This window comes from Streptopelia decaocto (assembly GCF_964273445.1).
Source record: "Streptopelia decaocto genome assembly, chromosome: 9".
Classification (NCBI taxonomy): Eukaryota; Metazoa; Chordata; class Aves; order Columbiformes; family Columbidae; genus Streptopelia; species Streptopelia decaocto.
In genome coordinates, this window is record NC_138664.1 from 13,246,340 (window position 1) to 13,501,161 (window position 254,822).

Sequence of the window (254,822 nt, forward strand, 5' to 3'; positions counted from 1 at the left end):
GCGTCACCCAGCGCAGGCCCCGTGCCAGGCAGGACTCTGGCAGGCGCCAACGCCGCCTGGGCAGCTGCAGCAGGGCTGGGAGGCGGGGACGAGCCGTGGTGCTGGCACAGGGTTGGGGACACACCACTCCGTGCACACCACAGGCCTCCAAGCAAGTGCAGGCCTGTGTACCCCCACACTGCCCACGACCCAGCACCATCCACCCCATCTCCAAAGCCCCAGGCTGGCTCCAGGTGTGACAGTGCTTCCCCCCTCCTGGCTCCCAGCCCCCAGCAGGGCAGGGTGCCCCCCAGCCAAGGGGCAGGATGGAGCATTCAGCAGCCTGGACCCCTCCTGCAGCACTCCCAGCACCCTGCCAGCATAGCCCCACCATGCTACCTCAGTCCATTACCAAAAAGCTGTGACACGTGTCCCCCTGTGCTGGGTGGCGCTGAGCCAGGGGGTCTTTGCTGCTGCCATGAGGCAGCCCCGGGTGGCTGCAGCACTGGGCTCTGCCCCGCGGGGCAAGGTGGGGGGTCCCAGCTCACAAGGTGGGGGGTCCTGGTCGGTGCCGGGGCTGTGGCAGAGCAAGGGCCGGCAGCCGTTCAGCCCCCGCCCCCCGGAGTCCCCCCCTCGCATACACAGAGCGTTCGGCCACCCCTTGTGCAAAGCCCTACTGTGTTTTTGTTAGTTTATCTCCTCCGTTTGAAAAGTTGTTTAGCAATAATTCTAAGAAATGCATATTCTTTAGCTGCCGGCTGCCTCCTGTGGCTGGCCCACCCCATGCCTGTGCCATGAAAGCCGTGGCACCACCACTACACGCCATGGGCTGGGGAGGTTTAATGGCTGCTGGCACCGTGAGGGTGGGGGGTACACGAGTCAGTGTGGGACTAGGGCCCCCCCAAAACAAACCCCCAATAGAAAGGCTTTAAAAACACTTGTAAGAAAACTGCTTATAAAAACTATTCCACTGTTCCTGAGTGGTGCTGGTGAGCTGGAGGCGGCACTGGGTCCCTCTCCATCCAAGTGACACCAGGGCTGGGTATCCCCTGCGTCCCTCTAGTGCTTGCCCAGGGCCTTGTCCAGGTTGTTCTTGATGGCATCCAGGAAGTCGGTGGTGTTCACAAAGTGCTCATTCAGCTTCACACTGCAGGGGTACAGAAAGGCTGGAGGGATCCCATGGCCAGCAGGTCCCTGCCTGCCCCCCAGTGCAGGACATGGCCCCAGTGCAGGACGTGGCCCCCGCCCAGCTGCAGACACCGCCTAACCCCGTGAGCTGGGAATAGCTGCCCCGGGTCCCTGGGGACTGTCTCGCGGGCAGTCTGCCGTCGTGGCTGCCCTACACGCTCTGCCCCGCAGCCACACATACTTGGCAAGGCCATGGATGCAGCCAGCGAGGTCCTTCGTCATCGTCCCACTCTCCACCGTTTCAACACAGACCTTCTCCAGCGTCTGAGCAAACCTGGAGACAGTGGTGCCACACACAGCTCCAGCAAAGCCAGCACCTCACCAGCCTTCCTGTGCCGCAGAGCTCCACCACGGCTGGCTGCGCCCCCCGCCCCGGGGTGCCCCCACCACCCCCACTCACTTGATCAGGTCGGGATTACTGTCCAGCTTGCCCCGGTGCTCCAGGCCGCGCGTCCAGGCGAAGATGCTAGCGATGGGATTTGTGCTGGTGGGTCGTCCCTGTGCAGAGAGATTGCTCAGCGAGCCGGCACGGGCAGCATGACACGGGCAGCATGACACGGGCAACCACCACAAACAGAGCACACCCACCTTCTGGTGCTCCCGGTAGTGGCGGGTGACGGTGCCGTGGGCCGCCTCGGCCTCAATGGTCTTCCCGTCTGGACACACCAGCACTGAGGTCATCAGCCCCAGGGAGCCAAACCCTGCGGCAAGACAGGGGTCAGGGTGGCCCTGGGAAAGCGACCACACACAGCCCACCCCGTAGCATCCCACAGCACCCCACACTGCCCCACAGCCTCCCACACCGCCTCACAGCGCCCCATGCCACCGTCCCACCTTGGGCCAGGATGTCTGACTGGACATCCCCATCATAGTTCTTGCAGGCCCAGACAAAGCCGCCAGAGGACTTCAGCACCTGGGCGACCATGTCATCGATGAGCCGGTGCTCGTACCAGATCTTCAGCTTGTCGAACTCGGTCTTGTAGTGCCTGGGAGCCCAGGAGAGGTGTCAGCTGTGCCCGCCCATGCACCCCCCAGGCTGGGTCCCACTGCAACTCCCGGGAAATATTCCAGGAGGGGCAGCCAGCCCCCCCAGGCAGCTCCCCCACATTCATACTTATCAAAGATCTCCTGGAAAAGGTCTTTGAAGCGCCCATCGTAGGCCTTGAGGATGGTGTTCTTGGTGCTCATGTAGAGAGGCCACTTCTTCTGGATGGCATACTGGAAGCAGCTGTGTGCGAAGCCTGAGATGGACTGCAAGGGAATGTATGGACCTTGGGACACTGAACCCTGTGCCCGGCCGGGCCCACACAGATGGCAAGGCTGTGCCCCCCCACGGGGACCCTCCTGTGCCCCCCGCCCACCCTGTTACCTCGTCCGTGTTGTACATGCCCATGCCCACGCCACCACCGGGAAAGTTGAAGACCTCCCACTCCTTGGTCCCACTGCCGTCCTTTGGCGTGAAGACCATCTTGAACGTCCCGGACTTGCTCACCACGAAGTCAGTGGCTTTGTACTGCACAGGGCAGGACAGAACATGGGGCAGGGCAGGAGCTGCCAGCCGCCCCCCCTGCAGGCAGCTGCCCACAGGCTCACTTGGTTGCCATGGGGCTCATCTGGTTGCTGTGGGGCTCACCTGGTCGCCGTGGGCATGCCTGCCAATGGTGATGGGCTTGGTCCAGCCGGGCACCAGGCGCGGGATGTTCTTGCAGATGATGGGTTCCCGGAACACTGTGCCCCCCAGGATGTTTCGGATGGTGCCGTTGGGGCTCTTCCACATCTTCTTCAGCTTGAACTCTGCAGCATGAGGAGGTGAAGCCCTCAGGCACCCCCCCAGCAGGTGCACCCCAGCGCCCGGCCCCTGCTGCCCCCCCTCCTCTGTGCCGTGGGCCGCTGCCAGCATCTGCTGCCAGGTCAGCCAACAAGAGGGACAGCCGGTGTGGACTCGTGACCAGCACTCGGCAGAGGCCAGCCTGCCCCCAGCCCTGCGCCCTCAGGGTCCCCTCAAGCACCCAGACCCTCAGCCCAGGCTGCAGCTCAGCCCCCAACCCACCAGAACCCTGAGCTGGTGGAGGGAGCTGCTGGCTGACCCCAAGGGGCTGGGGAACATGGGGGGCTCAGCTTCCCTGGGGCTGTCGGCACCGACCCCCCGCCCCCACTCACCTTCCACCCTGGCTTCGTCTGGCGTGATGGTGGCACACTTGACAGCCACGCTGTACTTCTGGGTGGCCAGTGCTGAGTCAATGGTGACCTGGTCGTCTGTCTTGTCCCGGTGCGGCAGACCCAGGTCAAAATACTTCAGCTGGACGTCCACGTTGGGCAGGATGAGCTGAGGGGCCCAGGAGAGCGTCAGGTGGGGCACGCTGTGGGGTGGCAAGGGCCCAGCACCATGCACTGCAGCATGGCCAGCCCCAGCCCCCTGCCTGGGACTGTCCCCCCCTGCCTGGGACGGTCCCCCTTTGTGGGACCTCCTCACTTCCAGGACTCAGCGGAAGCTGTGCTGATCTCACCACCTGCTTCCTGCAGACAGACTGAGAAGGACGGACAGACGGGGGGGGGGGGGGGGGGTACAGACAAAGGGACAGCCTGTCCCCTGTACAACAGCTGCCTGTTCGCCCATCCAGCACCCACCCGTTCCCCAGACAGGACGCCATTACCTTCTCCTTGATGAAGGCCCAGATGATCCGTGTCATCTCGTCTCCGTCCATCTCCACCACCGGATTGGTCACCTTGATCCGCTTGTCGGCATCTGGGGAGTGGCGGGCGGGTGTCAGGAGCACATACGGGCACATGTCCAGCACCGCCGGCACCAGCCCCACAGCTCTGCACCCCAGCGTGGGACCAGACATCTCACAGGGACCACGGGGTCCCGTCAGCAGGTTGGGGAACCAGCCCTGCTCAGGGCTAGGTGCAGGTCAGGGTGCAAAACCTCACATGGGAGCAGGACTGGGAATGGTCACACACCCCACTCAAAGCAGGACCTGGGTGCAAACTGGGCTGCAAAGCCCCCTGTGAGTCCAGGACCAGGAACGGACACAAACCACTCCAGGGCCAGACCCAGGTACCAGCTGGAGCGCAGAACCCTGCACGGGACAAGGACCGGGAGGAAACCCCTCCCAGGATTGGATCCAGATGCAAGTCCGTGCGTGGGACCTGGACCAGGAGTAAAACCCAGCTGGGTGCCAAGCCTGGCTGCAGGTTGGGATACAAAACCCAAGGTGGAACTGGGACCAGGACCAAGAGGAAATCCATCTGGGGGTCAAGCCTGGCTACTGGCCAGGCTGCAAAATTCCACGTGGGACCAGGAACGGGTGCAAACCCCTCTTGGGGCGGGACCTGGGCTACAAAACCTCACGTGAGCCCTGGGCCAGGAACAAACCGCTCCAGGGTCAAAGCGGGTACAAGCAGGGCTGCAAAACGCAGAAACAAACTCAGGGAGCCAAGCCTGGCTGCAAGTGGGGCTGCAAAACCCCGCGTGGAACTGGGACCAAAGCCCTCTGGACCGAAACCAGCTGCAAAATCCCGCGTGGGTCCGTGCAAACCTTCCTGAGACCGGCTGTAAGCGGGGGTGCGGATCCAGTTGCAAACCCGCCACCCTCCAAAACAAAAACCGACTCGACCCGTCATGCAAACCCCGCCGTGGGCCGGGACCGGTGCAACCCCCGCTCGGGACAGGAGCAGCCGCCCTCTCCGTCCTCAAGGACACGAGGGCTCCCCCCACGCCCCCCCCCCCAAGGTCACCCCACTCACAGTGTCGCCGCTGCCCCACGGCGGCGGCGGGCAGAGGGCAGCGGGCCAGGCGGCTCAGCGCCGGGGCGGCGCGGAGGCAGCGGGCAGCCATGGCGGGGCGCGACGGGGCGGACGCGACGGGGGCGGTGGCGGCGGCCCGGGAACGCGGTTCGCTCCGCCCCGGGGCGGTCCGTGCCCGGGCCCCGCCGTGGGGCCTTGGAAGGGCCCGCGCGGGGTCTCGCGGGGCAGGGCGGCCCGTTGCAGCACCCCCCCCACCACACAGCGCATCCCATCTAAAACACCCACTGGGGGGTGCCCCCCTCCTGGGGTGTCCCACGAGGCAGGAGGGTGTCCCCCCCGGGTGGGTGATGGGGGAGATGCCACTTGCTCGGTGCAACTGGTGCCAAAGCACAAGGTGACCGGTGAGCCCGGGATCAGCTTTCACTGGGGTCCTTGGGACGCGGTGACAAGGGCGCGTGTGCAAGGCGTCAGGTCCCCCCATGCCCACTGTGTATCCAGCCCCCCCTGCTCTGCCCAGTGTGGGGTGTGAGGAGCCAGAGGGTTTGTGGTGGTCCCCGTTTCTAGCAAAGAAACATGACCCCGCTGGGCACATCTGGATGGGAGACACGCTGCACACTGAGCCCAGGGCTTGGAGCCGGCTCAGGTTTTCCCTACATAGAAGTGCCGGACCCTGCGTGGTGCCAGCACGTGACTCGGGGCAGCTGGGACCAGCGGGACGGGGCTGCGGGAACGGCAGCTGCCGCCATTGCCTTGGGGAGCTTCCCCTCACCTGACCCCAGCACGGGGAGGAGGGGACGATGCCCTGGGGGGGCACCCCAAGAACGTGCACGGGAGCCAAGAGGTGCTGGGGCAGCCAGGAGGCTGCTTGGCCTGCAAGGTTTGCTGTCCCTCTGCACGGGCCAAGCCAATAGCTTTTTTTAGCCACAGAGGACTGGCAGATTCCGCTCCTGGAGGAAAAACAGTCCTGCTGGAGGGGCTGGGGGGAGGCAGGGCCAGGCGCTGACGTCTGCCTGGCTTTAACATTAACCAGAGCAGCAGCCTGGGGGGGCGGCACCCACTGCTTGGGGCAGTGCCGGGGTCTCGGGTGCCCCCACTCCCACTGCCCTCCCCATGGCTCCATGTCCCACCAGCAGCTGCACGACCGGCACTTGGGGCTGCACTGAGGTGGGGCAGTGGGCGGTGGTGCCCCCCAGCACAGGGCCAGGGGGGCTGCCCAGCTGTGCCTGGCTGTAGCACTGCACCCCCACTGCCCTCGCCTTGGTCCCGCAGTCAGAGCCACCCAGTGACCACAGCACTTGCAGAGACGAGGTCACGCCAGCACGGCAGCCATCCCCCCACGGAGCTGCGGAGAGCAGCCATGTGGCACTGTCCCAGGGAAAGGCTGCCTGCAAACAAAGGAGTCCATCCCTGGCCAGAGCCCAACCCGCACGCCCCGGGTTGCTGCCAAACCAGCCTCCCATGAGCGCGACTGGCCCTGGGATGGTCCCTGGGAGGGTCCCCAGAAGGGTCCCCCAGTACTGGCTGCAGAGGGCCGGGGCTCCAGGGACGATGTGTTCTGGGTGGGCTCCAGTAGGTCAGGGGCATGGAGAGGCCAGCCAGAGAATGTGGCAGGACTGGGAGGGGGGTCTGTCCACACGTACACCACTGCCTGCAGGCAGCCCTGTGTCTGCCCGTGGGAGGGTGTCACCAGGGAGGCTGGAGGGAGCTGTGTGCCTGCTAGAGCAATGCACAGGGGTTCCCATGCAAGTGGTGCTGCCCCAAACATGCACACTGCTCTGAGCTGCAGGCCTGCAGGCTGGGGGGTGGGAGCTGTACCCCCCTTCAGCAGCAGCGTGCCTCCCCCAGGGCTGCCGGGCAGGGGCGTGGGCCAGGGATGAGCCAGACTGTGGGGCAGAGGCACAGCCCCTATCAGCAGCCCCACACTGCACCCCCACACAACCCGCGGGCCCAGGGGCGCATGGAGCAGGCAGCTGCCGGTGGCAGAGCCACTGCACATGCTGGCAGCACGGCCAAGAGCTGCCTGTGATGCACGAGGCGAGGTGGCCCAGCTGCTCTGGGGACATGGTGCGACGTGAGGTATAGCAGCCAGGCGCCCAGGGACAGGGGAAAGAATGGAAACTGCACAGGCTGGCTGAGAGGATGCTCTGGGAGGCGGGGGTGCAGGGCCATGGCTGGCTGGCCCTGGAACCCCTGCCCGGGACCCCTGCCCAGCCCAGCATCAGCCAGCAGGTCGGTGCCCATGACACTGGCAGCTCTGCTCTGGGGCTGGGGGGGCTCTGCCTGCTGGACCCCCAGGCTGGAACACAGCTGTGTGTGCTGCTCAGCTCAGCCCCAGCACACCCCCACGGCACAGCTCTGCTGTACCCCCATGGCACAGCCCCGCTCACACCTCTGCGCCCGAGGCACCGCTGCCTCCCAACCTGCCCACCCTGGCCGGAGCACAGGACCGCCCCTGCCAGGGCCACGGGCGGCTGCTTCCCGGCTCTTTTCTTGCCCCAGGAGAGCAGCACATCCCCCGAGGCTCGCTGCAGACTCGGCAGCTCTGTGCACCACTGGCACCTGGCCAGCAGTCTCCAGCTCCAAGCGTGTCACCGTGGGGACACGTGGAGCCGTGGGCTACCCCAAACCACATGGAGCTGTGTGTCACCACAAGATGCTGGGAGCCATGAGTTACCCCAAAACGCCTGGAGCTGGGTGTCACCACAGGGACCTCATGGTGATGCCTGGAGCCATGTGCACGTGCACTGTGTGTCCCCGCAGCTGCCACGCAGGGCAGACACTTCTGCTCCGGGGGCTGCTGTCCTGCTGCACCCCATTCCTCGTGGGCTTTCACCTGAGAAGGGTCCCGGCAGGGCACACGCTGCTGCCCCCCCAGACCACGCTCCCTGCCAGCCCCATAGCGCTGCTCTGAGGGTGGCGGGGCAGCGTGCGGCCAGCCTTGCCTGCAGACACGAGCACCGGCTCGTGGAGGGGCCAGCACCAGCCCAGGGCCAGCACAACCCCGGGCAGCCCCACGCCGGGACTCCCCCTCCCCTGCCACTGAGCCAGGGCCCCCCCAGCTCACGCACCCCAACACTGGGACTGAACCCCTGAGCCAGGAGCAACCGCCCCCGGCGGGACGGACACCCGGAGCAGTGCCGGTGGCGGTGCCGGTGGCGGAGCGGGGGCCGGGCGGCGGCGGGGCCGGCCGGGCGGGGCGGCCCTTTGTTGCGAGCGGCGGGCGGAGCAGCCGGAGCCGCCCGGAGCCGCCCCGCCGCGGGCGGGAACCCCGGAGCCGCCTCCGCTGCCGGCGGGTCCCGCCGCACCCGCCGCCGAGCCGGTGAGCAGCGGGCGGGCGCGCCGGGCCGGGGGGAGCACTGGGCACGGGGGGGTGTGCAAGGGCTGTGCAAGGGGTGTGCACGGGCGGCTGCGTGCGAGGGGCGTGTCTGTGTGTGTGTGCACGATTCCTGCGAAGGGTCTTGTGCGGGTGTGCGGGGCTGTGCGGGGTGTGCATGTGCAGGGGTGTGTGTGTGTGTGTGTGTGTGTGTGTGGGTGGGTGTGTGCGTGTGTGTGTGTGCGTGTGTGTGTGTGTGTGCGTGCGTGTGTGTGTGTGCGTGTGTGTGTGTGCGTGCGTGCGTGTGCCCAGGGGCTGTGCACGGGTCTGCGTGTGCATGTGCACGGGGCTCCCTGAGGCGTGTGTGTGGTGAGGGTGGTGGAGGGGCTGGGACTGCGTGCACTGCGGGTGTGTGGGTGTGTGTGTGCTGGTAGCCCACCCGCTGCGTGGGGCTGTTCCCCGCGGGGGTGGTTCCAGGTGTGTGTTTGCCGTTTGGGCGGGGTGTGTTTTGCCCGTCAGCCTCCCTGGTGTGTTTACATATGTTGGGTGTGCGTTACGGCTGAGGGTGCGGAAGTGCACGCACAGCGTTCTGGATGTGTTGCAGGTTGCTCGTAGGAGGTCTGTGTGCACACTCAGGTAAGGGGCACATATGTGCATGGCGTGTCCCACGGGTGGACGTGCCACAGGCACTTGCAGGCTGCACACACGCTGTATGTCCCAGCATGCGGCCACTGCTCCTGACAGTGCTGTTGGGTGCCAAACAGCCCTTGGGCTTGGGGACACAGCAAAGTTGGAGCCACATGTGCTGTAGGGTCTCCCCGGTGATCCAGTGTCTGCTCCCCTGGTGCTGTGGCTGCTTTGGGGGTCTGGCACTGGTGAGTGGGGCCAAGGATACCAGCACTGGCTGGAGCTCTGTGGGGCCAGGGATGGTGGAGAGGGGGCCACACATCCCTGAGCCAGGACCCCAGGGTGCAGAAGTGCCTGCGCTTAGAACCCAACACGTCCCAGCCCTCCAAGGGTGCTTGCTGTCCCTGCTTTGCCCTGTGCCAGTAGTGCCCCACAAGCGGTGGAGACCCAGAGCACACCCTGTGTGTCCTGCAGTGTCCCAGGCAGGCAGTGTGCGGGTGCTTGCAGGTGCTGGCACTTATGGGGCGAAGGTGGCCCATAAGTGGGCCATAGTCCCATAGTCCCCAGAGCTGAGCCCGTCATCGTGCAGGAGCGTGGGGCAGAGGGGCGATGGCAGCAATGGGACGGATGCGTTTTGTGCGGTGCTGGGTAGGCTGGGTGCAGGGCCCCCATAGGGTGCCCTGCCCAGGGTGAAGAGGATGCTGTGGGGCAGCGTGGGGCTGGTGTGTGCTGCCCTCACACAGACTCCAGCACCCTCCAGAGGCACGGGGCAGCCAGGCTCCGTGTGCCTGCGGAGGGGCAGAGAGCAGGGCTGCAGGGTGGCAGGGCTGTGCCCATGGGATGGGGAGGCTGCCCTGGGCCCTGTGGGCACCCTGCGGTGCCCTGCCTGGCTGGCCATGTCCCCAGGCCCTGCACCAGGGCCAGCACCGGGCTTTGCCCTCCTGCGCCGCGGCTGGAGGCTGCCCCGGCCCCTTCCCTCATTCTGAGTGAGGCCTCTCCCTCGGGGCCACCAGCTGCCGGGTGCAGCGAAGCAGAGCAGAGCCAGTGTGCCTGCACCGCACTCCTCCCTGCCATGCCACCCACAGCTGTGCCGGCAGAGCCAGCCCGGCCATAGCAGGACGCGTGGTGTTCTCCGAGCGGCCGTGCGGAGCAGCTGGTCTGGGAGCATCTGTGCGTGAATCAGCAGGGCCTGTGCAGCTGCAGGTGTGCGTGCAAGCACGCTGCCGCTCTGCGCCTGTGCGCAGCCAGAGGAGGCTGTGGGTGGGGGGTCTGCCTGGTGTTGTCTGGCAGCTCCATGAGAGAGCCGAGCCGGGGGCGTGTGTGAGCCCCGGGAGATGTGGGTCGGGAGGAAGAGCTGGGATGCGTAGGCGGCGTGCGAGCCGGGTGCAGGCCTGTGAGCAGGGGATGTGCCTGCGCTGCTGCCTGCGCTGGGCAGGCTGCGGAAAGCAGGTGTGAGCATACAGGCAGCAGCAGCAGCAGCAGCAGCAGGGCGCATGCAGCCCCAGCGCTGCTCCTTGCAGGCAGCAGGACCACAACAGGGTGGAGGGTGCTGGTGTGGGAATTTGGTGCAGAAACCACTGCTCTGCCTGCCTGGTGACCCCAGGCCGTGGGTTTTGGTGCTGCCTGAGCCCAGCACCCTGAGCAGTTTCCCCATTGCAGACCACTGTTGCAGGCGCAGGTGGGCCAGGACATGGCAGGGCTGCTGCCCTCATGTGTGCAGGTACCTGCAGGGTTGCGCAGGACACGCACACGCCGTCCCGGCGCCTGCGCCCGTGCACCAGCAGGACGGGTGCTGCAGGGTGCCCCTGGCGTTGCCCCGTGCTGGCAGCCTGCGTGGGCAGGCAGAGGAGATAAATGGGAGTTTGTCGTAAACAGGCCAGGCTGCCAGCAGTGCTGGGGAGCGCCGCACAGGCTGTGCTTAAAGGCGCAGGCTCTGGCCTCGCTCCGCTGCCTGGTCGCTGCCCAGCCTGGGCCAGGGCCGCCCCCCTCTCCCACCACCCTGCCCAACTGCAGAGCAGCTGGCATCCCTGCGGGGGGTTCCTGTCGCTGCATGCCATCACACTGGGGTGCTGGCACAGCACACAGGTGATGGCCAGGTTGCCAGAACTCCCCCAGGGACCCCCGGGGTGCCATGGGGCCGTGGAGCCATGACTGCAGGGGTGTGTGTCTGCTCCCACCCCATGCATGGTGACGTGCCTGGTTCTGTGATGCAGAGCCCTGTCCCGTCTGGGGCACTTCCCGGGCAAAGGTGCTGATAAGGCAGGTGGAGCAGAGCCAGCAGCACTGTCCCCGGCCCAGGAAGGGACGTCAGCCTCCGGCAAGCACAGCGGGAGCAGGAAGGGAACCGAGCTGAGGAGGAAGGCAGGGCCCCCACCGGCAGCCCCAGCTCCTGGACGGCAGGTACAGCCCAGGCACCGTCCGGCAGTGCCGAACAGGTAGACTGTGGGCAAAGTCATCCCAAGAATGCGGGCACAGCTGTCCTGGGGCATGGGCACAGCTGTCCCAGGAGCGTGGGGAGTGTTTTCCCTGGGCAGGGTCTTGCGGGGAGCCTCACTGGTGGGGAGGCAATGGCCTGGGTTCTGTGGCCAGAGCTGGCCAAGCAGGGTGACATGGAGCTTTGCCCCACATCAGGAAGGCAGCTGCAGGGCAGCCCCAGCCCCAGGAGAGCTGCCTGCTGCAAGGAGAGACCCTTTCTCTCAGTTTCCATGGCAAAATAAGCAGCTGTCATTAATAACAGGTTGCCATGGCAATCGCTGGACGAGCAGGCAGTTCTCTGGGGTTTGCATGTGCTTCTGCAGGGGGTTGAGAGCTCTCCCTGCACACTGGCTGGGGTTCAGAGCCCACCATGGGCCCAGGCAGAGCATCCTGCCAAGCGCTACCTGCTCCTTGGCGTGCCCATGCCACCCAGCCCACTCTGGGACCATCCTCATCCAGGAGCCCCAGGGACAGGGCATTGGGGATGGCAGGGACGTGTCCCATGTACCTGGGTGCTGCCCTGTGTGGACACCCGTACCAGGAAGCTTTGCTCCATGGGGTGGGCTGGCACAGGCATCCCGCTGCCTGGCTGTGCTGCGCCCCGTGGGAGCCCGTCATTCCCGGGAGGGTACAGGGGGCGCTGGCTGTGCCCGGGCAGGGTCACAGCCCCCCGCAGGGAGCACAGTCTGCTGCACACGGAGAGTGGAGATAGAGCAAAGCTTGAGCTAAGGGGCTGTGGGAGCAGCAGCGCTCCCTGCGCAGCCATGGGTTGTGGCTGCAGCCTTGAGGCCGAACTGTCCCAGGACAGACATCCCTGGGACAGACATCCCCAGGCCAGCATTTCCTGGGACAGACATCCTCGGGACTCCTGCCCAGCTGGACCCCCGCTGCAGGGACTGTGGGTGCTGTGGAGACCCGCGGCTGCTGTTAGTGTATGAGACAAAGCACCAGCCCCTCCGGGACCGTGACTGGCTGCTGCTCGCTGGGACTGCGCGGGCGGGCACAGCCGCGTACGAGGGCGGGCAACGGGGGGATTCTCACAGCACCGGCTTCCCCACGAGGCCGCAATGCCCCGGGAGCGGGTCGGGGCGGAGCGGCCCCTGCGGGGAACCATCCGCCTCCTTTTCCGAACTGCCCGCCCCGCCCGGGGCACCGGCACGGCTCGGTACAGCCCGGCTCGGTACAGCTGGCCTGGGCGGGGTGCGTTACCCCCCCGCTCCGCTCCGCCCGGTCCCGCCCCGGTGCCCGAGCGGGCGGGCGGGCAGCCCCGGGGCCGGGGCGGGCGGGGGCGGTGCCGGGGCCGAGCCGAGCCGAGCCACCGCTGAGCCCCTCTCTCCGCAGGTCTGCAGAGCCCGGGCGGCTTCGCGGGAGGCGGCGGAGGCCCGGCCGGCCCGGCCCGGGATGGCGGCGCGGCCGGCGCTGCCCGTCCTGGCGCACTCGGTGCTGGCGGCTTTGCTGCTCTCGGCGGCGCAGGAGCCGGTCCCGCGGGTCAGCCTGTCCTACGGTGAGTGTCCGTCTGCCACGGTGAGTGTCCGCCGGCCTACCGGGAGGGTCTGCCCGCGGGGCTCCGGCGGGTCCTTTCCCCGGGGCGGCGGAGCATCCCGCCCAACCCCCCCGGGCTCCTCACGCCGCGGGACAGGGTGGCCCCGCGTGGAAACGCCTTGTGACAGCCGGCGGTGCTGAGCCTGCACAACACCCTACCGATCAGCCCGGCAAGCCGGGGCTCGTGTCCCGCCGAGGAGCTGGGGTGGCCGCGCTCCCCGGGGCGGGCAGGGGGGCGCAGGGCAGCGGGGCCCCCGGGCGGTGGAAGGAGCAGCCGGGGCTGGGGCTGTGCTGCCCGGACAGGCAGAGTGCTGGGCTGCAGGGCTGCACACACGGCAGTCAGGGAGCCAGGGGGCGGCACGATTCCCTGTGTTGGGACCTGCACCGAGGGTGTGAGTGGGTCTGGGGCACCCAGGGGTGCTCATGTCCCTGCACACTGGGCAGCAGTGGCAGCCACGTCCTGTGCGAGCATGGGATGGACTGAGCTGGCCACAGGGTTTAACCTGTGGCTTCATCCTTCTTGGGACTGCCGGGGCCTGCTGGCCCCCTCCACTCTCAGCTGTGTCCCTGGGCTCTGCACAGCCCCTTGCTGTGCTCTGCCTGGCTCCAGGCTGCTCTGGGACCCATCGCAGCCCCCATCAGCAGTGCAGTTCTGGCAGGGTTTGCTGCTCGGCCAGGGGAGGCAAGTGGGGAGCCTGGCCCACAGACCCCTCTTGCCCTGCACAGACCCCCAGCAGCTCTGTGGGATGGGTGAGCAGCAGAGCGCACTCCGCAGGCAGCTTGGGCTTGGCACCAGCAGTTACTGGAGCTTGTAGCATGATGGGGGCTGCCCATGTGTGTCTGGGCTGGCTTCACTGCTGGGAGAAGGTGGCTAAATCCAGCTGCCGCTGGCCAGCGGAGCCGTCCCGTGCTGGGCAGCCTGGGAGGGTGCAGTGGTTTGGGTCGGGCTGGCTCTGGCAACGAGACACGGGCAGCTGGGAGCTCTCCCTGGCTCCATGTGATTGCAGTTCGTTGGCGTGGACGTGGCTCCATCATGTGCTCCCATGACCGCTGGCCGCGGCTGTGGTGGCACCAGCAGATCTGTGACCCGCCAAGCTGGATGGGAGCCCCGGGAGCAGGACAGCCCAGCTCAGCGTCATGCCATGCTGTGCCACGCTGTGCCGAGCCACGCTGCCCGGGCCTGCCTGCACAGACCGGTTCTGCCCGAGCTCTGCCCACTGCAGAGGCTGCTTTGACTCCAGGGGCTGCAGCCCACGGGCTGTACCCGAGGATCCCGACCTGGACCTCAGGGCTGTCCCAGGGAGCCGGGGCACAGGCCGCCTGCTGTGCCAGCAGCAGCGTGTGCCCGGCCATGGCTCCCACGGAGCTGGCAAGTGTGGCCGTGTGGGGCTTGTGGTTGTTGGGAGGGAGGAGCTGGTGAGCTGCTCCCCTGGAAGCGCTGGATGTGCCTCCAGCAGGTTTGTCTGGAAGAAGCAGGTCTTGTCCTAACAGGTCCCCTGGCAGCCAGCACAGGCTCCTGCAGCTCCCCGGGCTGGGCCAGCTCTGTGGGGTGCAGGGGCCCCCGCTGCCCCTGTGCTGGGGCTGTGCCCACTGTGGGGGCATCACCCTGGTGCTGGGGCACAGGACCCTCCACTGGACAATGCCCTGGGGTCAGCAGGAGAGCCGGGGTGGGTGCTGGGCCAGGGGCCAGTGGAGACCCCAGGGATGGGGAGATGCTTCCCCATTCTGCAGCAGCCAGGGCTCATGGAGAGACAGGGGGAGGAGCAGGGTCTGTCCCCACAGTAATGCTGGCATCACAGCACCTCAGGTCCTCACTGTAGCTTGCACCGAGCTGGGGTTGGCAGGAGCCCCGGGCTGTCCCGGCAGGGATCTGGGAGCAGGCAGGGGGTCAGGGGAGGTCGGGACGTCCCTGGGGCACGGGGGGGTCAGGGGTGAGGGAGTTGGCAGTGTGAGTCAGCCCGACGTGTCCCGCTGACACAGCTGGGCGGCTGATTCACAGCAGCTGCAGGAAAGCAGAGCAGGGAAAGCAGAGGAAGGGCTTCCTGGGCCCAGCCACCCACACGGGACAGGGACAGGCAGCGCGGGTGCCTGTGACTCAGCTGGCTCTGGCAGCCTCTGCCCCAGTGTCTGGCACAGGCAGCCACCAGAGCCGCCTGTGCACCGGGGTGGGCAGCTGGTCCCAGCACCCGTCTCCCTGCCAGGGGCCGGTGGGCTTGGGGTCCCTGCGGGGCTGGGCTGAGGCCAGGGCTGCGTGTGGCTGGGCAAGCGCAGACCTGGCTGCAGTGCCCAGTGCCAGGCAGGACGGCTGTGGTGTCCTGGGGCCAACCTGTGGCTGGACAAGGTGGCCGCTGGTGCTGGCAGCAGCGGTGCTGCCCTCGGTGCTGTAGTGGCGGTGCATGGCTCCCTGAAGTGTGGTGCCACGTGTGTCTGGCTCCGTGGGCAGAGCCACATCCAGTCCTGGCAGCTCTGTGCAGTGGCACAGCCAAGGTGGGATCCGAGGGCACTGGTGCCCGGCAGAGGGGCCAGGAGCGACCTGTGACGCGGGGCCATGGGCGTTAGTGCTGACCCGCACAGGCTGTGCGGGGCTGACACCCATCACTCTCCCTCCCCAGACTCAGCCGAGCGAGTTGTGCAGCGGTTCGAGGTGCCTGGCGTGTCCAACTACACAACCCTGCTGCTGAGCCCGGACAGCGGCACCCTCTACCTGGGGGCACGCGAGATGCTCATCGCCGTCAATACTAGCCACTTCCATCCTGGGGCACCGGCTCGCAGGGTGAGCCCACAGACAGGGGCTGAGTCCCGCATGGGACAACAGAGCCCCTGGGCTGGGCTGGGGCTGGGTTGTCCCTGCGGAAGAAAAGGGGACACCAAGCCAGCACTGGTGTCCCAGGCAGAGCGGTGCTCTGGCCCAGCCACTGTCTGCCTCGCAACCCTCTTGGGGTGGGGAGGACATTGATGCTGGGGGCAGGAGATGGGCTCTGTCGCGGTCGGTTGTGACACAGGACTCCCTGTGACTGTCCCCTCCCTGCAGCTGCCATGGGGCGCAGATGAGGAGAAGAAGAGGCAGTGCGTGTTCAAGGGCAAGGACCCCCAGGTGAGCCCCGCAGGTGCTGGGGGGCTGTGGTGGGGGCAGGCAGGGGGCTGAGCCAGGTCCTCTCGCCCTGCAGAGGGACTGTCACAACTACATCAAGATGCTGCTGCAACTGAACAGCACCCACCTCTACACCTGCGGGACCTGCGCCTTCAGCCCGGCCTGCGCCTACATCGTGAGCACGGGGAGCAGGGCTAGGGGCTGCGGTGCCACGGGGAGTACGGGCTCCTCTCTGCCATCCAGGCCCCGTGATGGGGGTCCTGGACACAGGGGCAGGTGCTGGCAGTGCTGCCAGCTCACAGTCCGGTTTTGTTGCAGAATGTGCAGCACTTCAGCCTGGAGCGAGACGCATCGGGGAAGGTGCTGCTGGAGGACGGGAAGGGACGCTGCCCCTTCGACCCTGAGTACCGCTCCACGGCCGTCATGGTCGGTAAGGCACGCTGCCCCGGGCCACGCCAGGGGAGACCAGCGCGGAGCCCAGCGGGGCGCAGGGCTGTGCCGCACGGCGTGTGCCGGGTCCCAGCGGGAGCGTCTCTTTGGCAGATGGCGAGCTCTACGCCGGGACTGTCAGCAACTTCCAGGGCAACGAGCCCACCATCTACCGCAGCCAGGAGAGCCGCATCGCCCTCAAGACAGAGAATTCCCTCAACTGGCTGCAGGGTGAGAGCTGGGGCTGGCATGGTGGGTCGGGGTGTCCGTCCCGCAGGGTGGGGGCCAGTCCTGGTGGCGGGGCAATGCTGAGGTGCCTGTCCCCCCAGACCCAGTCTTCGTGGGCTCAGCCTACCTGCAGGAGAGCCTGCCCGCTGGCAACCCCGAGGGTGACGACGACAAGGTCTACTTCTTCTTCAGTGAGACCGGCAAGGAGTTCGACTACTTTGAGAACACCATCGTCTCCCGCATCGCGCGCGTCTGCAAGGTGGGCGCAGGGCAGAGGGGGTGTGTGCTGGGGGGCTGTGGCCAGGATGTCACTCACTGCTGGGGCAGGGGGGACATGGGACCACCCTAAGCACCTTTGCCTGCTGGTTCCTGGACACCTCAGGAAGGGGCAGTTACAGCTCTGTAGTGCCCAGCCCAGGGCTGTGGCTCAAGGCCGCTGCTCCTGCTGGCCCCATTGGTGACAGTGGCCCTTCCCCATCTCCTCTACCCCTTGCCAGAGGGGACATGAGCCCCGTCCTCCTCTCGGCCTGTGTTTCCCTTCCCCTGGGCACCTCGGGCGCTGTTTTGCTTGTGCCTCCCCAACACCGGGGCTGCTCCCTGGGGCCTGGGCACGGCTGTATGGATGGACAGACAGCCCAGCTCTGCTCGCCCAGCCCCGTGGGCTCCCCGCTACCGGGCAGCCACGGCATCGCACCCTGACCCGCTTTGCCATGCAGGGGGACCAGGGTGGGGAGCGCGTGCTGCAGCGGCGCTGGACAACCTTCCTGAAGGCGCAGCTGCTCTGCTCGCACCCCGAGGATGGCTTCCCCTTCAACGTGCTGCAGGACATCTTTGTGCTCACTCCGGGGGAGCTGCGCTGGAGGGAGACACTTTTCTACGGGGTCTTCACCTCGCAGTGGTGAGCAGCTGGGGGGACCCAGGAGCGCTGCCTGTGGCACTGTGGGGCGGGCGGTCGGGAGCTGCAGTTCAGCTCCGGCCATGCTCAGGTTCCCAAGGTGGCGCAGCAGGCTTGGTGGAGCCAGGGTCCTGATCCTGCTGTGGGCTTTGCCTTTCCCCTGCCAGGAACAAGGGCGGGCTGGGCAGCTCGGCTGTCTGCGCCTTCCCCATGCACAGCGTGCAACGCGCCTTTGGTGGGCTCTACAAGGAGGTGAACCGCGAGACGCAGCAGTGGTACACGGACACCGGCCCTGTGCCAGAGCCCCGGCCAGGCACGGTATGTGCCTTCTCAGTGCCTGCCTGGTGCAGGACACGGGGCAGCCCCTTGTGCTCTCCCGGTCCTGGCAGCCACCGCAGCACGACCACTTGGCTACCTGCTGCCCCGAGCCCTGGCCAAGCCTCCTCCTCTCTCCCCAGTGCATCACCAGCCACACGCGGCACCTGAAGATCAACTCGTCCCTCCAGATGCCGGACCGGGTGCTGAACTTCATCAAGGACCACTTCCTGATGGACAGCCCTGTGCGCAGCCAGCCGCTGCTGCTGCAGAGCCGCCTGCGCTACCAGCAGATCGGCGTCCACCGCGCACAGGGCCTCCACGGCACCTATGATGTGCTGTTCCTCGGCACAGGTGAGTGCGGGCGCCGGCTGCCACGGGGCAGGCGCTGGTGCCTTGTGTGTCCCAGGCCCTGCTCAGCACAGCCCTGGTGTTTGCAGATGATGGGCGGTTGCACAAGGCCGTGCGGGTGGACCATGGAGTGCACATCATCGAGGAGATCCGCCTCTTCCCCGCTGGGCAGCCTGTGCTGCAGCTGTTGCTGGACCAGAACCAGGTGGGAGCTGGGCACGGGAACAGCAGGGCTGGACGGGGGGGATGCTGTGGGCTCAGCCTGCGTGGGGGCCAGGGAGGGCTGGGCTGCACAGGAGCCAACCCCGCTGCATGGCTCTGGGGCCACTGCTGACCCCGCTGTCTCCCCTCCCGCAGGGCCTGGTCTATGCAGCCACCTACAGGGCCGTGGCTCAGGTGCCCTTTGCCAACTGCAGCCTGTACCGCAGCTGTGGAGAGTGTGTGCTGGCGCGGGACCCCTTCTGTGCCTGGAGCCGGGGTGCCTGCCGCAGGGCCAGCCTTCGCTCCCCTGCACACCCACAGTGAGTGGTGCACCCCTTCTTTGTCCCCTACACCCTGCAGCACCCCGCAGCACCTTGCTGCCCTGACTCCTCTCTGTCCGCAGGCTCTGGGCACAGGACATCGAGGATGCTGACACGGAGCGGCTGTGCCAGCCGGCCAACACCTCCCAGCCCCGGCCCCGCGTCCTCCTGCCCCCAGGTGAGCTGTGGTGGCTGCCATGGGGCTGCAGCCACTGCCGGCCTGGGGTGTCCTGGGGGCTCCCACACATCCCAGGCTTCCACTCAGCACCCCCATCCCTCCTGCCCCCGGCTGGGATCCCCACAGCCTTGCTGACGTCCCTGTCAATTCTTTCCACAGCCTCAGGTGCCCCATGCCAGCGGGTGCAGCTGCCACCAAACGCGGTGCGGCCGCTGCCGTGCCAGCTGCTCTCCAACTTGGCGTCACGGCGCTGGCTGCACGACGGGGCCCCCGTCAATGGCTCCTACCTGGTGCTGCCCGACGGAGCCCTCATCCTGGTGGGCAGCCCTGAGCGGGCAGGCACCTACGAGTGCTGGTCGCTGGAGGAAGGCTTCCGCAAGCTGATGGCCAGCTACTGCGTGGGCGTGCAGGAGCCAGCCCGCAGGCCACCAGAGCCCGGCAGGAGGGGGGACGCCGGCCGGGACAGCCTGGAGACCGTCAGCACGTCCCGGAGCACCTCAGCAGTGGGCAGCGCCGCAGCGCAGCTGGATGGCAAGACCTACTGGACCGAGTTCCTGGTGATGTGTGTGCTCTTCGCTACCGCCGTTCTCGTGCTGGCCCTCTTCCTGCTGCACCGGCACCACGACAGCATGAAGACCTTGCTGGAGCCCAGTGACCCTGGCCGGCACCAGAAGCCACCCCGCAAGCCGGTGGAGAGCCTGCCCCTGAATGGCAGCAACTTGCCCAGTGCTGCGCCCGAGCACAAGGGCTACCAAGCGCTGCAGGACAACTACATTGTCAGCACCCCTGTGCACGAGCCCCCGGGCCCCCCACGTGCCTTCTCCGAATCGGAGAAGAGACCCCTCCATGTCCGGGACAGCTTCGTGGAGGTGTCCCCCGCCTGCCAAAGACCCCGGGTGCGCCTGGGCTCTGAGATCCAGGACTCGGTGGTGTGACAGGGACAAGAACTGAGAGCCGAGCCCTCACCCACAACTGCCTCTGCTCTGCTGAGCCTCGCCGGACCGCAGTGCCGCGTCCGGGGTCCGTGTTGTCTGTGTATGCATGCCCGGAGCCTGCGCCCGCTGCGGCACCCACCTGGCCTGCGGCACCGGCCCCGTGTGCCCCATCAGGGTTTGGCTTCCCTGGGAGCTCCTTTGGCATCGCTGGGGCTGCTCCGGCCCCACTCCCGGGGTCGGTGCTGGTGTGAGGGGTACGCGGGGACCCACGTGCCTTCCAGGGACGTGTGGGACTTTTCCCCAGCCTGGCATCCCCACCACAGGGACACAGCGCCCAGCTCAGGCTGCTGGTGCGGCCTCAGCTCTGCTGGTGCCATGAGGCCCCAGTTGCCTCTATGCAGAGGGCAAGAAGGGGCAGCCGCAGCCCCCCTTTGCCCCGACCCACTGTGACGTCCTGCTGCGGGACCCGGAGCCACACGTGCAGCTGGGCAGTGCTGGTGCAGTGACCTGCAGCATGTGCTGTGTCTGTGCTTGGTTCGTTTTTAATACGTTGAAAATGTGAATCGTGTCCCGGGGAAGAGAGGGGGGGTGGCGCTCACCCCATGTTGGGCTGGGCAGCGACTCATCTCTGTGTCCCCGTGTGCGTGTGCAGAAACGTCTGTGGTTTTTATATAAAGTCAGGTGTCTCCTTTGGACACGTGTGCTGCTGCGCGGGGCTGCGTGCTGACCGTGTCTGGGTGGCCCCATGGAGAGGAAACATGTCTGGCACTCGCAGTGCTCAGGAGAAAAACCTGCCCAGTTGTTTGTGGCGCTGTGTGTTGGTCGGATCTCCTGCAGACTGTGAAGTCCCTGCGTGTGTGGCCGAGCGCGGGGCCCTTTGGGAGGTGGCTGTGCCCTTGCCATGCTGCTACGAGGGCCAGCGGGTCCTGTGACCCCCGTAAAGGTGGAGACAGAGCAGAGTGGCCCCCACAGCGGGGGAAGCTGCAGAGTGATGGGCGATACTATCCCAGCACCGTGAGAAGTGGCGGAAGGCGGAGGTGACCGGGAGGTGCCTGGGGCTGGGAGTGAGGCAGCCCAGGACTGGGGTGCTGTGCTGCACGTAGGACCCTGCTGGCAGCCCCAGGAGAGCAGGTCCCTCTCCCCATCCTGCACACCTGCAGGCAGACCCCAGCCACTTTTCCATGACAGCTGGGACCAGGACGTGCGTGCGGCGCCGTTTGGGAGCCCTTGTCCCTGGGAAGCGCCGGCAGCGCAGGATGTGGAGCAGTGAGCTCCACGCTGGGCTGCATGTCAGGACAGGCTCCCCCAGGGACCAGTGCTGCCTTGCTCCTGGCTGGACCAGCACACCAGCCAGCCTGCCCGGCCTGTTCTGGGACATCAAAAAAGCCACCGCAGGCGTTGGCTGGTGCTGTGCCAGCAGACACGGCCCCGGGGCCACAGGGGCTGTGGCACAGATAGCATCAGCACCGCGGGGCACCGAGCTGGAAGGGCCAGCACTGCTGGGAGCAGGAGCAGGTACATGAGAAATGGCCGCACCAGCACCTGGCACAGCCGCCAGCTGCTCCACCCAGCGTGGGTGCTGCCGTGAGGCTAGACAAACCCTGGGCACCAGCGGGTGATACCGCAGCCCCGACATTGCCCTGCGGAGCGGCTCCAGCAAGGAGGCTGCCGGCATGGTGGGGAGCGTGGCCGGGGGCAGGCAGGGCCGGGGCAGGCAGGGCTGATGCAGGCAGGGCCGGGGCAGGCAGGGCTGATGCAGGCAGGGCTGTTGCCCACAGCTGGCAGTGGGCCAGGGCCAGGCCTGCTGGCTGAACAGACACAAAGGTCTCTGGCGCTGCCCGCAGTGGAAGTGGCTGCTCGCCTGCCCTGGATTTCCCTTTGTGCCTCTTGCTCCAGGGCCGAGCTCTTTGTGTGGCGCCCGCTGGGAACAGTGCTTGGTTTGAGCGGAGGGAGGTGGCTCACGGAAGGGGCTGTCACCATGCAGGACGTGGGACCTGTCCCCGGAGCTGCTGGCATGGAAGCAGAGGGGCCTGGCAGGGGGCCGTGTCCCTAGCACCCTCATGGTACTGGTCCTGCTGCGCTGCCGGAGCCCCCTCTTCGTCCCCACAGCCAGACAAAGGCAGCACAGAGTGAGGGTGAAACCAGAGCCCTTTATTTGTGTCCTTGCAGGAGCAGGGGGAGGAAGGGGCTGGGACAGAGCTGCTGCTGAGCCCAAGCCAGTGAGGGGACAGAGAGGAGAAGGAGAGCAGAGCCTGAGTGGTGCTGCGCCGCACCGGCCAGGGCAGGATGGTGTCCTGTGTCCTGGGGGGACAGTGCTCCTGCTGGGATGGCACAGCTGCAGTGCCATGGGGTTATTGCACAGAGAAAGGATCCACATTTGGGTTATTGCTCAGACAAAGGATCCATGTTTGGGTTATTGCTCAGAGAAAGGGATCCACGTTTGGGTTATTGTTCAGAGAAATGGATCCACATTTGGGTTATTGCTCAAAGAATCCATGTTGCAGCAGGGAGGTCCTCAGAAAGCTGTGGGAGCCAGGCAGGGCCTTGGCTGGGCAGCAGCTCCCTGCCTGCTCATGGAAGGCACGAATTGGTACTGCGGGCAGAGAGGGGCCAGGAGCAGCTCCATGTGTCTCCCCCCCGCCCACAGAGCTGCCCCTGGTTTGCATAGGGAGATAAAATCTGCTCCTGGCAGAGTGGCTGCAGGCACAGCAGCTTCCTGGGGCCCTGCTCTCAGGGCAGCAGGAGTGTGTCCTGCCCAAGGCACTGCGGACGGTGAGGAGCGCGGCCGCCGCCGCTCTGCTTGCGAGAAGAGGAAATGTTCTGGGAGCACGAAGAGCTGTGGCAGCCAGAGGAGTGGTTGTGCCGCAGAGCCGCAGGGCTCTCACAGGATAATCTTGAAGGAGCTGCAAGAGACACTGCAGGTTCTGCACCTCCTCGCTGGGTTGCACGCGTTTTGCGAGCACCCAGCACTACGGGGACGGTCACCCTGTGCAGATGAGGCTCTGCAGAGCAGGCAGGGGCTGCAGTTCCCTCTGCTGTTATGGGAGACCTCACACAGGTCACCTCATGTTACAGGCACCATGAGCTCTGCCCCAATGTAGTGACCAGGGCAGGTGAACCCCCTGCGAGGCCCTGGGACAGGCTATGCTGCCACAGACCACGGTACCTGGCGAAGTCCGGGGAGCGGGAGATGACGTGCTGGAACTCGGAGAGGTTGATGGTGCCGTCCTTGTCGATGTCAGACTCTTCCAGGATCTGGCAGGGAGGGATAGGTGAGCCCTGGCTGGGACTGAGCAGCAGCCCGTGCCCAGCCCAAGGCTGCTCACATTTTGGATGAGCTGCTCCATCTCCATGTTGCTCAGCCGGGACTCCTCGCCTTGCCCAGTCAGACAGTTCACCAGTTTCTCCAGGTCTTTTCTGTCCAGAGTCCCATCGTCATCAAAGTCTTTTGGAAGAGGAAAGTTACATTTCAGCAGGTCCACAGCGACCCCAGAGAGTCACGAGCACGCACTCACAGTTGGCAAGGGCCTGGGTGGCCTGAGGACACAGCAGGCTCCACACTGCACGCCTCGCTGCGTGCTGTGATGCCAAACCTGCAGTTCCCACAGAAAATTCCTAAAGCCACCGTCCCTGTGGGCGCCCTGAGGACACTGCCAGCCCTCACAAACAAGGATCTGTCCCTGCCCCAAGGTGTGGGGACCCCAGGACATGGCATCTGCCCCCAGGCTTACCAAATATGCGGAAGGCATAGTGGGATTTGATGTCCGAGGTAGCAGAGTCGCTGAAGACGCTCAGCATATCAAGGAAGTCTTCAAAGGACATACTGTCATCCCCATCCTCTGAGGTGGAGAACACATGGCAGATGCGGTGCTGGAAGGGGTTTGCCTGCCGACACAGAGCAGCTCGGGGCAGGGCTGGCAGGGCCGGGCTGTTCCGAGGCAGCAGACACTGGCTGCAGGCTGGTGCCAACCCTGCGCCCTCAAACAGCTGCCCCAGTGCCCCCAGTGAGTCACACACAGTGGGACCGTCCCTGCCCTGTGCCTCCTGCACAGTAGGGATCTCCGGGATCCTCCATGGCACAGCGAGGACGCGGAAGCTGTTTGTTGGCACAGCTGCTGTGCGGTAAGTGAATGTCACATCGAGGGCAGAGCACCGGGGCAAGTAAACAGGGCCCTGCCCAAACACGCCCAGACAAAGGGAGCAGTAGCGAGTCCTGCATGCCCAGCACCGTACCCGCAGCTCAGGCAGCGTCAGGATCTGGCTCTTGGGAATGCGTGCGGAGCAGACGTTCACCCTCTCCTCCTTTGGCAGCAGCGCACTGAACCTCTTGTAGGCACTTGAAGAGGCAAGAACAAGAGATGCTCTGTGGCATGAGAGGCAGCCCAGGGCTGCGCAGAGCGGACAGCCCGTTCCCCGCAGCTCCTGCCAGAACCAGACCGGGGGGTCCCGCACTGGCAGCGCCTGCGCCGCTGCTCCCGGACACCAGCGGCCGCGGCACGGAGAGGAACCGGCCGGGCTGGCCGCCGAGGGCCGGGACTGCAGGGGGCAGGAGCTGCCTCCCGGCCGGCCCCGCAGCCAGCACCGGCCCGGCCCGCACCCCGCGCCACCGGCCGCACCCGCAGCCCTGTGCCCGCTGAAGCTCCGGCGGCCGGTGACGGCCTAGCCGGGGATCGACACCGAGCGGCTCCTTCCCGCAGCCGGGCCGGCTCCCCCGGCAGAGGTGAACCCCGGTGGGGACCGAGAGGGAGCTGGGGGATCCCGGGGGGGCCCGGGCAGCCCCCCCGGCCGTACTCACAGCAGGATCTCCTGCTTGCTCAGGAACGTCAGCTCCTGCGGGGAGAGCGCGGGTCAGCGCCGGGCGGGCACGGGGGCGGAGCGCCCCAGCTCCGGGACCCTTGGCCTCCGGGCACCCTTGCCCCAGGGTAACGCCGTGACCCCCGGTGCCGGTCCCGGTGTCCCCGCACCTGGTACTCGCGCAGCGCCTCGCTCGGCAGCAGGCTGGCCGAGCCCCCCATGGCGGCCCGCGCCGCTTCCGCCTCGCACGTCACTCTGCCGCTGCCATGGCAACGCCCCTCCCCGCCCCCGCCGCGAACGCCCCGCCCACCTGCGCCACGCAGCCGCGCGCGCATGGCGGGCACCGGCGGCCGGCACGGCCGGCGAGGGGGGCGGGGCCTCCGGGCCGTCCCGTTCCGTCCCCGCGGCTGAGCCCCGCCCCGCCGGGCGCTGAGCGAGCGCTCCGCCCCGACAGGAGCCGGCCGGCATCCGGCATGGCGAGCGAGGAGCCGGACGAGCCGGGTCCCGAGGAGTTCGTGTACGGGGAGGAGGACTTCGTCCTGCAGGGAGCCGGCTGGGGGGCCGAGCCAGGCTCCGCGCCCTCCCGCTTCGACCGGGCGCTGCTAGAGGGCTGGGACGACCGGATGCAGCGGGGCCTGTTCCGGTACCGGCTGGGGCCGCTCCCCACCCGCGTTCTGCCCGGCCCCATGCGGCTGGTGGCCCAGCTCAACGTGCAGCGCGGCACCGAGCGCCGCCCGCCAGAGCCCGTCTGCAGCCTCCGGCAGCCCTTCGACCCCGCAGCCTTCAACTTCACCCGCCTGCGCCCCGGCGAGCTGCTGCTCCGGCTGCGCAGGGCGGGGGACGCGCCCGGCCCCGCGGCCCCCGAGCCGCTGCTGGTGGCGATCAACGCCAGCCCGCTGGAGCGCGGCCACGTCCTGCTGCTGCCGGCCCCGGCGCGGCGGCTGCCGCAGGCGCTGACGGCCCCGGCGCTGCATGGGGGGCTGGAGGCCGTGCTGCTCAGCGCCCACCCTGGCTTCTGCGTGGGCTTCAACGGGCTGGGCGGCTGCGCCTCGGTTAACCACCTGCACTTGCATGGGCTCTACCTGCCGCGCCCGCTGCCGGTGGAGGCGGCGCCGGCCCAGCCGCTCTGCCCGCGGCTCGGTCTGCTGTGGGCCGGCCCCGCGCCCGCCTTCCTCTTCTACGCCGCCGGCCCCGCCGAGCTGGGGCTGCTGGCCCAGGACGTGTGCCGGGCGGCGGAACACCTGACGGACACCGGGCTGGCCTACAACGTGCTGGCCACGCGGGGCAACCCGCCGGAGGGGGCGGCGGGGGCCGGCAGGGGGCTGCGGGTGCTGCTGTGGGCGCGCAAGCCCAGCTTCGGTGCCAAGAACGGCGCCGCCTTCAACGTGGCGTTGTGCGAGCTGGCGGGGTACCTGCCGGTGGCGGCGGAGCCGGCCTTCCGGGACCTCACCGAGACCGACGCTGTGCGCGCCATCCGCGAGCACCTCCTGCCGGACATGCAGCTGCTGCGCCTCGGCGAGGACCTGGCGCGGCTGCTGGCGGGCTGAGCGGGGCCGCGGCCGCTACCCGCACCGGGACCGGCGGAGCCGCTCCGGTTGGCACCGCCGGGATCTCTATGGCCGGTGTGAGGACGGAGCGGCTATGGCCCCGCCCCCTCGCGTGTTCGGGGCGGCTGGTCGCCATGGCAACGGAGCGGCACCGGGAGCGGCCGCGATGGAGGCGGGCGGCGGCGGGGGGGGGGCGGCCCCGGGAGCCCCCCCGGGCGGGGAGGGGGCCGCCGCGGAGCCCCCGGGCCAGCCTGTTACTCCCAGCGACCCGCCCGAGCCGCGGAAGAGGCGGAGGAAGCGCAGGCGAGTGCGGGGGCGGCCGTTGTGCCCGTGTTCCGGGGGGTCTCTCTGCCGGTAGCGGGGGGCGGCGCCGCCGGAGCCGCCACAGACACCACCCTGCTCACACCCCCGAGCCGTGCTCGCTCCCGGGACACGGCGGGTGCGGCCCCGGGCGATGCTCGGCCGCTGCCCTCAGCCCCGGGGGGCATCACAGGGGCGTTCTGGATCAGAAAATAAACGCTCTTTGCCCTGAGTTGTCCCAGTGATCCCAGTGTTGCCGCCCCCACGGGAGGACCCGTGGCCAGAGCCCGCTTGGCCGTGTCTCCCGGCTGAGCCCAGCGGCTCTGCCTTGAGCTCCGTGCAGTGTGTGCGGGGACACAGTTGTCCCTTCCCCAGCACCTGGCACGGGCCGCGGTTCCACGCTGAGCAGCTCTTCTGTCATCTCTTTCCATTGCAGTGTTCCCTCCATCAACCTGACTGCCTGCAAGTACGAGAGCGGTGAGTCTCGGGAGCTGCGGGTCCCTGTGGGCCAGCGCATTGACCAGCTGGTGCTGGTACCACCATTCACTGCGCGGCACCTGCGGTTTGTGGGTTTGTTGGTTGGAAGTGACTTGGGCCCCTGTGAACAGTGTGGAGTTCGCCACACTTTTACCTGAGGTGCCTCCAGTTTAATGAAACATAAAATGTGCCGCGGCAGCACCAGCGCCCCCCCCGCCTTATCTGCGTCTGCCACAACTGCTGAAGCAGGTGAGAAGGGTCTGGTCAGGGGCATTTCCAGTGCCAGGCTGGTGCCTGTGCTTGGGGAAATGATCTGAGAGCTCTCAGCTGCTTTAAGCTGGTGCTGGAACAGGCAGGGTTGGTACCGAGAACCTCTCCAGGGAGCTGATCCCCGCTCCTGGCTTGCTCCTCTTTGCTGCCGCAGGCTGTATCTTAAAACAGCAGACTCAGAGCATTCCATGGATGTCATTAGCCAGTTTGGTAACGATTATTCCAGCAGTGCAACCACATTTGTGTTGTTGGAGGTCACAGCCTGGCCAGCTGTGTGAGGAGCACAGTCTGTACCCCAGGGACAGGCACTGGGGGTCTCACTGGGGCCATGCTCAGGCAGTTTGCTGACGGGAGGTGGATGGGGAACGGTGGTGGCAGTGCTGGGCACCACAGGAACAAGAACCATTTCACTGGAGTTCCTGGCGTGTGCTGACCTTCCTCACCTCCCCAGCCCTGGGAGAGGCCAAATTCAGAACCGGCAGTAACAGGAACCATCCCAGCAGCCACCTTCTGCTCCAGAGCTTGTGTGTTTTGCTGCCAAACATCTTTAGATTTCAAAGATGAAACTAGCACCTTCAGAAGGCCTGTATCTGCCCTGTGTGTCCAAGCCTGCTGGAGCGTGGGGTACTCTGGGACCCCAGGGCGTGTGGGCTGAGGGGGCTGGTAGCTCCCAGTACACCAGCCGCCCAAGGCTGGAGTGAGTTTAGACAAGTACAGCTCATGTTTGTGACCCCTCCACAAGGGCCCAGCAACACCTTACATCTCTGAGAGCAGAACTGCAGCCTGGGGAGCTTTGTTCCATGCTCTGTTCCTGGTTACTTTGGGGATTTAACGGTCCCTGGTGCTTAGATTCTCTGCCTGACCCCTTGTCTCCTTGCCTTGGTACAGTGCGGCGGGCAGCACAGTCCTGCGGGCTGAAAGAAGTGGGAGATAACGAGGAGTGGACAGTGTACTGGACAGACTACTCGGTGTCTCTGGAGCGCGTCATGGAAATGAAGCGGTTCCAGGTAAAGCCCCTGTGTGAAGGTTGCCCAGGAGAGAGCTCAGGAGGGAGGGACGGGGGCTGGGAGTGGAACAACGCGTTGCAGGATGGAACAGAAGTGTTCAAAGTGGCACCTGTGACCCCCACTGTGCATCAGTTCCAGAGGGTACAGGTTCACAGACCTTTCCTCCTGTTGTGTCGCTGGTACAGTGCCATCAACAACACTCTGGCAGTTGGTAGCATGAACTGGAGAGCTGCCAACCCCTTTAACGTAGCGTGTAATAAATGGTTCTCGATGACAAATGGCTCCCTTCCTGAAGCTGCGATATTCTGGGGAGGGAGAGCTTCAGGACTGTGATGGAATGAGCACATAAATCACGCTGGTGAAGTTCAGATAAAGCAGCTGCAGTGTAATCTTGTCCCTCAGCAGACATTCAAGGTGACCACAGGCCCAGCTTCCCATTCTGCGTGCTGCTTTCCCTGCAGGCAGTTTTCCTCAGGTCTCAAGGAGGATCCCTGCTGTTCTGTGCTGATTGTTTTTCATCTGCACCTCTTTCAGAAAATCAACCATTTTCCGGGCATGCTAGAGATCTGCCGCAAGGACTTGCTGGCTCGCAACCTCAACCGCATGCTCAGGCTCTTCCCCAAGGAGTACCGCATATTTCCCCGCACTTGGTGCCTGCCAGCCGAGTGAGTGATCCACATTAGCGCAGCTGAGAGCAGGGGTATGGAATTGGGACATGGAAGCCTCCGTGTGACAGGGCTGGGATGGAGGGGCCTCTCGGAGATGTCATGTCTCAGCCTGGACCTTCTGAACCGTCCCTGGGGCTGAACGGGGTGTTGCAACACATTTCTAGTTTCACACCTCTGTAATTCCTGTTGGAGTGAGTTATCCTATGTCATGGCATCCCTGGCGCTGTGCTGCGCCTCAGGCAGGCTCCTGCCACAAAGCTGAACCCAGGGAGAGGGTGGGTAGATGTGAACCACCCCTGAATTCCTCGAGCTTTGGGGCAGCCGCCTGGCTCCTCCACTCAAACGCAGGCGAGCAATGGTGGCGATGCAGCTGAAAGGGACCAAAGAGCACTGGGAGGTTGGGGGGTTGCAGACAGACAAGAACCCTTTCACAGACAGATGTTACTCTTCCTGAAAACCTCAACATGGGGCTCCCATCACCTGTTCTGTACTGAACTGTCCTCATGGTTAGAATGATTTTCTTCATAACTGACCTAAAAGCACCTTTGCTGAAATATCAGCTCTTCCGTACTTTCCCATCTGCCCTGGCCCTGGGGAGCAGCAGTTTGCTCCATCGTACTGACAGTGTGCTGTGTCCAGAAGGCTGTTGCCATGTGTCCTCAGTCGTCCTGTTTCTGGTATAGGTGGACCTAGTTCTCTCATGTTTCTTCCCAGGCTGTGTTTCCTGACTCATGTTGCTCCTGACACTGTTTTGGGGATTTGTTCTGTTTGTCTCTCTCTTTCCCTAAAGTGGTGCCCACTAGAGAGATGGGGCTTCTCCACCCAGAGCAAAATACCTAATTGGCACATGGGCTTGAGTCATCAGAGCCCGGTGCTCCCCAGGAGCTGCTGAAGACCAGCCGTAACACAATAGCCGTGCTCAGCTGCCAGCCCCTGCATCCTGTGCGGAATGCTCTGCCCTGGCTCCTGCCCTGGGGTGATGAGCTGGCACCAAAGGGACCTCACGACTTGTCACCTCCTCCTCCTCTACAGCCAGGGCTTGTTTGTTTTCTCCCACTCTCTGCGGTGGCATCAGAGCCAAAACCTCACTGATCCTGTATCCACAGAGGTGACTGGTCCCTGTGAACCTCCCAGTAGAGGCAGAGATGTCTGCAGGTGGAAGGTGGAACTAGGAGAGGACCAGTGTGTCACTGGTGTGGACCAGGACTGGCCATGCTGTTCCTCTGCTGCAGGGGCTTGGTCTGTGCTGGCCCACTGCACCATGGTTTCAGTCCCTAACTGTTCTAAGACAGTTCAAGGCTGTCTTTTTGCAGCTTGTAACTGTCACCCCTTCCTCGCGCAGCTATGGGGATTTCCAGGCCTACAGACGCGTGAGGAAAAACAGAACGTTCATCTGCAAACCAGACAGCGGCTGCCAGGGGAGAGGGATCTTCATCACCCGGAACGCAGAGGACATCAAGCACGGGGAGCATATGATCTGCCAGCAATACATCTCGAAGGTACTGGGGGCAGTCTGGACATGCAGCCTCCCAGCTCCTCCAGCATCCCCGTCCTCCCTGCATCCTTTGCCCTGCGCCTGCCCAGCTCTGCCCGGGACACCGGAGTGGCTGCGGGGACACAGTGAAAGCTCGCCCGTGTCCTCCCTGCCGATCTGCCCAGGCACAGCACAGGCAGTGCAGACAGAGCAGCCACCCTCAGGGAACTGCAGCGTGCCTGGCAGTGTCTCTGTATCTCATGCTTGCTCCTGCCTTTTTTCTCTACAGCCTTTCCTTATTGATGGCTTTAAATTTGACATGCGCATCTATGTGCTGGTCACATCTTGTGACCCACTGAGGATTTTTGTCTACAAGGAGGGTCTGGCCCGGTTTGCCACCATGAGGTACATCGTTCCCAGCAGCAGAAACCTGGTAAAATGGGGAAGTTTCCAAAAAGCTCACATGGTATCTGTAGGTGTCAGTCCCTAACATGTCCTGGGGGTGTTCCAGATCTTGGAAAGACAGACTGGTGGGTTTCATGGGACCCAGCTTTATTCTTTCCTGTTCTCCCCTCCCTCTGTACCTCCTCTGCCTCCTCACGGGGTATTTCAGGGGTGTCTGAATTAGATCTACTCCCAGGCCCCACATCTGGGCTATTTACTGGCATTATGACAGAATCCTGGAGTTGTTCTGCTTGGAAGGAACTTTGGAAGGTCTTGAGCACAACCTTCTGCTCAAAACTGTGTCAACAATAAATTCAGATCTGGTTTCTTGGTCAGGTGTTGAAAACCTGCAAGGACAGAGACCCCGTGGTATTTCTGGGCAACACTGCTACCGCTTCTTGCCTCTATGAGCATTCCCAAGTCCATACGGTTCCTTGTCTGCCTGCACTTTGGGCAGAAAAGAGGGACCTGGGGGTTTTCTGGTGGTACTGGGACAGCTGAGGAGAAACAGGGCAGTGCAGAGTGTGGCCGTGTGTCCCCAGGCTGGTCTGTGACCCACAGATCCCAGCGGCACAGGGACTGTGGCGTTGGTTGCTCTGCTGTCATCACAGCTGCCCCATGGCACCCTGGGTTCCTGGTGTCCCAGCTTGTCCCAGAGCTGCACAGCTATATGTGTATATGTGCATACATGTATATGTGCATATATGCATATGCCCTCCCTGACTCCAAGACATGCATGTCTTGGAGGGGGCTTCTGCACTGAGTGAACGGAGGAAGAATCTACAGGGCTGTGCTGCAGGTTCTGTCCTCAGGGGTCCCTTGTTCACCGGCATGGCCTTGGCTGGAATGGCGTTTGTGGGGTGGCTCCTGTGCTCTCCCAGAGATGGGAACAGAGGGGGCAGAGTGTTGCCTCAAACTCTGTCTGGAGAGGGAATCACCAGCAGAATCGACTCCTTTCCAAGTCACCGCCCAGGGGAGAAAGGAGTGGGGAAGTGGGTGGCTAGATCAGTGCCGGCGGGGCTGGTTTATTTACACTCTGTAGCTGAGAGGAAATGATGGTCTCCTATGGTTCCTCTCACAGGGTGATATCTGCATGCATTTGACCAACTATGCTATCAACAAACGTAACGAAAACTTCATCCAGGATGACACAGTGGGCAGCAAGAGGTATTGTCTTCTCCAGGTACCACAGTGCCCGTGCATATCCTGCAGGAAAGCTGCACTGGGGATGTTGCTTTACTTGCAGCTTTCTTGGGGCCAACATGGTATCATGTCAGCTCTTACCATCTCCCGTCCTTTCCACAGGAAACTGTCCACCCTGAATGCCTGGATGGCAGATAACTGCTACAACACAACCAAACTCTGGGAAGATATTGAAGATATTATTATAAAGACTCTGATTTCAGCTCACCCTGTGCTGAAGCACAATTACCAAAGCTGCTTTCCGAACCACACCGCTGGCTGCGCCTGCTTTGAGATCCTGGGGTTTGACATTCTTCTGGACAGGAGGCTGAAGCCGTGGCTGCTGGAGGTGAGGACGGAGCCGCCTCAGGCTGCGCCAGGAGCAGCGGAGACTGGGGAGGCTGCAGAACGAGGGGCGGTGGGATGAGCAGAACTCTTTTGGCTGAAAAGGGCCACCTCGTTCACACAGTTAAACAGGCTGTGAAGACAAGCAGCCAAGCAGCCTGCTGTGGGCTGAGCGGGGTCTCAGAGCTGTTCCCTCGCTAGCAGCAGGGACTTTCCTGACCCGTGGGACTCCTTGACCGTACCTGCACCCTGACCTTACGACAGCTGCAGTGCGGACGGGCATCACCGCAGGGCAGCACCGCTGCTGCCCGCAGCTCCTGTGCCTGTTGCTGTCACAGGAGGCACATCCAGGGACAGCGTGCAGCAGGCTGGCTGCTGACTGTGTGTCCTGGGAGCTGCCCCGTGAGACGAGCTGCTTGTTTCGGCAGGTGAACCACTCCCCCAGCTTCAGCACAGACTCTCGCCTGGACCGGGAGGTGAAGGACGCTCTGCTCTGTGATACCATTAACCTGATAAACGTGCACGCCTGTAACAAAAGGAAGGTGCTTGAGGAAGACAAGCAGCGGGTAAAGGAACGGCTCCTCCAAGCCCCTCAGACTGTCCGTGTGTCCAGGTATTGCCCTTCCCTGCAGTGCTGCAGGTCCCAGTGAGAAAATCTGGGGCACAGTGCAGCAGGATAACACCGAGGCTGGTCCCAGGGCTGTGACACTGTACGGCCTCTGAGATTCCCCAGGACATCTGTGTCCTGCGAGGAAGAGCAGGGCTGGTCTCTGCGATATCTGAGATTCATGCTGCTCTGGGTCCTGTACAGAGTCATCCCCATGGCGCTGTGCCCGCTTGTCACATCCTGCACTGTGAAGGGCTGTGCCACCTCCCTGGGGTCATGGGGATGCTCACAGGATGGGTCACAGCCCTGCATCTGCAGCCAGGGGTACCCGGGGACACAGGGCCCTTCTCCAGAGCAGGGTTCCTCTCCCAAGGCTGGGGTTCACCCCTTCTCTGCCTGCATGTCCTGCCTCCCGAGCCCGCTGCCCAGGCTTCTCCTGCTACAAGGGCAAGACAGGAGCTGCCTCCAGCTCCCACTTCCATAGGAGGAAAACCCCCCAACAGCATGCAGGTGGCTGATGTTCCTGGAACAGGCACATCGTAACAACTTCTCTAGTGTCGGGGTCAGTGGGTGGAAGGGCTGTGGGGCAGGGAGTGAGCCTTGGCAGCAGGGGAAGGATCTGGAAGCCAGCACTCTGCAGGCAGAAGGTGAAGTGTGGGCTGTGTTGGTTCCCTGCAGCACACCCACGTGAAACAGGCTCCCAAACTGGGAAGGACGGGGGAAGGTGCTGCTGGGCCCATGTGCCCCAGCCAGGACAGCTCCCAGAGCCCCTGTCACTGTCCCTGTGCCTTCTCTGTGCGCAGGCGCGAGGAGCTGCAGAGCACACAGGCTGCCTGGCTGTCGCAGGCAGAGCAGTACGAGAACTTGCACCTGGGTGGGTACCGGCGCATCTACCCCGCCTGCAGAACAGACAAGTATGAGCCCTTTTTCAAGCAGAGCAGCTCCCTCTTCCAGGAAACCGTGTCATCCAAAGCACGAGAGGAGTGTGCCAGGTACACTGCACCCACAGAAACCCTCCTCACAGGGCGGCACTTGCTTCTGATCCCTCTCAGGGATGGCTCTGTGCTTAGGAGATGTAACGTGAGTGGGCAAGACCTGGAAGGGAAGGCGGCTGTGTGTGCCACGTCACCCTGGCAAAGCCACTTCCACACGTACCCTTGGGAGGCGAATGCGATACCCCAGTGACCTGGGGACTCTGGGGCACCATGTCACAGTGTCCTCACCCTTCAGGTTGGCACAGCCTAATTCAAGGGCAGTTCTTACAGAAGTGAGAGTCTCTTTTAAAAGCACTCCTGGCCCATTTCTCGGCACACTTCTATTATGATTTATTCACTACAGAACATCTGGCTAAGTAAAATATGCTCAGATTAAAGGCTTCATTTTGCTGTTATACCTCTTATTGAACCAGTGACCAAGACTGTTGTTCCATGGCAGGCAGCAACTGGAGGAAATTCGCCTGAAAAAAGAAAAGTTGGAAGCTGTTACCAAGAAGAAGAAAACTGAGAGGAAAGAAGACCTGCAAGGAGAGACAGCTGGGGAGAAATCCCAGATCCATAATAAAAACACAGCTCCCACAACACGCCTCAGCTCCAGAAGGACTAGGATGTGGGACAGAAAGGTACCTTGCTCTGGTCACTGCCTGGCTATGGGCTCTGGGACCAGTGCTGCGCCGTGGGTGTCTCCCAGGGACCAGAACTGAGAGGCTGCAGAGCTGATAAGCTCATGCTGGCAGGTACCTGCAGGCACCAGTGTTGTCCCTTCCCTGTTGTGGCTCCTACTGGCATCTTCATCCCGCTCCAGCCCAAAGTCTGTAACTCTCCTTAGTGCTCAGAGCAGCCTGGGGCATTGTCACTTTTGTGCATCACTAGTGCTTCAGCTTTGCTGTAACTCCAGTGCTTCTTTCCTAAGGCACAGCGCTTGCAATACGACTCCATGCAACCCCAGGATATTGTGGAATATGAGGAGAAGAAAAGAGTAAATGCTCTTCTGCAGCGTGAGAACCTTATCCGAGGCCTGGGCATCATAGAGCAGCTCACCCAGCTGCTCCCAGCAACAGACCGACCAGCTGACATGCAGAGATCCTGCACCGCTGTCCCCAAGAGCCAGGTAACTGAAGATTGCCCAGACACGTCCTGCGAGGCCAGCACAGGAGTCAGCCACTCGCAGGAGGAGTGTGAGGAATGAACCACAGGCATTGAGCATCTCTGGTGTGGCTCAGTTCAATGAGATCCGATGCAGCGCCTGGGGCAGTGGGTGACATGTCTTTGTCCCTTTCCAAAGGGATGTGCTGGAGCTGCGCCGGTCACCTGCATGGAGCTCCTGTCACCTTCCCCCGGGGACCCACTCCCCGCCACAGGAGAGCAGGCCACTGCGCTGTTGCTGTGGGGACACTGTTGTCCCCAGCACACAGCTCTGTGTGAACTGCTACTCCAGGGCAGTCCTGTGATTCCTAGCTGAATAAAAGTAATTCCTGGATAGGCCAGGAGCCAGGAGCCCTAACATGACAGGAGCATGGTAACAGAGCACACACAGCAAAGACGCCCTAAAGGGAAGAGTGGGGATGTCTAAAAACAAGCAAAAAGAAGTCTTTAGGTGAATTCTGTACTGCAAACAATGCCTCTCCCCGAGCATCTTGCTTTCTGCATGGCACCGTTCCCCACATGGGAAAGGTGAGGAGCTGGTGCATGTGCCTAAAACCTGCAGGCTCAGCCCTCAGCCTGGGGCTCCCTCTTCAGCCACCCTCACTCTGCAAGAGCCCGTCACGCTGCGAACCCTCGGTGCTGCGCTCCAGCCTGTCCCGAGGAGCAGCTGCAGGTTGGGCTTTGCTGAGTATTGCAATGGGGAACCAGGGTTTGGACCTGCAGTTAAGGCAGATCTGCCTGGTTCTCCAAACTGAGCCTTGGCTGCCACACTGAGTCCCAAACCAGGCTACTGGTCTAAAAGCACAAGGGGGGAGGCCCGTGGGGGTTCTGGGGCATTGATGGTCACCTGCTGTGTGAGGAAAGGGCTGTTTCTGGACCTGCCATTAATTAAAAACCTTGCAAAAGGGCCATTGCCATCCAGCAGCAACGTCTGCTTCCAGAAAGCCTCCTGCTCCTGCCGGGAAGGGTGACACATCAGGAGGGTGCTGATGGGCTCAAGGCACCACAGTTGCAGGAATTATTCAGGACCTACGAGTCTTCCAGTACCTTACAAGAAATTGGAGACTATCCATTTAACTAAAGAAGCCTAAGAAGGGATTTGATCTGTAAGAACTGATGGTAGCTGCCTTTACCAGACAAAGCAGAGCCGAACCTCAAACCTAAGCTCTGCCTAAAATCTGGAGAATTTTTTCTGTAGTGAAGGATAATCTGGGGGTGGGTCAGATCCTTCATCGCTGGAGTCTTCCCAGCCCGCTCTGGCGTTTCTTCCCACAGCCCCGGCTCTAGCCCAGCCCAACATCACAGGCAGGGGACAGGCGGCTCCAGCAGGCAGCTGCCGTCACCCCGACAATCCCAGCCGGGACGGTGACTGGTGTGCCTGGCGCCCGCAGGGTGACACTTCAGCAAGCGCCTGTAGATGACTAGATGACTAGGTGCCTTGTGCCAAGGCATCTGGAACTAAGTCATGGCTGCTTTCTTTCCTTCCATCCACAGTTTCCCTGGGGTGCCCTTGGGGGCCAGGACACCCACCGCTTAATGACGCTCATCCCCTTCTCACTCCTGGGAGGTCCAGTCCAGCCTTCAGCACAGCGGTTCATGCACAAACCCCAAGCCGAGGTGCAGCCGCCAGCCAGCTCAGGTCCTGCCGCCAGCACCCTCTCCATTCAAGGCCAGCGCATCCCATACCACGAGCAGCGCGTGGTGCGGCAGCGGGCGCAGAGCACGGGCCGGCTGCGTGGTCCAGCAGCGGGGATGGCAGCGGTTCCCCAGCCCTGCAGTGGACCCGCGGAGCTGCAGGCAAGAGGCCAGTGTCTGCCTGGCACTGGAACCAAGGCTGAAGGCTGTGAGTATGAATTACCTTTGGCTCTGAACGTCCATGTTGTGGAGGCTCCTCGGTGAGCTGGAGCTGCGGGCAGGCAGAGAGGAGCTGCGGATGTTCCTGGGCTGGCCAGGGTGTGAGGAGCGGGAGGGCTGACAGTGCTCTGGTGTCTGCCCAGCCCCCACATCTGCCTGTGCTCTTCCAGATGAAGCTAGCAGGCTGTCCTGTGCAGGCAGCTGTCACCCGGTGTCCCCAGCCAGCATGGACAAGGTCACAGGCAATGGCATCTTCAGCCCTGCCGCAGTCCCGGAGCTCCCCATCACCTCTACCGCCTGTATGCTGCACATCTGTGCCTCACACCACGCCAGTGCCTTGCACACCTGCAGTGCAAAAAGCCCAGGTAATGTGGCAGAGGGGATGCCAACGGTCAGCGTTCCTCCCCGAGGGTGTTTGCCAAAGAACCACAGCTGCTGGACCGGGCCGGTTGCTGAACCCCCTGACTGGAGCCTGGGCACCAACGTGGGTCCCACTGCCCACCCCGGGCAGCTCTGCCAGGCCGGAGGCTGGCGCCTGCACCCCCTCCTGCGCTCTGCCTGCGCCCCTTCCTGCACCCGAACCCGCAGCGGCTGCCCCGCTCCCTGTCCTCCGCGGGTGCTCCCGGCCCCTTGTTCACGACCGCCTGCCCGGGACCGGAACACCGGGGCGGCCGTGCCGGGCATCCCCGCGCCTCCCCAGCCGGGGCATCCCCGCGCCTCCCCAGCCGGGGCCGCTCCGCCGCCGGCCCCGCCCGGCTCCCGGCCGCTACTCCCGGCCATGGCGGCGCTGCTGCGGCGGGGGCTGCGGGCGGCCGCGCTCCTTAGCGGGGCCTCACGGCGGGCAGCGGCGGCGGCGTGGCCCGGGGACCCGGAGCCGCCGGACCCGGCGCTGGAGGAGGCCGAGAGGTTCGGGGCGGCTGGGCCGGGAACCGGGCCTGGAGTGGGACCGGGCGGGCGCTCACGTCTCTCCCCGCAGGGCGCGGCGGCGGCGGGCGGCAGCGCGGCTGCAGCGGCTACGGCGGGAGCTGGGCGGGGGACGCGGCGCCCCCGAGCGCACCCTGAGCTGGCGGGCGATGGAACAGATGCGGTGAGGAGCGGGGCCGGGCGGGCCTGGCCGTGCCCCGGCGGCCGTGCCGTGGTGACCGTGCTGTTCCCGCAGGTTCCTGCGGCAGGAGCTGCCCGAGGAGTGGCCGCTGGAGCGCCTGGCCCAGGGATTCGGTGTCAGCCTGGACGTGGTGCGGCGGGTGCTGCGGAGCCGGGGCTGCCCGCCGCCGCGCCGCCGCCTGCGGCAGGACGAGCGGGCGCTGAGCGCCGCAACGGCACCGGGACCGGTTCCGGCCGCCGGCCACGAGGTGCGCGCTCCCGACGGGTCGCTGCTGTACCGGCTGCCGCGGAGCCGGGGCGGGCCGGGGCCCGACGCGCAATAAACGGCTGGATGGGACCCGCCTCCCCCGCGTTGCTTCCGCCGCGCCGGCCATGGGCTCCGAGGCGGCGGCGCTGCTGGAGGCGGTGGATTTCGCGGCCAGGAAGCACAAGGGACAGCGGCGGAAGGACCCCGAGGGCACCCCCTTCATCAACCACCCCATCGGTGCGGAGCCCCCAGCACCCACATCCGCGCAATGCCGCCCGCCCTAGGACGGCCCCGGCAGCCGCGTTCTGCTCCCCGGGGACCCACGGGACGCCTGCCCCCGCCTCCCCCTTCCCCAGAGCACCGCCTGTCCCGGAACCCTCTGCCTCTGGAGAAAACCAGGCCCCCTCCCCTGTCCCTGCCGCCCGACTCGGGGCAGAACCCCGGGACACAGCTCCCCCACCCCCGCCTCCTCCACGCTCTGGGGCTGCACCCACGATGTTTCCCTGGCCGGGACGGTGCCCACGGGAGCTGCCACCCTGCCTGGCCCAGCATCCCCTGTCCCAGCCACGTGCCTGGCCTGGGGACAATGTGCACCCCGCGGGCACCGGCCCCCGGGACCCTCCTGCCTGCCTCAGCCCAAGGCTTTCACCCCACAGGACGTGTCCGCGGGGTCCCCCCTGCCTCAGGCACTGTCCGTCCAGGACAGACCCCGAGGACCCCTCCCTGCCCTCGGAGCTGACCGCTCCCCCCCGCCCTGTCCCACCGCTCTGCTCTGCCTCGCAGGCGTAGCCAGGATCCTGGCCCATGAGGCTGGTGTCACAGACATTGTCGTGCTGCAGGTAACAACCTCCTCCCCCCGCCCCGCTCTCCCCCGGGCCTGTCCCCGGGGCCCCCAACGTCCCCGCGTCGTCCCAGGCCGCCCTCCTGCACGACACGGTGGAGGACACCGACACCAGCTTCTCCGAGATCGAGGAGCTGTTCGGGGCGGAGGTGCGGCGGGTGGTGGAGGAGGTGACAGACGACAAGACGCTGCCCAAGGCAGAGCGCAAGCGGCTGCAGGTGGAGCGGGCGGCGGGCAGCAGCCCCCGCGCCAAGCTGGTCAAGCTGGCGGACAAGCTCTACAACCTGCGGGACCTGAACCGCTGCACCCCCGAAGGTACAGCCCGCACCGTGGCCCGGCACCGGCACCGCGCTGGGGGCCCTGCCCGCTCCCGGGTGACGCCGGCACGGTGGGGGCTGTCCCGGCCCCGCTCCCGGGAGGACGCTGAGGGACCCGTCGGTCCCGGCCAGAGCTGCTGCGAGCCTGGACCGGCTGGGGGGGTGGGTGTCAGTGTGTCGGGGGCCGGAGGGGAGAGGCCGCCTGTGCCGGAGCAGCGGGACCTCGGTCCCGGCGCTCGGTGGGTGCCCGGGCTCGCGGCCTCCTGCCGACACGGCCGCGGTCCTGCCCGGGGCTCCGGATCGCTCCCGGGGCGGCGGAGCCCCCGGCGCCCCCGCTGCCGGACGTGACGCACGCGCCGCGCGTGTCCCCGCAGGGTGGTCGGCGGAGCGCGTGCAGGAGTACTTCCAGTGGGCGGCGCGGGTGGTGGCCGGTCTGCGCGGGACGAGCTCCCCGCTGGAGGCGGCGCTGCGGCGGCTGTTCGAGGAGCGCGGCCTGGCCCTGTGACCGGCGCTTCCGGGGAGTACGGGCGGGGCGCGGCGGCCAATAAACGTGCGCAGAGCCGAGCGTCTCGCGTCTCCTGTTGCTATGGCGCCGGGCACTTCCGCCGCGAGCTTCCGGCGGGGCCGCGGCCGCGTCCGGGCGTTGCGGGTCCCCCCGCCCCGCCATGGCTTTTGCCGGCCGCCGCGATGCGCCCGAGCCGCCCGACTTCGGCATCCTGAAGCGGCTGGCGCGGGACCAGCTCATCTACCTGCTGGAGCAGGTCCGGACTGGGCGGCGGGGCGAGGCCGGGCCCTTCAGGGGTCCGGTACCGGGCGCGGGGGTTGGGAGCGGGGTCGGCCCCGGGCGGGTGAGGGGGTGTCGGTCAGGGAGGGGGATCGGCCCGGGGCCATCCCGTGAGTCGCCGCCCCAAGCCCCGTCCGCCCGCAGCTCCCCGGGAAGAAGGACCTGTTCATCGAGCCCGACCTCATGAGCCCCCTGGACCGCATCGCCAGCGTCTCCATCCTCAAGGTACCGCGGGGCCGCAGCGGGTGCCCAGCGCTGCGGCGCTGCCCGCGCTGCCCGCTGACGGCCTGGCCTCGCCCCGCAGCAGCACGAGGTGGACAAGCTGTACAAGGTGGACACCCGCCCGGCCCCCAGCGCCAGTGACCAGTGAGTCCCCTGGCGCGGCCCCGGGCCGGGGACAGCACCCGCGGGGACAGGTGCCTCTCCCGCTCCGGGTTTGTCCCCGCGGGGTTGGCTGGTCCCCGGGCAGCACTGCTGTGGGCCCGGGCTGGGAAGGCAGGGCCAGCACAAGGGGGCTCTCACTCCCTCTGTGCCCACAGGTTCTGCTTCCTCGTCCGGCCGCGGCTCAGGACAATGCGGCACATCGCGGGTGAGCGTGGTGCCAAGACGGGGGTGACGCTCGACTCGGCAACGCATCAGCCCCACGCTGGGGATCAGGCTGCAGCTGCCTGGGGAGCGTGGGCGTGGGGAGCATCCTGTGCTATGGGGCTGGGGTTGGTGCTCTGGGTGCCCGGGTCAATTGGGCTGGAGAAGGGCTTTTGGCACAGCCACAGTCTTGGCAGACAGGCCACACACCTGTGGTTTTGCTTTCTGCCTGAATTGGGGGTCCTATGAGATGTGGGACCCTGCACCCAATGGAGCAAGAGGGCGTGTGCTGGTTCAGGGGGAGGCGGCCTTTGCAGAGTCTGACGGGGTTTCGTCTGCAGATATTGTCAATGCGGACAAGATGTCGGGGAGGAGCAGGAAGTACAAGATCATCTTCAGCCCCCAAAAGGTGGGTCTCGCTGTGCTCTGCTGCTACTTACCCCATTGCTCTGTTTCTGCCTGACCTTTGTGCCTTCCACCCCTCCTACAGACACCAACAGTTCTTTGTATCTGACTGAGAAATGTTTAATTAAAACCAAATGTTACGATGCCTGGGGATGAGCTGGTCACCTCCATCGCCAGATGTTTCTACGCTTGGAGCACAGCTGGGCCCTGAGCGTCTCTCCTTCTCTTCCAGTTTTATGCGTGTGAGATGGTGCTGGAGGAAGAGGGAGTCTTTGGTGGTGAGTGGGATCGTGGCTGCTGCCTCATGGGGCTTCCTCACGTAGCTCGGGTGTCGCAGAATCCCAGTTGGATCCCTGTACGGGGATCCCTGTGTGGACAGGGATAGCGGGTCTGGGTGAGTGCAGCTGCAGGCAGGGCTGTGTGCACCCTGGCATCCTCCCCGTCTGTGGGGAGTACAGAGGGTCCTGCCCAGAACCCCCATGAACAGACCCTGTCGCTCTGCTCCCCACACCCCGTTTGTGGGGCTGTTGCATTTCTTGGGGATGTTTTTGCCGTGGGCTGGGTCACTGTCACCTTTCCCTGTCCCACACTCAGATGTCACCTGTGACGAATGGTCCTTCTACCTGCTGCCCCTGGACGAAGACATCATCAGCATGGAGCTGCCTGAGTTCTTCCGTGACTACTTCTTGGTCAGTAGGACGGTGTCGCTGTGACACTGCCCTGCAGGTGGCAGCCTGTCCCTGTCCCATCTGTCAGGCTCGGGACAGGAGCTCTGTCAGGGAGCTGTTGGGTGACATCCTGCATGGTCCTCTCAGGCCCTTGTTTGCTGTCCTGGGGTGGCTTTTGCCAGGAGCAGCAGTTCAGAGGGTCTGTGGTTCCTCCTCCTATGCTGGCCCCTCCTCTGTTCCCCCCCGAGTAGCTTCAGGGTGTCCCAGTACATTCCTGTGTGTGTTACCCCTGGAAGTGCCGGGCCCATCCCCAGCTCCATCCCCAGCTCCATCCCCAGCTCCATCCCCAGCTCCATCCCCAGCTCCACCCCCAGCCCATCCCCACCATAGCAGTCCTTTCCCAGACAGCCCAGACTCGCTCCCCGACCTCTCGCGGTCCCTACAGGAGGGAGATCACCGCTGGATCAACACCATCGCTCGAGCCCTGCAGCTGCTGAACTCCCTGTATGGACCCTTCGGCAGAGCCTATGGCATTGGCAGGTGTGCCAAGGTATGGCTGCGCTGCTGGGCTGGGGAGCTGCCCCACTCCCTGGGGTGTGGCTGGGGGGAGCTGAACCCTACCAGCTGTGTGGTATCTGCGTCATTGTGGGGATGGCACCGCTCTGCTGCCCCTTCCCCGGCAGCTCGCGGGACCCGGCAGTTTATGGGGGCTCTGCCATCCTCCCGCCAGTGCCACGTGTGCTGAGGTTGGGCGGGGGGAGCCGCGGCACCATCTGCTGCTGGTTGGGGTGTTGTGGAACACCCTGTGACCAGGGGGAAAGCGTTGGTGCCCAGTGTTGGCCAGTGAGCCTCAGGCCTTCTGCATCCAGTCGTCCCCGTGGGACGCCGTGGCCGTGGGACATGGTGGCCCCTGGCTGGTGGCACAGGAGGGGCCAGTGCTGCGGGAGGCTGTGGCCACTCCACTGGCACGCTCTGCCCTGCACAGATGAGCTACGAGCTGTGGCGAGACCTGGAAGAGGAGAGTGAGGGCGACAGCCAGGGCAGGACACCTGAGATCGGCAACGTCTTCCTCATGGACAGAGGTGGGTGAGGGGGCAGCGGGCTGGGTCCGCCGGCCCAGGGGGAGCAGGTTGGGCCGGCAGCGCAGCCAGAGAGGGACCTCAGGGGTACAGGGCACAGTGGGGCTCCAGGGCAGGGGGTGCAGGGAGCAGAAGGGCAGCCTGGGACCGCTCCTTTGCAGATATGGACTATGTGACGGCGCTGTGCTCCCAGGTGGTGTACGAGGGGCTGGTGGATGACACTTTCCGCATCAAGTGCGGTAGGTTGCTGGGTGTGTGCCAGCACGGTCAGAGCCAGGGCCCCTGAGCTGCTGCCGGGGCCATTCCCGCGGGGCCAGTCCTGCCGCGGGTGCTGAGGCTGCACACGGGGACATGCTGGCTCTGACCGGGCGGCATTGCCATCGCTGCTGCCTCTGTGGCAGGGCTGGCACGGGGTGTCACTGTTTCTGGGGCAAAGCAGCTCCTTGTCCCTCTGCAGGGAGCGTGGATTTTGGGCCAGACGTCACCTCCTCTGACAAGAGCATTAAGGTGTTGCTCAATGCCCAGGACAAAGTGAGTCCCCCCATGGGTCCCCTGTGCCCCAGTGGCACCAGGAGGTGGCTGACCAGGACAGTTCCCTCCCTGAGCCCGGGCGGGAGGCCGGGCACTGCTGGGCCTTGGGGCACAGGTCAGGACAGGCTGGGGTTTAGGGACAGAGACACATGGACTGCGGGGGAGCTTAGCTCCTGCAGCTGCAGCCCGCGCATGCGGGGGGTGTCGTGCCAGCCCATCTATGTTTGGGGCACTGACCCTCTCAGGGGGACACCGCCTCATCTTGCTCCTGTTCAGGCTCCTGGAGAGCGTCAGCTGCGAGTGCTGCGGTGCCGGGGCTGGCGCTGCTGTGGGGGGTGCTCAGCACCGGCTGCTGTGGGCTCTGCAGGTCTTCAGCCAGATCCGTAACGAGCACTTCTCCAGCGTGTTTGGCTTCCTGAGCCAGAAGTCGCGGAACCTGCAGGCACAGTACGACGTGAGTGTCACCTGGTGTGTGGGTCCCCACGGTGCCGTCTGTGCAGCTGTGTTACTTCCTGCGTGCTCTGTCTTCGCAGCGGCGCCGTGGCATGGACATCAAACAGATGAAGAACTTTGTGTCCCAGGAGCTGAAGGGGCTGAAGCAGGAGCATCGGCTGCTGAGCCTGCGTAGGGCCGCTGGGCGGTGTGGGGAGAGGCTGCTGGGGGCCTGGAGGGAGAGTTTGGTGGGTGGGAGGTCCTGCTTGTCCCCAGGAGGGGCAGGTGACTCCAGCAGGGTTGAGGCAGCAAAGATTCACAGAAATGTCCGTGGGGGGCTGGGGCACAAGCTGCGTGTGGAGCCCATTACTTCTCCCTAGCAGCTGTCTCTTGGCTCTGCAGATATTGGCGCCTGTGAGTCCATCATGAAGAAGAAAACCAAGCAGGACTTCCAGGAGATGATTAAGGCTGAACACTGTGAGTGCTGGTCCCTGCCCTGTGGTTGTGCCACCCCCATCTCCACCCTCGCTCCTCACACCGGGTGTCCCTGCGCGACCACGCTCTGCCCAGACGGTCTCTACCGGGGGGTCTCGAGGTGCTGAACGGGCTCAAGCTGCCCCTCAGAGGGCTGGTGTGTGGCTGGGGGCTCAGCACTGGCCTGTTCCCTGGGGCGTGGGGATGGCTTTGCCCAGGCTTCAGCTGGGGCAGCTGGTGTGAGCCTGGGGGTGCACTGAGGCTGTCCCCCCCAGCTCTGCTCGAGGGCTTCGACATCCGTGAGAGCACCAGCTTCATCGAGGAGCACATCAACCGGCAGGTGAGACCCGCACGAGGGGGATGGGCTGAGCCGGGGGAGACAGGGGTCACTGTCCGCCCCCCCACAGGTGTCCCCCATCGAGAGCCTGCGCCTGATGTGCCTCCTGTCCATCACGGAGAATGGTGAGGGCTCGGGGCGGGGGGGGAGGGGTGCACTGGGGCCCTCAGCCATGGTGCAGAGCTCACCCCGCTGCTCCCCACAGGTCTGGTCCCCAAAGACTATCGCTCCCTGAAAACCCAGTACCTGCAGGTGCGTGTCTGGGGCTCGCAGCAGAGCCAGCACAGGGGGCTGTCTCCCGCCTGCTGCTCCCCAGGGACACTGGGGACACCCCCACGCTCTGCCTGTCTCTGTCCCTGACTGGGGCGGCTCTGAGCCCTGTCCCCATGGCGGGGGCACCTGCCGCCTCCCCCTGGTCACAGCGGGGGCTCCATGCTGACCCGGCTGCCCCTTTGCAGAGCTACGGGCCCGAGCACCTGCTGACCTTCCACAACCTGAAGCGCATGGGGCTGCTGACGGAGCAGGCGGCTGGGGAGACCCTGACGGCCGTGGAGAGCCGAGTCAGCAAACTGGTGACGGACCGGGCTGCGGGTGAGCACCTGGGCAGGGCCCCCAGGAGCTGCTGCTCACAGCTGCTTGCGGCAATGACAACAATTCGTACAGATGCAGACAGAGATGCACAGGCACAGAGTACTTGTTAGCAGCGAGAGCAGAGCCAGGCAGAGCTGGCCTTTATTAACAATTCTCAATGTATAGGTTTACAGATATGGGCTTGGACTAAGAGGTTAGACAGACTGTTTTTTACAATAATTGTTATTCTAAACACACCACGCTCATGTTGTGACTGTTTTCAGTCACATTCCCACGCATATCAGCGTTCACCCCCACTCGTTCACATGCCCAGGCCCAACATTCTCACATCATACACATGGGTGTGGTTTTCCAACCCGAGATATTCTCACTGGCCTGGCCTATCACCCCTTACACTCATAAAAAACATACTTTTGTGTACCCTGTCCCAAGGCCCTTTAGCTGGAACCGCACATCCTGCCCTTCCCACAGCTCCCCTGTTTTTGTTTTTGAACATCTGGTTCACAGTGAGTGCAGCAAGGACCCTGGCTTCATTCTTCTTTACATTCTGTATCAGTCTTCAGGTGATTCGGAGAACTACAAGAAAAAATACTACACAAGCACATCCAATTCCCACAAAACCCCATATATATAGATTGAGGCCTGAAAACCATGTTTTTGGGTCTAACCACTTTATGCTATTAGAAAATGTCATCCATTATGTCTTGCAGCCTTAATTCTTGCAAATCATGCAATTGTTTTTGCAGGGCACTGGCTAAATCGTGAACCAGGCCTTGCACATTAGCCGAGAATGCTCTCTGGAGATGTTTCATTTGGGTTTGCTAATGAACTCTATCATTCCATTTCAACAGCGTTACACATAAATTCTTTTGAGTATATTCCGAATCGCAATGGAGTTTTATTCTGGTAGCTGAAGTGTTCTGTCCATCTCCTATCCACAACAAGGCTGCTTCACAAATATTTATTGCAGAGGTGTGAAGAGTTGTTGAGTTTTATTCTTCCCCTTAGATGACTGCTCTCCGGTCTCAGCAGAAACAGTCTTTACAGAAAGACGTTTGACTCCTCCTTTATCTGTGTCACGAAGGCAATCAAAAGTCAGTTTTAGGTGGACAAGAATTAAGTCCCCCTTTTTTGTTTTAACAACATTCATTTCAGTGTGGAATGCCATCGTTCAATAATAGCCTGTCCAGTGGGAGAATATGGAATACCTGTGACATGCGAAACAACCCACTGCTGTAAAAAATACTGCGTGGATCTAGCAGTGTAGCCAGGACCGTTGTCAGTTTTAATCTGTGGTGGCACACCCAGCATAGCAAAACAGCGGGTCCAGTGGCACTGAACATCCTTGCTGTTTTCACTAGTATGAGCAGATGCACAAAGCAAACCTGAAAAAGTATCTATAGAAACATGTACATATTTCAAATGACTGAAAGATGAGACGTGTAACATCTGTCTGCTAAATGGCATTAGCTGTGAGCCCACAAGGGTTAACTCCAAGGGAGCATAAATTTGTAATAAGGCCTTGACATTCCAGGCAAGAGCAAACTATGTCTTTCGCTTGTTTGAGTGTCAGATAAAACATCTTTTTTAAAGCAGCAGCATTTTGATGGAAAAAAGCGTGTGAAGCCCTGTCAGACTGGAAGTGGACGGTAGCTGCAGTGTAAGAGTCCACAACTGCATTTCCTTCTGTTATAGAACCTGGTAAAGTGGTATGGAGTGCATATGAATAACAAACAGTGGGTGTCTGCAAAGCTGTTATGCAGTTTGCAATGATACAAACATTTCAAAGAGCTGCTCTTGTGAGATTTCTTTAAGACAGGTGGAGGGGATGCGCTGTAGGACCTTGACTACATACTCAGAATCACAATTCATGTTTAGACGTTCCTCCTTAAAAAGCTCTAAGTAATGTAAAGCTGCACCAAGTTCTACTAATTGGGTTGAGGCATCAATAATTCTAATGGAATGATGCCAGTTGTTATCTTCATGCCAGACCACTAAAGTTTAATGAGATTTCCCTGAACCATCAACAAAAATGTGAGAGTTTGTGGGATCGGACCAAATACAAGTACGATCTGTGTCCTGATGTCAGACATGCAGATTCTGCAGCAGTTTACATTTAGGCATGCCAAAAGCTGTGCTGTTAAGAAAATCAGCTAGTGTAATTTCCAAGGACATAGATTGCGAATAAGAAAATAAAAATCAGATTTCACAAATGGTACATATATGACAGATGGGTCATGGCCTATTAAGACCCAAATCTGTTCTCTGCATTTTTTGATCAGAGTAACAATCAATTCTAGAAGCTGAGTGATAGTTTTATGGAAAGAATTGGGAAAAAAAAAAATCCATTCCAAGTATATCAGTCTGTTTGCATTCTCATCATACCAGTTTGTTTGCATTCTAATCATACTGTCCCACAATAGCCACAGGTTGGTTTTGTGTTGTAACTATAAATAGACAAATCTGCAAGTGTAATCAAATGCAGTCAGCCTGTAAGGTTGTCATAACCTTGTTCATCAAAGTCTCTAACCCCATTTTGACTGTCATGTTTATCAGATATTGGTTTTCCTTACCAGATTTAACGTCCTCTTTCAGTTCTATCAGTGTAGTGTTGGCTTTACCAATACTTCCCAATACCAGTGGAAATACAGCATCCAAAATTTTCTTGGAGATTTCTCACAGCAAACAGATCTGCACCTTCCAAGCACCTTCTTATGGGACATGCAGCTAAACAGAATTCTCAGAAAATGTTATTTGAGCTTACAATTTACTTCACAAATCTTGACCTAAGAGAGGTATGAGGCTTTCTGGCAAATGCTGTTCTTTAGTAAGCTGGACTGGGCAAGGCTTTGATTACGTCTCATCTGGGGTGCTGCAACTGTTATCCCAAAACGGGATTCTTTATCCAGTGTGCATACAAAAGAGCCAAATTTAGTACGCTGAGATGTGACACAGCCCATCACAGAGTTGTGCAAGTCTGGATGCTGGAATAAAGCTAGCATGCTAGAAAGAAAAGTAACAACTATTACACACAAAATCTCACCACCACATTCACACAGCAAAGAGCTCAATTACTCATGGTCTTCCGTATTATCACAAAATATACATTGCGAGTCCATGGATTCTCGTTATTTAACAGTCTGTGAACTTACCGTACCATGTAACAGGCAAAGAGCCAGGAGCTCAGCGTGTCCTCCTGCCCAGCCTGTGGCTGTTGCTGACCCGGGGCCTCTGAGCTGCTTCTCCCTTTTTTTTCCAGGAAAGATCACAGATGCGTTTAATTCTTTGGCCAAGAAGAGCAACTTTCGAGCCATAAGCAAGAAGCTGGGGTTGGTATGTCCCTGCAGGGCTGCTCCTCTGTCCCCGTCCCTGCTCTGCTCAGTCCATGCCCAGGTCTGCAGGCTCTGCACCCCCAGACACTCAGTGCACGGGGCCGGAGCTGTTGCTGCTCCGTGCAGCGCGGGGGCTTCTCCCTGGCAGGGGCTGCTGCAGCCGCCCAGACCCCATGCGGGGAGCATGCTGGTCCTGTACGTGGGTGTTGCACATCTCTGCAGATCCCACGGGTGGACGGGGAGTACGACCTGAAGATGCCGCGGGACATGGCGTACGTGTTCAGCGGTGCCTACATCCCTCTGAGCTGCAAGATCATTGAGCAGGTGAGGCCGGGGAACAGCGCGTGTCCCCAGCCCCGGCTCCTGTGGGGGTCCCAGGGTGGGGTGTTGGGGTACGGGTCGGTGCCTCCCTCCATTGAGCCCAATCTGCACCCCGTCCCGAAGGTGCTGGAGCGCCGGGGCTGGCAGGGCCTGGAGGAGGTTGTGCGGCTGCTCAACGGCAACGAGTTCTCTGTCTCAGGTAGTGCTGGTGCTGGGTGGGGGGGCCTGGGAGCGGGGAGGAACCTGTGGCTGGAGGCCCCATAGCACTGTGGCCCGTCCAGACAGTGCTGGAGAAGACAACCCCGCTGGGGATGCCCAGCGTGTGATCCTCGCCGTCTTCCTGGGGGGCTGCACATTCTCCGAAATTGCGGCTCTGCGGTTTCTGGGGAAGGAGAGAGGTAGGAACTGCGGCAAGGGCTGTGGGCCGAGGTCACGGCCCAAACCGAGCAGCAGCCATGCTGGGGGTGGCGAGACCCGTCCTGGGGAACATCGCTGCCCCGGCTGGGGCCCGGCTGGGAGCGCGGCTGTGCCCGTGGCTCTGTTCCACTGCTCTGTCCTGAGCCCTGCTCCACGCTCAGCCCCACGGCTCACGGGCACTGGTGGGGCCTCTCTGTCCCGCAGGGTTCAAGTTCATCTTCCTGACCACGGCCATCACCAACAGCGCCCGCATGCTGGAGGCCATGATCGAGGCCAAGGCCTGATGCCCGGCGGGGGGTCGGGCAGGGTGGGCTCTGCCCGGTGCCAATAAACCCCTCGCTCCTCGCACGGCTCCAGCTCTGGCTCCGTCTCGGCGCTGCGGGCCGGGGGCGGGTGCGTCCCGCGGGGCAGCGCCTTTAGGGGGGTTCTCCACCGGGGCCGAGGGCGGCTGGGAGCGGGGCGGGGGAGTCCCGCGGGTACGGGCAGCGGGCACGGGACAGCCCCGGGGGCGGGGTCACCGCGGCGCGTGCGCAGTGGCGCTCAACCACCGCCGGGGGTGAGTGGGGCTCCCGCGCGAGGTCACGTGGTTACTGTCAAATACTGAGCGCGCGCCAGTTGACTCGCGGTGCTGTGCCGTTAAAACACGGGTGCCGGTTTCGCTTGTGATTGGTTAGGAGCGCCGAAGGCTTTTCGCTGCTATTGGCTTGCGGCCGGCCTGGGGCGGGGCTGTTGGAGGAGAGCGGCGGTTGTGGGCGGGGCCCGCGGTGATGCTATTGCTCGTGGCAGCCAATGAGCGCGTCCCGGGGGCCGATTTTGAGTCGTGGGAGCGAGCGGTGGCGCAGAGCGCGGTCACGGCTGCGGGGGGTGCGGGACGGGGCCTCGAGCCGGGCGGCGGCGCTGGCGGCCGGTTCCCGCAGCGAGGTGCTGGCGGCCGGGGCCGTGTCGTGCCGGAACCGCGCGATGGCCGCGCTGCGGGACATCTGGGAGGAGATCGGCATCCCCGAGGAGCTGCGCCTGGAGCGCAGCGAGGTGCTATGCGGAGAAGGCGCGGGATGGGGACCCGGCACGGTGGAGGGGTTCAGCTGACGTTTTACCTTCCTTGTTTTGCGAGGTGTGTAGGGGCTGAGCACCCGGCGCTTGGCAGGGGTCCGCGGGGTGCTCCCGTACAGCATCTCTGCCTCCATCTTGTCCTGCCATTGGTTGTCACCGAGAAGAGCCTGGCTTCATCCCCGTGACACTCACCCTTTACATATTTACAAACATTAATGAGGTCACCCCTCAGTCTCCTCTTCTCCAAGCTCAAGAGCCCCAGCTCCCTCAGCCTTTCCTCACACGGGAGATGCTCCACTCCCTTCAGCATCTTGGTGGCTGCGCTGGACTCTCTCCAGCAGTTCCCTGTCCTGCTGGAACTGAGGGGCCACAACTGGACACAATATTCCAGGTGTGGTCTCACCAGGGCAGAGTAGAAGGGAAGGAGAACCTCTCTGACCTACTGACCACCCCCTTCTAATCCACCCCAGACCTGGCTTGGAACATGCTTTGTACACAACACAAAGCACCACAGCAGCTGTTACAGAAAAGTAGATTTAATACATTTCTTTAGTCCTTTTTGTGTTTTCAGCACTTGTATAGCTGCAGCACAGGCCGGGTCAGGCACCAGCCCCAGCCTCTGAGCTCCATCCAGCCTGGGCTGAGCCCCACCAGGCCAGGCCCTGGGCCTGCGGCCCCTGACGGGGTTCTGGCGGCAGATGGGCAGGCGCAGAGCTGGTCCGTGTCCCCAGTGGCAGCCGGGGGGCGGTTGGTCCATGTCCCCTTGGTACAGGCAGCCGGGGGGGCTGCGAGGAGCTCAGGGCTCCAGCACGCAGACGTAGGTGGCCCAGGGGCCACATGTCACCTCCTCCACGCGCAGCCCTGCAGCCACCAGGGCCTCGACGCGGCGCGGCTGGTCAGAGCTGGCTTTGTCCTCATGTCCCAGCTGCCCGTACTTCCCTGCAGACACCACGGTCGTGCCATGATGTGGCCCTGGGGCCTTGGCCTGTGCAGGGTGATGGGTCCCCAGGTTCGGGGCAGGGTGGGGGAAGGAAATGCAGGTGTACCCCCATGCAAACGGCTCCAGCCAGGAACCGTGGAAGTGTTCTGCTATAAACCCCCCAAGTGGGAAATTAAATCACTGTGCAGGTAACAAACAGCAGCCAAGGGTAAGAAAGCAGAAAACAAGAGCTGGTCCTGGTGGTGTTGTACCGTCCCAGAGCCACAGCAGCACTTACCCCAGCCCCAGGTGTAGAGCTGCCCGTCCCCTGCAACAGCAAACAGCACGTCAGCTGTGCCACAGGCAGGGACCGTCCCCACTGCCCCCCGCCCCATCGGCCCCTGCTGACCCTGCACAGCACCGAGAGCCAGAGCTGTGGGTCCCCGGGACTCACGTGTGAGCGCAGCCGTGTGCCGGGACCCGCAGCTGACCGCGCTGACCTCCGGGTCCTGTGGCAGGTCCAGCAGTGCCGGGAACGCCTGGATGGAGATGAATGCGGTGTCCTCGGCTGCCGGCTGCTCCTGGCGGGCTGTCACCTCACTGTCCCCTGGGGACAAGCTGACCCTCAGCTCCTGGCAGTGACCGGGGCCCCAGGCATGACCTCCCCAGCCCCAAAGAAAGCTGATGGCGTTGACAGCAGCCATGCGGAGACCGGGCACCATCTGCGGCCCCAGCCCCGCAGCAGCACCCTCACCTGTACCCGCAGCCTCGTCCTGTGCCCGCTCCTCTGCCAGCGCCTTGGAGGGCAGTGCCAGCTGCCCCGACTCGTTCCAGCCCCACACATAGAGGTCTCCGGCCTCTGTGGGGTGGGGGACACATCAGGGGTAGCCCTAGAATGGAGCTCAGCCCTGAACCCCCACAGGTGGCAGCAGCCGGGTGCACCAGCACCCATCACATAGGGCACAGCCCCATGCACCGGGCTCCCTGGGGATGTGGGACAAACACAGCAGCGGGTCCTGGTCCTGTCCGGGCCATGCGCTGCCAATGGCCATCCCAAATACCCCACACGGCCCCTCACCGCTAACGCTGGCCGAATGCCACCCGCCAGCCGCCACCGCCCGCATGGCCACGCCGGCCAGCGCCTCCAGCAGCCGTGGCTGCGGCTCCGACTCCAGTGTCCCGTGGCCGAGCTGCCCATGCCTGCGGGGACACACAGACAGACAGACAGACACCTCCTGCACCCCGCTGCCCTCCAAGACCCACAGCCCCCCCCTGCTGTGAGCCCACAGTCCTGAAGGAGCCCCCCCTGCCTGCACTGCTGCTGACCCAGGACCCCCCCACCAGGGCCATGTCCCAAAGCCAGGAGGTGCAAGGGGACACAGCGATGGGGGTGGGGAGAAGGGTGAACCTGCGCCCCAGTGCCAGGGGTGGGGGGCCAGCAGGGGCTCGGTGGCTGCGTGCCCAGCACACATTTGTAATTCAGCAGCAGCCACTCAACACAGACTGGACTCCTGAGAGCCCAGTTATGGACTGGGGGTGGCAGGGAGCATGTGGAACATGACACACAGTGGATTTAACTGTCAGAGTTGTTGTAAAAGCAGAAAGAGTTGGAAGGGGCTGTCAAGGTAAAATATTAGCTTGGTGCAAAAGTAATTGCAGTTCTTGCATGGTTGGAATTTGCCATTTGATTTGGAATACATTCTTAAATAAATGTGGTCATGTATGCATCATTTGAACGTGCTTTTCTCGCTTTATGGGTTTTTTTGCTACTGACTTATTACTTGCTGTTTATTTGATATTTTAGACTATGGAAATGATGTGAGACAAAAAGCAAAATCGAGTTATTTTCTTATTCAAAATGGGTTGTAAAGCAGCAGAGACAACTTGCAACATCAGCAGCGCATTTGGCACAGGAACCGCTCATGGACGCACAGCAAAGGAGACAAGAACCTTGATGATGGGAATCATGGTGACAATGACCAAACAAGAGTGACCATCGAACTGATCCTTTTACAACTACAGAAGTTGCCGAAGAACTTGATGTGGACCATTTGACAGTTGTTCAGCATTTGAAGCACATTGGGAAGGCAAAAAAGCTCAGTGAGTGCCTCGTGAGCTGACCAAAAAGCCAAAAAATTGTCGTTCTGAAATGTCATCTTCTCTTACTCTATGCAACAACAACAAACCATTTCTAGATCTGATTGTGACGTGTGACAAGAAGTGGATTTTATATGACAATCGTCGATGACCAGCTCTGTGGTTGGACCAGAAGAACGTCCAAAGCGCTTCCCAAAGCCAAACTTGCACCAGGAAAAGGTCACGGTCACTGTTTGCTGCTCTGCTGCCGCTCTGATCCACTGCAGCTTTCTGAACCCCAGTGAAACCATCACTTCTGAGACGTGCGTTCAGCGAATCGATGGGATGCACCAAAAACCACGACGCCTGCGGCATCGGGCAGCAGAAAGGGCCTGATCCTGCTCCACGACAGTGCCCAACTGCACGTCGCCTAGTGAGTGCATCAGAGAATAAAAACCTTTTAACTGGGGACGGCAAGTGAACTGGTGTTTGTGCACCACTGGTGCGGTGGCTTTACAAGACAGTCCCCAAACCTATGGCTGCACTACAGGTGATGCCGCACGCTGCGGTTGTGTCGATGGCTGTGAGGACAATCCGTCCTCATCATCCTGCCCATGCAGTCCCGGGTAATGTGGGGGGCACCTGCCCAGGCATCCTGAGAACTGCAGCAGAGACAGCCTGGAGGGACCACAGGGTCACACAGGAACGCCGGTGTCCTCAGAGGCCATGCTGATGGAGCCACAAGCCAGAGGAGCCACAGGAGCCGTGGCCCTGGCACCCCTGGAGGAGAAAGACCTGCCCAAGGGGCGAGTGAGGGGGGCACAGCGCGGCGGGGAGTGCAGGCCGGGGGCACAGCGGGACGGGGACCACTGTGGGGCCAGTGCCCGGGAGAAGCCGCAAGCTGGGCTGCCTGTGCCAGCGCTCGGGGGGACCCAGCTCCAGCAAACGGCAGCTGCGCCAGCACTGTGGGGACTCTGAGTAACAGGGGGGCAGTGACATCAGCAGTGATGTACGAGGTTGAGATTGCTTAGTGATAGTGTGAGAAATGCCAAATTTGGGTACAGGTAGCAAAATTGGGACCTGTAGGGAACAGCAACTGAGGACAGCACCAGCCCCTTCACTGCACTTGAAGATGTGAGGCAGGAGCCGAGCCAAGGGGGACAGACTAACGGCAAGTGACGTGGGAGGGTAGGGGGAGAAGAGCTTGCACCCCAGTACCTCTGTCCCAGCTGCACCCTAAACCCTTCCCCGAGCACCTGTGCCCCCCTCCACCCCCATCCCTCGCACCACGGACAGGGAAGGAGGGACAGACGTGTACCCTAACCCCAGGCAGTGCAGGAGAGCAGAGGGGAAGGAGAAAGGGCTGTAAGTCAACAGCAGTTGTATGTGATTAAGATTACTTAAAAGTTATTAATTGTAGCTCAGTAATTATATGCAACACCATGAAGAACAACAGGATCATGAAGTAATAAGTGGTGTCTTTACTAGCCGATTAGTTTACTGATCGTGTAATCACTTCATTAGATTATTTTACCTGCCTGCAAGCTATCAGGGGACTCAGACCCTGAGGTGGGCCCCCACCCCAACATCTTCTCACCTGCACCGCCTGCAGTCCCTCCTGCATCTCCACAACCTCCCACTGCCCCTTTTGCACCCCCCATCATTCTCCCTGCACCCCCCACACTTTCAGCATTCATCCCTGCATCACCTCCCCATCTCCCCACACCTACCCGCTGCAGCTCCTCTGTGCCCCTTATGCCCCCCACATTCCCTCCATACACACCTCATAATCTCCCCGCACCCCTCCTGCACCCCTTCCACACCTCTGCACCCCCCGCAGCCCCTCCCCGCTCCCCGGGCTCACCTGCCGCCGCCCCAGGTGAAGATCTCCCCGGCAGCGCCCAGCACCAGGACGTGCTCGCAGCCCAGGACCAGCCGCCGGGCCCGCAGCCCCGCGGGCAGCGCGCTGAAGAACGGCGGCCGCGGGGTGACGAAGCCGCCGGGCAGCAGCGGCAGCGGGTCCCGGGGCTCCGGGCTCCCCGGCGGCGGATCCCGGCTCCAGGCGGGCGCGACCCCGAGCTCGCCCCGCAGCGCCGCCGCCCGCGGCCACGCCCGGGCCCCCGCAGGGCCCCGCAGCACCAGGTGCGTCTCCGAGGGCAGCGCCTCGGCCCAGCCCGGCAGCGCCCGCCGCAGCCCCGCGCTCCGCAGCTCCAGCCCTGCGCCTGCCGTAGCGGACCGGGAGTGAGGGGGGAACCGGCAGCGATAGGGGGGAGCGGGGACGCCCCGCAGGAACTGGCACGCGGAGGGCGCGGGTGTCCATCCCGGGAGCCCGGGACGAGCACGACAGACCGAAGGGACCGGCGCCGCGGGGCAGGGGAACGGGGGCCGCCGTCCCGCGGAAGCGCGGGGGGGAACGGGGAACCGGGCACCGGCACCTCGGAAGCAGAAGGAACGCGGGGCACCGGCTACCCGGGGCTCTGCTCACCGGTCTCCACGACCACGTAGCTCCAGGCGGGCCACACGCGGCGGATCCCCTCGGGGCCCGACTCCAGCCGCCGCGGGCCCGGCCCCAGCTCCGGTTCCCCCGCCGCCTCCTCGGGGCTGAAGCCGAAGACGAGCCACGAGCGGCGCGGGACCGCCATGGCGGGGCGGGGCTGGGGGCGGGGCCCGGCGGACGGACGGAATGGCAGACGGACCGAAGGAAGGACGGACAGACGGAATGACGGACGGAGGCCGGGCCGTGGTCCAAGAGCAGCTTTAGTGCGGTGTCACCGGGCGGACCCGCCGCCGGACCGGGCGCAGCCGCGCAGGCCCCGGGCCGGCCCCCCAGTTAAGGCAGACGGTGCAGAGCAGCGGTGAGCCCCGTCCTCCCCCTCGCCCCCGGCACCGGCAGGTGCCGCCGAGCGCAGCCGTGGTCCCAGCCCCGGGACAGCCCCCGGGGGCGGCAGGACCGTCCCTGAGCAGCGAGTGAGCGCAGCCCCAGCAGCGTGTGCACATCCCGGCCGGGGCCTCAACCCTGCCCGGGGCCGGGTTTGATCAGCCCGTATGCCACGGCCTGCGCCAGGCTCTCCTGTGCTGCCCGGGCCACCTGCGGCTTGTCCTTGTCCTTGGCCAGCACCGACAGGATCTCCAGCATCTCGCTGGCCATGAGCTGCTCTGCCAGCTCCCGCTCGGCTGCCACCATGTTCATCACCACCACAGCCCCACGGTGCTGTAGCTCGGCGCTGGGGCTCAGCAGCAGCGCCTGCAGGATCTCCAGCCAGTGCACCGTCTGTGGGGGAGTGGGGCTGTGCTCAGCACTGCCCCCCACCACAGGGGGCCGGCCCACCGTGCCCCACCCCACCCCACAGCCCCTGCCCTAGTGCCAGCACCAGGACACGGCTCCAGGACACCAGTGGGAGGGAATATAGGACAGGGGAAGGCTCCTGGCTGCCCCCACCCCACTGCTGGGCACTCACCACCTGGGGGATCCGCTTGCAAATGGGGGGATGCAGGGCGGTCAGCATGGCCAGGGTCCCCGAGGCTGCCCGCCGCAGCTTCTCGTCCTCCTCCCCGCTGTACAGAACCATCAGCTTCAGCCGGTCACTGCCCTCGGCCAGGAACAGCTCCTGCACCTGTGGAGGAGTAGGGGGGGTGCAGGGGAGCGGGGGGCAGTGGGGTGCAAGGGACCAGGACCACAGTGCAGACCCTCAGCCTCCCTGACCCAGCCCTCACCTCCTTGCTCATTGCCATGTTGCACATGCACTCGGTGGCAGCCAGCCGGATCAGCTCATGCTCCTCAAACATGTACCCCTCGATCATGGGCACCGCCTTCTCCTTCAGGATCTTCTGCCTGCAGGGACGCACATGTGAATGCTGCCTGCCCAGGGCAGCATGTCCCCAGGCCCAACAGGGACAGGGTCCTCTGCCCCTTCCAGCTCTGCCCTGACCCCCCACGTACCGCAGCCTCTCGCTGATGCCGGCTAGGTTAGTTAACGCCATGAGCCCTTCGAAGTTCTCCAGGCCCGTGCGCTGCAGGTGCAGAAGGCTGACCAGGGGCCGGACCACCTCGTAGATCTGTGGGGACAGCAGGGCAGGGCTGGGACCCTGAGTGAGGGTTGGGACCTGCAGCCCGACACCCCCGCAGCACAGACACGTGCTTGGCTGCAGCAGCCCGTGCACACACAGGGTGGCGAGTCCGGGCTGTGGCCTCGTCCCCACTGCTGCTCCCACGCGAGGCCCTGCACAGCCCTGACCACCCACAGGGCCCCCGCACAGCAGACCCAGACCCCTGCCCACAGTGCGACCCTCACCCGCTCTCCGGGGAACGCCATCTCTGGGTTGGAGGTGATAGTGATCTTTGCCAGGGCCTGAGCTGCCTTGGTCTGCCCCACCTCGGTGCCCTCCAGGGACAGCGGGATGAGAGCCTGCGGAGACACAGCAGCCAGCTCATGGCAGCCCCAGCGTCCTCATGTCTCGTGTACGAGGGAGGCATGAGGGTCCCCAGCCAAACTGCAGCCACCCCGGAGCACCAGACCTCCCCAGAGCCCCTGGCATGGCGCTGGCCAGCAGCGCAGTGGGGACTGTTCCCTCACCTTGCCTCCTCCCTGTGCAACCACACCGCCCCGGTCCTCCGCCTCCTCCACCAGCGCCAGGAACACCCTGGGGACAAAAGCAGAGCAGCTGCAGTCGAGTACCTGCTGCAGGGGCTCCCAACAGACCCCTGCAGAGGGCCCAGGCTGTGCCGGACTCCTGGACACCTCCATTCTGCTCCCAGGAGCTGGCATTCAGCACGGGCATGCGAATTTGCCAGCAGGACACCAGCCGCCTCCTCCGCCACCCCCTGCACACTGTACCTGGAGATCAGCTCCCGGCAGGAGCTGGTGAGCGCTGGGTTCTCGCTCTTCACCATGCAGGCCAGAGCCGACACCACACCAGCCGTCAGCAGCTTCCGCACCCGGCGTCTCACAAAGTCCGGCTTGTCCTGTCCCAGATGTGGGGTCACTGTCTGGCACCCACCCTGCCACCTGCTGCCACCCCGGGAGGTCCGTGACCTCACCCGAGGGCCCCAAGGACACCCCACTCAGGACCCCGGGCTCTGCCCACCCACGTGCTTGCCCCGGGGCCGTGCCCTGCTCACCTTGGGTTGCCGCTCACCTTAGGGTGCTGCTCCGGGATGTGCTGCTTGGCGTACTTGGCCAGCTCCAGCATCTGGGGATCCGGCTCCTCGTGGTCGTAGCTGTTGGTGCAGTTCACCAGCGTGGAGGCGACAGCATAGAGCACACTCCTGTCCTCCGACTGTGGCAACAGCAGGTGCCTGTCACACCCGCAGCTCAAGCGCCCCCCAGCACCATGTGGCCCTGCACACACCCCCACACCATGACAGCCACACAGCCCCCAGCACACCTCCACTATGCCAGGGCACTCCCACCCAGGGCCCTCACCCAGTATGCACCTTGGCCAGGTGGAACATGGCCTCCATTGCCGCCTTATCCTCCACAAACTCCTCCTTGACGTCTGCATCGAAGGTGAGGTAGGCCAGGCCCTCCACCGCCCAGCGCCGTGTCCCTGCGTCAATCATCTCATTGCAGAGCCACCTGGGAGAGAGACTCGTCAGCCGAGGCTGGGGGACACCTGGCCTGGCACCCCCTGCCCCGGCAGCGCTCACTTGCGGCACTGCTTGGCCAACTTCATGGTGGAGCCCTCGGCAAACTGCTTCATGCTGAAGTCGGTGCCTCCAGCGGATCCCAGCTTGCAGAGTCCCTGCAGCCAGAGCAGAGCGTCAGGGCAGGAACAGCCACAGTCACCCCGATGTGTTTCTGAGCCCCCGGCAGGGAGGGGACACGGCTGCAGACCCGCGGGATCGCTGCAGCTCTTCCTCCCGTCTCGCTGCGCTCACCACCAGCGCCCGGATGCGGATGCTGTCCCTCTCGCTGTGCTTGTAGATCTCCTTGAGCAGGCTCACGCCGTTGGCGGTGATGAAGGATGCGCGCTTGGCCTTGTCGGCAGCATGAATCAGCGCCTCCACCGCCACCAGCTGGTGAGCCTCGCGGACGGAGGCGCAGAGGGACAGCACACTGTCCATGATCCCCTCCAGCTCCAGCACACGGTTCCCGGCCTCCACGGGGCCCTGCAGCAGGCACGACGCGGTCTGGATGGCCCGCAGCTTGCCAGCCAGCTCCTGCCCCTCGAACCAGCTCCTGCGGGGGAGACAGGATCAGGCCAATCCCATCCTTCGCCTGCAGCCACATGCAGCCCTGCCCCCTGCCCCTGGCACAGCAGGGCTGCCATCTGCTACCACCACTAAGAGCAAAAAGGCCTGGGGACGGGGGGCTGATGCTTCCTATATGAGACTCACCCTCCTCTGCCCCAGAAATGCTGGGCTCACCTCACGTAGTCCTCGCACAAGCGGTGGAAGTTCTCCCTCTCAGCATCGCATTTCAGGTCATCGTAAAGCTTGCTCAGCAGGACCGAGGCGCTCATCCGGCTGTTCTCCGTCACAGGCAGGCTGCCTGCGGTGCCGCATACCGAACTGCCCACCTCCAGGATCTTCTTCAGGCCTGGCAAGATGCAGAGATGCGGTGAGGAGCGCAGGAGGGGCCCGGGCGGCGCCGAGGCACGTGGCAGCCCAAGGCAGAGGGTGCGGTGCCCTGGCAGACGCTGCTGTCTGCTCCACTCACCCTGGTCGATCACCCAGAGGCTCAGGCTGTTGTTGGTCTCCTTTGGTGACTTCCTGGGCACCACCTTGATGAGCAGGTTGATGGCGTTGTCACGGCCGTGCGCAGAGGCCCCTTCCAGCACCAGCAGCTCCAGAAGGTGCTTGATCAGCAGTTTCAGATCCTTGGAGGAATCTTGCAGAAGAGATGGTGCCCAGCAGTCAGTGGATGCCATGGGCCTCACCCCCACCGTGGTAGGGCTGGCAGGAGATGCTGCCATGACCACGGGCTCCTGCCTTCCAGCTCAACTTTGTGTGAACCCTGGGCTGAGCCCCAGCTCTGCAGCAGGAGCAGTGACCAAGGTCAGGGGGAGAGGAACTGGCTGCAGCTCGGGGCCTTCCCAGGGCAGCCTCTCCACCCCACAGCAGCCAGGGCAGCGGGCACTCACCCAGCACCACCGCATCCTCCTTGCCACGGAATTCCTTCTGCAGTCCCTCCTTCAGGGAGTCAAACATCACGTGCAGAAGGTTGCAGGCAGACAGGGAAACCTGCTCATGCTCCACCCCGAGCACTGCTGAGAGACGAGGGGCTCCCAGCTCCGCCAGGACAGCCATGGTCTGCGGGTACAAGTACAGCCGTCTGCTGGAGACTCCAGGGAAGCCCTGCTGCTTCCCAGAACCTTATCAGTACAGTTCCCTGTCGAAACCAGGCTCTCACAAGCTCAGGCTTGGCAGGTGACAGCTCGGAGCTGCTCTCCTCAGCAGGGCTGCAGCAGCCACAGGCAGAGGCCAGCAATGCTCCCCTGCCCGACATGCTTCAGTGTCCCCAACACTGATTTGCCCTGAGCCAGCTGGGAGAGCTGGGCTACGGCAGGACCTACCCGGGAGCGGTGCCCGGAGCACAGTCCCACCAGGGTGCGCAGGGCCGCCAGCATCAGGTCGGCTTTGGCCGTGTCGAGCAGCTGTGTCAGCAGCCGCACGCCATCGCTCTGGAAGATTTTCTCTGCTCCAGGCTCCTCTCGTGCCAGGACAATCAGGTTCTGCACAGCCTGGGAAAGAAGAGTGACATCTGAGTCACCTGCCCACCGTGTGCAGAGAATGTCCCAGCAGGTGCCGGCTGGGCAGCCAGTGCAGCCGCAGGCACCCACCTCTGCCCCCAACCTTTGGAGAGCACGTTCTGCTGGCAGGACACCCTGGGCAGCCCTGTTCAGCCAGCAGCCCTGACCTCAGAACACTGTTCTGCCCTCCCTGCCTTCCAGCCAAGCTGCAACACCCTCCGCTCCCCAGAGCTCAAACCTTTTGCTTCTTGTCCTCATCCTTTTCTTCAGGATCCAGCAAGATCTGGAACATCTGCTCCACCTTTGAGTCCGTGCAGGACATGGTCTTCATCTGGAACAGAGCAGAACGAGCAGCTCAGCCCTCACCACCCCACTCAGCCCAGCACAGGGGGTCACAGCAGCCCCTGCGCCACTCCCCGCTCACCTTCTCATGCATGCTGCTGCCCAGGGCATGCAGAGCCTCCTGGAAGGCCTTGTTCTTGGGCTCCAGGCTCACACAGCGCTGCAGGTCACTGACAGCCTGGTCCAGGCGGCCCAGCTTCTGCAGCGCCTGGCTGCGGCGGAACAGCGCCTTCACGTCCCGGCCATCGGCTTCAATGGCTGCGGGTGAGCAAAGCCCTGGCTGCTCCGGTCTGCCCGGATGGGCAGCACAGAGCCCGGTCCCCCGCCAGCCACCACTGACCTTTAGATGCATCAGCCTCTGCCTTGGCGTAGTCCTCCTGCAAAGAGAGGCAACGAAGGGAAGCACCTGACATGCTGCCCGCACAGACCTCACTCAGCCCACCCGCAAGGATGGACATGGGGTGTGAGGGGGGAACAGCGTCACCCAGGACAGCGAGCCAGTGCAGGGGACATCCCGTCCTTCCCCGAGGAGCCCTGGGCCCTCTGATGCTTCTCGAGTGCTCCTGACCCACCCGAGCCCCTGCAGCTCCTGTGTGCCCCCCACCTCAGAGACAGCTCCAGGGACGCTGTGACTGGCCTGGGAACAGCCCCAGAGCACACACAGCCTGGACAGGGGACAGCACAGCCGCGGGGACAGGGGACGGCACGGCGGGCAGGGCAGGGGAAAGGGGAGCGGGGGGAACGCCCGGCAGCTCCTGCCCGAGGACCGGCGGGGCCGCCCAGCGCAGGCGCGGAGCAGTCGGAGGCGGCCGGGCTGGGCAGGTCCCGGCAGCGCACCCGGCCGGGCCGGTTCCCGGTGACACCGCGATGTCCCCGCGCTCACCAGCCGCAGGTGGCAGGCCGCCCGGTTCCGGTGCAGCACGGCCCGCTCCGGCCCGCTGTCGCACAGCCCCAGTGCCTCCGTGTAGGCAGCGAGGGCCGCGGCGTGGTCCCCCGCCTGGAACAGCGCGTTGCCCCGAGCCCGCAGCTGCTCCGCTGTCACCTGTAACGGACACCGGCTGGGACACGCAGACCGGGGGGGGCGGACACGGCCCTGACGCCCAGGGTCAGCTGCCCCGGGGACGGGCTCGGGACAAGCCCCCGGGACGGGACCGACCGCCTCCGGCCCCCCGTAGTTCAGGGTCCGGCCCCGGCAGCCGCTCCCCGTTCCGTTCTACCCATTCCGCTCTCCCCCGCTCCGCTCTCCCCGTTCCGCTCCCCCCCGCTCCGTTCCCCCCCGTTCCGCTCCCCCCCCGCTCCGTTCCCCCCCGTTCCGCTCCCCCCCGCTCCGTTCCCCCCCGCTCCGCTCTCCCCGCTCCGTTCCCCCCCGCTCCGTTCCCCCCCGCTCCGTTCCCCCCGCTCCGTTCCCCCCCGCTCCGTTCCCCCCCGCTCCGTTCCCCCCCGCTCCGTTCCGTTCCCCCCCGCTCCGCTCCGCTCCGCTCTCCCCGCCGCCCCGGCCCGCCTGGCGCGCGCTCACCGCCGCCTCCATCGCGCCCCTCTGGACACGCCCGTGACGTCACCGCAGATCGCCCGGGGAACCCCGACGCCACCGCCCGTGCCACGTGACGGGGGCGGTGCCGAAAGAGCCGGAGCGGGCGGAACCTCCAGCGCTGCCCCGCGGCCCGGCGGTGCCGGTACCGGCCACGTGCGACCTCGTGTGTGTGTCCCCGCGTGTCCCCTCCCGTGTCCTCCCCCCGCATCCCCCCCGCCCCGCTGCACCCCCGGGTAGGGGCCGCGACCCCCGCCCCCTCAGCACTCCCGGCCGGGGGGGGCGCGGGGCAGCCGGAGCCCCCCGGGGCGACGGGAGCTGCGGCGCGGGCGGGAGCGGGACAGGCGGCCCCCCGGGGTGGTGCGGGACGGGCGGCGGGCGCGGGGCAGGATGCGGCCGAGGCCGCAGCGCCGGGTCTGGCAGAAGTGCAGGAGGTCGACGGCCATGAGGAGGAGGACGAGGAGCCCGTAGAGCCCCACGAAGGGCAGGGCCAGCGGGTTCCTGCGGGGCGGGGCAGCCATGGGCTCCACTGCCACAGTGAGACCCCTCAAGGAGGGCCCGGCCGGGGACAGCTTTGGGCCCTGGGGTGACACCACACCAGCCCTGGGGCTGTGCCAGAGCCCGGAGCCCCCGCTGCCCCCTCCCCGAGCAGCACTGCCGGGCCGACCCCTGCTCACCGGAGCAGCCCCGGGCTGGCCAGGCTGGAGACGTTCACCCCGGTGAGGGCTTCCAGGGCCAGCTGGGAGCAGCAGGACTTGAGGGCGCGCGGGCCGGGCCGGCAGCAGTATCGGTGGCCAGGCGGGTCACTCAGCCGCGGGCAGTAGAAGCCGGGGTGGTCACGGCCGTCAGGGCCCACGTAGCCCTCGCAGAGCTGCAGGTTCTGCACAGGGGCTGCAGCAAGACGCTGAGCTGGGCAAGTGCTGGGGCACGGCTCTGGTGCGGCGGCTGCCAGCCCCAGAACAGGGCCCGTGTTGGGCTTCACCCCCCCGGCTGGGTGAGTCGGCAGCCAGCGCAGTGCTGGGGGGGCAGCGCGGTGCTGGGGCAGCCTGTGCGGTGCTGGGGGTGCTGCCAACTCCAGCGAGGTGGCCTGGGCAGGGATGCTGAGAGCAGAGCCTCCCCCAGCACCAGCAGTGCTGGTCCGGGCTGGGTGCACCCCAGGCCCATGGGACTGTACCCCCTGAGCACAGGAGCCCTGCAGCCCAGTCCTCGGGGTGGGCTCGGTTCAGGGGTGGGAGCACCAGATGCTGAGCACAGCCCCCCCAGCACTGTCAGTTCCTGGCCCTGGCCCTGCAGCTGCCGTGACCTCCAGTGCTCGCCATCGCTCCAGCAAGGGCAAACACAGACGAAGAGCGAGATGGCAGCAGAGGGGAGGGGAAAGCTCCCAGGCCAGCAGGTCAGCCCCAGTCTCCCTGTATTGAACCCCCTTCCCCTTGGCCACCACCCCACAGGTACACACTTGTCATGCCACAGACATACTGCAGCAGGACCAGCCCCAGCACCACCACGCCTGGGCACGTCCCCAGCATAGCCCCCCAACCTCCATCAGGCCACTGGGGAGCAGCCCATGGAGACACGGTCCCAGCAGGGATGGGAGGACAGGCACAGGGAGCAGGAAGAGCGGCAGGGGGCCGTACCTGTCCCAAGGAGGCCGGGGCACACAGCTGTGGCGAGGAGCAGCCGGAGCAGGAGCCAACCGAGCATCTTCCCAGCTGATCCTGGGCAGAGGCAGCTCTGGCTCAGCAGAGGCAGAAACCACAGCCCCTCCTGCTCCCGCCTCCATCGGGCCCATCAAGAGCCACTCGGAGCCATTAGAGCCTCCTGCACTCCTGCCTGCTCCACAGGGACGGGGCTGGGAGGAGGGAGAATCGCTAATGAGCTGCTCAGGGCCAAGTGTAGGACCGGAGGCGCTTCCCCACCCTGCAGCGGGTACTGGTGCTGGGGCTGTGGGCCCTGGTTGGGCATCTCTGCCCATCAGGGGATCCCAGTGTCGTGGGCCACAGGCTGGGCTGTGGGGTGAGCTCCCGGGGCGGTGCACAGGCTGTGCCACAGCCCCTGGCAGCCAAACCCTGTGGGCAGTGGCCCCCACACCAGCAGCCTGGGCCCCCACCAGCCGCATCATTAGCCAGGCTCCAGCAGGGCTGCCGGTGCCACGCGGTGCCAGCACAGGGCTGAGGTCCCCATGCCCCGGCACAACCCCCAGTGGGTTCGCAGCCCAGCCCTGCCCAGGCTCAGCTGTCCCTGGGGCTGCTCCGTGACAGCCCCACATGTTCTGCCCATCTCTGCCTGCGCTTGGGGCCACAGCTGAGCCCAGGGCTGCACAGGGACTGAGACTGAGCTCAGCTTTACCAGCCCTCCCTGCGGCCCTCTCCCCTCTGCAGTAATTAGCCCCAGGGGTCCCAGGGAGTGTGGCAACCCCTGCGGTCCTCACAGCAACTAAGAGGATGCTCCTGGTGACAGCTTCCCGGAGCCCTGGGGACACCACAGACCTGCTGGCCGGGCACTTTGGGCACCAGAGCATCGTTCCCGCTGCCCCACGCAACCAGTGTGAAAACCTCAAATCAGACACAGACCAGGTCCCTTGGAAAACAGCCTCGTGTTTCCTACAAGCTCCAGGGGAGCTCGGTCTCCAGTGCACAGCAGCTCCTCAGGCAGCTGCCCCAACCCCACCAGGCTCCTGGCAGCCCCTGTGCTGCCCCACGGGCCGGGGGGCGCCCAGCCTGTGCACCGCCAGGGGCAGCCATGGGAACAAGGCAGGGCAGCCTTGCCTGCCCGCTGCCTGGAGCCATGCCCAGCCCCTGCCACAGGCAGCCCGGCCACAGCAGCTTCTGAAATCTGAGAACACAGGACTAATAAATTAGAAGGCAGCAGCCTTTGCAAAGTCCGGCACCTCCTGCCCAGTTCCAGCTCCCCTGTTGCGGGTGCACTGGCCCAGCCGCTCCCAGGCTGTGCCGGTGCCGCGGGGCTCAGCGCCGCTCCCATGCTGCCTGGCCTGTCTGCTCCTCTCCCGCTCCCGGAGACACTACACCAGGCGGATGCGGAAAGTGGAGATTTCCATGGGGTCCAGGTGGATGCTGGTGCTGTTGAGGGCTGCACCCAGCGGGTACATCAGCGTCAGCGAGGTGGGCTGCAAGGACCCCAGCTCCAGCCCCTGGAACAGGCTGCCTAGGGCCAGCTGGGGACAGAGGAGGGAGAAGGACGGGTGGCCCAGGTGGGACATGGGGCCTGGCAGCACGGCGCTGCCCCCCAAGCGCTGTGCCCGCAGCCCGTTCGCAGACCTCACGGCACCCAGGGCACCCCACAGACCCAGCACAGGCCCTGCCCTCCCTCCCTGGGTGTGTGGGGCTCGTGGAAGAGTCCAGACCCGCTTTGTGAGAAACCAACATCCTCCAGCTTTGCCCGGGCAAGGGGCAGAGCGGGGCCACGCGCTGCACTGTGAGACTCTTGACCAGTCACCATTTCTGGGACGCTGGAGCTTGGAGACCCAGGGGCCCCCTGTAGCCCCCATCCTGGCCTGGCATGAGCACGGGGGGCAGCTCTGGCACTGGCCATGCCAGAGCCCAGCTTGGCTCTGACCTGGCAGTGGGGAAGGCAGCAGCAGCTCTTACCCTGCCCTGGCTGGTGGTGCAGTTGAAGCCCAGGTTCTTGGCCTCCAGGCTACAGTCAAAGCCTTTGCGGTGCAGGATCAGGGCTGCCTCGGCCGAGGGCAGCGAGTCATCCTGCTGGGAGACAGGGAGTGAGCTGTGACACTGAGGACAGCGGGTGTGAGACCCAAGTCCTCCTGCCCCAGGCCATGCCCGCCCTGCTCCTGGGCACAGCTCACCTCTGCCTGCAGCGTCCGCAGGTTCAGGATGTGGAAGTCACAGGGGAGGGTGGTGGAAAGGGGCAGGAACGAGCGCAGAGCTGGTGGGGACAGCTTCTCCTGGGCCATGGGCAGGACCAGAGCCTCAGCGTTCAGGTACATGGAGGTGAGGTGGCTCAGCAGCGAGGGGAAGCTGATGGGGCGCCCATCCTGCACCTGCCCAAGAGCAGGAAGGGTCAGCACGGGCCCAGGGAGCAGCAGGACGGGGCAGAGCCGGGACAGGGGCCACGGCACCTCCTGCTCATCGCAGCCTCCCCAGCAGCACCCACAGAACAGGCATCCACCAGCACCAGGCAGCCAGAGCTGACCCCTGGTGTGACCTCCTACCCAGTGCCCAAACAGGGCAGGCGTCTGCAGCCAGGCAGCCTGCATGGGCCTGGCTACTTATGGTCAGACTATGGCTCTGCTACAGGGCCTGGCTAGGCTAGTGGCTAGTGGCTAGTGCACGAGACAGGGAGAGGTGGTGGGGCCAGGCCGGCCATTACCTCTGGGCTGCCAGTCCTGGCGCCGGGGAAGCCCAAGGCTTTAAACATGGAGGCCAGTTTGGAAAAGAAGCCGGAGCTCTGAACAGGTGACATGTCGCATGCACAGAGAGCAGCAAGGGGACGGCACAAGAACACCACAATTACAAGGGGGATGGCCCCACACCCCGGCTGTGGGACAGACCCTGGTCCACGGTCCCACCCTCCCCAAAGACCTGCCCCAGGCAGTGCCGTCCCTGTGCCATGCCAGCATGATGGCAGGGCCAGGTGCAGCAGGGAGGAGAGCCTGCACCTCGATACACATGTGGCTTCCTGCCACGTCCCATGGCTGGGCTGAGCTGTCCAGCGAGCAGCACCATGCCCGAGCCTGGTCCTGCAGCCTTGCAGCCCACGCACCTTGTTGGCGGTGGAGCGGCGTTCCAAGAGCAGGCGGAAGCGGTTGCAAGTCCGTTTGTTGTCCTTCAGCCCCTGGCCCAGGCCCCGGTTGTCATCCTGCATGAGGCGACGGTCCAGGATCACCTCCAGCTGGCCTGTGGAGAGCCAGTCCCATTACCCCAGCGTCAGCAGGACCCAGTCACCCCACACCCTCAGCTGCCACACATGGACATGCTCCCACGGGACTGGGGACAGCTGGGGAACCCCCAGGGACAGAGGGACCAGGACACCATTTGCCTACCTGCAGCATCCCCCTGCACCCACCCCGTGGCACCCTCCTCCCCAGCATCCCTGGCCGAGGGCAGTCCCGGCCCTGCACCAGCCCTGCAGCTCCCCAGGGCACAGCCCCAGGTCCCCAGCCCCCGGCTCACCGCTGGCGAGGCTGGACACCCCCAGCGCCTGGGCTGTGTGCAGCGTCAGGCGGCTCCGCGGGTCCTGGATGTAGGCCATGGTGGGCATGGGGTAGAAATTGGCTTGCAGTGGCAGCTTCCGCTGGTACCTGCGGGGCTGGATCTGCCAAGGGACAGGGCTCAGCACCGGAGGTGGCTCCACGGTGCCGGAGCATTGTCCCCCGCTGCTGTCCCTCCCCAGGCCCACAGATACCTGGAAACCATTGAGGTCTGTGAAGAAGGTGTCGTCGCTCTCAATGTCTGTGCTGAAGCGCAGGGCCAGCTCCTTGTTGATGTGGTCTCGGATGTCCACCAGGCAGGTCACCTCCAGGGACAGACCCTCCACCCCTGCAGGCAGGCAGTGAGGGGCTGCTCCCCCCAGGCCAGCAACTGCCTCGGCACAGCCACGCATGTCTCACCTGGCACGTTGTAAAGCCGCACCGTGATCTGCACATGCTGGTAATAGCTGGCAACCTCTGAGAAGAGGGGTCCCTCCGTCACCCGCACCACCGGGGGGTCCTTGGGGACATAGGGCTGGGAGAGGAGGGCTGTGCTGAGCTGCTGCTGGCAGGCCTGTTGCAGGGCCACGGGCATGGCTGCCAGCAGGCTCCTGTACCTTAGCCTCGCCGTCAGGCAGAAACAGATAAGCTCCGCTTTTGTCCTTTGAGGTCCTGGTGCCATAGACAAGGAACTCGCTGCTCACCCGCTGCTCCTGCTCCTCCCCAGCTCGGCGGATGCTCTGCAGGGCACAGGCCAGCACAGCATGAGCACACAGTGCCGTGTCCCCTCTCTCCTCACCCTCGCCACCAGAGCCCCGCACTCGCCTGCAGCAGGCCCGAGCGCCCCGAGAAGCAGGCACGTAGGTGCTGGTTCTCCAGGCAGAAGTCATTGGCGGCAGCCGGGAAGACGTGCAGGGGTATGGCCTCCTGCTGGTGCACGGGCAGGTCCCGGCCGTGCAGGTAGAGGCGCACGGAGGATGCCAGCGTGGGGCGGCCGGAGGACTCGTGCAGCTGCAGCACACGCAGCCCCAGTGCGGGCAGCCGGGCCAGGACCGACACCTGCGGCAGCGTCGAGGCCTGAGCCAGCGCTCACCTGGGCCCTGCTGGCAAAGACCCAGCACGGCGCTGCCGCGGTCCCTGCTGAAGGGTGTTGTGGGGGGTTCCTGAGCAGTGGGGGCTTGCGTTGGGATGTGGGACACTTGTTGCCAGAGGTGACGGCTGAGGGGGTGTCCCAGCCGTGGGAGCAGCATGTGAGGGGGCTGTGCGGGCTGAAATGCAGGGGGAGTGGGCACCAGGGCACCCTGTACCTGGTACACATTGGGCACCACGCTGGTGGCGGAGCCCCAGTGCGCGCTGAGCTGGCAGGGCAGGGGCTGCCCCTCCTCGGAGAGCACGTGTGTGTGCAGGGAGTCCACCAGCACCGGCACCACGCTCAGGCGCTCCTGCTCCAGTGGGTTGAACACCACCAGGAACCTGCTGGGGGTCACACGGGGATAGCCACCCCAGCCCCCATGGGGCCCGTGCACCCCCTTGCTGCCCCCCACAGGCCCACAGCCCCGAGAGCCAGGCTGGCAGCCCCTACCTGGGCAAGGCGCCCAGTTTGACCACGGTTTTCTCCGGGAGGGAATCCTGGCTGGCGCGTGTGTCGTCCTGGAGAGAGGAGCAGTCAGAGCCAGGGGGTACCCGCCATGGGACCCAGGAACACTGGCACAGGCTGGGACCCCTTCCCCGTGCCACTGCCCAGCACTGCACAGGCAGGCAAGGCTGTTCTCCCTGGGGACACAGGGACAGCTGCCCCAGCATGGCCTGGTGTGCCAGGGCACATGGAGCCATGGGGCAAGTGCTGCTCACCATGCTAAGAAAGGGTGCTGCAGGGTCGTGGTGGTAGGTGTTCTTGTCCCCCAGCACGAGGTAATGCGCAGCATTGATGATTACACGCTTGAGGTTGGTCAGAGAGTGGAGCAGCCTGGGGCACAGGCACAGTGAGCCACCCGTGACTGTCCCATCCTGTCCCAGTGTCCCCCCCACAGCCCCTGGGAGAGGGGCACCACAGGACCCAACACACAACCACAGTCCCAGCCCTGTGCCCACCAACCCCCCAGAGCCGCGCTCTGGCCACTGCACGCACCGGGATCCATAGTCAACCGCCACGGCCTCCTTGGCGGTGCCAGCGATGGCATCGTGGTGCTGGAAGAGGCCCATGTTGCGGCGGGCATTGGTCAGCAGGGCGTAATCAGAGACTGGGTACCGGCCATCAGTGCCGGTGCGGCGGGCGTGGGCAAGCGCCAGGCTGAACAGGATCTCTGCCCCCCTGCACAACAACAGGTCACCACGGGCCCTGGCACCCCGAGGAGCAGCAGCCCGGCCTGTGCGCCCACAGTGCACAGGACACAGCCTTGGGGAGGGCAGGTGGTGGCACCCGCTGCCCTGGGGCTGGGCAAGGGGCCTGGGCCGTGGCTGGGACCCCCAGCACGCTGGTGGCCGGGCACAGACTGGGCACAGACCAGGCATGGGCCAGAGCACCAGGTGCTACCCGGCCAACTCTGCCCCCAGCACACACCCCCTGTGTGGGGCCAGCCCGCACCCCCTCACCGGAGATGGGCCTCCAGCACCCGGTCCAGGCTCTTGTAGAAGGGCCGGGAGGTGAAGTATCCCGTCCAGTAGTGATCCTCCCGGTCCGCATAGGAGAAGAAATCCCCCGTCAGCACTGGGAACCCGGGTGGTCTCATCCCCGGCACAATGCCCGCCTTCTTGTATAGAGCATCAAAGTAGTCGGAGAGCGTCCCAAACTGCGCCTGCAGGACACGTGCAGAGCCCTGAGCACATGGGGAGCTGCCACAGCTCACATTGCCCCTCTCACACTGCCCACCCCCAAACTGGGCTCCCCACAACCCCCATCTGTGGGGCCCTGCTCTCCCCAGCCCCCTGCGCTGCCTTAGACGCCCCTGCATGTACCTGGACGTGGAGGTTGGGCTGGGAGTTGAGGAAGTCGAAGATGCGCTGGTAGTTGAGGAACTGGGCGTCCCACTCCTGCGGCTTGTCGTAGCGGAAATCGTCTCCCAGAGGCACCAGCAGCACCTTGCTGCGGTACAGCTTGGACTTCTTGCGGTACTGGTCCAGCAGCAGCTGGGCTCTGTGTCAGGGCCAGGGCGTGAGCTGGTGCCCAGGCAGGGCCCTGGGGCTCGGAGCCACGGTCCCTGTCCCCGCAGCACTCACCGCTCCGCCACGTTGGCATCGGTGATGGCTCGGGGAGGCACCTTCCACGGGCAGTTGATCCGGCCACCTGGCAGGCGCTTGAAGTCAAACTGGCAGCAGATCTTGGGGTCTGGCCCACAGGTGTGGGGCACATCGTAGCTGTAGAAGGGCATCATGTGGCAGAAGATGTCGGTGCTGGCGTCCGGGTCTGTGGGACCAAGGACAGATGAGCATCAACAACATCTCCACCTTGCCTGTCCCCAAGCAGGGGTCCCACAGGCACCCTGGGGCTGTCCTACAGGACAAAACTGCCACAGGGCAGAGCCACCACCTCCCAGCCAGGCTCACTAGCCACACAGGAAAGTGGTCAGTAGCTGTTCCCCACTTCCACCCACCCTGCAAGGGCCCCTCTGCCCTTGCAGCCCCTCACCCCATGTCTGTCTCCACATGAACTCCAGGTTCTGAGTGGCAGCAAAGTGCTTCTTGATGGCATAGTGCACACGCTGGATGAGCATCCCCGTCAGGTTGGAGCGCTTCAGAAGGTAGGGCATGGTGGAGCTGTACCCAAAGGGGTCAACGGCCCAGCCAGATCGGGGTGTCACGCCTGGGGACACAGACCTGTCAGCCCCACGGGGGTGGGTGCCCACGGGCACATTGAGCAGACCCCTGCCAGCACCACCCCCACTGCCCAGCACCCCCAGCTCTCACCAATGTTCTTCTCCAGCCACTGATGCCCCTCAATCAGCTGGTCGATCATGGCAAAGTAGTGGGAATTGGCCTCATCGGGCATCACCCAGCCACCCGTCACCATCTCCAGCTGCCCATTGCCAACCAGCCTGTGAGGGGGACACACAAGACACCACCAGCTCCGGGCACAGCCCTGTGACCAGCTGCATGTCCATGGCAGAGCCTCCCCAGTCTTGGGGCCACTTGGTCCCACCGCAGCCTCCGCAACCACCAGCTGCCATGTCCCACCACCCGCACTGTCCCCACATGGACATACAGACAATGGACAGATGTCACTCCACAGCACCGGACTGGCCGAGGCCCCAGCCAGAGCCCATCCCCACGCAGGCCATGAACGTCCACTGTGCCCTGCAGCCCATGATCCCTCTGTCCTCCACCCCAGCCCTCCCAGGGAAGAGGGGTGACAACAGGGACGTCTCCCACCACACAGTGCTGCTCTCCAGGTCTCCCAGCCCCTGAGGGTGCCCTGGGCCTTGCAAAGTGCTGGCACCACTTGGGCCCTGCAGCCGAGTTTGCATGCTCAGGGTTATAGTGACGGGAGGGAATTTCCCAGCCCCAGGAGCACAGGGAGAAGAGTGGGTGAGACCTGCCTCCCCCAGCTCCTCAGACCCTGCTGTGGAGTGTGTCACACACCCCGTGTCCCTGCACACTGCTGTGTGTCTGACGTCTCGCAGCACCGAGAGGTTGCTGGCAGTGCCAGGCACCCCATGGTGAGCTGCGCAGAGCCCCCAGTGCTGCACTGCAGCCTGGGCAGCCTTCGTCTCCCCAGGGCCCCTCCCTCTGACTCCTGGTGCTCGCAGGGCAGTGGAGCCGGGGGGCAGCCCTACCTCCGCACTGCAGCCCGCTTCTGGGCACTGATGTTGTCCCACCACTTGGAGAAGAAGGAGATCTCAGACCAGATGAAGCGCCGGCGCGGGTCCTCCTGCATCTTCAGCACCATGCTGTTGAGGATGTGCTGCGTCTGGTCATAGTAGTACTTGTCAAAAGTCTTGATCCAGCCTGCCAGCACATGTTGGGGGTCAGTGTGCATGGCCCAGCCCTTCCCCGCAGATGTGCGGGGCAGCAGGGGCTGGGCTCGCCCGCCCCTTCCCTGCCTGCTACTCACCGGGGTCGTTGTGCGAGTGCGGCACCACAAACACCTGCAGCGGCTCCATGTCCCACTCGTTGGGCTCATAGGTGATATCAAAGCCCTGCTTCCACACGCCGCCATCCTGGTTGTCAAAGGGCAGCAGGGAATACACAGCCATCATCTGCCAGGTGGGAGACAGGGCTCAGGGCAGACCCCGGATGGAGAGACCCCCAACAGCACAGGGCCAGGACCCCATGGACACCCTGGTATGGAGCCCCTTGTGCCAGCAGAGATGTGCCCCGACCTGCTGCACCAAGACTGCGGCCCCTCACCTGCAGGTCTGGGCTCTGGCCCTTGCCCCCCAGGGCAAACTGGCAGTCCTGCGGGGACACGGAGAGGAAGCTCGGGCGACTCTCAGGGGGCAGCACCCAGGAGCCATTTGGTGCGTGGTGGGGCAGCGCCGGCTGCGCCTCTGTGTGGGCTGTCAGCTCCAGCACCGAGTCCTTGATGTGGCTGATGATCTCGTGGTTCTCCTCCAGCAGCTGCTCCAGCTGCTCAATGCGGTTCTGCAGCACTGAGATCTGGCTCTGGTGATGCAGACGCCACGATCAGAGCCACTGCTGCCCTTTGCCAGGCAGGTCTGGGCCCCACGGGCACTGACAGCAGCAGGAAACAAGCCCTGGCCCCAGTAACCAGGCTGTGCCGGCTGCCCCCGAGCAGTCCTGTCCCTGTCCCTGTCCCACTCGCCCGTCCCCACAGCCCCCTCGCTCACCCTGGGGAAGTTGCCCCCGCTCTGGTGGCGTGTGGGGTCGTGCTGCACCCGGTCCAGCATCAGGTAGAGGGAGAAAACAGCCACGCAGAAGATGGCAGCTCCACACACTGTCACCTGCTTCTTCAGCTTCATCCCGCAGCGCTGCAGGGACGGACCTGCGCCCGGGCAGAGCGGTGCCGGTGTCCCGGGGGGCAGAGCCGGGGCGGAGCGGGGGCCGGACGGGCGCAGGGACACGGGCCGGGCCGGTGCCGCCTGCCCGGGGCTGAGCGCAGCCCGGTGCGCCCGTGCCCTGCCCGGCCCTCGCTTGCCTCCTGCCCGCCGCCAACCTCCTCCTCGCCCCCCCGTGTCCTACTTCGCTTAATCCGGCACCGGGTATTTATAGCCCAGGTTGGAGCTGCACCGGCCCGGGGCTGGAGGGGACGGGTCGGGAGCAGCCGGGGCCGGAGGAGGCCGCGGCGGCCCCGCCGAGCCGGGAGCCCGGGGCCTCTGCGCCGCAGCCCGGCCCGGGGAGGGGAGGGGAGGGGAGGGGAGGGGAGCGGGGAGGGCCGGGCCGGGCCGGGGCCGCCCACCGCGGGTCGGCTCTGGGGGCGCGGCGCCTCCGCTCTTACCCTGGGCGGCTCCGCGGCCCTTCCCGGCTCCTCACATCGCCCGGCCCGGGCCCGCCGGCTGCCACGGCCGCGATGGGCCAGGCCCCGCCCGCCGCCCCGCCCGCCCGGCCCCAGGCCCGGCCCCGGCCCCGGCCCCGGCCCCGGCGGGAGGCGGCTCCGCCGGGCAGCGCAGCGCGGCGACCGCGGGGGCGGGACCGACCCGGCCGGAGCGCTCGGGGGCAGCCCCGCCACCCCGCACAACCCGCGGGACAGACCCGGTCAGCCCTCCATAGCCCTGGGCACACACCCGGACGTCCCCCAGTAGCCCCGGGGACAGGTCTCGCCATCCCCCGCAGCCCCGGGCTGGGTCGCGGTGCCAGTGCCGCTCCGGTGCCCCCGTCCCGGTGCAGCGCAGGCGCGTGGCCCCGCCGGCCCCCGGGTCTGCACCCCCTGCACCCCCAGACGCAGCTGCTGTGGAGCTCGGTGGTTTATTACACAGGATCACGTCCGGCAGGGCTGCGGGCGCCCCTGCCCTGGGCTGGGGGGCTCAGCCGCGTCCGGCCGCCCCAGCGCCCTGCGTTCCCCGCAGGCACTGCCCGGGGGACGGACCCGCGGCACACGGTGCGGTCCTGAGCGGGGCTGGCGGGACGTCCTGGGCCTGGCGGTCCCCTCACCGGTGCCGCTTGCGGATGGCAACGAGGTCCTGGTGGAGGGTGCTGAAGCTGGGCCGCTTGCGGGGGTCGTACTCCCAGCAGCGCTGCATCAGCTGGTACAGCTCCTCGGGGCACTGCTCCGGGCGGTCCAGCCGCACGCCTGGAAAGCAGGGATGGTGACATGGCAGCCAGCACCACCAGCCCCTCATCCCCACAACCCTGCCCTGCCCATCCCACAGGCACGGCCCCACAGCGGAGCTGCAGTGCGGGGCCCTCGAGAGCCAGACCCCGGCTGCGCGCTCACCCTGCTCCACTGCCTCTCGTGTCTGCTGGTTGCTGAGGTTGGCGTAGGGGACAGCACCCAGGCTGAAGGCTTCCCACAGCAGGATCCCGAAGCTCCAGACATCACTCTCTGAGCTGTATCGGCCTGGGGACATGGGGTGGGACGGCTGCTGGCAGCTGGGGACACCCGTGGCACCATTGCCCTGGCTGGTGTGCCCCCTCTGACTCCCTTCCCAGGACCAGGCGCTGGGGAGCAGCACGGTGAGCCCTGGACTTCTGGCTCCCAGCCGTGCCATGGGGCTGCCTGGCCACGTCCGGCTCCATCCCTTACCGTAATTGAGTGCTTCGGGCGCAGTCCACTTGACGGGGATCTGCTTCATCCCGCCCGTGGAGGCATAGATGCCATCCTCCTCCTCCCGTGACATCCCGAAGTCACTGATCTTGAGGGCATTCTTCTCCGTCACCAGGCAGTTGCGAGCGGCCAGGTCCCTGGGATGGCCCAGAGCCATGAGCTGCACATGCGGCCATCCACAGGCCCCTCACCTGGCATGGGATGGAGGCAGCAAGGGCTCTGGGGTTCACCTGCCCTGCTCGGCACATGCCCGCATTGCCAGAGCCCACCTGTGGATGCAGTGCTTGCTCTCCAGGTACTCCATGCCAGCGGCAGCATTCTCTGTCATCTTGATCAGCTCCTTCACGCGCAGATGGGGCCCCTCACTGCGCAGGAAGCTCAGGAAGTCCCCACCTGCACCCAGGATGGCGGAGCTGGCGGGCGGCTGCCCTGGTACACCGCAGCGAGCTGCGCACACCCACCGTCTGCCACGGGACGGGGCCACTCACCCTGCACCAGCTCCATAACGATGTAAATGGGCTGCTTCTGGGTGCAGACACCAATGAGCCGGACGATGTTGGGGTGGTTGTACTGCTTGAGAATCCTGTGGGGACAAGGAAGGGCACCGTGGGTGCTCAGGGCCCCATGCCACCTCTGCACTGTCCCCAGGACGCTGTGCCTGGCTGTCCCAGGGACAAGACCCTCAGCACAAGGATGCTGCAGTACCAGGGGGTTGGAGCAGCCCCAAGTCCTGAGGACAGACAGACAGACAGACTGGGATCAGTGTGATGACTGCACAAACCTGGCTTCTTGCAGAAACTTGGCCTTGAGTTCAGGTGGGAGGGTTTCCCGGCAGGATTTCACAGCCACGGGGGTGTTGTCAGCACGCAGGCGGCCGCTGAACACCTCCCCAAAGTTACCCTGCCGAGAGACGTGGCTGCACCAGCACAGCTTGCCATGGTGTGGCCAGGGGCACCCTGTCCTCCTGTGACCCCCTGGGACAGCCCTGTCTCCTGCAGACCCTGGGACAGCCCTGTCCTCCCACAGACCCCTGCAGGCAGGGACCGGAGCACCCCGACTCACCCGGCCAATGCGCTCCCCCAGCAGCACATCCTCGTGGTTGAGCACCCATTTGTCCTGCAGACACCGAAGGTCGTGAGCCATCCCCCAGCCCACTGCAGGCCCGCACCCCCTGCCCCTGCAGCTTCCCCTCAGGTAGCCCCGGAGGGGGGTCTCCAGTGTGCAGGCCCCCCAGGGCTGCCCCATGTGCAGGGGACTTGTCTGCCTCCCCACTGCCCATGTCACCTTGGGCACAGCCCTGGCCAGGATGATCCCGCTCTTGCGTGTGATGGGCTGCTGGCTCTGCAGGAGGTGCTCGACCAGTAGCGGGATGGTGGGGAAGCCATCCCCCTCCAGCCGGTACATGTTCTGTGGGGAGGGGAGGTGAGGGGTTTCCTGCCCCACACATGGGCTGGGGTGCACGGCTGTGCACACACATGGCACAGGACATGCCTGCACACCAGGCATGGCAAGCACGCACAAGCGAGCACTCACACACACAAAGCAGGGCTCACACCACACTCCGTGCTCGGCCCATACAAGAAGGGGCACACAGAACCCATATTGTACGCACACGTCCTGTGCGCTCGCACCAGTCGCCCTGTGGCGGCGGAGCCAGGGGCCGTGCCCAGGCAGGGACCCCGGCTGCAGTCACTCACGTCGACAGCCTGGATGATGAAGTGCCGGGGCTGCCCATCCCACAGCACGCTGAGCACGTACTCCTGCTTGCCCTGGCTCTCCCGCACCAGGAAGTCCCCGTTGCAGCTCAGCAGCTCCTGCACCTCCGCACGCGGGATGGCCCCGTGGTACCAGACCTGCTGGCACAGCGGCTTCTGCACCTCCGGGATCAGGGGCACTGGGGGCGGCAGCTGGGTGGAGACAGGGGTGAGCCCAGCCGTATCCCCGGGCCGTGCCGGGGCAGTAGCAGTGGCTGGAAGCTGCACCCACAGCAGGAGCAGAGACTGCAAGGGCTGGAGCACTGAGGGGAGGGGGCTATAAGGTGGGGAGGAGAGGGTAGGGGGTGCTGGGGGGCTGGGAGGCTCAGCAAGGCACCCAGTAGGAGGGCAGAGTGGCCAGAGGTGCCCAGGGACTCACCGAGTACTTGGGGCTGAAGATGCCTGAGATGTGATTCTTGAGGGTCTCCAGTGCAGAGGCCCCACTCCGCTCCTGCTCCTGGAGAGGTGTGAGAGCTGTGCCCTGCAGGGGGAGACCCCAGCCCAGCACACCCCATCCCTGCGGTTTTCCCAGCCCAGCACACCCCATCCCTGCGGTTTCCCCAGCCCAGCACACCCCATCCCTGCAGGTCCCAGTGCGGGAGGGAGCACTCACCGCAGAGCAGACGGAGTGCCGGTCCTCCTGCAGCGGCAGGGCGGGCAGGGGCTCCCCGCTGTCCAGCACCACCAGCTTCTCTGTCAGCAGCTCCCGCTGAGCCTGCAGCTTGGCCTGGGTGCACAGGCAGCCCTCGAGCTGCTGCTGTGCGTCCTGCAGCCCCTGCCACTTGCTCAGCAAGTGCACCCTGGGGACGGGACAGGACGTCAGGCCCAGCCACCCCAGCCCCTCGGCCCCTGCCCACCAAACCTCACCGCTCCCCGGGGCTGCGTCTCTGCTCCTCGTCCCGGATCTCCGCCTGCAGCTCCCGCACCCGCTGCTCCTTGCTGCCCACAGCCTCTGTGGCAGCCACCAGCTCCTCCTCAACCGACGTCAGGCTGCAAATGATGCAGGTGCCGGATGGCACTGAGCTGCGCTGCCGCCACGGCAGCCCCAGCCTATGGCCCGGCCCCGCTCACCAGTGCTGGACGCTTTCGACGGTCAGCTCGTTGAGCTGCAGCTCCCCTGGGGCCAGGCTCTCCGTCTCCTCCAGCAAGCTCTTGTCGAAGGACACGGCTGGCGGCACCTCAGAGCCGTACCTGCAGGCAGCCAGCGTGGCTCAGCCTCCTGTCTGCCCCGCGGCTGGCAGGGCCATGACTGCAGAGGGGCTGCGCTGCCTGCGGCTGTACCTGTGGCTCTGGATGAAGCCGCTGTACTCTGTGGCCGGGTCAATGGCCTGGATGGCGCTGGTGATTTCCTGGTGCACGGCCAGCACGTCCTCCTGCACCAGGCTGCTGATGCTGTAGTACTCCTGGAGGATCTCCTTCCTGCGGGAACGTGGCTGCTGGGGACTGCTGGGCTCCCGTGCCCCCAGCCAAGGGCCCCGCAACACAGCACCACCACCCCTGCCCCAACCCTGCCGCCCAGGCTGGCCCGTCCCTGTGTCCCACTGGCTTGTGCATTCAGTCCCCACATCTCGCACAGTGCTGCGGAGCATCACTGTGACAGCCCCAGCGTGAGGGGCAGGGGGTGCACGGGCAGGTGACGAGGCAGGAAGGGTGCACATCGTCAGTGGGGCTCTGGCAGGAGGAGGGAGCAGTGCCAGTTCCCAGGGACCACAGGGTGCCCAGGGACGGGCAGCAGGACACAGGACAGGCAGCAGGACAAGGGGCAGCAGCAGCAGCAGGCAGTGGGATGCGGGGCAGGCAGGGCTCTTACAGGACAAGGACCATCTCCTGCTGCAGGCTGTAAAGGGACTGGTGGAGGCTGGGCAGCGCCCGCTGGTAGTGGTGCTGGTGGTGGAGCGCGGCCGCCCGCACAGCCAGCACGTACTGGTTGTGCAGGGCATAAAGCTTCCACAGGCTGCGCACATACTTCTCCTTTGCCTTGTCTCGCTCCTTGTCTGGGGGGAGAGGCCATGGAAAACACCCCCTGCTGCCACACTGCTGGTCCCGGTGCTTCAGCACATTCCCCTGGTATCCAGCAGGGCTGGGGCTGAGGGGTAATGGGGCTGGGAGGGGGTCCCAGGGCAGGCAGGGGCCCTGGGCAGTCACACACCTCCCCACACACCCCTCCCTGTGAGCCCTGGGAGTTTTGCCCAGTCCCCTGGGGCCAGGCTGGCCTCTCCGTGCACCAGCCCCAGAGCTCCCACCCAGTCCAGGCTGTGCCGTGGGTCTCACAGGGCGGAGGGTGCTCCAGCCATCCCTGACCCGCCAGCAGAGCCTGGAGGGGACACAGTGGGATGGGGACAGGCCAGGTACCTTTGCTGGCCTCCTGGTACTTGCGCTTGGCCTGGGCGCTGTCACGCGCCAGGCTGCGGTACTGCGCTTTCAGCTTCTCCATCTCCTGCTGCGTGGTCTGGGGAGGAGACGCCGTCAGGGGAGCGGGGCCAGGACAGGCCCCTGCCGCCCCCGCCGGGACCCGCGTACCCGGGTGTACTCCTGGCTGAGCTGCTGCCACCGCTCGCTGTAGGCCTTGCGGAGCTGCTGCTTGTCTCGAATGAGCAGGCTCAGCTTGGCCAGTGGCCCCGCCACCAGCTCCTCCGCGTGCCGCCGCAGGATCTGGCTCAGCGTCTCGGTCCGGCTCGCCAGCACCCCCCAGGACTGCAGGGACACGGTGTCACAGGCGGTGCGGGGACTGCCAACCTCTGACTCCACGCTGGCTCTGTGGGGCATGCTCCCACACCAGGGCATCCCTACCTCCCAGATCTGACCACCCTGGTCGCTGGTGCGGAGCTGCCCAGGGCCCTCCTGCTTCTCCAGCTGGGAGAACATGTTGTGCAGCATCCCTGCGTACTCCCGGTCGCTCTTGGCGCGCTGCGACATCCACTTCTTCATGGTCTCCAGGAGGCGCAGCTCACTGTCCTGCAGCCGCAGCAGCGCGCTGTGCCCCTGCGGGCACCACAGCTCCAGCCCGAAGCCCATGGCCCTGCGTCCCAGCGGGAGGAGGCTGCGGAGCGGTGGGGGAGCCTCAGCCATGGCTGCCACCCTGCACTGTGCTCACCTGTGCGTCACCCCCTCCTGTCCCATGGGCCCCCTGGGACATGGAAGCTGGGCTGGGCGGCAGTGGGGTCAGAGCCCTCCCTGCCCCATGCAATTGGCCTCACAAAGTGCTTTCAAAGCAGATGGGAGGGCTGAGCGCACCCCAAGCCCCACGGCAGCTGGGGCCCCTGGAGCCGGTGCCAGGAAAAAGGAAATGTGGGTCAGAACCAGCAACGTCTCCTCTGCCATGTGTGCGGGACTGCTCCTGGGGGCAGCACAGCCACAAATCCCCCAGCCGGGGCACCCACCCCATCCTGCCCATCAGCACCTCACCCCTGTTCCCGTGACAGGGACACACTGGGACAGAGGAGCTCTTGGGGGCCAGGACACGGGTGGGGAGTCAGCAGGAGGAGGACAGGGCGCTGAGCCCTGGGGTAAGGTGCCAAGCCTGGATGTGTCCCAGTACCCAGGACCATTGGGAGCCCGATTGGTCCCAGTTGCAGTCCTGGGGTGCCCTGCCCTGCAGCAAGGGAGCAGCAGGAGCAGGAGGGTGCTGGGACACGTCTCTGTGCTGGGCAGGATGTGCCCTGACACATCCTGTGACCCTGCAGAGGGCCAGGGCTGAGTCCCCCCCGCCCCACAAAGGGGTCCCTGTCCCCTGGGGCACGGCCCCTCTGACCTGTGTGTGCCGCAAGGTCACTGCTGTCGGGCTGGTTCTGGCGTCCTCCCGGGGCCGGGGCCGGCGCAGTCTGGACCGGGTGCAGCTCCAGCTCCTGGGGAGGAACAGGAAACCCAGTGCTGACCATACAGCCATTGCGAGATTTCCTGCGCTTCCTCCCCTCCCTGCCAGTCCCCGCGCCCGTGGCCGATACCAGCACATGGCTCTGCTGTAGCTGGGCAGCTCCAGCCCTGCCGCCCCTCCAGCTGCCTCGTGCCAAGGCCTGGCCCCAGCAGGACTGGTGTCTGTGGGAGCCCAGGGCTTCTTCTCGTCCCAGCCATGGTTCCCCAGCCCCGTGGAGCCTGAGCTCAGCCGCAGCCCCACAGGGTTTCCCCCAGAAAAGCCCCTTCAGCCGTGCCTGGTCCTGCCTGTTCCCCAGCCCCTCTCTGTGCCCCAGCTGCCCTGAGAGGCTGCAGGGACTTGGGGGGACCAGAGGCATCCTCAGGTCCCTGTGGAGCCCTGCTGAGGGGGACCACTGCGAGCCTGGCCTTTGTGATCGTGAAAGGCCACAGGATGGAGCATCCACCACACGGGCACCCCCAAAGCCATGACCCAGCCCTCGGTGCCAGCCTGTGCCCACCTGGCCGGGACCCCGCTCCCTGCGCAGCCCCAGGCGCGTCCCCTCTCAATGTGCCTCACTGGTGCCGCAGTGGGACCGCTCAGGCCAGGCAGCCGCACTGCAGGGGCAGCCACCACCGCCCTGGCCAGCACTGTCACACGTGTGTGTCACAGCCCAGCTCAGCTCTACTCGGTGCCTCCAGGGCGGTTTGTGCTGAGCCCCCGTTCCTGTGCCCGTCAGGGAGGCCCCGGCCCCAGATGGACGTCACAGTCACCTGCAGGACACAGCCGAGCTGGTTCCACTTTTGGAGGAAGTTGGGAGAAAAAATGCGTCAGACAGGAGTTTTGTTGACTGACCTTCTCACGGCTGAGCGGTGCCCAAGTGGTCACACCAAGGAGCAGCACGGTGCCACAGCACGACACAGCGTGGCGCGGCACAGCACAGCCAGGGGCTGCCACAGTGCCATGGGCACAGGCCCCGAGCAGCTGCCCAGCGAGGGCAGGAGGTTTCTGTACTGACCAACACGAATCCCCACCCAGAGTCACTGCAGCCCCCCTAGGCAAGAGGAGCCCAGTTAACGCCCCATTTACTGTCTGCTCACTGGAGCCATTCAAGAGCTGCCACATGCTGCCAGGGTCCCCAGTCACCCACCAGCTGGTCCCCCCATCACTGGCCATGGTCCCCAGGGTGCCCTGCCCATCCCCAGGGGGTCCTGCCTGCCAGGGAGTTCTGCTTTTGCTGTGCCCCATTGAGCGGATGAAGCAACCAGTGCTGCTGGTGCTCCCTGCAAACAGCAATTTTCACAGCACGTTTGAGGACAAGAGCAGCTCTACAAGCACCAGCATTGCAGCTGCCCCAACCCGCAGCAGACACCAACCTGCTTCCAGCCTCCCTGCCCTGCCCTGCCCCAGCCCAGGAATAGTTTTATTTTCTGCCTGAGCCCACCAGCGACATCCACACAGCCCAGAGACCTCACAGCACTATCACATGCTCAGGAACGGCTTTGCAGACGGGGCTGAGGGGCTGCTGCTCCCCACTGCTGCATTGCTCCAGCATCCCCTGGTACCCCCCAGGCAGTGCAGGAGCCCTTCCTACCAGCAGCGGGCTGCACTGGGACACCGGGCACCTCTGCAGAGGACACATGAGTCTGGGGCTGGGGTCCAGCCCCTGTGGTGCTGGTCAGGACTGAGCTGCGAGGCTCTGGAGAGTGCAGCAGCTCCTTCCCTGGAAGCCCTGACCGCTGTGGCAGCAGGAAGGTCGCCCTGGGCCACACCACAACTCACCCAGTTTCACATCCTCCACTGCCGCCCGCAGAGCCTGGCAGGGCTGCGGCTTCTGCCCACCGCCAGGCAGGACCTGTCCCTGCAGCCCCCACCGCGGTGGTCGCCTGCCCCCCACCCGCAAGCTTGGACATGCAGCCCTGTGTCCAGGGCTGACAGGGACCTGTCCCCAGCCTGGCGAGAAAAGGAAGAGCTGTCGGAGCAGTCCCTGCAGCCACCGGCACTGCAACGCACTCCCAACCACACCAAGCTGCTGCAGACACAGGGACAACAAGGCCGAGGGCCCTGCAGAGCAGCTGCCCAGGGAGCAAGCACAGCCCCACAGACCCTCCCAGGGAGCTGGGACCCTGCAGGGGCTGAGTGGGGCTGGAGTGGGTCCCAGGTCCAGCCTCAGGGCTCCCCGAGGGGGTCCATGCTCCAGCTGTGGGGATGCTGGACGTGGGCATGCTGGACACGGGGGTGCAGCGTGGGAGCTCAGCTGTTCCCAGGCTGTGCTGCAGGGGCTCAGCCCACGTGCTCTAGGAAAGGGGTGCAAGTTCCCCTCAGGTACCCTACCCACTGCACTCACCACAGCTGGTTCCAAAATTATCTCCCATCTCTGCAGGTTCCAGATAATCAGCTGGTTCCCATTGCTCAGGTGAGGGGGCTGGTCCCTGTCTTGGTGCCAAGTCCCCACCATGTCCCCAGACAGCAGCCCCTGCTGAGCACCAGTTCCTGCCCACAGCCTGGGCCGGGCAGCATCTGGCTCTGGGGGGCTCTTTACCTCCTGGGGGGCCTCTCTGTCCTGACTGCGGGCTGGGTGGGGACCCGGCCCTGCATTATCCTGCAGCCACACCACGGTGGGCTCCTGCTTGCACAGCTGTCACACACCCCAGCAAGCTGCCCCTGCCTCAGCTGCAGGCAGGGCTGCAGGCAGGGCCCCGGTCCCGCTCCTGCGGCTGTGGAGGGATGAGAGGACCCACAGGGCCAGGGCAGCAGCAGGGGGTGACAGACCCCGACCCTGATGCTCCTGCCCCGCGGCCAGGCTGCCATCCCGGCACACAGAGCACAGGCAGCAGAGCTGGTTTGCATAGTTCTGAACATTTAATAACTCAGTCTCTCTAGCGTTATATCCACATCCATTAAATTAAAAACAGGCTCAGGAGGCAGCTCCCGGCTGATTAAATTACAAGAAAAAATTACTGTGCACCAAAAAGTTATTATAGAAAAATAGTCCTGTGGCCCCTGGCCGGCAGCTCCGTCCGCAGGGGCCGGGGCTGGCGGGAGCCCGTGCCACAGCCCCGGTGTGCAGCGGCGGACGGCGAAGGGGCTCGCGGCACCGGCCCCCAGCCCGCGGGGAAGGGGCAGCAAGGGCAGGCGGTGCCGGGAGGGGGCTCCAGCGGGGAGCAGAACGGATTGTCACCAAGTGGGGGCAAGGCACATCGGGGGGCAGGGGCATGGGGGCTGCAGGGATGCCGGGCTCTGCCCAGCACAGGCAGGGTGCAGGCAGAGCCAGGGCAGCACAGGCACCGGCACTGCCCAACCGCCCTGGCCAGCAGCATGGGGGCAGCCCCATGGAGCGGGGTCTGTGTGAAGGGTTCTCTGCCTGCGGGGGCTGAGCCCTGGGCACAGGGAAGGGGCTGCTCTGCCCCACGCACTGGAGCAGGGGCTCCTGTGTGCGCCACAGGCAGCCACAGTTGCGGTGTGATGTGTGGGCAGCGGGCAGGCAGCAGCGCTGAGGCCTGGCCATTATTGCTGTTGAAGGGCACAGGTGGGGTGGACAGGCCCTCGGGGCAGCGGGGAGCTGGGCGCAGGCAGAGGCCCAGGGGTGCCGAGGGCGGCAGGGGGACGCTGTGCTGCAGGGGGGCTCAGGGCAGTGACAACCCAGGGAGCCCCAGCTCATGGGACGCCCAGCAACAGCCACCTGCCTGGGGTAGGGGACGCAGCTGCCAGCGCAGGGCCAAGAGAGATGGTGCAAGAGTGGGACGGTGCCGAGCGGGAGACGGTGCTGGCAGAGCCGTACCCGGCAGCCCAGGCCGGGGCTGGGGGACAGTGCCGGCAGATGGGGAGCCCTGGGCTGCTGCACTGTGGGAGAGGACGGGACGGGGACAGAGTCTGGGGCCCCTCAGCCTCGCCTGCCCCAGCCCCGCAGTGCCGGGCAGGGAGGAGGGAGGGGCGGGAGGGCTCATCAAAGGGCACTTTGGTCTCTGATGAAGGCAGTCCTCTCGCTGTGCGCCTCGTTCTCCTCACCGTCCGACTCCGAGGGGCCCTCCTCCTGCCAGATGTCAGAGGGAAGCCCCTTGTAGGAGATGATCCCGCTGTCCAGGGCATAGACCTTCACGCCCCGCAGGCTGAAGCCTGAGCGTGCCTGCAGCACCAGGAAGACAGTGACGAATATGATGACAATGAGGACACAGCTGAGGCTGGCAATGAGGACGGGCAGGTTGGCTGCAGAGGGGGTCTCGGCCAGCCCCTCGCTGTCTGCCAGGGCAGGGGACGCGCGGCTGCTCTGTGTCTGGTGGGAGCAGGAGAGGTCCAAGCTGCTGAAGTGCGAGTGTGCGGGGCAGGTCAGGCACTGGTTGGGGCCAGGCCCCGCGCAGGTGGCGCAGGAGGGGTGGCAGGGCAGGCAGAGCTGGGGGGCGATGGGCTCCACGCTGTTCTCCAGGATGTAGTGCGTGCTCTGGACACCGGGTGCAAAGCCAGGAGGGCAGCGCTTCAGGCAGCTCTTCTGGTGCAGGTAGTAGCCCTCCTCGCAGACTGCGGAAACACAGGGTCAGCGCAGGCAGGGGGTGCCCGTGCCCCCACCCCCTTCCAGCCCCGCACTCACCCACACAGGTCTGGCTGGGGGTCAGGGTCTTGCAGCCGCTGCTCTCCAGCTGGTTGGAGAGGCTGGGGGACTCAGTGGCGGTCCCGTACAGCACGAGCGTGAATTTGGTCAGCGTGCCTGCCACAATACAGGGTGAGAAACAACATGGGGTGAGAAGCACCAATATGGGGTGAGGAGCAACAACACGGGGTGAGGAGCACCCGCATGGGGCGAGGAGCACCGACATCTGCAAGGCCACCCATGCTGGGGACAGGTGCAGGGAGGGGGCTTGCACTGGTCGCCACTACAGGCTGTCAGGGACAGCGGGGCTGTGCTCACTGCCTGGAAGATGCCTGATATGGGATCCTGCCCCTGCGCAGGGCTGCCCACAGAGCGGGGGGGCCAGGCTGGCTGGCATGGGGTCACCTGCTGCCCCAGAGCCCCGCTGCCCTTGAGCAGCTGTATCCCATCCCACATGCCCAGCTCCAGCCTCTCTCCTCGGTCACTGCAAAGCATCCGAGCTGCCAGCACTCCCCTCAGGCCAGGGGCACTGGGGGACACCAGGTGCCCACGCTGTTCTTGCTCCTGTGCTGGGCTGAGGGAGGCAGCGGGGAGGTGAGGCCGGTCCAGCCCTACCGTAGTTGTTGGCGTCACTGGTGTTCTCGATCTCCAGCACCCATTCCCCGGACGGGTCCTCGTCCCATGAGTGTGTAGTCATGAAGGCCCAGTCGTTGAAGCCATCGGCTGAGAAGTCGTGGGGCCTGGGCAAGAGGGGACAAAAGGTGAGTGCTGGTGCCCTGCAGACCCACATGTGCCAGCCCAGGCCTCGGGTACCCCCAGCCCAACACGTACCTGGCAGCCAGGAGGGTGGAGCGGGTGCCCATGGGGCTGACCAGGTGGATGGCCAGGTCCCCGCGCCGGTTGTAGGACAGTGTCAGCCTGGCCTGCGCATGCTCCAGCCGGCTGATGTAGTTGGCTTTCCCCAGGCAGGCGTCCACCTTCCGCCGCACCTCCAGGCGCTTCCCGATGTCCCTGCCCAGGACAGGCAACAGTGAGCCCAGTCCCAGCCTGGGGACACACAACAAGGCGCCCTGGTCCCCACTCTTCACTCTGGGGCTTCGCAGCTGCCCTGGGAACCGGGTGCTGTGCCTCAGGGTGGCTGGAGCCAGAGGCAACTCGGCAGTGGCTTTGGGGCCCCTCTCCATCCCAGACAGGGCGCGGGCAGCAGACGGGGAGTACAGGCAGTGGACAAGGTGCAGGCAGCACACGCAGCAGACGGCCCTGCCCTGGTTCCCGGGTGTGGGGAGGTTGCTCTGCCCACACGCCCTGCCCAGCGCTGCCTCCCCGCTCGCAGTCTGTGCCAGCCCTGAATGGGCCCTTTATTCCCCCACTGCGGGGCCAGCTCCACCCTGAATGGCGCAGCCAGGGACAGGACAGATGTGGTTGTCCCCATCCCACTGCTCATGTGCAGCTCTCCCCACTCCGGGCCAGCCCTGGTGCCAGTGCAGGACACGGGTCACAGGGAGGGGAAGGGCTGGTCGCGGTGGCTCGGGCAGGGCCCAGCCCTGGCTCCCTCCATGCCCAGGGACATCCCCCGAAGAGCCCTGGGGAGCGTCTGTCCGCACACGAGACTCGGCACATGCTGCAATGTGGCAGCCACGGCCAAGCAGAGTAAAAGGAGCTTCTGTCCAGCCCTGAAAAGCCCCTCTGTCTGGGGATGAGTTGCACTGGCGGCTCCCAAACCGCAGCAGCCCAGCCCAGCCCCAGCAGCAGTGGGCAGGCACAGCAGCTGATGTTGGTGCTGGCTGAAGGCACCTTTCCTGGCTCTCCCCAAGTTCTCCCTGGTGGACGGCCTGGGGTGTCAGGAGCAGCTCAGCCCCACAGATCCTCCCCACTCCCAGCCCTAGACTCAGAGGTGCTCAGTCTTCAGCGCGGGACCGTGTACAGGGCAGATGCACGGTGATGCCTCCCTGGGCTCACCAGCCCTTACTTGGGCTCCGTGAGGACATCGATGACACATTTCCTCTGAGGTCCCACTGTGGTCCAGTTCTTGGCCAGGCTGACCATGGCCCCAGCGTCCAGCAGGCCGTAGCCGTACGAGTGGCTGACTGCAGACAGAGAAGACAGAGACAGGGTCAGCACCACTCCTGGGGCCCCCAGGGGACACACGTGCCTTGGCGCACCGTGTGGCTCACGAGGCCTCCTGCCTCCTCCAGCCCCCTGGGCTGCCGGGGTGCTCTACCCCAGCACCCTGGGAACGGGAGCCCCTGTTCCCTGATACCCCGGTACCTTTGCGGCCGACGCCGTTGGTAACCCAGTCATTGGCATTGAGGTGAGCCGGCTTTGACGTATGCACCACCAGGTGCTGCATGTCCCGCCAGGTCAGGTTCTTGCTGCGGGGAGACATGGGGCTCAGGCACCGGCACCTCCCAGCCCTGGTGGGTCTCTGGTGCCCTGTGGGGCTGGCGCAGCCTTCCCCAGCACAGCCTAATGCTGTGCCCACCCTTACTTGGCTTCCAGGGCGAGGGCGATGATGCCCGCGGCCAGGGGCGCCGAGGCCGACGTCCCTGTGTGCGATTCAGTGCATTTCTGCCGGAGGTCAGTCGTTACCTGCAAGGAGGAGTGCGGGGGTAGGAGCCACTCCGGGGCCAGGGCAGGCAAGGCAGAGCCTCCATGCACTAGTTTCTCTCCCAAAGCCCCAAACTCAGGAGGCCCAGAAGCAGCCAGCGGCGGCACCATGGCCAAGTAGGGCCAGTCCTGCTCCCAGCACCGTGGCCCACTTGGTTTTGGAGGGCCGCCCCGACGCCCTGGCCCGCAGACCCCCCAGCCCCAACTCACGATCTGCTTCTCATTCTGGTTGCCGCTGCTGTAAGTGGTGGCGAGGGTGGATGAGCAGGCCTCGCTGTACCAGGGCACGTTGCCGTACTGCGTGGTGCTGCTGATGGACAGTGTGTAGATGCTGTTGGTGTAACCGTCACAGTTGCAGCTGTCGTGCTCACGGCCCCCGTTCCCGGACGCCCAGACGAAGATGGAGCCCAGCCCCCCTCGGCCCTAGCAACAGAGGCAGGGTGAGGGGCAGCGCCCGTGGCATCGCACTGCTGTGGGCTGGGTACCACAGGGCACGGTGGACAAGGGGACGGTGCTGGCCCCAGGGCTCTTCCAGCCTGAGCAGGAAAGTCTCAGCAGATGCAGCCGGGACAGTGGGGGACAGCAGGGGACAGCAGGATGTCACCAGTCAGACACTGGCCTGGGCGCCCGGCACCGCCAGCCCTCAGCACTGCCATGCCCAGGAGATGCCATGGCATCTCTGCAGGAGCTGCCCCAGCAGGTCTGGCACTGCCCGGCGGGAGCTGTGCCAAAGGTGGTCTTCCAAAAACCCCATGTCTTTTGCTGTTCAGAAATCACCCAGGCTGACTCTGCCCAGATAGGATTTGCAGCTGCCCGGCCCCGCTGCTGGAGCTCGGCACAGTAGCCCCAGCCGGCTGCTCGGCACCGAAAGCCGCAGCCACGCTCACAGCGTGTGACAGCGCTGTCATGGCACCCAGGGCGGGTCTGCCTGCATGCCCTGCACAACACGCGTCTTTCCACGTGTCCGAACCCCGCAGGCTGCACCATGGCCACACCAAGGCACCGGCTGCGCCCACAGTCCTCGGGGCTGGGGAAGGACGGGCGGAGGGTGAGTGGCTGGGCCCAAAGTGAGGCAGGGACCAGCAAAGGCCTCCAGACCGCAGGGAGCGACTGTCCCATGCAGGACTGAGCGGCTGCTTCCCGAGCAGGGAGGACAGAAAGGTGAGACGTGCCCTGCCCAGGAGGAGCCCTGACTCAGCTATAGCACAGGAACAACAGGAAAAACCAACAGAGCCTGATCCTGGAGATGGGCTGGAACAGATGGCTCATCCCGAGGGCCGGGACAGTGACTGGGCAGGTAGAGCAAGGGACACCCAGGGGAAGGGTAGGAGCTTGGCCAGCACTCCCAGCACACTGCCCTGCTCACCTGGCTGACCCCGCGGAAAAAAGCCTCCTCCGCCAGCCGCGCTGGGCCATCCACTGTCTTGCCGTCATCCTCGGGGCCCCAGCTGGCACTGTAGATGTGGATGTGGTTGGGGTTGAGGCCCAGGGAATGGGCCTCCACAGCGTCTGTCACTTCCCCGTCCAACATGCGCACACCTGGGGCCGGAGAGCAGAGGTCAGGACAGGGGACGGGGCAGGGCAGCGAGAGCCCCGGCCAGCACTGCCCCGTGCCACGGGCTGTCACAGGCTGCGTGTGACTGGCCAGCAGGCTGACACCCCAGCGCAGCCTGCTCCTCTGCCGTGGCACCACGGAGCCAGTGCAGGCTCTGCTTTCAGTGCAGGGCAGGGCACACCCACCTCCGATCCTGGCATTGTACGCCACGCCGACACCGCAGATCCCGTTGTTTGCCACGGCAGCAACTTCCCCGGCGCAGCGCGTGCCGTGTCTGCAGCGGAACAGCACCAAGCACACTCAGATGGGGCACAGGGAGCACAGGGCTGGACACTGGCAGCCAGAGAGTGCAGTGCCCAGGCTGCCTCCTGCCCTCCCAAACAGAGCAGCCAAACCTCCTGGGGCTCCCCTGCCCACCCTCCTGCTCCAGAGGCAGCCCCAAAGGATGCTGCTGGCACCAGAAAGAGGGAGAGAGGCTTTCTCCATGGGGGAGAAGTGAGCTGCCACCCTGTCCCCTCCTGCCTTCCCTAGAGCTGGTGCTGTGTCCCTGTGTCACTGGGCTCTGCCACCCCTGCCTCTGCCTCACCTGTTGTCGTTCATCTGTGTGTAGCGTGGCTGTGGGTCGGGGTCCTGGTCGTTGACATCAAAGCTCGCCCCTGGATCCTGGAACATAGATCTGGCAGTTGAAGACCATCTACTTTGGCCACCAAGCCCCACTGCCATGCCTGTGCTCTGTGCCCCTGGGCTGGGTGCTCTGGTCCTGCCTCCATTGCTCTCCTCCATGTCCCACCATGGCAGGCACCAGCACGGACGGTTCCCTGGCACACCACCCGCGGCATTGCCCTGTGGCATCGCCCCGCACTCACGTAGTTGCCCTCCAGGTCAGGGTGGTTCTTCTCGATGCCGTCATCCAGGATGGACACCACAATGCCCTTGCCCGTGTACCCCTGCGCCCAGGCCTGTCGCACGTTCAGGTCCCGCTGGTTTGTGTTGTACTGCCAAGAGAGGCCCTGGCAATAGGTGCTGCGCCCAGCTGCTGGCACTGCTGTGGGGGGGCCAGACCCCCGGCTGTGAGGGCAGGTGACAGGCAGCCCCACCCTGCTCTGCTGTGGTGGGGACGAGGAAACCCCAGGGATCACAGGTACAGAGGGCTGGCATGGCGGCCGAGGAGCACTGCTCCGAAAGGAGACCGAGCCCCAGACTGTGCTGGGGCCCTGCAAATGCAGCTCCCTCTGCAGACCGCAGCCCCAGTCCCGCAGCGCAGACAAGCACAGCACAGACCCCGCTCCTGGACCAGATCAAGGGCTGTGCCCCAGCCCAGCCCCAGCTCCCCCCTCCCCGGCAGGGAGCTGCAGCTCCACCAGCTCAGCCTCTTTCCCTCCCCCGCTGTCCCCAACACAGCACCAGGCAGCTCCCCAGGTCTTCCACCTCCCTGCCGTCAGCCTGGCTGGCAGAGCTGCCTGACAGCCGTCCATCATCCCCAGAACCTGCATCCGTTGCCCTGTAGCTGCCTGCTCCCCTCGCACCCAGCACTCACCAGGTACCACTGCTGCGGGAACTTGGGGTCCGTGGGCTCCATGAACACGTCTCGCTTGGTCCTGCGCTTTGCCACCTGCTGCTCCAGCCACTGCACCTGGGGGCAGAGAGGCCATGGGGCTCCCGCACCCGCCTCGGCCACTCATGCCGTGCCAGCAGCCCCCAGGCCCCGGCCAGCTGGCTGCCTGGAGGGGCTGCCCCCAGACACATCACAACCTCTGACCCCACCAGAGCCACTGCAGCATCAGACTGTTCCTCCTGGCCTCCCCTGCCGGCCGAGCCGGGTGGCAGTGCCATGTGTCCTGTGACAGGCTACGCTCCAGCAGAGCAGGCAGGTCAGGGCACAGAGCTCTGCCAGCGCCACGACACACCATGCACTCTGCCAGTGCACCGAGTCCTGGGCTGGAGCCGGAGATCACGGCAGGGCAGGCACACCACCACGCTGGGACCCGGCGCTGCCCTGCACACCCTGCCCGTGTGCGAGGACAGAGTGGAGCAGAGGCTGCCCCACACCCTGGGGTCACAGCCCACAGGATGGTGACACTGGTTCTGCCAAACCCTGCCCTTCCTGGCTCCGTGCTGGCCTCCCACCTGGCTCTGCCATGGGCCCTGGTGCAAGGGGCTGGTTCCAGGCAGCTCAGCACTGGCTCACGGGCCATGTGCAGTTGCTGGGGGCACAGCCAGACCCCACTGGGCCCCCCTCCACATACCTGCGGCTCCCTGGCCAAACGGCTGTGCCAGGGCTGGTGGGGCGAGAGGGAACGCTTCACCACGCCGCTGTGCCGGAAGTGGTAATAGTCACCAAAGATCTGCAACAGAGCATGGAGCAGGATTGACAGGAGAGCCCCATCTCCCCAGTTCCCCATCCCCCCACCTGCAAACCCGAGCTGGGGCTGCCACAGGCAGGCTAGGCCACCCCAGGGTGGTTGCTGGGGCCAGCGTCTGGGTGCACAGAACAGGATCTCCAGCAAGGGGCTGAGGCAGTTGTGGAAACCTTGGGGACATAGTGACATGATCTCACACAGGAGCAGCCCCAGCCAATGAGCTGAGCCCCAGTGCAGCTCCCACACACGGAGACAGCCCGGCCGGGGCAGGATGGAGCTCAGCAAAGCCTGGCTGGCCAGGAGGCCAGGCAGCTGCCCAGACAGTTATTTTTAAACCCCAAAGCCTCTCCAGCACTCTAATTTCCTTACGCCCTCCTGCAGGTCCCCAAAGCTGGCCAGGGCCCAGGAGCTCCCAGCCCAGCAGCCAAGCACCCGTCCTGCCCCGCTGGGAGCCACAGAGGCTGAGCTGCGGCCACAACGCTGCGGGGACACGGGGAGAGGACATCTCGCCCTCCGCTGCCCAAGGCTGCCGCAAAACAGTTTGACTGCAGTTAACGAGCTCCCTCAGGCTTATCAGAGCTCTGCAGATGTGCCACCAGCCCAGCCAGCCAGGAGCCAGCGTGTGGAGCAGGGAAAGGAGCACCCGCTGCGCAGCACCCTCAGCACTGCCAGCATCACTGGGACGGACACAGGCCTGTTCCCCACATACCACGTCCCCCAGTAGCTCAGAGCACCTGGGAGGTGCTGAGGCAAAAGGCTCTGCTCTGGGCTGGCAGAGGGGAAGGGAGCTGCAGGCTCGCTGTCCTCCCCAGCATCCCCACATCTCCTGGGCTGAGGACAGAGTCCAATTGTTCCCACAGGCGATGGCGGCTTGGCCTGGTCATCCATGGGTTCAGGTCTGCAGAGTCACTGTGGTGCAGCAGTAGCCAGCTGGCCCACACACTCCCACCCTCATCCCCACATCCCTGTCCTCAGTGAGGGCAGATCTGCCCCCTGCCCCGTGTGTCCCCCACAGGGAGCGGTGCCAGCTCAGTCCTCCTGCCCCAACTTCCTGCCATGGCTCATGGCCACCCCAGCCAGCCCTCTAACCCACACCCACCCAACACTGTCCTTTGGGTCCCCCTCAAGGCCATTGGCACCAGACGTGGGCCATGGAACCTCTCTGCGGGAGGCACCACTGGCCCAGGGTCTGCCTAACCCCCAGCCCCGCAGGGAGCACAGCAGGACAGCCTGGCTGGCGGACAGTGTCCAGAGCCCAGTGCGACCAGGATCCGCTCAGATAAGGGCCCTGGGGGCCCCTCACTGGGGCACTGCCAGAAGCAACCAGTCCCCACTCCAGTCTGGCTGCTGCATCCTGTCCCAGTGGCTCAGCCCCCGAAAAACGGCCCAGCAGCTCCCGGAGGGAAAGCCCAGCTCTGCGGGAGCAGGCGGCCAGCCCAGCCCCATCCCACAGCACAGACACCACGATGGGCTCCAGATGGGAGAAAATGTGCCCAGCCTAGCCTCGTCCACGCTACCCGTGGGTCTCTGCCTGCAGGTGCTGCCCCGCTGACAGCTCAGCGGGCTGGCAGAGCTGGGGAGAGGTGCCAGTCCCTGGCACAGGATGGATGGCACAGTGAGAAGGTGGGTGCTGCCAGGCAGAGCTGGCACAGAACCATCATGGCTCCCGGGAACAAACCCCAAACAGGGCCGGGCTCCTCGCCAAGGCACGGGCCTTGTGTGGCCCGACAGGCAGCCCTGGGCTAGGAGGACACGGCCCAGAGCCCGGTGTCCCTCGGCCCTGGGACCCGGCATCGCAGTGTGACGGGAAAGGCTGATGGCACCTCAGTGCAGGGCTGCTCTCAGGCAGCAGGACCAGACACCCTGCGGCTGCAGGGACAGCCACCTTCCCACCCCCCCGCAGCAGCTGCTCGGCCAAGGTCCTGACACCGCAGCACCAGTTGTGCAATTTCCTCTGGGATTTTGCCCTGCGCTTCCTTCCCGCAGAGCCAGCCCACCCCGGGAGCACCGCGCTCTCAGGGCAGCAGACCCCCAGCACAGCACAGCATGGGCTCGGCTCTGCCAGCGCCAGCCTCCCCTTGCTGGAGCAGGGCCCATCCAGCTCCCCGTGCCCGTGGGACAGCCTGGGGAGCCAGGCCCTGCCGAGGCTGCCAGGAGGAGAGTGCCACAGAGCTCCTTGCACTGGGGACGAGGCCAGGAATAGCCGGGACCTCAGAGAATACAAGTGGCCCTGGTTCCTCTGCCATCACTCCATCCTCCCCAGCCCACTGCCAAGAGGTGCCGGAGGTGCCGGCCCAGCACAGACAGCCACGTGTGCTGCATCGTCCCTGCATGGGCTGAGGGCAGAGAGCTGAGAGCAGTGGGGACCTGGGATATGCCTGCTGTGATGGCAGCTCTGGGCTGAGGACACGTGGTTGCTGTCAGACCAACTGCTCTGGGGACACCCCAGGGTGCTGCCGCCGCCCAGCGGTGCAGAGGCCATGCCACGCCAGCCAGATCGCTGCAGGAGCACTGGCAGCAACAGGGAGCCCTCCCCTGCTCTGCCACTGCAGAGCACCCCAACTTCCTCACACTGGGATGGGCCTCTCCCCCTTCAGCCCACAGAGCGTGCCATGCCGTGCCACCAGACTAGCCGGCCGGTGGGGGAGGGCCTGGCAGCATCCAGCTAAGGACCGATGACTGCCCTTGGATCAAGCAGCGGATGCTGGGAGGCTGCAGCAAACAGGCACAAATGCAGCAGCCCTGCTGCCAGAAAAAGCAGCCCCTGAGCCGGCTCCAGGGCCGAGCCCTATGCCAGCCCAGACAATGGCAGAGCCAGCAGAGGACACAATTTCTGCAGGGAGAAGGAAGCGTGGGACTTACCGGGCCCAGGTTGAGGAATCCATGCTTCCTGGCCAGCCTGTCAGCCTCCTGGGGACCCGCGGGGACGAGCACGGCCCAGGTGTTGGTGTAGATACGCTGGGCCAGCACCTCCTGGGCCAGGAGAGTGAGGGCAACCACCAGAGTCCAGAGCAGGAGCAGCGAGCAGGGCCTCAGATCCATCAGAGTATCGGGGTTCCTCTGGCTGGGGAGCAGGAGGGTCCTGGGAGCGGTGGGTCCAGCGGCCACGTTGCGTCAGCACCCCAGGGTGCGCCGGCCTCTCCGCTCAGCCCCAGAGAGCATGGGGACCAGCCTGCGGCAGCCGGGACAGGCCGTCCGGAACAGCAGCACGATCTGCAGAGAGACCCAAGAGTCAGGCCCAGGGGCGCGTCTCTTCAAACCCAGAGTGCTCAGGCTCCACCAGGCCAAGCCACAGCTCCAGCACCGGGCAGGGACCCTGGCACATGGCACCACTTCCCACCACAGCTCACAAACGGCCACGCAAGACCTTGGACCCCGAGGAGCAGCTACGCGGGGTGGCCCAGCACAGAGCTGCTGTTTACCTTCCCTATTGCCCAGTGCATACTTATGCTCTGTGCTTACAAACAGGGAGGCAGTGGGAGGGAGAAGGGCACCAAAGGAGGCAGGAGGCATGGCCAGGGAAGCTCCACAGTGGACAGGAGCCCCTTCTCCAACCGGGAGGGGACCACTGGGGCACAGGGCTGGGAGCAGCCAGGACAGGATGCCGGCCTCTCCAGTCCCAAGGGCACACCGGAGATGTCCCCAGATGCTGCACGAGGGACCCCAGCTAACTGTGAGGCTGGCAGTAGGAAGAGCAGGGAGAGCAGAGCCCCAGCACCTCCACAGCCAGCGAGCAGGCGGTGCCTGGTGGCAGTGCCGAGCACCGTGCTGCCTGTCACTGTCAGCAGCTCTGCTCTGCCCTTCCTCTGGAGCACAACATGGTGACACCGGTGTGACTCATCTTCACAACAGACAGAGAACCAGCACAGGGACCAGGAAAAGGGCCATGCCGTCACCTCCAGCATGCACCCAGGGACTGTCATGCAGGGATGCACTCTGCCGGAGGGCAGACACGAGAAGCTGGGAAGGTGGGTGGGGAGTAGAGCAGGGAGAACCCACCCAGCACAAACAAGCCCAGGACAGGACAGCACCGGTGTGAGCTCCAAGCACAGAGATGCAAAGGGTCCCTGAAATATCCAGTCATGTTTCAGAGATAGTGGGGAAGGGGAGAGCTGGCAGTGCTCAGCGGAGCCCCATCCCCTTCTGCAAGCAGCAGCCACAGCAAGCAGGGAGCCTGTGGCGCTGCCAGTGAGAACAGCTCCTGGCAGCTGCCAGAGACCCCACCGCAGGCTGCAGCATGGACAGTGCCGCGATTCAGGCAGCTGCAGCTCCCCTGGCGACCAGACCTCAGCCGGCTGCAGGCTTGGCCACCCTGTCAAGGGACCCGGAGCCACACGCACATGCCAGAGGCTGGATCAGAGCGTCCCAGATTGGGCCAGGGCCCAGTAGGAAAAGCTCCTGGAGCACCCAGGGAAGGGGAAAAGCTGCCACGTGAAGAGGGACAGCAGCATGCACAGCACAAGGGGACTCCGCCACAGCCGGCCTCTGTGCCAGCCCCTCGGCCCTGCCGCAGGTGCCAGTGCCCCTGCCTCCCCGCCTTGCTGGCCCCAGAGCCAGCAGCCACCACACTCCCCGGCAACGACCGCTCCACGTGGGGACACGGCTGCAGTGCCCCCTCCCCAGCTCCGGCACCCAACACCAGCTGCGCCAGCACAGCCGGCCCGGCTGGCTCCCTCTGGCCAGACACTACAGCTCTGCTGCGCCCCGGTCCTGCCCAAAACCTCGGCCCGTCCCTGGGGCAGGAGGGAGAACAGGGGCAGCGGAACAGCCCCGGGCTGGGCGGGCCAGCCCACACAGCGCGGTGTGAGCGGGTACAGCACCGCCGACTAACGCTCCCGGCTCCCCCGAGCAGGACACTGCCCGTGGCAGCGGGTACACGGCGGCAGCCTGGACCCCCCGGTGGCCCCACACTCGCGGCCGAGCCCCGGGGCTGCGAGGGCGGCCGGGCCGGGCTGCTCCGCGGGGCGGCGGGACCGGGCCCGGCCCCCTCCTGCCCTCGGCTCCGGCCGGCCCCGCCGCCAGCCCAGCCCGCTCCCGCCGCCCCGGTGCCGCCGCACACGGCCTTTGCTCCCGGGCCCGCCCGCCCCGAGCCCGGGGCTGCCCAACGGCCGCGGCGCCACCGGCCGCCCCCGCCCGGGGTCCGTTCCGGCTGGGCCACCCCAGCTGTCAAACCGCCGGCGCCGACGGGTCGAGCCGTCCCGGCCGCGTCCCCTGGCCCTTACCGCGCGGCCTGCCCGCTCCCGTCCCGCCGGCGGCCGGGCCCGTCTGGCGGCGGCGCCGCGTCACGCCGCGGGGCGCCCGGAGCGCCCGCCCCGGAGCCGGGCCCGGCCCAGGCAGGGGAGGCCGGGGCGGCCCGGCGGGGCCGCTTGTTTACGCCGAGCAGCTGTCAGCGCCGCCCCGCCCGCCACCGGCCCGCACCGACACACCGGCCCCGCGCGGCCCGTCCCGGCTCCGCTCGGCGGCGCAGCCCGGCCCGGCCCGGCGCGGCACGGCCGCCGCTCCGCCGGGCGCCGCCGGATGCCGTCACCGCCGCCCGCCCCGCCCGCCGCCGCCGAACCGGCGCCGCCAGCGCCCCGCGCCCGGCTTCCCCGGGCACCCCCGCACCCCGCGAGAACCGGGGCCGCTCTCCCCCGGCCTGGCCTGGGGAGACCCACCCGCGGCTGGCACTGGCCGTGGCCGGGGCTCGGCACAGCCTCTTCCCGGTACCCACCGGGGCTGCCCGTGCGGCCAGAGCGGGGCAGCTGGATCTGCCTGGGAGAGCCTGGACCCCCTTGGGCGCCAGCACCGTCGGGGGTGCAGGGGCACCCGCAGAGAGGGGCACCCCAGGACACCTCGTCTCGCATCCCCGCACACCGGGCACAGCAGGCAGCTGGTGGATCTGCGGTGGGGCTGGCGGGACACAGCCGCAGCGACTGGTCCAGCCCCAGCACTGCCAGAGCGGGGTTCCTTGGCCCAGCTGGCAGCAGCGCTGGCCTCCCGTGACATCCGTACTGTGGGGGCTGCCGCCCGGGCCAGCGCGCAGCAACCGGACAAACTGGAAAGAAGCAACACAAGGAAAATCCACCCAGTTTCAGGTTTCAGGACAGAGACTTCCACCGAGGAGAAAAGGTGAGAAGTGAATTGTGGTTCATCACAGCTTTGGTGACTTGTAACAAACAATATGCTTTTGTCTCTCACATGCACAGGATCATGTCAAGAGCAACGGCAAAGCCAGGGCAAGAGCAAAAAGCGAAAGCAGCAGAAACCAAACTGACCTGAATCCTCCGCACCTGAGCAGGGTCTGGGCAGCCCCGGGTCCTACAGCTCCTTACAGAGAAAAGGAAGTCACTCGGATATCATGATGGAGATCATGAAGCACTAGCAATCGCACAGGAAACAGTCACCTTGGTAACTGAGATGCTGAGAACAGCCCAGAAAATCTGGCACATGGCAGGTTTTTCTGTTAAACTGGGTTACTTCTGCAGGGCAGGCACCCGGCTGCGGCGTTCCCAGGCCAGGCCTACCCGGGTGTCCGGCCTCTGAACCACCACGGGGGCTGCCATACCCCAGGACCCCGTGTGGGCCCGAGGGGGTCCTGGCTCCCCGTGGACACATGGTACTTACCCCAACCGCCGTGGCCTGGTCAGGAGCTGTCCCTGGCAGCCCCTGGGCGCACAGCCCAGCCCAGGGAGCCCCGCTGAGATATATGGAGGGCACGTGTGCCAGGGGCAGGTCCCGAGCCAGACCCTGGCCTGGGGAGGGCGGTGGGCGGGCTGGCTGGCTGCTCCCGCCTGCTCTTCAGATGCCTCATGTAGGCGCTGGCAGCCGTGCCTGGGCAGGTGACAAGTTGCTGCACCTGGTGCCTGTGACATGTCATGCTGGGGAGAGGAGCTGACAAAGGGCCCTTGTCATGGTGGCTTATCTGGGTATCACAGGGCGTGCGGACAGGAAGAAGAACCTCTTACATAAAATGCTTGCGTTGGACCCGCACACTGACCCGTGCCTGCCAAAGACAACGCCTGTGATGGGGGCACCTGGCTGCAGGACAAAGCTACAGAGAACAGGATCTGCTTTCAGGGAACCCCGGGGCCGGGAGGGAGCAGAGAGCAGGACCACCAGGCTGGATCCGAGCGGCTGCTGTCCCCCCACTTCACGGGGCTGCTCAGCATCGCTCTCCTTGGCCACTTAGGGGGCAGCGAAGGGGTGAAGCAGGAACTGCAGCCACATCCACCAGGATCACAAATCCTCCTCTTGGGCATTTAACCATTTGAGCCATCGCTTGCAGGTATCTGCACACGCCAGGAGCTGGCCCGGAGCGGCTGCTCTGTGCAGTGCTGTCCCGCACACCGGCAGCACACTGAGTGCCACCCAGCAGCTCTCAGTGAGGTCTGTCCTGCCCAGCCATGGCCACTGCATCCCCACAGCCCACACCATGGCACAGACACCCGCGCTCCTCCGCACCAAGCACGCTGTGCCGCATGGCCTGGCACTACACGACAATCAATAGAAACCGACTTTCATGGAAAAATCAGGTCAATCTTTGGCTTTCGGGTTGCAGAGATTGCACAAGCTCCAACAGTGACGCAACTGCCCATCTGCCCAAGAGTTCCGGGAGGCAGAACAGTGGTGGGGCTGCACCCCTGCCCGCAGGCACCTCGGGGGCGTGGGGACACAGCACGACCGCAGCCCCGGCAGAGCAGGGAGCCAGCAGAGGAAGGGCAAAACACCGAAAACAACAAAACAACAGGCAGCAGCGACAGCCAGAGGGACCAAATCAATAATAAAATGTTTCCCTGCAGCACAGCACCCACTCTGCCCCCAACCCAGGCTGGCACAGGGCTGAGCCTGCAGCCCTTGCAGCTGTGCTGCACACACATATCCCCACTCCCACCCCCTATCCTGAAGCTCAGGCCACAGTCCCCTTCACCTGGAGTGTCCCTGGCCTCTCTCCTCTGCTCCCCTCACTGCTGGATTCTGCTGGCAGGTTCCTAGGAAGGCCCCCGTGCCCCGGGTGCTGCACAGGGTCCCACTGGCCGGAGCAGCTCCATTCCCAGCCCCGCTCCCAGACACAACATCTCACTGTGGTCACACGCGGGGGACACGACGCCCAGCGCGAGCAGCCTGACCTTGCTCTGTGGTACAGCTGCAGACACAAACAGCGACGGCTCAGGGTGATTCTGTAACTTTATCTGCTGTTGACTTTGTCATCAGCAGCTGTAGCACTGCCAAGGTATCAACCCACAGCACTGCCCGTGCATTGTGTTCCACCATCACCTGTCCCCCTACCACAGCAGCTCTGCACATGCAGAGACATCTTTGCCTGGCCCCAGCACCATAAGGTGCCTGCAGCACTCGGGGGGCTCCACACAAGTGATACACACAGAACACAAGTACACGTGTGCAGGGAACACCAGGCAGAGAGCCCACCCTGGCGCTCAGCAAGAGCTGTTTTCTCAGGGCTCTGGTGGGCTGGGAAAGGGGTGCATACAGACCATGGATCTCTCCCCAGTGGTGCACACCGACACAGACACAGGAATGGAGCCCCAAGCTGGCAGGCACAGGTTCTCACCAGCACAGTGTCAGGGCACCAAGGAGCAGCCAGGCCACGCCAGGCACTGGCCATGCCCTGTGCTGGCTCCCGGGAACGGGGGCTCAGCTGTCCACCCCGCAGAGTCGCTGCACTGGGGAGAGGGGTCTGCCATGTCCCCAGGGTCCCGGTATGGGCAGGAGCAGAGCCACAACACCCCCATGCACCCCACGCCACAACAGGCACTGCAGGGCTGAATCTCCCACAGCTCCCACTGCTCAGACATGCCGGTTTCTCTGGCTGGGCTGTGCCTCTCGTGGGACGTAGGTGGAAGGGACATGCTGCAGGCTCAGGGCTGCTCCTCGTGAGGCCTGTGACACCCGCAGTCGCGGAACTGAGCCGGGCTGTAACATTTCCCTGTTTGCCGAGGAGTTTAGCTTTGCTTCACCTGCGCAGGACATGATGTGCTTTGTGTGCAGCTCCCAGCCGCCCTTCAGCTGGCATGTCCGATTGTTCCTGAGTCGTGTCCCAGCTCACTCCTCGCCAGGGTGGCACAGGACTTGTTAGGTGGGAACACTCTGTGACAACCCTCACGATTAACATGTCACCAGATGACCCAATGCAGAGCAGGAGCAAAAAATGTCATCTGCATGTAGCAGACAGAAACACCCAAACAAGCTCTGGCTTACCCCTGGGCGAGGCTGCAGAGGACCGCGCATTGCTGCAGAATTACAAAGCTCTGATGCCTTGGCCACAAAGGCAAACCACAGACACAGGTCACCAGGGCGGCCCCACCGCACCCCGGGGTGTCCCAGCTGCAGTGGGAGGGGCTGAGGGGGTCCCTGGGAGAGCCCCCAGCTCTGCAAGGCCTCAGCGCAGGAACGAGGTGTCCAGGACAGTGGGAGGTCCAGCAGGGAGGCCCCCAGCACCAGCACCAGGCCCATCCTGCATGGCCATGGTTCCAGCAGCGCGGGGTCACGGCCCGGGCAGGCCCTGGGTCCTCTGCTGCTCAAATCCCCCTGCGCTGGCGGACTTCCCCACAGCTAAAACCTCTTCCTCTCTTTCAAGAACGTGGCACAGGATGGCAGAGGTGGCTGCGGCCGCTTGTGACAGAGTTTTGCCCAACTTCAAGTGAAATCTGATCTGCAGTTGTGCCAGCGCGGGGGCAGCTCGTGGAACCAACCGCTTCCAGCTCTGCCCTTGCTTCCCTCTGCAAAACCTCGGGGCTGACGTGTGCTGGTGCAGGCAGCCACGGCCCGATGGAAAACCCCTCTCACCTGCCGCGAACCAACCACAGCCCCAGCCCTTCCCGGCAGAGGTGCCACCTCGCCAGTGCCACCGGGAAGCTCAGGGGCTCCCCCCGCCCTGCGCGGGCAGAGGCTCCTGCTGCCCCACGAGCAGCCCGGCCCCCGGCACCGGCCGCCCCACGGCTGCGGGGACCCTTGTCCTCAGTGCCCGGGCGGCCGCGCTGGGGCTCGGCGGGGCCGGTGCCGGCACGGAGCGGGTGGCGGGGCTCAGCCCCTCCCGGCGCAGGCAGCAGCCGCCAGCAGCCCCAGCTCAGCCCCGAGAGCGGCGGGGGCAGCTCCCGCACAGGGAGCTCCGGTAACGCTCCCGGAGCCGGGAGGCAACAGGCGACACCGGGGCTCCAATGCCAGTGCCCCGGCCGATGCGGCACCGGCGGGACGCGGCCGGAGGCGCAGGCGAGTGGCACCCCACACGGGGCTGGGCCGGGCAGCGGGACCGTGCCCGGTGCTGCCCCCGCCCATGGGACCCGCCTGGCATTGCCGTGCAGTGCCGGTGCCTCGGTGTGCGGGAAATACGGCAGGGAGAGGAACCCTGGCCCGGCCGGGGGGAGCGCCCGGACACCGGGGACACGCGGCTGCCCCTGCCCGCCCGCGGAGCTCGGGCGGTGACAGGGCCCGGCCCGGCCGGCAGCGCTCGGCGCGGCCTGTCCCCGCCCCCGCAGCGGGGCCCGGGAAGTTACCCCACATCTGGCGTCACCTCCGGTCCTTCGCCGCACGCCCGTGGTAGCTTCCGCTTCCGGCGGAAGTGGAGCTGCAGTTGCTGTTCCGGGTGAGCGGCTCCGCGGAGCCGTTGTCAGCGGCCGCCGCTCCGCAGGCCCGTCCGGCCCGTCCCCGCCGCCACCATGTCGGTCCCCAGCGCCCTCATGAAGCAGCCGCCGATCCAGTCCACGGCGGGCGCCGTGCCCGTCCGCAACGAGAAGGGTGAGTGTGCGGGCGGCGGCGGGGCCGGCTCGGCGGGGAAACGCGGGGCCGCGGGTGACGGCCTGGCCGCCCGCAGGTGAGCTCTCCATGGAGAAGGTGAAGGTGAAGCGGTACGTGTCGGGGAAGCGGCCCGACTACGCGCCCATGGAGTCCTCGGAGGAGGAGGACGAGGAGTTCCAGTTCATCAAGAAGGCGAAGGAGCAGGAGGTGGAGCCCGAGGAGCAGGAGGAGGAACTCGCCAACGACCCCCGGCTGCGGCGCCTGCAGAACCGCATCGCCGAGGACGTGGAGGAGCGGTGGGTGCTGGGGCAGTGAGGAGCCGCATCCCTGCGGGTTTGCCCTGGCAAGGGCTGGGGTGGCCGGACCCCACTCTACCGCCCGGGCAGGAGGAACCACGGGAACACCGGGCAGAGCCTGGGCACACTGTCCAGGCGGCGTGGGGGAGTCTCTGACAGTGCTCACAGACGTGCTGTGCTGCACCTCAGGTGTTGGCTCTGCCCTGAGCTGCCCGTCCGACCCGCAGTCGCTGTTTTCCAGGGCACAGCCCCTTGTCCAGCTGCAGTCGGGGAATGTGAAAACAGGCTCCAAATGCTCTGCTGTGGCTCAGAATGGCAGGAAGAGCCGGTGGCACCTGCCGTGTGCTCTGGGCAGGGAGTAACTGAGTGCTATTGGCACCCTCCTGTGGAGCTGCTGCTGCTGCTTTTGGTTCCAGAAACAGGGAGGTTTGCCCCAAGGGCTCCTGCCTGCTCGGCACATGGCCGGGGAGAAGCTGCTGCTTCCCAGGCTCTGCAGCCTCCTGGGGGGGAACGTGGGGGTCTGCCCGCACACATCCTTGTTAGGAACTGTTCACAAGTCAACTTCTCGCAGCCCGTTTGTGTTCAAAGTGCTGTTGTTTCACTGGGGTGTGTTGCAGGCTGGCGAGACATCGTAAAATCGTGGAGCCTGAAGTGGTTGGAGAAAGTGACTCCGAGGTGGAGGGGGAGGCCTGGCGTCTGGAGCGGGAGGACACAAGCGAAGAGGAGGAGGAGGAGATCGATGATGAGGTGTGCTTGCAGAGCCAAGTAACGGGCCAAGGAAAGCCCCTGAATGGGACAGGCCTGAACCATGTGTCTGGTGGAGCTGGACAAGTGTCACAGCTGCTGGGACTTAACTGGTGGGTCACCGTCCTCTGTGTGGGACGGAATACCTGGAGAGGCCACCCTGCACCTGAAGGGACAGATGTATTGGCTCACAGCCAACACTCCTGACACAGCGCGGTTTGGACAGGAGGGCGGAGAGACACGGTGGTGGGGCTGCTTGTCTGACTCCTCTCATTTGGCTCCATCAGGAGATCGAGCGTCGGCGTGGGATGATGCGCCAGCGAGCGCAGGAGAGGAAGACGGAGGAGATGGAAGTGATGGAGCTGGAGGACGAGGGTCGATCTGGAGAAGAGTCAGAGTCTGAGTCTGAGTACGAGGAGTACACGGACAGCGAGGATGAAATGGAGCCGCGTCTCAAACCTGTCTTCATCCGCAAGTGCGTGACGCGGCCGTGCGGGTCGGACACGGGAGCTGAGGGCTGAGCGCTCTGAGGGCGCCTCTGCCGGGCCTCCTTTGCTGCGGGGCAGCGCAGCGGCAGGGGGTAGGCTGGCGGGTCGCAGGCTGGCGTGCACAGGGGGGCAGTGTGGGGCCATCCCAGCACCCACAGCCCCTCCCCAGCTCTGGGGTCACCACAGGTCCCAGCATGGTTTGTCAGAGTCCTCAGGCAAGTGCCAGGCAGTAGCACAGGGAGGGTGCTGGTGAGCTGTGCCCCACGGCCGGGGCTTGATCACTCACTGCAGCCCTGGTGTGGGGACACTAGGCAGGGAGGGCCCTGGGACTGGGCCGGTCACCGGGGAGGTGAGGGCTGGCAGTGGCCACGGGGCAGGAAGGCTCTACCAGCAGCCGGGCGTTGGTGGCACCCGGGGAGGGCTGAGGCTGTGTCCTGCCGCAGGAAGGACCGGATCACGGTGCAGGAGCGGGAAGCAGAGGCACTGAAGCAGAAGGAGCTGGAGCAGGAGGCCAAGCGGATGGCAGAGGAGCGGCGCAAGTACACACTGAAGGTGCGGAGTGGGGGCTGGGGGTGTGTGGGGACAGTCACCCCAGCAGCTAAGCCTAGTCCTTGCTGCAGATTGTTGAAGAGGAGGCAAAGAAGGAGTTTGAGGAGAACAAGCGCTCGCTGGCAGCACTGGATGCGCTCGATACAGATGATGAAAACGACGAGGAGGAGTATGAGGCCTGGAAAGTACGTGAGCTGAAGCGCATCAAACGGGACCGTGAAGAACGAGAAGCGTAAGTGTTATCTGCTTAAATGCGAGGCCGAGCCCCTGCGCAGCTTGGTCTGAGATTGGCCAAGTGCTCCGAGCCCCCCTGCCCTTACTCCCCAGATGGGACAGTGGCAGCTCACAGGGTGCTGGGGGACCCAAGAACTCACGGGGTTTCTCTCCCCCCAGCATGGAGAAGGAGAAGGCAGAGATCGAGCGCATGCGGAACCTCACAGAGGAGGAGCGCCGCGCCGAGCTGCGCGCCAATGGCAAGGTCATCACCAACAAGGCGGTGAAGGGCAAGTACAAGTTCCTGCAGAAGTACTACCACCGTGGCGCCTTCTTCATGGTGAGTCTGCTGTGGGCTGCATGAGATGTGGGGATGGTTCCTCCCTGCTTAAGACCCCCATGGTGTCCTGAGGCCAGGGGCACCCCCCGCTCCCCAGCGCCCTGGGACGGGGGTGTGCTGGGACAAGAGCTGGCCCTTGAGGCAGCGCAGGGCTGAAGTGAGGGGTGACCTGAACAGGGGCAGCTCTTGTGCAGACAGCAAGCAGTGACAGCGTGGTGGCACTGCCAGGCACTGGCCATGAGCCCAAGCAGGACAGGTGCAGTTCAGCTGGAGCCAGCCCACGCTGCTGCAACAGCGCATGTGAGGTTGAGGGTTCCCAGCCAAGGCAGCAGAGCTGTCCCTGTGCGCTCATGGACCTGCCAGTGCTGAGCTGGCTCCATGGGGGCCACAGCTCTGGAAAAGTGGCCCAAGGGGACATGAGCATGGCTGCCAGGGGCAGGCCTGGGGGACAATGCATGCATCTCCACCTTCGGCAGTATGTTAACGGGACTTCAGGCACCAAAGCAGCCCCAGCAGAGCAGCAACATGGGCTTGCTGGTTCCTCTGCCCCACTGCCACCCACCACTGGCACTGGCTGAGCAGGCTTCTCCTCTGGCAGGATGAGGACGAGGAGGTGTACAAGAGGGACTTCAGTGCCCCAACACTCGAAGACCACTTCAACAAGACCATCCTGCCCAAAGTCATGCAGGTGGGTGTGCTGGCGAGGGCGCCAGCCTGCGTGCTGCACCGAGGGGTGGGGGAACAGCAGGTCCCTGTGCCCTCCCCAAGTGGCTGCTCACAAGCTCTTTTGCTCCCCAGGTGAAGAACTTTGGGCGCTCGGGTCGGACCAAGTACACACACCTAGTGGACCAGGACACCACATCCTTCGACTCGGCCTGGGGCCAGGAGAGTGCCCAGAACACCAAGTTCTTCAAGCAGAAAGCAGCAGGCGTGCGCGACGTCTTCGAAAGACCCTCTGCCAAGAAGCGAAAAACGACCTAAGGCAGCAGACGGAGGGGGAGGGCACTTCCCTGCCAGGACCAGGACAGAAGGATGCCGTGCTGTGCAGGACTGTGCAGGCCCTTTCTGTCCCCACGCCACACCTGCCCTGTTGACGCCATGTCCTGCTCCCTGCGCTGCGCAGAGCTGGCACTCGCTGCCCAGGTGCCGCAGAGGACAACGGCCTGACCGTGCTGGCCAGGCTGTGGCCACCCCACTGTCCCACCACCGGCAGTGTCAGGGAGTAGCAACAGGCTGGGCGGGAGTAGCAACACCCCCGGCTCCAGCACACCGGACCCAGGAGGAACTAATAGACTTTTGTGCCTGTCTGCTCCACAGCATCTCCTGTTCACTTGTACTTGCCCTAGGGTCAGTTTGGGCCCTTTTTTGGTGCAGAACAGCGGTGACCCCATCTGCTCACCCTGGTTCTGCAGGCCTGGGATTTTCTACCTGTGGGGGGGTTGGTTTGATTAAAAGTGGTTGTTTTCTTACACATTCTGGCCCTGGCATCTGTGGAACGTGCTGTCCTGCTCTGCACCCTCCCGTGAGCCAGCACAGGCTGCCACAGCCCAGGAGGTGCCGGCCCAGGGCAGCTGTCACTGAGCTTGGCTTGTCAGTGCTCCCTTGCCCTCTAGCCAAGGGCTGCAGTTCCCGCACCAGAGCTGTGCTCCCCCAGGACAGGAAACAGGAGGTTGCTGCTGCTGCTTCTGGGAGGCAGCGCCGTCCCACAAGCCCCGTTAACAAAACTCCACACGTTTCCAGGGCCCGACAGCTCACCAGAGCAGGTAGTGGGGGTGCAGGCAGCTGCACCTCCAGGCTGGTCCCTGCCTGTCACCCTGCCTGCCCCCTGCGGCCACCTCATGCGGGTCACCCCTCAGGCCCTGGTCACAGTGGGACTGGCTGAGATCCCTGCCAGACCTTGGGTGCGCCCACCAGCACGTGAGCAGGGACAAGGCAGTGACAGGAGCTGCGGCACCCGGCAGGACCCCCAGCACCGCACAGACCAGGCTGACGGCCACTCCACCAGTGCCTTTATTGGTGCCCCTGCAGCTGCCCCCACACCTGGCGAGGGGCTGGTCCCGGTGCCCCTCAGTTGGTGAGGGTGATCAGCGCCTCCACTACATTGCCCATGTGCTCGCGCAGGCTGCGCTCAGCGGCCGCCCGTGAGATCTCCATCTCCGTCATCTGTGGGGAGTGCCAGAGAAGCGTGGGGGGGACAGCGTGGCCACCCCGCTGTGCACCCCCAGCCCTGGGCAGGCACCGGCCCCCCCCGGGCACAGCTCAGCCACCGGCCCCCCACTCACGATCAGCTCCAGGTCCTCCTTCTTGATCGTCACTTTGGCCAATTCCTTCTCCCTGCAGAAACAGACAAACCGCCGGTGACCGACAGGGCCGCCCGGCCGCACGTTGCGGTGGGAGCGGCCCCTCGCAGCTGCCCGGGCTCCGCTGGGAAGAGGCCGAGCGTCCGTCCCGGCTCCCACGGAAGGGCCGGGATGTCGGGGCCGGTGCCCGGTGTGGTTACCTCTCCTGCTTCGCCTTCTGCTCCCGGGACCTCCGGTCTCCGATCACCGACATGGCCTGCGGGACGGGCACGATCACCGCGGTGCTCGGGGCCCGGCGCGGTCCCCCCGCCCCGGTCGCCGCCGCCCCCGCACCGTCTCCAGGTTGGAGCTCTGGATCTCCTTCTCCTCCGCGTAGTCGGTGACGCGCTCCAGGTCCGCCGCGCCGCTGTCGTGCTTCCGCGGCTTCTCGGCCGCGCGTCCGCCCGCCCCATCGCTGCCGCCGCCGGAGCCGTTGGGCTCCGTCTCCAGCTCTAGCTCCACGTCCCCCTCCGCCGCCATCCCGCCGCCGGGCTCCGCTTCCGGTCACGTGCTGCCGCCGGAACCTGCAACGGGCCGCGCCGACGAGGAAGAAGCCGGGCCCGGCCCCGCCCCTCGCTCCGGCCCCGCCCCCCCGCCCCCCCCCGCCCCGCCCGTCGCTCCGGCCCCGCCCCCCCAACCCCGGGTCCCGGCTCCGCTTCCCTTCACCGCTCCGCTGCTGACCCCGCACCGGCCCGGTCCCGCCGCCGGCGGGCGCTGCGGAGCCCGTCAGGCCGATCGGTTCCCGTGGGTCTCCCGCGGGCTCAGGCCCCGGCTCCGTGGGCTCGGGGGGTTGTCGGTACCAGCGGCTCTCGGGCGCTGCCGGGGAGGGGGACGCGGCGCTCCCGGCGGTCGAGCGGGCGCTAAGCCCGGTGAGAGGGCTATGGAGCCTGATTTGGCTCCGCCACAGTCACACCGTACAAGGCCGGGTCGGGATCAACGGCGGCCGAATCGTTGTCCCGGACGCTGCGGACCCGGGGAGGTGCCGCGGGGCAGCGCCCCGGCCCGGCCTGGCCCGCGGAGCATCAACGGCACCGCGGGCGCGCGCTGCCGGCGGGCAGTGCCAGTTCCGGCTCTCCGGGTTGGCCCCGGGGCCCCCCCGGCCCCGTGGTGCGCTGGGGCCGCGTCCGGCCTGGGGACCCTGCCAGGGACTCAAACAAAACCGCCCGAGAGCGGCTCCTGTCTGGACTTGGACCCGTGTCCGTGGGTCCTGTGCCAGCTCCTCCATGTCCGGTGCCCGCGTGCTGCCCCCACCTCTGTGACACCCTCCAGGGCCCTTTGCCCCTGGCCTCATGCTGGGACGTGCGTGGGACGAGCCAGCCTGAGATGTCCCGCAGAGGACCCCGGGGGCTGCGCTGGGCTGACCCCAAACACCAGGCCGGCACCCACACAGCCACTCGCCCCCCCCGTGGCAGAGTGGGGAGAGAACAGCAATAGCAAAAAAACCTCGCGAATTGAAATAAAGACACTTTAACCTGTGAAGGAAAGAGCAAAAATAAACCAAACCCCAGTGCCACTCATCACCTCCCCCAGCAGCCGAGGGCCCCATCAGGCTCCAAGCAACAGCCAAGTGGGAGCCAAACCCTTCCTCTGTCTCTGGTCACTGCCGAGGACACGCTGTGTCATGGGCTGTCCCTTGGCCACCGGGGTCAGCTGTCCTGGCTCCAACCCCCTGCCCAGCCCGGCTTCCTCGCTGGGGCGTTGGGGAGGAGGGGAGTGCAGGGGAGCTCTGTGCAGCCACAGCCCCAGCCCCAGCACCGCATCACGGCTGTTCCAGTGGCAGACCCGCAGGAGCAGCAGTTCCAGGGGCAGACCCGCAGCGGCTGCGCTGTGGCAGCGTGATGCCAGCCCAACCAGACCCAGGTGCACGGGCAGCAGAGACCCCCACACCCCTCTGGCTTGTCCCCAGCTCCCGACTGCTCTGGGGACGTCCCGCTGCCCTGCTGGATGTGCCTCAGTCCATCCTGCCTGCACAGTCCCTGACTCCAGGGCCACCCGTGGGTGTCTCTGTGCCCATGGGTGCCTTTACATCCCCACAGCCCTTTGGGACTCCCATGTCCCCCCAGCCACCACACAGCACCATGGCACCGCTCTGGGACCAGCCATCGCCAGGCAGGTGGTGGCACCCACGGACCCCACGTGTCCCCCGGTGCAGCCCATGCCCAAGCAGCTGCCATGGCCTCATCCTGGACCAGTGGTCCAGTTGGGGTTCCCCGTGGCCAGGGGTCACCGGTGGACCTGGCACACCCCATGGTGGCTGCCAGGCAGTGGTGGCGAGCAGATGGTGGGGCGGGCCAAGCCGACAATCCCCTAATCCCATCAGGGCAGCGGGGGCCGAGCTGAGCCGGGCCATGGCGGGCACACGGGCACACGGCCGCCTCCTGCACTCGCTGCTCTGCCAGGTGGGACTAAAGGGCCTGGTGGGGCTGGGCTGGGGTAACAGGCCAGGTTGGGGGCAGCTCTGGCCCGGGGGTCCCTGCTGACCATGCTCCCCCAGCTGTGCTGCGGTTGTGGCTGCAGCTTGTGCCATGGGCTCCGCGTGTCCACGGGCACCCGGATCCTCTACACGCTCCTGCACGTCCTGGCTTCTGCCGTGTGCTGCCTCATGCTGTCCCGCACCGTGGCCCAGGTCATCAGGGAGAAGGTGATGGTGGGAGCTGGGACAGCCCGGGTTCTGGGAGTGCTGGGGTGTCAGGGGCACTGGGAGTGCTGGGGGATGCCAGGGTGCCAGGAATCCCAGGGGCAATTAGGGGTTCCAGGAGCACTGGGGGTCCTGGGGTTGCCAGGGAGTCAGGAGACCTGGGATTCTGGGGATACGGGGCGTAACAGGCCTGCTGGGAGTGCCAAGGGTGATGAAGGTGCCAAGGGGAAAGGGGTGCCAGAGGAAATGAAGCTGCAGACTTGCCCAGTGTGCTGGAGGTCCCAGTGGTGCTGGGGATGGAGAAAGTATTTGGGATGCCAGGGGTGTCGGGAGGCCAGGGTGATGGATGCTGTGAGTGCTGAGGGGTTCTGGGCACACCATCAGCCCCATCCTGGTGCTCACTGTGCCTGCAGGTGCCCTTCTGGGCCGTGCTGTGCGAACACCTGCCCGGGGGCACAGACTGCGAGCGGCTGGTGGGCTCTTCGGCTGTGTACCGCGTCTGCTTCGGCACTGCCTGCTTCCACCTGGCACAGGCTGCGCTGCTGCTCAACGTGCGCTCCAGCACTGACTGCCGCGCACAGCTGCACAACGGGTACGGGCTGGGGCAGGGCTGGGGGCTGCCGGGGGGCTGGGGGCTGCCAGGGCCACTGTTGCCCAAGCGCTCGCTGCCCCACAGGTTCTGGCTCCTGAAGCTGCTGGTGCTGGTGGGGCTCTGTGCCGCAAGCTTCTTCATCCCCGAGGATGGCTTCATCCAAGGTGCGTCCCCCCTCCCGCCCGAGTGGGCCTTCCCAGAGCCAGCTCACGGCCCCCACGTGCCCCTGAACCAGCCCCACACCACCCTCTCCCCCCAGCCTGGCACTACACGGGCATCTGTGGGGGCTTCGCCTTCATCCTCATCCAGCTGGTGCTGATCACGGCCTTCGCGCACACTTGGAACAAGAACTGGTGAGTGCCGGGGTACTGGGCGGGCGCCTGGTGCTGCCGCCTCTCACCCACGCTCCCACAGGCTGACGGGTGCTGCGCGGGACAAGCGCTGGTACGTGGCGGTGCTGCTGGCCACCGCCGCCTTCTACGCACTTGCCTCCGCCGCCTTCACCTTCCTCTACAAGTTCTACACCCACCCGGCTGCCTGCCACCTCAACAAGGTGCTGCTCACCCTCCACGGCAGCCTCTGCGGCATCATGTCCTTCATCTCCATCACGCCCTGTGTGCGGCTCAGTGAGTACCGCACGGCACGGGCTGCCACTTTGCAGGGCCAGCTGGGCACTGTGGCTGTGAGTGGCAGCTGCAGGCTCCCTGCTCAGGGCAGCACTTGGGCACCCAGGAAGGACCTGGGCCCCCAGGGCTCCCACAGGTCCCTGCTGTGCCCCAGCACAGGGCGCTGGGCCAGGGTGCGGTGGGAGGGGTCTGCCTGGGGCCGCTCGTGGTGCTCCCGGGGCTCTGGTGACGCCTTTGACCCCACGCTTGCAGGGCAGCCACGGTCGGGACTGCTGCAGTCTTCAATCATCAGCTGCTACGTGATGTACCTCACCTTCTCTGCACTGTCCAGCCGTCCCCCAGAGAGAGGTGGGTGCTCTCCTGCTGCTGGCAGCCCCCCGGACAAGGCATGCACCCGTCTCACCTCCACCTTCCTGCAGTGCTCTACAAGGGGCAGAACCTCACCGTCTGCTTCCCTGGCGTGCGGCAGGACGAGATGCAGACAGAGGACACTACCGTTGCTGTCCTGGGGGCCACCATCATGTATGCCTGCGTGCTCTTCGCATGGTGCGTGTGCCACGGGGTGGGCAGGACACCCGCAGCGCTGTCCTGTTGGGGGGGTCCCTGTCCCCAGCCTGTGGCACAGCAAGCGGTGCCAGGGATGTCCCGAAGGGTGGCAGGGCCAGCGCAGTCTGGGCACCTGCAGACACGCAGGGCAGCGCAGTGACCCCCGGCATGGCAGGTCTCTGCAGCTGTGTTGGGTCCATGGGGATCAGGGGCCTGCCATGGGGCTGGGGGTGCCTGGGTGACACTTTCTGCCTCTCTCCTGGGTGCAGCAATGAAGCCTCCTACCTCGCCGAGGTTTTTGGGCCCCTCTGGATGGTCAAAGTCTACAGCTTCGAGTTTAAAGTGAGTGAGTTCAGCTGCTGTCCCCTCCCCGAGCTGTGCCCCACGTTCTCCTGCCACAGGCACCCCAGACCCACAACCCTGAGCCCTCCTGAGCCTCGTCCCAGCCCTGGGCAAGGGCAGGATTGTCCAGCCAGGCAGGGGGGCTTCCCTAGGCACATCCCCCCATGCCGGGCAGGCTGGCAGGGTGAGCCCTGCAGCGCTGTTGTGGGGCTGGGTTCCCTGCCCCAGCCATCGGCTCTCCCAGCAGGAACCCGCCTGCTGCTTCTGCTGCCCTGACAAGATGGAGGAGGAGCTGAGAGGTGGGTGCAGGGACATGCACCCTCGGGTGCCCGTGTCCCAGCCCGGCGGTGCTGGCAAGGGAGGTGCAGGAGCTGCCATGCCCTGTGCTCTCGCAGGCACCGAGCAGACGTGTGAGCCAGTGGATGATACCCCAGAAGGACAGTGCCTCGTCCAGGACGAGCGAGACCGCGTGGTCTACAGCTACTCAGCCTTCCACTTTGTCTTCTTTCTTGCCTCGCTCTACGTCATGATGACCCTCACCAACTGGTTCAGGTGGGACCCTGCACCGCTGCCCTCTGCACTCTGGCTCCCCTTCCTCCTGCTCGTGCAGCTGCCTGGCTGAGACTGTGTTGTCACCCCCCAGTGCCATCGCCCCTGCCCCAGCTTCATCACCCCACCAGCTCCGCTTGCTCCCCACGTGGGCTTGGGCTGCAGCATTGCGCTCCTCACCGACCCCTGCTCCAGGCCACGCTGGCGTCACTGAGCTGGTGTCTGCTGGGGACACACCTGGCTCTGTACCCGCAAACCCGCATGGTGGCCACCACGGGCCCCACAGCAGCAGTCATGCGGTGCAGTGAGAGGGTCTGGGGTCTGCAGGGCCAGGGGGCTCCCTGGCTGGTGGGATGTGCTCAGGGACACATGGCTGCTGGGACACGGGATGACCTAGTGGCTCCAGCTGGCACTGGGACACCCCGTGCCAGTGTCCCTTCGGTGCCCGACGCCTGCCCTCTCCCGCCAGCTACGAGAACGCGGTGCTGGAGACCACCTTCACACATGGCAGCTGGTCGACCTTCTGGGTAAAGGTGTCCTCGTGCTGGGCCTGCGTCCTGCTCTACCTGTGGCTGCTGCTGAGCCCGTTCTGCGTGCGTGGCTCCCCCCAGCCCCGGCGCAGCGGCCCGGCCCTGCGCGTCCTGCGGCGGCGGCGCATCCCGCAGCGCGTCAGTGCCTGCATGTAGTGCCTGCAGGATGGACTCTTCCTGGCCCCACACGGGGCAGCAGCCAGGGCTGGTCCCTGCTGTGCTCTGTGCCCGGCCCCACTGTGTCCTACTGGGCTCCTGTGCCCCCTGTCCTGGGAGATGGCAGCATCTGAGAGCCTGAGGGGGACCGGGGAGGCGAGTGCTCCCAGGGACACGGGTCTTGTGCTGAGCCATGGCCACCAAAGGCCTGGCCAGAGTGAGCGCAGGTGGCAGGTGCTCAGCCCCGGCTGCTGCCGCATCCCCCTGGCTCTGGCCAGGCACCAGCTGCCAGCCCCGGTGACGGGCCCTGGCTGCCAGCAGTGGGCTCCTTGTAAATAGCTCCTTGAATACATTTTTACATAAAACTCTGACTGAGCCTGTGCTATCTGCCCCCACGCAGCCAGCAACCATGGGGCTGGAGGTGCCTTCGGGGCAGCTCTGCTGGAGAGGGGGGACGAACAGGGGGGCGGCAGAGCAGGGAATGTGGGTCTGGGGCTCCAGGAGGGGTTCGGCCTGTGGCTGGTGTACCCAGCACACTCCCAGCTGTGGCCCAGGGCAGCCAGCACCCCCAGGACATGGGGCTCCAGCACAACATGGTGCTGGGTGTACTGGCCCAAAAGGTGCCCATGAGCCATCAGGGGACCTGCCCCAGGACACTGGGGACTACATCAGGCTGTGGGGTCCTGTGGCACCATGCCAGCCCTGGCTCCAGCTGCTCCTGTCCCATTGTGTCCCACCACAGTAGGTGCCCTTCTCCCTGGAGACCATGGTCACAGCACGCCTGTTCCTCCCTCCACCCTCTGCTGCTGAGAAAAGCCCCAAGGAGGATGGACAGACAGGTGGACAGACATACAGAGCCCTGAGCACCTGCCAGCACCCAATGCCTCGGTGGGCTTAGCCGGAGGGGAGGCGGGGGTAGCTGGAGGCATGGGATGCAGGTACTGGTGTGGCACTGGGCTGAGCTGGGTACCAAGGGGCCCAGCCTGGCTGCCCAGGAGGGTGTGGTACTGGTGGCCATGGGACCGTGTGCCAGCCTGGCCCCTGCCCCACCCGCAGAGCAAACACAATGGGGCCGGCAGCACCACGGGGCTGCGGCACTGGTTGCACCCCACAGGCCCCACACAGCAGCAGCGGCAGCTGGTGCCGGACAGGACTGACCCCTGTGGCCGGGATCGACCCCCACGGCCAGGACCAGTGCCCACCAGCCTGCCCAGTGCCTAGTGTGGGGCTGCCCCTCACGCCTCTCTTCCCAGGAGATGGAGGGATCCATGCAGGGCTTGGGGACAGACGTGGGGCAGCTGCAGCGCCAGCTTTGGGACATTGCCCAGGTAGGGCCGAGAGGGGCTGGGGGTGGTCCCTGCAGCCCCGGGCACCCGAGGGTTCCAGTGCCCCAGGCAGTGTCGCAGCAGGGACCCATCCACCCTGCCCAGGACAACAATCAGCTGCATCACACCCTGTGCCAGGTCGAGCACGGTGTCTCCCGGCTGCAGGTGGAGGTGCAGTGGCTGTGGGGGGACTTCTCTGAGCGGGCCCAGCAACACAGGTGGCGGCATTTTGGGGGAGAGGGTGGCGGGGCTGTCCCCAGCTCTGCAGGACACCCTGCTCGCACATGGCTCAGCGCCAGCTGCATGTGCGGCTCTGGCAGCTAAGCGGGCAGCGCTGCCGGGGGTGGCCAGCGAGCTGTGGGCAGGGGCTGTGCTGGGGGCTGTGCCAGGTGAGGGCTATGCTGGGCCCATGCGCTCCTGCTTGCCCTGACCCGCGGGACAGCCGGGTGCCATCAGGGAAACGCTGCCCTGCTCAGCCCAGCCATGAGCACAGGCAGCTGGGGAAGCTGCCCAGAGCTGCTGGCATGTCCCTCCATGCTTGTTGTTGGCAAACGCTGTGACGGTGGGTGTCCTTGGAGCTCGCCAGCTGTCCCAGCTCCTCCACAATCGCCTCTGCTTCCCTGGGCGTGGGTGCCGGTGGGTTGGGGCTGGGGGGCCCTGTGCAGCCCCTTTGCCAGCAGGGCAGGTGCGGCGGGGCCCTGCTGTGAGGTGCCGTGTTCCCGCAGGGAGCAGCTGGCCCTGCGGGAAATGGTGGAGGAGAACCTGGCATTCACAAGCTACATCAGGATGCTGCAGTACGTCCGAACCTGGCTGGGCAGCAGCGGGGGAACAGCCATGGGGGCAGCTGGGGACGTGCTCCTGCTTGGGGGTGCCACTGCTGCATGCACAGCTCCTCTGGGGTCACCCCTGCTGTCCCCCTCAGGCTACTCCCTCCCGCCAGGACAGTGAATGGGAGACTCTGCAAGAGCAACAGCAGCCTGCGCTCAGCCCTGCTGCTCAGCTCACGTGCGGCCCCATGCGCGGTGAGCCCTGCAGCCGCTGCACTGTGGGGCTGGCACTGGGCCGGCAGCGGGGAGCACAGGGTGCTGCCCATCCCCACGGGGCACAGGGCACCTGGCCCAGCCCTCACCCTGCCAGCACCCTGGGACCCACATGAGCCACTGGAACTGGGGCTGTAGACACCCCCTTGGGTACTCCCCACCCCCAGGGTGCTAAAAACCTTATCCCCTGCAGCCATTGCCCCCCACCCGGTCACACAGCCCCCCTGCTGCTCACAGGGCACCCACAGCAGGTGAGTGATGGGGGGCAGGGGAAGTGCTGGCTGCAAAACCCCCTCCCTGAGCACAGAGCCGGGAAACAGCTCCACACAGCGCCTACTCCCGCTGCAGCCTCCTGGGCAGACACAGCCCTGGCATCCAGCAGCCTCAGGCAGTGGCAGAGCTCAGTCTCCAGCACGGACACGGCCTCCTTGCTCAACAACGTGGGCAGCTGCAGCTCCAAGGACGGGCATTCCCCCAGCCCCCCTCCAAGACCCAGGGTAAGGGATCTGCCCTTGGTCTGGTGCCCTGGGTGGTGAGGGGGACACAGGTCTGCTTGGCCCCTCACTGTGGCATCTGTCACCTTGCAGGACCCCAGCCCCACAGCAGGCAAGGGGCTGCACTGCAGCAAGAGGAAGCTTTCTGCCTTTGCACCGGAGGTAACTGGCAACTCCCCATCCGGGGATGGGGCCAAGCTGGGGGTGCTGGGACACACCCACACCCCTGCCACCCTCCTTGTGTCACCAGGGCTGCCAGAGGAGAGAGGAGCTTGCATCCCCCTGCCCCTTGTACCAGCTGGTGCTGGTGGGGGACAGGGGCACGGGCAAGTCAAGCTTCCTGCTGCGCCTCTGCACCAATGAGTTCAGAGGAGACATCTCCAGCACCCTCGGTACCCCCCAGCACCCCCGGTACCCGGGCTGGAGGCACAGGAGCAGCCCCTGACTGTCCCTCCTGGCAGGGGTTGACTTCCAGATAAAGCAGCTGCTGGTGGACGGGGAGCAAACCACACTGCAGATCTGGGACACAGCCGGGCAGGAGCGGTGAGTGCAGCGGATGGGGCTCCTGCTGCCCCACCGGGCCCATGGGCTGGCTGTCACCGCACTGCAGTGACACGCTGCCCCAGGTACCGCAGCATCACCCAGTCCTACTTCCGCAAGGCCCAGGGCATGCTGCTCCTGTATGTCATCAGCTCCCCCAGCAGCTTCCTCAGCGCCCGCCAGTGGATTGAGGACATCAAGGTAGGGAAGCGGCCGAGAGGCCCAGGGAGAGGAGTGGGAGTCTCAGGGGTCCCTCAGGGAGGGCAGGCTGTGCCCCAGGCGGGTGAGAGAGGAGCGAGCGGGGCTGCTTGCTAAACAAGGTGCAGGCCAGCCCTGGGACCAGTGGGATTGCTCCCCCAGCCTTTTCCCTTTTGCTGGTGACTGTGTTGGGTCTGGAGCCACACTCTGTCCCCGGGCATGGCACAGGCAGGACAGGAGGCAACCAGTGCATGTGGCAGAGTCTGCATCTCCCAGAGACGGCAGCAGCAGCTGCCCTGGAAGCTGCCAGCCCCATGCAGCCTGGAGCCGCCCTTCCCTCCCTCCCGCAGGCCATGGAGCAGACACTGCCGCTCATGCTGGTGGGGAACAAGCTGGACCTGCAGGCCGGGCTGCCAGAAGCCGCAAGGGTGTGCGCAGCATCTGGCCATGGTAAGCGGGTTGGGACAGGGCCTCCCGGGGTGGCAGGGAGCCCCTGACATCCGTTGCTCCCCTAGGTCCACAACTCCCCGTTCTGTGAGACCAGCGCCAAGGATGGCACCAACGTGGTGGAGGCCGTGCTGCACCTGGCACGGTGAGGAGCCCTGCCACCCACCGTGCCAGCTCCGGGCTGCGCAGTGCCCGCAGTGGCAGAACTGGTGACACCGCTGCTCCCGGTCCACAGAGAAGTGAAGAGGACGGTGGGCCAGAGCAGAGGCCGTGGCGCAGGACTGGACCTCAGCATCCCCCCGCGGGCAGCTCCGCAGTGCTGCTGGGGCTAGCGCAGCCCTCCTCACGCACAGACACCGCTCCGCTGTGCCCGCAGAGCAGCCGTGCAGCGGGAAGCTCACCCCGCAGCAGGCCCAGCCGCCACCTCCCCATGCCCAGACCCGTGTTCCTCCCCCCGCTGCAGCCCTTCCCTCTCAGCACGGCCCTCCCCTGGTGTTATCACCCTGTGCTCCTAGCGATCCCAGCCCCCCACACTTGCGAGGCTCCCACCGGCTGCCCCGGCCTCGGGTGATGCTCACAGAGACCTCATAGGCCAGGCCCCATCTTTGTTCCTCACCGTGAAGATGCGGCTGCTCCACACCTCAACCACCGAGCTTGCTCCATCCCTCCTCCTCACCGGCCACGCTCACTCCCTCCCAGGCAGACACACGGTGCCGGTGTTCCCCCCCACTTCCCGGCATCCCCGGCCCCCCCGCCCGGCGCACGGAGGGAGGAGACCGGGCCTGCAGCGCACCACAAGCTACTTTAATAGGAGACGGACCCGAGGCCGGCGCAGGGCGCTGCCGGGTCCCCGGCGGGGCGGTCCGGCCCCGGGGCTGCGCTGGGCATCCTGCCGGCGGGCGGCCCGGTCCCGGGGCGGCGGCGGCCCAGCCGCGGGCTACTTGGCGCCCTCCTTCTTCTCATTAGCCTTCTTCTGCTTCTGCTGCATGATCTCCGAGTCCCTGCGGGAGAGCGCGCCCGGGCTGGCAGCGGTACCGGCACCGGCACCGCCACCAGGCCAGGGACCGGGGCGGGGGGGCGGCAGGGTCGGCCCGGCGCTCACCTCTGCTTGCGGGCGGCGGCCGAGAGCCCATCGTCCCGCCGCTTGCCCTTGCCCGAGTCGCTCTGCTTCTTCAGGTTCTTCTGCCGCGCCAGTTCGCGCTGGTTCCCGCCTGCGACAGCGCGGCCGCCTCAGAAGGGCCCGGCCCGGGGGCCCAGCCCTAGGCCTGTCCCGCACCCCGGCCCCGCGCTCACGAGTCGCGCCGCCCCCCCCGCACCCCAGGCCAGCCCCTCCCCCCCCGCAGGGAGGGTCGCGGCGCCTCTGCCCCGGCCCGGCCCGCACTCACGGGTCATGGCGCCGCTCCCTCCCGCCCTCCGCTCCGCCGCCACGTCCCGCACTGCCCCCCCGCAGGCCCCGCCCCGCGACGGGCTTTAAGGACACGGCACGGCCAATCGCTGCATCGAGCCCGCCTCTGCCGCCCTCCTATTGGCTGATCGCCCCTGCGAGACCCCGCCTGATTGGCCGCGGGCTACTGCTGCCATTCTGCCGGCGGGGGCGAAAAAACCGGAAGCTGCGGCGCAGGCGCCAGAGCTGCTGGGCCACGCCCACATGGGGGCGTGGCAATGTGGAGCCACGCCCCTTCATGCCGCGCCGAGGGGCGTGGCCGCGGAGCCGCACAGGACAGGCCGGGGCACGGCGAGCGCCTGCCCGTCCCGTCGGTCCGACGCCTGGGCCTGCTGCAGTCCTCGGACCGGGCCACCGGCGGCCCCGCAGCCTCTCCTCCGTCCCCAGCGGGGCAGCTCCATCGGGGGTTCTAAGGCTGCTCAGGCCGTTCCTTCCGTCGCGGGCGGCGCCGGGGCTCTGCGGTGCGGGGCCGCCGTGAGCACCACCCGTGCCAAGGGGGCGCCCCCGGGCCGGGCACCTTCTCCCGACGGCTCGTCCCCGGTGGTCCCATCCGCCCGCGCGCCTACGCACCCGGGGCTCGGCGGCGGCATCGGGCCGTGGCGGGGCTCCTGGGGGCTGGTGCTGGACACCTGGCTCCGGCGCTTCACCAGCCGCGAGAGCTCAGCGTGGATCACCTGCGGGGGGCGAGGCGGCTGCGGCGGGACCCCCGACGGTCCCGCTGCCTCCCGAGCGGGGCTCCTGCGGGGTTCCCGCCCGCTCCCGCGCCCCCGCGAGCCGGACCTTGCTGGCCGGGTCCAGCTCCAGGGCTCTCCTCAGGTCCAGCGCGGCCTCTGCATCCCGGCCCTGCTGTGCCAGCAGCTGCGGGAAGAGGAGCGGACGGTAGCGGACGGCCGGGCCGGGGGCGGCGCAGGACGGTGCGGAACCCACCTGCCCCCGCCGGAGCAGCGCTCGGCCGTTGTCCGGGCAGATGCGCAGCGCCGCCTCGCAGGCCGCCAGCGCCTCGTCCGCCCGCTGCAGCTTCAGCTCGGCGGCCGCGCAGTTGTTGAGGCACTTGACACGCTGCTCCTGCAGCTCCTCTTCCTCCTGCGGCCCGGGCGGGGCTACGGGACGAACGCGGCCTCAGCGCCCCGGCCCGGCGACCCGCAGCTCCTCCCCCCTCTCTGCCCGGTCTCACCGGCGACGGGGCCGTCGAGGGCGCGCAGGGCCAGACGGTAGGAGCGCAGCGCCGCCGCGAAGTCTCCCCGCGCGAAGTGAAAGTTTCCCCGTTCCCTCCGCTGCGCGCCCAGGCGCAGGCGGGCGGCGGGCGGCAGCTGATGCGGGTCGGGGTCGTCCCGCACCTCCAGCAGCGTCACCTCGAACAGCAGCGGCGCCTCGGGCGGCACGTCTGGCTCCCTGCGGGCACAGCGCCGGCTGCCCCTGCCCGCCTGCCCCGGCCCCCGCCCGCTCCGGCCCCTGCCCGCCTGCCCTACCTGCCCGGGTGGCCGTAGCCGTAGGGAAAGGCAGCGAGGAAGAAGGCGACCTCCCCGGGCTGCATGGTGGGCACACCCAGCTCCAGCGCCTGTGGACACGGGCACGGCGGGGCTGGCCGGGCGCACAACCGGGCGGCGCTCGGGCCGCACCGCGCCCCGGCCGGCGCTGACCTGCACGACGTCGCCGTGGCCTGGCACAAAGGTGAGCCGCGGGTCCCGCTCCACCAGCCCGCCGTCCTCCAGGACTCCCAGCACCTTCACCGACACCTCTTGGCCCGGCCGCGGCCGCGGCCCGTCCTGGCCATCCCGCACCACGCGCTTCCGCAGCAGCCGGTCCTCTGCGGGCGGCGGCGGCCCTGAGAGCCGCCCCGGGACCCGCGGGGCCCGGCCCCCCGGCGCGGCTCTCCCCGGGGCCGCCTGCGAGCGCTCACCCGTCAGGTCGCTCCAGCCGTCGGCCGCGAAGAGCGGCGCGAAGCCGCCGGGTCCCGGGGCCGCCAGCGCCTCCAGCCGCTGGTAGAAGAGCTGCTCCTCCTCGCGCACCGAGGGCAGCGCGATGGCGGTGTGGGGCAGGAGGAACCGTACCCGCCTGTCCCGGCCGGGCCCCCCCGGCCGCGCTCCGGTCCCCGCCTCCCTCTCCGGGGACCCGCCGGGCGAAGTTCCCGGCATGGTCGCCCCCGACCGGCCTCGCCGCCCGCCACTACCAGCCGGCCTGAGTCCGGGTCCCCTCGGGGATAGGCGGCGGGTACCCGCGGCCCCCAGCCCTCACTGGGCGCGTCGCCGCCGGCCTCGCCGCACCGTGACAAGCCTGGGCCGCCAGCGAGCGCATCCCGCCGCGCCGTTACTTAACGCCGGGAAGCGGCTCAGGGGATTAGCCCAGGCCCGTAGCAAAAATAGCCGGCTCAGCCCGAGCCCCGCCGCCGAGCTCCCGCCGCCCCGCCCCATCGCTGTCCCCGGGACCGGACCGGCACTGTCCGCCCCCGCCCTCCACGGTCCCGCACTCCGGACCCTCCCGCGGGCGGAGCTGCGCGGGAGGCTGCGGTACCGGGGCTGCAGGCCGGGACCCGGCTCAGCGTCCCGCACGTCCAGCTCTCGGCGGCAGGTGGGCCGGGCCGGGGAACCGGGCACTGGCGGGACTCATCAGTGCCCCTGATCGCCTTCCAAGGGGTGAGTGGGGGGGAGCGGTGGGGACAGGGGAAACCAAGGCCACCACAGTGGGGGTGACTGGAGGGTAGGGCCGGGAGTGAGCAGATCTGGGGACTGGGGAGATGGGAGGGATGGGCCAGGTCCCCGCAGGCAGTGTCGCGGGTGGATCTGCCATGCCCAAAGAGGCTCCGGGAGGATGTGGCCCCCATGGCCCATCCTGCCGACAGTGCCTGAGGGTGCCAGGAGGCCTCAGGACACCCCTGCAGCTCTTCACCAATCTCCCACTCCTGCTGCACCGGGACAAGCTGCAGGGCAGCTTTGAGAACGTAAGGCTGGGCTGGTCGTGCCTCAGGTAAAGGCCCTGGGATCGCCCCGGGGGGCTCAGGGGTTCTGTGCCCATCAGTCTGACTTTGGGGAAGGGCCCTTCCAGCAAGCCCAGGGGCAAGACAGGTCTTGGCCAAGTGGGGAGGAGAGGTGCAAAGAGCTTTCACCCTCATGATTTTCTCCTTGCCAGAAGCCAGGCCCCAGCTTCTTCTTTGCAGACATCCCAGATTACTTGTGGTGACAGAGCTGGAACTCACTGCCATGGGCTCCCTGCTGCTTAGTGCAATTTGTCGCAGCCCCACAGCATCAGCTGGGCTGAGATGAGCCGCCTGCCTCACCCCCCACAGCAGCAGAAGGGCTGCAGGCCCAGCCCCAGGACCATCTTGCTCCTGGCCTGCCCTTCCCCATCAGCAGATGCAGGAAGACCTGAGCGCCAGTCACAGCCTGCACCTTCACCTGCAGCACAGGATCCTATTTCTCTCCCTCCTGAAGCAAAAGCCACAGCTACCAATCTGCTTTCTACTAAGTAATTACCTTGCAAGTAACCGCTCTTTACTGTCCCAACCACAACCAGCCGCAGACCAGCCCCGCTGGCTGTGAGAAACTCCTGCCTGTGCTGGGGTGGAGGATGCAGTTCACAGAGCTCCTCCCTGACACATGGCTACTTTTGCACCAGCTTAAAATCTAATTTATTGCTGCTACTGGTATGCTGCTGAGCCAGTCCAACACCAGACTGCTCTGTACACCTGCACTGGTCTAGATCAGTCACATCAAGTACTAAAAACCTCTAAACTCATTGAAGCAGCACCCAGACTGCAAAAGCATTCACAACAGCATCAAGAGCCAAATCTGCATAAATGTAGTACCTGAAGCACTGCACATTGGGATAGTTGCTGCATGGAAGGACTCTCATTAGCTGAGGATGAAGAATAGGCTAAAGGCTGAGCTTAAAACCTAGAACAGACTTTAAAGGCTTGCTGAAGGAAACTCGACTCATAGTTGGAAGTTGCCATCTACAAAGGGCAGGATCCTGGTGCTAGGTTTGACAGTCTCCACCAGAAAGGGACACTTGGTCTTAAGGGGGTAAATTTTATTGTTTCACCTCTCCAAATGTACAAAAAAAATTAGAAAATAACCCTACCCCCCGCCCCCTCCCAAACCACAAAACAAACCAGTCTGGGGAGCCCCACAACAGTGCAGCTAAGAGACGGCAGGAAATTAAACAGAACTAGATACAGCAGCTGGGTCCCCTCAGCCCACATGGTCACTGGCACAACCCAAACTGGCCCCAGTCTGCCCAGTGCTTCCCCCATTCACACAGAGCTCATCCTGACATGATGGCAAGTGGGTGCTTTACAAATCCTCCTTCACCTTCTTCTTGGACTTCTTGGTTTTATCTTCCTCCTGCAGCACAGGAGTGTTGGTCGCCTCCCGCTTCAAGTAGCTGATGAAGTCGCTGACTTCCCTGCCACCCTGCAGAGAGCACAAGACCATCAAGCTGCGCTGGTGCCTCCTGCGCTGCCCCTCGCCAGAGGGCTCAGGCAGGAGCCCAAACGCCTACAGGCAGAGCTCTGGGTGTGGGTCAGCAGCACAACATTCCCAGCAGGTACCAGGGACCGAGGGTCACCTGCCACTCCAGAAAACTCAGCACTGCTCCCACGCCTGGATGCTACTGCACTTCACAAAGCAGCACAAGCAGCAAAGGACTCACCTCATACTTCTTTGGACTCTGCTTCTTGCCAGCTGGAGCAAAGTAGATGGTGGGGAAGCTGGGGAAGAGACGAGACATCTGAGCTCCTGAAGCGCTCGGTTTTCTCGGAGCAGCAGGCGAGCCCCCACCACTGGGACCCGCGCTCCCCTGGTTAACACCCTCACAGCTCTAGCAGCTCCCAGGCCTGCAGTGTGGCCTCTAGACACCTGGCTTGTCCAGAGCTGGCCGAGCTCAACTATGTCCAAGCCTGCTTGTTGAGCTGTGTTCACAAGAGCAAGCCCAGCATTGTTTCTCCACCACCAAAACCAGAATCACGGTGGATTCAAAAGCAGCAAGATGGGCTCCAGGCACAGCCAGGACACCAGAACCCCAGAGAAGCAAGGGAGATTAATGTTTTCACTCTGAATTTCTACACCCTAAGAAAACGCCCAGCAATCCCATGCTGAGCACGCCCACCCATCCTCCCCAGGAAAGTCTTTCAGCTCCTCTGTTGTGGTTGCTGTCAGAGACAGAAGCCTGAACTCATCTGCTGACACAGAGGTTTAACAACAGCCAGACCTACCCTCGGACTTCATATGGAGAAGGCACATCGTTGGCGGTAGCATCCATTTTGGCAATGACAATATTGGGGTCTTTACTGAGCTGTTGGTAGAAAGAGCTTATTAGTAACCCCCCCTGTAGCAGAGAACACCAGGAACCCTCTGATCAACAGCACCTACAATAGTGAGTCAGAGGACAGCGCACACACTAAGCTAAAAGGCAAACCAATTCCTTCTGAGCGGTTTTGTTCTGCCCCAGCAGGGGCCCAGGGAACAGCCCCTCAGTGGGCTGTACACAGCACGTGAGTCTCAGCGGCACCCAAACTGCTCTGGTACAACCCCTGGAGAATGCTGCCCTGAGCACCTCTGCCCAGGAGGGGACAGCGGGGACAGGCGGTGCTGCAGGAGGAGTGCCTGGCACCAGAGAGCACATGCTGCCCAGATCTGGGGAACAGATTTATTTACTCCACTTGTGGAAGCATGCAGGGCAGTGTTATCCTCCACCAGATGGGAGGCTGGAATCATGTAGAGGGAAAAGACCCAAAGGGGAACTTTGCCAGCACTAACTCGGGGAATATTTCTGTGCCACAGCAAAGGGAGCAGCCTAAACCACCAGTGTGGTTGCTGCCATGCTCCAGATCCTGCTTCTGCACTCACAGGAGAGGCCAAAACTCATTGTCCTCAGGAAGGCACAGTTATGCCCTGTTATCAGTAAGGCTGGACAGACAGAACCTGCAGGATTGTTTAGTGCTGCAGAACTGCGGTTTGCAAGAGTCCCAGACCTACCTTCTCCCCCAGTTCTTTGTATTTGGGCTCCAGATTCTTGCAATGGCCACACCAGGGTGCATAAAACTCTATCAGGACATCTTTGTCTTCTGCATTAACAATTTCATCAAAGTTCTCAGCAACCACCACCTGATAATGTTTGATCGGACAAATTAGTTGTTTCTCAGTCGTGCCCCACACACACTGACAATGCTCAGCCCTCCTAACAGAGTCACCTGCACAGCGAGCAGCAAACAACCAAACACACAACTCTTCACCAAGCTACAACACCCTCAGCTTGCAGGTAAAAACGTGCCATAGGCACCAGCACTACCTGCAATGAGGTGTGCATCTGGTATCCTCACAGGAGGACAAAATAATTAGCTTTTAATCTCAGCAAGTTCCAGGCTGAGGAATCAGTTCAGCAAGGCTGAGGCTGAACCCACCCACACAGAAACAAGCATCGACTTCCACTCCTTTACAAGGTCCCCGACATGAGGCCAGGCCATGGAGTGCTTTCATTACAGGCAGAATTTCCTGGGACGAACGAGAGGTGGGAGTTACACCACCCCCGGAGAGGAGATGAACACGTAACCCCTCAGCAGCAGTCAGGACTGACTGAAACCTGAGACAGCAGCAGGGCTCTGCACAGCTGTACACCTGACGATCTGTGCTGGGGAAGCTCATCACCAGTGGGCTCGAGCAGCAGTTACTGCACTGAGAGAACAAAATGGAATCAAACCCGTAAGCTGCATTTCTCCCTTGGCTCAGGCAACTGCAATACAAGGGAGGGAATTCTCCTTCCATGCAGCACAGCAGAGGCTTCTTGAGATGCCACCCGGCAGTGCTCACAGCACGGCTTGGAGCCGCTGCCACCCTGGACACAGCACTCACCTTCACAGGGCCATCGTTGCTTTCAGGGACAGGCTCCGATTTCAGATACTTTTTCAAGTTTCCATCGAAGTAATCTTGCAGGAATCTCTCCAGAGCCTTTCCATCACGGCTGAAAGTGAAGTGACGTGTTACAGCCACCATCACACACGCAGGATGAGAGGAAAGCTTTCAAGGCTGATTTAAGCTCCTGCCACCCACAGAACAGATGCCACCTGCATCTCCAGGGGCACCAGTCTGGGGATGGCTCAGAAGACCCCAGAACAAGTCCAAAGAGCTTTGACAAGATGCACACCCCGTTCTGTTTTAGGCCTTCCAATACCCTTAACTTTCTTTTCTCAAGAATTTAGGTACAACTATTTCCTCTGCCCTTTAATGCATCTTAGTTCCTAACCAGACACTTAAAATATGTAACAGGAGGGGCTGCAAGCTCTCTAGAGGGCAGGAAAATACACAAGCAGGAGCCATTTTCACCCAGAAATCGTTTCTTCCACCTGGAACATCCAGCTTTCCTGCTTCCCCCAAGCTAAAGAAATATGATCTGGTCACAGACCACCAGGCCCAGGTCCATCAAGCAAAAGGCAACAGTGCTAAGTTCAAAAACTTACGAGAATTCTTCCTGCATGACGTATTTATCTCCTTTAGCAGTTCTGATGGCAACAACCGGAGCCTCACCCACGCTGTTGTCTAGACCAAACTCTGAGAGCTCATGGCCAAAGGTTTTCCGACTTGCAACAGCAAAAGAAAGTTTGTGGCCAGCATCCAAGAACTTCTTTGCAACCATCATAACTCTGAGGGGAAAAAAACAAAACAAACCACAAAACGCAAAGCATGATTCCTTGGAAAATCACTTGCCACATGACAACACCCTTCCAGTTGAGGTGCACACCGAACAAGGAATTCAGTGAGATGAGCTCGCACAGGCAGGTCCTGCAGAACTGGTGCTGAGCAGCAGAGTGGGCTTGTTTCTGTCTGTTTTGACTGAAGTCCATGCACACGACGTGCGCTTTCAACCTCTGCCCATCAGCGCTAGCACCAGGTCTCAGGCACTGGGAAACACAGAATCCCACACGACCCCAGTCAGGAAGTTTGTGTTTAAGAGATGTGAAAGCAAGGGGGAGGTTTCACAGGATACAGATACTGCATGATTCTGGGTCTGCAGGCAGCAGCTGCCCCAACAGCTCCCATCAGAAATACAGCTGGAAGCTTTCTGGGAGGGAAGAATTCACAAGAACAACGGGAGCAGCTTTGTAAACTAAGCAATGGAATGGCAGCGATAAGCGAGAGCAGCAGATTTGCCCCCACTGCTCTGTACCTGTTGCGCCAATAGTTAGAGCCCTTTGCGTTCTTCTCGTAGTCCACATCATAGTATGCCACCAGCAAGTCCTTCCCCTGGATCAGGTCTTTGTTGTCCTCGGTCATGTGTGGACAGATGCCAAAGCTGCCAAGGAGACAGATGTCAGTAGCTTCAGAGTCGCTGCCCAGAAACCATCATGTTCTGGTTTCCCACCCAAGAGTGTAAAACCCAAGGAACTCACATGTTCTCCTGGATAAATTTTTTGATCTTTCCACTGGTGATTTTGTCTTCTGTGTACTTGATGGAGCTCTCCTCAAACTTGTTCGTCAGGCGTGGAGGACGGAATAGGACTACACCCCTGAGGGGAAGCAGGTATCATGAATCAGTGTGAAGTACCCCAGGTTCCCAATGACGGCAGCCAGACGAGGTCCAGACCCCGTCGGCAGGGGCTGTCCTGTCACTGTTCAGAATGCCAACAACACTGTCGAGTTTCTGGGCAGCACTACGGCACTAGATCTACCTGTCAGACTCTTCTCCACTAATCAGACAGGCCCCCATGAGAAACAAAAAAACCCACGACAAGCCATGGGGAAGCAAAACAGCCCTGTCGAGACATGTCCCACCCACATGCAGACACTAACCCCCGAGCCCGCAGCCATCCGTACCTTCCCATCTCAATGCAAGGGACAAAAAAAAAAAGATGCCACCACCAGCTGGGGAAGGAACATGACCCTAAGCTGTGTTCAGAAAGTGAACCCAGCTAACAACTGGAATCCATTAATTTCTTCCAATTGTCTCAATAACAAGAAATCCTTGCATTAAACAACTTACTCTCCATCTTCCTCATACTTCTGCACCAACTGCTCCTCACTGGTGTGTGCAAAGCGGTAGTTGTCTCTCAGGTTGTTGGCAGCTTTCATGAATTCTGAGTAGGCATCACCAGATGCATCTCCAAAGAAGCCTGCAGCAGAAAGGCAGACAGTGACCCTGAACCACGTCAGAGCAGCCGCTGTGCAGCCCTTACTGCTCATCTCTACAGCGCACTGGGAGGTCTCTTCTGAATTAAATCCTCCAATACGTGTTCAGGCCTTCATCTGACAGCTTCTCTCCCATTTTTATCGGAACCTTTCTATACTCCCTCCCACCAGCAGACAGTGATTCCAGAGTCTACACAGCCCCATCATTCAGCCAAAGGACAGTTGTCCTCTGAGCACTGAGATGTCCCTTTGTAACCACATGACACTACTCATGGTAACAGCTGCCAGGGGTACTTAAATAAGTTTGGGAATGCTGATCAATGCTCATCCAGTGACACTCGCAAGGTAGCACCTGACATACACAAAGCAGAGCTGCTGTTGCCACTTGTCAACCATGATGATCAAAGATGATACAATGCTGACAGCCTATCAGTGTCACAAGACAGTACCCAACTTCAGCAACCCAAAGTTACCTGTTTTCAGCTAGCCAAAAGAACAACGAGCTTTAAAAAAAATACACTATGGTGCCAGGAGGTCTGACAGACAAAGAATCACGGGGAAAAAAAGAAGAGGAAAAAAGCTGGAAGGCATCCCAAGAGGTGACCCAATCCAACCTCCAGCTCAAAGTGGGACCGGCCCCAAAGTCAGATCGGGTTGCTCAAAGCCTTGTTTGAGTTTTGAAACCTTTTCAAAACCCCTCTGGGCACATGTTCTGGTGCTTTATCATTCTCATGGTGAAAAACTCTTTTGCTCAGATCCAGCTGGGATTTCTCTTACTACAGCTTGTGACACTGCATCTTATCCTTTCAGAGGACATTACCCAAGAGATCTCCCAGAGCTGAGCGTCTGCTCATTTCAGTGCTGCACCGCATCTACTCACCCACTACAGACGCATCTTTATCACTGATGAATTTCTCGAAATCAGCCACAGAATTGAGAGCCACTGAAGCAGGTCCCGCCTGTTTCTTGAGATGACTGACAATCCCGTCTTAAAAGAGAAGTTAAATGATTAAAGGAATCATACAGGAAGTTGTACAAGGCATTGTTCAAGCTCCCCAAAGCAAAACTTGTGTCTACAGAACCTCTGCATCTCTCCCATACAATAAATATGACACAAATTGAAGGAGTGTTATCACCAACTTACAAAGGAACTTTATAGCATTTTCCAGACACTGTCCATCAAGGGCACCAGGACTTAAAGATTACGTGGAAACCTTCACCTTTAAAAAAGAGCTTTAGGGGACACTAAACATCCAGGGTTCTGCCAGCACAAGGAAATCTGGAAAGGGCAAGGCAGAGGTGTGCGTAGGTGGGAACCTTCTTTGTACCCCTCACCACGTGGAACCCTGACAAAACCTGTTACTGTGGACCTGCCTTCCAGCACTGCTGGGCAAGCCAGATGAGCCCTCACCTGCTGTCCTGGGCCCATCGTAGGTTCCCGCCTCTTCTCCATCACGAAAAATCTTTAAGGTGGGATATCCACTGACTCCATACTTGTTGCAGGTGTTTGAGTTTGCCGTGCAGTCAACCTAGAGAAACATCACTGCTCTGTGAGCTTGCTGCTCGTATGCACCGAACACAGCAGCTTTGCCACTGCCCACATTGTCACATATAAACATAAAGTCTAGAGGGTCTGAAAGCTCTCGTGTCTTTAACCCAGGCTGGATTCCTATCACATCAAGTGTGAGGATCCACAGAGCATCTACGCTGGGGAAGGAGGTAGCATGGGTGTGATGACAGGCCCAGAAAAATATTTGAAGAAATACTGGGAAGACTAAGAAGTTGTGAGTTTGGCCAAACTAAGCACAAAAAATACTAGAAAGGGCAGATTCTCCTAATCAATTACAATACTTAACAGGAGTCATGTGTTCTCAGCATCACAACAGTCCTGAAGCTCCTACAGCACCTGAAGGAAACAGGCTGCCCTCAGCTGACAGGGAGCTCATGGTGTTGAAAATCCACACCACTTCTGCAGAGGGACAGGATGGCTCTGATTTGAGACAACTACACAAGTTTTCTGGCTGAAAAGAAAGCTCTTGGACACCAATCCTTTAGTTATGAGTCAAGGGACAACACGTGAAGCACGGTACTATGCTGGTTCTCAGAGCGGGTTATACAGCTCACAGGCGGCTTCTTCCTCCCGGTGCGGGCAAGCCCATCCACGCGTACACACCCGCGCTCACCGGGACACGCCCGTGCTCAGCGAGTGGCAGCTGCCCCGGCACAGTTCGGCCCCCAGACTGTTCGCTGGAGCCTCAACGCCGGCAGCGAAGCCCCCGCAGCTCTCAAGAGCCCGGGAAGACCGGGGTCCCCGCGGGCCCTGTCACCCCCTGCAGCAGCCAAGGCCCCGAGGCCGCCCCTCACCTTCACCAGCGGCACGATCCCCTTCAGCCTGGTCGCCGCCGACTCGTACTCCGGCGCCAGCCGCTTGCAGTGCCCGCACCTGGGAGGAGAGGGGTTAGTCCGGCCGGGAGCGCCCCCGCCCGCCCCGCCGCCCCCCTCCCCGGCGGCCCCTCACCAGGGCGCGAAAAACTCCACGAGCACCAGCCCCGGGCGCTCGGCCAGGCCGCTCTCGAAGTCGGCATCGCTGAGCTCCACCACGTCGGAGGCGCGTGCGGCGAGGGCGAGCAGCGGCAGCAGCAGCGCGGCCGGCCGGGCCCGGGGCGCGGACATGGCGGCGCGGCGCTCCCTCTCGGCGGCGGCGGCTGAGAACAAGCACCGGGGACGGCAGGCCGGAAGTCCCACCTCCCCAGCCGGATCTGCCGTGTGGCAGCTCTCCGTTGGGCGTCGTGTCGCGCGTCACGCCAGCCCCGGCCAATAGGCTGCCGGCAGGGGTGGGCGGGCCCGGCTGCGGCGGCCCCGCCTCGCGCTCCCTCGCCGCCGGGTCCGGGAGCTGCTGGGGCCGCGGGGGCGGGTTGAGCCGGGTCGTGCCGGGCCCTGCGCCGGGCTCCGACCGCTCCCGGGGCAGCCCGGCTCGGTCTCGTCGGCGGTCCCTGACACAGCCCCGGGCTCTCTCCGCCGCCCGGGCCCGGTGCCCCCTGGACCTGCGCTCTTGGAGTGTCGCCTCCAGGGGATTTCATTCATTTAATCGCCGTGTTGGTCACAACCCCGGCAGTCTGTAACGGACACAGGCCCGCGGGGCGGGGGCGTCCCGCCGGGGACACCGCACCGGCCGGGGGGCGGCACAGCAGCGCCCGGCGCCAGCGGCGAGGGCTGCGGGACGTGCGGCAGCTCCGCTCACACGCTCACTGGTGTGCAGCCCCCTGTGCACCTACCCCTGAGCCCCCACCCGTGTGCCCCCAGACGTGTCCGCCGTTGGCCCGTTCACGGGAAGCGGCCGCACGGGTGGATCCTGCCGCAGGTCAGGCCCCCGGGCGCAGCTGAGCCCCTGCCCAGCCCCGCTGATCCCAGAGCTGGGGCCCGGCCCGGGGGTGCCGGGGGATCGGGCAGCGCCAGCATTACCGGCACCGCGCCCACGGCAGCGCCGCCTGCCCGGTCCCTCCGTGCCGGCGCGGGTGGGGTGGGAGGAGCGGGGCTCCCCCAGCTCCCTCTGCTCCCAACCGTGAGGTCACCCCGGCCCAGCCGCTGGGCCAGGAGCCTCTGTGTGCAGAGATCCCCAACCGTGGATCCTCCGCGAAGCCCCACCGGCACAGGCCCACGGCACCCGGCTGCCATTCCTCCCTGGTGCAGAGCAGGAGATGCCGGCACAGACACACAGAGCTTCCCGGGGAAGCTGCTTCCCCTCGCTCAGGCCATTCGCTCCATTAGGGTTTGGACCTTCTGCCAGAGGGATCACCGCCGGGGCCGAGACAGGCGATGCCCCGACACAGCGTTCGGGATCTCCTCGGTGACCAGCTGCCTGTCTGAGGCTGTGTGAGAGCTCGGTCGAGCAGAAAGGCGAGTGGTCGGCAGACCGCTTCCGGGAGTGCGGAGATGAAACCCTCACCCCAGGCACGATTTCCTCCCAAAAGCAGGGCTTTGGGCAATAATCCAGCCATTCGGGGCCCTTCAGGTACGCTAAGCTCCTGCGCCCAGCCAGCAGCAGCTCTAGCATCTCTCTGCTGGGAGCGAACGGGACAGAATGGAGTCCGAACCCTCCCATAGCGTCCCTCGGGCCGGGGCCGGCAGGGGGCGCTGCCGCCCGCTCCGGGACCGCGGCCGCGCTGCCCTCGGTGGGGGCGGGAGCGGGGACCGGGGAGGGAGCGGGGACGGACTGCAGGAGACGACCCTCCCGGTGCCCCATCCCCCTGGCTCTGCCATCCCCCTCGCTGTCCCATCCCCGGGGCTGGGCTGTCCCCACCAGTACCACATCCTTGTGGCTGTGACATCTCCACTGTGCCCCACCCTTGTGGCTGTGCTGTCCTGGCCGGTGTCCCATCCCCATGACTGTGCCACCCCTGCTGCTCCCCTGGGTCTGTCTGCTGTGGGGTCTGTCCTGGCCCCTCTGTGTCCACGTCCTGGTGCTGCCCCAGCACTTGCTGCACAGAGACATGGTGGAGCAGCTGCTGCAGAGCCACAGGGACCAGGAGCAGAGTGAGCTGGGATGCGTCTGCCACCTCCCCGACACCCTGGGTGAGGGTGCTAGTCCACAGGAGGTGCTGGTGGCCCTGCTGGTGACAGCTGCCAGGCCAGGGGACTGAGGTGAGACCATGCACTTTCCCCCCAAACACTGCATGGCCCCTGTCCCTGCTTGTGCTCCTCATGGCCCTAATGCCCTCCCATGCCCTGCCCGCACATCTCATGTCCCTGCTGTACGGTGTCCCCCATGCTGTCCCCTCCCAGGGCTGGCTTCTGTCCCTCCAGTGCCACAAGTCCCCTGAGCTGTCTCTGTGTCCATGGTGCCTGATGTCTCCATGCCATCTCTTCTTCAGCTGGGGTGTTTCCCCTCTGGCACCCCGCAGTGGGTGCTGGGGCACACCCGGGGCTGCACTCCGCTCTGGCCGGCCCTGCAGCCCCCCAGCAATAAACCTGTGATGGGCACAAGTGATGAGCTCTGCTCCCTGCCTGTGGTGACATGTGGCCCCAGCACCTATCCCTGCCTGACCTTGACCATCCCAGCAGCTCCTGGCCCCCAGCCCCTGCTCCCTACCCACATGCAGTCCCTTGTGCCCCCCTAGACCAGGGCAGCCCCAGTGGCCCCCCAGGTCTCTTCCCTGGAGCAGCAGTGGCTCAGGGAAACCCTGTGGGGGGCAGCTCAGGGCAGGCACAGCAAACCCAGCGCCAGGCAGGTGCGTCTCAGCAGAGGCACAGGGCAGGGGTGAGATTGGCGGGTGCTGGGGTAAGGAGGAGACCGAGCCATAGCTACAACAGCAAATGTTTATGGGGTCTCGCCTGGTGTGTTGCAGGTAACAGGGCACAGCGACATGCTGGGCACAGAGATTAATAAAGCTACAGGGGGAGCTGGGTCCCGCAGGGCTGGCGCTGTCTTGGTCCAGCTCAGTGCCGGAACTGCGGCAGTGGGGTGGGGATGCGGATGTCCTGACCCTTCTCCAGCCGCCGCTCACAGTCAATCAGGTAGTTCACACCATCTATCACCAGCTGCACCAGCTCCACCTGCACCAGGAGCACACATGTCCTGACTCGGGGGCACCTGGCTGTCCCCACTGCATGAGGGGCTGGCACTGCCACCCCCAGTCCCCATGTGCTGCCTTAGCACATGGCCCTGGAGCTGTTCTGGTGCCACAGACCCACCAGACACACGTTCTCCAGAACCTCCCTCCCCAAAAGCAGCTCTGCCCAGCACCCACCTCTGACTTCCCCAGCCGGTCCAGGTTGGAAATGTCAAAGACGCTGCCAGTAGCCGCAGTGTCCACACCACCTGTCCCACGCTTCTGTAGCCGGAGGTTCTCCAGGATCTTAGGGAAGCGGCTGTCCTGGTGCCCAGAGAAGGTGTCAGTGCTCAGAGGGGCCACCAGCAAGGCAGTCGGGGCTCTGCGGCTGACTGTCCCTGGGCAGCCTCCTGCTGTTCACTGGACCCTATCAGGGGGCTCAAAATTCCGCAGGGAGCCCTGTCCTGAGCAGACCCAGGGTGACATCTGGATTCCCAGCCCCTTCAGATGCAGCCTGGACCATACGCATCCTGGGGAAACCCAAGGGAGGCCCAGAGCAGGTCCCATGCAGTCCCGCACCCCCGCAGGGCTGAGCGCCCAGCAGCCGGGGTTCCCCAGCTCCCACAGAACCAGCCGTGGTGATACCTTGCTGAGCAGCGGCAGCTTGATGTGGACACCCGCTCGCAGGCCAGTGCCCAGGTTGGAGGGGCAGGTCAGGATGTAGCCCAGCCGCTCATTCCACATGAACTCCCAGCCTCGCTCCTGGATCAGCCGCTCCACCTGGCTCGGAGGCACAAGAGCCGCTCAGCCCTGGTGTGCCCAGCCCCAGCAAGACAGCCTGTCCCTGCGCAGGCCCTGGTGCCCTGTGTGCCCCTCTGTCTGGCCCCTGGGGCTGCTCACCTCCTTCAGGCCCCGACAGAACCGCTCGAAGACGCGCTTCATGTTGCCTCCCTTCTCCATGGAGATGATGCGCGTGTGGTCCTCCTCGTTGATCCAGATCAGGAAGGTCTTTTCATTGTTGTGCCTAGGGACAGGTCCGTGTGCGGCTGCGCTGGTGGCCAGCAGAGCCCCTGTGCCCACCCAGCCACCCGTGCCAGCCCTGTGCCCATGGTGTCAGCGCTGCCCCATGGCCCCGCTGCTCTCCCTGTGCCCACAGCTGGGGCTGTGTTGCCAGAGCACAGCCCAGCAGTGAGGCAGAGAGCCAGGAGATGCTCCTGGAGACCGGCCAGCGCTCATCCACATGTGCCACTGCGGGTGACCAGTGCTGGCTCTGGTGCTGTGGGTGCAGGGAAATGCTGCTAGGGAGGAGCAGGATGTGCCAGTGCCAGTGTGGTGGCAGCCCTGCCCGGCCTGGGGACAGGAGCTCAGCTCCTGCACTGCGCAGGGAGCAGGAGGAGGCTGGGGCGTGGGGTGCGTGTTGGAACGCTGGGTTAGGGGTGGCTGGAGCTGGAGAGTGGGTGTGCTGGGGAGGTGTTTTCCACGAGGCAGCAAGGGCGGCGTGGGCAACTGCGTGTGCCGGCTGTCACTCTGCGGGTGTGTGGGATGCTGTGTGGGATGCTGCATGGCTGTGCTGAGATGCTGGGAGGGAGCAGTAAGTTGCAATTGTAGCAGGATTAGTTGGGGGTATGTAGGGTGTGCAGAAAGCAGGAGGAGCGCTGGGTATGGCCTGGAGACCAGAAGGCAGTTACATGGCTTTGGCAGCCTGGAGTTCAAGGTGCTGCAGGATGGTGACAGTGGGAAGGGTCGGCAGCAGGGGCTGGCTCTGAAGTCCCACTTCTTAGGAGGCTGCTGTGACTTGTGTATGGAGTGTCTGGCAGCTGCGTGCAGCGCACAAGGGTCTCCCAGGTCAGGCAGGAGCAGGAAGAGCTCAGCTCTGCGTGACCACAGAGCTGGCACTGGTGCTGCTCGCACTGGGGTCTGCACTGTGGCCGGCACAGAGACCGCAGTGGCGGTGCTGGAGCAGCTAGATGCAGCAGTGTCCCCCACCTTCCCGCCCTGCTGACTGCCCGATGCCAGGGCAGATCCTCACCAGATCCCTCGGGCGTCAGGCCAGTCCCGGGCCATTCCTGCTGCTGTCAGGAGCGGGGACACCGGCTTGTCGAAGAGGAAGTGGTCCTGGAGGGAAGCAGAGCACATGGGCTCACTGGGGCTGCATGGCCGGTGCCAGGACACCTGTCTCACTGGTGCCAGGCTACTGGACAGGGGATGCACCACGGCTGTTCCAGGCAGGGTAAGCTCGCCAGCTTTCCCCACCTGTGGGTAGGAGTCCCTGCTCCCCTGGAGGGATGCAGAGGGCTGTTGGTGCACTGCCCATCCCACAGCAGGGGCTGGTGGGGCACCAGTTGTGTGCCACAGCCCGTCTCCCTTGGGCAGGGACGTGGAGCAAGAGCCAGAGGGAGCTGATAGCTGCTTGGGCTGCGTTCAGCGAGCTCCATCCTCACCTGGCTCAGGAGGGCTGGGCAGCATCACAAGCACCCTCTGCATGGCGGGGTGGCCTTGCTGGGGAGGGGTCCTGCTCTCACGGGACAGTGGGGCTGGGACAGGAGCACCCCGCCACCTGGAGAGGGGCTGCTGGGGAAGGGGTCTGGCTCCATGGGCTGCACCGACTCACGTCAATGAGTTGCTGCTGCTCCCTCTCCGTCATCTCGCTGAGGCGGTAGTACCGGCCCGCCAGGTCCCCGGTGAGGCCATTCAGTGCCTCCACAGTCACCTTCTCCACCTCCCGCCGCTCAGCGCGGGTGCAGGCTGGCGGCAGGCTCAGCCCACGGATGCTGCGCCCGGTCCGGACACGGGACGAGAGCACATAGCGCTCATCAAAGTGGCCAAACTTTATCTGCAACAGACACAAGCCATGGGGCACTTAGAGGGTGGCACTGGTAGGGCCCTGTCCCCAAGGCCCAGGGAAAGACACCATGTGTGGCACCGCTGCCCGGCCCGCACACCTTGGTGGCATCCAGGTCTGTGGTGTGCTTCATGGTGCGGGGGTTGTACCCGTTGTGCCGGTCCTGAATCACGGGGTCAAACAGGTCAGCAAACACCTGGAAGTGAGCAGCACAGTGTGCAGCACCGCAGAGCCAGCACCGCGCAGCCCCGCCAGGAGCTCAGCGCGGTGCTGCTGCCGGCACCAAGGCACCTGGCAGCAGGGGGGTCCAGCGGGTGAGCGGGGCCATGGTGTGTCCTGCAGTGCAATGGCAATCCCTACGGCCAGCGCTGCCCAGGTGAGCAGGGCTCCAGGGCCAGGAGGAGCAGGTTGCAGGGCTCTGGAAACAGCTGCTCCCAGGGAGCCCTGTGTCGCACAGGGACGTGCTAGGGCTGGCCAAGGGTAGGCTGGCTGGGTAGAGGAGGTGGCAGTGACCTCTGAGGCTGTGGGACATGCTGCAGGGACTGGGGCAGCTCTGGCTGCTGCAGGTGCCTGGAGAGACCAGAGCAGGACAGGGCTGAGGCCACACTCACCTCATAGCTTTCTTCATCGCCAGCCACCATGCCCACAGTCTTGATGAAGGGGTGGCCGGGGTTGTCAACACCTGTCTGGATGCACTGGTCCAAGGTCCAGCCGTTCGGGGTTGCTTTCTCACAGAGCCGGGCATAGATGGCTGGTGTCAGGCTGCTGGCCATGCAGTTGTTGTGCTTCCGCAGGTCGGGATACTCAGCACTGCAGGAGGAGAGACTGATGGGTCCCTTGGGGCCCGGGGACCCCAGCACTCATGCCCTTACCACACAGAGACCCTCAGGCAGGTGTAGGCAGGGGAGCTCTGGGGATGGAGGTCAAGCTGCTTTGCTTGTCCACTCCAGCAAAGGGCAGTGGAAGCGGGATGCAGTCACCAGCATGGCACAGCGAGGGCAGGGAGCGGCCCGGGCCGAGGGCTGACATTGCCACAAGGACAGGATTCCATGAGCAAATCTGAACCAGTCGTTAGGGTGCGGCTCCTTATCAGCCACGTACCAGGGCCCGGGACTGGGAGCACTTGCTGGGCGAGCGGTGGTGGCCACGTCACCCCACACGGAGGCACATGCAGCCTGTGCTCTGCGCTGCCAGGGCAGCCAGGCTGGGGGAACTCACTCCCACTCTCCCAGGGGCTGCCCCCGGCCAGCCCAAACTGGAGTGGCTGCTGCCGCTGTCCCTTCAGCCCGTGCAGCCAGTGGGAGTGGGGACACATGACACACAGTGACTGCCCCCAGGCCCCACCGGGGGCAGGAGATCGGTTGACCCCGATCTGCAACTGGTGGGAACCGCACTGCTCTGGTACAGTTTATTGTATTAGGGGGATGCTTTCCTCTAATCAGCTTAGCGGGAGGCTGTCTGCTGACCTCATTCCCACTTTAGATGGGCTTTGTGCTTGTTCTGCACTTGCAGGGGGATTGGCAGGGCAGGACCTGACAGCACTCTCCTTGGCCAAACCCTCTGCTGGGAGCTGGTGCCTCAGCTTGCCTGAGCGGGACAGGACTGGCTCTTGTTAGCCCAGGAGACCTGGCTGGTGTCCCAAGGGGTCCCACAGCCCTGGGGACACCTGTGTCCATGTGGGAGATGAGGAGCTGGAGCTTGTGCAGTCCAGGTCGGTGGCAGCCACAGCCGGACACTGTCCCCAGCAGTGCATCCTGGCACTGTCCCAGCACCCAGGTCCCGCTCCTGGCCCAGCATCTGCGCAGGGCCGGGTCTGGCTGCCAGCACCAGCCCCGTGCTGCAATGCAGAGCTGCTGTCGCTGCCGCCACCTCCCCTGCGTCTGCAGGCCAAGGAATGTGCGTTGGCCCTTCGCCTACGGCTTGGCTACTGCTTCTGGCTTCCTGCACTTTGCAGAAAGGGAGGCAGGGCTCACATTGTCTGCTCGGCACAGGGCAGCACTGGCAGCTCCAGCCTGGACCAGTGCAAGGAGGCGTTTGCTCCTGGAGGGCACTCGTTCCAGGTCATGCAGGAGGAGGGCTGCTCCCCCAGCCCACACACATCTGCACTGTGTTGAGATGCTCCAATTCAGAGCCTGAGTCCTTGTACATGGGACGCAGACTGCCCCAGCTTCCCCCACTGCTCCTGTCCCTGCCATCAGCTGGCTAAGGACCCATCTCCCGAGGGACGGACACTCCAGTAAAAAGCATTTGCTGATGAGAATGGGACATTTGGAAAAGTTCCTCCCTGGTCTCCAGGACAGCTCATGCTGCCTGGCACACCAGGACCACAGCCTGCTCGGCTGCCCACCACTGCCAGGGAACGCCTCCAGAGAGCCAGCAAAGGCTGCTGAAGGAAGCCAGCTTACTTCAGGAAGCAGAAGATACTGTAGGTTTAATCATGCTGCCTGCTACAGTCTGTACCTTCACTGAGGTGTTCAAGAGTCCAAAACCTTGAGAAACCCCGGCCCCTGCCTGTGGGGTCTGTGCCTGCTGCAGGGCTGATGTAGCCCCTGGTCTGAACTCGCCCTCTCCAGGACAGCCCGAATCACACTCAGCAGCTCTGGGGAGTCCCTCAGCTGTCCAGAGCACCCGAGTCAGGCTGGACAGTGCCAGGACCTGAGGGCAGCACAGAATGAAGGTGCTGAGCACTCGATGCTGTGCTCGCAGTGGTGCCCGCAGAGCCAGAGCTGTGGGGACATGGCCTGTCCCTGCTGTGTCACAGGGGGGCTGGAGCAGCGGGGACTGCGTTCACCCCACACCCCCTGGGTGTCCAGGTGTCTTCTGTCACAGGCATTGAGGCGACACTGCACTTGGCCTTAGTGGGGCTGCCTGTGCCCCTTGGTTTTTGTCCTCAAAGCTGGTTTTTGAATTCTGACTCTTTTAGCACTATCCTTTGTTCCCAGTGCCATGTGGCCAAGCAACAGGGTGGGCTCCCTCTGGCTCCTGGCCACAAAGTCTGCAAGTGTCTCCAGCAGAAGGTGGACATCTGCCAGGAGCGGGACTTGGCGCTGCCATCCTGCCCATGCTGTCCTGCCTGCGCCCTCAGGGTGCAGCAACCACCTCCTGCCCTTGCGCAAGGAGCTGCTTCACCCTGAGACCTGCCAGGTGCCAGCAGCTATTATCAGTGCATCTACTGCCTGGGCAGCGTCTCCTGGAGCAGCAGCTCCCTGCATCTCCCTGCGGCTCTTCACTACTAATTCAGCAGCCTCCTGTGCCCTTCCTGGTGTCACTGGCTCTGTGGGTGCCCACGATGATGGCAGCTCCTACTGCACATGGCTCCTCAAGAGGTGTGGGGACACGTGGGGACGCGTGGGGCGAGCGGCTGGTCCCGGTGCGGTGGCGGCGGCAGGCGTGGGTGCTGGCAGTTGCTGCAGGCAGCAGAGCGAGCGGCTTGTTTACACAGGGAGGAGGGGGCTCGGGCTTTGTGCAGAGACGCTTTGGCGGGAGCCCCAGCGTGACTATCCAAATGTGGTGCTGTTCCCGGTGCAGGACCCCACGGGCAGTGGGCATGTCCCTGCCCACGGCTCCTCGGGGAGAGTCCCTGCCCCCAGCGAGGCCGTTTACGCTGCAGCACTGCGCACAGCGCTGCTCAGATCCCTCAAGGCTGCTGCTGACATCTCTCGTTATTTAACTTAAAGACTGGAGGAGCAAAATACCCAGGTGGGTTGACTTGCCCGCGCAGACCAGGATGCTGTGGCTCAGCCCCAGAGCTCTGTCCAGGCTCTTTTCAAGTGTCAGCACCCTCACAAAACTGTTCCCAGCCAAACAGATCATCCTAGGAAGCTCATTTTAGAGCTTCTCAGCCACAACCCTTACCCTGATTTAATCCCCTCCTCCAGACTCACCTTGGCCCCCTCCTTCCCATGGATAGTGCCTGCCTGTGCCTCCAGCCCTGTCCTTGTTTTCAGCATCAACGTTCTGACCTGACACTTCTCCCCAGCCACAGCAGCACAGTCAGCTTGGCCCCTGCCTGCAGCCACAACAAGGACACAGCCTTTGTTTTGTGTGCACAAGGGGACGCTTGTGTGTCCCGGTTTAGTGGGGACAGGCCAGTTCTCCCCAGGCCCCGGTGCCCGTGCAGCAGCAGGACACAGCGTGCTGGCCTTTCCCACACCGACCAGCAGCTCTTACAGCTCCCACTGCTTATCCCTCACCATCCTCACTCCGTGAAGACCTGATGTCTGTGGCCCTGCAGTCGTTCAGAAAGCTTGAAAATACAGCCCTCTTGGGAGGTGAATAAACAATAACATCCAGCCTTCATCATTCTTTGAATTCACCCCATTTGCATCCCCTAGTCTCTGTGTCCCAACACAGCAGGTCTGAGCCCCAGCACTGGCAGACAGCTTTCTGCAGGCACTCAGCCTGCAATGCAGCGCCGCACCGCTCTCTGCACGCCGTTTGGTGCAGTGATCACAGCAGCCGTGTGTTTGGAGCAGCAACGTGCTGCCCCCTTCCCCATTCCGCTCCTTTGCTGTGCGCAGTCTCTGCTGGCACCAGGGTGGAGAGGAAAACCCGTTGCTCGCTTTCCAGACCTGCCTCCAAGCTGTGCCAGGCCCAGCAGCCGGTGCCAGCACCAGGCGCAAGGGCCGGCCAGTGGCCGCCATGTTCCTGTCCCCTCCCAGCCCTGTCCCTTTCCTGGCCGGTCCCTATGAGGCACAGGCGGCTCCTGCCTCCAGCCCCCATTCTGTGCCTTGGCCCTGCAAGCTCCTCAGGGCCAGGCAGTGGAGGCACCGGGCAGGACCTGCTGCCACCTCTTGTAGCCTCGAGGCCTCCGCATCCTCCTTGCTGCGGTGAGCAGCGGGAAGAAGTAGTGGTGAGAAGCAGCGGTAATGCCTCTGCCCGCGGCAGTGAAGCACCTGGTGCTCTCGGGGCCAAGCCAGGCTTCCCGGTGCAGCCCTTGGCAAAGAGCACTTTGAAGGGGGAGTGACACGAGAACTTTTGTGTTGGAGCTTGAACCTTAGCACTGCTCTGCAGCTCTGGCACTTATCTGGCTTAAGGGATCAGGCACGGGTTGTGTAAACGGGGCCAGTGGCTCTAGCAGAGCCAGCGTTACCCCAAAAGCACTCCTAAGCCAGGCCACTGCCGTGCATGCACCCGCCTGGCCCGGCTCGGCCCCATGCCCACCTCCCAGGAGTCCTGACTGCACATCTCAGCACTCATCTTCTTCCAAGATTTGCCTGCAAGATGGGGGCTGCCTGCTCAGCACCTGCAGGCCCCTCCAGTTGTCCTGTAAAAAACTGCCCAAGATGGAAGAGTGAGGTCCTGCCAGGAAACCTTTTATTTCAAATACAGAAGTCCCTGTCTGGACAGCTAGCGTGTGGAAGGCTGGTACGGCCAGATGGGGCAGGGCCAGGAGCTGCTGCCAGCCCCCCGGGGGCTGCTGCAGAAACTCTGGCCCTTGAGGACAGAGCTCCCGGGTGTTTCGCCAGCAGAAAACGGATGCTTGTGCTCCGTCCTGTTCCCACCAAGCCTCTGACAATAGGGCCGAGCCCGGGGTACCTCCGTACCCGCGCTGGCTTTCCCTGCAGTGCTGTCCCACCGCAGTGGCCCGTGTACCTGCCAGCTCCCAGCCCCATCCTCCTCGCCAGCCCCAGAGAGTCCCCGCAAACCCCCGCTCTGCTGACAAGCACTTTTCCCCCTCCAGCTCCCGCCTACCCCGCGGCTACCGGTGCAGCGGCTCGTCCGGGTGGCCGGCGACCGCCCAGAGCCGCCGGCAGCTCCGGGGCTCCCAGACCGGAGCGTCGCTGGCGCCCAGCCCCGACCACGGCGATGCGCCCTGGGGGTCCCGCAGCCCGCGCGGCCCCGGAGCAGCCCGGTCGGGCGGGAGGACCCAGCCCAGCCCCGGCGAGCCCAGCGGCCAAGGCGGGCGGGGAGGCCGGGCAGGGCGCGGAGGCCCCGCCACGGCGGCGCCGGTGCCCTTGGGCGTGGGGACGGCGGGGCCCGGCGTCTCCGTCCCTCACGGCCAAGCCCCCGTGGCCGCGCCGCCGGTCCCCACAGCCGCCCGGGGCCGGCGCGGGCTCACCTATCGGGCGTCCTGGTCGCCTCCGCCCGCGGACGAGCGCCGTCCGCCCCGCACACTCATGAGCAGCTCCGGTACCCCCGCCCCGGCCGGAGCTGGGGGCAGCCCCGCGCCTTCCCCGGTGCCGCGAGGACCGGCCCCCGCCCGCCGCCCCCCGCACGTGCGCCCCCGCCGCCCGCGCCCGGTACCTGGGCGGGTAAAGCCGCCGTTGCCGGTCGCCCGCGCTGACCGTGTCCCGGGCGAGCAGGAAGCCGGCGGCGAGGGAACCGGCGCCCACCATGGCCAAGAGGCCGGCGGAGCGGCGGCCGGGGAAGGCGCGGGCGAAGGTGCTGGCCATCGCGGAGCGGCGGCGGGAGCGCGGCGGCGCCGGAAGGCGAACGTGATGGGAATGGGAACGGGACGGGAATGGGAACGGCGGCAGGGTGCGCGGGGGGCGGGGAGCTGGCGGGACACGAGGGGCCGCAGCGGCACCGCCACCTGCTCGGCCGCCCCGCCCCGTCCCGCCCCACGCACCGGGGCCGCCGCCGCCTTCAGCACCGCGCGCCGGACAGCGCCGAGGGGCGGTGGCGCCCGGGCCTGGCCCCCACTGGGCCCTGGACCCCCGGCCCCGCCCAGGGACCCTACCCCACGGCCGGTGCGGACGGGCACGGCACCGCACGGCGCAGCCCGCGGCCGAGGGTGCGGCCAGGCCGAAGTCCGGCACCTATAGCCGGCAGCGACGGGGTGCGGGCCTCGGGAGCGGCGGACGCGGCTCCTAGACCACCGGGAGCCGAGCATGCGATGCGGCCCGGGATAGGTCGCGGAGATGGCGGCCGGTTCTCCGCGGCCCGGCCTGGCGCGGGCGGCGGTCACGGGCCGTCCCGTCGCTGCGCGGCACTGGGCGCTCCCACCGCTGCCCCCTCATGCCGGCACAGGGCTGTCGGGCCGCGCACCCCGTGTCCGCGGCACCGGCGGGGCCGCACCGGAGGGGACAGGGAGCACACCGCGTTCCGCCGCCGCAGACCTCGCGGGACAGAAGCGGTGGCGGGCGCTGCCCGAGGCGCGCTGCCCAGCTTCTCCGGCGCACCGGGAGTGGCCTCCCGGCACCGTCGCGCTTCCTGCCCGGGTCCCGGCGGGGCGGCCCGCGCGGCGCGGTTGCTGTGGTAACGTGAGACCCGCCGGCGCTGCCTGTGCCCGGTGCTGAGCCAGCGCCCCACGTGTGCACGGCACGCCCGGCCGCGCAGCACCCCCCGCCGCCGCTAGGGGCCGCCATGCGCCCTCTCGTATCCCGGCCGCCCCGCCCTCTCTCCGTGGATTGGCTGGCTGCGGTCGTCAGCAGGTCGTGATTGGCCGGCGGCAGCGCCGCCAGCGCAGGATGCGCTCGGAGGCCGCAGGTGAGCGGAGGGAAATGGCGGCGCCCGGCGTGGCGCCCCCTGCTGCCGCCGGGGGATGCGGGGCTGAATGGGGGGCGGGCGGCCCCGGGCCGGGCGAGGGAAGCAAACCGGGGGCTGAGCACCCCGGCTCGTCGGCGACTGTCGGGGAGCGCCGGGTAGGCGGCAGCGGCGGCCCCTGGTGCGGGTCGGCCCAGCCCGCCCGCCACCCGCCCGCATCTCTCCGGCCCAGGGCGCCCGTGCTCCCGGCACGGCCGGCCCCTCGGTCCCGAGCGCGGCGGCTGCCACTCGGGGGGGCACGGCGGGCCGGGCCGGGCTGGGCGCTGCGGCGGGGTCTGCCCGTGGGGGCGGCGGGCGGGGCCTTATCCCGGCCCCGTCCCGGCGGAGCGGGCCCGGAGCCCCGGCCTCGGCGGGAGCTGGCGGAGAGCGGGCTGGCCGGGCCGTGTCGGTGCAGCCCGGCTCGCCGGGGCTCGGCTGCCTGCGCTGCTCTGCCCGGCCGGGCCCCGGGAGCTGCCCCGCGGGAAGAGCCGGGGTCCCCGTGTCCCTCTGTCGCGGGTCTGTGCCTGCGGGGCTCCCGGCCGTGCGGGAAGGGTGGAGAAGCAGCAGGGCGTTTGTTAATTAACCTTTATTACTAGTTACGCTCTTGGAGAAATTCTGATGCTCTGAAGTTTCACACTTAACGATCTTGTAAATCCCATTAAAAAATCTCATTAAAAACAATCTTCTAATACAGGAATGCATTTTACTGCTATAGTTGCTATGTAAGCAACATAACACTTGCTCAGATGTAGATGTGATAAGCCAGGAGGTTGTTACTGACTTTCTGAATGATACTGCTTGGCAGGAACTCCTGATCAGGAAACATGAAATGTTCCCACCGTTGCTGTACTTTGGGTTTAAAGATGTTGGTAGATTTGGAGTTACCAGACGTGCTGCTCAGACAGGCAGAACTGTATGTTTATGAGCTTGTCTTCAGCTTCCTGGTTGTGAACACAAACCTCTAAACAGACCGTGGAGAGCTTTCCTTGACACACCGAGTCCAGTGGCTTTTAATTATTAACTCTGCAGTAGGTGTTCTTTTTCTTTTGAAGCAATTAAGTGTTTATGATAAGAGTACAGCTTTCACCTTTTGTACGTAAGTACATAATTAACCTTAACACAAAGAGCCCTTATGACACTGGGGATGACCTCACTGATCAAGGCCTAAACTTTCAGGGTTGGGGTTTTTTAATTTGTTTTTAGTGCCCATAGCCGTTTCAGGTAGTTCAGCAAGACATTGCCAGCATTAGTGTTTTAAAATACCATGTGTATTCTTAAAGATTGCAGTCCTGCAGATCCTTGGCCTGGCTTCCACCAGGTGCACAGACTCAGGTGACTCGTCCCCTCAGCATCTGTGTACCGTGTGCCCGGTAGCCTGTGGCCTGTGCCCTGCTCTCCGTGCCCTGTGCCCCATGCCTTGTGCTCCCTGCCCGACGCTCCTGGGCGCTCAGACCTGCCTCACGCCCGGAGCTGCCTCCTCTGCCTGTGCTGCTGCCTCGTTTGGTTCCTGCAGCCCCTGTCCTTCAGCCCTCCACTGCAGGGACCACACTTTCAAATCATGTTTAAAAAACGAAACAAAAAAACAACCCCCAAGGCCTCTCTTTTAGTGGTTAGTGCTGCACTGAGTGCAAAGTTAACACAAGACCTGATCGTACCTTAAATTTTTGGTACCTCAGAAGTGGGGCACAAAGAATATGTCTCTTTACTTGGTGAACATTCTTATCTGAGCAGCACCAGCATGATGTGCTGGGAAACCGGAAAACAACTCGCTATCTCATTTGTTATCACTAATACAGGGCAGTCTGGGGAGCTGAATTAGTCGCAGGACACTTAGAGGCAAGGTCTGCATCCCAGTTCCAGGTTGTGTGTCAGCAGGTTCTGGTTGCCCTTAGGTGATCGCGGTAACCTTTGGTATGATGGTGTGGCAGCTCACAGCTGTAAGAGGGAGCAGGAATGCCTTTGGCTGTAGCAGCTGGCGTGTGTGTCCGCCTGGACCTGCGATAGGACCAGCAAGCCTGAACAGTTGTACTCGAAGCCAGAACCATCTTGACCTGTTCTCTGTGTGTGCCAGAGCTGTGTTAATGCTTTTGTCTCTCTTGGACAATACAGCCAGCGGCATTAACTCAACACTTCATTTTCTTGCTGTGGTTAGTGAAAGGTGAGACTTGTAGCACTCAGCAGGTGAGGACTGTTCTGCAGGTGTGAGCTGTGGGAGCAGTTGGCTTGGGAAGCAGTGAGGATGATGCAGAACATCATGTGCTGTTGGCGCCTCTTGTAGCTCCAGGTTTGAAGAGCAGAAGTGCCGGAGGGTGCTGTGTGGGCTGGGTGCTGTACAGGAACCTTGCTGGTACTGTTTCTGGTACATAAACTCTTTGATAGCCCAGCACTAGAGCCAATTCAGGCGTGGTGGGAAAACCTTGTTTTTATTAGCCTCTGACAGCAGAACAGAGCTCCGCTTGCCTGTTGCCCTTTAGGAGCAACGATCTGTCTGAATTTTAGATGCCTTAGCTATGCCTGTAGCTAAAAGTTCTGTTTAATCAAGAGTCTGTAGTCTTTCTTGGTATAAATCTAGTCAAATATAGGATCTACTTTAAAGACAAAGTTATACCCCCTTCCTTTCTCCACACCAGAAACAATACGAGATCACGAGGCTTCCCCTGCTAACACCAAGGAGATGCCTGATGCAAAAGTGGCTGTCAGCTTCAGTGGGCTCTGGGTTTTCACCTGGTTGGAGTATGGCATGTTGTGGCCTCTAGAAACAGCTACAGAGCCAGGCAGAGGCTTTTTTTCTGGAGTAGGAGCAGGAACACAGAGAACTCGGTGCTTTCTTAGTTCTTAGGGCAAAGGTTTTCCTGCTGCTTGTTCTGTTTTTTTCCAGGAGGGAGGGGAGAGACAGGGATTGGAGAAAACAGCCCTCCTCCTCTTCTTGCATGGTTTACTTCATTAAATCATCTGCTATTGAGCTGCATGCGTACTTGCTGAAGTCTTGTCCTGTGCTACTGTGCTGAGGCAGCAGAGCACAGGAATGAAAATGGTTCCTGAGCATGTCAGGAATCCTGCTCCCGTCTTTGGGTGGAAATAGGGCTGTGTGGAGCACACAGTCAATGCCTGTGTAGCCTGGTCTGCCGGTGGGGTCGAGCACTGGCGGTGAGTTCAGCGTTAGCTCTGGGTGACGGACACGTGGGTGTGCGGGGTGTGCACTGGGCTGGGGCACCGTCGCTGCGGTCAGTGCGGAGTCGGGCTTGCTGTGTCAGCTTGCTGGTTTCTGTCGGGTTGCTGCCGGCTCCTCCGGTAGATCCAGCGTGATAACCGAAGGGTTTGCTGTGGAACCAGCGCCTGGGAGTGCAGCTGAGGGACCTTGTCCAGTGCGCGCGTCTGCTGTAGCTGCTCTGAGCACTGACCTGTTACATCTCCTGTCCTCTCCAGCCATGCTCACAGCCCCTCTGCCTGGAGTCCAAGGGGATCTTGCAGGCAGCTGGATTGCTCTGTGTGTTTGTTTCTTTTGCCCATTCCCACCCTGCTCAAATGGATTCAGGCAGCCTCCCTGCATTGTTCCTGCTAGGGGTTCTCGCCATGAAACTGTGCTGACAGCAGATCAATGGCATTTGGGTGTGTGTCCTCTGCTCTGTGGAGAAGAGGTACCAGACGACCATTTGTTGCAGCACAGGCTTCCGCAGCGTGCTGGTCCCGAGGGAAAGCATGCTCCAGCAAGGGGAAACCCAGTCTGGGCAATGCTGGAAATCATGTGAGAGCAGGAGGAACAGCACCAGAGAGTGTCTCATCCATTTTTAAGAAGTGCTTAATAACACGAGGTGTTCACAACATCCTCTTCTCAAGGTTGCACACACTTACATGGGAGGAATGCTTTTCACCACTTTATAGTTGGGGAAACACGGTAAAGGGCAACCGCGTGACATGAATGTCTGTGCAGCTTTGGTCAGAGGTGAACAGCTGTGTCCTTGGGGTGTGCAGGTCACCGTGCTGCCAATTCAAACTCCGTCACTGTGCAGCAGACAGTGCTGCTATTGCAGGTGGCGGTGCAGGACATGCTCCTTTCCTGGTGTTATAAAGCACAGCTTGTATCCTGATAATGGGCTTCTATGCTCACGGAGTGAATCAGAGCCAGTTTGCAAACCCAGAAGCCCTGACTTGCAACACAAACTGCTGCTGATGCTTCCTCTGTGTCCCCTTTCTGTGCCAGAGTTGTCACTTCCTTTTTCTTCCTCCCTGCAAATTCATGTACCTCTCAAACTGCTCTCTCTGTTACTTTAGGTCTTCTTGAGCTGAAAGGATGAAAATTGGCAGTTGGAAAGTCACCATCACTGCCTTAAGTCTCAGCCTACCTTCTGGTGTCCCAGTCGATGCCTTTGGGTGCCCAAGCCTGCAAGAGCGTCCACAGTTCCCTCCCGTGATTTAGACAGCGTCTTGGAGCATGCATCGCTGTAAGGTTTATACGTTGCCAGCGCTGGCAGTGACACTGTCCCTTTCCCAGTCAGTGCGGAGGGGTTAATGGCCCAATGGAGCTGCCATCTAAAATGGTCCTGAATGCAGATGCCCTCCCAGCCCCAGAGTCTGTCCCTGCTCCCTCCTTTGGTACTGGGCAGCTGGTCCCTGGGCTTGCTCGTAGCTGATCAGTCCCTGCCCTCCCCACCGTCACCGCTTCCCGCAGCGCAGCTGGCCCTGGCTCACTCCGCGCCTGACCTTCTCTGTCCCTTTTGCACGCTGTGATTCCAGAGCGGGATGGTCGGCCACCAGAGCTGCAATGTCGTCCCTGACGACCTCCAGTGAGGGAGAGAACTCCACTCCCAGGTTTGTTGTCGGTTCCAGGGATGATGAGACAGACTTTCTGGGATCAAACATGAAGACAGACGAAACCGATTTCTTTGAAGATGACGAAGAGGAGGAGTCGGTAAGGAGGTTCTGGTGTGCTGGGTTGGAGCATCTATGCAGAATTCCTGGGTCTCAGCCAGGGTGTGCGTGGTCGCTGCCATGGGCTGTGGGACACCAGGGGATGTGGCAGCAGGCTGTGTGGCAAAGCGGCAGTGCCATTTCTGACAGGATGTATTGCACTGCCATGCTGCCGTACTTGCTGCCTCATGCTGCAGTAAATCCTGGCTTTTTCACTCACAGGTTTTTCAGGTACAATAGTGGATTTCTTTGACCTAGCAACTTAACCCTGACACTCCTGTAAACCATTTTTTTTTGAGGAAGACTCTAGGAATTGTGAAAAGGGCAAAGGTGTGTCTGCAGAAAGGAAGCACTTACTGTTTTCTGTAACCTCCAGGAACAGGACGCAGAAAGGAGAATGATCTCCACCTCCTGACTGCTTTTGGCCCCTGTTCAGTGTTATATGAAATGTTACATCTGCTGTTCTGCACATGGGACTCTGCTGCAGGGATATTGCTGGCTGTGCCGGTTGCCGGGACTGTATGCACCTGGTGCCAGCGCGGTGGTTGTTTCCGTTGCCTCTGTACCCTGGCTCTCCATCACACGGGGGTTGTTGACCTCGGAGCCCACACAAGCTCCCGTCAAACCCACCCAGTGTGGTGACCTTGCTGCTCAGCGAGGAGCGATTTATCAGGTGTGGGGAAGGGTTTGGAAACCCTTTCACTTCTCAGATGTTGTTTGTGCTGAGGAATCTTGGCTTTGCAAGCCAGTGCAGTAAGTTCTAAAGTCTCAGCTTACAGTTGAAGGCACAACTGTTTGTCCTGGTAACCCACAGTCCTGCATGTGGTGCTTCAGATGGTCTCACTATGTTTAGTCTTGCTTGGGACAGAATTAGTCTATTGGGAAGATGTCCAGTCTGGGGTTTCTAGATGGTGACTGAAAGTGCGCCACAGGCCTTAGCATGTTCTTCTGCTGTGGTTACCAATGCTTTTTGAATGCAAACCTTCTGTCTTGACTTACTCAACTCCATTCCACTGGATCTTGTGGTACCTCTGTCAGATATGTGGAAGAGCACTTGGTACTGTTTCTCTTCTACTCATAGCTACTTGTGGTTGTAATCTCCCTTTCATTTTCTCTCAGATAAGACAAACAGACTGAGCTCCTGGACATTTTTGCTATAAAACATTTGTGGCTCTTCTCTGAGCTTGCCTAAGTTCACCAACTGTCTGGGTGAGTTACGGGCCAGAGAACATGATGTGGGATCTCAGTCCCTGCTGCTTGTTCAGGTGCTAGATATTTATTTCTGACCTTTGCATTAGTGCCCAGTAGTAGGAGGAGGTACATGCTACCTAGCAAAGAAGCAGTTGTTTTGGGCTGCTCCTTAGTGGTGACCTTCAGTGGACTCTGTTGGGAGCTGGAACCATGTGTGGGTTTGAGTTAGCAAGAGCCGTGAGTGCGTAAGGTTGGAAGAAAATCCTGTGTTTGTTCTGCGTTGCTGCATTTCTACACTGTTATACTTTAAATTCAGTAAAGTAGTTGACTCTGTACTAAACTGATCTCTCTCTTCTCTCAGCCACCTGAACGGCAGATTGTGGTTGGAATCTGTGCCATGACCAAAAAGTCCAAGTCAAAGCCCATGACACAGATTCTGGAGCGTCTGTGCAAGTTTGAGTACATCACAGTGGTGATTATGGGGGAAGATGTTATTCTGAATGAACCAGTGGAGAACTGGCCTGCCTGTGACTGCCTCATATCGTTCCACTCCAAAGGTAAAACATCTGTGCGGGCCTTAGCCCACCTGAGATCTGGACAAGGAGCTGCCACTCATTCTTCCCCCGCTTCCCCCTGTATTTCAGGATTTCCCCTGGATAAAGCAGTTGCTTATGCCAAGCTGTGCAAGCCCTTTCTGATTAATGACCTTGATATGCAGTATTATATCCAGGACAGGTAGGTGTCTGTGACCCACTGAAGCACCTTCCCCCTTCCTTTGTCAGATTCCTCAGCATGCTGTGCAAACTTCTTCCTGGCCACAAGCAAATGAGCGAGATGGCGAGGAAGGGGACCTGAGCAGTGGCTTTTAGGGGTTGTTTCTCCAAAATATGGAGGGGAATAGGTTTGGGGGTAAATCCGTTGAGACTTGGCATGTTTTGTTTTCTGGTGCAAATGGCTGTCTTGAGGCTCTTCTGTTTTCATTTGACCTTGTTCTTCATCAGCGGGAGTGAAGGCTTTCCCTTGGCATGTACTGAGGACCTTCTAGACTCTGCTGTCAGTTCCCAGTGTTTCTGTCCTCTGCAGGCGTGAAGTGTATCGGATCCTCCAAGAAGAGGGCATAGACTTGCCCCGCTACGCTGTGCTCAATCGAGACCCTGACAGACCAGAAGGTCAGTGTGCAGGCTCTGCTGAAAGCCATTCTCACCTACTGTCCTATGTAAGATACTCTGCCAGGAACAGGTACTGATAATCAGCTTGAAGAGGCCTGATTCACAAGTCTGGTGGGTTTTTTTGCAGACAAAGCTGAAGGGCTCCAGCTCTGCCCTGGGGCTGTCCCACCCTCTCTTAACGCGCTGCTGCTGTGCTTTGTCTTCAGAGTGCAACTTGGTGGAAGGAGAGGACCACGTGGAGGTAAACGGAGCTATTTTCCCAAAGCCGTTTGTAGAGAAGCCGGTCAGTGCTGAAGACCATAATGTGTATATTTACTACCCGACGTCAGCAGGCGGGGGCAGCCAGCGGCTCTTTCGGAAGGTGAGGAGGTGGACTCCACGTTGGTGTTAGAACCAACACCAGACCCATGTGGCTTCAGGAGGGAGTGTTGGGGCAGGTGAAAGGAAAAGGAAGGTTTTGTGTTGGGGAAATATAGACCTTCTTAAAACTTTTAGTTCAATCCCATCTCCAAGGGAATTGCAGAAGGTCATATTTTAGTGGTAGTGCTGACTTTGCCTTCCCTATGACCTGTGTCCTGTCAAGCAGTCATAGAGAACCGTGTCCCTTATTGAAGTGCTTGCTGTTTTTTCCAGACCACTTCATCAGTTTATCAAGATGATTTTTTTTAAAACTTATGTTCTTGTCCTCTAACATCATGGTGGCCTTTCTCCGCTTAATGTAGCTTGCACATGTCATAAATACAGTATTTATTCCTACATTCCACAGGGAATCTGCCCTTACTTCCCCCACTTTTCCAGCAAACAGTTAATACCTGTGATATCTTTTTTTCCACTCAGTTATGCATCTGCCATTAATAATCTTAAAACAATTGTTTCCTTAGCTAGCATACAGCCATGCCACTTGGCTTGTATCCGAAGCCTTACTAAAAATGAAAACAACATCATCCTCTGTCCGTAAAATCAGTCAGCTGTCCCAGAAATAAGTTAAATTGGTCTGATGATCATAGTTTATTTTAATTTGCTTATTAACTAGGCTTCTTACTTTCTAGGTCTTTATCCACTGCTTTTTATTCTGTATCCTTGTCATGTTTGGAGTCAACCTAATGGTTTCTAGTGACTTTTCTCGTCTTTAAAGCCTGGAAAGAACACACCTACTCTTTGCATTTTGAAGTCTCTTCTGTCCTCCATGAATAAGTGTGCTGTAATAGCTGGGGGTTCTGAGATGCATTCCATTAATTCTCTACACATGGGATGAAACTTGTGCATTTTGTTTGTCCATCTCGGAAAAGGATCCCCGTGCTCGTCCCTGAGGTGTTCATTCTGTGCTTGCAGATTGGCAGCCGGAGTAGCGTGTACTCCCCAGAGAGCAGCGTGAGGAAGACGGGCTCGTACATTTATGAGGAGTTCATGCCTACGGATGGCACTGATGTGAAGGTAAGGAGAAGCCTGGGAGAGCTGCACGTTGGGTGGTCCTGCTTAGTCCCGCTGAGATTCTGGAGGGTTGTTTTAAGCTGTGAGGCGCTGACTGTGCAGCTGGATCCCAGAGGGGGAGCGGGTGTTCTGCACGTCATCACAGGAGGAATGCGCGAGACTATTGATGTTCTTCTCTCTGTGTCTGCAGTAGAAATACCTTCTGGAAGCTGCAGTTAGTCTGAGTGGTTGTGTCAGGTGTACCTGTTTCTCCTCCCAGGTGTACACTGTTGGGCCAGACTATGCCCACGCAGAGGCTCGCAAATCCCCTGCTTTGGATGGGAAGGTTGAACGGGACAGTGAAGGGAAAGAAATCCGTTACCCTGTCATGCTGACCGCCATGGAGAAACTAGTTGCCCGGAAAGTCTGTGTAGCCTTTAAGGTCTGTGTTTTCTCTTTATGCAAGCAGGACATTCCATGAATGTCTGGTTGGAACGTGGGTCAGTGTTAAAGCTGGAGCTGTGTCCCCCCGGTGTGACTCTGGTGTGGCGGTGCGCTGCTGCTCGCAGCGGCTCTGAGTCCTGTGTCCTCTGCTTCCTCATGCAGCAAACAGTGTGTGGGTTCGACCTTCTGCGAGCAAACGGCCACTCTTTTGTTTGTGATGTGAATGGCTTCAGTTTTGTGAAGAACTCTATGAAGTATTACGATGACTGTGCCAAAATCCTCGGGTGTGTGAAATTCGAGTTTTGTCAGTCAGTAAGGTAACTTGTAGCAAAGTAAACCGAATGTGGAGTCCTGTTCGGTATGTTGGAGAAGGCTGCAGGTGGTTCACGTGGGGACATTTGTTCAGCAGGTGAAAGCTCAGCTCTGGGAGGAACGGGTTAATGATATTTAGCCCCTGGGGCTCCTGTCTGCACTGGCATTAGCTGTCTTTGTTTACTGCTGCGTGTATCTTACAGGACTTCTCATTGCATGCTAAACCCAGCTGCGGTATTGGTGATGGGAGGGACACTGGTGTCCCTTTGGGGTGCCCTGACTAGCTCAGGGTGAGAGAAATGTCTCTGTGGGGAAGATGAGGAGAAATTCTGTGGCTCCTCTTCAGTACTTTCAGCTGGACCACTGAGGAGGTGGAGAACCAAGGCAATGGAATTTCTTTTCTTCCAGAAATATAATCATGCGGGAATTGGCTCCTCAGTTTCATATTCCCTGGTCCATCCCAACAGAGGCAGAAGACATTCCCATTGTCCCCACAACTTCAGGCACCATGTGAGTACCTGCCATCTTCTCAAACGAATGCCGGTGATGGCTTCATAAGGGACAAAGTGCAAACCCTGTCCAAGGGACAGACATTGCCCAGCAGCATGGTGTTCTCCAGCTGCTGTGCTGGTTGCAACCCTGAAATGCCTGTGGAAAGGCTTAGCCATGCACATGAAAGGGTGATAGATGGTAAATTAGTTGTAGGTTTGATGAATGTAGACACGCAGTCATTGAAGGAATTACAGAAACCGCTCACATGGTTCAAATTCTTGATCAGCATAGGAAACAGATGAGGGCATCGCTGTAGCTGTCTCGCTGTTCAGGAGGCTGCTACTCAAAGTGCATGTTGAGCTGCCAGTGAAATGGTGTAGAACAGTTAGCTAAGTATTCACATTAGCTGGACACTTGGCAGACCCTCATCTGATGCTGTTGGCCACCATGTAAGGCTAAAAGACCAAAGGTCGCCACACTTGTATGCTGGAAAGGTAGATTGGGAGTATGTTCATCCTTCTTTTCCTGTGTGAGCATTTGGAAAAGCTGGCAATCACAAACACTGCACAGCTCATGGGTCTGCTGGCTTCAATGGCACATTGTGACAGTGAGATGGATAGAATCAATCCGGGTTCCCCTGGGATCCTGTAAGAAACAGCTGGATGTTGTAGCATCTGTAAAAGCCCTTCTGCAATGAGCCAGCCTGAGTGCTGGTTCCTGCCAGTGCCTGATTGCTGGGGGATCCTCCTGCATACAGCTGCTCTGGGCTGCCTGGACAGAACCCCAGCTGTTTAACTTCTCCTGAACAAAGTTGTTTTCTCCTAGGTCTTTCTAAGTGGTCCTATGAGTGTTAACACCAGTTGGGCATGAAAACAAGCTTGGCACAACTCAAAATGCTGTTTCTGTAGATTCTGTAACATCCATCCTGGTCTTTTCTGCTGCAGATGTGGTTCTGCCTGTCACGTTATGGTATTGGGGTGCTTTTCCCTGATAGGAAACCAGATGACCTGGTAGTGTCTGCAGTACTGTGGCTGCTTTTACAGCCTGGGCACTTGTGCCTGCTTTAGTCTGGGAGAAGTTCTGCCACTGATGAGGGAAGCAGCTCTCAGAGGGTGGAACTGAAAGATCAATGGGAAACTACTTTCTGGTGGCAATTCTGGAGCATAGGGGCACATTTGTCAGGTGTACCTTGTATTTCCGCAGGATGGAGCTTCGTTGTGTTATTGCAGTCATCCGGCACGGAGATCGCACCCCAAAGCAGAAGATGAAGATGGAAGTGAAGCATCCTCGGTAAGAGGCGAGGCGAGAAGCTGCTGGGGGTGAAGAGGGCCCGTTCTCTGAATCAGGAGGAGGAGCAGAAGGGCTGCATGCATGGGAGGCCATGCTCTGTTCAAGGAAATGCTTTGTGCCCAGTCAAGGGAACCCCCTTTCCCTGTAAGGATCCTGGTGCCTTCCATGTGAAGGCTGGAAGAAAGAGGGAAGGTCTGCTAGGGGCTGCAAAGGGAAGTGCCCACTGAATGGGAACCTAGTAGCTGCTTCCTTCTCACACCTGTGGCTGGAAATACTTGGGGTTTTTCAAAATTTCTGAAGGGCAGGAAGGAGCCAGTGGGCTGGCTAGTTCTCCCTGAAAAACAGGGTGTGAACATGTATGTGGGGATGAGAGTCCTTTCAGCACTGAAACTGCCAAAAATGGATCAGCGTTCTTTGTTGCCTGTTCAGGTTCTTTGAACTGTTTGAGAAATACGACGGCTACAAGACAGGGAAGTTGAAGCTGAAAAAACCAGAGCAGCTACAGGTGAGGGGTGTCCTCTGGTGTTGCTGTGTGGGACACGCAGGTAATACGGATCCCACATGACACAATGGTTTGGGAGGGTGGAAACCCTCAAAAGGGAAACAGTCCATTGTGCAAATGCTCCCTTCTCATTGCCCACCCTGTACGCGCTCGGCTGGGTGACAGTACGGGAGCGGAATGGAAACAGTTGCTGGGTGATGCTGGGCTGTGGGCTGGGGTGACCTGCTGCCCTGCCCGCCTGCTGGGGTTGGCTCTGGGGACAGACAGGTCCGGGCTGGGGACGTGCTCGCTTCCAGACGGGGCTGCAGCGCTGAGTGGGGATGGGCTGCAGCGCTGAGTGGGGATGGAGCAAACTGTGGAGGGACAGTTCGTCTTGCCTGAGCTGCGTCTCATGAAATGATGTGTCTCTGGCGAGTGTCCAAGCAGAGCTGGTGCTGGGTGAAGCCGTCTGGAGGCCTCACAGCAGCGCAGTGCTGGGTCTGAGGGGTCTGCGGGTGTGTGACGCCTATGCTCCCCAACAGGAGGTGCTGGACATTGCGCGGCAGCTTGTGGTGGAGCTGGGAACCCACAGTGACTGCGAGATTGAGGAGAGGAAATCCAAACTGGAGCAGCTGAAGAGCGTCTTGGAGATGTAAGGGTTCATATTTTAGGGCAGTGTGGGTTTGTCTCGGCGGTGGGTCAGCATGCAACATAGAACAAAGCTGTGCCACTGGTATCCTGACCAGCTGGTGCCCACATGTCGGTCTCCTCTATCTGCTGTCAGCAGCTCTACACCAAAGCTGCCATGCTCTTCACATTGTCTCCTTGGCACCCAAACCACTGCTGATTCTTGTTCCAAGAGTGTCTGGGTTTTGCCTAAACAACTTGACACAAAACTGAGCTTCCTTTGCTGCAGGTCAGGAACCAGAGTCCTGTAGAGACCATACTGATATGAAGCATTTTGATACATTTGGAATGAATCTTGTTTTAAATAAGGTTGTCCTGGTGCCAAAAGTTTAACAAAAGGGAGCTTGGAAAACATGAAAAGATGTTTATGTCCTCTTAGGTTTTGTGCAGCCGAAATAAAAAACATGGTGATGTTGACATCTTAGAAACAAAAGAAGGATTTCTCTCAGAACTGCAGCTCTCTGTGGCAGTGACACATACGCAGACAGTGTCTGTGCTCATGCCATGTCTGTGGAGCACAGAAGATGAATTTTTGCTGTGATCTCTTCCCCTGCTCATTAGAGATATCCTTATCCTCAGAGTGGCTGGCATGTGGTTTGGGGTTTTTTTCCTATGATCTCGTTAATTCGCTTGTTAAAGATTTAGATAGGAATTAAGTAAGGCTGATTAAAGCCCCGGCGGGGTATGAGAGCAGACAGTGCTGTCAGCTGAAGAAGAGGCAAGTAAATGGATCTTTGAATTTCATTTGGGGAAGTTTGGCTTTTTTTGAGGGTGTGTGCCAGGTCACAGGTAGGTGACAAAAACGTTCGTGTCCCTTTGCAATTGGTGTTGCTGTAGGAAGTCTCTTCCCTGTGCTGTATTTTTGCTGTGTGCTGCCTGGGGACCTTGACGCAAAGGGTGGTGGAGTTGATTTGTTTAAATGTTTTTCCCCCTCTCCTTGTGACAGGTATGGACATTTTTCTGGCATTAACCGTAAGGTTCAACTGACCTATCTGCCTCATGGACATCCAAAAACTGCAAGTGAAGATGAAGGTAAAGAAACCTGGTGTTGCTGTCATGGTCTGCAAGCCTGGTGTTCAAGAGCCGTCCTGCCTGTCCAGGCTCTAGAGGTGCAAGCAGAATTAGTGACCCTTGTCTTGTCTTTGCTCATGTCATGTGAAGGGTCAGAGTGATGCACGATGTCATGCACCAGTACACCCCAGGTGGTGCCACAGGGCTTATGCTTCCAGTTCAATGAACTCAGCCTGTTCCTTCAAAAAGTAGTGACTTAATTTTGTACCTGCTGGTTTGCTTCCTGGGGACTTTAGGTCAGGCTTGTGTCAAGAGTGCTCTGCAAGTTGCTGGTGACCACCTCTTCCTCCTCCCGTGCTCTGCCCCTGCCAGCTCAGCTCCGAGGTCTGAGGTACTGAGTACCTGTTTGTCTCCTAGATGCTCGCCGGGAGCCTTCCCCGTCCCTTCTGCTGGTGCTCAAGTGGGGTGGAGAGCTGACGCCCACAGGAAGGGTCCAGGCAGAGGAGCTGGGCCGAGCCTTTCGCTGCATGTACCCTGGTGGCCAAGGTGAGCTGTGTCCCTGTGTCCCCGTATCCCTGGCACCCAAGGTGAGCTGTGTCCGTGTGTCCCCAGTAGCCGAGGTGAGCTGTGTCCATGTCCCTATGTCCCAGACCTGTCCCACAGCTGTGCCGGGCTGCCCAGACCTGGTGTCGAATCGCCGGCGCTCGGGGTGCTCAGACATGGGGCTCTGTGCCGCCTGCGTGACTCGGGTCATCACTGCTTTTGTTCTTTTGAGCTGACCTGGTAATGACAAATAATTCAAGTGGGTTTTGCAGCCAAACATCTCCAAGCTGGACAGAGAGGTCTGCTGTGGTAGTTAAACTTTAGTACAGCCGGGAGCACAATAGCATTCTTTCAACTAATGTGCCAGTATTCAAAAAAGAGAAGCCATTCTAATAAGATAGATTCTGATGCAGCAAATATGATTCTAAACTGATGTGTGATTTACAAGGAATTTAGGTCAGTTGTAGGGAACAGAGGAAATCTGTCTTGGAACACAAACAATTCTGCCTTGAGACAGGAGAACAGGAAGGTAACTTCTCCATATTTTCTCCACCTTAATTCTCTGACTGTGAAAAGCATTTAGTGCACACACAGAACAACAAGAGCCCAAAGGGGAAAAAAAATAAGTCTGAGATTGCCTTTTCCACCCAAATAAAGAGTCAGAAGTAATACACTGCTGCTGTATTGATCTGATGACACTGGTATTGGATACCACGTATATTTGACTTGTGTATTTAATTAGTTCAATTTAATTAAATTTCAAATTAATTGAGCTACTTTAAATTGAATTGGAGAAGATTTCCTTCTGGAATACAGAATGGTTCCCCTTGGTGCGGGAGGATGGGATCAGGGTGTAGACTGCAGCGTAATGAGCAGAGAGGTGTCTGCAGAGCGGGCTCAGGATGCGGTGCCAGTGCGGGGCTGTGTCCCGGGGCACTGGCTGCTCTGCGCACCGAGCCCGGGAGCTGGAGCGGAGCTCGGCCTGAGCACGTACTCAGTGACTGCAGCCCTGGTTGTGGCTTTGAGACTCCTGCTTCTCATGGCCCTTCAGGGAGAGGGGACATCTGATCTCACGGTGAGGTGCTGAGTTCCTGGGTGGCAGCTTTGTCCAGATCTACAGCTGACTGCTGGCTGGTGTCTGTCCTTGTCTAGCAGGGGATTTCTCTGAGTTGTGAGCTCAGAACTGGGAGCAGTTTTCCCATCTCTACATGCAATGTGACTGGGTACTGTGCACAATCATCATGGGATTCCAGGCAGCCGCAGATGAGTCACTCCCGCGCTGTCTGTGGAGGGTCACACTCAAGAGCTGCACGAGTTGATTTCTCCCGTTACTGATCTGACTGCTGTGGTTGACTCAGCCGTCATAAATAAACCAGCTTTTTGTGCCACAGACAACTGTAGGATGTGCTTAGGAGCCGGTGTCCCCCTGCTGAGCAGCTCTGCCTGCAGCGCTGGGGGCAGCAGCACCTGTGCTCTTGTGCACAGAACAAGTAGAAGGAGGCAATGTTTTTTTTGTACGTCTGTGTTCTGCACAGGGATGTTCAGGCTGTCAGGATGATTGTGGACTGCTCAGAGAGGGTTGCTGCAGAATTTGGGCAGTATCAGACTTGACTGGTGAATCCTCACTTTTTCTTCAAAATGAACTTTCCCAAATTAAGCAAAACCTGAATCGGATTTCAAGTCTTCATGTGTGGCTAGAATGTCTGTTTTGGAGCAGCCCAAATGCTGGCTGTGAAAGTGATTAATTCTCTACATAAGTTTGTTACTACAATAAAGTTTGTTGTCTAAAGCAGTGTATGCAGCTAGTACCTTTGCAGGTGTCAGATATTAATTCTGTGCTTGTTTTGTGTTCCAGGTGATTATGCCGGTTTCCCTGGATGTGGCTTGCTCAGGCTGCACAGCACATACCGCCATGATCTCAAGATCTACGCCTCAGATGAGGGACGAGTTCAGATGACTGCAGCAGCTTTCGCAAAGGTCTTTTGTGCATCTGTTAGTTCTGCTGCGTTAGTCTTAAAATATGCCAGTTCTAAAGGAAAACCTCTGGTGATGAGGAGGGAGCTGTCCTGGGAGCTTCCCCCTCTCTGCTGGGGGATGGTGTCTGATGCTCACAGCAAGTGCATGAGGCAGTACTGGAAACGCAACGTAGCTGCACATAGGTGTTATTTATGGAGTATTGCTGGTGTTTGATGTTAGAACACATCAAACCTGTTGCTGAGTATTAATTGCCTACAAAACTAGTGGTTTTTGGATGACTGCCCAGCCAGAGGGGTTATTCCTCAGCTGGTGGACTTAAAAGTTGGATGAAGAGTCTTTGGTGCAGTGTGGGGTGGGAGCTGGGGAGAAGACACATTTGTCTGCAGCTAAAGCTTGAGCCAAAGTGAATCCTGTTGTGACCTTGGCTGTTCTTCGGAGGCTCTTCTGTATCAATGTTTTCCAGCAAACTGAGTTGGCTGCAGCAGGCAGGGCTGGATTTCTGCTCTATAGCTCTAGAACTGTGCCAGAGTCACTGGTGACTGCAGATGTTCTTGCTGTAAAACTGCTCCTCAAGAACAGCTGAGATTTCACTCAACCATGGCACGGGCCATGACACTACCAGAAGTGTTTGTTGCTTGGGTTGCACATAGCTGAAATCTTGTCCTGTGTTGCTTTAGGGTCTGCTGGCCCTGGAAGGAGAGCTGACCCCCATCCTGGTGCAGATGGTGAAAAGTGCAAATATGAATGGTCTCCTGGACAGTGACAGTGATTCCCTGAGCAGCTGTCAGCACCGAGTGAAGGCACGGCTGCATGAAATCATGCAGAAGGATGCTGAGTTCTGCGAGGAGGATTATGAAAAGGTAAAGCACCTGTGTGGCTTTACTACATCTTGCCAGCAGTTTGTCCTGAAGCCTGCTGGTATGTGAACAGTAGTTTGGTTAGTCTGAGACCAAACCTTGTTGGAATTACAGGATATCAACAGCGCTTAGGAAGGGAAAGGGCAGGTTAACAGCCCATGCCCTTCTCCAAGTGGAAGTCCTCAGTGTCCCTTTCAAGAATCATCAGGGTACCTTCCTCTCCCTTTAGAAGTCCCAGTGCGTTTTACACTCATGGGTGTGCTGGCAGAAGAGTTCTCGTGGTTTACTTATTCTGCCCACAACAATCCCAGTTGCTGTGGACAGGGAGTACATCAAGCCAGATTCTAAATCTGCTCTGTGCAGGTGTCAACAGATCTTTTGGGATACAAACTCTATCAGTGTCTGATAACTGCAGAGCAGAGAGCATGTGCTATATCCAGCACAGCAACCAATAAAAGCACTAAACTGCTTCTCCAGCAAGTGCCAAACCCACTATTTTCTCAGACTCTGAGATCTGATTACCAAACTGAAATCCATTACCATTAAGGAACGTATTTATCACCTCAAAGAACTACTTAACACTTCTCTGAAGCCCTTCTACTCAAGCACAGGAGCAAAGTGAGATGAGTGGATACTGTAGGCAAGGGAGGTCAGATCTGATAGCAGCAGCTGTTTGCTCCCTCTGAGGCTGGTCCTGAGGAGGCTTTTAAAACATCCTTAACTACCCCAGGAACGGGCCAGCTTGTTAGGCTCAGCAGGGAGCACAACTCTTGTACCTAATCAAAAGCAGTACAGCTGGAAAAGGCAGACGTTCTGTGTTCCCAGTTGTCGAGATCCTGACTGAGCTGTGCTGGTTCTTCTCTCAGCTAGCACCCACAGGCAGCGCGTCTCTGCTCAACTCCATGATGTTCATTCAGAACCCTGTAGAGGTCTGTAACCAGGTGTTCGCCCTGATTGAGAATCTCACTTCCCAGATCAAAAAACGTCTGGAAGACCCAAAATCTGCAGGTGAGCATCAGAACTGGAAAGGGTCTGGGGCAGATTAATCTATTGTTACATCTTCAGAGTTCACAAACACCACTACAGTTTATGTTTGTAACAAAGAAATTCTAAAGTGAAAGTCTGTATGTGCTATTGATGTAGAAGGCTCCTATTCCACTTTCAACTACCGTTAAAGAGATCTGTAATGCAAAGGAAATGATCTGTGCACCTTTCGTTGAATGTGAACAGCAGCAGTATGGCCTGGTACACCTGATTTTTTCAAGCATTTTCTGGAGGGAAGCTCAAGGCTATGAACAGTGAGTTTTTCAGTCACAATTTGCTCATCTCTAAGAACTTTCCTAATACCAGAGCAGAGGTTTTAAAAAGGCATCTGTGGGATGATTCACAAAATTTGTGGCAGACATAAGCCAACAGGCAAGCAGTTTCACTTTTCTTAAGTATTTCAGAAGTAGCTTCTTGCAGCAGCTTAAAACTCCACCAACAGGTCCAGTGGCTTTTCCAGTCAAGGATTCTGGTGGGTGACATAATAACTGGGGCCCTTCTGTGCTGGGAGAAGTCGGTCAGAACTGTCACTAATATCAAGGCAGAGTTGGTCAGGACGTGACTGTGGTTTGGTGTTCTCTGCTGTACAGACCTGCAGCTGTACCACAGTGAGACTTTAGAACTGATGCTGCAACGCTGGAGCAAGCTGGAACGAGATTTCCGCATGAAGAATGGGCGTTACGACATCAGCAAGATCCCCGATATCTATGACTGCATCAAGTACGATGTGCAGCACAACTGTGCGCTGAAGCTGGAAGGCACAGCTGAACTCTTCAAACTCTCCAAAGCCCTGGCAGATGTGATCATACCCCAGGTATGGGCTGCCCTGCCTGCCTGGCCATGCCTGTGCTGTCAGGTTCTGACCCTTGGTCTATTTTGGATAGGTTCTCTTGCACATTAACTCTAAAGGCAGCGTTCCACAGATATATCTGATCTGTCTCTTAGTGTTTATATAAGACCAAAACCATTTATGACTTAAGATGTGACAGGGCTGTCTTCCCGGACGGGGATTCTGACAGCGTCAGGCTGATGAGCAGCTGCCGCAGCAGCTTTTTGTGTTTGTCGTGGTGCCGTATAGCACAGCTCTGAGCTGCGTGTGTGCTGTAGCAGCATACAGATTGTACAGGGTAAGAGAGATTTCTGTGTTAAAGTGAAGGTTTTCATTCTTGTCAAACTAGAACTTCCTCAGTTTGCAAAGTTGGCTTGGTTCTCACAAAGTTTATACCCATGAACATGAGAAGGGAAGGGAAAGGAGGGCCATGTGCAACAGGTCTCTGTGTTCACCATCGCTTTGTACCACTTCTGGCAGAAAAGCTTCGTTTAGATGGGACAAGCTGCTGCCACCAAGGTCCAACTGCAGTTGTGCCCATGTAGAGCAGCAGTGGTCTTCTAAACTTCTTCACAGTGTTCCTGATGAGATGCAGTTTGGCTGTTTCCAGCATAGCACTTCAAGCTTTATCTTTACAAAGAGCAGTTGTTGCATTAATGCTCATGCCAGTTCAGGATATGAGTTTCTGTGTCATGAGAGGAGGTTCTCTGGTGGTACTTGTGCCTGTCAGCTCTTGGAAGAATACTGACGCTATTTTGTGTGGGAAAAAAAAAAAGGTGCCGAGTGACATTTCCCGTTCTGTCCTTGCTTAACTGTAGCAGCGCTTGCAGACAGGACTGACGTCCAGCCTCCTTTCATGTGAGGATGTGGCAAAGAACCAGGGCTCAGGGGTATCTGTTGTTTTGTTCCTGCAGGAATATGGAATTAATAAGGAGGAGAAACTGGAGATTGCTATTGGCTTTTGTCTTCCTCTCATTAAAAAGATCCAGTTGGACCTACAGAGAACCCATGAAGATGAGTCGGTCAACAAACTACATCCCTTGTAAGGCTTTTGCTGCTGCTGGTGGGGAGGGCAGCTCTGCAGTGGTGTGTGGGGACCATGCCAGAGCTCACTGGGGTGAAGGGGCACTGGACAGCACTGAAGGGCGCAGCACGAGGGAGGCGTTTGGTGCTCCTGGATGCAGAAGGAAAATTGAGTGGCACGTTGAGACCGCGGGGCAGGAGCACAGTGCCACAGAAGCTTAAACCCCTTGTAGCTGGATGATGGTGCCTTCATCGCCATCTCTGTGAGGGGCAAGTGCTGGTGTGATGAGCCGCCCCTGCCGCACCATGTCTGCCTTAGGATACCACAAATCCTGCTGCTGTGCCCAGTGCTCTCACTGTTCTGTTCCTGCTGCACTTTGACAGCTCCTGATGGGGGATTATCCTGTTCTGCTAAACCTGCAGAAGTGCTGCGGTGTGACAGACAGCAGTTGTTGGCAGGTGTGAGTAACAGCGGGCTGGTTTTGTTTCAGGTACTCCAGAGGAGTTCTGTCGCCAGGTCGCCACGTTCGGACACGACTCTACTTCACCAGTGAGAGCCACGTGCACTCTCTGCTCAGCATCTTCCGCTACGGGGGGCTCCTGGATGTAAGTGTCCCGCAGTGCTCGCGCTGTGAGCCTCCTGCTCTTTCAGTGCCCTTGCCCAGGGGGACAGTGTGTGTTTGCAGGTTCCCTCTCCCAGTAATGATGTGCACCCGTGGCCTGTGGCTGACTGCGCCGCTGCACGTTTGCATGCTGCAGCTGCCTGCCGCTCTGCCATGCAGACTTGTTCTTCCCCAGCCCGACCCTGCCTGCCTTGCTCGTGCAGAGATGTGTTTTCTCCATAGCTGTCCTGCTGCTCTCAGATGAGCAGACTGCTCACCCGTGTAGGAGGACAGCAGTGTGAGGCGATGGCGTTTGGGAACCAGCTGTGGGTTGCGTGTTTCTGGGGTCAGCATGACCCAGAGCTCACAGCGCAATGTGCGGGTCCGCACGTGGGGTGTGCGGGAGCTGCTGTGTCCCCCACAGCTGCTCCTCGCTGTGCACCCGCCCTCACTGCAGTGTCATCTCTCTCCATGCAAGTGAAGCAAAGTGATATTGTCCTGACGATGTTGTTATCTTGTGGAGACAAACTCCCGCAACCCATGTCACTGCCAGGTGTCTGCTGTTGCTTATTCCATGCGACTGTTTGTGTGTGTGTATCAGGAGAACAAAGACCAGCAGTGGAAGCGAGCCATGGACTATTTGAGTGCTATCTCAGAGCTGAACTACATGACCCAGATTGTTATCATGCTCTACGAGGACAACAACAAGGTGAGGGATGTAGCTGTAGGATAAACCCTTCCTGCCGTGATGCAAGGCACAGTTCCCGGGAGATGAGTTCAGCTGGGAAGTTTGTAGTCTGAGCTCTCTCCGCTTGTGAATAAAGATGGATGGATCGGTAAGACAATTGCTAGGTTTTATTTTTAGGTGGGAGTCTGTGACCCAGTCAGTGCTCACTACGTGTGAGCAGAACGCCACCCTGAGCAGTAATACCAAACTGAAGTAATCAGTACTATCTATTTTAAAGTGTTTCCTAAAGCAAAATTATTTGCTGTTTCTTAATATTAATTACAAATTAACAGGAAAAAATAGGAAAGTAGGAAAAAATAAATAAAACCAAATTATATTTGGCAGTTTTTTCCAAATATTTCTAGAAAACATCCAGAACTTCCACATTCGTAAAAATTTTTATTTTAAAAATACACTGGTATAGTTAGGGAAGTATATACTAATATCTTCAGGAAGTAAAGAGAATAATTTGTAAAACAGCCAGAACACGGAAGCTGATGGTGATGACTGTGAGCAGGTTTGGCACCGACCTGCAGGTGCTGAGCCCCAGGTGCGGTGGTGCAGAGGGAGCAGCCCCTCTCTGCCACACGTGATCCTTGGAGTCCTGGATTCACAGAGCTGATGGGGGGATTTGATGGGACAAGTGAAACATTTCTTAGTGCCGTTTGTCAAAATCCCCAAAACTCTGAATAGAGATTTTAGGAGTGATCTAAATCTGTTAGTAAGTAGAGATGGGGAAACTTTTGGTTTTGTATCATTAGTGTCAGATACTGAAAAAGCTCTGGCTTCCCTTAAAAATATATATAAATTAATATTAGAGACAATTACTTAAATCTTGGAACTCGGCTAAGGGTCCAGAAGGGAACCAGTCTCTCCCTGCCCCAGTGTGTGCTAGTTTTGCAACAGAAGTGGATCAGAAGGGGCTATGGTTTAGGTTTGTGTGTGTATGTATATATATAAAATATATATATTATACTATAATACATATATACACGTATAGCCCGATTCGGTTTTGATCTTCTGGTGGGCGTTGTCACAAAATAACAAATTGAATGCCTCGGCTTTGTGCTAACAAGGGCCGTCCCTTTGGGTAAGACAAACCGAGCGCCATCACGTTGGTGGTTTCTTGTCGCTTCTGCTTCCCTTCCCAGCGGACACGCTCGGGATGCGCGGGGCAGCCGGTCTGACCGCGGCTCTGCTGACGGGGACTGAGTTTCCTTTGTTTCCTTGTTCCCTGTGCCTCGCGTTCACAGGACCCATCTTCGGAAGAGCGTTTCCACGTGGAGCTGCACTTTAGCCCCGGCGTGAAGGGCTGCGAGGAGGATGGGAATGTGCCCACTGGGTTTGGGTTCCGTCCCGCCTCGGCGGAGGTGAGCGCGCTGTCCCCTCAGCTCTAGCAAACCCTGCTCTGACCCTCCTCATACCGTGGGCTGGTTGTGTCCCTGCCGAGCACTCGGGTTTACTGGGTCTCTGGGGATGCAGGCACCTCCTGAGACCTGCGGAGCTGGAGACCAGCCCATGGCTGCAGCTGGTGCTGGGCAGCCCTTGCAATGGCCACATGCCTGGAGGTGTCCCTGTCTCCTTCCTGCAGAACGAGGGCAAGAAAGCCGACCAGGGCAGCCTGGAGAACCTGTCCAAAGAGAAGGGCACCGATGAGCCAGATCGTGCACAACAAAGGTCTCCACAGCCTTCCGAGCCCGTCAGCATTCAGCGAAGGTCACCGCTGATCAGGAACCGCAAGACAGGGTCCATGGAGGTAACAACGTGTTGGGCACCCTTGGTTGTTCTGGTGGAGGTCTTTTGTGTGGTTTTGATTTCCTGGCATTGCTTTTAACATGCCAGAGCTAGATTTGATTCTGGGAAAGGCTCTGAAGAAGTTAAAGAGGCATTTTTTGCAAGGCAGACCTTGATGAGGAAGGACAGGGGAACACAGGTCAGAGGAATTGATGAGGAAGAGCAAGGGAGGAAATGCCTGCAAAATACAAGAATTATTTGGATTACACGCTCTGTAGAGGCATCAGCGTTACCAGCTCTGAGACTGCATGCAGCTTGTTCTCCTAGCAGTGGTGACATCTTCACCACCCCTTTAGACTCCAGCTGTCGCCTCTTGCAGTTCAGCTCCATGTTTCCTGTTCTCGTCTCCCATCTCAGATCTCCTGCAGGCTGGAGGTCCCTGGTAACTGGTGGGTTTATTCCAGAGTGTTTGAACTGTCACACGGTTTAGAACTGTCCCAATCATTGCTCTGCTAAAGTAACAAAGATCAATTTTAACATTCTTACTTCGCTCCTTCGGGACCATTATGTGTCACACAGCTGGTGCCACAGTCAGCAGGTAGCTGACATCTTCCAAGTGCTGTAGAAATTGTCCCTTCTTTTGAGACTTTTCACAGGCATTTTTGCTATTTGCTTTCTGAACCAGTGACAGCAGAGTTAGGGCTTGAGATGTTTGTTAGCTGGCTTCCATCTCGGTGTCTCTCATGATGTAATCATTGCATGCAGCGCTCGGAGGCTCTTTGTAACAGGCATGTATTGAGTTAAAGGGGATGGACTTTCCTGCTGCTAGAGAAGGAAGTTAACGTCCCAGTGATTCCAACAAGATTCTTGGAGCTCAGTACACAAGTCCTTTCATACTTTTGAAATCTCCACTGTTCCACAGCCCAACACAAACTGGAAATTAAAATAGAGGGTGCACTGTCCCAGTCTCAGCATACGAGCACCTTCATGCCTCTAAAAACTGTGATTTTAAGGAAGAGACATACTTTTCTTTATCTGCAGTTGATGTATTCTCTAAAGGCTTCTGAGACGAGGGGTAACTTAGACCATGGCACTGATCATACTATCTGTCTTTGCAGGTGCTCTCTGAATCTTCTTCCAAATCAGGAGGTTATCGCCTCTTCAGCACTTATTCCAGGCAGTCTTCTGAGATGAAGCAGAGTGGCTTAGGTACTGTACCGACCTGGCACCAGCCTGCTCGCCTGTCCCGCTGTGTTTCTGTGGGTTCTGTTTGTCCACATGTACATCTGGCTCAAGTTCCTTGTATGTGGCTGTGTGTATTATGTCATCTTTTAGTGTTACTGTGTAGACCACTGTAGAGACTATCTTACTGTATTTCCTTTTGGGTGTGATCTTCTCCTTCAGCTTCTAGCAACTGAAGATGCACTTTTCATCCTTTATAGCGTGGGAGCAACAGAGCAAGCTGCGTACTTGCAGGTTGGCCTTCTGGTTCCACGTCGCTGTCATTTGTTATACCGTTTCTGAACTGAGTAGGAAGAGATGGTTTTAGTGAGAACTAGCACACTTTCTGTTCCACAAAACAGAAGTTTACATGCAAAGCTGCTCTTCATGTAAGACTATTATATTTCTGCCTTTGCTTCTTAAAGGTCTCTTGTATGGAACAGACCTGTCATCTGCACTGGTGTCTGCCAGCCCTCTAATTGAGCTGGAATCCCTGCTGGGCCATTCCTTGCGTGGTAGTGGAAGAAGATATTTTGGGGCACTTGGTGTTCTCTACCTGTCCTTGAGAGCACCAGTCCCTGTCATCCTAACCTAAACAATTTGACAGCTGAAGTTCTTCCTGAAATATTTTTGCTAAAGCAAGATCTATTAGAAACTGAAAAGGTGTCTTTGCTGTCATGAGATTCAAAGATGGCTGTGAAACCTAGATCTTACAGATTACTAATAAGCACCAAGGTGGAAATGTTCAAGATATGCCCACTGTCTTTTCGTTTAGAACAATTTTTGCATTATGGCTTGGCCATAGACTTGCAGCAGTTCTCACTCATCAGTTCTTTGCTCTGCTATGTGGACATCCCGCAGCCAAGAGACTTCTGAAAGGCCTGATCATTTATCTGTCACTTTTGAATGAGCTGCTTCTTTGGAAGCTAATCCTTACCAAGGAAAGGGAATTTTCTTCAGAGTGGTTAGGAAGTATCTCTGCAGTCTGCCAGCTACGCTTCCAGCCAGCTGGAAAAATCTATTAATAAGAAGAAATGGCTGATGCATATTATTTTTGTAAAGGCACAATAGCCTTGGCCATTGTGGATTTTGACTGTGCTGTTTCATGTGGTGCATGTACTTATTTCTGCTGTTCACAGGCCACCTGCAGGACTAAGCTGCAAGAGACCGCCTTGCTTAGGCCTGCAGAAACCTGCGGTTATTCTGTGAACCCACGTGAATCGCTCTGAGAATTCCTGAGATGGCACAGTCAGGGAAGTGCAGCTGCTCAGAGAATTACTGAGCACATCGAGTGCTACATGCAAACTATCTTTACTGTTTGGATGCCTGAGTACCAGAAGGCATGTGCTCTGGAAAGCAGATATTACAGCCTATTTACTCTGGCCTTTTCTGGGTTTCTGAGTAATGTCTGTTCTGGCAATAGAGAAGACTACTACTCTGCTGGACTCTTGTGCTTTTATGTGACAACAAAATTTGAAATGTGATCCCAGCAGGTTTAATTTGAGGTTCTTGCCTGACTTGCCTTGCTGGGAAGCATTTGGTGGTCACTTTCCCAGTGGTGAAGCTCTGCAGAGACGAAGCCTTGGGCAGGGATTGGCAGAGCGGGTCTGTGCAGCAAACCTGCAGCTGGATACCAGCCCAGCTGTTGTTCTCTCTGCAATCCTGCAGCTGCAGGCACAGAAGGGCTGAGTGGAGCAGCCTGTGCTGCAGCACGAGCCTGTCAGGGTGTCTGTGTTTCTGTGAGTTTCTCTTAACCCGAGGACTGTTAAGAAGAATGATGCCTCTTTACCTGTAAAAAAGTCTAGTTCTCCAAGGAATCTTCCTGATTCCTTTCCTGCTTGTTTTATAGAAACCTAATTTCTTCCCACTTTAGGATCTGAAATGGGCTCTCTGGGAGGAATAATATAGAACTCACAGAAGCTTGAACTTCGGCTTTAATACTTGTCTCAGTAGCTGTGCTATGAGGGGTTCATTCAGACACTACCGGCTGTTTCTGAGCTTTCTCGAGATCAAACCTGTCCCTGCTGCCCTGGTCCCTGGGTGGGTGTCCCTGTCCCTGCTGCCCTGGTCCCTGGGTGGCTGTCCCCATCTTGGGGACAGTGTCTGTGCAGGCCTGACCTGTGTGCAGGAGCGGGAAGCAGTACAGAGCTCCCGTCACAACTCTCCTGCCAGACCTGCCGGAATTGTGTCTTTACTGTGATTTTAAAAGTGCCTTTGTGTGTTTGGAGCAGGGGCAGCTTGCTCTGTCAGTGCAAACTGGTGCTTTGCAGTATGCCACGTTTTTCTGGGCGGGAGCACATGCGTTATTGTGAACTGCCTGCAATACTGTGCATGCTTCTAGCTTGAGAAACCTAGGGAAGTTTCAGTGCCTTTCTTTACTTGCAAGAACACTTCAAAATGAGGTAAAATCACTCCTTGCCGTTTGAGCAACAGAGATGCTGTATTGCAGATGGGCATGAAGCTTTGTGCAGAGACCCACGTTTCTGCAGGGAAATAAAGGATGTCTATTTTTTGAACATCTGAAACACTGAATGTACATCTGAAAATTAAATACACAAGAAAGATCTAGCACATACAGTAATTTCTAGCAAATGTTGCTACGTCTTAAATCCAAATGACTAGTGTACCATTATGTTCTTTAGGATGTGTGTGTGTGTGTGTGTTAACTTTGGCTCCAATGGTCTCCTAGAGTTCATTGTAGACAATTGCTGTTATCCATTGAGTTGTCTTTTAAATTCTCTTCTGGTTAAGGGTGCTAACAAAATGCCTCTGACTGCTGTAGGTGGCAGAAACACAGGAGCATCCTTCGCTTCGTAATCAGTGGCACGAGGTTGCCATGCCAAGTCATAAAAATCTTCTGTTCCATTTTTATCTGCCAGTAAATGAGTGTGCTGGGGTTTTGTTGTTGCTGTCTGTCTGTTTGTTTGTTTTTAAGCCATGGAAGGATGATTAGGAGCCTCATCCTGGCTGCTGCTTGACAAAATTTTGTTTGCATTCTGACAGATTGCAGTTCGTGCTGAGTCAGTGCTGAGCTTCAATTTAGGCATTAGGAGGAAATTTTCTAAGGCTTGTGTATCAGTCACCTTTTAGGCACCAGCTCTCTGTCTGTCTGTCTGTCCAAGGACACGTGTGTGCTGGCCTGTCCTGCGGGAAGTGACCAGCAGTGTCACAGTGATGTGAGAACTCTTTGGGTCGTCCCGCGCTCTTCCCAGGAGCAGATATTTCAGTGTAGACTGAGCTTATATGTGATGAACTCAACAGTCAGGATCTGTGTGTTTTCTCCAAAGCAGCTCTGGCTAAAAAGGTGCTTTGCAGAGAAAAAGCAGGGTCCTGAGGAGCAGGGAGTGTACGTGAGGCAGCTGTGTCTGAGCACCACAGGAGCCTGTGCTGGGCTGGATTAGCAGGACAGACGCCAGGCCAAGGGATTCGGTTCTTCTCCTCTGTTCACCCCTTTGAGACGCATCTGAAGAACTGCTGGCTTGCTGGGCTCCCCGATGCAGACACAGCGGGCGTGAGGCCATCAAGGCCGCAGAGGAGGCTGGGGCTGGAGCCACAACCTGCTGGGAGACGCTGGGAGAGCTTGTTTGGATCAGCAGCCGTGGGGCGTGGAGCCCCGAATGCTGTCTGGCCACCCAAATGGGAGGTTACAGAGAAGACAGGCAGACTGCCCTCCAAGGCAATAGGGTGAGAACCAACAGACGCAAGTTGCAGCAAGGGAAATTCCAGTATGCTCAGAGGAACACATTTTTCAGCGTGAATGTGCCAGATATTGCAATGGAGACCCAGAGCGATGGTGGAATCTCCTTTCTTGGAGGTATTCAAAATTTGGTTGGACAAACTCTAGCAAACTGATCCCACTTGGCCCTGCTGGGGCATGGGGAAAGAAGCCTCCAGAGGTTCCTTCCAACATAAATCATGCTGCGATGCTGTATTTTAGAATGAAGACCTTCCTGCAATCTCAGTAGCACCTTTTTCACAGTAGTAACAGTTGCGCTGTTCCAGTTCAGTACTAACAGGCAGCATGTCAGGTTTTTTGCCTTGGCAGACAAGGCGCAACAAGATCAACCTGGTTGTTTCTAGGAGCCTTTTATATGTGGGAGTATTGCTGTTTTTAGCAGTTGGTATTCTCAGTATGGAATGCAGCACCAAGACATTTTAGCAGAGAATTTATAGCTAATCGGTGGCTTTGTCTCACCCATAATAGGTTTTCTCTCTGTCACAATTGCTTTCTCCAGTCAAAAGAATCCTGTGTCAAATGCCCAATATTCCCTGAATATCATGTGAAGTCCAATCGCTCCACAGAACTCTGTGGCTTGGAGAAGCAAACACGAGTGGCTGCCAAGGCCCGCGGTGCTGGGCTGCCCTCCCGTGCACAAGACTGCCTTGCACGCCGTGTTCTTCACCACAGGATGTCCAGGTTCCACGCTGTGTGTGCATCTGGTGCTTTGCACAGATAGTTCATGGAGCAATCGGACCTACTCTGGAGTAGCAGGACATGACTGAGTGGATGGGAAATGTCACCCGGGCAGCAGCTCGTGACAGAAGGCTCTCTGGTCTCATTGCTTTCGTTACCACTTGGCAGTGATTAATCCACATTTGCTGATCAACAGATCAGGCAGTCTTGTCTTCTTCTCAGTGCCCTCAAAAAAAAGGAGATTTCCAAAGAGAAAGGGCAGAAGAGCAGAGAAATGAAGCCCTGTGACATGAACATCAGTGACTTGGCATCCTGGCTTTTCTGACATGAGTATGTAGATTTGCTGGCTGGCGGGTGTCAAGGTGTTTCTTCTGGGTCAGGGCAAGAAAGGCAAATGGAAATAAACCCCTGGATGGAGTTAGGAACTTTCCTGGTGCTGAGTTTTGGGCTGCCTGTTGTGCATTTGGCACCACTGAATTTAGAATTTACCACCTCCCTATGCTCCCCAGCATCATTTGTTTTTTCCTGAGTTTGCCTGCGAAGTGGCCATTCATTCCTCATTCTTAGACTAACCCTACTTTTCTGTAGTTGCATGCGGTGGAGATAAAATACTAACACCTTCCATGCCTTTCCAGGGTCACAGTGCACCGGGCTGTTTAGCACCACTGTGCTGGGAGGCTCCTCCAGTGCCCCCAACCTCCAGGACTACGCACGCAGCCATGGCAAAAAGTTTGCCAGCAGCCTGACATACAAAGACGGTATGTGTGTTCCCGTGCAGCAGGTGGTTAATTTGTGGACTTTGGTGTCTCAGGATGCTACTGAGGCAAAGGCTTAGACTACTGAGAAGAATGACTGTTGAACGTGTATATTCTCTACCTCTACAGTAATGCATTTTATCATATCCCAAGAAATTGTGATCCTTGCTAGGCCAAGACAGGAGCTGACACTGTGCAAGGAGTTTTATGCTGATGTCTGGAGTGTGATCTGGTGTGACATTTTAATACTGCTTCCCGTTGTGGAGAAGGATTTGTTGGTCTAGATATTAAGTAGGTTTGTCCTGTTATGGAAATCCAGCACTTCACATCATCTTGCTTACCTTGGTGATCTTGCTGATGCTAAATGGAGCTTTTGTGGAGGCAGTGATCCCATCCTAAAGGCAGAATGACACGCTAGGGGGTGGGATAGCATGGATACTAGAGTAAGACTGGGCACACAGAGTTCTGAGTCCATGGTAGCTTTCAGAAAGCAAGTGTGATATGACTGAAATGCTTGAGGTAAGTGGGATACTTGGGTGAAATACTGCAAAAGGACCTGGAAGTCTAGTTATTGTGCAGTTCTGCATAAACTGCCCTAAAGTTCGGCAATACGATCTGGTAGAACATATTTGGGCCATTAGTGCAAATGTTGCCGGTGCACGTGGGGAAGGGCGTTGCCGGCCGGGGTCGGTCTGCATTGGGTGCAAGTGTGTTATGCATCGAGCAGCAGAGTGTGTTGCTGCTGCCGAGGGAGCGGGAGCACTGCAGACCTGGGGAGCGTGGAGCAGCTGGAGGGGCAGCGCATGAGTGCGGGTGTCTGCTGTGACCCTGCTAAGAAAGGCGCTCAGGCTCTGCAAGTGCTGATTAACGTACCGTTGCTGGAACACGGAGCCGAGCAGCACTGAACAAACCTCTTCATGGATGGGATCTGTGCAGCGCACTGTGCCCTGGGAAACCCACCTGGAAACCCACAGCTCGGCTTCCCAGCACCTGAATGGATGCGAGTTGTCTGTCCTCTCTTCTTCCTTTTCATGTTAATGCTAACAAGTGCTGTCTTAGTCAATACTTTACGGAGTCTGAGAGCCTTTCTTATCAGGATCATAACGAACAATAGCACTGGTGGGTTACAAAGTGAGGAAATGATTAAGGCAGTAATTTGGGGCCTTTGGGGAAGACAGGAGGTTTGGATGTTTGTCCAGTTTTGAGGCAAACAGCCTAGCAAATCAGGGTGGAAAGACGGTATCCAGTTCTCAGTCCTATTGGAACCTCATGAATGCCGTTGTGTTGAGACCATTGTGTACACTGGCTTTCCGTGCTGCTTTTCACAGGGCAAGAGAAAACTGTTGCTTGTCCCCTCTTCAGGGAGCTCCCTGGCATGCAGCAGGCTGTGAGTGACAGGGACAGCGAGGCCCAGCGGGGAGGATTTCAGGCCTTGTACCAGTCCGAGCTGCTCAGGGCAACAGCTGCTGGTTACTCATAGGTCCCAGAATAAGCTCCTGTTGTTCGGCACAAGACGGTGTGAATACCAGGGGAGCTGCTGAAGAGGCCAGCAAGGGCCCTGGCTGCTTCTCGTCCGCAGCTCTGCAAGCAGCACAAACCCCAGGCAGCAGTAACTCTCAGGGAAAAGCACCACGGGCCACTCGCTCTGTGTCAGCCGGGAGCAGAGCAGACGCTGCCTGGTCCTGGTCCCGGTCCCGGTGCTGTGCTGCTTTCCCTGGCCCTGCAGCAGCAGCTGAGGATGGGCTGCTCATGCCCAGGTGCAGGGCAGAGTCATGTTGCGTCAGCACAAACCAGTGACGAGGGCTCTGCGTGCTGAGGTGCTGTTGTACCCTCTAGTACTTAAAAGGCAGATTTATTTCACTAGTGTGTGACTAACACAGCCCAGAATTATTCCTCTTGATATTACACTACTCTTTTTGTGTTTCTTTGTGTGCTGTGGCACCCTGTGCTCCCAGCGCCTTGCTGCTGTAAGAGCAATTGTGAGAAAGAGGTGAGGGCTTGGGAGAACAAGTAGGAGGCAGAAGGGCATTTAGCTTCTGGGGAAGGTAGTTTGGAATGTGCAATAAGCCCCTGATCTGCATGTTCCTGCTTAAATGAGCACAAATGAAGTGCTGAACAATGGCATTTAAACCAAACATCATGGCAGACTCTGGGAGGACATTCATGTCAAGGCCTTTTCTGCAGTCATCAGGCTAATGATGCTTAGAAACCTTCAGACCCTGGAGCACCTCTTTGCATGAACTCTCTGATATTTTTTCATGGCTGTGATGCTTCAAGGTGTGATGCATGGCTTATAGCACTTCATTAAAGACTTGCTCAGGTGAAGTTAAAATGGCCCTTATTTCTGAGGTTTTTTTGCTTGGGGCTGGGAGAGGACTGAGGAACACTCAGTGGAGAGTCATGTCCCAGCCGCAGGCAAGTGAAGGACCTCTGGTGGCTGTGGTTTGCAGGTGGCTGGTGTGGAGCCAGGGGCGCAGTGAGCTGTGGTCAGCACCGTTAAACTGACGTGCTGTAAATGGGGGACGTGGGCTGCGGCGGAGACGTCACCAGCTGGCTGCAGCTCCAGGACTCGGACACTTGTAAGGGGTTACACGCGTAGGGGAGATAGTCATGCTCTATTTGTTGAGTTTAAAGAAGAAAAAAATTAGGGCTGTTAAGCTGGCAAAGGAAATGGCAGGAAGTTTGGGAGCTGGTTTAAATAAGTTATTTGGCCAAGTCAGTGGATGCAGCTAAAGAAGCGCAATGGGGTGTGGAGCATAGATGGACACATGTCTCCTGACCTCAGTGCAGAAGGATGGGTGTACAAACCCTGTTGACCAGGCAGAGCAGACACATGAAATAGGAAAGAGACATAAAAGTATTTCTAATATTTCCTGAGAGTTCCTAAATAGCAGCAAAAGGTATGATTGGCTGGGGTCTCACAGCAGATCCTGCAGATGTTCTGATCTAGGCCATTCTTTCACGTGACAGCTGAGGAATTTCCAGAGTGGGAATAAACTGAAATTTTCAGCCTTTTTTTTTTTTTCTTTTGGTGTATATGGAGACTAATCCATGTCTTTGAAAGCTCATCTGTTTGCACCCCATTAGATGCACAGAATCTGTCCTTGCACTGTCTCTCTGATGTGTGATTTCTAAGGGGGGGTGTGGCCTGGGACTTGGCCAGGAGAGGCCTGAGGAACATTTTGCAGGTGTATCCCCAAACCTCTTCTGCACTGAAACACTTTGAGCAAGTGAACTGTGGAGGCGTATCTGCATGGGTCTTCTGGTTGTTCCCTAGTTAGGTAGCTGATTTATCTTTAAATGCATAAATGGCTCTGTTTAGCTTGCATTAGGAGGATGTGCTTCCCTGTGCCAGGGCTGTGTTCCCCAGCACAGAGCTGTGGTTGTCCCGGGCACGGTGGGTCTGGGCGCTGTCTGCGCTGCTGCTGGGCCCCGTGCGGCTGCGAGCATGGCCGGGCTGCGTCCTGCGTGGGCCGAGCTGGGGCTGCGCTCAGGGTGCCGGGGCTGGCGGGAGGTGTGAGGTGCTCTCTGTGACCATGAATGCGGCCCAGGTCCTCGCAGCGCCGGGGCAGCGGGAGCTGAGAGGTCCGGTCAGACCGGGTGTGACGGCCGTGCCATGGGAGCCTGTGTTGCGGGGTGAAGAAGGTGAACATGGAAGGGCAGCTGCAAGTGTATGAAGGTCGGGGGATCCTCAGAAGCAGGCTGTTAACTGAGATGATCTGTTTTTATTTCCTCAGAGCTCTTGTCTATGCCAGCCGTAAAACGATTTTCTGTGTCGTTTGCAAAGCATCCGACTAATGGTACGTTTGCTTCCTTGATTTGACGTTCCCTCACACTTCTAACCCCATGCTCACGTTCAGTTCTCTCTGCACGTATTCTCCTCTCAGCCTTCTTGTGGTTTTTTTGTGTCTGTGTATCTGGTGTCCAAACATGCTTCACCTTCCCCCATTGTCTTGTTGTGACTAACTTGTTCATTCACCCTCTGTTACTGCTCAGTGGCTCCTCTGCTTTTCCCCCAAGGCGTGTGTGTCCCAGGTGGAAAAGCAAGAGCAGTGGCTCTGTGAATGGACTCCCAAAGCAGCCTTTAATTCTCTTCTGATGCTGAGGCCTTCTTCATGCTCCTTTGGGGGGGGTGGGGTTGGGGGAGAATACCATTGGATTTGGGGGACGCAGATATCCACTCCATGTTCTGTAAGAGCATCAGCAGCTTAGTCCTCAGTTTCTACGATGTAGATTTGCAGGACCAAGAGAAGGGTCACCTGGCAGAGCACAGTCTGTGGTGGCACTCACCGCGTTCCTCTGTGCATGATGTTCCTCAGCGCAGGTGTCTTAGCAGGACGGGTAACCTCATGGCTTCTGATCTGCAGACCTGTCTGAGGGTGGTCCCTCGCTTACTTCCGGCGTGGTGGTGGCAGAAGCAGGCTCACCATTCCTGCAGATGGGATGGTGTCTGCAGAGCTTTCACCTGCTGCTGGTGGCTGTGCTGGCTGGACCTCCCACCTCCCAGGGGCAGGAGGGGACAGGCACCGCGCCACCCAGGGCAGTATCACCTGTTTCACCCCTCTTGTGGCGCAGCTGTGAAGAGGCCTGGTGAGGAAGGGCATCTGACAGTGCTTCTGTTGACTTGCTGTCTCTGCTTCATGTTGCTGCTAACCTAACACCCAAACTGTGAGTCTTCTGAGCTTAAAGAGCATTTGCTCTGTGGTAGCAGATGCCTTGAACTAGTGTTTTTATCCAAGTCTTACAGAGAAACTTTTGAAAAGGTTTGTGTTCCAGTACCACTCCTACCTCATGGCTCCTGATGTTGAGACAGGTTAGAACCAAAGCAGATCACTGAAAAAAAATCAGGTTAAGTATTTCTGTCTTATGTGATCAAGGCTGCTTCTGCAATCTTGTTGCTTAGTAAATATGAAGAAATTCTGCTCTGCATGATCTGAAAGATGAGAGAAGTTCAGAAGACTGTTATGAAGACCAAAGTTTTGGGAAAGATGAAAGGGTAAAGGACAGCTAAATGTGGCTTTATTGTTTCAGATATCTGAAGGGAACTTATTTCCTGTGTTTGCTCAGTTTTGTTTTTCCCAGAGTGGCCAACTGCTTGATTTGTTTGTGTGTCTGGATACCATGTGAGCTCACGTGGTGTATGTCAGCAGGATGTGTCCTTCTATCTTGCCAGCAAAACTTGTACCAAGCACCAGTCTTTCCTAAACCACACTGTAAAGCAGCTGCCCCCACCTCAAATACAATGAAGTGAAACTGGGCATTGGGTTTTTCCCAAGAACCCAATGAATATTTATAATGGCAAAGCGCTCCTTAATCAAGAAAACAAAGGCAGAGGTCCAGTAGGTGTGAGCTTGAAGTCAGACATATTTGGTCTAGGCTTGGCACTGGTTTTAGCAGGGAGGTTGTTTAGCTACATGGACCGCTCATCTGAGGATGCAAACGCTATTCAGAGCTCTGAATCTGGATTTTGTTCCTGAAGAGCTGCCTCTGTGGTGAAATGGGATGGGTGAACCAGAGCAGCGGGCAACCACAGCGTCAGGCCAGACACTTTATGCCCTGGTCTCATGAGTGTGGGGAGCCTGGCGTGAGTCCAGAGGCTGTGTACGTGGAGAAGATGTGGCTGCATGCTCGTGTCTTGTCTGCCATGCAAGGATATCGCAGAAGATTGCACAGAATGGGGAGGCGTGCACCTTCATGCCCCTCTGCTCTGCCACGCTCTCAGGCAGGCCCCGCTGGCCCAGTGTCCCTTTCACAGCTTCTGGTCACTTGATGCTGGCTTGTTTCTCTCTTCCGTGTGCCGAGGCGCTGGCCGCGCTGGGGTGCAGGACTCGAGCCCTGTTTGCAGTCTGGATTTCTTGTCTTGTCTGGGGGAGGGTGAGTGTGAGCCTGACCTTCTTATCTAGGCAAACCTGAACTGTATTGGACTTGGAACACAGCCTAAAATGTCTTCTCTTGTCAGAGTTTCACACAGGTGAAAGCTCGGGGCTGCCCCTGTGCCCAGCTGCGCTTCAGAGGCTGCACCAGGGCAGCTGCTCGGCTGTGCTTGGCTCTGTAGAGCAGGGGAATTCCCGACCTCGCTGCCGGAGCGATTGGGCTTCCTGCTGTGGTCGGGTCTTCCCCACCCCGTGGCCCTGGTGCTGGCAGCTCCATCCCCACATCTCCTCCGTTTCTCTCCCCAGCTGCATCCGCCCCTCTCACTCTCTGTGGCCCCTTTTCTCCAGATGCGTTTGAGCACCACCACGTTGCCCAGTTGCTGCGGCGCTTTTCCTCTGACTGTGCCACCAGCCGGAACATCGCCCTGGATGCTGCTCTAGCCCATCACCTCCAGCAGTGCTCCTACCACCTGCGTCTCTTCAGGAGCTGGCTGATCTCAGGGCAGGATGACTTGGAGTGTCTTTACGGTACTGCACGCTGCAGCTGCCTTGGTCCCCTGCTCCTATAGCTGAGCAGGGGCCACTGTCTGCTTGAGAATGCAAAGTATGCTTTGCTTCTAAAAAGGAAAGCGTTTCCCTCAGCGCATCCCTTGAATCTGCGGGCTGCTGCAGCAAGCTGTGTGGGCTGTTGCATCTGGCAGTTTTGCAGCCTCAGGCAGTGCCTTTCCACGTGGAGCTGGTGCTCTCCATGTGGCTGTAACCGCGCTCTTCCATCTTGGGCAGTTTTTCGTTGCCTCCTTCCTCTAGCCAGGGTGAGCTCTTGAGCTTCCCTCAGGGTGGATGCCGAGCCCCTGCTGCGATGCCCTGCTGAATGACACCCCTGCAGATGTCTCAGTGGGTGCTGCAAGGTGTCCCCTTATCAACAGAGAACCAAAGTGAACAGTGAGAGTGTGGGAAGAAAGGAAATTCAGGAGGTGCCACAGCTGGTCAGACGCAGGGTGAACATGCTGTAGAAATTTTGGGGAAGTGAGTGCTTGTGGGACTGTGTTGTTTCTAGAGAGAGTGGGTAGGACAGGGCAGAGCCGAGCTGCTGTGTGGCTGCATTGCATGGCGTCTGCTGCCTCTGGCACCTCCGCAGCGTGTCCTGTCTGCTGGGGAGGGGTAGGTGATTTCAGCATTGAATCTAGATGTAACCAAAGCTTGCTACAGTTTCTCTGGTACTTGTCAGCCTCTGGCACAGATGATCTGATGAACTGAGGTCTTGGTGCTTCTAAAATAAGTCGGTATTGCTCTGTGGGGAGGCCGCTAGCCTGGCTGGCTGTTCATGGGTACCTGGCGCCACAGGACCTGCTCGGTGCATGCGGCTTGCTGAGCTGTGTGCTGTGATGCATGGACCTTCTTTCTCATCCAGACCCATGGCTGGAAGGGGCAGAGACAGTTTAGCTTTTCATGTAGTGAAGCAACAGGATCAAGCATTTTCAGAGCCCAGAAAAGAGAATTTTTCTTACACAGTCTGTTTTTTCTTGATATGGCCCTTTCTGTCAAGTAGGCAATTTGGAGGTGGCAGTTACTTCTCATATATAATTAGGACAATCCTTGGTCTCCTAGCAACAAATACGAAAGCGGAGCAAAATTGCTTGGAGGGAAGAGGTGCTGGAATGCAGCACAGTGCTCCAGAGCCAAGGCTGAGCTTCCCCTGCTGCAGATCTCACACCTCCCCTGAGCTCTGGTAGGGAGAGGAGATGAACTTCGGTGCTTTGGGCAGCGATACGCCAAATATTGCAGCGTGGTGCTGGGCTGTGCAGCCTGCCCTGATGCAGCCGGGCATTTGGGTTACGTACCTCAGCACCGCAGCCTTCCTGGCTGGAAATCTGATCTCTGCAAGCAGTGAGTTCTTTCTTGCTGTTTTCTCAGCCTATCATCAAGCCCACAATTAATTAGCATGTTTGGAATTCCTGCTGGGTTTCTTCTTGTAGCAGATGTTTCTGCAGTCTCTGTAGCTGACAGCCCTGCTTCCCCCCTTGTGAAAACTACATACCCCTACCCTCTCCTTCTTGGCTTTCACCCGCACTTCTGTCCACACAAAACACAAATTAAAAGATAGAATCAGGGAGTTAAAAGTAAACGTCTGTAGTTGGAAAGATCAGCAGTGGAGCCCTGAAGCAATCTGTCTGGGAACGTGCATTTATCTGTGTGTTCCTACCCGCAAGAAAGGAGAATGTGAAGTTCTTGTGGGTAAACGAATTGCAGTGGTGCTGAAGCTGTGAAGAAACAGCAAATGACCTGATGATGATGAGTGGGCAGTAAAACAGCAGGTGATGCTCAGTGTAAATAAATTTAAATGACAAGGGGAAACAGCCCCACATTCATAAAACAGTGGACTCCGATGTGACCCTCACCACTTGGGACAATGAGGAAAGGTAGAAATTTGCAGTCTGGGAGGATGTTTGTGATGGTGGTGGGAGAGGGGTGGTGAGGACCCGCAGTTTGGTGTCTGTTCCAGCACAGGAACCGGGAGGTTTGAGCACAGGCGGCTTCAAACAAGATGTCATTCTGTGCAGAGTGAAACTCCTCACCGCAGTACGTGGGGCTGTCAGGAGCTCAGCTGAGCTCAAGAGGAGACTGTGGAATATGGGGAGACCTGTGAGGCTCAGGGCAGTTCTGAGCCGCCGGTCACGGGTTGGGGAGTCACCGCGTGCTGTATCGTGTCCCTTCATCCATGGGTGGAGGGGCTGAGGGGACAGACCTGCGGGCTCACGGCATGGGCTTAAACTTGAAAAGGGTGGTGAGCAAAAATCCGAGTTCGCATATGTGTTGTGTGCATATGTAAACACATCCAAACGTAGAGGTCACAGCTAGAGAGCTGAGTTGTAATTCTGCAACTTCTGCTCATCAGATTGTGTGGAGTCACGTTTAGAACACTCAAGCAAAAATATAATACACAAAAAGGCTTGCTTTGGGCCAGAGAGACTTCTCACCTCAATCTTCTTGGCCTCTGTCTTTGGCTGGCAGCAGCTTGGCTGCTTTCTACTTGCCAGCCTGCTGCAGCAGCAAGTCCATTCTCTCTTTTAATGAGCCAGCTCTGCTAATAGAAACACTTGTTGTAGTTGGGGCCTCAGCTCAGTCTCGGTAAAGCTGAGGAATGTGCCATTTGCACCACTTGAAGGCTACTCCTTGTCATGCCACCAGCCAGGAGCTCTGCTGGCTCCCGGCATGTCTGACTGTCCAGCTCTGAGCAATAATCACACCAGCACCTATGTCATTCCAGGGCCTGTATGTGTTCTGTATAAACTCACTTTTCCCAACTAGGATTACACAGTCAGCTTTCTTGTCTCTCTGGGACATACATAGAGTTTAGGAAACTTTGTGTTACCTTGATGCAAATTAGATGTTTCCTCTTAATGAAATTGTATTGATTGTCTCTTGAGGGTTTAGACTGGGACATCTCCTGCAGTAATCAAGAAGATGTAGGTGAATTCAGGGTCTTGTTTTCTCCCTTGTTCTTCCCTTTTCCCAGGAGAAAACTCTGCTCATTTAAGTTCTACTGCTAACACCTTTGGCTACATTTTCTTTCAGACCTCAGAGTAACTGAAGGAGAAATAGCTAAAAGTATGCAGGTACCTGTTACATCTGCAGTGAAGGAGCGCTGGGGTAGCACTGTGTGCAGGGCTCACTCAGATATGTCATGTATTTGCTTGGCATTCAAGCCACGTAATCATAAAGTGAGTGTTGGCTGTTTCAGAATTCATCATTGTGTAGTCTGGGTAAAAGGTGGCACTTCTGTCTTTCTTTGAGGTCATCTGCTGAGAGGCAGCTGTTCCCAAGAGCTGTGTCTGTGCGCTCCTCCTCCCAGCAGCCTGGGATTCTCTGGTTCAGATGAAGGTGTGAGACAGGTGCAGGTCTGCATTTGCTTTATGTGGTATACTGTGCTAGATGATGTCTGCAACAAAGTCCTTATACCCAAATCACCTTCTCAGTGCTCTCATGAAGTGTTCTGAAACAGTCTTGCTCCAAGGGTGGAGTCACTCCCTCCGTGAAGTCTTCTTCATAAGCTGTGGTTCCACCAAGCAGACTGTGCAGCAAAGTGTGCACCTGCCAGGAACGTGGAGCTCGGGGAGAAGGGCTCGGACTGCGTCGTAATTAACTCAGGTGTATGGGTGGCCCTTCAGCTTTGGCACCAGCGTGCCCAGCCGGTGCCGTCCCCTGCAGAACAGCTCTTCAGGCAGCTCCGTTCTCTCTGCTCCACGCCAGGATGCTGCTGCATTATTGATTTAGAGTGGAGATGCCCCCGTAGCTGCTCCCTCACATCACGGCAGTCTCCTTGCACATCCAAAATAATGCACATTCAGCACATTCCTCTGCCTTGTTTATCTTAAGTTTTTTTCCCATAACCAAATCTTGTTTTCTTTATTCTAACAGATGGTTTCTTCCTATTTTACTGAACAAAAGTTTTGGAGACATAACTGCGCTGTACTCCTTGCCTGGAGGAGATGGTAGTTGACACTGGGGTTCATTTTTAGCTCCTGTGCCCTGCAGCGCCCCCCACATGCCCGTCCGTGCAGAGGAGGCAGGTTGTCCTCTGCACCCCTGGTGCAGCCACTGTTGTCAAACCTGAATGAAATGACAAATGAAACTTGTTCCTCCCTGGGCTGCTGTTTGACTTTGATACAAAAATTAATGGAATTCTGTCTAATTTCTTGTGCCATTGTCCGCATCACAGACTCCTGTGCTGCAGCCCCAGGAGGAGTTTGGGGAAGCATTAGTAGCTGAGCAGTCGACACTGGGTGCCTGTCAGGCTGGAAACATGCCTGTGGTTTGCACTCATGCTTGATTTTTGTGGCTCTTTCCCTAAGATGTCAGGTCTCTGCTCAGTGCGTGTGGTGCAGCAGCGGTACAGAAGCAGCTGCTGCCATACACTTGGGGATGACAGGCTGTGGCAGCAGCTTCTGCTTTGGCTCTGCCGTGCTGGCACAGCCGGTGTGGGCGGTGTGGGACCTCCCCGCAGCAGCCAGGCCGGTCAGGGGGCCGTGCAGGGCCGTGGGCTGCCGTGCACAAGGGAGAGGGATTCACTGGAAACAGTTGTGCTTCACCTTGAGAAGGGAAACTTTTGCCTTTTTCTCTACTTGCTTGAGACCAGTTGAGTGACACGGTGCTGGGCAGAGCTGTGCAGGCAGGCTTTTGGCACTTGGGGATATAGGGGTGTCATTTCACGTCAGTAGCATTGTCAGTGTTCCGTGTTTCCTTTAATGCTTGGCCTTTCATTTCTTCTTTTTATTAGAGGAGTGCCCAAGTCCTCAGATCCCCATCAATGCTTCCAGAGTATCTTGTAACTGCGTTGCTTTGCCTATGTTACATTCAAACTTCTTCCCTTTTTCTTTGGAGACCCCAATAGCTGAGCCAACCTTGGCCACTCTTTAAACCAGATTCTGTTATGGAATTACATGAGCCTCACACTCTGCTGCTCCACAACCATCTCCATGTGACTGTTCATTAAGTCTTGTCCTCACCCTTTTCCTTTAGCTCTGAATCCCAGAATGCCTATGAGAAAGTAATGAACAGATACTTTTCCTTATTCAGCACTTCCAGTCTGAGGACTTCTCAGCAAGGGACAGCAGAGTCTTGTTCCAGTGTCTTACATTCCTTTGTCCTAGCCTGGGATTTGTTATCCTTCACGTCTTGAATCCGTGTCTGCAGGCTGCCTGTGGCACAGGTAACCTCTCCAGAGGTTTTTCTGTCAGTAGCTGTTCTGACAGCGTGTCTCTGCAGCACTGTGCACTGGTGGTGTTCTGGTCTGCAGCCTCCTCATACTGCACGTTCACTCCAAATACCCTCTGCTGGTTCATGTTCCTTGCAGAGCTGCATTAGGTGAGCAGGTCAAAGCAGAGACAGTCCCGGAGGTGACTGGAACCATGACTATGCTTAGTAGCTAATCCAGGTGCTGTCAGGCACCAGTTCCTTCCCAGAGTCTTTCTAAGCCCCTTGGAGGGAGCTAGGGAGTCACAGAATGGGAAGCCTGAGCTTAAGCAGTTGAGAGGCCTTTGAACTCAAGAGGTGCAGAGCAGGAGGCCTCATTCCCATGTGCCCAGAGACTCATTTGTTTCTTCCTTGCTCCTCTGACAGTTTCAGGCTGGCTTGGTGCCGCGAAGTGTTGCCAAGCTTGGATGAAGAGGAAGATACTTTGCCATAATACTCTGCTGGCTTGAGTAGCAAAGAATTTATTGTGAATGGTTGTGATGCAGCTTAGCTCTGAGCAAGTGTCTGCTAAATGTTGAGATACCTATTTCTACTAATTCTGGGTTTGCTGACAGTGAAGTCTTGTTAAGAGGACAAATAATTCAGAATATTCCCCAGCACATCAGGCTGAGGGGTGGCATGGGCTGTGTCCAGGCTGGGCTGGCGCTCCTGGGGCTATTCTTTTGTGGAAATTCTGTTGACTTCACTCAAATTCTGTTTCGCTTCTCTGAAGCGTGGGGCACTGTGCTGAGGTCTCCATCATAAGCATATATTTTAGCAAACGGTCCGAGGCTTTGCAGCAAACATGGCTGCTGCTCGGTACGTTTCCTCCTCCTCCCCTCCTCTGCGTGTGCCTGGGTGCTTGCTTTCAGGTCTGTTATTGCATGTGGTTGCCTAGTGGTAATTTTCTTGGCCTAGAAGAGGTGACCTTAGGCCTGAGTGTGCCTGTCGTTTGATTCCCAGATTGCCCAGCTCCTTCAGCCAGGAGTGGTCTTGCATGGATTTAGGCTGCTGTTTGCTCTATTCATTTTCTGATTGTGTTTCTTACCAGGTTTTGAAGGATGTTCCATGGTTCCTACCATCTATCCCCTGGAGACTCTGCACAACTCCCTCTCTTTGCGCCAGGTCAACGAGTTCCTGACAGCCGTGTGCAGGAGCTGCAGTGAGTCGCATGTCCAGTCCACCGCAGGTACTGGTGAGGTGGGCTCGTCCCTGGTCAGCCAGGGCACCGGGGAGGCCGGGAGACCTTTTGGGCTGAGGGGATAGATCAGCCTGGCAGGACTGGCAGTAGGTGCAGTCTCTGAAACCTGTTCCAGGGTGTTCTAGCCCAGGAATGAGCTGTGGGATCCAGCTCAGAGCCATTCTAGGTCACTTACTTGAGAGACAAGTAATTGGTCAGATCTGCCTGTAGCTGATGAGTTCAGTGACGTGGATACAAACTCCAGCCTGGGAAGCTGTAGCCTCAGGTTCCCAGGCGCCAAGGGACAGGCCCGGCTCTGAATTTGCACTGTTCTTGCACTCTTCCCGGAGCGCCTGCTCGCAGCAGCTGGGTTATGAGCAATTCCTTTTTGTCTGTCTGAACATTACTGATCTGTGCTTGTTTGTTATTTTTCTTGAAGCTTTGTTTGATTCAATGATTGGCAGCCAGATACCAGGAGACCCCTTTATGTCCCAGCGAATCCTGTCATCATCCTCTTTGCCTTTGCGCCAGCGTTCGGATAAGCCCCCGTGGTGTGAGTGTGCTCCCTTCTTGATGGGGTGGATGTGATGGTGAGGGAGGGAATGGTGCCAAATGATGGAAGCCAAGTTTTGGTGCTCAGGGTTTCTATGCTCTGCCCATGAAGGAACAGAAACAGAAAGGGGAAATAGGTAAAAGGGAAAGTAGCCATATGCCCTGTGAAAAAGCTTCCAAAGCAAGATGCAAAATGGGTCTCTGAAGTACTGTATATCCTGGGGACATACACTGTTGGGTGGACGCTGTTTCTCCAGACATCCTCTGCTTTGTGCATGAGGACACAAAAGGCCTGAGTGCACTCTGTTTTCATCTCAGGTTTTGTGATTCTCAATGACACGTGGCCAGCTCAGTGCTGGCATGTGGAAATGCCTTCCTTTCCTAACCAGCCATGCACATGCCTCACCCAGCACTCCATATAGGACAGGTGATGATGTAGTTCTTCACTTACATACTTCTGTGCAGCTCCTGGGCCTCATTTGTCTCAGTCATTGCAGAGCTGGTGACTGTGAGTCCCCTTTGCAGAGCTGCCTCATGCCCCAAGGGAAGAGGATTAGCAAAGAATTGCACAACGTGCCTTAACACCAGCCAAGGTGCTGTGGAAAGAGCAGTGCTGCTGTTCTGGCTGTGCACCCCGTGCCAGGAGCAGCGTGTGTCAGTGCAGGCAGCGTGGTCAGGGAGCTGGGCTGACTGACAACCACTGTTTCATCTTCCCCCTTTATTGGATTAGATATAATCTAGATCTGTTCTCTAGTTTTGCTCATTGTATGATACAAGACAAGAATAAGCATTAGTGGAGATGCAATATTTCTTCTTGCAGTGGTGACTCTAGCTCAGCATTCAGGGATTGTGTGTCAGGAACCACAAGGAGCAAAGTTGAAGCTGAGAACATTCCATAACAATGAAGGAATGAAAGAAGCTGCTTTTCAGCTCAAAGTGCAACATCACATTTTACAAGTTGCTCTACAAAGACAATAGAATCCCCTCTCGGCTATATGCCAGCTTAGCACTGTATGAGAAGATATAAGTGTGGTGTTTGTCTTGGGTGTTCATCAGCTGAGCTGCGGAAACACAACCAAGAGCAGCTTCAAGCCCCTGCCAGATCGCATGGCTTGTAGACAACCCTCACCTGTTGGTTGTAGAACTGTGGGACTGAGACAGCTTGGATCTGCCCAGGCTTTGGGCTGGGGTAACACCAGCTAAACGTTTAAGGCTTTTCTTCCTCTTTGCAGACAGCAGTGGACCCTCCAGCACCGTCTCCAGTGCAGGGCCATCCTCCCCAACCTCTGTGGACAACTGCGCTCGTTTCAGCTTTGCTGAGAAACTTTCCATCAGTCCCCCCAAAAGTGAGGAGCAGCTGAGCAGCCAGTGCCCCGAGCACGGGGACCGGCAGCCTGCGGGCAGAGGGCTTGACGTGGAGCTGCGGCTGTCAGGGTTGTCGGTGGCAGAGCCGAGTGCCCCCGAGACCCTGGCCTGGAGCAGCGGCCCAGAGCCAGGCAGCGTCCTGGAGCTATGTGAGAAGGAGCTGGCGGAGCAGGACTCCAACCTGGAGAAGAGTGTGTTGGAGCTGGATGAAGAAGAATCAGATGGGGAAATGCTAGAGCCAAGTGACACCAGGAACCCAAAGTGCGGTGCAGGGTCTGATCCAGGGCTGGCTGGGGAGAGAGTGAAGCCAGGTGAGGGTCACAGAGAGGGAGTAACTGGCCTGGATCTGTCAGGGCTGCCCGAGGCGATCTTGGCGCCCTGTGGAGAGGAGCTGCTGGAAGAGGAGTTGGATGCAGAGCACACGGGCAGGGAGCTGCCGGGAGACAGCGCTGCGTCAGGCCTGCTTCTGTCTGCTCACCCGGGCCAGGGGCAGCCGCTGCCTCCGGAGGAACGCGTGGAGCAGCAGCAGCTGCGTGGGGAGGATCAGCAGAACTAGCAGCTCACTAATGCGTGCTGTGAGCGCTCCTGGCCCAGCAGCAGCCGGCTCCCCGCACACACCTCGTGCAGCTGGCTGTCCGCACGCGAGCCACGACCAAGGCCAAAGGACTCTGGGGTGTGACAAGGTCTGCTCTGCTCTTTGCCATTCGGCAAGAGGCAGTGCCCCATCTGCCTTGTTAAACGAAGAACACCTGCAGTCCCGATACTGGCACAGCGGCTCCATGGGGCAGGGCCATGGGGCTATGCTGGTCTCCCCAGGGCTGTGTGCTTGCTGGGACAGCAGAGGGAGAGGACAGGTACAACCTGGGCTTTGGGGGGTAAGTCAAAGGAGACAGATGCTCCCTTGAGATTTTTTGGCCCATAGTCTTCAGAGAAAGGCATTCTGGGCCCAAAGTAATCAGATCCACCACAACCACCAACCTCTTCTCTGCTCCTTCCTCTTCCTCTCTCAGTTCCCACCACTGGCCATCAAAAACAGGTCCAGAGAGTCCATGGCAGGAAGACCAGGAGAAGCAGAAAGCATTTGAATGAGTGTGGGAAGGAAAATAATGAAGGGATCAGATCTGAGACTGCTACTTGCAAGGAAACATCTCTTTGGCGTGGATTTGAATGTTCTCCTGCTGGGCTGGGGCAGGCAGGGGCCCAGAGATCCAGCCTGGGAGAGGTGGGCAGGGAGGACACACACGGGTTTTTTTCTAGTCCCCAAGGGTCAGACAGGGTACAGCTCTGAAGTCTTGGTGACAGAAATTAAAAGAAACAGCTATTTGAACAAATCAGGATTATTAGAAACCAATAAGGAGAAATCTTTATTATATATAAAAGGAAAAGTATTTAATACATATTTATGTAAACGACTTGTGAGCACAAGCCTGAGGGCAAGATTGGCAGGGGTGTCGGTGCTGCATTCTGCGTGCAGGCCGGGCTCTGCCTCCTGCGCCTCGGTACCTAGGGACAAGTCTGCGTGTTTGTCCGTAGCTAGTATCTGTGTTTTTGTGAAGCTGTGCCCAAAGATCTCCGCACTGTGTTGTGATGATGTGTGTTCACAGTAAATCTATGCTGTGGGTCCAGCGTCTCTGTGTCTGATGCTGATTTGTGCAGCAGCGTGCAGGTGCCCAGGACAGCAGGTCCTGCCTGTTCGCCATCCTGGAAGAGGAGCTGTGGCTGAACTCCCGACCGAAGCGAGTGCACAGGCTGGGGCTTTGCTCAAGGTCAGACACTTCTTTTTTCCTCCACAGAAGAGCTGGTCATACTGGGGAAGACATCCTGGTTTCCCAGGCGCCGGGGTGGTTTGTGGTAGAACGAAGACACTGGGGTAGCATGTTTGGCTCCTTTCACTTGCTCCACACCTTCTTGTCACTTCCTGGTGCCGTGTCCTCTTCCTTGTGCCTGGTAGTCCCCAGCTGCCAGTTTGGGTGTTTGAGAAAGGTTGTGTTCACCCGCACTGGGAATGTGGCGGTGGCAGAGCTGCCTCCAGTGCGGCACCATGTCGGGGAGCCTGGCCCTGTGCTGTGGCTATGCCGGTCCCCATGGATGTGTGCCGGGCTCTGGCACGGGGCCAGCCCTGCCCTGGAGACCTGGACAAACAGGCACCGTGGCTGGTGCCCCTGCGCTGCCCTGAGAGCTGGCCGTGGGAACACAGCAGCCAGAGCAGCACCAGGCCCCACTCATGCCCCTCAGGCAATGCCTACAGCCGTGATCCCCTGTCCTGCCCGTGTCCCCAATCCCCCATCCTGCCTCTGCCCTCTGGGGTCTGAGGCTCCTGCCACCTCCAGCACCGCCGCAGGGTCACAAGAGGCTGGACGCACAAGCTGAGTCTCCTGCAGGATTCGTGTGTTTCTGTCGGGGCAGCATCCAGCTCTGCACCGCACAACTGAGACCGCAGGACAGGCGGTTGCTGCGATGGCCCCAGTGTCACCCGCCACAGGCTGTCACTGCTGGCCGGGACACAGCTCCTTCCGCAGTGGAACAGGGCACGGAGCAGAGTCCTGTGGGCTGAGGGCCTGGCTGTGGCTGCCGGGGGAGCCCTTGTCCTTTCCCACAGAGAAAGAGGCTTCTGGCCGCAGTGTCCTGTGCTCCCCGGGCTGGGGACAAGAGCCACCGTGGCACTGTCCGGGGGTGGCTGCTGCAGGACGTGCCACATCAGATGGGCACAAAAGTGGCCTTTCTGGTGGGGATGGCTGAGTGCTGCAGTAGTTCAGTTCCTGGGTAGCTGCTGCCTCTCACAAGAACCGCCTTTGTTTCTAATGTTCTCTGATCTTCAGCCCATTTCTTCACCTGAAATGAACAGGGAATGGCACTCAGGAAGCAGCTTGCAGCTCTGTCGCTGCAGCTCAGTGAGAGATCGGGCCCAAGAGAGAGGCCAGAGGGCTTTTGTTGTGATGAAACTTCTATATCCCTAAACTGAGAATATTTCTACAAATTCTAATTAGTGTCTGAGTTTGACTTCTGAATGTATCTTTTGGTTGCTGGAGTCTAGCCAGAAATTATCTGGCTGCATTGGTACTTTTCAAACTGGTAATTCTGAGAGGTTTTTTTCTCTGGATAGTTTGTAGGATCAGAGGGGTTCCTGCGTCACGGGGACAGCGGAATCAAACACACCCGAGCTCAAGGGCAGGTGTCGTCCCACAGGAGCCCGGCACAGTTGGTCTGTCCACAGTGGTGCAAGAGCTGGTTCTGGTCTGTGCTTTCATCCACGGGCAGGCCACCAAGGGACCGTGCTCTTTATTTTAATATTGCTGCTTAATAGCTGCCTCTGGTGAGAAGTTTGTGGTCTTTCATGATGCTGCGGCACTTCTAAATCCACACCTGTAGAGGGTGTTGTAAAATCTGAGCACTGACCATCTGCTCTTATGCAGTGTCTTTACTGTGTTTTTCATGGCTTAGCAGCAGCAGCGATTAATGACAAAGCCCTTTCCAAACACAAGGGTGGTGTGAGGAGTTACTGTGAGTCACAAAGGAGGGAAAAAAAGGAGAGTTGCGCAATTTTTTGATACAATGGCAGGAGCCAATATTTTTGGCTTGATCCTGCCAGAGCCAGTTCTGGCTGCTCAAATCTGTGCTGAGGCATAAGCTGCACTTTCAAAGGCTTTTGGGCTGCTTCAGTGGTGATATGCACACGTGGCTGCTGCATGGTCCTGCGTCTCCGGTTGGTGTAGCAACAAACTATACTTACAGTAGCTGGGATAGTTTGGCTTAGACTTGTCAAATCCCTGGCAGATGCAGCAAAGCAAAACTCTTTTCCTGAATTGTTGTCACTGTGTGCAATGGGAAAGCGCTGCAGAGAACTGGGTCTGGGCTGTGTGGCAGAACAGACAGAAAGTGCCAGCTGTCAATACCAAGTGGCCGGAGTGTGGCCATGTTGCGTGTGGGCTGTGGAAGCATCAGCAAGAACCAAAGTCCTTGGAGCCGGAGCAGCTGTCAGGCCATCCAGTGTTCGCGGGCTTTGGGCCGCTGGCGTGGCGGGTCCCGGCAGCCCTGGTGACTGAAACAAGAGCAACCTCAGTGTAGCTGCTCCTGTCCTGGACACTCCTCTGGCTCAGCAGTTTGCAGATACTGAAGGAGCTGATTGCAGGATGTTGTTGCCTTACTGGGACCTGTCTTTTACTTATCTGTTCTTCTGGTTTCTCAGAGCCATGCCACTTCCCCACAAATTACTTACCCTTATATCCCCAAGTCCTGTGCATATATACGAAATAAAGTGACTTCCTCTTCGGACATCAGAGTGGAGCTCTGCAGGGTATGAGGGCCCGATGCCACGGTAGGGACACGCAGCGCATGGTGGCCGCCAGTGCCCTGGGCCGGTCCCTCAGGGGTCACTGCCCGGGCGGCTCCTGGCCAAGCATGGCAGCATCTCCGTCCCGCGGGACCAGAGACATGTCCGGTTCAGGGGGCGGCAGCAGCTCTGGCCAGGGCTGCCATCCCGAGGAGGCCACGGTGGCAAGTGTGAGTCCGGACTGGGAGGAGCTGCAGCGTGGGCAGGACGAGCCGTGCCAGCTCCACGCCCAGACACTGGGGCCGCGTCCCCACCTGGACCCTTGGCCAGCAGTGCCGGGGACCAAAAGTTCCTCCATAAGGGAGGCAGCTGCAACCATAAATCAGCTGGCGAGGACCAAGGGGGGTGTCCAGGTGGGCTCTGTGCCCCTGTCCCTTCCCCAGGCTGCAGGTTTTAGCACCTGCGGTGACGTGGGTGGGCGGCAGAGCCATCGCAGGAGGCAGGTGCCAGAGCTAGAGGGGGTTCGGGGGGTAGCAGTGCTGCCTGCAGCACAAACCCACTCCAAGAACAACTGGAAACAGCTGGAAGTGTTATTGTTCGCAATTAATGTGGCTTTATTAATGTGTTGGGCTCCTCTCTTGACAGCAGTTAGTTACAGAGTGTTTCACATGGAAATGGGCAAAAGGACAGAACTCAAGGAACTAAATTCAAATAGAAACATGATGCTGAAGAAAAGAATCAGGGCTCTGTTCTTAAAACATTTAGCAGAGAAGAAGCTAGGAGCACAAGTTGCCATTTCAATACAGGTAAGACGTTCACTTCTTTAATTATAGGTTTAAAATAGTATTTTGTACCTATTACATACAGGAAGATTATGCGTTGTTGCCCACATGCAGAAACAAGCAAAAGCAGAGTTTAACTGTTACTCTCTATAGTGCTGTATTACCTCTGGCTCTGGATGGGTCTGCTGGCTCCTGCAGGCTAAGCAGGGTCAGACTCTTTACAAATTGGCGTTTTTACAAGTAGTTTTTTAAGATGGAGGGTCAGTGGAGAGGAGAAGGGGGATGAGGGGAAGACAAAGAGGGAGGGAGAGAAGCTGAAGGCAGAACAGACTGCCACAAAAGACTGAAAAAAAAGTGTGGAGCCCGGAGGACAGGGAAGCAGAGTGGTGTAGGATGAACTGTCCAAGCAGCGGGCGGAGGGCAGGTGTGGGGGGAACGCGCCAGCAGCCGCGCTCCCGCCCGGGGGACGCAGGCACCTTGCAAAGCCTCACTATGACTGCTGCTTAGTCAGAATTGCTTCAAGTTTAAAACTGAGAAAACATTCATGTGTGGGTCTATCTAAAGTTAGTGCATTAGCTTTTACACCTAGCCACGCGCAGGGGGCCCAGGCCCGGGCAGCGCGGTCACGTCTGCTCCGCTGGGCCTGGCGTCCGGCACCCGCTGCAGCGCCGGGGCCGCGGGAACAGCTGTTCCTGCTGCCATCGCTGGCGTAGCCAACATCCAGGGATGCTGACCCCACCGGGCTGCAGAGGACATTTATTCTTCTGGCAGACACACCACAATTCTGTCGTTAAAATGAATGCAGCACAGGGCAGGGATTTGCTAAATCCCTGAGCAAGCCCACATGCTCTGAACAAGGGCTGGCTCCTCCGGGGGGAGGGCTGCGAGCCTCAGGCTTTTGTCCTGCAGCTGCTGGGTTTAGACACAGCCCCACAAGCTGCAAACACAGACCCTTTTTGCTGCCAGCAAGTTCTCTGTGGTCTTTTTATGTTATTGTTTAAATTGCAGCATGTAAGTATTTGTACTGAGAAACCTCTGAACGGACACTAAGAGCACATGGTATCATGTTAACATGTATAAATTAAATATCAAATCCAAACAAAAAGCAGCTTAACATCAAAAAATAAATATATAAATTAAATGCAAAATAAACCGTTTCCCTAGAAACTTGATTTTAGTCCTAGGAGCAGGTTTCTTAGCAGCATTTTTTTAACGTCAGCTGCCAGAAAACGAGCACTGAGACAGAAGCGCCCCAGGCAAGCACAACAGAGGGTTCTGGATGCTTATTATGGAGTCAGACCTTGGCTGTGTGCCAAGTGCAGCGGGTGACACAGCAGATGGAAATACCTTTGAGTTGTATGTCAAGCCTTGCAGCATTGCTTTCTATCTCATCTCTCCTTCCCCCGAGCACACCCTACTGCTGCTCTGTCTTAGAGGAAGATAAAAGCCATGGTTGTGATCAGACCCTCTCAGCTCTCAGCTGTGGCACCTGGGCTGCTCCACAGCTCCAGCCCACAGCTGTACAGAGTTTGTGGCCGAGGGGGCTCGGGTGGCTGCTGGCAGCGATGCTGCACTTGTGTTGTACAGCCACGTTCCTGCCAGGACCAAGGACACGCGCCCACAAGAGGTGCCAGCGCTGGGCTGCAAGAGTCCATGTGTCCCGGCCATGGGTGCGGAGGAACTAAGAGCAACTACACTTACTAAACTACTTTCCCTCAGTGTTTTCGGAAGGAGGTTCTCTTTCCTCACACCACAAGTTCTGTTCCCCGCATCCTGGACACTTTTGGGGGCAACAAAAAGCTTGACCATAGCTAAGGGGCCTGGCCCGCGGGCATGCGTCAGCGAGGAGGCTGTTGCTGCTTGCAGAGCCGGCTCCCATCAGCTGTGCCGGCCAGACGCTCCCTGTTGGGCGTGCGGTTCCTCAGCTGCCTCACCACAACCCTTCAGAAAGCCTTTGGTGTACAAGGATGGGAGGTTTCTCATACGTCTTAGGCCAAGAGCGGCCAGGTTTGTTTCAGCCCTTCTGCTTTGGAGGGGGCTGCGGTTGTGCGTTTGGACACTCCTTGTGTGTGACTTTTCAGGCAACAGCCCCTCTGTGCCTCCTCCTGTCACACTGCTGATGTGCCGCAGTCAGTTGGCCACTGTGTTGTGCAAAGCTCAGGTTAGCAGATTAGGAATGTGCTCTTTGTAGCAAAGAGCAACAGGCTGAACCCTCCCTCCCACCGCTGCTCCCAAACACATGTTCTTCATCCCAGCTCCCGGAGCACACTGAGCAAGTGTTGCAGGATGCCAGAACCAAATACTTGGGACAGAAACCTGCAGAGCTGGCAAACGGTGCTCCTGCCTTGTCGAAGTACAAGTCCCCTTGCTCAGAACATGGCCTCTATGTTCAGGATGGGCGATGGAAGAAGGACCTTCACTATCATGTTGCAGAGGAAGGGTTTCACCTTCCCTCCTCTCCTAGGTGCGTTTTCTTTGCAAATTAGTTTTTTCTCTGCCCTCCCTGCCCCCATGCGCTGTCTACATGCAGCGGCAGCACTTCAGCCCTCACCAGCAAGACGAGGTTCTTGGTGCTGCAACTTAAACGGCAAGGCAGCCAGGAAGAGAGGATAACAAGCTCTCACAGCAGCAAGGCAGCCAAGATAGTCTACAGAAACTGTACAGGCAGCAGAAAAAAGCAGGGAAAGTGGAAGTGCCCCTGGCCTGCAACTGCTCTTGCACAAACTCGTAGCTCAGTCCAGAATATTACAGAGCCCTGCACTTCTTTCTCATGGCATCCAGTGCTGAGCTAGATGGATACCCGATTGCCTGACAAATGGGAACCATGTAGAGGACTAAACCAGAGAAGAACTGGACTGTGATTAGATGGTGTCTCTGATGTTGCATCGGTGATTGGAGAGTCAATGGATGAACACAAAGTGTGGGAGATCTAGAATTCAATCTTACAGGCTGGAAAAGATTCATCCTGCATTACAACAGTGCTGCTGCTTGCCAGTACCATGATGTTTAGCTCCTGCTGTTTCTCATGGGTCTGCTGGTACCATTCTCGTGTCACCTCCGTATCATGTGTTGGGATCAATGTCACCTGGGAAAAGAAAGCAGCAAGGGTGATTGTCTGAGAATGACTGCAGTGACAAACAATGCCCATAGGAGCTGAGGCTAAAATTTCCCATTAATTCTGGAACACTGTACCCTTGGTACTGCTTGTTCTATTTAATGTCTTTCAGATGTCAGGTTCTCTAGGGCAGAGCTGGTGCTTTATTTTCTGCAGCAGCCGCACAATGGCTCTCTGAGGCGGCTGCAAGCTGGCAGCACTGACGGCACCGCGATGAAAACGCTGCAGTGCAGGGGGGAGCATCTCTGTGGAGCTCCAGAAACAGCGTAGAAAGATCCCTCAGTGTGAAAAGGAACAATACTGAAAGTGTTGCTGTTAATGGCCTGATATTAGACTTTATGTGCCTATTGGCCTAATGTGCAGCTCAGGGACCTTGAAATCTGAAATGCTTCATCTGAAAGAACATAAACACTTTCTTGTGCCTGTCTTCAGAAACGTGCCCACTCAGGATGTCCTGCAAACCTGCCTAAACAAGAACTACATGTAAGAACACTGGTTTAAAAGCACTAATAAAAAGCTGCTATCAGAAAGATCTTCAGTGACCAAGAACAGCAACAAATCCTACTGGGTGTGGGACACTGTAACGAAAATTCAGCCTGCGATGGTGCTTGGTTTTGCTTGAGGATAGGCTTGTCCTGCAGCAGGGGAGGAGTGCATGATCTCTAACGTGCATGATCCCCTCAGGAGGATGTGGAAAGGAGGACATATCTGCCTTTGCTCACACCATGATGCAAGTGTCCTCCTCCTCGTGGGTACAAAGTGTGCAGAGCAGGACATGCGCAGTACCATTTGCTTCCTCTCAGTGTTCTCCCTCTGAGTCTGTTCGTGACACACACTGTCCCCTCAGCACCTGTGACACAGGGAGCACACCCCTTGGCATTCCTGTCACCTACCTGCAGGTTCTCCCCCCACTGAGACTTCCCTTCCAGGAGCGCGTCCAGCACCGCACGGCTCGGCTCTCCGTTGGCTGCATCATTCCCACTCACAACATAATATGATGCTCGAATCCGCTTGAAGAACTCCGGATCTGTGTTCTTTCCACTGCAGTGGTTGGGGATGTAAGCCAAGTCCACATAGACAGGTGGACCCATGGGCACAGGCAAACTGCTCTTAGGACTATTGGAAGCTTTGGAAAAAAGAAAACAGAGGCTATCAAACCCTTCTGGAAAAGACAAACACCGAAGGACTTGAATTCCAGCAAGGTTTCTCCCTGCAGCTGCAGTGAAGCTTTATCCAGGCTCTGCTGCTCAGAGGTGACCTGGGTGCAGTTCTGGCAGCGCTGTCACAGCGCTTGGGAGGGAAAGGGAGCTCTGCCGTTCTTTGGGGACAGACTGGAAGGATTTAGGCTTGGAAACCTTTCCTGGAGAAGGGAATAAAAAAACCTCCATTATTAGCTTTTGCAGAGTTATCATCCCAATCAATATTGAGTCCTGATTTTAGTTGTTTAATAACCTACATTTGCTAAAAAACCGTGTTCTGATGGTCTTTATGTGCTGCCTTAGGGTACTACAGTAGTCTTTCTGGAAGCTCCGTCCTGGCTTTCTGCCATCCCTGTGGATCGCTGCTTTTTCAAGGACTGTGTTGTTCTTTCCTGTCAACCTTTTGTACCTCTTCATTTGCTGCTGCTTACATTTATGAGATGAGAGATAGTCAAACAACTGTTATACTCAGCAATATATATGCATATATATATATATATATACATGCACAAAACCCATAGAAGGACTGTCCCTTCTTTCCCTCCTGCTCTCTGTGGTATCACAGAGGCCTCTGTCCTCTTTTTCCCCCCCATACACTGTCTCTGCATAGTCTCTTTTATGAGCAAAAACCCACTGACTACAAGCACAAACAGCTAATTGTGCTGCCCAGCTGCTACACAAGCAAAAACCCCCTGTCCCAGCCAGTCTTGTGGATGTCTAGTCCTCATCCCAGGTTTGATTTGGGCAGCTCACACACTGCTGTGTGCACAACCCCCACATCTCTGTCACAGCCCTCCCTTCAGACTCGCAGATCCAGGCTGCACCTCGCCGTGCTTCCCTGCAGCACCTGAGACACAACGCTGTCCAGCCCTTGCTGCGGGCTCCCCTGTGCCCTGTTTGCTCGTCCGCTGTCGATGACCCTCAGCTGGCTCAGCCCCTGCTCAGGCCACGGTCTCTGCAGAATCCCCAGGCCTGGCACTGTCGCCTTCATGCGCTGCTCTCCTCTTGCTCCCCCAGCCCTGAGCAGCCCCCATCAGCCGCCTGGCCTGTTCATCGCCATGGCTGTTGGTGACACCATCTCGCCTCACCTGAGCTGTATTTGCAGCACACACACCCTGAGGCTCTTCTCACATCTTCCCCTCCAGCTGCTCTCACCCCAGAGGAGCTCCTTGTAGCATCTCTGCAAACCTTCCTCCACTTGTCCTACTACACCCCCTTTGCCACAGTGTCTGCAATGGGCATCTGCTGAGCCCACCACACATCAGCTGTGTTCCAGTTTTCTCTGTTTTCTTGGGCATTACCCACCTGCTGGCTCTTACACACAGCATTTTCTTAAAACACACACATATTTCATTCTGGCATTTGATAGCACCCACCTCTAAGTACCTCCTGCCCCTCCACAGGTGTAGCCCCTGGGAAGAGCAGAATCTTGGCCTATGAAGTTCTGAATTGGGTCTCACAGGTCTGTCTCTCTGCAAAGGTGGTTGCATTTGGCTCTGCAGAGGTTGAGAGTTTTCCTTTGATCACCTAAGGGTGATAACATCTCTACCTTATCACTGCTTATAACTTTTCTATGCCTGACTGGGAAGCCCTCTTCTCTGTTCTGCTACATTTAACCCAGTGTTTTTTCTCTGTGTTGGAACTAGAGAGAAAGTGCATGCTTAAGATAGAACTTCTTACCGGGGTTTGCTTTGATACCGTTAACAAGGCTCTTGCCAGGGTTGCTGTGGCTACTCCGGGATAACTCATCCTCTGTGTGAGGAGGCTGCGCCAGTGCATTACGTGGTTTGGGCTTCTCTCCTCCATCTTTTTCTTTTTTGGCAGTGACAGATTTTGGAGATTTGTCCGACGGCTGTTTCACAGGAGTGGGTGATCTTTTCCCTTTCACATCTAATTTCCGGGCAGGTGAGGAAGATTTGGCTTTGCTCAAAGGCTTCCTCACGCCTTTGTTCTTTTCTTTTATGTCTTTCTTGGAAATTTTATCAGTTCTACCCAGGCTTTGCTCATTTGCCAACACATCAGGGTCCACCATGCAGACATCAGGGTGAGGAGGATGGGGATGGGGATCTACCATTGGGACAGGCTGAGGATCATGGCTGGACCTAGAACTGGCATGATGAGCATTCCCAACAGCTTTGTCCACCGGGAGGAAATCAGCATCTTCATCCGAGTCCATGTTGGCATCTGCTGTGATGGACGGACATTCTTCTGTCTCAGGTGGGACATCTGAGTCTGACTGGGAGGTTCCAGAATCACTCACTGATGTTGGAGGGGTCTCCTCCACTGTGGCACTTTGCATGGGGCTCCTACTAGTGTGGGGTTGTCTTCCTTGCACGGAAGGATGACCGTCCTCCTGGGAGAGGTCACTGTCTTCAGAGAGCTCGTGAGGGCTCGGGTTGATGAATGAGGGAGAGAGCTCTCCCTTCCTGTGCTTGTATTCACATGAGGAAAACTTCTGTTCACAATCAAAACTGCCTCCTAAATGTGGCTCCATCTCATGGGAAGCATCTCCACGGTCCTCTGTTTTTCTACCCCTGTGCACATCTGGGAAAAAGGGCTGGAAACTCTGTTCAGGGGACATCAGAGAGGAAGGACGGCTCTGTCTCTCTGTGTCCTCTTTGCCTGCGCATGGAGAAAAACTGCTATCAGAATCAGGACATGCTTTTTCATCTTTTGCCTCTGCTGCATGGTATGTACTTTGGAAAGCTTGCAGACTGGTGCTCACCTCTGTTGGACCATTGGCTGTGGTTTCATCTTCATGCTGATGATGAGGAAAGGATGTCAACACATCAGGGAGAGATGTCAATGTCATCAGCTGTTCTGCAAATGGTGCCTTCTGCTCTGGACTGCTTACACAGGGCTGCTGTTGTTTCTCCTCAGAGAATGGTGTGGGCTGTGAACTCTGGCCCTCCTTTCTGCACGGTGAAATGCCGTCACCCATGCCACTTGTGAACGGAGAACCGTGCTCTTCAGCAAACACAAAGTCTTTGGTTTCAGCTGTGTGTGTTTTCACAGCATTATCTGGAATCTGTGGAGACACATCCCAAAGACTCCTGGTACCTGGTTCCACTCCTGCACCCGTGCACATGGAAAGCACAGGGGAGTAGAAACTTTCTGCTGCAGCTGGTATCACAGGAGTGGTAGCTTCAGATGAAGGTTCCTCTGACAGGCTGGAAGAGTCATCTTTCAGCTGCTGTTGGGGCACAGACTCTCTGTCCAAGGCTTTGGAGAACAACTTATCTTCTTCATATGGACTCAGCGGTGAGAATTTAGTAAAAGATGAGTCAAGGCTGCTGGTTTTCTCAGAAACCTCCAAGTACTCATCTTTCTTCCTCTGGTCTGAGAGCAAAGCACATGGAACCTTTAAAGGAAGGGAGATACCCCCTAAATGGCTTGCTGAGGTCTGATCGTGTCGGAACATGCTGGATGTTTCAGTCCTTCCTAGCAGGGAGCATTCAAATCCAGAAGAGCTGTCTGTCCCTCCACCTTCTGCCATGAGGCCCTTTTTGTGTGTCTCTTGCCCAGAAGATTTCAAGTATGTGGCTTGCTCTTGGCTCTTGGAGACCTCGGCTGCACTTGGATAATCTGTTACACAGAAATGTGATTCCTTTGTGGATTTCTCAGCAACCTCTCTCTTTTGTGAGGAATCTTGTCTTAAATGGCACATTTCTGAAGCCAGCTCCTCTCTGCCTCTGTCTGGCAGGTCACTGTAACCAGCAACATACGTCCCCACAACAGTGGCCGATGCAGTTTCCCTGCTCCCATATTCCTCCTTCCAGCCGGGATCAGAGGGTGAAGAGGCGGTAGAACTGGGTGAAATGGACTCCTGACATTTGCTTTGCAGAAGGGGTTCTGGTACGTGAAACTTGTCCATTGCTGAGATGTGTGCATAGACTGCACCTGCAGCTTCAGCAGGGCTGTGCAGTTTAGACTCCTTTTCAGATTTCTCCTTAGCACCTTTTTCTAACTCGGGGTCGCTCATGCTTTCTTCCCCTCGACCTGCTTTCTCATAGTATGCATCTTTGGGATGTGGGCTGGTGGATTTCAGGGACAGAGATATCTGCTCCCGGCTAGACAAAATGATGTTCTCATCTGGACAAGCAGCATCAATATAGGCAGCTGTTTTTTCTTGATAAAATGTGTCAGATGTGTCTGTGGGAGAGGCAAATGCTGTGCTTGCAGATGATGGGTGCAGTTCAGAGTCCAGTTCTTCTGGCAGAACAGCAGACACCTTCAGTTTTTCCTGCCCTTCAGATATCCTGGGCTTATCTTTTTCAGACAAGGGCAAGTACCTTTCGTGGATGTCTGTATAGTCAAAGGCTGACTCTGCCTTTTCTTTAGGGGATGCTGGAGATGACAACTCCTTCTCAGCAGATGTATAAAGGCAGGACTCTTCTTCCTTTGCAGAGACCTGGAAACTTTGACCTTTTTGAGAGATCGGTGCTGTTACTGGCACCCGGTCAGTGTGACCTGGGCCGTCTGCACCCTTGGGTGTGAAGGGGGAGGGTCCAGCTCCAGACACAATTATCTTCTCGTAGACGTCAGCATACTTGAAACTTCTTTCATCAGGGTAGGGAGTTGGTTCTCTTTCTTCTTGCTCTTGTCTGACAGAACTGTCCTCACAGGAGAGAGGCTCAGGGGAGCTCCTGGACGGGGTCACTCGGCTGGCAGGACCCGCAGCCTCAGCACGGCCCGTGGCAGCGCTGCGCTCCAGACAAGGGCCTTGTCCTGGAGGGGACTGTGGATGCTGCCCTGACACCGCCGCAATTTCTTCTGGGGATGCTGCTGTATAGTCGTATTCTGCTGGTCTTGCAGATTGCAACAGAGTAAATGCTGCTGCCATCTGCTCTTTTTTTGCTGTAGGGCCATAAAAATCCTCGGTGGATTTGCAGTCATCCTCTATCTTTCTATCCGACTTGTATTTACAATCTCCTTCCTGATACAAACCACCGATGTCTGATTTCTTCCCTGTGTCCTTTGGCAGGACTTCTTCCCGCAAAGGTGGTTTGCACTGATCTGACTTGTAAGGCCTTTCCTTTTCTGGTGTTGTGTCAATGTCCTTGTCCAGAGCCGCAGCCGTTACAGACAGGGGAGATGCCATCAGTGCTTGGTCCAGTGACTTCGCGTAGATATCTAGGGCAGCTTTCTCATCATCATCTAAATAGGAGTAATCTTGTTTAGATGTCAACAACAACTCTTGCCTTTCCTTGTCTCCAGTTAATGCTTTGACCTGATTTTCCTCACCAGAGACATATCGAGAAGACAGAGGAGAACTTTCCATTTGTATTTTTTCTGGAAGAGTGATGGCAGCAGGAACTGTTTCCACTTCCTTTGTTTCTGGTGTAGGTTTGGTGCTCATCTGTGTGTCTTGTTTGTAATCACACGATTTCATCTTTAAACTGTCTGCCTCTGCTTGCAGTAGCATAGATTTATCTTCAGCATGAGGGAGATCCTCATCCTCCTCACTGGATACCTGCCCTCCTTTTCCAGTCTCTGCTTCTTCCTGAAGATACGCAAATGCAGAGCCCCACACGTCACCTTCTGCTCTTGTCCAGGGGTGACCGCCAGGCACCGCAGGGGACGGGATCTCCCCCTCTCCCATTTTAGGAAAGGATTTTGTTTCATATTCTGGTACCTCATCCAAGAACGTGCTCTCTCTCTCTTTATCATATCTCTGCCGCCTTCCCTGAGCAGGGATCTCCTCCACCTCCTCCGGAAACCACACTTTCTTCTCATAATTTAAATCCTTCATATAAAAATCTTCCATTTCCAGAGATTTTTCTTCTTGAGCTTCCTTGATCCTGCAAGATTTTACACCTTCAGCAGAAATGTGTGAAGACGTTTTATCCTCGGTGGGGCTGGATTCTGCAAAGTATAAGCCCTTTGCATCTGGAGATACTTCCTGAGAGTCCAAGCTTGCAGTTCTTTCCCTAAATGGGCCCTTTTCTGCTGCAGAAAATAAACTGCTGTCGTCTGGAGACATTTCTTCACTTGAAGTATCTCTGGGTGACATGTCTTTGACTGAGCAACTTTCTGGAACAGATTTTGACACATCTTTTGAGAGTTCTTTGGCAGAAATTTTCAGTGATTTTTCATATGTAGGTGGGCTCTGCTCTCTGAAATCAATGGATTTTGCAGCTTCTGAAGGGAATTTGTCAGTTAAGTCAGACATAATGTTTTCTTTTGCAGGTATCTCTTCCGTGAAACTGAGAGATTTGATGTCTTCTGGAGAAATCCCTTTAACAAAAAGGTCTGAAGAGATTTCCTTGCTGGGACTCTCAGTGAGAGAAATGGATTTGGTGTCTTCTGGAGAAATGTCTTTAATGGAAACATGAGAAGATTTTTCTTCTTCTGAGGTGTCTCCTGTGACATACAACAGTTTTTCTTCTTCAGTAGTCACTCCCTTAACATAAATATCTGAGGATTTTTCTTTACCCATACTTTTTTCTGTAAAAGAAACTGATTTGGTGTCATCTGGTGAAGATTTGTCACTTTCAGATTTGCTCTGGCTGGTGAACTGCGGAGGATCCATGCTTCCAAGAGATGTTTCTATGGCAGAGAATGGCTCAAAGGACAAGTGTTTTGCAAATCCCGTTATACTTTCTGTCATGGTTTTAGTTCCTTGTGCTTCTTCTGGCTCCAGAAGCACATCTGTGCTGGGACGGGGCAGCACAGGGCGCTCATCCTCCTCCTCTATCACCACCGTGTCCTGCTTGTGGTAGGACAGCCAGGGCAGCTCCTCCTTCCCCACCGGTGCCTCCTGCACCTCCTGCTCAGGAGACACGGGAACGTCACTGCCTGAGTCCCGCTCGTGCTGTACAGCTCCAGGCACTTCTGTTTCGTGTCCATATTTGGCTGCGGACACCTCTTCTTCTCTGAGAGGTTCACCCTTGACTCCCTTCACCGCAACAGAAGTTGGGCCTTCCAATTTCTTGGCAGCAGTACCTGTTTGTTTTTCAAATAGATCTGAATCTACTGTTTCTATTTTTTCCTCCACTGGAGACTGGTGGAAAGGTGTGTGTCCTGCACTGGTGGGGCCAGATGGGGTGGGAGAGGCCATTTTGACCGTACTGTCGTCAGGACTCATGCATCGTTCTTCAGCCTCTGCAGAGTCCACCTGGGAAAAAGGTGTTTCTTCAGAAGGTAATGGCAGACCAGAAGTTTGCATCACTTCCGTGGGAACTCTGCTTAACACATTCTCAGAACATCCTTGATGAGCAAATATGGGGGCATTGTAATGCCCTCTGAGTTTCTCGGGCATTTCAATATTTGGAGTCCCATCTTCTTCTTCCTCTTCATCTTCTGCCTCTTCATGAAGGTCCTTTTTTTGAACTTCCAGTTTTCTCTCTCCTTCTGCTAGCGCATGGAAATCTTCAGGGGGTGGAGATTTAAAACATTTGTCTTCCTCCAAGGATGACGTGGGAGAGATTGTGCCAGCGGAGGGAACATAGTCGAGACCTTGAGTTGCTTCAGTCCGAGAAGAGGGCATGCTGTTCACTGGGTCTAGAAGTAAAGAGCTTTTCCCAGTCTCTTCTGTTTGTGGTGCTGTCAGAGATGCAACAGATTGATCTTCTGCTACTGAAGTTGCAAAAGATGAAAGCTTATCACATTCTGTGATGGAAGTAGCAGAGGATATATGTTCCTCCTCAGCTAGAGGTGCTGCCACGATGTTTGTAGGATACGCCAGGATTTCAGACTCCTGGCCAGCATAGCCCTTGGCTGAAAGATCAGCAGCAGGCATGGCCTGTATTCCATGTATTGCTTCAAAAGAGCCTGGGTGGTCAGGAACAGAAATGTCATAGGCATTGACATCATATTTCAAGTGTGGGATCCTCTCTTCCTGCTCATCATGTATTTCTTCATCAGAAATGGTCTGCTCTGTTTCTGAGTAGCCTGGGATAGTTTCATCTTGGATATATGAAACATGTTCTGCTGTAGCTCCTGGTGGGGCTGGCGGACTGCTCAGGTATGACTCCTCCTTTGTTACGTCCTTTCCAAGAAACTTGTCTTTCTCACCCACATCACTAAATTCTTTTTCCTTTTCTGTAGTGGTAAATATTTTGTCCTCCCTCTCATCCTGATTCAGCCCATAGAAGTCTCTGTGCTTTTCCACCTTCTCCTCTGCCTTCATGTGCTTTTCTTCCTTTTCTTCCAGTTCTGCCTTTTCTATCACATCTTCTCTCTTTTCCTTCTCACCCTCTTCCTGCACCTCTGTCCCACTCTCACAAGTCTTTGTTTCTGCTTCCCTCTGTTTTCTGTCCAAAGATATTTTCTCCTCTTCCTCCTTTTCTTCCTCTCTGAATGCTGATGACCAAGCAGCCTTTGCTGAGAGGTCTGTCTGTGATGGTGACTGTTCTTGGCCTGGGAACAGCTGAACTTCCTCGTCCTGCTCAGCTTTCCCCTCACAGTATCTCGTGTCACGATCTTCATCTGTTCTTCTTTCATCCTCTATTTTTTCAGCGTGACCTGCTCTCAGTTCTAGCTGATGGACTGCCTTTTCCTCTGCTGGTGATTCTTTTTCTGTATCAGTAGTAGTTACTCCCTGACCAGTAATGGTTGTTTTCAAAACCAGATCCGCTTCAAGGCAACTTTGAGCAATAATGTCAGCAGAGTCTTTCATCTCTGTTTCAGGTACTCTCATAATCTTATCACTAACCTCAGTTTCAGACATTTCTTGAGTTGCTTGCAAAGCCCCTTTCTCCTCGTGCTTCAGTTCCTCAAAGTCCTTTGTAAGATCTTCTGGTGAAGACAGGACCAACCTCTGTTCAGCTGCAGGAGTCTCTCCTGGCTCCACCGGTACAGGTGCCTTCTCCATCGGTGACATCTTCAGGTCAGCAGCTGTTTCCTTTTCAGGTTTGACTTTGATCTTCTCAGTTTTGAGTCTGCCTGGAACTTTTGCCTTGTATAATGTTTTTCTTACTTCTGGGGTAAATGGCTTTAAGTCTGGTTTCGAAATTTTTTTGGGCTCTGGTTTGGTTTCTTTCTTTTTATCCTCTTTCTTTGAATCTTTTTTTTCCTCTTTCTTTCCATCATCTTTTTTTAAGTCCTTTTTCTCCTTCTTAATCTCTTTCTTTTCTTTGTCTTTCTTCTCCTCCAGTTTGGATACTTTCTCTTTGAGATGCTTTTTTCCAACCTTGTCTTTTGCCAATTTTCTTTTCTCAGCTTTGAGAGAATCACTTGTTTCTGTCTTTATCTTTTCATGTTTAACAGGTTTCTCAGGAATTTTCTCCGAGTGTTCTTTAACCTTTTTCTCAATTTTAGCATCCTTTATGACTTCTGCTTTTACCTCCTTAATCCCCTCCTCAACTGCCTCTTCTTTCTTGGCTTGCTTTGTCATAGATGGCTTGGGGGAAGATTTAAGACTCTCCTTACTGTCAGTTCTTTGTTTAATTTTGGTCTGCTTCAGCACAGGTGGAGGTATTCCAGAAGTGATGTCTTTCTGAGTAGCCACTGGGTACCTCAGAAAATCCAGGTGCTTGAGTTTTTCAAGACCTTCCAGTATCTTATTTTGAGGAGCATTTCCAGGAAACAAAACCCTTACGATTTTCTCTGTCGGGCTGGCGGGAAGCCACACCACTAGGGCAGTAATGGATGTGAGATAGGGAACAGAGATTTCACCTTCCTTCCCACTTGCGAGAATTATGCCAGTCTTTGCTTTACTATTACCAGCCCATTTCTGCATTAGAAACTGCATTTCTTTACTGTCTTTGACAGGATTCAGTATGTACATGTCCAGCTTACCCACTCCCATTTTGTGGAAAAGTGTGATGGGCTCAATGGTGCTGCTCACCACCCTGTAGAGGGGCTCGGATTTAATGCCCAGTCTGTTGAGATACTGCAGTGTCAGACAAGCTTCTTCGATGCTCCTCTTTACTTTCATGGATGATTCAGGCATCTTCAGTTTCTCGGGGACATTAAAAAAAACCACCCCTAGCTCAGGAGAAATAAGGTTTTTCATCCAGTCACTGTAGTTGGTAGAGCCCTGGGACTGTTCCTCCTCTTGCTCAGCAACTTTCCTCTGCAGCAGCCCATTGATGCCGGGTAGGTTGTCTGCACCGATGTGGGTGAGCAGGATGGAGTCAATCCTATCCAGATGCCTCACCAGCTTCCAGAAGCAAGATTTCCTGTCAGAGCCACCATCCACAAGGATGTTGAACCCATTGACAGCAAAGAGAGCAGAATCACCTCTTCCCCCAGGGAAAATGTAGCAGCAGGGTTTAGAAAGCTTCAGAAAACCTCCTGAGGTGGGGGGCTCCAGGAGATCAAATGGAGATGGCACGTCAACTGTCTCAGAGACGTATTCTGCAAACTCAGACACTCCATCCATTTCTGGTAGAACTGGATCAGGATTCAGTTTCAGATTAATAATTTCCTGAAATTGAGGATGCCCAAGATTGCTCCAGTCTCCTTCTCCCAAGCACGACACAGTAAGAGAGGCCTTGATATCTGAATCAGCGTTGCTAAGAATCTGAGTGACCTAATGAGGCAAGCACAGACAAACAGAAGATGAAATAGAACTCCAAGACCAAGTCACCACTTAGAAAACATAACTAGTTCATGCAGAAATACTGAAGATGCCATGAGCACTTCACAGACAGGAAACACTGGGGGTAGATGAAATAGTCCCAAAGCCCATTGCAGATTGACACGTGGGGCCCCGTTCTGCTCTCTTTTGACATTCCCACTGCTGATGGGCTGCAACGCGTCCTGGCTGCTGGGAGGGCACGGGGGCAAGAGCTCAGGAGAGAAAATGAAAGCAGGAACCACCTCATCCCCTTTCCTCACTTCTTCCTGTTTAGCCTGGGATATCGGTTGCTGGCTTGGGCTCAAAAGTAAGCAGTTTCTTTTTGATTTGTGAATTCTAGCCCTGAGATATCCTTTTCAACACTGAGCATCATTGTCTGAACTCACCGGCTAGTGAACAATCATATGGCACCGTCTGCAGTTTTAGTGCCACAGGACTTTCTTTTTTATCCAGATTCCTTTTCTTTCCTGGGACCTATTTTGAAATTTGTGACTCCATCTCTGATATACGTATGAGATTGGGGACATGCTACATGATTAATAAGTAGAACTAAGGTCGGTATCATTTCCAAGGCTCCTTAGAGCTATATTGAACATACGCTGAGCAAAGAAGCATTAAACCTCAGACTTCCTAAGTATATGTAATAAGATTAGTACACTGCTTTACACTGTGTTCTCTTGCTTAGACAGCCCTTAATTGACTAGTTAGTGTCCAAATAAATGGGTACCAGAAATAAATTAGAACAATCAGCCTAAAATAAATGAAGGTGGGCAGATTTGCTGATGTAATTACAGGAACAATTATATCAATTGTCAAACTATCACCCAGCCATTCCTGCAGCAACTGTACATTCAGTCAGACAGAGACATTCTAAATATCTGGCGCCCAATGATTAGTGGAATTAGGGCTTATCAAAAACTGAAGCAGCATATCTGTATTGCCAATGAGCCTCAACAGAAAGAGAGTTTAAAGCCCCTGAGGAAAGCTGTAGTACCCCCAGCTAGGATAACTAGCATTGGAGCAGAGGTTCAGAGACGTCCTATAAGGTTTTCAAGACCCCAGTGGCCAAAACCCTGAGCAATCCTGTCTGAACTGAGTGCTGACCCTGCTCTGGGCAGGAGGTTGGGTACAGAGCTCTCAAGTGCCCTTCCAACCTGAATGACTACAATTCTATTATTAAATAAGGACATTTGTAGTTATTTAATCACCATGTAGTTACTTAATCAGCATTTAGACCTTCCCTTATCATCGTTACACACCCCTAATGAACACCCAACCTTGTGAAGTTTATACTTGCTGGACTAGCTGTGAAATGAAGAGAAATACCCACATTTACTAGGGTGATGATGGCCTCTCTTGGCTTTTTTTTGGAAGCTGCTCACAGATATTTTAAGAGCTGCTTTAAGAAACTGTGAGTGACTGCCCACTGCAGAGCCAGCCTGGAAGGTTATTCCAAGCTGGAATCACCCATGCCTGCCACCTTGGAACACTTAAGCCAGGGAGTTAAAGCAAGGTGCCCAAGACTATAGACAAATTATTTGTGGTGTGCAATTTTGTGCCTGGTTTCAAGCCCATCCCTCTGTGGATCCACCCGATGGTGTGACGCGGGCTGCATTGCTCTGTCACATTCCCTGTGACAGGAAGGACGTATCAGGTCACTGCTCACTCACCTCCGGGTCTGAAAGTATCTCAGCAAACTTCTGGTAGGTGAAGGTCCCCGTCTGCAGGATCAAGTCTCCTTCCTGGTCAGAGCTCTGACCACAGAAGATCAGTAGTTTGTGGGCTGATGAGTCACACACCAGTGAGCGGACCTGTTACCATAAAATAGAGCGTTGCAGTCAGGAAGTTTTCTGTATTCGTCCCCAGCACCAAGAAACCAAATCAAGCAGATAAGTGACACCTACACATTATCCACAAATAGCCAAAACATAGATTTTCTACATACAAGAGAGCAGGTTATTGAAGAGGGAAGACACTGCTGGTGCCTGGCTGACACAGCTCCACATCACGTCCTCATTCACACTGACCGAGTAGGCCAATGCCAAGAGAAAACGTTTGGTGTTACGCTGCCACGTGCACGGCACATTTAGACTCTCATAAAACCCGAATGTTCAAGATTCGGAACCCATCCGCCCTGTTTGGTGGGAAACTCTTCGAGCTCCTGAGAAATCCTTAAAATTCACACAATTCTAAGGCACTAACTCTTCCAGGAAGCAGCTCATTCCCGAAGGGCTAGCACACACAGACCAGTCTCTTGTGTGTCTTTGTCTAGCACTAAATTAATCCACAGAAAACTGGTTGCTGTGTACATCTTGTTGGCAAGACCAGAACACCTGGCCACTCCAGCACACCTTGCAGAGGACTGGCAGCACGTTCAGACTCTCCAGAAGGTGCAAAGGGCAGGAGAGCTGATGGGGGAAAACCTGCTGGCAACTGGTGCTCACCTCGGACACGATGCTGTCCACGTTGGGGTTCACCAGGATCACCGTCTCCAGGGTATCGCTCCGGTGATGGAGGGTTCTTTGGCCTGGGGAGAGGCAAGAGATCAGACCGCATGGAAGAAGCTGATGAGACAGTATCTGCCTGGCGATATTTTAGCCTCAAAAATTCCATTTCAGCATGGGTGTGATTGCAAGGCTTCAGCTTGCATTCTAGACCAAATATAATACCTGGGTCTCACAGAACAAAGCAAACTCTTTTCAGTAACAAGCAAAAAAGTCTAGTACTGCATCAGCACTATTTGCAACTCAACTCCAGCGTGTTCTGAAGCCAGGCACAGTGCCAGGCACACCAAGCTGCCTCTCGTGGCAGAGAAGCTGCACCCATAATTGCTGGCACAGACCAGTTGTCCCCTCCAGCCAGAAGTACCTCACCTATTTCAGCCACCATGGAGAGGAACCTCTGGCCATTGTCCAAGCCTGAGTCACCACAGGGCTTTGCGAGCCAGCTGGTGCAGGCCAATTCACCCTTCATTAGAGCAATGCAGCACTAATAACCAATTTCTCATCACTCTTAATAAGTTTTTTCTCTTACAAAGTGCTTTTCTTTAATCCAAACATGCACTCCTAGCGGTAAACTGCTGCTAGGGGAACCACCGATGTGATATGAATGCTTGTTCTCCTGTCTCCCTCCTGGGAGTCACAAATGCACCCAAACAGGACTCCGCTCTCTGTATAGATTTAGGCAATCAAGAGCCTGGTAGAACAAAAAAAGCAGTTTGTGTGCTTTCCTTGGCACAGGCATTACATGGATATTGGGCAAAATATTGACATAATGCCTGGGCCCCAATAATTTATTAGTAAGAGCAGTGGCGAGTGCCTGTGGTCCCAACAGGCAGGGCTGGACCTGCCGTGTGCCCGCGTCTGCAGCTCGGGAAGCAGAGGATGTGCAGGACCTGCCTGCAGCAGCTCCCTGGACACTGCAGGCAGCACATTAGTTTTTGGCTTCTGGTCTTTGCAAATACCTATCTCTGGACATTACATCCGCTCTGCAAGCCAGGCACTTAGAGCTTAACTGTTGGAATGTATAATTTATAGGCTTTAACCCCTCATATAGACTGGAGGGTCATCGATCTTCACTGCAAATGGACATCTATTTCTGTTTTTCATCTTCCAGACAACTGCTGCTCTCTGACAATGTTGTTCTTTCCATCCTCTCTATTCCACAACCTCCTATCAGCTCTTTCTAGGCAGATCTCAATCTTTCTACAACACCTTGATCAAACTGGTGTTTCAAAGAAAGATAACAAAAGGACACAAGAATAAGTCAGAGAAAGGCCAATACTGAGTACAGCTTTAATCAAACTCACTTTACTGAGTTGTTTTGCTCTGGCTGCCAGCAATTAAGTATAAACCAGACAGACAAGCCCAGAAGGCGACTTTCAGCCCCAAATGAGAGCGACTTCAGGCTTTCAGCAGAACTATTTATACTGTGCATCTCTAGCTGTTTTCTGAACTCGTATTCTTTCAGTTTGTCTAAAAATGGTCTCTCCAGACTAAAACAAACCCATCACTGTGTGAAGGAAACACGCTGCATTCTGTGACGTTTCTGCTGTGGGCTGTGGAGCCGCTGTGTGGGGTGACATGGAGGTGCCGCAGGCAAGGGGCCAGGGCTGCTCTGGGCATGCACTGCAGCCAAAAGCAGCAAAAACCCCACTCATCCTTAGATAACAATAGGTGAAGGGCATTGCTGACACTTGACAGTGAACAGAAGCAGCATCTTGTTCCTTGCTGCATCACACAGTTTTTGCACAGCTCACCGCACGGCGGGACCCCTGCTGCCCGGAGCATCCCCAGCAGAAACCATCTGCTCCCAGTTCCCATCAGTGGGTCTGGGACAAAGTGAAACCCCGGCCCCTGCCCAGACTTCAGCTCCTGCCACCTCGCTGCCCACAGAGCCCGGACAGACCACTGGCCGCTGAGAACACGACTGGGCCTACGGACCGACCCGCAGCCTCCTCCTGTGCTGGGTGACAGGAGGGCCCTTGGGGACAGGCTGGCAAACAAAGCCTGGCTGGTCAGCCTTCTGCTGGTTTTTATTCTGCTGGTCAGCCTTCTGCTGGTTTTTATTCTGCTGGTTAGTGTTCTGCTGGTTTTTATTCTGCTGGTTAGCATTCTGCTGGTTTTTATTCTGCTGGTTAGCATTCTGCTGGTTTTTATTCTGCTGGTTAGTGTTCTGCTGGTTTTTATTCTGCTGGTTAGCGTTCTGCTGGTTTTTATTCTGCTGGTTAGCATTCTGCTCGCCTCTCGCCCCGCAGGGACTGTCCCCTTCACACATGAAAGAAAGAGAAGGGCTCAAGCTGTGGGGCCAGCAGCTGCTGGCACCTGGAAGGGAGAAATGGTGAAGTACTGAGCCTTGTGAAGGGCCGTGACAATAATTAAGTGACTGAAGCATTGTCATACAAAGCGAGGCTGAGCATGCTGAGACTGTTTAGGCTGGAAAAGAGGAGGCTTGGGATGGGGGAGGGATCTTATAAATATGTATAAATACCTCATGGGAGGGAATGAAGAAGAAGAAGTCAGAGTCTTTTCTCAGCAGTGCCCAGTGACAGGTCAAGAGGCACAAACTAAGACACATGCAATTCCATCTAAACACAACAAACCACTTTTTTTACTGTGAGGGTGGGCAAACACTGGGATAGGTTGTACAAAGAGGTTGTGGAGTATCCATCCTTGGGAAACATGCTCTAGCTGGCCCTGCCTGCACAGGTGGGACTGGACTAGACAATCTCAAGAGGTCCCTTCCAACCAGCAGTGTGTGACCCTGAGACTCTGAGGCAGTGCAGCCCATCAGAGCTTTGCTCCTGATCCCTGCTGGGCAGACTCTCCTTCTCCAGTTGCAGCAGTGTGTTCTCAGGAGGATCCGGCAGCACAGCCAGACAGGCCATTTCCAGAAACACTGAGTCACTGCACACACAGATGCATGCCAAAAGCCAAAACTGTTCTTGATTCAATAAAGCAGAACAGTGCACAAACCCCTGGCTGAACTGCAGTCTGTGAGTCAGAGCACGGTGGCAGACCCGGCTGGGAGCCCAGGCCATGCCCAGAGCTCAGCCCCTGCACCCAGCGCAGCCCCTGCACCCAGAGCTCAGCCCCTGTACCCAGCGCAGCCCCTGCACCCAGAGCTCAGCCCCTGTACCCAGCGCAGCCCCTGCACCCAGAGCTCAGCCCCTGCCCAGAGCTCAGCCCCTGCACCCAGAGCTCAGCCCCTGTACCCAGCGCAGCCCCTGCACCCAGAGCTCAGCCCCTGCCCAGAGCTCAGCCCCTGCACCCAGCGCAGCCCCTGCACCCAGCGCAGCCCCTGCCCAGAGCTCAGCCCCTGCACCCAGCGCGCAGCCCCTGCACCCAGCACAGCCCCTGCACCCAGCACAGCCCCTGCCCAGAGCTCGGCCCATGCACCCAGCGCAGCCCCTGCACCCAGAGCTCAGCCCCTGCCCAGAGCTCAGCCCCTGCCCAGAGCTCAGCCCCTGCCCAGACCTCAGCCCCTGCCCAGACCTCAGCCCCTGCACCCAGCGCAGCCCCTGCCCAGAGCGCAGCCCCTGCACCCAGCACAGCCCCTGCTCAGAGCTCAGCCCCTGCACCCAGCGCAGCCCCTGCACCCAGCGCAGCCCCTGCACCCAGAGCGCAGCCCCTGCACCCAGAGCTCAGCCCCTACACCCAGCGCAGCCCCTGCACCCAGCGCAGCCCCTGCCCAGAGCTCAGCCCCTGCACCCAGCGCAGCCCCTGCACCCAGCGCAGCCCCTGCACCCAGAGCGCAGCCCCTGCCCAGAGCTCAGCCCCTGCACCCAGCACAGCCCCTGCCCACAGCTCAGCCCCTGCACCCAGCACAGCCCCTGCCCAGAGCTCAGCCCCTGCACCCAGCGCAGCCCCTGCCCAGAGCTCGGCCCCTGCCCACAGCTCACCCCCTGCACCCAGCCCCTGCCCAGCGCAGCCCCTGCCCAGAGCACAGCCAGGGCAGCTGCCCCGCAGGGACAGCAGCACCCCATGTGACAGCACAGACACCCACTGTGCCCAGCCCAGGGAACACTCGTCAGCCCAAAGTCTCTTGGAATCCAAGTGCTCATCTGTCTGAGGAGCCCTTTGCTGGCTGCTTCCACCAAATAGCCTCACAGAAGCAGCTGCACAGGCAAAGGATTTAAACACGTGGGCAGACGCACCCTTCTCACTGACAGATGTTACATGCAACAGACACAAGTAGCAGTGTGGTTGACATGGCAGACACAGGGACTGAAAGCACACCGTTCAGGTCACTGACAGATAATTGTCCTTACTAGAGCCCTATTGCAGTGAAATGGATGCCTGGTAATGCCACTGCAAATGGCAAAATTCCTCAATCACATTCACCAGCAGGAGGAAGATCCACCTCAGACTCCTGAGGATGGCTGTGGTCAGCTCGCCCGAACACACACCTGAACACAACCTCTCTGATCCTGACCCTGCTCTGCCCTCTCAAACTCTGCTCACAAGCTGCTACATTAAATGAAATCTCCTCTCCCCAGGTAACTGTGGGAGTAAATTCCATTAGCATTGAATTTCTCATTTTACATAAATCTTCACTTTGTGTGTTCAGGCACATTCTGATTACTGCCGTCACCACAATACCGGTGCACTCCCAGAGAGCGTTTCTATCCATCGTGCCCCGCCAAGGCAGAAACCTCTGGTCTTCACCATCAGTTCCCTGAGAGCAGAGTTTCTCTCATCCCCATACCCACTGTCACCTGGCCCTTGAACTCTTCTAGTTCTGCTACAGCAATAAGGATGAGCAGAGCAGAAGTATAGGAGATGAGAAAAAACACTGAAGATTCACAGGGAGACATAATTGTATTTTCTGTATTATTCCCCATCCTATTTTTTCATGCATCATAACATAACCTGACACTAGCTTTGCACCAAATAAAGCTCTTTACTTATGGGTACACAGTGACATTCAAATTTTGCCCTGTCGTGACACTATTGAGGAGTTATAAGGAGTCTGGAAGGTTTAATTTTTCTAGTGTGCTTGATTTTGCAATTATTTATAATTAATTTAGTGGGACATCATGATGACTGTTCAGTTGCAGAAGTTCCTCACAGTCTTTTCCCCCATGTCCTTCCCACACCCTTTGCCTCCTTTGCCCCTCAGATTACTTGGGTTTACCAGGTCAGGTTCTACCTGTAAAGCAAACACCAATAGTGAATTGATAAAAAATACCAGAGTTTCACCGTCTGGACATGTTATCAAGGCACACAAGCCACAGTGATTAAAACCCAACTCTTCCTAACTTTCTGATCTCCTGCCTGATGTTATGATCATATCTCTTCAGGGGAGCACTTCTGAAGAAACCCGTCTCACAAGAAGATCCCAGATATCGCTATGGGTCAGCACCTTTGCTACGCTTCAGCAAAGAGCTGGGGCCTGTATTGCATGGTCTTCCTGATGCCCTATTGAACAAAATTCCAGCTCTGAAGACAGTCAAACCGCACATGAGGGTTCTCAAAGTGCATATATTTGCATAACAAACATGAGCCAGTGCAGCTGAAAAGCCGTTTGCCATTTCCCTCATTCTGAAATGATGTCACCACGTCGGGATAGTCACTGACTCTTTCATTCTGAGGCTGCGAAGCCTTTGACAGCAGCTTCTTCAGTGGCAGTGGGGGGGGAAAAAAAAAAGGATCCAGCCCCAAATGGTGTCCATTCAGAGAAAATGAAACAACACATTCCCTCACAAACATGGCAGGACTGCCCGAGTACAGCAAGATACAGCCCATGGGAGAGACAGAGACCAGAGGGTCCTGCTTCTCATCCCGCCTGTGCAGTGCACCTGCCCGTGTCCTGCTCCACGACCACCCCTCGGCAGAGCGGGGGCCCCGTGCCGTTCGGAGGAGGGAGGGGACAGATCTGCTCTGCCGGAGCCATGTCCTCCCAGCACTGAAGAGCACCCGGCGCTCATGCCCCAGTGCAAACCGAACAGCGTGCGGCTGGTGGGACCAGCTCTGGCTGCTGCAGGCCTGGAAGCTGTGCCAGCTGGTCAGATGGGCTCAGCAATTAAAAAATAAACACAAAGACTGCTTTGACAGCCAGGAACTGCAAATTCACCATTCAGCTCGTCCTCACCTACAGACTTGTGCATCTCAGAAACTCTGAGCTCCTCCTTCCCTGAGCACCCTTGCCATACTGCAGGAGCAGCAGCGCTGACCTGTTACAGTGGGTCAGAAGACACGTTCAGGCTATTTCACAGCTGTGGGCAACCTCTGGGCAACCCCAGCACCAGCAGCACGAGCGGGATGTGCCTCAGAGCAGCGTGGGGCAGCCGGCACGCACCTCCCGCTGCGCTCAGACCGCCCGGAGGAGAGGCCGCAGTAACTTTAAAAATAAACCCCCATGGAGGGGTGGGCTGAAGAGATTTGAACAGTGCGTGGGAATTTGTGGTGGGCTCTAGAAAGGAAAGATTCTGTGCAAATGTGATTTTAAAGCAAACTGTGAATCCCTCTCTTGGCAGAGGGTTGCAGCTGCCGTGGGCAGAGCCTGGCCCAGTGCAGAGCACCCTCAGCACAGGAAGCAAACGCTCCATCTTGCTCCGGACTGACCTTCAGAGGACAAATAGGACTATAGAACATGCCAGCATCAGCCTCTGCCCTGGCCAAGGGACACAGGGTGTCTGGGGACACAGCCACGCAGGACAGAACCCCCATCGCACCCAGGGACAGCCCCTTCCAAACCAGCTCACGGACAGCAGAGCAGTGGGGCAGCTGCTCGGAGTCCGGACACAGCACCGCCCGAACACCACCCACAGTCCCGGCTGCTTTCCATGGGCTGGAAATTACATTCCAGACTTGATGCAGTGCTTATGTGGGTTGCAACAGTAAATTGTTTTACTAACAATGTTTTACTAACTGTCTTTAAGAAAAAAACAGTTTTATTTCAAATAGAAATATTAAGGCTTTTAGATTAAAACAGAATATATTTGTTAGAGTGAAATAGCAGCTAAAATTATTTATAAAAGCAATTAAATATTTTTTCTTAAACTTGCAGTAATCCATCAGTTATTTTCACCTCTCTTTCTTTTCCCTAAAAACTTTAAGAAAATTCTTGTCATGATGCTCTATTTGTTTACATACACAGAATCCCAGGCTCATAGTTTTTTTTTCTGACAACAATGGCTATATTGAGTTCAGCATCTGTTTTGATTGAGAAGATATGATAAGGTAGCTGCACTTCCTCCGTTTAAACCTCTTTGTTCTTTCTTGCCACGACCACTTTGCTCTCTGGGCTCTTGTGATTATGTTTTAATTTGTCTTGACTACTGAAACACCTCCCCATTTGTTACCATCCATGCCTGCACCCAACGTGCTGTTTCCACCCCAGCCCTGGTCGGCCCTGCAGGAGCGTTATGGGGTGTCTGTAGCAGCTTTGGCTCGGCTGTGCTCAGCCCCCGGATGAAGCTCGTCTCATCTGCTGAAACACCCTCCAGCACAGAGACGGGAACGGGATCTTCTCACATCTGTGTCCCAAACACCAGACTGTACAGTCAGTGTCTTTGCTCCCTCCCTCCACAACTCTAAGGAATAATTAGTTAATTATGCAAGCCACAGCTGTCCCAATGGGGACACAAAGAATGCCCTTGGGCTCGCAGAGCCCTGTGGTTAGGGAGGCACCTTCGCTTGGCACAGTCCTGAATCTGTGTGTTGGTTCCAGCTCAGGAATTCACACATGATCTCCAACACCCCAGTGCACGCACCTGGATGTGTTTCCCAGAACAACAGGACCTTTCCCACCCTGTTGTCCCTGACCTCTTCATGGCAGCTTTGTGTCGGATGAGATGAGATGAGACTTTCAGGCAAGACAAGTGGAGAAACACCAGGGCAGGACTCCAGCTGGAGCTGGTGCAAACTGCTCAGAAAAGAATAACAGATATTCTGAGTGCTGGGGAGAGGCTGCGGTGTGAATGGGTGCTGAGCTGTTGGGTTCCTGGAGAGACACACATCCAGCCCTTTTATCCAGTTCCAGAGATGAGCAGAGGCAGGGGCACAGCCAGTGCCCTGGTGAGCACAGCTGGAGGGGCTGTCCCGCTGCCTCCTCCGCTTGTATTCACAACATGTCACAGCTATGGGAACTACTTATTCTCATTAAAACATTACTAGGAAAGTGATGGACTTTTAGCTTTCTAGTGTGATTCAACCACCAAGAATGATGAGGAACTGGCTTCAGGCAGTGCCTCATGATCCACCAGCAAGTGTCCTGCCTCTCATCATCTGAAAAAGTCTTCAGTAAAGGTTTATTTCATATATGTTTTATTTTTAGGTCTTCAAACTCTCTGCAGAAATAGATAAATATGTATCTATTGATTTATAAATAAGATCTTTCTCTTTAGAGATTTTGTTTAGTGTTTTTCTCTTAGCTAAAGAAAATCATTGTGTACTAGCAAAGGTAAAATATACTTTTAATGGGAGTATGAAAATCAGCTGAAAATTGAGAAGCAAGAAGCTGCAGCAGCGCGCTGAGTCCCTGCAGGGAAGGCGAGGGCAGAGCTCTGTGCTGTCCTGTGGAGCGATGGACGGGACCTGCGGGCACCACACGGCTCACAGCTGGAACCACACAGGACAGAAAATGAGGGATTTTAAACTATACCTAGAAAACAGGTGGAAGCCAACGTTCTTTGAAGAGTATTATCATATGTATGAGAGTTGGTTTGTTTTCTTTTTTCCTTTTTTTTTTTTTTTTTTTTTTTTTTTTACGGAAGTTTCAAAACACTGTGTGATGATTTTTCAAATTGGGATGCTGAGTCATGTAGTTAAAATCACTGAAATAAAGCCCTGTGAATATGCAATAGGAGACACACTTTATCTGGACAAACTGAATAGCCAGTTACAAACGGCAGGAAAACACAAAGAGTGCAGAGATAGTGGAGATAACACAAACATCTCTGTGAAGCAAAGCATCCCCTAGGGACCATGGACCCGAAAGCACACCCACATCGACTACAGCCTCTTCACAGGGGAAAGTGTCCAGGTTTTAGCTTTAGTTAACGTCCCAGCCACAGACTGACAGGTATTTCGGGTACACGTGGTACATTTACCGCAATTACCCATATTCCAGTTAGACTGAAGCTGGGCGGAGGGTGGAAGAGCTGCCACTCAGGAATACAACAGCACATGCTCCAAACCCCTTGGAGATCAGGGGTGTCCCGATGTGTCTGTGCATGGAGAAGCGGGCAGGGGGCCTGACCCAGCCCTCGGGTCAGCACATGGCGGGGATGCGGCACATACGAGAGCACCGGGTGAGCCAGAGCGGAGCTGGGACACGTTCTGTTTCCAGTCAGAGAGCCTACCTGGTTGTCTTCAGGAGGACAAACAGGACAACTGGTCACAGATACACTTCCAGGAAACAACAGCACAACCAAACTCTCTCTCTAAAAGGAGCCATAAAGTGCTAAGATCAGGGAATAAAAGAGCAGCGGATTTGGGACAGAATAAGTGCAAACTTTAGAACAGCTCAGAGGCAGAGAAAAAGTGTTAGAAGCTGCAGAATTCTGCAAGTAGAGAATTTGGTGTAAAAAGGTACAGGAAGAAGACAGCATCGGCCAGACGGCTCCAAGGAGAGAGGCTTCTCAACAGGAGCACCCATGGAGAACCACGCATGACAGAGAAAGGAAAACACTGCAGTGACCAGTCGGGAGGGTCCAAAGAGGACCAGACAGCAACAGATTTTAAAGAATATGGGAAAGCATAACTGATTAAATTAATTACTGTCAAAACCAGCAGCATGTGGTGTGGAGACCTACACAAGCAGGAGGGACACAGAATGGCCCAGGGTGAAGAAGAACAAGATCTGGATTCCAGAATCGCTGCTGAGTCTGTCAGGATGGAGAGGGTTTAAGTGTCTGAAAGCATGTTCGGGTTTCCTTTTTTGTGGATCTAGCTGGAGGTATTTAATAACTTACTTAACGATACTGTTACCGCATGTCAGGAGAACTGGCTGTGCTTTACGGTAAGAACAGGCTTTGCAAAATGACTGATCGCCTCCTGGGAATTACTACAAGGGCGAACCAGCGGCAGGGCAAGAGGAAGAGGTGAAATAGTCTTTATGGAATGGGAGGCTGTGGCACTCCCCACATCCCAGCAGATACTCCTCTGAACCATTTGCCTGTGCTTTCCCATCTCACCTCCTCCTTGTGATATTTTCATTCCATCTACAGCTCCTCTCCCAGGCAACTTCTATTTCTATACTGTGCCAACCATAGCAACCATCTCATTGCTTCCTAATTGCACATACTGTCTCACTTTTATGCTAAAGAGCAATTCGATAGCTCAGCCATTTTAGAACCACTAATTGAAGACACAGATGTTCCCTTTGGAAACAGCTCTATCTATTTCCAGAAGTTACCGTTCCCAACTGTGCATTAGATGCCCCTCAATTGGAAGTTACACCACCGAGCTGCAGTAATGGACAAGACGAGCACTTCTATCTAGTTTGCCAGGTGCAGAATTGGTGCTGAGAGATTCCACTCCCCTCAGCAGCTTTGCTGACTCGAGAGGACCTCGAATGCTTTGCTGTGAAAAGGGGTATTCACACGAACCCAGAGCACAGCTCTGCACAGGGCATCATCCCCGGCTGTGAGGAGCTGAGCTGTAACTTCTGAAATGTCTCCAGCTAAACCCACAAAAGGAAACCTAAACACACCGTAAGATACCCTCTTATCTGATGCCCTCACTCCACCAAGCCCCTGGCAGACTTATGAATGGTCCCTTTGGAAGCCAAGTTAATGCTTCATGTTTTCCTGGTCAGTGGAGCTTCAGCTGTGATTTCCTGCCAGCCCCTGAACACAGGCTCCCACCAACCTGTCCCTGCTGCCCTGGGGCAGCTGCCCTGTTCCACTTTTCAGGGCTGAAGACTCCTGTAAGTCCCAGAGCTGGACAGCTGCTCACTTCTTAATTTTAGTAAGAATATCAATCACAGGATACGTGTTCTTACAACCACAACATAGCACAGATTAAAAAAACCCTGCACATTTCTCCTAGTATCTGGGTAATGCTGACTCTGATTGACTTGGAGGTACAGATTACGATCTGTCCTATTTCTCTCCCTGATTTTATTTTTTTTTGACAACTGCTCAATATGAGACGTGCAAGCATGCTGCCTGAGGCAGGGAGAACTCAGCTGTATCAAGGAGGGAATGGCTGTCACAAGTAAGGAAATAATGCTGAGATTTCCTCCTCTTTGCCTATTGAGATGCCAAATTCCTGACAAGAGGCTCCTGCCCCTGATTTCTACTGTCTGTTTAGACCCCTCAAATCTCCTTCCTATTCCCTACTGTTAACAGTCTCATTCTAAGTACCTTTTCTTCCCTCTCACCTGCTTGTTTTGAAGACGACCTGCTGAAAGTCATCTCAATTTAAGATACAGATATCAAACCCGCTGTGGACCCTCTGTGGCCAGGGCGGTGAAGCACTGCCCTGTTTCCTTCCAGCCCTTAAGGAACAGTAGTTGTCCTCTGCCCGCATCTGTCTTTGCTCCGTTTTGACTTTGCAGTCTTGGGTCTAGTTGCCACTTGGTAGATTCTCTGCATGGTTTGGATTCCTGGGATTTGATTTACAGCACGGAGTACAGTGACAATGATTGGGATATAGAAAGTTACTTCAAAGTGCAAAGCTTCAAGGCCTCCTGCCCCTTCTGCTGGGGCCCTGAGGTAGGTTTTAGTGAATTGCCAAAGACTTTGGTGCTTCACAAGAAGGCTCATGAAAGACAATAACATGTGCAGAGAAACACAAGTTATTCAGTAGGACATACTGATAATAGACATGCTTATCAATTCCTATCCCCTCTGTGAATTACATGCCTCCTTCTGTTTGAGATTCTCAACCTCCATCCTCTTAGAGGAAATATCCAAGTGTTTATTCTGAAAAGCTCACTCCTTTGTTTAAAAACACAGAAACTAGGATGGTGATGCTCTTCAGAAAGGCAAAAAAATGCATTCTTCATTAAAAAAAAAATCCAACTCAGTACTATTCTTTACATTTGAGAGATTGGTCCAGCAAGACTTAAAGGCTCATCTCAGGAGAACTAAAACCTGCTGGCCGAGGACATTGATGCTCAAGTTCATTTGGGAATAAAGCCTCAAAAGGACAGAGATTTCCTGAAGAGCTGGATACATAACTAATTGTACCATCAGTACTAACTTCTGAGATCCTGGAGAGGAAGGCACAAGAGAAGGAGAACTGATCTACAGTCACCAGTCAGCACACGTAGAAATTTATCTCCATTTCTTCAGTGTGAAGCAAAGGTAAAAACAAGCCACAGCAAGGCACGGAATTAACAAAGCCTGTTTTTTGTGTGTCCCTGCGGTAATCCCAGCTCGCCACGTTCCCTGCGGTCCGCTGGAATATCCTCAGTTCCATCATGGTCACAAGCACCACCCGCCCAGGCAGCAGCTTGGGGACAGCAGCGCAGGGACACCGGTGTGCAAGGAGAGGGTGCCCAGGCCAAGCAGAACAGGCACTGATTCGGGTCACCCTCCTGCCCCACCAATTCTCACAAATCTGATAGAAACTTGTTACTTTTAATGCTTTAGCAGAAGGGAAAGTGTTTACTTCAGACAAATACAAAGCTTGTGTATTTGTAAGAGGAATTCATACTACTCAACCAAGCACCTCTAACTAAAAGAAACTGAGAAGTTAGAACCAAAGTAGCTCAAGACTTTCTCCAGTCTTTCCTGTCAGCAGCTATGAAGCTTGTGCTGGAGTTCAGAAGACATTATCCTGTGGATAATTCAGGATTTTTGAGGGGAAAGAAAAATGAATCCTCTTTTCCCATCTCAGTAAATTATCCCCCGAATAATTTCTAAGCATTCATTTACACATAACTTACTTGGTGTGAGTTTTGGGCTTGTCATATGCAGGGACAGGAGTTGGACTCAACAATCCTTGTTGGTCCCTTCCAGCTCAGGACATTCTATGATTCTGTGATTCTTTCATCCCATCCACAGTCACTGGGCTGAGGTATAGTCTGTGTCACCTCCCTTTCTCCCCCAGGTATTTTGCCTAATGCACACGTCACAGGTTAGCGGATACACCCTTCATTTTGAGCCAGCTGCTACTGTCAGGTCCCTGTGTGCTAAGTCATCTTCCCGGGCCTCCCACAGCATCTCTTTTCAAGGGCCTGGAGGTCTTTCTCTTCTCCCCATCAATTAGTGCTGGAAAGGCTGTGATAATGCTCACGGCACACCTGGCTGGGCGAGCCAAGTGGCCAGAAGCAGCACCCATTCTGATCTCTATCCTCAGACATCCATAACAAAGATATATTACTGGATCCTTATTTGGCTCTCAGTTTATTCTGCTTTTGTGAGATGCAGCCACAGCAGGAGTTACCTAGGATTGTCTGCATATGAACACGTACAAAGAGCACAAGACCATGTCCCATAGCAGCTCATCCCATGGCACCTCTTGTGCTTGCACACACAGCTTCTTGCTTTCACCAAAGAGAGCCTGTCCTGGCTACTGAGCACCATCCTCTGTGCCAAGTCCCTCATCCATCTACCACTGTGTCTGCTGAGGATGTGACTCAGGTGCGCCAAGGACACCGACATGAGGAACAGTAGCAAAAAGATATGACAGGACATGGATTGTTATGTCAGGAGAGAAACTACTGCAAAGGACACATCTCCCTGTCTGTAGAATGCGAGTAGGGTGGAGTATCTGACAGCCTGGCCTCATCAGATCACAGGAAAGGAAAGGAAGGGAGGGAAAAAAGGGTTCCCGGACTGTATACGATAGCTACTTACTGGAGAAGTGCAAGGACAGACATGTAGTCTGGATGCAGCCAACCAGTATGGAACTGTCAGGGAGACAGGGAGGGTACTGATCTTACCCAGGAAAAGGGCCCCTGCCCATCAGAAGCCAGAGGAATCCCTGTCACTCTGGAGCAGTGCCAGCCTGCAGCGCTTTTCACAGCGGAACCACAGCCACTCGGAATAGAAACAGCCTCGTCTCTGAGATCAGAGAGTTTAAACCGGAGCTTGTTTTTCTGCAGTCATAAGCCAGCAGGCACCAGCTGCAGAATTTGCCGCAGTGTGTGTGTGTGCGCGTGTTTCTGCGTGTGCGAGTGTGCAGCAGCCACGCTCCTCCCTCCCAGCTCACTGTGATCAATGTGTCCAGCTCTCCCCTCCCTGCACACCAACAGTCCCGCTCTGGTTTCTCGCAGACTCCTCTCTTCTCTATTAAGAAAGGTTTTGTTGGCATCACTACTGACTTCTTTTCATTGCTCCCGCCCTGGTCAATGAGGTTTGCCTCTTCTCCTTCTCTCTCTTACCCAAAACAGCAGCATCTGACAGATATTCATGGTCAACATGCCAAACCCTGCTCCAGCTCCTCTAGCTCTGGACCCTAGAGATAAAAGGCCCTATTCTGAAACACTTCAACACATTTTAGCATTAGCATACAGATGATTTAACACTTTTAACAAGGTGTTTACTGGTGGCAACACTAAAGGATGCCAAAGATGGCCTATGAAAACATCACCCCCTGTGTCTGTGGACTGCAAAGGTGTCATCGTCACACTGAACCACTGGTGATGCAGGAGAGCGTCATCAAGGGAGAAGTTGAGGGAAATATAGCAGGGTAAGGGATGACAAAGGACCACTGCTAGGAAAAAGGAAGCACCTTGCTGTTCTCATTTCTAAAGCAGAAAATCCCTCCCTATCTCCTACTAGGATGAAGATCAGCTCCAAGCCTGGCCTTATCTCCTCTGCTGCCCTAGAAAAACTGCATCACGCGGATTTTACAAGAACCTTCCCTTTTTCCTCCCCCACTAACTGGATGCATTTGGATGCTTTTTGGCTTCCTGTAGTGGAAGAATGTAGTGTTGAGCAGCTCGAAGCCAGACTTCAGCTGCTTCAAGACTACTGGTGTGTGGGTGTGCAGCACCAAAGGAAAGAGTAACTGCCAAAGGGGCCCTGTATCTCTCTCCCATCTAATCAGCAGCCTGACAGTCCACCTTAACAACCCTCCCCCCTCCTGCCTGGCATTAGCCTCATTCCAGTATCAGCACCGAGCTGCACAGTGATACAGACATTAATACTGGTTTTCGGCAAGCCTTGCCCAAAGGAAGCATCTGTGAGATGCCCTGTGCCACCCCCTCCCTTCTCCAGTAGCACACCATCTTCAAGAAAGACCGCACTGGGATAAATCATAATGCTGCAGGACTCCTTAAATCCATGACAGGCAGAATATCTTCTCCAGATTATTCTCTAGATCCATCTCCATACATCCTTCTCTGTGTTCGAGCTAATGACACAAGTGCAGTAAACAGCTGAGCAGCCAGGGAATTCGGTTTCTGTTCAGGACACAAGCAGCTGAGAAGGGGCGAGGTCCTCAGATCACCAAAAAAAAAAAAAAAAGCAAGCTCCATCTGCAGCCACCTTTCGCTCTTGTCACTACTCCTTTCCTCCTCCTCCACCAGTCACCCTCCCTACGCCCATAGGATCAAATTCCAAGGAGAGAAAACCGCATCTGCTCCAGAGTGCTCCGCAAAGATTCTCCCTGCTCCTCTGCAAGGGCAGTGCAGACCCAGCAGCTCAGCCCAAGCCGAGACAGAGCAGAGCCCAACAGGGCTAAATCCGCTTGCCGGATACCTGAATTTACAGTCACCTCCCCCAGAATAACTCGTCCTCCCCTGGTCCACCAGCTTTCTTCAAAGCAGCAAACAGCATCGGCGCCAGAACAAAGCCAGCGCTGGCTGACTCACTGCTGCACCCACCCACCCTCCGCAGCAGCGCCGGGGGCTTCTCATCCCCGACCGCCCTCACCGCCCGGGAACCCCGCAGCCCGGCCCGGCTGGACGGGACAGGGGAGCGCACGTACCATCGTGTCCGGGGAGCGGCCGCGGAGCAGCAGCCGCGCAGGGAGCGGAGCCCGCGATGCGCAGGCAGCGCCGGTGCGGAGCAGTGCGGAGCAGTGCGGAGTCACCGCGGCCGAGGGAGGAGCCGCCCCCAGCCCCCCCGTGCTCACGGGGTTAACCCTGTGCTGGCCGGGGCGCGGCACCAGCATCCCAGGAGCGACTGAGAACACCAGGACTCTGGCCAGTGCTTCCAAATGCGTGAAACTCGACGAACTCCTGCAAAACTGACAGGCTCCCCAGGGAGGTGTCCCGGCCCCAAGCCTGACATTGTTCAAGAAGAGACTGGACAACGTCCTCAGACACACGGTGTGACCTGTGGGGCTGTCCTGTGCAGGGACAGGAGCTGGACTCCATGACCCTGGTGGGTACCAGTTGCCAATAGTGACCTTTTTTCATAGCAAGCACTGAAACCACTGTTGGTGCCCCGCCTGCCTTACAGAAGATCCCGGCTCACTTTTAGATTCCAGAATTAATTGGAAAGCTGGAGATGTCCTGCCTGCCCCACAGCGAGTCTCCCTCCCAGTGATCTTACAGGGGCTGTCAGAGATCATGGAATGCTCACAAATAAAAATATTGCAGAATTTCGATGGGGTAAAAAAAATAAAAATAGAACCTTCTCTTCTGTAGCTTTCAGATTATGCCAATCAGTGACAAATATTTGTGAACTTCAGGAAAAACTAGTGCACTGGAATCAAACATCTTCAGTTTCTGTATGTTTTGAACAGGTAACACATCCCCATCTTACTACCCTATGTAAAAACACCAAAGATTAAAAAATTCTCAAGGGACAAACTTGAAAAAAAAAAATAGTTCCATGCTATGGGAGCTGCTGAGCTGCTCCATGACATCTGTCACATCCCAGCCTTCTGCCTGACAGTTCCAACACCGAGGCAGTAACACCAGCCACTCGATGATGCCAGTTCTCTGCCACGGTGCTGGGAACCACCTGCAATGGGCTGGAGCCGCTGTGGTGAGCACTGGGACAGAGCAGCACAGCCCTGTGGATCCGCACCCACCCACTCACATGGCAGTCACACCGGACAACGATCGGATGGCAAGGACACAGTCCTCCTCCAGTCACCAGAGCAGCACAACCTCCCAGTCACAGCACTACAGCAACAACTGCAGTTCAGTGATCCAGTGCTTCTTTTCAATATATGTCTTTGGGTTGTTAAACCTTGGGCCAAAGTGTTGGAACCTTCTCTGAAAGATCTGCAGCAAGGCATACTGCCCTGCCCAGGACCCGGGGGTCACCAACACAAACACAGGCAATAGTCAACACTTTCAAGTACAATTCTCAACTGAGATGCTTAAAAGGGTTTCAACTTTGGAAAGAAAGTGAGGGTTCAGTCTGAAGACACATTTTTTGTGTGAAAAAGCCTGGGTTCTGAAAAGGAGTACAAGTACCTGCTGTCTTCTTTGAAAGAGAGCAGAGAGCTGATCTCAGCTGAGTAGAACTGACCCTTTTTCTGTTTCGGTGGACAGTGAAATGTTTTTTTGACAAGTGTACTACATAATATGGAATAAGAATCTATGGATTTACATTTATTTAATTCAGGAGCTAATGGATTGAGTCTACTGGAAACTACAAAGACTACCTAAAGGTAAAAGCTCCTTTGAATTTATGTCAGCACCGGGATTATTACAGTGAAGTACAGTTCTATACATGCTGAAGAAGGGCCCATGGGCAAATGGTCGCAGCCACCCATTGACCCTAAGATCTTAACATTCAGTTTGGTATCTACACTACCTACGACTTCAGCAAAGTCTTGCCGTCATGGAATTCATGGATTCTGAGAGTACCCAGGACTGTAAAACAATGGATCAGAGAGATGTGGAAAAGCAGATCAGTGCACAGATGAGCCTGGGAGTGTCCAATTGTTGGCTGTAAAACAGCTCAGCTCCCCTTGCTGCAGTCACTCATGTAGAGTGGAAGAATTCCAGGCTTCACTTGTCTGAAAGGCTTGCCCCAAAGAGCAGAAGCAGGCCTGCTTGCTGGTCCTGGGCTCCTTCATACTGCTGCTTCTTGGTGCTGTTGTAACTAGCTCTGTTAGCTGTAAGGTAATGATCAATCATTTAACTCAATTTGGTTTGATAGTTTTAATTAAAGTTGTTGGGACAGCCGTCGGAACACAGCACACCACACTTCTGTATATTCTTCATTCCTGCCTGTGAAGAGTGGAGAAGACACAGAAAAGCCCATTCAATAGCACACCTGTGCATCCCTGCTCCCACATCTGACAATGTTTGGCCTCAAAAACCTTCTCATGACCCTTAATCTTAAGAACTGTAGAACAGGAACACTGAGACAGGCCATGAGCCCATTGAGCCCATAGCCACGAGTGGACAGCATGGAGAAAGTAAAAAAGACATGACAGTGATGCACCTCCAGTTACACTTCTCAGCTCCTCACTCACCAACAAAGGTTGTTTATGCATCTTTATGTAGAAATTTAACGAGCCCCTCTAATGCTTTCTGAAGCTATGTGCACTTTTGAACTCTGTGGCAATTTCTTAGCAAGGAATCATGTGTAAAGATTACATTCCCTTGTATGTTTGGTTTATAACTTCTGCTTTAGTGATTTTACTTGATATTCCCTAATTTTTAGGTTATAACAGTAAAAAAGGAATAATTTCCTATTAACCTTCACCAGAGCAGTTTTATTCTCCTGTCTGTCACATTGCTCTTCCACTGCATTTTCTATAAGGTGAGAACTGCCAGGGTGCTGTTTCATTTGGTCAGTTGGTTTTTAAGTGTCCTCTTGCAGTGAAGCCTTTTTGATCATCCCAGTCACTTTTCTAAAGTTACAATATTCTTTGTGAGACAGGGAAAGGGAGAGACGGACCAGAACTGCACAACACACTCAAGAACTGAGAGCACTATACACCAGCATAAGGGCATAATGATGTTTCCTGTGGTGTTTTTTACTGTTCTAGTTTCTAACATTCCATTTGCTTTTTGACTGTAGCCAAGCACTGAGATCCCTGCTACACTTTAGAGCCAGCCCTTGATGTAGTCATCATCAATGACCTCAAATCAGCAGCCAGCTCTGTTATTTCAGCATTAACACTATGCTCCAAATCATTTATGGGCCCCACACAGATCCAGGGCATGTTGCTTGTGACAGTGATGCTGGTCAGAACCTCCCTCACCATGATAAAGAACAACATCAGGATAACACCTGCCAGTATCGCTCTTTTTCCTGAGAACACAAGGATAACATCCCATTTAGTTCTTTATCGTTTTCTTCACCAAGCATGGGTTTACTTTTGTGTTAATAGCATCCCAAATGCAGGCCCAGAGAGACTGTCAGCACCTCTTACCAGCCTCTTTTCCAATTCCTACTTTAAACAAATTCATGAACCCTGTGAGTTTTCTGTGGCAACACTCTGGTCTCTCTTGTCCCAGAAAATAAGGTTTTAAAAATGGTGATCCTAATTTAACTCAGCAACTCAAAAGCTTTAGGGAAAACAACAGAAGACGACCTGTCTAGAACTCTCGGTGGAAAGGATAAAGAGGTTTATAAATCAAGGCTGTGAAACTGGAGCAAACATGAGCAGTACTGACAGACCAGGCAGCAGCTGAGAGGAGGGACTGAGGAAATACTGGGGCACAGTGAGAACAGCAGCACGACCCCCCAGCACCTGGAGGGGAGGACGGACCAGGATCAAACCCCAGGGATTTATGAGTGACACTGGGATCGAATTCTAGTGTTTTCCTAATAACACTGAGTTCAAGGAAAGACCTCTCCAAAGGTGTTTCCAACAAGCAGCACACGTCTACCTGAAGAAACACCCATCCCTTCCTCACAGTGCATGGGGTGGCTGTACTTGCTCGGCAAGTAAAAGGCACCAGTTGCCCTGAGAAGGGTCAGGTTCCTGGGAACTTGCTGGTGTAACTGTCTCCAAGGCCTGGACAGAGGCAGAAAGGCTGCTGACATCCCTACAGAGGAGAGTGTCATCCAGAAGCACCGGTTCACTGGATGTCCTGTCAGTTATCCCAGTGACAGACACCATCCTGCTCTAGAGGTGACACCTCAGGACAGTCCTGACACAGTCACAGCAGGATCAGGGACACAGGCACCAGAGGCAGCTGTGAGAGGGATCCTGAGGGTCCCTTCCAACTAAAATGATTCTATGGTTCTATATGCCGAGGGAAGGTGGGAGCTCTGCCTGGCAAACCAAAGCAAGGCTGGGAGAGCACAGAGCAGGATCTACAAGTGGCAGCAGCACAGGTGGAATTTCCAAGACAAAATACAGCGGAGAAAGTTGGCAATATATTCAGAGAATTGTCATGTTTGTATGACTATGTATCTAAGAATATGGAGGACTTGCTTAAAAAGAGGCACAGTTTCTACTAACCCATACCAGTCTTGCTTTGTGTTTCTCCTCAGTATGATGTTCAGAATGGGAAACAGAGATGTCGAAATGCAGGCGTTTTTCTATAAGCAATGCAAGGCAGCTCTGCCGCATTCCTGGCACTGCAGAGCCCAGAGCTGGTCAGGTTCACGCAGGTTTAACTGGCACTGTAGGGAGGCTGCGCTCACAACGAATCCAAGTCTGAACACAGGCAAAAAAATTTCAGAAAAAAATAAAGCCACAAGATCTATTTGCTACCACATGCAAAGATACCGTAAGAAATAACCACATGCTATGATTACAGAACAGGAACCGTTCTTTCAGGCGTATTTTAAATTTAGAGAGATAAAACGTTAGTCCCTCCAAACTAGGGCTAGCAAATTATTTGTAATCTGGGATATTACAGCCAGTTGCTGCTTATAAGGCCTACTGGTCAAGGAACAGAAAAAAGGTGTGAAATAAGCAAATGTTCATCAGCCATGGATCAAACAGGATGTCCATTTCAGCCACTGCTCCCTCCTGCAGGGTGAGATCAGCACACGCTCTCTTGCAAGGATGCAGCTCAGATGAAACCAGAGATGAAAAACAAATAGAGGAGAGGAAATAAAATAAAATAAAATAAAATAAAATAAAATAAAATAAAATAAAATAAAATAAAATAAAATAAAATAAAATAAAAATAAATCAATAACCACTTTGAATTATTCATCTCCATTAAACAGGAATAAAAGTGCAAGCAAATTCCATCTTTAGATCAGTGATCCCAGGAGAACTTTCTTTATAGGAGTCAAACTGTCTGCTGCAGATTTTCCTGCAGAATCATTAGTGCTCAATAAGATTTCAGAGGCAAAGAGGTAGGATTAGGTGAAAGCCTGTCTATTCCCCTACCTGAAAGCAAAGGAACATTTTGAACAGCCATAACCAGTTTCCACAACAGCTGCTATCAAAACAAAGGCAGGCAAAATCCAGAACAGGCCTCAGTTTACAAAGATAAGAGTAAAACTACTGAGAAGAGGTCATCTGAAATAAAAGTATGGCCTTGTCCTATTGTGTTGTTTGGGGATATTTTTCCTGTCTTTTTTTTAAATCTGAGAAATCTAATTAAATCTGAGAAATCTCGTCCAGCTTGTCTGTCCTAGAAAGTTCTACAGATAAAGACCAATATCACATATGGGAAAAAAATATAAATCACTGTTTTAAATGGATTCAAAATGCATTCCACCAAATCCATTTAACAAAGGACTGAGAAATCGAAGTCATTGTGCTATTCACATCCTGCTACTTCAAGGACAGAGCAGTGTCGACTTAGCATTTCTTTAAAAAGAAAACAAACAAGAAAACAGCCACGTCTACTAGGATACAAAATACTAAAGAAAACAAAACAACAAAATATGCTGCTTTTAGTGTGTCCTGAGAAAAGGCCCAACCATTCCCCAAGAATCTCATTATTATTTTCCCTTTCTATCAAGTTAAAGGGTTAATCTTCTCTCAAGGTCCATTCAAACTGACCCTGACACCTCAGATCTTTTATACAAGAAAGACATTTCAGCAGAACTGTCTCAGACAATGTACCAGCTCCAGTTTCCCTGCAGGACTCAAAAGGTTGTCACAGGACAAACCCACTTATTACTTACTCTTTGCCTCCATATACGCTTCAAGAACTTGAATTCCATGAATTGCCAACAACATTTAACCACAATGTCTGCTTTTAGAAGCAAGAGTAATAATTCAGTAGGGCAAGTCCTAGCTTTGGAATAGCTATCAGTGAATTCCTGACTGCAGTGATTTCAACTGTAGGAGCTTTGATCTTAGAAACTCAAGAAACTGGAAAGTCAGTTATCTGTTAAGATAAAATGCAGAAAACAAAGGAAAAACCTCACCAAGCATTATTTTTGGCTGTGTTTTGTATGAGGACTAATTTTGAGTAGAAAATAATTATATCAGTTTACTTGTAGTTGAATAATTATATCAACACAATCTGGTTTGTGAAGGTTTGTTCTCAAACAAGTATGCTTGCATCAGGAGTTGTACCACTAGCACTGTCCCCACAGCTTTGCTGGTCGGCATCCCAGACCAACAGTCCTGAGTGAGGACAGAAGGAAGGAGATGGCGGGAGCGCAATCTGTCCCGTGCTGCCCGGGTTTTCCATCACAGCAGCTCTGCTGCCTCCGCAGCAATGAGCCCCACACATGCACCTATGGCCATAGCTCATGCTCTACCACTTGCCCTCAGAACAGCAGGAATCTTTGGCCGTGCTCAACATTTTCCTTTAGCAAACACACATGCCTGTAGTACCGCGTTTAGAGGCAGCAGGTCGAAGAATCACACTTTGATAAAAACAAGAAATGAGCTTGTGGTGACCACCGGACCATGTGGGAACTCTTATATTACCCAGAGAAACCTCATCTGCATGTGTCATTTTCATGCGTGCAGCACAGTCCTGCTCCCCGTTACATTTTTTTATTATAAGCTATACCCTGCAATTTTAGGAGCCATCCTATCCCTGAACTCAAGTCATTGACCATCCCAAAGCAAGAATCAGGATCTGCATGACTCATGGTTCTGTGGGAAGCCAAGGACAGATCCGGTGCGTTTGTATTGTCAGGCAGAAAGAAAGAACACAGTTCCATGTTCTAGGAGAGTGTTAGCTTCTATTGGGAAGGTCAAAATCAGTTTTAAATGATGGACAGCTGAGAAGCAGATATTTGTTCAAGATATTTCTAGGGGAATGTCATATAACTGTTGTTATAAAGGAATCAATTACCTGCAAGAAAATACTTTCATTGTTAATGGAAACTCATGATTGGTACCAAAAGCGTTGATCTGGTTTGTCTGCTGGACTACACAAGTTACAGACAAGAGCAAGAAATTTACACCACGCTTGTGCACTATTGGTTATATTTCAGAAAACGGTGTCTTCACAGCTGAGAACAGCGTTCCTGAGCCCAGCTCAGTGCAGAGAGCTGGCTGGGGAGGTACTGCAGGCTGTTTATCTACAGGAACAGGGAGGGTGATCAATTATGTGGTCATTACACTTTCCTTTGGTTTTCTGGTTTGTGATTGTTTGTTTGTTGTTTTGTTTTGTTTTGGTTGGTTGGTTGGTTGTTCTGGGTTTTTTTGTTCATTTTTTTGGTCTAGGGTTTTAATTTTTGAAAGGCAGATTCTAAGATTCTGAAAATATCCTAACACAGTGACAAGCATTGTTTGAGGTCAAAACACCCCAAATTAGTCTGATTTATACAGCAGAATGCATTACTAGGTAAGAAGAGAACACAGCTGCAGGTAGTAAGATTTCTTCCAGAAGAGAACTCAGACCTGGTAGATACAGGCAGAATGCAATATAGTGGCTGGAAACCACAATAAACAAATTCAACCTAGAAGTGAGGCACAGTTTTAACCACGGGTAATTAATCACTGAAACTAATTACCCATGGTTTATAGCAGACTGCTTGCATTCAAGCAAAAAACAGCACACCTTGAAAAGCCTGTGCAACACAAAAGTCATAATACCCCTAAAACCAAACACAAACAATAGTTAAAACTTTTGTTTGGTTTAAAATAAGAATTGGAGGCTGTCTTCAGGCATCAAATTTATTTTCTTTGCAGTACTTAGTTTTCCAAAGCTTCAACTCGGGAATTGACTCACTTGTTCCATCACTGCTTTACGCATGCTAGCACAATAAAGCCAGAAGTAAAAAACCACAGATGGAATAGGGATCTGGTGTGGATCCTCTGCAGCAGCACATTCACCCCAGCAAGAAATCAGGAAATGCTGATTACTTTTGCACACAATTCTCTGAAGTTTCCACATTGAGAAGCAAGGGATTCCGTTACACAGCACAGAGTGAAAACAAGTTGGTGCTTCAAAAGAAAGACTCTAGACACAAACCCTGAATGACACCTGTTAACTCCACTTCAGAATTAATTATTTTCTAGCACAATGGCTATTATAATTTCTCAGTATCAAATAGAAGGCATGTCATCTCAGATTCCCCAGGAAAGAAGCAACACCAGAGAGGAAAACAGTGCCTCCAGTCTGCAGTGTTACGTCCTTACAGAGGGAAGGAAAAGGTGCATGTTCTAGCAATGCCATGGTTAACAAGGCAAGACAACGTCCTGGAACACAGCCAATCAGACTGAGGGACATCTGTTTTCTAAGGAGGTAGGAATTATGGCATTAAAATTACAATAGCACATGACAACAATTAATCTCATGGCAAAATAGGATTAACAGGCTCCTTCCACACTATTTGTCACTCTTCTGAACCTGCACCTAGTGGAAGAATTTATTTCCTGAAATAGCAGCTGAGATCCCAGATGAGATCCCTGCGGGGAATCCTGTCCAGTCCCTGCCCAGGCTGGGTGCAGCAGAGCCCCAGCAGCTCCGTCACCCCAGCCGAGGCTGCGCTGTGTCAGAGCTCCGTGTGTGTGTGTGTGTGTGTGTGTGCGCGCGCACCCCAGGACAGGACAGCGGGGACACAGCCCGTGTCCCCAGGCTGAGGGTACTGCCATGGCAGCTGTGCCCCAGAACAGGACAAGGGGGACACAGCCCGTTTCTGTTGCATCCCACACACGAATGCCGCCTGTTGCTCTGCGCTGGCACGGTGGCAGCGCACCTTTGCTGGCTGCAAACAAAGAGGCTTTTCACTTGGCACTGGCAAGTACTGCAGACACTGGTGGCCAAACCTTTCCAGATGTCTCCATGAGCTCCAGTGAGGGCTCAGGGCCCTCGGTGCAGAGAGGGGCTGGCACTGGGCACCCAAAGCCACTCACCCCCAGTTGTACCTGCACCCAGGTAACCAGGAAAGGAGCAGCTGCTCAGCCTCTCCTCCAGCCCACACCAACACTAGGGATTCTTTAAAAACAAAGGAAGAGAGTTGGGGAGCTGCATTTGTAGCACAGTAGAGGGAAACAGACTAAGGAATCTGTCAGAAAACTGCACACAGCTGTTGAAACTGTCACATGTTAAAGATTATTTTCCCACTTAATCCTCCTTCCCCTTTGCTCATCTTGTTTGCCTCAGCAAGGTCCAGTTGACAGGGACTGGAGAAGCTCACTCTGAGCCACTGCAGCCAGGGACACTAGAGAAGTGTACAGAGCCACAGGGAAATAACGATACACTAAGAGTGCATTAACGAGGCTTTCATTAGCAATCTCTAGATATGACAGATGCTAGAACCCCAGCAACATTTGTAAAAAAATGTCACCCAAAGCTTGTATTAGGTTGTAATAAGTATCTCTAGTTTCAGCTTCTCTGCTAATGATGGAACCACATGAAGACTCCAAAAGAAGCACCTATTAGAAACAGCTGATTCAGAGGTCACTGCCAGTGCAGCTGCCATGCTCACAATGCACACAGGCGCCAAGAGAAAGCGAGTTAAAGAAGTGTCACTGCAACACTAAAAAAAAGAAACAAAAACCCAAAAACAAGACCACAAACAAACACTAACACTCCTCTATCCCGGGTTATTCTGTCTGCAACTACTGTGATGGACAATATGAAAAAGTTATCAAAACACTGTTTAAAAGTTGTTCTGCATCATGCAGGTCCTCCAGAAACTGTTATCCAGGGACTGAAAGCTGCTGGTTTTATAAGATGGAACAAATAGTGTCTCCAACACCCTTTGTTGGTTTTCTGCTGGTATTGAGAGGAGGTACATGCCCCTTCTTTCTTTTTTTTTTTTTTTTTTTTTTTTTTTTGTTGTTAACCAGCTCACCTGGAGCTATTTAACTTCTTTTTTTAAAAAAAAAAAACAAAGTAAATAGACAGCTTACCAAAAAAGTAGAGATCAGAAAATAAGTCTAGACAGTCAATGAAAGAAAAGCAAATGTTATTCGAGGCAAAAAATGAAATAATTAAAATGGGTTATACACTAAAAGATGGCAGGTGTCTGCTGAGAAAAAAAAAAAAAAATCATGTGCTAAAAACACCTGGAACCCTTGAATCGCCTGGGTTGTCAGAACAATGGAATTGTGTTCACCAGGGTCACACAAGATGCTGAGCCCCCACAGCCACGGCAGCTTTGGGATGAACCCAGCGGAGCCCAGACCGCGGCCCAGGGGTGCAGGGCCAGTTGGGGCGCAGGGATGCTGAGCTCTGGAACACAGGTAGGTGGGTTTGTTTTGTGGTGATGTCACTCATGAGCAACAGCTGAGGATGGGAACTAGAAATCTTGTATTTCTTTTCAAGTATCTCAATTAGTCATTTAAGCACCCTACCATAAACAGGGCCCACAATTAGAGACAGGCACTAACACTGAGTATTCATTAAAACAGTGCATACAGTTTTTTGCTAAAGTTCTTATGTTCAAAGGTGATGTTATTTTTTTCCATTCTTTAGAAATGCAGCTTCATGAACTCCCTGTTATCTCTATGAGGGTAAAAGATTATCTAGGACAGCACTGCATGATGTTGTGCTTATGAAGATAACCAGGTGTCTTGTGTCTATCGATTAAGGTTTAGCTTAGATAATCAAAATGATTAAGAGGCTTGAACAGTGGCATTATCATAAGAGACTTAAAATCCAGAACTCTTCCATTTGGAGAGGGGAAGGGCTGAGGGTGTGAAATGCAATAAAAGCGTACTTTAAAAAAAAGGCAACAAAAAGCTAGTTGATCAGGTCATCACTCACCAAATCCTGAACTGTTAGAAGCTAGGGAGCACTCAGTAAAGCTAAGTCAACTTAAAAGAGAAGAGGAATTTCTTTGTTAGATAGCAGCCAGTGAATTTCAGGAACTTGCTGCTACACATGGCTGTGGAGGCAGGTGGCATTCGCAGATTCAAGGGGGATTAAACAACTTTTACTAAAAGGGGTTGCTCATGGTGTGCCCTTTAACATCTCTAATCCAAGCACTCTGCATAGTGAGGGACCTGTGAGGCGGAAAAGGGAGAAGCAGTCAGGCACTTGTGGCTCCATGAATTGCCTCTTGTTGCGACTTCTGGAGCAGAATACCAGGCTGGATAGACCGCTGATCTGATTCAGTACAGCGTTTCCTTTGAGCTTGTGTCCTTTTAAAAAACCCAACAGAATTTTCACCTTACTATTCAGTAGAGGAGCTTAACAGAACCAGAGCTTCTATGAGAAGTTGTTTCTTTCATGGGAACAATGTTTCACCTGAGTAGATCCTGTATGTTTTCACTGAACCCTCGGCAGTTTCAAATGTATAACAAATAGGCAAATGTCAGTTGTAGAGGGTTGGTTTAATGCTGACATGAATTCTGGAGTGAGAGAAGCACCATTGCCCTTTCAGTCAGTAATCCACACTTGGACAGGACAGCATGAAAGCAAGAAACTGGTGTTCAAATAACCTCTGCTTAGCTGGAGTGCAAAAGAGCTCATCGAAGCCTTTTGGGTATCACAGTGAGAACCATAATGTGCACCTTGTGAACAGAGGAACATATTGGAATACACATAAGGGAAGCCAAGATTAACCCTGATAAGTTCCAGCCTGGCCTACCAGAGATGGCCCAGTGCTCTGTCTTCAAATGGATAAAATGCAGCCCTACGAAATTGTCAAAGAGAATCCTGAAGATGTGTAGTTTCCAGAGGAGCTCTCTTAGCATTAAAAGAATGTCTGCTAAAGATGGCAAAAGCAGCATTTTGAAATAGAGTTTTATACATTATCTTACTAGTTTTTGCTTTTGTGCTACCTCTTGTTTTAAAATTTAGCTCTGCAGGTCAGATGGAGCCAGAAATATTCAGTAAATATTTCTGTTCTGTATTTGGAATAAATGATTGACATATTTTAGAGACAATGAAATTATTTCTATTTTAACAGTAATGGTGGTGGGAGATTGAAGCAATCAGACTAAGTCTATACAAACAGATCATTTATGTACAAGATCTCAGAGGTTGACTAAGAAGCTCTCGGCTTCCACTCTGAGCTCCATTGCTCTGGCATTTTAGTCCTGTCAGGCTGGAGAAGCCACCAGCAGTAAAGATTCAAACAGAATACAAAATGAATGCTAATCAATGTGGCATTATGGAAAATATGACCTTATTTCTTAATAAAAACCAAATAAGCTTGTCAAAATCTCAAAGGTTGTATTGATATAGTGTAATTATTATTCCGTAACGCGTGTCACATAAGCCTACACCAGGACTCATGCTGTTCATATTCATAAACAACTGAAAAAGGAGGAAAGCAGCCTAGTGGCAAAGCCTACGGATAACACCAAGTTATTATCATGGCTGAGGATTAATTACCGGGGGAGACTTCATGGTGGTGAGTTTCATTTGCCATTTTATTTATCAGTATAAATCACACATTAAATGACAGCAACTATCGCTAACCAGAGCTGACTGTTACCACTGGGGAGAGATCCTCAGGGGAGGACAATCTTAGTTCTATTCAGGAGTCAGCTCATGGCTCAGCAGCACTCAGAAAGTGAATAGATATGTTATAAATTGGGAAAACAATAAAAAAATCTCATGATACTGTGTAAATACATAGCTCTGCCCCACTTTGAACACTACACAGTTCTGATCTCAGCATCTCTAAAAGCTAGATCTGGAAGACAATCATAAAACAAGAAAGATGAGAGGCTTGGAATAGCTTCCGCATAAGGAACCATCAGGAAAGCCATGCCTCTTCAGCCTGGAGAAATAATGAGAAGGCAAATGTGCCAAATCTATAACACAACTAGATTGGACAGGAATTATCCAATGTAGGAACAAACATCAAAATGAGACCAGACAGGAATGAGAATCCAGGGAAATAAGCAGTTAGTGCTTCTCCATGCAACATGTCACTGAACTGTTGTACTCCTTGACAGATTTTTTTACTTCTAGTAGGGAAAGATGGAAAAAACTTTGTGGAAGTTGAAAAGTGCTGAGGGTCACTGAACACACCAAAACCATACTTCTCCATGAGCTGGAATGAGATATGAGCCAGCACAGTACAAGGAGGAGGCATTTTATGCACTCTCCTTACACAGATCCACTCTTTGTCACTGTGCTGGCTGTACCTTTTGCTTGAACCAGTACAACTACCCACACTAACATGCAGCACTCTTACAGAATACATATTCTTACAGAATGCACAAGTAACTGATTAAAGTATGTCTACCTGGCAGAACCTGGTGCTGCTTGCAGGTCCCACCAGACATTCTTTACCAGTTATCTGGGAGAAAAATCTGAAGGTGTTTGTGACAGAAGTCAGCTGCAAAGAGCAATGCTTGGGATTGCTGCAGCCGCACAGAGCAACATGGGCTGCACTTACAGCATGGGAAACTGTGTTTTGGGAAGCTGCAATTCATGGCACCTTTGAGGTCACGCTCAGTGTGGTTACTGTGAGAGCAAACAGCCCTCCAGCACATCAGCAAGAAGCACAGAAGCTGACAGGTGCTTGCTTTTATATTTGTCTGGTCAGAAGTATGTTGGCAAACAAACGGTGCAGCAAAGTTAATTGCTTGAGGACTAGAAATCACATCTGTGAAAAAAAAAAAAAATGTTAACCATTGAATTTTTTTACTATCCAGACATGCAAATTTAGGACATAGTAATCCTTTTACTAACAGCCCAAAGCTGAACAAAATCCATCACTGGATGATCTATGTTACAGAAGACTCTCTAGCAAGAGGCCACAGCTGTGAGTAGCATACACTATCGCTGTAATATAATTTTCACAAGCAATTGGTCTTTTGCCCCATGTCTGGAACAGTTTTCGCTTGAACACACAAACTTGTCATCTGTACTATATGGGAGCTATAATTTGAATAAACAAGGCAGCTTTTTTTACTGCCATGCAGTTGAGATTGGTCACTGAAAACTAAGCAGTGTGGTAGAAAAAGAGTATCAGCACAAGGAGACACCCAAAGCCATTCCAAGTTCCATGAAGATGGTAAGTCACTTGTACAAGTAGAAATATAAACCTATGAGATATTTGTTACCGTAAAAGGAGAATCAAATGCAGATTTTGAGACTAAGATGTGCATAGTGGACTTGTGCACTTGCCTTTGCTTATCATGTTTGTAACTTAATACAACCTGATTTATGCCACTAGTAAAACTTCTGTTCTTTAACTGTTGCAAAGTTGAACTCACAGAAACACAGAACAGCCCAGGGTTGGAAGGGACCTCAAAAATCATCTGGTCCAACTTTTCATGGGAAAAGGAGCATAAATTATATTATCATAGATTATACATACTGTCCAGTCACATCCGGAAACCCACAGTGCTGGGGACTCCACCATGTCCCTGGGAAGGTTGTTCCTGTGACTGATTGTTCTCACCATAAAAAAGTCTTTCTTACCTTGAGTGGAAGCCTCTCCCTGTGCAGCTGGCACTCATTGCCCCTTGTGAAAAGAAAGCCCCATCCTCTTTGTCCTGAGAGGCAGTGAGACAGACTCTTCTCCTAGGAGCGCTCATCAGACAGCTGCCCTCAGGAACTGCAGTGCAACCCGGCTACACCCTCAGAGGGCTGCGGCAGGTACGGCCGTACCCTCCATTGGCATTACACGTACAACAAGGGCTCAGCAGGATGTGAAGTGCGTGTATTAGTCCAACACGAAAGGCCACAGGGCCTGTGGCCCATCTGCCGGCAAGGCCACTGGTGATTATTGTGACACAAACCCCACTGGCTTTCAGCATAAAACATCAAGTTTGCAAAGAAACATGCGAGCTAATACTTGAAAGTATTTAGTATTTAGGATTATCTCTGATAATCCTTTTACAGAAGCAAGAAAATTATCTCAGTGATTCATTATTCCAAGATGTTGTTCCATCAAATTCAACCTGAATGTTGTTCTTAATTGCTTGATTTTCAATTATATCATTAGTTATTTATAAACAGTCTTGTGAAGACTAACGCAAAGTACAGTTTGAGAGGAAAGATCACTGGGATGGCTGTTGAGTTATTTAAAATCCCCCTGTTGGACAGAAAGTAGCTGCTAATATTCATGTAGAGATAACTGTTTTCAGAAAAATAAGCTGTTTTCTCTGAACATCAAAACTAACAGAGATCAGAAAGAGTTTGCCCTACAAAGAGACACCCCAAATGGTTTAATATGATTATGAGCCTTAGTGATACCACAATATCATAAAAGCAACACGGTCAGAGATTTTATTAGTTTTAGTCAGTGCTAGCAGGGAGCCCTGGCTGGCACACTGAATCACTCGTCTGTATGTCTGCTGATCTCCTCAAAAAACGTCAAAACATTTGAGAAGCAGGACTTCCCTTCACAGAACCAATGGTCACTCCTCTTCCCAGGTAGACACTAATTCTGCCTTTTATTATAGTTACTACTGATTTGCCCAGTAAACCTGGTCAACAGACCTGCAATCCCTCAGATCTCTCATGGAACATTCTTTATAGACTGTCATCACATTTATCACTCTTTGCTCCTCAGGAGCTAAGCAAGGGAAGTGAGGGGGATACATGTTGCTAATATTAATCCAGATATTTAAACCCTGAGTTATAAGAATCCTTGGGCAAATGTTAAACTCATGGTGACTTGCTGGTGCTTAGTCTGTTTGTACCGTAGACAGTCAGAGTTGCTTCAAATTTAGACAGATCTTCTGCTGAGTGTTTTAACTGATGTTTCATACACAGTCTTTTAATCCCATAAGTGTAGGTACACACATACACACAGCTTTGCAAGGAGGGAAACTTTCTATCCCCATGTTAGAAAATCACAGGAAAGTTAAGAGACTTCTCAGTCAGTGGCACCTTTCAGAAGAGTCCAGGCACCTTCTCTCACAGCTGTGCCTTAGGAGAACAGCTTCTCCAACTGGAAAATATATTCAGAAGTTTTGACAAGAGTGGAAAACATACAGTGAGCTGTAAGACGGTATTATATAAAAAGGATTTTGCAACAGTGTCACCTGTGCTTACTATAGCAACTAAACATAAGTTACAGAAAAGTATTATGAATAACCTAACCGGAGTTCACGCTTTTCACAAGTTAAGCAAGCACACTTTTTAACTGTTAATGTTGGTTTTATAACACTCTTGTTCATTGTTCTTCTCAGGAAAGGGAGATGGGCCTTCAAAAAAGGGATTCGGAAAGTCATTTGACTAGACTTACACACTTGCAACAAATTTTTTGCATACAAAAGTACATTCTAAAGCCCAAAAGAAAGAGACAGACAATAAATAGCTTGCAAAGTAAAACTATATTGTGCCACCTGAATAAGGTACAGAAGACAGATAGACAAATTCTAACTTACTAGCTTAATAGGCTTTTAAACAACACATGTTTCTACTCACTCTGTTTGCAGTAGTGAGATACATAATTTTAAGCTAAATTTCTTGCATCCAACAGATCCTTAAGATGGTTTTTCTTCTTTATTATTCATGTCTGCAAAATCCTGGGCAAACAAGTCACTAATTTAATTTGACATTCTAAATCACAATCAGCTTTATTCTGGGTTTTGTTTTGTTGTTTGTTTGGGTTTTTTCCAAGCCCAAAAGAAAAGTTAAAAGTTAATGCGGATAAACCAAAAAGCTGACCTTTGACTTCTGAAGAAAACTGAGCCAGGTGTCTGGTGACAAAGAGTCGCAGTTGCTGATTCAGGTCACAGGACAGAATGTTAATGTTCCAGGAACGAATTCCTGCCCAAAAACAGAACAAAAGAAACAAAAGTGAGCTGTTATTACAGTGCTTCAGAAACAGAAGTGCAGATAGAGAAGTTAACAGGACACACAAGGACCATCAATGCTTTTCCAGGAGAGCACACTATGGATGGAGAAAGTCTTCAGAAGCACAGGGCCACAGGACACTTACCTGCCACAACATATCCGTCCCTGAAGGACACACAGCGAGCAAGTCTTCATTAACTGGGGCTTCACCCAAGTGAAACTAAAACTACAAAGGATTGAGGCTAAATAAGTGACACTACTGCCTAACCAAGCAAATACATCATGTTAGTTTTACATCTTGTGCATTATGCAGTGTTGGTCTCTAGTAGAGATGGTCAAACCACTGAACAGCTCAGACACCAGTTCCTCCACTCCTATAACCTGTGCATCCTCTGAGTCACCCCCAACTCATTGCCTAATCATTCCTTCAGAGCCCCTGATCCCACTGAGACCCTTGGAGTTTGGTCTTTAATCTATATAATCTTTGTAAGCTAATCGCCTTCATACCACAGCAGGAAGCAGCATCTGCTCCCATTGCAAGTGGCAGCACGCCACGCTGGGGAAGTCACCTTCAGAGCTGGGTGTGCGCAGACCTGCGCTCCGGGTGACACCAGACACCATCATCACAGCTCCTCACCTCCCAGTGAGGAGCAGCCTCTCCTCATGGTGTGATGCTGCACTTTGGCATCATGAACAAAACCAGGGTATCATCACGAATCATGCTCCAGCCTCTCGCGCTGCTGCCTGCTGAGCAGATATGCTGAAGGACAATGCCACAGACTTCTGCAAGTTAACTGAAGGAAGAATTTCAGCCCCAGTGTTTACTGATGGGGTCCTCACTGAGAGTTCTTCCACCATCTTCTGGAGACACATCCTGTCTTGCATAAAATATGAAGTTCTATTGCATTGGCTATCTGCCTTCTTTCAAGTGAAGCATGTTGATTTTTCATGGCTATATTCTCAGTTATTACAGTTCCAGTTCTCCAGCATAGTAACTCCACATTGTGCTGGCCACTGGTGGGAAACAGGATCTTGAAGACATAAGCTCCAGATTTCTACAGATAACCAAGACAGAGTTAGTGACCATTGCCTCACACAGTTCGGAGTCTCAAGGCCTGCAGAATCTACAGCAGCTCAAAAGTTTGCTCTTAGTTTCTTCTGCTAACAACTGACACAGAGTAATATAGTTTATTTATTACCCAACAGTCTGCACTGCAGAGTGCACAAAAACCCCTCAATAAACCTTATGAACATCACAAAATAACAAACAAACAGAAAACCACCACACCACAACCCCACCACCACCTTCCATGTCACAGAACATCTATTCCTTTCAGTCTGAGCACAGGATAGGAACAAATGAAATGTAAAAAAAAGACAGGGAGCAAGAAGGTGAGCAAAATGTTTTCCTGTGGTACACTCTTGGAAAGTGTGATTGTATAAACAAACATCCAATCCAAGTGCATCTCAATGCAGCACAGATGAGCACCCTGACCCGGGCAGAACAGGGTGTCACTGCAGGGCGAGTCCTGCTGACTCGGGTGCTGTGTCACTGTGGTGTCTGTCCTGCTGCAGCACAGACGGCTGTGTGAGTTTCTGCTGCACCCCCTTGGATGCAGGAGCAGGATATCCTCTTTCAGAGCAAGGAAAGAGTGAAACTATCATCTCACTCATCATCCTACTTGCAACAATTTATTCAATCTTTTTTCCCCTCCAGGTAAACTGAAATTACTCCCAGTCTCTCCCCACTTGGACAACTTCAGTTTCTCACGCCATGGCACAGGAGTCAGGGCTGTCTGTGCTGACTGGGATCCTGTACACACAGGACTGCAGACTTCACCACTTCCTAAGTATTCATGCTCTTTGCACATGCACGGCTTGGTGAGGGATCACGTGAACCACCAGTTTTCCATCTCTTTCCTTGTGCCTTTGTGAATTTTATTTCCTGCTGAGGTAATTTACTTGTAAGATTTGGCATTTCTCCCTCATACCAGGCCAAGTCTTCCAGATATTGTTTCAAAACTGGACAAAAGTCACACAGAAACAGAAAAATAAGATCAGTATTTATTAGACAGCATTTCTGAATAAGTGTTGTTCAAGCATACCACAGATATGTAATGTCACTGCCTCAGCAGCACCAGACATTGGAACAAGCAGGCTCCCATGTGTCCTGTATTGACTATTTTATTCTTCTGAACCAAGGTATAGGAAGAAGTCAGGGAAGGCAGACTTTTGGATCAGCCAGAGGAAGGGATTTATTCACAGAAAAATCCTCACAGTGATGGTTTCTTTTTGCTTTGTTTTTTTTTTGTTTTGGTTACTGTCGTTGTTTGTTTGTTGTTTGGGGTTTTTTTTTGTTGGATGGGGGAGGCAGTTGCACAGACAGGGCACCACAGCCAACAGAACAAAACCCAGCTATTTAAACCTTTAGAAAACCCAATCTAGGCATTATACGGATATATATAACATTATAATATGCTGTCTGTTGACAGATGTCAAGACCCTGCTGTTATTTTAACTATTCTTGGGGTTTGTATCCAATTTGTAGATCTTGGTCTATTCCAACAGAGGTCATTCTGTCATTTCACAGTGGGGTAACTCCTCTGTGAACCTGCGGGAGATCCTGCTCCAAGTCAGACAGAGGCAAGTCTGAACTCTGGGTTCCAGCTCCCTCAGCCGTTCACTTCCACTGCTACCAACTCACCAGTCCCGCTGAAATCGTTCTCATGCAGAGAAGTGTTTGCACTTGGCAGAATTCCAGTAGGTTTCTGGTCAGACAAAATTAACTGTGGAACATACTACTGCTGCGGCAATTACAATTTATGTTGCAAAATTGGCATTTAATTTTTCTCTCCAATGGGAATTCCAGGTCATTGGCATATGACCATAAAATCAAAGAGCAAAATCCATTAGTTTATAGTTTGATCTGTCACTGTTTCAAAGATTCAGAGAATGGGTAAAGATCTGGCTTGGCACACAGTTCAGTGAAGTGCCAAGCAAAGATGATCATTCTCCTGTGCAGAAAGCAGGAGAAGCCGCTTTGAAGAGGGGCTTTGGAGGCCAGACAGTCACAGTCTGACCTGCTCCTACTGGATAAAGCCAACCCTTGAAAAGGGAATGAAACATTGCGCTCACAGTAGCTGATAAGTGGTCCGCCAGCAGAGATGGATGGAAAATATACTGAAGTGGAGAAGCTGGACAAGATTTGACATTTTTACATGCACCTAAACTGCACTGTCCATCTGTTCATCAGTGCTGTTGATGCTTGAGAGGAAAACAGTCACAGAAGTATCTCCAAATAACTGTTTGGCCAATAGTCACAGCTGTTATCACTGGCATCTTTTAAACCAATGTGTCTTAGAAATTGGGGGGTGGAAGGGGAGGTGGGCAAGAAGTACATGTAAAGCCAAAAGGCTGTTAATTTATTTCTCAGAGGTGTACTAAGCTGCTCATTAGAGCCTTCCTTTAAGGTCCCAATGTAGCTGACAACCTCTCCTTTCTCCTTTTCTCAGGATCCATCAGAAACCACCACAAAGCCAGAGCTACTATCTCACCACCTCCTCCCTCATCACCTTTGAACAACACTGCATCATATACAAAGACTAAGTCATTGCCAAGGTCTCCGGGTGCTACCACAGCATGGATAACAAAGGGGTGAAGTGTGTTACGGCAGTCCTGTCTTGCTCTGCCTCACTCCTGAAGCAGTTCCCTGCCGTGGCTTATCCTCCCTCAGCTCCTCTGGTCCATACTGCTGCTCCTTAGACAGTGAGAGGCCACAGCACAACAGGCCCCATGTGCAGCTGTCCCCTTGAACCCCACTGAACACTTGAGCAACACAAATCCTCCAAATAGTAAGACAGAAGTTTGGGGTGAGATGAAAAGAAAATGTAATCCACTGACCTACTAACAAAATGGGAATTTGGAGAACTCAGAACCACAAAATGTCATCAAGCTTTAAGACATTCAAAACCAGTGTTAACTGCATTTCAGTAATGCAAATACAGGAATGCTCAGGGGGAAAAAAGGGATACAGCAACTGATGGCCTGAACGCCTGCGCGCACCGGCCGGCGGGACCAGAGCCAGACCTGTTATAGATGCATCTGTCACCGGCTGATCCGCGCCGGAGCCGACACACGGGTCATCGCCAGCCCTGCGGCTGCGACACCGGCGCGGCCGCCACGCCCAGCGCGGCGGGGCTGCCCTGCCCGGCCCCGCCGCCCGGGCCGCGCTCACGGCGGCCGCCACCTCCTGCACTCCCACCGCCCGGCGGCCCCGGCAGAACACCGGCCCCCGCCCCGGGGCCTCCCCGCCCGCACCGCCGGGAGGACGTGAACCCTGCGGCGGGGCGGCGGTGCCGCAGGGCAGGGCGGACACCGGCAGCTCCGCCCCGGGCCGGGCCGGCGACACCGCGGCGGGCGCAGGCGACCCCGCATCCCCACGGCGCTCGGCGTCAAGGACCGCCCGCGCCCGCTCCTCACCGCGCTCCAGGGGGCCCCGCACCGCCCCGCGCTCCAGGGCCCCCGCGCTCCAGGGCTCCCCTGCTATTCACCGCGCTCCAGGACGCCCCACACCGCCCCGCGCTCCTCACCGCGCTCCAGGGCGCCCCGCACCGCCCCGCGCTCCAGGGCCCCCCCACTCCTCACCGCGCTCCAGGGCGCCCCGCACCGCCCCGCGCCCCAGAGCCCCCCCGCTCCTCACCGCGCTCCAGGGCGCCCCGCACCGCCCCGCGCTCCGGCTCCGTCCCGACCTCGCCGATCACCACCAGCAGCGCGTGCCGCCGCGGCTCCCGCGGCCCGCCCGGCAGCCAGGGCGCTGCTGTCTCCATAGCGACCGGCCCGGCCGTGGTCTCCATGGCAACCCCGGCGGCCGCTGCTGCAGCGCGCGGTGACTGGCGCACGGCTCTTAAAGAGCCCGGAGCGCCTCCCCGATTGGCCGAGCTGGCACGTGGGCCTGCGCTACTGCGGTGGAGCGGGGGCGTGGCCTCGGGTGGGCGTGGCTCTCTGCCCGCGCGCGCCCGCTCGTCGGGTGCGGCTGGGCCCGGGGAGCCCGGGAGAGCCCGGCGGGGCCGTGACTTCGGGAAGCCCCGGTTCTCCTCTCCCGGCTCAGACCCGTCCGCAGGCCCGAGCGCAGCGCAGGCCCTGCCGCTGATGTGCAGCCGGCGCCGGGCAGCGGGCTCCCGGCCCGGCTGGGCGCGGCTGCGCTCCCGTCCGCCAGGCTCACGGGAAGCTCAGTTCACCTTTGTGGCTCGGGTGAGTGAGGTACTTAAATTCAGAAATCCGCAGAGAGCTTTAACTGCTTGGTGTTGAGTTGTTGCAATATCCACCACAAAACCATGGCAGCCAGCAGCGCTGAGCGGCACTGAGGTCCACAATCCTGCTTCCTTCTGCATCACTGGGCAGTGAGCAGGTCAGGTCTTCATCTCTGCCTGGTGCTTCTTCTTCCTGTTCAATTAAAGACAAGTGTAACCATCTCCAACGGTAAGAGATGAGATTTCCCGGAGTCCAGAAACATGAGATACACGAAAATCTCTCTGAACTTTGCTGGCCACCAGTGTAAAACTGCTGTGAGATGTCAGCTGCTGTGCACACACAGGAGCTCTGAGCGTCCAGCATGACCAGAGGGCCTTAGTTCGGGCACAAGTCCAGATCACTGCCAGTCAGTTCTAGTACAAAGCACATTGGTGCAGCATGTGGAAAAGCTGAACAAACTCAAAGAATGAGACTTCTTCATGTTGAACAACGGAGAGCCACCAGAAAGTAGTTTTAGATAGAAAAATCCATGTCTTTTCTGACAAAGAAAGGCAAGATTATCCTGCGCTGATGCAGCTGGGTGGAAAAGCAGCCCAGTTATTGTAAAACAAGTCAAGTCAGCAAAAACCTGCAGTGTTTCCTAAACGTGTCCATTTCTGCGTCCTGCGCTGTGCAAGATCCCACAGAGATGAGCTGCAGCTCAGGAGCCTCAGTGAGCAGAACAACCATCTGCCCTGTTCTGCTCCTGAGCACCCACCGAGCCCGCAGCGAGGACACGGCTCAAACTGCGGACTTCTGGCAAACGTGTGAATCTATAGCATCGTAAGACTCTGGCAGAAGATAATCAGGGAAAAACGCCAACCACAGAAAGGGGGAAAAATCCAGAATAACTATTTCTGCAGGCTACAAGTGATGTTACTAGCTTACAGAGTTTTCTAAAATTGAGATATTTAATCAGAAGGTGCTGTAGGTCACAACAGACAACTTAGGAGATGATGCAATAGGTCTTTTTCACATTAAATTTTGGTGGCACCACTGGCTATGATCTTTATGAAATAAATCTCATAAGCAGAGAGAATTAGTGCATTAAAAAGGTTTAAATTATTTCTGTGTGTTGTAACTTGCATAGCAGTATTTAGTTTGTCTCAAGGAACTGCAGTGAAGCAGGTAAATATGTGAATAAAGCCATAAACCTGCAAATAAATACCAGCCTACAATAAATTCTATCATGAAAGCAGGATTGTAGATCATGTAGGGAAAACACAATGGCAAAACATGAAGATCAAAGATTTTCAGAGATTTTCATACCAGCTGGTAGAAGTGCCCTCTGTTTTCAGGTGATTCAGTCGTATTTTTGACATGGGAGCTTTCCAGGGCTGCAGCTTTTCACTGCAGTGCAGACGCTCCTGGCTGGATCACTGCCAAGAGAAAAGAAAAGGGGGAAGTGCAGACTGGAGTGGAAGCTTAAAAACAATACCCAGGCCTGGTTCTGTACCACAGGGACTGGAACTTATAGGGAAGACTGTTTACAATTACATGGGTTTTTATTATGTGTTCTATTTCTGCTCTTCTACTATACCATCAAATGATAGAATAATGATATTTCCCTTGCTTTCTGATGTGAATCGGAGCTGCCTGTGGTCATGGTAGAATTAGGATGCCCTGAGTCCTAGTGTGTGTGCACTGTGTAGGGCAGTGAAATGAGGGATTTCTAGCCAATTAAATTCCTCTTTTCTCAGTCAATCCACACTCTGGATCCATATAATCAAAATGTACAGCAGTTATGGGATAAGTTTCTGCTTTCATGCACTGCAGCAGTAGCTGGCACCTCCATGAAACATCAGAAGCTGACTGGGCTGATTACAGATATTAGATGTCCTGACAAATATCAGAGAATGAGAGGTGGCAAAGGCAGACAGAACCTCTGAACAGGGAGGGATGGTAAATTACCATTAGAAAAATGGATTTACAAAGTAGGCTCATAATAGCACAAAAAGGGTCTTCATAATATCATGGGCAGAACAATCCACACAGTTTCAGTTTCTGAGTCCTTTACCCTGGAATGATGACTCCCCACCTGAAAACGGCCCCATGAATAAAAACAGTTCTCGGAACCAGAGATCTACAGCAGTATCTGAATGAGGATGCCTTAATTGAGGTAAAATGTGATGTCATTTTGGCTGTGACATTTCTGAGAAGCAGGGAGAAGGAGGTGGGTGCCTAAAGGCACTCTGTGGTTTGCTCAGGCCTTGGTCCCTCTGTGGGGAACACAGTGACCCCCGCATGGAGCAGAACCCGGCTCTGATAGAGCTGCCATGTGGAGTCGCAGCCACTGTCACTGCCAGGATGTGTTGTGACACACAGAAAGAGAAACAGAGGACCAAGACATTTTTTGTTCTATTTAACCCCAGAGGCGATTCATCAGAGCAGTACTCCTCTTCCTTCCACTTCTGTCCTACAGACACCGAATGCCTCCCATGCAATGTGGAACCACTGCAGCTCTGATCAACACAAGGATCTAAGTGCCTATGAAATGATCATGTATATTCATTGTGTCATTTCCAGTGATCCAGAGCTTTGGAAATAAAATTGACATTTATCACACCAAGAAAGGTATTAATTCATACTGACGCAGCAGACCCTCTTGCAAGGCAAGGTGATTTATAATCGTTTAAATGTTAAATACAATGTGTCCAGAATACTTGCCTCTTTGTTTCATCTTGCCTTGTAACTAAAGACGGTTGAAATAATGTAGCTGAAAGCACAAGTATATAAAATGAGCACAAATGTAATGTTACTAAGACTTTTTGTAGACTGAACTATCTGGATTGCCAGCAGCCTCACTGATCACTGCTAACAATCTATAACGCTCCACTTCCCACCTAACAGTGTGTACGTTCCACAGCTTCCCGTGCCCAGTAAAGCCAGGCAGTGACTTTAAGATTTCTCCAGAAGAAGGTCAGAAACTATGTGATCCTGCATGCAGTGAAATAGCTATATTGAGATCTTACATGGTGAATTTCATGTTACTAGAGATGTCAGGAGCATTCAAAGCAACTGATATGTGTGTCTTAAGTTAAACGCTTACTGAAGAAGGAAGTCAATTTGCTGTGGCAATCTTCACCATGTAAGGCTGGCATGATATCTGTGCTTTTTTTTTTTTGTTGCATTCATATGGTGAACAGTTCTTTGTGGTCAGTCTTTCACAAATTAAGAATACAGATGCATTGCATCAATGGTACGAGCCTTTTCCTGAGGGCTCCAGGACAGCACTCCATTGCACAGTCATTGGTGGCTGATCCCCGTCTCACTGTGCACCTGCTCCTGGAGCACATCGGCTCTGAACACCGGTTAACTGGCCAAATAAACCACAGATCTCGTGTGTTTGAACTGAAATTCAACAGCAATGAAAGATGAAGTAAACCAACTTTTAAGTGACTACAGAAACATCTGACTACAATAAAGTTTGACAAGAGGTGTCCATAGGTAATAGAAGCAGGGTTTAAGAACACAGTAAGTACAGAAATGCTGTTTCACCCTCTGGACTGACTTGGCCATCTGTCCTGCAGGACTGGCACTCTGTGACCTGAGGACACAGTTCTCAGCACCGCTGCTGGAGCAGTCTGTGATTTCACAGAAAGCAGAGACCTCCGCTTTCGTGTCTCAAAAGGTAACACAAGCAAATTCATTGTTTTAATGTATTTATCCTGCAGCACAGCTCACAGTAATGTCTCTAAATCCTGCAGTCATGTGTCCACCTGTACACTATCTTAGCTTTCCTTTAACATTTGATTAAACACAGTGTCAGTTGCCCATACATTACTCTTGGGTCAGTTTAGTGGAACTTTAGGAAGTGTTTTCTCAGCATCCAGAATGTATCCTTCCCCAACAAATGCACTCACGTGTCAGCAGGGCACCTTCTGAGCCACCGGGTAGTTGTTTGTACATTGCTGTGTTCTGAAAATGATTTAATTTTCAAGCTCTGTGAATGGCCGACAGGCAGTGCTTCCATGTTCCAGACACGTATTGGGTAAAACCTCCAGCCTTCCAAAGTCCAGTAAAAATGGATCATGTACGTGGCATCTGTATCTTTGTCAGAGAGAGATCCAGTGGCTATAGAACCTGTATGAATTTCCGTGGTACCATGCCAACAAAAGTGAGGTAAAGTACCTGATAAATAAATGCAATGTTCTTATAGGATTTTAAAAGTCTTCAAAAATTATTGTGTGTGGTTTTTGCTTTCACTTTTTCAATTCTGCTGCTGATTCCCTCTCTTGGCCTGGCTGTCTCTCGCGCTTTCTTCAAAACAGGACTTTTTATCCTAAGTACCAGTGATATGCTTTCTCTGTTTTTTTTACTTTGGGTTATAGCTGTTGTGTGATAAGAATATGGATAAAAATATTACCATTGTGGAGGAGGAGAAGAAAGCTCTATAGCGAGATCTAAATGACCTTGAGGACTCCAAAAATTAAAAGAGGATGAAATTAATATTGCAGAGAGTAAGGCTGTGTATGTGCTGACTGAGAATAAGAATTTCTGTTACCAGAGGCACTAATCACCTGAAAGTGATTAAGGGGGTTGAAGCCCTCAGTGTTTTAGTTGTTCAAAAGCCAACTGACTTTACAGTGTCATGGAGCCATGAAAAAGCCAAAGTTTGACAGTTCCAGGATTAATTAGATGAAGTATTTCCAGCAGAAATCAGAGAGTGCTAATGTCAGCAGGTGGTGCTGGTCTCATCTAGAATTCTGTGTACAGTTCTGGGCACACACATTGAAGGAATTCAGACCTGAAGAGAGTAGAGAAGGGCCCCAGGGTGAGAGAGGAGAAAGTGAGGTGCAAAGTCTTGAGAAAGGTGCTAGGGAGAAACTATATTACAGATGAAGAAATTGAGGTAAAATATTCCAAATACAAAAAATCAGACAGCCTTCATACCTTCATTCATTGAAAGTCTGGTGCTGGATATGTTTTGTTTGAAGGCAAAGGATGCAAAGATTAATTTTGCTCTTCTATCCAGTTTTTTAGACAAAGGTGGCCACATTCCGTTCATAATTCATTATAGGACTCAGAAAAAAAAGTCAATCTTTAGATCAAAGACTTGTCTACAATAAAGAAAGCACGCTGCTCTTTTCATAGCATAAAAAAGGTGGAAAAAAATGGGATTACAAATTCAACACTAAAAATGCGCAGTCAGCTTTAAAACTCACACGCAGCTTCGGCATTTACAGGTTTGAGTACCTGGACTGAGCCCTCAGTGTTGGCCTGCCCAGGTTCATGGAAAAGTGTTGAATTGCAGAAAAATGAGGCTGGAAGGGAATCCTGGAGATGATCCAGTCCAACCTCCTGTTTCAGACCATGGTCAACTATAGCGGTTTGTTACTACTTTACAAAAAAAATAAAAGTCGTAAATGTTAGAGATTGCATAATCTTCAGAGCTTTATTAGCATTTTTAAACATTTTTGCTTATTCCTGTTTTGTCTTTGATTTAAACCTATTTACAGTTCACATAAACAAATCTGCAATTGTCCTCTAAATTGTGAATATGAAAAATAAATTATTTGCCGTTGATTTTTTCTCTGTGAGGACTGCTAGGACAGCCAGTTCCCTGGCTGTGTCCTCACCAGACACAGCGCTGTGCGCAGGCCTTGCCAGTGTACGGTACAGCAATGATTCCCTGCGCTAACATAATCATACTGTACGTGAGCATAGTGCTTGCTGTCTGCACCTTCTTCTGATTAGTGTGTCAGGTACTGTGATCTCCGATTGCTTTATTTTACAGCCAGAGCCCATCGGCCCCATCTTGAATTTGTGCAGTCAGTTCTTTCCTTTTGCAGAATGTTGTTCTTTCCTGCATTGTACTTTGTCAATTTTTCAAACCATTTTA

General features: G+C 57.8%; 24 protein-coding genes across 52 annotated transcripts; 10 read left to right on the forward strand and 14 right to left on the reverse strand.

Moving 5' to 3' along the window:
• Positions 1-795: 795 nt before the first annotated feature.
• Positions 796-5,071, reverse strand: IDH2 (isocitrate dehydrogenase (NADP(+)) 2). The gene is made up of 11 exons (XM_082060885.1): positions 4,915-5,071; positions 3,822-3,913; positions 3,328-3,493; positions 2,801-2,961; positions 2,537-2,680; positions 2,282-2,418; positions 2,002-2,153; positions 1,756-1,868; positions 1,568-1,665; positions 1,349-1,441; positions 796-1,126 (listed from the first exon to the last, which is right to left on the reverse strand). Exons 1-11 carry the CDS (start codon positions 5,003-5,005, stop codon positions 1,039-1,041), a joined length of 1,335 nt encoding a protein of 444 aa, XP_081917011.1. The 5' UTR covers positions 5,006-5,071; the 3' UTR covers positions 796-1,038.
• A 3,092-nt stretch (positions 5,072-8,163) lies between these two features.
• On the forward strand, positions 8,164-20,608 carry SEMA4B (semaphorin 4B). The gene is made up of 15 exons (XM_082060696.1): positions 8,164-8,233; positions 12,671-12,833; positions 15,484-15,644; positions 15,903-15,965; positions 16,039-16,137; positions 16,281-16,392; positions 16,506-16,622; positions 16,721-16,878; positions 17,336-17,517; positions 17,682-17,832; positions 17,973-18,183; positions 18,270-18,385; positions 18,538-18,701; positions 18,785-18,879; positions 19,039-20,608. Exons 2-15 carry the CDS (start codon positions 12,731-12,733, stop codon positions 19,812-19,814), a joined length of 2,508 nt encoding a protein of 835 aa, XP_081916822.1. The 5' UTR covers positions 8,164-8,233; positions 12,671-12,730; the 3' UTR covers positions 19,815-20,608.
• Positions 20,609-21,944: 1,336 nt separating this feature from the next.
• CIB1 (calcium and integrin binding 1) lies at positions 21,945-24,892 on the reverse strand. The gene is made up of 7 exons (XM_082060728.1): positions 24,779-24,892; positions 24,610-24,644; positions 24,048-24,150; positions 23,546-23,699; positions 23,141-23,259; positions 22,981-23,069; positions 21,945-22,717 (listed from the first exon to the last, which is right to left on the reverse strand). Exons 1-7 carry the CDS (start codon positions 24,827-24,829, stop codon positions 22,696-22,698), a joined length of 573 nt encoding a protein of 190 aa, XP_081916854.1. The 5' UTR covers positions 24,830-24,892; the 3' UTR covers positions 21,945-22,695.
• A 189-nt stretch (positions 24,893-25,081) lies between these two features.
• On the forward strand, positions 25,082-26,155 carry GDPGP1 (GDP-D-glucose phosphorylase 1; the record flags this gene model as incomplete). Its single annotated transcript, XM_082061092.1, has 1 exon — positions 25,082-26,155. The coding sequence occupies one exon, from the start codon at positions 25,082-25,084 to the stop codon at positions 26,153-26,155; it is 1,074 nt and encodes a 357-aa protein (XP_081917218.1).
• Positions 26,152-37,273, forward strand: TTLL13 (tubulin tyrosine ligase like 13; the record flags this gene model as incomplete). Its single annotated transcript, XM_082061093.1, has 13 exons — positions 26,152-27,181; positions 28,091-28,209; positions 28,744-28,874; positions 30,220-30,376; positions 30,641-30,784; positions 31,877-31,962; positions 32,101-32,326; positions 32,751-32,935; positions 33,733-33,921; positions 34,364-34,547; positions 34,838-35,035; positions 36,565-36,913; positions 37,095-37,273. Coding segments are annotated over exons 1-13 (2,223 nt in total), but the record flags the coding sequence as incomplete, so codon positions are not given.
• A 17-nt stretch (positions 37,274-37,290) lies between these two features.
• On the forward strand, positions 37,291-38,365 carry NGRN (neugrin, neurite outgrowth associated). The gene is made up of 3 exons (XM_082061278.1): positions 37,291-37,830; positions 37,901-38,011; positions 38,084-38,365. Exons 1-3 carry the CDS (start codon positions 37,307-37,309, stop codon positions 38,349-38,351), a joined length of 903 nt encoding a protein of 300 aa, XP_081917404.1. The 5' UTR covers positions 37,291-37,306; the 3' UTR covers positions 38,352-38,365.
• A 14-nt stretch (positions 38,366-38,379) lies between these two features.
• Positions 38,380-39,992, forward strand: HDDC3 (HD domain containing 3). The gene is made up of 4 exons (XM_082061279.1): positions 38,380-38,512; positions 39,059-39,114; positions 39,191-39,431; positions 39,808-39,992. The coding sequence occupies exons 1-4, from the start codon at positions 38,401-38,403 to the stop codon at positions 39,936-39,938; spliced, it is 540 nt and encodes a 179-aa protein (XP_081917405.1). The 5' UTR covers positions 38,380-38,400; the 3' UTR covers positions 39,939-39,992.
• A 34-nt stretch (positions 39,993-40,026) lies between these two features.
• Positions 40,027-49,838, forward strand: VPS33B (VPS33B late endosome and lysosome associated). The gene is made up of 23 exons (XM_082061277.1): positions 40,027-40,194; positions 40,362-40,442; positions 40,522-40,583; positions 40,757-40,806; positions 41,144-41,211; positions 41,440-41,485; positions 41,802-41,896; positions 42,321-42,425; positions 42,861-42,957; positions 43,116-43,193; positions 43,412-43,485; positions 43,853-43,939; positions 44,019-44,109; positions 44,320-44,394; positions 44,667-44,731; positions 44,799-44,853; positions 44,934-44,980; positions 45,187-45,319; positions 48,579-48,652; positions 48,874-48,975; positions 49,096-49,171; positions 49,254-49,370; positions 49,594-49,838. Exons 1-23 carry the CDS (start codon positions 40,099-40,101, stop codon positions 49,671-49,673), a joined length of 1,854 nt encoding a protein of 617 aa, XP_081917403.1. The 5' UTR covers positions 40,027-40,098; the 3' UTR covers positions 49,674-49,838.
• A 1,121-nt stretch (positions 49,839-50,959) lies between these two features.
• Positions 50,960-56,118, reverse strand: RCCD1 (RCC1 domain containing 1). 4 transcript variants are annotated; one of them, XM_082061520.1, is made up of 7 exons: positions 55,920-56,118; positions 55,299-55,656; positions 52,437-52,558; positions 52,113-52,217; positions 51,813-51,897; positions 51,657-51,686; positions 50,960-51,378 (listed from the first exon to the last, which is right to left on the reverse strand). In XM_082061520.1, exons 1-7 carry the CDS (start codon positions 56,074-56,076, stop codon positions 51,354-51,356), a joined length of 882 nt encoding a protein of 293 aa, XP_081917646.1. In that variant the 5' UTR covers positions 56,077-56,118; the 3' UTR covers positions 50,960-51,353. The 4 variants fall into 4 exon arrangements, with proteins under 4 accessions (XP_081917646.1, XP_081917644.1, XP_081917643.1 ...); XM_082061518.1 differs by having other exon boundaries at positions 50,960-51,424; XM_082061517.1 differs by having other exon boundaries at positions 51,813-51,965.
• Positions 56,119-56,444: 326 nt separating this feature from the next.
• Positions 56,445-63,016, reverse strand: UNC45A (unc-45 myosin chaperone A; the record flags this gene model as incomplete). Its single annotated transcript, XM_082061514.1, has 20 exons — positions 62,985-63,016; positions 62,352-62,510; positions 61,809-61,845; positions 61,551-61,726; positions 61,365-61,457; positions 60,950-61,117; positions 60,518-60,686; positions 60,094-60,264; positions 59,802-59,973; positions 59,313-59,613; positions 59,082-59,176; positions 58,869-59,010; positions 58,571-58,711; positions 58,270-58,397; positions 58,009-58,075; positions 57,727-57,840; positions 57,375-57,490; positions 57,149-57,266; positions 56,893-57,048; positions 56,445-56,705 (listed from the first exon to the last, which is right to left on the reverse strand). The coding sequence occupies exons 1-20, from the start codon at positions 62,994-62,996 to the stop codon at positions 56,445-56,447; spliced, it is 2,796 nt and encodes a 931-aa protein (XP_081917640.1). The 5' UTR covers positions 62,997-63,016.
• Positions 63,017-63,256: 240 nt separating this feature from the next.
• On the reverse strand, positions 63,257-64,522 carry LOC309443821 (protein shisa-like-1a; the record flags this gene model as incomplete). Its single annotated transcript, XM_082061094.1, has 3 exons — positions 63,257-63,497; positions 63,674-63,887; positions 64,453-64,522. 3 exons carry the CDS (start codon positions 64,520-64,522, stop codon positions 63,257-63,259), a joined length of 525 nt encoding a protein of 174 aa, XP_081917220.1.
• A 1,048-nt stretch (positions 64,523-65,570) lies between these two features.
• MAN2A2 (mannosidase alpha class 2A member 2) lies at positions 65,571-74,632 on the reverse strand. 3 transcript variants are annotated; one of them, XM_082061077.1, is made up of 23 exons: positions 73,944-74,632; positions 73,504-73,758; positions 73,208-73,352; positions 72,930-73,101; positions 72,064-72,191; positions 71,786-71,959; positions 71,377-71,563; positions 71,116-71,293; positions 70,753-70,955; positions 70,289-70,471; positions 70,012-70,126; positions 69,743-69,810; positions 69,468-69,633; positions 68,986-69,219; positions 68,778-68,900; positions 68,581-68,695; positions 68,376-68,509; positions 68,144-68,285; positions 67,734-67,867; positions 67,341-67,418; positions 66,817-67,011; positions 66,602-66,712; positions 65,571-66,168 (listed from the first exon to the last, which is right to left on the reverse strand). In XM_082061077.1, exons 1-23 carry the CDS (start codon positions 74,073-74,075, stop codon positions 66,016-66,018), a joined length of 3,525 nt encoding a protein of 1,174 aa, XP_081917203.1. In that variant the 5' UTR covers positions 74,076-74,632; the 3' UTR covers positions 65,571-66,015. The 3 variants fall into 3 exon arrangements, with proteins under 3 accessions (XP_081917203.1, XP_081917202.1, XP_081917201.1); XM_082061076.1 differs by having other exon boundaries at positions 66,602-66,715; positions 69,468-69,636; XM_082061075.1 differs by lacking the exon at positions 67,341-67,418.
• A 392-nt stretch (positions 74,633-75,024) lies between these two features.
• Positions 75,025-81,422, reverse strand: FES (FES proto-oncogene, tyrosine kinase). Of its 5 annotated transcripts, XM_082061131.1 has the most exons (19): positions 81,323-81,422; positions 80,362-80,611; positions 80,092-80,265; positions 79,924-80,020; positions 79,382-79,565; positions 78,853-78,990; positions 78,643-78,762; positions 78,439-78,561; positions 78,185-78,371; positions 77,951-78,028; positions 77,515-77,724; positions 77,102-77,224; positions 76,880-76,933; positions 76,599-76,717; positions 76,306-76,400; positions 76,087-76,210; positions 75,797-75,954; positions 75,488-75,610; positions 75,025-75,343 (listed from the first exon to the last, which is right to left on the reverse strand). In XM_082061131.1, the coding sequence occupies exons 2-19, from the start codon at positions 80,584-80,586 to the stop codon at positions 75,201-75,203; spliced, it is 2,475 nt and encodes an 824-aa protein (XP_081917257.1). In that variant the 5' UTR covers positions 80,587-80,611; positions 81,323-81,422; the 3' UTR covers positions 75,025-75,200. The 5 variants fall into 5 exon arrangements, 4 of the variants coding, with proteins under 4 accessions (XP_081917257.1, XP_081917255.1, XP_081917256.1 ...); XM_082061129.1 differs by having other exon boundaries at positions 76,599-76,933; positions 77,951-78,022; XM_082061130.1 differs by having other exon boundaries at positions 76,599-76,933; positions 77,515-77,670.
• Positions 81,423-84,261: 2,839 nt separating this feature from the next.
• FURIN (furin, paired basic amino acid cleaving enzyme) lies at positions 84,262-97,915 on the reverse strand. Its single transcript, XM_082060991.1, has 16 exons — positions 97,751-97,915; positions 95,391-95,741; positions 92,415-92,513; positions 91,706-91,801; positions 91,035-91,163; positions 90,755-90,831; positions 90,354-90,442; positions 89,980-90,152; positions 88,824-89,036; positions 88,495-88,595; positions 88,275-88,378; positions 87,976-88,093; positions 86,838-87,017; positions 86,622-86,746; positions 86,007-86,123; positions 84,262-85,936 (listed from the first exon to the last, which is right to left on the reverse strand). Exons 2-16 carry the CDS (start codon positions 95,568-95,570, stop codon positions 85,368-85,370), a joined length of 2,370 nt encoding a protein of 789 aa, XP_081917117.1. The 5' UTR covers positions 95,571-95,741; positions 97,751-97,915; the 3' UTR covers positions 84,262-85,367.
• Positions 97,916-103,084: 5,169 nt separating this feature from the next.
• MFAP1 (microfibril associated protein 1) lies at positions 103,085-107,360 on the forward strand. The gene is made up of 9 exons (XM_082061037.1): positions 103,085-103,259; positions 103,336-103,555; positions 104,173-104,302; positions 104,587-104,774; positions 105,231-105,339; positions 105,408-105,568; positions 105,730-105,889; positions 106,488-106,577; positions 106,688-107,360. The coding sequence occupies exons 1-9, from the start codon at positions 103,181-103,183 to the stop codon at positions 106,868-106,870; spliced, it is 1,320 nt and encodes a 439-aa protein (XP_081917163.1). The 5' UTR covers positions 103,085-103,180; the 3' UTR covers positions 106,871-107,360.
• Positions 107,361-107,881: 521 nt separating this feature from the next.
• Positions 107,882-108,760, reverse strand: HYPK (huntingtin interacting protein K). The gene is made up of 4 exons (XM_082061019.1): positions 108,523-108,760; positions 108,390-108,445; positions 108,172-108,223; positions 107,882-108,052 (listed from the first exon to the last, which is right to left on the reverse strand). Exons 1-4 carry the CDS (start codon positions 108,706-108,708, stop codon positions 107,957-107,959), a joined length of 390 nt encoding a protein of 129 aa, XP_081917145.1. The 5' UTR covers positions 108,709-108,760; the 3' UTR covers positions 107,882-107,956.
• A 1,816-nt stretch (positions 108,761-110,576) lies between these two features.
• Positions 110,577-114,207, forward strand: SERINC4 (serine incorporator 4; the record flags this gene model as incomplete). Its single annotated transcript, XM_082061095.1, has 12 exons — positions 110,577-110,627; positions 110,723-110,869; positions 111,280-111,458; positions 111,543-111,622; positions 111,718-111,811; positions 111,873-112,084; positions 112,337-112,432; positions 112,504-112,630; positions 112,900-112,972; positions 113,220-113,271; positions 113,392-113,524; positions 113,991-114,207. 12 exons carry the CDS (start codon positions 110,577-110,579, stop codon positions 114,205-114,207), a joined length of 1,461 nt encoding a protein of 486 aa, XP_081917221.1.
• A 2,340-nt stretch (positions 114,208-116,547) lies between these two features.
• On the forward strand, positions 116,548-118,400 carry LOC309443823 (ras and EF-hand domain-containing protein-like; the record flags this gene model as incomplete). Its single annotated transcript, XM_082061096.1, is given in 8 exon segments — positions 116,548-116,554; positions 116,921-117,069; positions 117,160-117,228; positions 117,317-117,458; positions 117,528-117,609; positions 117,693-117,807; positions 118,033-118,331; positions 118,334-118,400. Coding segments are annotated over 8 exon segments (930 nt in total).
• Positions 118,401-119,034: 634 nt separating this feature from the next.
• SERF2 (small EDRK-rich factor 2) lies at positions 119,035-119,695 on the reverse strand. Its single transcript, XM_082061034.1, has 3 exons — positions 119,637-119,695; positions 119,354-119,462; positions 119,035-119,252 (listed from the first exon to the last, which is right to left on the reverse strand). The coding sequence occupies exons 1-3, from the start codon at positions 119,641-119,643 to the stop codon at positions 119,189-119,191; spliced, it is 180 nt and encodes a 59-aa protein (XP_081917160.1). The 5' UTR covers positions 119,644-119,695; the 3' UTR covers positions 119,035-119,188.
• A 2-nt stretch (positions 119,696-119,697) lies between these two features.
• LOC309443824 (peptidyl-prolyl cis-trans isomerase FKBP8-like) lies at positions 119,698-121,830 on the reverse strand (the record flags this gene model as incomplete). The annotated part of the gene is made up of 8 exons (XM_082061097.1): positions 119,698-120,151; positions 120,266-120,387; positions 120,476-120,553; positions 120,623-120,795; positions 120,870-121,087; positions 121,165-121,253; positions 121,336-121,502; positions 121,596-121,830. The coding sequence occupies 8 exons, from the start codon at positions 121,828-121,830 to the stop codon at positions 120,115-120,117; spliced, it is 1,119 nt and encodes a 372-aa protein (XP_081917223.1). The 3' UTR covers positions 119,698-120,114.
• A 1,874-nt stretch (positions 121,831-123,704) lies between these two features.
• Positions 123,705-131,566, reverse strand: PDIA3 (protein disulfide isomerase family A member 3). The gene is made up of 13 exons (XM_082060886.1): positions 131,330-131,566; positions 131,176-131,254; positions 130,223-130,340; positions 129,692-129,799; positions 128,666-128,795; positions 128,076-128,192; positions 127,853-127,978; positions 127,146-127,328; positions 126,541-126,649; positions 125,668-125,796; positions 124,905-124,984; positions 124,343-124,400; positions 123,705-124,104 (listed from the first exon to the last, which is right to left on the reverse strand). The coding sequence occupies exons 1-13, from the start codon at positions 131,482-131,484 to the stop codon at positions 123,985-123,987; spliced, it is 1,512 nt and encodes a 503-aa protein (XP_081917012.1). The 5' UTR covers positions 131,485-131,566; the 3' UTR covers positions 123,705-123,984.
• A 2,576-nt stretch (positions 131,567-134,142) lies between these two features.
• Positions 134,143-143,634, reverse strand: CKMT1A (creatine kinase, mitochondrial 1A). Its single transcript, XM_082061004.1, has 9 exons — positions 143,449-143,634; positions 137,814-138,012; positions 137,303-137,398; positions 136,972-137,193; positions 136,390-136,475; positions 135,261-135,384; positions 135,006-135,140; positions 134,559-134,684; positions 134,143-134,364 (listed from the first exon to the last, which is right to left on the reverse strand). The coding sequence occupies exons 1-9, from the start codon at positions 143,595-143,597 to the stop codon at positions 134,248-134,250; spliced, it is 1,254 nt and encodes a 417-aa protein (XP_081917130.1). The 5' UTR covers positions 143,598-143,634; the 3' UTR covers positions 134,143-134,247.
• Positions 143,635-144,588: 954 nt separating this feature from the next.
• Positions 144,589-190,115, forward strand: PPIP5K1 (diphosphoinositol pentakisphosphate kinase 1). 20 transcript variants are annotated; one of them, XM_082060645.1, is made up of 32 exons: positions 144,589-144,633; positions 148,942-149,111; positions 149,404-149,578; positions 151,130-151,325; positions 151,413-151,503; positions 151,852-151,937; positions 152,144-152,298; positions 153,270-153,371; positions 153,628-153,789; positions 153,954-154,108; positions 154,512-154,613; positions 155,799-155,885; positions 156,315-156,390; positions 156,909-157,018; positions 158,000-158,085; positions 158,482-158,610; positions 160,463-160,584; positions 161,262-161,444; positions 162,308-162,449; positions 163,076-163,299; positions 164,229-164,356; positions 164,829-164,943; positions 165,541-165,648; positions 166,920-167,036; positions 167,258-167,422; positions 168,519-168,609; positions 173,671-173,793; positions 177,528-177,590; positions 179,970-180,191; positions 186,448-186,585; positions 187,016-187,129; positions 188,361-190,115. In XM_082060645.1, exons 3-32 carry the CDS (start codon positions 149,432-149,434, stop codon positions 189,047-189,049), a joined length of 4,428 nt encoding a protein of 1,475 aa, XP_081916771.1. In that variant the 5' UTR covers positions 144,589-144,633; positions 148,942-149,111; positions 149,404-149,431; the 3' UTR covers positions 189,050-190,115. The 20 variants fall into 20 exon arrangements, with proteins under 20 accessions (XP_081916771.1, XP_081916760.1, XP_081916774.1 ...); XM_082060634.1 differs by lacking the exon at positions 144,589-144,633 and adding an exon at positions 147,668-147,816; XM_082060648.1 differs by lacking the exon at positions 144,589-144,633 and adding an exon at positions 147,668-147,816 and having other exon boundaries at positions 180,012-180,191.
• A 125-nt stretch (positions 190,116-190,240) lies between these two features.
• On the reverse strand, positions 190,241-210,911 carry MAP1A (microtubule associated protein 1A). The gene is made up of 5 exons (XM_082060633.1): positions 210,829-210,911; positions 210,055-210,195; positions 199,540-208,336; positions 197,554-197,786; positions 190,241-196,630 (listed from the first exon to the last, which is right to left on the reverse strand). The coding sequence occupies exons 3-5, from the start codon at positions 208,184-208,186 to the stop codon at positions 196,475-196,477; spliced, it is 9,036 nt and encodes a 3,011-aa protein (XP_081916759.1). The 5' UTR covers positions 208,187-208,336; positions 210,055-210,195; positions 210,829-210,911; the 3' UTR covers positions 190,241-196,474.
• Positions 210,912-254,822: the final 43,911 nt, after the last annotated feature.

Bases quoted from the DNA above. Each gene is read 5' to 3' on its own strand.
- IDH2 (XM_082060885.1), bottom strand. From the start codon at position 5,005: ATGGCTGCCCGCTGCCTCCGCGCCGCCCCGGCGCTGAGCCGCCTGGCC. The intron at 3,494-3,821 runs GTAATGGCGTCC...TGGGCCCCTCAG, and splicing joins GGGCCTTCATCAAGGAGAAG to CTCATCCTGCCCAACGTGGA. The intron at 1,127-1,348 runs GTATGTGTGGCT...GTACCCCTGCAG, and splicing joins TGCATCCATGGCCTTGCCAA to TGTGAAGCTGAATGAGCACT.
- SEMA4B (XM_082060696.1), top strand. From the start codon at position 12,731: ATGGCGGCGCGGCCGGCGCTGCCCGTCCTGGCGCACTCGGTGCTGGCG. The intron at 15,966-16,038 runs GTGAGCCCCGCA...CTCGCCCTGCAG, and splicing joins TCAAGGGCAAGGACCCCCAG to AGGGACTGTCACAACTACAT. The intron at 17,518-17,681 runs GTGAGCAGCTGG...TTCCCCTGCCAG, and splicing joins GGGGTCTTCACCTCGCAGTG to GAACAAGGGCGGGCTGGGCA.
- CIB1 (XM_082060728.1), bottom strand. From the start codon at position 24,829: ATGGGGGGCTCGGCCAGCCTGCTGCCGAGCGAGGCGCTGCGCGAGTAC. The intron at 23,070-23,140 runs GTGAGCAGCCTT...CCTCCCTGCCAG, and splicing joins TGGAGCAGCTCATCCAAAAT to ATCCTGGAAGAGTCTGACAT. The intron at 22,718-22,980 runs GTACCGTGGTCT...TGTCTCTTGCAG, and splicing joins CGCTCCCCGGACTTCGCCAG to CTCCTTCAAGATTATCCTGT.
- NGRN (XM_082061278.1), top strand. From the start codon at position 37,307: ATGCCAACGGTCAGCGTTCCTCCCCGAGGGTGTTTGCCAAAGAACCAC. The intron at 37,831-37,900 runs GTTCGGGGCGGC...CTCTCCCCGCAG, and splicing joins GCGCTGGAGGAGGCCGAGAG to GGCGCGGCGGCGGCGGGCGG. The intron at 38,012-38,083 runs GTGAGGAGCGGG...CTGTTCCCGCAG, and splicing joins CGGGCGATGGAACAGATGCG to GTTCCTGCGGCAGGAGCTGC.
- HDDC3 (XM_082061279.1), top strand. From the start codon at position 38,401: ATGGGCTCCGAGGCGGCGGCGCTGCTGGAGGCGGTGGATTTCGCGGCC. The intron at 38,513-39,058 runs GTGCGGAGCCCC...TCTGCCTCGCAG, and splicing joins CTTCATCAACCACCCCATCG to GCGTAGCCAGGATCCTGGCC. The intron at 39,115-39,190 runs GTAACAACCTCC...GCGTCGTCCCAG, and splicing joins CAGACATTGTCGTGCTGCAG to GCCGCCCTCCTGCACGACAC.
- VPS33B (XM_082061277.1), top strand. From the start codon at position 40,099: ATGGCTTTTGCCGGCCGCCGCGATGCGCCCGAGCCGCCCGACTTCGGC. The intron at 41,486-41,801 runs GTGAGTGGGATC...TCCCACACTCAG, and splicing joins GGAAGAGGGAGTCTTTGGTG to ATGTCACCTGTGACGAATGG. The intron at 44,732-44,798 runs GTGAGACCCGCA...GCCCCCCCACAG, and splicing joins AGGAGCACATCAACCGGCAG to GTGTCCCCCATCGAGAGCCT.
- RCCD1 (XM_082061517.1), bottom strand. From the start codon at position 56,076: ATGGCGGTCCCGCGCCGCTCGTGGCTCGTCTTCGGCTTCAGCCCCGAG. The intron at 52,218-52,436 runs GTGAGGGGCCGT...CCCACCCCACAG, and splicing joins GCATTCGGCCAGCGTTAGCG to AGGCCGGAGACCTCTATGTG. The intron at 51,379-51,656 runs GTAAGTGCTGCT...TGGTGTCTGCAG, and splicing joins GCTCTACACCTGGGGCTGGG to GGAAGTACGGGCAGCTGGGA.
- MAN2A2 (XM_082061076.1), bottom strand. From the start codon at position 74,075: ATGAAGCTGAAGAAGCAGGTGACAGTGTGTGGAGCTGCCATCTTCTGC. The intron at 69,637-69,742 runs GTAGGGGCTGCC...TGTGACCCCCAG, and splicing joins AAACTGGGCGCCTTGCCCAG to CAGGTTCCTGGTGGTGTTCA. The intron at 68,696-68,777 runs GTACAGGAGCCT...CTCCTCTCCCAG, and splicing joins TGCCTGACGGCGAGGCTAAG to CCCTATGTCCCCAAGGACCC.
- FES (XM_082061128.1), bottom strand. From the start codon at position 80,586: ATGGGCTTCGGGCTGGAGCTGTGGTGCCCGCAGGGGCACAGCGCGCTG. The intron at 80,266-80,361 runs GTAGGGATGCCC...GTGTCCCTGCAG, and splicing joins AGGGTGGTCAGATCTGGGAG to TCCTGGGGGGTGCTGGCGAG. The intron at 78,372-78,438 runs GTGAGGTTTGGT...TCCCGTCCCCAG, and splicing joins AGACGCAGCCCCGGGGAGCG to GGTGCACTTGCTGAGCAAGT.
- FURIN (XM_082060991.1), bottom strand. From the start codon at position 95,570: ATGGATCTGAGGCCCTGCTCGCTGCTCCTGCTCTGGACTCTGGTGGTT. The intron at 86,747-86,837 runs GTACGTGTTGGG...CCTCTTGCCCAG, and splicing joins TCCACCCTCCTGGCTGCCAG to GCCCCACGACTTCTCAGCCG. The intron at 86,124-86,621 runs GTAGGGCTGGAC...GTATTGTGGCAG, and splicing joins CAGTGACGCCAACAACTACG to GCACGCTGACCAAATTCACG.
- MFAP1 (XM_082061037.1), top strand. From the start codon at position 103,181: ATGTCGGTCCCCAGCGCCCTCATGAAGCAGCCGCCGATCCAGTCCACG. The intron at 104,303-104,586 runs GTGTGCTTGCAG...TGGCTCCATCAG, and splicing joins AGGAGGAGATCGATGATGAG to GAGATCGAGCGTCGGCGTGG. The intron at 104,775-105,230 runs GTGCGTGACGCG...GTCCTGCCGCAG, and splicing joins AAACCTGTCTTCATCCGCAA to GAAGGACCGGATCACGGTGC.
- HYPK (XM_082061019.1), bottom strand. From the start codon at position 108,708: ATGGCGGCGGAGGGGGACGTGGAGCTAGAGCTGGAGACGGAGCCCAAC. The intron at 108,446-108,522 runs GTGCGGGGGCGG...CCCGTCCCGCAG, and splicing joins AGAGCTCCAACCTGGAGACG to GCCATGTCGGTGATCGGAGA. The intron at 108,224-108,389 runs GTAACCACACCG...CTGTTTCTGCAG, and splicing joins CAGAAGGCGAAGCAGGAGAG to GGAGAAGGAATTGGCCAAAG.
- SERF2 (XM_082061034.1), bottom strand. The intron at 119,253-119,353 runs GTGAGCGCCGGG...GCTCTCCCGCAG, and splicing joins GCCGCCGCCCGCAAGCAGAG to GGACTCGGAGATCATGCAGC.
- PDIA3 (XM_082060886.1), bottom strand. From the start codon at position 131,484: ATGTCCGCGCCCCGGGCCCGGCCGGCCGCGCTGCTGCTGCCGCTGCTC. The intron at 129,800-130,222 runs GTGAGGGCTCAT...TTCTCTTTTAAG, and splicing joins CGATGGGCCCAGGACAGCAG to ACGGGATTGTCAGTCATCTC. The intron at 124,401-124,904 runs GTAGGTCTGGCT...TCTCTTCCCCAG, and splicing joins TCTCCATATGAAGTCCGAGG to CTTCCCCACCATCTACTTTG.
- CKMT1A (XM_082061004.1), bottom strand. From the start codon at position 143,597: ATGGCCAGCACCTTCGCCCGCGCCTTCCCCGGCCGCCGCTCCGCCGGC. The intron at 137,399-137,813 runs GTGAGTGTGGCC...GCTCACTTCCAG, and splicing joins GCGATGAAGAAAGCTATGAG to GTGTTTGCTGACCTGTTTGA. The intron at 135,385-136,389 runs GTGAGGATCTGC...ACCTGTCCCTAG, and splicing joins CCTGACGCCCGAGGGATCTG to GCACAACAATGAAAAGACCT.
- PPIP5K1 (XM_082060645.1), top strand. From the start codon at position 149,432: ATGTCGTCCCTGACGACCTCCAGTGAGGGAGAGAACTCCACTCCCAGG. The intron at 149,579-151,129 runs GTAAGGAGGTTC...CTCTTCTCTCAG, and splicing joins ATGACGAAGAGGAGGAGTCG to CCACCTGAACGGCAGATTGT. The intron at 187,130-188,360 runs GTGAGTGTGCTC...TCCTCTTTGCAG, and splicing joins TTCGGATAAGCCCCCGTGGT to ACAGCAGTGGACCCTCCAGC.
- MAP1A (XM_082060633.1), bottom strand. From the start codon at position 208,186: ATGGATGGAGTGTCTGAGTTTGCAGAATACGTCTCTGAGACAGTTGAC. The intron at 197,787-199,539 runs GTAAGAAGTTCT...TTTTTTCCAAAG, and splicing joins CGGTATCAAAGCAAACCCCG to CTTCCAATAGTCCTAAGAGC. The intron at 196,631-197,553 runs GTAGGTGACAGG...TTCTTTTCCCAG, and splicing joins AGTGGGGGGAGAACCTGCAG to GTGACATTGATCCCAACACA.